The sequence below is a fragment of the Schistocerca gregaria genome, unplaced genomic scaffold, assembly GCF_023897955.1.
Source record: "Schistocerca gregaria isolate iqSchGreg1 unplaced genomic scaffold, iqSchGreg1.2 ptg000169l, whole genome shotgun sequence".
Lineage (NCBI taxonomy): Eukaryota > Metazoa > Arthropoda > Insecta > Orthoptera > Acrididae > Schistocerca > Schistocerca gregaria.
In genome coordinates, this window is record NW_026061724.1 from 1,976,350 (window position 1) to 2,264,707 (window position 288,358).

At 28.1% G+C, this 288,358-nt stretch overlaps 7 long non-coding RNA genes and 1 pseudogene across 7 annotated transcripts; 2 read left to right on the plus strand and 6 right to left on the minus strand.

The window, feature by feature from the left end:
• Positions 1-53,407: 53,407 nt before the first annotated feature.
• LOC126302232 (uncharacterized) lies at positions 53,408-233,384 on the minus strand. The gene is made up of 2 exons (XR_007553138.1): positions 233,063-233,384; positions 53,408-53,966 (listed from the first exon to the last, which is right to left on the minus strand). It is a non-coding gene; the product is annotated as an uncharacterized LOC126302232 (long non-coding RNA).
• On the plus strand, positions 53,485-183,715 carry LOC126302222 (uncharacterized). Its single transcript, XR_007553128.1, has 2 exons — positions 53,485-53,547; positions 183,445-183,715. It is a non-coding gene; the product is annotated as an uncharacterized LOC126302222 (long non-coding RNA).
• Positions 71,899-123,126, minus strand: LOC126302226 (uncharacterized). Its single transcript, XR_007553131.1, has 2 exons — positions 122,407-123,126; positions 71,899-72,457 (listed from the first exon to the last, which is right to left on the minus strand). It is a non-coding gene; the product is annotated as an uncharacterized LOC126302226 (long non-coding RNA).
• LOC126302220 (uncharacterized) lies at positions 144,912-161,511 on the minus strand. Its single transcript, XR_007553126.1, has 2 exons — positions 160,580-161,511; positions 144,912-145,262 (listed from the first exon to the last, which is right to left on the minus strand). It is a non-coding gene; the product is annotated as an uncharacterized LOC126302220 (long non-coding RNA).
• On the minus strand, positions 165,297-173,595 carry LOC126302230 (uncharacterized). Its single transcript, XR_007553136.1, has 2 exons — positions 173,005-173,595; positions 165,297-165,541 (listed from the first exon to the last, which is right to left on the minus strand). It is a non-coding gene; the product is annotated as an uncharacterized LOC126302230 (long non-coding RNA).
• Positions 188,377-204,459, minus strand: LOC126302231 (uncharacterized). The gene is made up of 2 exons (XR_007553137.1): positions 203,869-204,459; positions 188,377-188,621 (listed from the first exon to the last, which is right to left on the minus strand). It is a non-coding gene; the product is annotated as an uncharacterized LOC126302231 (long non-coding RNA).
• An 18,595-nt stretch (positions 233,385-251,979) lies between the features above and the next one.
• LOC126302235 (uncharacterized) lies at positions 251,980-253,717 on the minus strand. Its single transcript, XR_007553139.1, has 2 exons — positions 253,294-253,717; positions 251,980-253,059 (listed from the first exon to the last, which is right to left on the minus strand). It is a non-coding gene; the product is annotated as an uncharacterized LOC126302235 (long non-coding RNA).
• Positions 253,718-278,095: 24,378 nt separating this feature from the next.
• LOC126302211 (NADH-ubiquinone oxidoreductase chain 5-like) lies at positions 278,096-279,805 on the plus strand (annotated as a pseudogene).
• The last annotated feature ends 8,553 nt before the right edge of the window (positions 279,806-288,358 follow it).

Consider the following 288,358-nt stretch of genomic DNA (forward strand, 5'->3'; position numbering starts at 1 on the left):
TGCATCGGGATTGAATACAACAGTCATCATCCGCAATTTCCGCCATGGGAGTAATGTCTGAAACAGTCCTCGCTTTAATCGTTCCCTGGAAGACCAGTAGTAGTTTCTGATGCACATCTGGTGGCATTCTGTAACCTGTGAGCTATCAGAGTGTTGATGAAACACAGATATTGCATCGGGATTGAATACAACAGTCACCATGCGCACTTTCCTCCACGGGAGTAATGTCTCAAACAGTCTACGCTTTGATCGTTCCCTGGAAGACCAGTAGTAGTTTCCGATGCACATCTGGTTTCATTCTGTAATATGTGCACTGTCAGAGTGTTGATGAAACACAGAAATTGCATCGGGATTGAATACAATAGTCACCATGCGCACTTTCCTAAACGGTAGTAGTGTGTCAAACAGTCTACGTTTTGATCATTCCCTGGAAGACCAGTAGTAGTTCCCGATGTACATCTGGTGGGATTCTGTAATCTGTGGACTATCAGATTGTTGATGAAACACAGAAATTGCATCGGGATTGAATACAACAGTCACCATCCGCACTTTCCTCCATGGGAGGAATGTCTCAAACGGTCTACGCGTTGATCGGTCCCAGGAAGACCAGTAGTAGTTTTCGATGCACATCTGGAGGTATTCGGTAATCTGTGGTCTATCCGGGCGTTGATAAAAGACAGAAATTGCATCGGGATTGAATACAACAGGCACCATGCGCACATTCCTCCATGGGAGTAATGTCTCAAACTGTCATCGCTGTGATCGTTCCCTGGAAGACCAGTAGTAGTTTCCGATGCACATATGGTGGCATTCTGTAATCTGTGGACTATCAAGTGTTGATGAAACACAGAAATTGCATCGGGATTGAATACAACAGTAACAATCCGCACTTTTCTCCATGGGAATAATGTCTAAAACAGTCTACGCTTTGATCGTTCCCTGGAAGACCAGTAGTAGTTTCCGATGCACATCTGGAGACAATCTGTATTCTGTGGACTATCAGAGTGTTGATGAAACTCAGAAATTGCATCGGGATTGAATACAACAGTCACCATCCGCAATTTCATCCATGGAGTAACGTCTGAATCAGTCTACGCTTTGATTCTTCCCAGGAAGACCAGTAGTAGTTTCCGATGCACATCTGGTGGCATTCTGTAACCTTTGGGCTATCAGATTGTTGATGAAGCACAGAAATGGCATCGGGTTTGAATACAACAGACACGATGCGCACTTTCCTCCATGGGAGTAATGTCTCAAACAGTCTACGATTTGATCGTTCCCTGGAAGACCAGTAGTAGTTTCCGATGCACATCTTAGGGCATTCTGTTATCAGGGGACTATCAGAGTGTTTATGAAACACAGAAATTGCATCATGATTGAATACAACAGTCACCATCCACACTTCCCGCCATGGGAGTAATATCTGAAACAGTCCTCGCTTTAATCGTTTCCTGGAAGACCAGTAGTAGTTTCCGATGCACATCTGGTGGCATTCTGTAGTCTGTGGGCTATCAGAGTGTTGATGAACCACAGAAATTGCGTCGGGATTGAATACAACAGTTACCATGCGCACTTTCCTCCAAGGGGGTAATGTCTCAAACAGTTTACGCTTTGATCGTTCCCTGGAAGACCAGTAGTAGTTTCCGATGCACATCTGGTTTCATTCTGTAATATGTGGACTGTCAGAGTGTTGATGAAACACAGAAATTGCATCGGGATTGAACCCAATAGTCACCATGCGAACTTTCCTAAACGGGAGTAGTGTGTCAAACAGTCTACGCTTTGATCATTCCCTGGAAGACTAGTAGTAGTTCCCGATTTACATCTGGTGGCATTCTGTAATCTGTGGAATATCAGAGTGTTGATGAAACACAGAAATTCCATCTGGGCTGAATACAACAGTCACCATCCGCACATTCCTCCATGGGAGTAACGTCTGAAACAGTCTACCCTTTGATCGTTCACTGGAAGACCAGTAGTAGTTTCCGATGCACATCTGGAGGCATTCTGTAATCTGTGGACCTTCAAAGTGTTGATGAAACACAGAAATTGCATCGGGATTGAATACAACAGTCACCATGCACACTTTCCTTCATGGGAATAATGTCTCAAACAGTCTAAGCTTTGATCGTTCCCAGGAAGACCAGTAGTAGTTTCCGATGCACATCTGGAGGCATTCTGTAATCTGTGGACCATCAGAGTGTTGTTGAAACACAGAAATTGCATCGGGATTCAATACAACAGTCACCATGTGCCCCTTCCTCCATGGGAGTAATGTCTCAAACAGTCTACGCTTTGATAGTTCACTGGAAGACCAGTAGTAGTTTCCGATGCACATCCGGTGGCATTCTGTAATCTGTGGACTATCAGAATGTTGTTGAAACACTGAAATTGCATCGGGATTGAATACAACAGTCACCATGCGCACTTTCCTACATAGTAGTAATGTGTCAAACAGTCTACGCTTTGATCGTTCCTGGAAGACCAGTAGTAGTTTCCGATGCACATCTGGAGGTATTCGGTAATCTGTGGTCTATCCGGGTGTTGATAAAAGACAGAAATTGCATCGGGATTGAATACAACAGGCACCATGCGTACATTTCTCCATGGGAGAAATGTCACAAACTGTCATCGCTTTGATCGTTCCCTGGAAGACCAGTAGTAGTTTCCGATGCACAGATGGTGGCATTCTGTAATCTGTGGACTATCAAGTGTTGATGAAACACAGAAATTGCATCGAGATTGAATACAACAGTCACCATCCACACTTTCCGCCATGGGAGTAATGTCTGAAACAGTCCTCGCTTTAATCGTTTCAAGGAAGACCAGTAGTAGTTTCCGACGCACATCTGGTGGCATTCTGTAATCTGTGCTCTATCAGAGTGTTGATGAAACATAGAAATTGCATCGGGATTGAATACAACAGTCACCATGCGCACTTTCCTCCAAGGGAGTAATGTCTCAAACAGTCTACGCTTTGATCGTTCCCTGGAAGACCAGTAGTAGTTTCCGATGCACATCTGGTGGCATTCTGTATTCTGTGGACTATCAGAGTGTTGATGAAACACAGAAATTGCATCGGGATTGAATACAACAGTCACTATCCGCAATTTCCGCCATGGGAGTAATGTCTGAAACAGTCCTCGCTTTAATCGTTCCCTGGAAGACCAGTAGTTGTTTCCGATGCACATCTGGTGGCATTCTGTAACCCGTGAGCTATCAGAGTGTTGATGAAACACAGAAACTACATCGGGATTGAATACAACTGTCACCATGCGCACTTTCCTCCACGGGAGTAATGTCTCAAATACTCTACGCTTTGATCGTTCCCTGGAAGACCAGTAGTAGTTCCCCATGTACATCTGGTGGCATTCTGTATTCTGTGGACTATCAGAGTGTTGATGAAACATAGAAATTGCATCGGGATTGAATACAACTTTCACCATGCGCGCTTTAGTACATGGGAGTAATGGCTCGAACAGTCTATGCTTCGATCGTTCCCAGGAAGACCAGTAGTAGTTTCCGATGCAAATCTGGAGAAAATCTGTAATCTGTGGACTATCACAGTGTTGATGAAACACAGAAATTGCATTGGGATTGAATACAACAGTCACCATCCGCACTTTCCAAAACGGGAGTAATGTCTCAAAAAGTCAACGCTTTGATCGTTCTGTGGAAGACCAGTAGTAGTTTCCGAGGCACATCTGGAGCCATCTGTAATCTGCTGACCTTCAAAGTGTTGATGAAATAAAGAAATTGCTTCGGGATTGAATACAAAAGTCACCATCCACACTTTCCTCCACAGGAGTAATGTCTCAAACGGTCTACGATTTGATCGTTCCCTGAAGACCAGTAGTAGTTTCCGATGCACATCTGGTGGCATTCTGTATTCTGTGGACTATCAGAGTGTTGATGAAACACAGAAATTGCATCGGGATTGAATACAACAGACACCATGCTCACTTTCTTCCACAGGATTAATGTCTCAAACAGTCTACGCTTTGATCGTTCCCTGGAAGACCAGTAGTAGATTCCGATGCACATCTGGTGGCATTCTGATATCTGTGGACTATCAGAGTGTTGATGAAACACAGAAATTGCATCGGGATTGAATACAACAGTCACCATCCACACTTTCCGCCATGGGAGTAATGTCTGAAACAGTCCTCGCTTTAATCGTTTCCTGGAAGACCAGTAGTAGTTTCCGACGCACATCTGGTGGCATTCTGTAATCTGTGGGCTATGAGAGTGTTGATGAAACATAGAAATTGCATCGGGATTGAATACAACAGTCACCATGCGCACTTTCCTCCAAGGGAGTAATGTCTCAAACAGTTTACGCTTTGATCGTTCCCTGGGAGACCAGTAGTAGTTTCCGATGCACATCTGGTTTCATTCTGTAATATGTGGTCTGTCAGAGTGTTGATGAAACACAGAAATTGCATCGGGATTGAATACAATAGTCACCATCCGCACATTCCTCCATGGTAGTAACGTCTGAAACAGTCTACCCTTTGATCGTTCCCTGGAAGACCAGTAGTAGTTTCCGATGCACATCTGGAGGTATTCGGTAATCTGTGGTCTATCCGGGTGTTGATAAAAGACAGAAATTGCATCGGGATTGAATACAACAGGCACCATGCGTACATTTCTCCATGGGAGAAATGTCTCAAACTGTCATCGCTTTGATCGTTCCCTGAAAGACCAGTAGTAGTTTCTGATGCACATACGGTGGCATTCTGTAATCTGTGGACTATCAAGTGTTGATGAAACACAGAAATTGCATCGAGATTGAATACAACAGTCACAATCCGCACTTTTCTCCATGGGCATAATGTCTAAAACAGTCTACGCTTTGATCGTTCCCTGGAAGGCCAGTAGTAGTTTCCGATGCACATCTGGTGGCATTCTGTATTCTGTGGACTATCAGAGTGTTGATGAAACACAGAAATTGCATCGGGATTGAATACAACAGTCACCATGCGCACTCTCCTCCACGGGAGTAATGTCTCAAACAGTTTACGCTTTGATCGTTCCCTGGAAGACCAGTAGTAGTTTCCGATGCACATCTGGTGGCATTCTGTAATCTGTGGACTATCAGAGTGTTGATGAAACACAGAAATTGCATCGGGATTGAATACAACAGTCACCATCCACACTTTCCTCCACGGGAGTAATGTCTCAAACGGTCTACGATTTGATCGTTCCCTGAAGACCAGTAGTAGTTTCCGATGCACATCTGGTTGCATTCTGTATTCTGTGGACTATCAGAGTGTTGATGAAACACAGAAATTGCATCGGGATTGAATACAACAGACACCATGCTCACTTCCTTCCACAGGATTAATGTCTCAAACAGTCTACGTATTGATCGGTCCCTTGAAGACCAGTAGTAGATTCCGATGCACATCTGGTGGCATTCTGATATCTGTGGACTATCAGAGTGTTGATGAAACACAGAAATTGCATCGGGATTGAATACAACAGTCACCATGCACACTTTCCTCCATGGGAGTAATGTGTCTAACAGTCTACGATTTGATCGTTCCCTTTAAAGCCAGTAGTAGTGTCCGATGCACATCTGGAGGCATTCTGTAATCTGTGGACCATCAGAGTGTTGATGAAACACAGAAATTGCATCGGTATTCAATTCAACAGTCACCATGTGCACCTTCCTCCATGGGAGTAATGTCTCAAACAGTCTACGCTTTGATAGTTCACTGGAAGACCAGTAGTAGTTTCCGATGCACATCCGGTGGCATTCTGTAATCTGTGGACTATCAGAATGTTGTTGAAACACTGAAATTGCATCGGGATTGAATACAACAGTCACCATGCGCACTTTTCTCCATGGGAGTAATGTCTCAAACAGTCTACATTTTGATCGTCCCCTGAAAGACCAGTAGTAGTTTCCGATGCACATCTGGAGGCATTCTGTAATCTGTGGACTATGAGAGTGTTATTGAAACACAGAATTTGCATCGGGATTGAATACAACAGTCACCATGCGCACTTTCCTACATAGTAGTAATGTCTCAAACAGTCTACGCTTTGATCGTTCCCTGGAAGACCAGTAGTAGTTTCCGATGCACATCTGGAGGTATTCGGTAATCTGTGGTCTATCCGGGTGTTGATTAAAGACAGAAATTGCATCGGGATTGAATACAACAGGCACCATGGGTACATTTCTCCATGGGAGAAATGTCTCAAAATGTCATCGCTTTGATCGTTCCCTGAAAGACCAGTAGTAGTTTCTGATGCACATATGGTGGCATTCTGTAATCTGTGGACTATCAAGTGTTGATGAAACACAGAAATTGCATCGAGATTGAATACAACAGTCACAATCCGCACTTTTCTCCATGGGCATAATGTCTAAAACAGTCTACGCTTTGATCGTTCCCTGGAAGACCAGTAGTAGTTTCCGATGCACATCTGGTGGCATTCTGTATTCTGTGGACTATCAGAGTGTTGATGAAACACAGAAATTGCATCGGGATTGAATACAACATTCACCATGCGCTCTTTGCTCCACAGGAGTAATGTCTCAAAGAGTCTACGCTTTGATCGTTCCCTGGAAGACCAGTAGTAGTTTCCGATGCACATCTGGTATGATTCTGTAATCTGCGGACGATCAGAGTGTTGATGAAACACAGAAATTGCATCGGGATTGAATACAACAGTCACCATCCGCAATTTCCGCCATGGGAGTAATGTCTGAAACAGTCCTCGCTTTAATCGTTCCCTGGAAGACCAGTAGTAGTTTCCGACGCACATCTGGTGGCATTCTGTAATCTGTGGGCTATCAGAGTGTTGATGAAACATAGAAATATCATCGGGATTGAATACAACAGTCACCATGCGCACTTTCCTCCAAGGGAGTAATGTCTCAAACAGTTTACGCTTTGATCGTTCCCTGGGAGACCAGTAGTAGTTTCCGATGCACATCTGGTTTCATTCTGTAATATGTGGTCTGTCAGAGTGTTGATGAAACACAGAAATTGCATCGGGATTGAATACAATAGTCACCATCCGCACATTCCTCCATGGTAGTAACGTCTGAAACAGTCTACCCTTTGATCGTTCCCTGGAAGACCAGTAGTAGTTTCCGATGAACATCTGGAGGCATTCTGTAATCTGTGGACCTTCAAAGTGTTGATGAAACACAGAAATTGCATCGGGATTGAATACAACGTTCACCATGCACACTTTCCTCCATGGGAATAATGTCTCAAACAGTCTAAGCTTCGATCGTTCCCAGGAAGACCAGTAGTAGTTTTCGATGCACTTCTGGAGGCAATCTGTTATCTGTGGACTATCAGAGTGTTGATGAAACACAGTAATTGCATCGGGATTGAATACAACAGTCACCATGCACACTTTCCTCCATGGGAGTAATGTGTCTAACAGTCTACGATTTGATCGTTCCCTTTAAAGCCAGTAGTAGTTTCCGATGCACATCTGGAGGCATTCTGTAATCTGTGGACCATCAGAGTGTTGATGAAACACAGAAATTGCATCGGGATTCAATACAACAGTCACCATGTGCACCTTCCTCCATGGGAGTAATGTCTCAAACAGTCTACGCTTTGATAGTTCACTGGAAGACCAGTAGTAGTTTCCGATGCACATCCGGTGGCATTCTGTAATCTGTGGACTATCAGAATGTTGTTGAAACACTGAAATTGCATCGGGATTGAATACAACAGTCACCATGCGCACTTTTCTCCATGGGAGTAATGTCTCAAACAGTCTACATTTTGATCGTCCCCTGGAAGACCAGTAGTAGTTTCCGATGCACATCTGGAGGCATTCTGTAATCTGTGGACTATGAGAGTGTTATTGAAACACAGAAATTGCATCGGGATTGAATACAACAGTCACAATGCGCACTTTCCTACATAGTAGTAATGTCTCAAACAGTCTACGCTTTGATCGTTCCCTGGAAGACCAGTAGTAGTTTCCGATGCACATCTGGAGGTATTCGGTAATCTGTGGTCTATCCGGGTGTTGATAAAAGACAGAAATTGCATCGGGATTGAATACAACAGGCACCATGCGTACATTTCTCCATGGGAGAAATGTCTCAAACTGTCATCGCTTTGATCGTTCCCTGAAAGACCAGTAGTAGTTTCTGATGCACATACGGTGGCATTCTGTAATCTGTGGACTATCAAGTGTTGATGAAACACAGAAATTGCATCGAGATTGAATACAACAGTCACAATCCGCACTTTTCTCCATGGGCATAATGTCTAAAACAGTCTACGCTTTGATCGTTCCCTGGAAGGCAAGTAGTAGTTTCCGATGCACATCTGGTGGCATTCTGTATTCTGTGGACTACCAGAGTGTTGATGAAACACAGAAATTGCATCGGGATTGAATACAACAGTCACCATGCGCACTGTCCTCCACGGGAGTAATGTCTCAAACAGTTTACGCTTTGATCGTTCCCTGGAAGACCAGTAGTAGTTTCCGATGCACATCTGGTGGCATTCTGTAATCTGTGGACTATCAGAGTGTTGATGAAACACAGAAATTGCATCGGGATTGAATACAACAGTCACCATCCACACTTTCCTCCACGGGAGTAATGTCTCAAACGGTCTACGATTTGATCGTTCCCTGAAGACCAGTAGTAGTTTCCGATGCACATCTGGTGGCATTCTGTATTCTGTGGACTATCAGAGTGTTGACGAAACACAGAAATTGCATCGGGATTGAATACAACAGACACCATGCTCACTTTCTTCCACAGGATTAATGTCTCAAACAGTCTACGTATTGATCGTTCCCTGGAAGACCAGTAGTAGATTCCGATGCACATCTGGTGGCATTCTGATATCTGTGGACTATCAGAGTGTTGATGAAACACAGAAATTGCATCGGGATTGAATACAACAGTCACCATCCACTCTTTCCGCCTTGGGAGTAATGTCTGAAACAGTCCTCGCTTTAATCGTTTCCTGGAAGACCAGTAGTAGTTTCCGACGCACATCTGGTGGCATTCTGTAATCTGTGGGCTATCAGAGTGTTGATGAAACATAGAAATTGCATCGGGATTGAATACAACAGTCACCATGCGCACTTTCCTCCAAGGGAGTAATGTCTCAAACAGTTTACGCTTTGATCGTTCCCTGGGAGACCAGTAGTAGTTTCCGATGCACATCTGGTTTCATTCTGTAATATGTGGTCTGTCAGAGTGTTGATGAAACACAGAAATTGCATCGGGATTGAATACAATAGTCACCATCCGCACATTCCTCCATGGTAGTAACGTCTGAAACAGTCTACCCTTTGATCGTTCCCTGGAAGACCAGTAGTAGTTTCCGATGAACATCCGGTGGCATTCTGTAATCTGTGGGCTATCAGAGTGTTGATGAAACATAGAAGTTGCATCGGGATTGAATACAACGTTCACCATGCACACTTTCCTCCATGGGAATAATGTCTCAAACAGTCTAAGCTTTGATCGTTCCCAGGAAGACCAGTAGTAGTTTTCGATGCACTTCTGGAGGCAATCTGTTATCTGTGGACTATCAGAGTGTTGATGAAACACAGAAATTGCATCGGGATTGAATACAACAGTCACCATCCACACTTTCCTCCACGGGAGTAATGTCTCAAACGGTCTACGATTTGATCGTTCCCTGAAGACCAGTAGTAGTTTCCGATGCACATCTGGTGGCATTCTGTATTCTGTGGACTATCAGAGTGTTGATGAAACACAGAAATTGCATCGGGATTGAATACAACAGACACCATGCTCACTTTCTTCCACAGGATTAATGTCTCAAACAGTCTACGTATTGATCGTTCCCTGGAAGACCAGTAGTAGATTACGATGCACATCTGGTGGCATTCTGATATCTGTGGACTATCAGAGTGTTGATGAAACACAGAAATTGCATCGGGATTGAATACAACAGTCACCATCCACTCGTTCCGCCTTGGGAGTAATGTCTGAAACAGTCCTCGCTTTAATCGTTTCCTGGAAGACCAGTAGTAGTTTCCGACGCACATCTGGTGGCATTCTGTAATCTGTGGGCTATCAGAGTGTTGATGAAACATAGAAGTTGCATCGGGATTGAATACAACAGTCACCATGCGCACTTTCCTCCAAGGGAGTAATGTCTCAAACAGTTTACGCTTTGATCGTTCCCTGGGAGACCAGTAGTAGTTTCCGATGCACATCTGGTTTCATTCTGTAATATGTGGTCTGTCAGAGTGTTGATGAAACACAGAAATTGCATCGGGATTGAATACAATAGTCACCATCCGCACATTCCTCCATGGTAGTAACGTCTGAAACAGTCTACCCTTTGATCGTTCCCTGGAAGACCAGTAGTAGTTTCCGATGAACATCCGGTGGCATTCTGTAATCTGTGGGCTATCAGAGTGTTGATGAAACATAGAAGTTGCATCGGGATTGAATACAACGTTCACCATGCACACTTTCCTCCATGGGAATAATGTCTCAAACAGTCTAAGCTTTGATCGTTCCCAGGAAGACCAGTAGTAGTTTTCGATGCACTTCTGGAGGCAATCTGTTATCTGTGGACTATCAGAGTGTTGATGAAACACAGAAATTGCATCGGGATTGAATACAACAGTCACCATGCACACTTTCCTCCATGGGAGTAATGTGTCTAACAGTCTACGATTTGATCGTTCCCTTTAAAGCCAGTAGTAGTGTCCGATGCACATCTGGAGGCATTCTGTAATCTGTGGACCATCAGAGTGTTGATGAAACACAGAAATTGCATCGGTATTCAATTCAACAGTCACCATGTGCACCTTCCTCCATGGGAGTAATGTCTCAAACAGTCTACGCTTTGATAGTTCACTGGAAGACCAGTAGTAGTTTCCGATGCACATCCGGTGGCATTCTGTAATCTGTGGACTATCAGAATGTTGTTGAAACACTGAAATTGCATCGGGATTGAATACAACAGTCACCATGCGCACTTTTCTCCATGGGAGTAATGTCTCAAACAGTCTACATTTTGATCGTCCCCTGGAAGACCAGTAGTAGTTTCCGATGCACATCTGGAGGCATTCTGTAATCTGTGGACTATGAGAGTGTTATTGAAACACAGAAATTGCATCGGGATTGAATACAACAGTCACCATGCGCACTTTCCTACATAGTAGTAATGTCTCAAACAGTCTACGCTTTGATCGTTCCCTGGAAGACCAGTAGTAGTTTCCGATGGACATCTGGAGGCATTCTGTAATCTGTTGACCTTCAAAGTGTTGATGAAATACAGAAATTGCTTCGGGATTGAATACAACAGTCACCATGCGCACTTTCCACCACGGGAGTAATGTGTCAAACGGTCTACGATTTGATCGTTCCCTGGAAGACCAGTAGTAGTTTCCGATGCACATCTGGTGACATTCCGTATTCTGTGGACTATCAGAGTGTTGATGAAACACAGAAATTGCATCGGGATTGAATACAACAGACACCATGCTCACTTTCCTCCACAGGATTAATGTCTCAAACAGTCTACGCTTTGATCGTTCCCTGGAAGACCAGTAGTAGTTTCCGATGCACATCTGGTGGCATTCTGATATCTGTGAACTATCAGAGTGTTGATGAAACACAGATATTTCATCGCGATTGAATACAACAGTCACCATGCACACTTTCCTCCATAGGAATAATGTTTCAAACAGTTCAAGTTTTGATCGTTCCCTGGAAGACCAGTAGTAGTTTCCGATGCACTTCTGGAGGCAATCTGTAATCTGTGGACCTTCAAAGTGTTGATGAAACACAGAAATTGCCTCGGGATTGAATACAACAGTCACCATGCGCACTTTCCTCCATGGAAATAATGTCTCAAACAGTCTGGAAGAAAAGTAGTAGTTTCCGATGCACATCTGGAGGCATTCTGTAAGCTGTGGACTATCAGAGTGTTGATGAAACACAGAAATTCCATCTGGATTGAATACAACAGTCACCATCCGCACATTCCTCCATGGGAGTAACGTCTGAAACAGTCTACACTTTGATCGTTCCCTGGAAGACCAGTAGTAGTTTCCGATATTCATCTGGAGGAATTCTGTAATCTGTGGACCCTCAAAGTGTTGATCAAACACAGAAATTGCATCGGGATTGAATACAACAGTCACCATGCACACTTTCCTCCATGTGAATAATGTCTCTAACAGTCTAAGATTTGATCGTTCCCAGGAAGACCAGTAGTTGTTTTCGATGCACTTCTGGAGGCAATCTGTTATCTGTGGACTATCAGAGTGTTGATGAAACACAGAAATTGCATCGAGGTTGAATACAACAGTCACCATGCACACTTTCCTCCATGGGAGTAATGTCTCTACCAGTCTACGCTTTGATCGTTCCCTGGAAGACCAGTAGTAGTTTCCGATGCACATTTGGAGGCATCCTGTAAACTGTGGACTATCAGAGTGTTGATGAAACACAGAAATTGCATAGGGATTCAATACAACAGACACCATGTGTGCCTTCCTCCATGGGAGTAATGTCTCAAACAGTCTACGCTTTGATCGTTCGCTGGAAGACCAGCAGTAGTTTCCAATGCACATCTTTAGGCATTCTGTTATCTGTGGACTATCAGAATGTTGTTGAAAAACTGAAATTGCATCGGGATTGAATACAACAGTCACCATGCGCACTTACCTCCATGGGAGTAATGTCTCAAACAGTCTACGCTTTGATCGTTCCCTGGAAGACCAGTAGTAGTTTCCGATGCACATCTGGAGGCATTCTGTAATCAGTGGACCTTCAAAGTGTTGACGAAACACAGAAATTGCATCGGGAGTGAGTACAACTGTCACAATCCGCACTTTCCTCATTGGAAGTAATGTCTGGTACAGTCTACGCTTTGATCGTACCCAAGAATACCAGTAGTAGTTTCCGATGCACATCTGGAGACAATCTGTATTCAGTGGACTATCAGAGTGTTGATGAAACACAGAAATTGCATCGGGATTGAATACAACAGTCACCATCCGCAATTTCCTCCATGGGAGTAACGTCTGAAACACTCTACGCTTTGATCGTTCCCTGGAAGACCAGTAGTAGTTTCCGATGCACATCTGGAGACAATCTGTAATCTGTGGACTATCTGAGTGTTGATGAAACACAGAAATTGCATCGGGATTGAATACAACAATTACCATGGTCACTTTCGTCAATGTGAGTAATGTCTCAAACAGTCTACTCTTTTATCGATCCCTGGAAGACCTGTAGTAGTTTCCGATGCACATCTGGAGGCATTCTGTAATCTGTGGACTATCAGAGTGTTGTTGAAACACAGAAATTGCATCAGGATTGAATACAACAGTCACCATCCGCACATTCCTCCATGGGAGTAACGTCTGAAACAGTCTACCCTTTGATCGTTCCCTGGAAGACCAGTAGTAGTTACTGATGCTCATCTGGAGGCATTCTGTAATCTGTGGACCCTCAAAGTGTTGATGAAACACAGAAATTGCATCGGGATTGAATACAACAGTCACCATGCACACTTTCCTCCAAGTGAATAATGTCTCAAACATTCTAAGATTTGATCGTTCCCAGGAAGACCAGTAGTAGTTTTCGAAGCACTTATGGAGGCAATCTGTTATCTGTTTACTATCAGAGTGTTGATGAAACACAGAAATTGCATCGAGGTTGAATACAACAGTCACCATGCACACTCTCCTCCATGGGAGTAATGTCTCTAACAGTCTACGCTTTGATCGTTCCCTGGAAGACCAGTAGTAGTCCGATGCACATCTGGAGGCATTCTGTAATCTGTGGACTATCAGAGTGTTGATGAAACACAGAAATTGCATAGGGATTCAATACAACAGTCACCATGTGCGCCTTCCTCCATGGGAGTAATGTCTCAAACAGTCTACGCTTTGATCGTTCGCTGGAAGACGAGCAGTAGTTTCCAATGTACATCTTTAGGCATTCTGTTAACTGTGGTCTATCAGAATGTTGTTGAAACACTGAAATTGCATCGGGATTTAATACAACAGTCACCATGCGCACTTTCCTCCATGGGAGTAATGTCTCAAACAGTCTACGCTTTGATCGTTCCCTGGAAGACCAGTAGTAGTTTCCATTCACATCTGGAGGCATTCTGTAATCTGTGGTTCTTCAAAGTGTTGATGAAACACAGAAATTGCATCGGGATTGAATACAATAGTCACCATGGGCACTTTCCTCCATGGGAGTAATGTCTCAAACAGTCTACGCTTTGATCGTTCCCTGGAAGACCAGTAGTAGTTTCCATTGCACATCTGGTGGCATTCTGTAATCTGTGGACTATCAGAGAGTTGATGAAACACAGAAATTGCATCGGGATTAAATACAACAGTCACAATCCGCACTTTTCTCTATGGGAATAATGTCTAAAACAGTCTACGCTTTGATCGTTCCCTGGAAGACCAGTAGTAGTTTCCGATGCACATCTGGAGGCATTCTGTAATCTGTGGACCTTCAAAGTGTTGATGAAACACAGAAATTGCATCGGGAGTGAATACAACTGTCACAATCCGCACTTTCCTCAATGGGAGTAATGTCTGGTACAGTCTACGCTTTGATCGTACCCAAGAAGACCAGTAGTAGTTTCCGATGCACATCTGGAGACAATCTGTATTCTGTGGACTATCAGAGTGTTGATGAAACACAGAAATTGCATCGGGATTGAATACAACAGTCACCATCCGCACTTTCCTCCATGGGAGGAATGTCTCAAACGCTCTACGCGTTGATCGGTCTCAGGAAGACCAGTAGTACATTCCGATGCACATCTGGAGACAATCTGTAATCTGTGGACTATCAGAGTGTTGATGAAACACAGAAATTGCATCGGGATTGAATACAACAGTCACCATCCGCACATTCCTCCATGGGAGTAATGTCTCAAACAGTCAACGCTTTGATCGTTCCCAGGAAGGCCAAGAGTAGTTTTCGATGCACTTCTGGAGGCAATCTGTTATCTGTGGACTATCAGAGTGTTGATCAAACTAAGAAATTGCATCGGGATTGAATACAACAGTCACCATGCACACTTTCTTCCATGGGAGTAATGTCTCTAACAGTCTACGCTTTGATAGTTCGCTTTAACACCAGTAGTAGTCTCCGATGCACATCTGGAGGCATTCTGTAATCTGTGGACTATCAGAGTGTTGATGAAACACAGAAATTGCATCGGGATTCAATACAACTGTCACCATGTGCACCTTCCTTCATGGGAATAATGTCTCAAACAGTCTACGCTTTGATCGTTCCCTGGAAGACCAGTAGTAGTTTCGATTCGCATCTGGAGGCATTCTGTAATCTGCGGTTCTTCAAAGTGTTGATGGAACACAGAAATTGCATCGGGATTAAATACAACAGTCACCATGGGCACTTTCCTCCATGGCAGTTATGTCTCAAACAGTGTACTCTTTTATCTTTCCCTGGAAGACCAGTAGCAGTTTCCGATGCACATCTGGAGGCATTCTGTAATCTGTGGACTATCAGAGAGTTGATGAAACACAGAAATTGCATCGGGATTAAATACAACAGTCACAATCCGCACTTTTCTCCATGGGAATAATGTCTAAAACAGTCTACGCTTTGATCGTTCCCTGGAAGACCAGTAGTAGTTTCCGATGCACATCTGGAGGCATTCCGTAATCTGTGGACCTTCAAAGTGTTGATGAAACACAGAAATTGCATCGGGAGTGAATACAACTGTCACAATCCGCACTTTCCTCAATTGGAGTAATGTCTGGTACAGTCTACGCTTTGATCGTACCCAAGAAGACCAGTAGTAGTTTCCGATGCACATCTGGAGACAATCTGTATTCTGTGGACTATCAGAGTGTTGATGAAACACAGAAATTGCATCGGGATTGAATACAACAGTCACCATCCGCAATTTCCTCCATGGGAGTTACGTCTGAAACAGTCTACGCTTTGATCGTTCCATGGAAGACCAGTAGTAGTTTCCGATGCACATCTGGAGGCATTCTGTAATCTGTGGACTATCAGAGTGTTGATGAAACACAGAAATTGCATCGGGAATGAATACAACAGTCACCATGCGCACTTTGCTCCACGGGAGTAATGTCTCAAACAGTCTATGCTTTGATCGTTCCCTGGAAGACCAGTAGTAGTTTCCGATGCACATCAGGTTTCATTCTGTTATCTGTGGACTATCTGAGTGTTGATGAAACACAGAAATTGCATCGGGATTGAATACAACAGTCACCATCCACAATTTCCGCCATGGGAGTAATGTCTGAAACAGTCCTCGCTTTAATCGTTTCCTGGAAGACCAGTAGTAGTTTCCGATGCACATCTGGTGGCATTCTGTAATCTGTGGGCTATCAGAGTGTTGATGAAACACACAAATTGCATCGGGATTGAATACAACAGTCACCATGAGCACTTTCCTCCAAGGGAGTAATGTCTCAAACAGTCTACGCTTTGATCGTTCCCTGGATGACCAGTAGTAGTTTCCGATCCACATCTGGAGACAATCTGTATTCTGTGGACAATCAGAGTGTTGATGAAACACAGAAATTGCATCGGGATTGAATACAACAGTCACCATCAGCAATTTCCTCCATGGGAGTAACGTCTGAACAGTCTACGCTTTGATCGTTCCCTGCATGACCAGTAGTAGTTTCCGATGCACATCTGGAGGCATTCTGTAATCTGTGGATCATCAGAGTGTTGTTGAAACACAGAAATTGCATCTGGATTGAATACAACAGTCACCATGCGCACTTTCCTACATGGGAGTAATGTCTCAAACAGTCTATGCTTTGACCGTTCATAGGAAGACCAGTAGTAGTTTCCGATGCATATCTGGAGGAAATCTGTAATCTGTGGACTATCAGAGTGTTGATGAAACACAGAAATTGCATTGGGATTGAATACAACAGTCACCATCCGCAGTTTCCACCACGGGAGTAATGTCTCAAACAGTCTACGCTTTGATCGTTCCCTGGAAGACCAGTAGTAGTTTCCGATGCACATCTGGAGGCATTCTGTAATCTGTTGACCTTCAAAGTGTTGATGAAACGCAGAAATTGCATAGGGATTTAATACAACAGTCACCATGCGCACTTTCCTCAACGTGAGTAATGTCTCAAACAGTCTACGCTTTGATCGTTCCCTGGAAGACCAGTAGTAGTTTCCGATGCACATCTGGTGGCATTCCATAATCTTTGGACTATCAGAGTGTTGATGAAACATAGAAATTGCATCGGGATTGAATACAACAGTCACCATGCGTACTTTTCTCAACGGGAGTAATGTCTCAAACAGTCTACGCTTTGATCGTTCCCTAGAAGACCAGTAGTAGTTTCCGATGCACATCTGGTGGCATTCTGCATTCTGTGGACTATCAGAGTGTTGATGAAACACAGAAATTACATCGGGATTGAATACAATAGGCACCATGCGCAATTTCCTCCACAGGAGTAATGTCTCAAAGAGTCTACGCTTTGATCGTTCCCTGGAAGACCAGTAGTAGTTTCCGATGCACATCTGGTGGCATTCTGTAATATGTGGACTATCAGAGAGTTGATTAAACACAGAAATTGCATCGGGATTGAATACAACAGTCACCACGCTCACTTCCCTCCATGGGAGTAATGTCTCAAACAGTCACGCTTTGATCGTTCCCTTGAAGACCAGTAGTAGTTTCCGATGCACATCTGGTATGATTCTGTAATCTGCGGAATATCAGAGTGTTAATGAAACACAGAAATTGCATCGGGATTGAATACAACAGTCACCATCCGCAATTTCCGCCATGGGAGTAATGTCTAAAACAATTAATATAGTAATGAGCTTTATTTCAAAAGAATTAGAAATAAAATCATAATAATAAATATAATTTCAACCACCAAAATTTAACATTCATGCAATAGAAATTAAAATAGCAACATCACCAATACGATTAGAAAGTGCAGTTAATATACCAGCACTATAAGATTTTACATTTTGATAATATATAACTAAACAATAAGAAACTAAACCTAAACCATCTCAACCTAATAAAATTCTAATTAAATTAGGACTAATAATTAAAGGGGATATTTGAGGGATTTGGATATAATTTCCCCATCAGAAGTAGTCGTTAATTTACTATTATTTGGTTTAAGAGACCATTACTTACTTTCAGTCATCTGATGAATTTCAAGGTGTACTAATTTTTTTTAGTTACTTTAGATTGACACTCTAATGTTATTTATTTTAACTAACTCCTTAAATTATCTTAGATAATCACTTAATAAATAAATTTACTGAAGTTCTTTCAATTACAATTGGTATAAATCTGTGGTTTGCTCCACAGATTTCTGAGCATTGTCCAAAGAATAATCCAGGTCGATTTATTGTGAATGTTCCTTGATTTAACCGACCTGGCGTTGCATCAATTTTAACCCCTAATGCAGGAACTGCTCATGAGTGTAGAACATCTGATGCTCTTGTTAATACTCGTACTTCTGTATTTATTGGTAGGATTGTTCGGTTATCTACATCTAGTAGTCGGAATCCATCATTTTCTAGGTCTTGTTCTGGTGTTATATAAGTGTCAAATTCTACGTCTATGAAGTCTGAATATTCATATCTTCAATATCATTGTCGTCCAATGGTTTTAATTGTAATTATTGCATCTACTGAATCATCAAGTAAATATAATAGTCGTAATGATGGAAGGGCAATAAAAATTAATGTAATTGCTGGTAAAGCTGTTCAGATTGTTTCAATTAAATGTCCATGAAGTATATTACGGTTAGTATAGGCAATAAATAATATATAACTTAGGGCATAACCTACAATTACTGTAATTAATAATAATACGACCATAGTATGATCATGAAAGAATGATAATTGCTCCATTAATGGTGAAGCTCCATCTTGAAGAGATAAATTTGATCATGTTGCCATTAATAAATATTTTCTAATAAAAGGTCAAACCTTTATTTGTAGAGCTTAAATCTACTGCACTAATCTGCCATATTAGAATCTAGAGATTAATGGTAATTCTGAGTAACTATGTTCTGCAGGAGGGTTATTTTGTAGTCATTCTGTAGATCTTCTTATGTTAGCTCTAAATATAATTGCTCGGTTTGTAATCATTCTTTCTCATATAATTACAATGAATATAATGATTCCTACAATAGAAATTGTAGACCCAATTCTTGATACTACGTTTCATGATGTATATGCGTCTGGGTAGTCAAAGTATCGTCGAGGTATTCCTGCTAATCCTAGGAAGTGTTGAGGAAAGAATGTTAAATTTACTCCAATGAATATAATTGTAAATTGGATTTTTAATCATGTATTATTTATAGTTAATCCTGTAAATAGTGGATATCATTGAATGACACCTCCTATAATTGCAAATACTGCTCCTATAGATAATACATAATGAAAGTGGGCTACTACATAATATGTATCATGTAATACAATATCAAGTGATGAATTTGCTAATACTAATCCTGTTAATCCACCAATTGTAAATAGGAAAATAAATCCTAGAGCTAATAATAATGGTGGATTGAACTTGAATTTAGTTCCATATAATGTAGCTAATCATCTAAATACCTTAATTCCTGTAGGTACAGCAATAATTATTGTTGCTGATGTAAAATATGCTCGTGTGTCAACATCCATTCCTACTGTAAATATATGATGTGCTCATACAATAAATCCTATTAGTCCAATTGATAGTATAGCATAAATTATACCTAATGTTCCAAATGATTCAATTTTTCCTCTTTCTTGACATACAATATGTGAAATAATTCCGAACCCCGGTAGAATTAAAATATAAACTTCTGGGTGTCCCAAGAATCAAAATAGATGTTGATATAGAATTGGGTCACCCCCTCCTGCAGGGTCAAAGAATGATGTATTTAAATTTCGATCTGTTAATAATATAGTAATAGCTCCTGCTAAAACTGGAAGTGAAAGAAGGAGAAGTAATGCTGTAATAGCTACAGATCATACAAATAAAGGTGTTTAATCTAAAGTTATATTTTCTGATCGTATATTAATTGCTGTTGTAATGAAATTCACTGCACCAAGAATAGATGATACACCTGCTAAGTGCAGTGAAAAAATAGCTAGATCTACAGATGCACCCCCGTGTGCAATAGCTCCTGCTAGAGGAGGGTAAACTGTTCATCCTGTACCAGCACCATTATCTACTATAGAAGATGTAAGAAGAAGGGTTAGTGAAGGTGGTAGTAATCAAAAGCTTATATTATTTATTCGTGGAAATGCTATATCTGGTGCACCAATTATTAGTGGAACAAGTCAATTACCAAATCCACCAATTATAATAGGTATTACTATAAAGAAAATTATTACGAATGCGTGAGCTGTAATAATAACATTATAAATCTGGTCATCCCCAATTAGAGATCCGGGTTGGCCAAGTTCAGCACGAATAAGTATTCTTATTGATGTTCCTACTATTCCTGCTCATGCTCCAAATATGAAGTATAAAGTACCAATGTCCTTATGGTTTGTTGAGAATAATCATTTTTGCGGTAAGATGGCTGAATTTTAGGTGGTACACTGTAAATCTACTTATGAGATGTTTTCTCTCTTATCATATTTAGGTCTTATATTCAATTATGATTCTAGACTGCAATTCTAGAGGTGTAAAATTTTACTAAGGCCTAAAAGATTATTCTTTTAATTATAACTTTGAAGGTTATTAGTTTGATTAACTTAAGTCCTTAGTATAATGAAATTAAGGTTGATGTTGAAATCAATCCTATTGTTGAAATTATTACTGTTATAGGAAGAATGATTCTTGATTTTTGGGACTTTATCTTTATAGATCACGAATTTTCTGTGTATGATATAATTAGAGCTGAGAATCTAATACGTATATAGTAGTAGAGTGTAATTGTAGTTAATACAACTATAATAGTTATAATAGTTGTTATATTGTTTTCTATTAATGATTGTATTACAATTCATTTTGGTAAGAATCCAAGGAATGGTGGTAGTCCACCTAAAGATAATAAAGATAAGAATATTATGAATTTAATTTCGGTTTTTATATTTCTGGCTGAATAAATTTGATTTATGAAAAATAAATTTATTTGCTTAAATAATAAAACTATAATTAATCTTAATAGTGAGTAAATAATGAAGTATAGTTCTCAGATGTTTTCTCTGACTGTTAATGATCTAATTATTCAACCTAGATGTCTGATTGATGAATATGCTAAAAGTTGTCGTAAGGATGTTTGATTTAAACCTCCTATTGCCCCAATAATAATTCTTAAGATAATAATTGTTCAAATAATTGAATACAATAAGATAAGACCATTATTGGGGCGATTTTTTGTCATGTTATTAATGTTAAACAATTATTTCATCTTGATGCTCCTATAACTTATGGAAATCAGAAATGGAAAGGTGCAGCTCCAATCTTTAATAATAGTCTAGATCTAATTATTATTGATGGGATAAATTCTGTTTCCCATCCCATGGGATATTTTATTTGAATCAGCAAAATTGAAAATAATAATATTGTCGATGCTATTGCTTGGACAATAAAATATTTAATTGATGATTCATTTATTATTATATTTTTATTTCTTGTTAGGAGCGGAATAAATGAAAGTAAGTTGATCTCAAGTCCTATTCAAACCCCAAATCAGGAATTTGATGAAATGGACAGGATCGTTCCTATCATTAATGTTGATAGGAAGAGAAGTTTTGTAGAGTTGTTGGTCATTAAAAAGGAGAGGATTGATACCTCTATAAATGGGGTATGAACCCATTAGCTTGTTTAGCTTACCTTTTTACATTAAGGTGTATGATGCACGTTAGTTTTTGATACTAAAGGAGGTAGTTTAATTCTATCTTATGTAATTTTAATTAAGGTAATTTTATTTACTTTATTTACCCTATCAAGGTAACCCTTTAATCAGGCACTTCATCTATTTAAAATATAAATCGAAAGTTTTTTTTTGAAATTCTTTTATGTATTATTTTGTTTAATTAGGATTAATTTATCCTGCTCATTTTATTTTTTATATATATATATATATAATAAATAATTTATATTAATATATTACATTTAATTGTAATTAAAGTATTATAAGTTCATCTTACCATTATCAATTGATTATTTTAATGCAATTATTTACCTAGGATTATAGCTACTTATGTTTTTAGCTTAAAATAGGTTATTATAATATAATATATATAATAATATGTAATTTAATATTTAATATTATTATAATTGGATATAATAAATAAAATTATTAATTTAAATATAAAATATTATAATTAATATAAATAATTATATTAATTATAATAATATAATTATGTAAATTATCTATAATTAGATTATTTAACTAATATATATGAAAGTTAACTTAATATAAAAAAGAGAATTCATATTAATAACATATTATATTAAATTACATAATTGTATAAAATATATTTATTATATTATTTAATCTTTCTTTTTTTGAAATATTTGTTATGGCAGGTAAGTCAATTAAAGAGTTATTAATAATTTTAATTAAAGGATGTCTTAATCGTAAGGGTTTATTCATTAGTAATTATCTTATTTTACGAATAGGTCCCTGATTAATATTGGTGATTTTAACAACTGCTAGTAGTGCTAAAAATAAATAAATTATTATTATTATTGTAGTAATGAATGTTGGTCTATTATATAATTTTTCTAAAGATATTGTTATTTCTTGATAATTGATTGAATTATCAATATTTATAGTTTCGGTGTTTTTGAAAAAGTCTCTAAATATAGTTATATCTAGAATAATTAATATTAATATGATAAATACTCACATTATTAATGTAATAATTATAGTGATTGATTTAGGCTGAAATATTTCGTTTGATGCAATTCTTGTAATGTAAATAAATAATACTAGTATACCACCAAGAAATGTTAAAAATAAAATATATGATAATCAATATCTGTCTATTATTGTTCCTGTTATTAATCCAACTAGGAAGGTTTGAAGGATAATAAAAAGCATTATTGATATTGGGTGTCTTAATTTAATAAAATTAATATTTATTACATTTGATAATGATATAATTATTATTTTGATCATTTCAGGGGTTAGTTTATTTAAAATACCGGTTTTGGGGACCGATGATGGAAGCTTTTCCACCTCTGAAGTTTTAAAAGTGGGGGCTGGACTTATTTCCGGTTTACAAGACCGGCGTTTTTTTTAAACTATTAAAACTAATGTTTATATTCTCTATTTTTACTTCTTTATTGATTTATTTTGCTGGTGTTTATGTTTTTTCTTCTAAACGTAAACATTTATTAATGGTTCTTTTGAGATTAGAATATATTGTTCTTTCTTTATTTATGTTAGTTATTGTTTTTCTTATTGAGTTTGATTATGATTATTTTTTTCCTGTTATTTTTTTAGTTTTTTCTGTTTGTGAGGGTGCTTTAGGTCTTTCTATTTTAGTTTCAATAATTCGTTCTCATGGTAATGATTTTTTTAATTCTTTTGGTTTATCTTTATGTTAAAGTATTTATTTATAACTATTTTTTTGATACCTCTTTGTTTATTAAATAATTGTTGATGGTTGGTTCATTCTTTAATGTTTCTGTCGGGTTTTGTTTTTATAATTTGTGTTTATTCATATGCTGATTTGAATATAATTAGATATTATTTTGGTATTGATTATTTTTCTTTTAGTTTAATTTTACTTAGTTTTTGGATTTGTTCTTTAATAATCACTGCTAGAGGTTCAGTTTATTTAAGTTCATATCATTCTAATTTTTTTGTTTTTATGGTTTTGATTTTAATAATTATGCTTTATTGTTCATTTGCTAGATTAAGTCTTCTTTCTTTTTATATTTTTTTTTGAGGCTAGATTAGTTCCTACTTTACTTTTAATTTTGGGTTGGGGTTATCAACCTGAGCGTTTGCAGGCTGGTGTTTATTTAATTTTTTATACTTTGGTTGCTAGATTACCTTTATTATTAGTTTTATTTAAGGTTTATGATTTTTCTAATACTTTATATTTTCCTTTATTGGTTGATTTTGGTTCTTATTATTTTATGTTTTATGTATTTATAATTTTGGCTTTTTTAGTTAAGATACCTATGTTTTTGGTTCATTTATGACTTCCTAAGGCTCATGTAGAGGCCCCTATTTCAGGTAGAATAATTCTTGCTGGTGTTTTATTAAAGTTAGGTGGTTATGGTATTTTTCGTGTTATAAAGGTTATTTCTTATTTGGGTTTAAAGTTTAATTATTTTTGATTGTCTTTAGGTTTATCTGGGGGTGTTATTGTAAGATTTATTTGTTTTCGTCAGGTTGATTTGAAGTATTTAATTGCATATTCTTCTGTTGCTCATATAAGAATGGTTATTGGTGGATTGATGACTATGAATTGATGAGGTTGTGTAGGTTCTCTTTCTCTAATGGTTGGTCATGGTTTATGTTCTTCTGGTTTATTTTGTTTATCTAATATTATTTATGAACGTTTAGGTAGACGAAGATTATTAATTAACAAGGGTATAATTAATTTGATGCCAAGAATGGCTTTATGATGATTTCTTTTAAGATCATCAAATATGGCTGCTTCTCCTTCTTTAAATTTGGTAGGTGAAATTAGATTATTAAATAGAATTATATCTTGATCTTCTTTTAGATTCTTTGCTTTGATTTTTTTATCTTTTTTTAGAGCTGTTTATACTTTGTATATATATTCTTATTCTCAGCATGGGAATTATTATTCTGGTGTTTATACTTGTTCTCTTGGTTATTTTCGTGAATATCATCTTTTACTTTTACATTGATTGCCTTTAAATATTCTCTGTTTAAAGGGTGAATATTTCTTTGTTTAGTTTGCTTAAGTATTTTAATTAAAAATATTGTTTTGTGGAATCAATTATATGAAGTTTTTCATCTTAGGCCGTGAATTTATTTTCTATTTGTTCTTTGAGTTTTTTTTCTTTGTTTATTTCGAGAACTATAATTTTTATTTTAGGTATTTATTATTTAATAATTGATTATAGAGTTTTTGTTGAGTGAGAGCTTTTCAATTTAAATGGTTCTATAGTTGTTATAACTTTAATTTTGGATTGAATATCTCTTATTTTTATATCTTTTGTTATATATATTTCTTCTTTGGTTATTTATTATAGAGAGGATTATATATCTGGTGAAAAGAATATAAATCGTTTTATTATTATTGTTTTAATATTTATTCTTTCTATAGGTTTTTTAATTATTAGTCCTAATTTAATTAGAATTTTATTAGGTTGAGATGGTTTAGGTTTAGTTTCTTATTGTTTAGTTATTTATTATCAAAATGTAAAATCTTATAGTGCTGGTATATTAACTGCACTTTCTAATCGTATTGGTGATGTTGCTATTTTAATTTCTATTGCATGAATGTTAAATTTTGGTGGTTGAAATTATATTTATTATTATGATTTTATTTCTAATTCTTTTGAAATAAAGCTCATTACTATATTAATTGTTTTAGCAGCTATAACTAAGAGAGCTCAGATTCCTTTCTCTTCATGACTTCCTGCTGCTATAGCAGCTCCTACTCCTGTTTCTGCTTTAGTTCATTCTTCTACTCTTGTTACTGCTGGTGTTTATTTATTAATTCGTTTTAGACCAATATTGGATACTTATAATTGTGGTTGATTTTTACTTTTAATTGGTTGTATAACTATATTTATGGCTGGATTGGGCGCTAATTTTGAGTTTGATTTAAAGAAGATTATTGCTCTTTCTACTTTAAGACAACTTGGTTTAATAATAAGAATTTTGGCTATAGGTTATCCAAAGCTTGCATTTTTTCATTTATTGGCTCATGCTTTATTTAAGGCATTATTATTTATATGTGCAGGTTCAATAATTCATAATTTGAAGGATTCTCAGGATATTCGTTTTATAGGATCAATTGTTAATTTCATACCTTTAACTTCAGTTTGTTTTAATGTTTCTAGTTTATCTTTGTGTGGAATACCTTTTTTAGCGGGATTTTATTCAAAGGATTTAATTCTTGAGATGGTTTGTTTAAGATGAATTAATTGTTTATTTTTTTTCTTTATTTTTTTTCTACTGGTTTAACTGCTTCTTATTCTTTTCGTTTGTTTTATTATTCAATATCTGGTGATAATAATTTTTATTCTAGATTTTCTTTTGATGATAAGGGTTATTATATTTCATTTGGAATAATTGGTCTATTGTTTGTTGCTGTTTTTGGTGGTAGTCTTTTATCTTGATTAATTTTTCCTATTCCTCATGTGATTGTTTTACCTTATTATTTAAAGTTTTTAACTATTACAGTTGTTATTTTAGGTGCTTATTTAGGTTATCTTATTTCTAATTTTGATTTTTCTCATAATTTATTTTCTTTAAGTATACTTTCTTTTGTTAGATTTGCTGGTTCTATATGATTTATACCTTTTCTTTCAACTAAGTTTATTAGATATATTCCTTTAAAAATAGGTTATTTTTCATCTAAGTCATTTGATTATGGTTGAGGTGAATTACTTGGTGGTCAAGGTTTATATAGATTATTTATTTATTTAATTGGTTATATTCAAGGTTGATATGATTCTAATTTCAAGATTTATCTTTTAACTTTTATTTTTTGAATATTTATTTTGGTAATATTGTTTTTCGTTTACTTAAATAGCTTATAATTAGAGCGTGACACTGAAGATGTTAAGGAAGTATTTTTACTTTTAAGTATTTATAAATATAGATATATTATTTTTACAGTGAAAATGTAATGTTTTATTTAAACTATATAAATTTTAGAAATGTTAACGGAGTTTAACCGCTAATATAAAAAGTTAGCAGCTTTCATATTGGCTTTACATTTCCTTAATTGGAACTATTATAGTTCAATTATATTATTAACAGTAATACGCCTCTTTTTGGCTTCAATTAATAAGAATAAGGGTAGTACATACCAATCTTCCAGGTCGAAACTGACTGCAATATTTCGCTTCTTATTCTATTTAAGGTTGATTGATAATATCAATACTTTTTGAATGCAACCCAAATGTTATATTTAACTACAACCCTTTATTCTGCTCATTGTAATGCTCCTTGGTTTCATTCATGGTATAGTCCTCCTAATAGAACTAGAATAAAAAATATTGTTGATACTGTTCAGATTATAATGTCTGAAGTTTTAAAAATAATTACAATTGGTAGAATTAGTGCAATTTTTACATCAAAAATTAAAAAGATTACTGCGATTAGGAAGAATCGTATTGAGAATGGTATTCGTGCTGATCTTTTTGGATCAAACCCACATTCAAATGGTGATCTTTTTTCTCGATCATTAATTAATTTTTTTGATAGTGTTGTTGCCAGGATTATAACAATTAATGGAATAATAAATCTAATGAAAACTCTTGTTGATAGAATTAGAATTGTTTTTCTTGATTTATATCAAGCTTTCTGATTGGAAGTCAAATGTACTATTTATACTAGAAAAACAATTATCTACCTCATCAATAAATAGAGATATATAAGAATAATCATACTACGTCTACGAAGTGTCAGTATCATGCTGCTGCTTCAAATCCAAAGTGATGTCTTGGTGAAAATTGATTTATTGAGTGTCGAAGTAGACATGTTGATAAAAAGATTGTTCCAATAATTACGTGTAAACCATGGAATCCTGTTGCAACAAAGAATGTTGATCCATAAACTGCATCTGCAATGGTAAAAGGTGCTTCTCAATATTCATATGCTTGAAGTATTGTAAAGTATAGTCCTAATAACACTGTGAAGAATAATCCTTGTAGTGCTTGAGTATGATTAGATTCCATTAAACTATGATGTGCTCATGTTACTGTTACTCCTGATGCTAAAAGAATAGCTGTATTAAGTAATGGAATTTGTATAGGGTTAAAGGGTTGAATTCCTATTGGAGGTCATAGTATTCCTAGTTCAATTGTTGGTGCTAATCTTCTTCTAAAGAATGCTCAAAAAAAAAGAAACGAAAAATAATACCTCTGATGCAATAAATAAAATTATTCCTCATCGTAATCCAATTGATACAAATCCTGTATGTAATCCTTGATATGTTCCTTCTCGTACTACATCTCGTCATCATTGAATTATAGTTAGTAGGGTAATTCCAAATCCAATTATGAATAAGTTAATATTAAATAGGTGGAATCATTTTGCTAGTCCTGATACTAGGACTATTGCTCCAATTGCTCCTGTTAATGGTCAAGGTCTATAGTCTACTAAGTGGAATGGGTGGTTTGAGTGAGTTGTTAACATAGGTTTAATATACTTCTCTAGAAAATAGAGTTCTTAGAATTGAGAAAACATAGGCTTGAATTATTGCTACTGCTGATTCTAGAATTAATAGAAGTATTTGTCCAATAATTAGTAATGAGATTAAGTTTATTGCTATAGATGGTCCTGTGTTTCCTAATAAGGTTAATAATAAGTGTCCTGCAATTATATTTGCTGCCAACCGTACTGCTAATGTACCTGGTCGAATAACATTACTAATTGTTTCAATTTGTACTATAAATGATATTAATGCAGGCGGTGTACCTTGTGGTACAAGGTGTGTAAATATATGATTAGTATGGTTAATTCATCCAAATAATATAAATCTTAGTCATATAGGTAGGGCAATTGCAAATGTTAATGCTAAATGTCTTGTTCTAGTAAAAATATAAGGGAATAATCCTATGAAATTGTTAAATAATATTATAATAAAAATTGAGATGAAAATGAATGTTGTTCCATTAAATGATTTTGGTCCAAGAAGTGTTTTAAATTCATTATGTAAGGTTAAATTTAGTTTATTTCAGATAATGTTAATTCGTGATGGTGTAAGTCAAAATAGTGATGGGATTAATAATAGTCCTAGAAATGTTCTAGTTCAATTTAATGATAAATTAAAGATGTTAGTTGATGGGTCAAATGTTGAGAATAGATTTGTTATCATTTTCAATTTAAGTTTTTTATTTCAATTGTTCCTTTTTCTGCTCTTTTAATAAGGTTAGGTTTAAATGAGAAGAAGTTTATTTGATTAAACAAGATTAATGTAGCTGAAAATATAATGAATAGTGAGAATCATATAAGAGGGGATATTTGAGGGATTTGGATATAATTTCCCCATCAGAAGTAGTCGTTAATTTACTATTATTTGGTTTAAGAGACCATTACTTACTTTCAGTCATCTGATGAATTTCAAGGTGTACTAATTTTTTTTAGTTACTTTAGATTGACACTCTAATGTTATTTATTTTAACTAACTCCTTAAATTATCTTAGATAATCACTTAATAAATAAATTTACTGAAGTTCTTTCAATTACAATTGGTATAAATCTGTGGTTTGCTCCACAGATTTCTGAGCATTGTCCAAAGAATAATCCAGGTCGATTTATTGTGAATGTTCCTTGATTTAACCGACCTGGCGTTGCATCAATTTTAACCCCTAATGCAGGAACTGCTCATGAGTGTAGAACATCTGATGCTCTTGTTAATACTCGTACTTCTGTATTTATTGGTAGGATTGTTCGGTTATCTACATCTAGTAGTCGGAATCCATCATTTTCTAGGTCTTGTTCTGGTGTTATATAAGTGTCAAATTCTACGTCTATGAAGTCTGAATATTCATATCTTCAATATCATTGTCGTCCAATGGTTTTAATTGTAATTATTGCATCTACTGAATCATCAAGTAAATATAATAGTCGTAATGATGGAAGGGCAATAAAAATTAATGTAATTGCTGGTAAAGCTGTTCAGATTGTTTCAATTAAATGTCCATGAAGTATATTACGGTTAGTATAGGCAATAAATAATATATAACTTAGGGCATAACCTACAATTACTGTAATTAATAATAATACGACCATAGTATGATCATGAAAGAATGATAATTGCTCCATTAATGGTGAAGCTCCATCTTGAAGAGATAAATTTGATCATGTTGCCATTAATAAATATATTCTAATAAAAGGTCAAACCTTTATTTGTAGAGCTTAAATCTACTGCACTAATCTGCCATATTAGAATCTAGAGATTAATGGTAATTCTGAGTAACTATGTTCTGCAGGAGGGTTATTTTGTAGTCATTCTGTTGATCTTCTTATGTTAGCTCTAAATATAGTTGCTCGGTTTGTAATCATTCTTTCTCATATAATTACAATGAATATAATGATTCCTACAATAGAAATTGTAGACCCAATTCTTGATACTACGTTTCATGATGTATATGCGTCTGGGTAGTCAGAGTATCGTCGAGGTATTCCTGCTAATCCTAGGAAGTGTTGAGGGAAGAATGTTAAATTTACTCCAATGAATATAATTGTAAATTGGATTTTTAATCATGTATTATTTATAGTTAATCCTGTAAATAGTGGATATCATTGAATGACACCTCCTATAATTGCAAATACTGCTCCTATAGATAATACATAATGAAAGTGGGCTACTACATAATATGTATCATGTAATACAATATCAAGTGATGAATTTGCTAATACTAATCCTGTTAATCCACCAATTGTAAATAGGAAAATAAATCCTAGAGCTCATAATAATGGTGGATTGAACTTGAATTTAGTTCCATATAATGTAGCTAATCATCTAAATACCTTAAGTCCTGTAGGTACAGCAATAATTATTGTTGCTGATGTAAAATATGCTCGTGTGTCAACATCCATTCCTACTGTAAATATATGATGTGCTCATACAATAAATCCTATTAGTCCAATTGATAGTATAGCATAAATTATACCTAATGTTCCAAATGATTCAATTTTTCCTCTTTCTTGACATACAATATGTGAAATAATTCCGAACCCCGGTAGAATTAAAATATAAACTTCTGGGTGTCCAAAGAATCAAAATAGATGTTGATATAGAATTGGGTCACCCCCTCCTGCAGGGTCAAAGAATGATGTATTTAAATTTCGATCTGTTAATAATATAGTAATAGCTCCTGCTAAAACTGGAAGTGAAAGAAGGAGAAGTAATGCTGTAATAGCTACAGATCATACAAATAAAGGTGTTTGATCTAAAGTTATACTTTCTGATCGTATATTAATTGCTGTTGTAATGAAATTCACTGCACCAAGAATAGATGATACACCTGCTAAGTGCAGTGAAAAAATAGCTAGATCTACAGATGCACCCCCGTGTGCAATAGCTCCTGCTAGAGGAGGGTAAACTGTTCATCCTGTACCAGCACCATTATCTACTATAGAAGATGTAAGAAGAAGGGTTAGTGAAGGTGGTAGTAATCAAAAACTTATATTATTTATTCGTGGAAATGCTATATCTGGTGCACCAATTATTAGTGGAACAAGTCAATTACCAAATCCACCAATTATAATAGGTATTACTATAAAGAAAATTATTACGAATGCGTGAGCTGTAATAATAACATTATAAATCTGGTCATCCCCAATTAGAGATCCGGGTTGGCCAAGTTCAGCACGAATAAGTATTCTTATTGATGTTCCTACTATTCCTGCTCATGCTCCAAATATGAAGTATAAAGTACCAATGTCCTTATGGTTTGTTGAGAATAATCATTTTTGCGGTAAGATGGCTGAATTTTAGGTGGTACACTGTAAATCTACTTATGAGATGTTTTCTCTCTTATCATATTTAGGTCTTATATTCAATTATGATTCTAGACTGCAATTCTAGAGGTGTAAAATTTTACTAAGGCCTAAAAGATTATTCTTTTAATTATAACTTTGAAGGTTATTAGTTTGATTAACTTAAGTCCTTAGTATAATGAAATTAAGGTTGATGTTGAAATCAATCCTATTGTTGAAATTATTACTGTTATAGGAAGAATGATTCTTGATTTTTGGGACTTTATCTTTATAGATCACGAATTTTCTGTGTATGATATAATTAGAGCTGAGAATCTAATACGTATATAGTAGTAGAGTGTAATTGTAGTTAATACAACTATAATAGTTATAATAGTTGTTATATTGTTTTCTATTAATGATTGTATTACAATTCATTTTGGTAAGAATCCAAGGAATGGTGGTAGTCCACCTAAAGATAATAAAGATAAGAATATTATGAATTTAATTTCGGCTTTTATATTTCTGGCTGAATAAATTTGATTTATGAAAAATAAATTTATTTGCTTAAATAATAAAACTATAATTAATCTTAATAGTGAGTAAATAATGAAGTATAGTTCTCAGATGTTTTCTCTGACTGTTAATGATCTAATTATTCAACCTAGATGTCTGATTGATGAATATGCTAAAAGTTGTCGTAAGGATGTTTGATTTAAACCTCCTATTGCCCCAATAATAATTCTTAAGATAATAATTGTTCAAATAATTGAATACAATAAGATAAGACCATTATTGGGGCGATTTTTTGTCATGTTATTAATGTTAAACAATTATTTCATCTTGATGCTCCTATAACTTATGGAAATCAGAAATGGAAAGGTGCAGCTCCAATCTTTAATAATAGTCTAGATCTAATTATTATTGATGGGATAAATTCTGTTTCCCATCCCATGGGATATTTTATTTGAATCAGCAAAATTGAAAATAATAATATTGTCGATGCTATTGCTTGGACAATAAAATATTTAATTGATGATTCATTTATTATTATATTTTTATTTCTTGTTAGGAGCGGAATAAATGAAAGTAAGTTGATCTCAAGTCCTATTCAAACCCCAAATCAGGAATTTGATGAAATGGACAGGATCGTTCCTATCATTAATGTTGATAGGAAGAGAAGTTTTGTAGAGTTGTTGGTCATTAAAAAGGAGAGGATTGATACCTCTATAAATGGGGTATGAACCCATTAGCTTGTTTAGCTTACCTTTTTACATTAAGGTGTATGATGCACGTTAGTTTTTGATAGTAAAGGAGGTAGTTTAATTCATTCTTATGTAATTTTAATGAAGGTAATTTTATTTACTTTATTTACCCTATCAAGGTAACCCTTTAATCAGGCACTTCATTTATTTAATATATAAATCGAAAGTTTTTTTTGAAATTCTTTTATGTATTATTTTGTTTAATTAGGATTAATTTATCCTATTCATTTTATTTTTATATATATATATATATATATATAATAAATAATTTATATTAATATATTACATTTAATTGAAATTAAAGTAATATAAGTTCATCTTACCATTATCAATTGATTATTTTAATGCAATTATTTACCTAGGATTATAGCTACTTATGTTTTTAGCTTAAAATAGGTTATTATAATATAATATATATAATAATATGTAATTTAATATTTAATATTATTATAATTGGATATAATAAATAAAATTATTAATTTAAATATAAAATATTATAATTAATATAAATAATTATATTAATTATAATAATATAATTATGTAAATTATCTATAATTAGATTATTTAACTAATATATATGAAAGTTAACTTAATATAAAAAAAAGAATTCATATTAATAACATATTATATTAAATTACATAATTGTATAAAATATATTTATTATATTATTTAATCTTTCTTTATTTATTAGTGAAAAGAAAGATTAAATAAGGAAGAATATAATACATTTATTGCTATACATGTTCCATATTAATCTTTAATTATATATAATAGAGAAGTTGTTGTGGTCATACATAGGGGCGTTTCTTTTTTTTTTTGTTAATGTTTGTGGTTTTTTCCTTTTTTTTTCTTTAAATATTTGAATCTTTTATTTTTTCCTGAATTAATAGATTTAAAATTTTCTTATTTTTTATTTTTAAAAGTTTTATTCTTGCTTGTTTATTCACTTTTTCTTTGTATTATATGTAAGTTTTGTTAGACTAAATGTTCTTTTTGCAGTAATTTGATTTAATTATCAAGTGATTTTGGATTTAGCAATTGATTTAGTATCGGCATAATTCGTGCCAGCAGCCGCGGTTATACGATTGATACAAGTGAATATTATTGGTTAAAACAGTTGTTTATATTATTAGGGTTGAAATATAAATTTGTAAGGTGAAATGTTAAAATTTATTTGTGGCCCTTTTTATGAATCTGTGAAATTTAAATAATAAACTAGGATTAGATACCCTATTATTTTAAATGTTAATTATATTTACCAGGGTACTATTAGTTAAGGTCTTTAAACCCAAAGAATTTGGCGGTATCTCATTCCATTCAGAGGAACCTACCCCATGATTGATAATACACGATTTACTCTACTTAATTTATTTGCTTGTATATCTCCGTTATCAGAGAATCTTTTTAGAGTTATAATTCTCAAGATTTATAATTATAAAATATTTCAGGTCAAGCTGCAGCTTATAGTTAAGAGGAGGTGGGTTACAATATATTTTTGTTTATAACGGATTTGATAGTGAAATACTGTTAATGAAGGTGGATTTGATAGTAATTTAATTTATTTAATTTAACTGATATTGGCTCTGAGATGTGTACACATCGCCCGTCGCTCTCATTATTGATTATTCTATTTTATTTTAAAGTAGCTTCAATTTAGATGAGATAAGTCGTAACATAGTAGATGTACTGGAAAGTGTATCTAGGAAGAGTTTCAAGATATAACTTATTAGTAAAGTGTTTCATTTACACTGAAAATTTTTCTGTGCAAATCAGGATATCTTGATTAATTATTTTATTATATTTATTTTTTGTTTATTTCATTATTTAATATAAATAATTTTATTGTATTTTTGTCTTAGTATATTTTATAGAATTGATTTTTTAAATTATAGTTTATTGGTAATGTAAGTGTTTTATGAAATATTATTTTACATTTTTTTAAGTAGATTTTATTTATTGTACCTTTTGTATCAGGGTTTATCAAAATTTTAGTATTTATTTTACTTGTCTCGATTTGGGTTGATTTATAAATAATTTATAGTTAATGTATCATAATTATTATTAAATTATTTATAGAAATGAGATGTTAATCGTTTCCCAAGATATCTAGTTTCTTAAGAAAAAATTTAATTTTTTAAAGTTATTTGTTTTTATTTAATTTTTTAAGTAAAAATATTAACTTATTTATTCTTTAAGGGATAAGCTTTGAAGTTAATAACCTATAATTTATTTTATAGAAATATAATAGTAAGCTTTAAACCAGCTATCTTTAAGATTACGTTTTAGTTCATTATTTTTTATTTTGATTTTATAAATATTTTAGGTTTTTTATTAAGATTATTAATTTAATTTTAAAATTTTTGTAATAATGATAGAATTAGTATATTTATTTGTATGAAATTTTTACCTTGTGAACTTATTATAAGGAACTAGGCAAAATTGATTTCCACCTGTTTATCAAAAACATGTCCTCTTGTTTATATTTTGAGGTCTGGCCTGCTCACTGAGCGTATTTTTAAAGAGCCGCGGTATTTTGACCGTGCAAAGGTAGCATAATCATTAGTCTCTTAATTAGTGGCTGGAATGAATGGCTTGACGAGAAATCAACTGTCTCTTAATAAATTTTTGAATTTAACTTTTGAGTCAAAAGGCTTAAATTCTTCTTTAGGACGAGAAGACCCTATAGAGCTTGACATTTTACTTTTATATAGTTTTTTGTTTGTCTTTCTATATTTAATGATGATGTTTTGTTGGGGTGACATGAAGAATAGATAAACTCTTCATTATTATATCATTTATTTATGTTTGTTATTTTGATCCATAATTTATGATCATAAGATTAAGTTACCTTAGGGATAACAGCGTAATTGTTTTTGAGAGCTCATATCGACAAAGCAGATTGCGACCTCGATGTTGGATTAAGAAAAATTTTGGGTGCAGGAGCCCAATGATTAGGTCTGTTCGACCTTTAAATTCTTACATGATCTGAGTTCAGACCGGCGTGAGCCAGGTCGGTTTCTATCCTAAGATTGTTAATCCATATTAGTACGAAAGGACCATATGGTTAAAATATTTTTTGTTATATTGATTAATATTAATTTATTTACTATTTTGACAGATTAATGTGTTGAATTTAGAATTCATTTATGTAGATTTTTTCTACAAATAGTATTGATACTTTATGATTTATTTATATTTATTTTGAATTTTCTTTTATTGGTTATTTGTGTTTTAATTAGTGTTGCCTTTTTAACTTTATTAGAGCGTAAGGTTGTAGGTTATATTCAGATTCGAAAGGGTCCAAATAAGGTAGGTTTTGTTGGAATTCCTCAGCCATTTAGAGATGCTATTAAGTTAATTTGTAAGGAGCAGCCAATTCCTATTATATCTAATTACCTACTTTATTATTTTCCCCTGTTTTTAATTTAATGATTTCTTTAGCCGTTTGAGTAATTTTTCCTTATTTAACTTATATGTGTTCTTTTTCTTATGGATTTTTATTTTTTTTATGTTGTACTAGATTAGGTGTTTATACTGTTATAATTGCTGGTTGATCTTCTAATTCAAATTATTCATTATTAGGTTCTCTTCGTTCTGTTGCTCAAACAATTTCTTATGAAGTTAGTTTAGCTTTAATTTTATTGTCTTTAATTATTTTAATTGGTAGTTTTAATATGTTTGATTTTATAAACTATCAGCTTTATTGTTGATTAATTATTATTTCTTTTCCTTTAGCTTTAGCTTGTTTTGCTTCTTGCTTAGCTGAAACTAATCGTACTCCTTTTGATTTTGCTGAAGGGGAATCTGAGTTAGTTTCAGGATTTAATATTGAGTATGGTGCGGGTGGTTTTACTTTAATTCGATTTTACACAGAGTACGCGAAGGAACTTGCCCCCCTTCTTGCAGCAGTGTACCGTAGGTCTCTAGAAGAGCAAAGCGTTCCAAAGGATTGGAAAAGGGCACAGGTCATCCCCGTTCTCAAGAAGGGACGTCGAACAGATGTGCAGAACTATAGACCTATATCTCTAACGTCGATCAGTTGTAGAATTTTGGAACACGTATTATGTTCGAGTATAATGTCTTTTCTGGAGACTAGAAATCTACTCTGTAGGAATCAGCATGGGTTTCGAAAAAGACGATCGTGTGAAACCCAGCTCGCGCTATTCGTCCACGAGACTCAGAGGGCCTTAGACACGGGTTCACAGGTAGATGCCGTGTTTCTTGACTTCCGCAAGGCGTTTGACACAGTTCCCCATAGTCGTTTAATGAACAAAGTAAGAGCATACGGACTATCAGATCAATTGTGTGATTGGATTGAGGAGTTCCTAGATAACAGAACGCAGCACGTCATTCTCAATGGAGAGAAGTCTTCCGAAGTAAGAGTGATTTCAGGTGTGCCGCAGGGGAGTGTCATAGGACCATTGCTATTCACAATATACATAAATGACCTGGTGGATGACATCGGAAGTTCACTGAGGCTTTTTGCAGATGATGCTGTGGTGTATCGAGAGGTTGCAACAATGGAAAATTGTACTGAAATGCAGGAGGATCTGCAGCGAATTGACTCATGGTGCACGGAATGGCAGTTGAATCTCAATGTAGCGAAGTGTAATGTGATGCGAATACATAGAAAGATAGGTCCCTTATCATTTAGCTACAAAATAGCAGGTCAGCAACTGGAAGCAGTTAATTCCATAAATTATCTGGGAGTACGCATTAGGAGTGATTTAAAATGGAATGATCATATAAAGTTGATCGTCGGTAAAGCAGATGCCAGACTGAGATTCATTGGAAGAATCCTAAGGAAATGCAATCCGACAACAAAGGAAGTAGGTTACAGTACGCTTGTTCGCCCAATGCTTGAATACTGCTCAGCAGTGTGGGATCCGCACCAGGTAGGGTTGATAGAAGAGATAGAGAAGATCCAACGGAGAGCAGCGCGCTTCGTTACAGGATCATTTAGTAATTGCGAAAGCGTTACGGAGATGATAGATAAACTCCAGTGGAAGACTCTGCAGGAGAGACGCTCAGTAGCTCGGTACGGGCTTTTGTTGAAGTTTCGAGAACATAACTTCACCGAAGAGTCAAGCAGTATATTGCTCCCTCCTACATATATCTCGCGAAGAGACCATGAGGATAAAATCAGAGAGATTAGAGCCCACGCAGAAGCATACCGACAGTCCTTCTTCCACGTACAATACGAGACTGGAATAGAAGGGAGAACCGATAGAGGTACTCAGGGTACCCTCCGCCACACACCGTCAGGTGGCTTGCGGAGTACGGATGTAGATGTAGATGTAGAATTTTTTTAGCTGAATATACTAGAATTGTCTTCATAAGAATGTTATTGGCTTTAATTTTTTTGGGCGGTGATTTTTATTCTTTTATATTTTTTATTAAGCTTGCTATTATATCTTTTGGTTTTATTTGGGTTCGTGGAACATTACCATGGTTCCGTTATGATAAATTAATGTACTTAGCTTGAAAAAGTTTTTTACCTTTATCTTTGAATTTTTTTATTTTCTTTGTTGGTTTAAAGATTTTATTTATCTCATTTGTTTAGTGAAATTTTTTGAGAAAAGTTAATAGAAGAGTTAAACTTCTAATTTTATGTTTTCAAAACATATGCTTTTCCTAAGCTAATTAACTTTATTCCTTAATTAATTTATCTCATGCTTTTGCGACATGGACATTAATTAAGAAATATGTGAAGTAAATAATTGTTAAGATTTGACCTGTTATAATATAAGGTTCTTCAACAGGTCGTTTACCAATTCACGTTAGTAAGCATACAACAACTACTATAATTCAGAATAAAATTTGATTAATAGGGTAAAATTGAATGCCTCGGAATGGTGTTTTATTATAAAATGGTAAAATTATTAAGATTCTAATTGATAAAAATAATGCAATAACACCTCCTAACTTATTAGGGATAGATCGTAGAATTGCATATGCAAATAGGAAATATCATTCTGGTTGAATGTGAACTGGTGTTACTAATGGGTTGGCAGGTACAAAGTTATCTGGATCTCCTAATAGGTAAGGATTAATTAAACACAGTATAATTAATAATGATGTTATTATTACAAATGTAATAGAATCCTTAAAGCTAAAGTATGGATGGAATGGAATTTTTTCAATATCTCCATTTAGTCCAAGAGGATTATTAGATCCTGTTTGGTGAAGAAAAAATAAATGAATTGCTGCTATAGCAGCAATAATAAATGGTAATACAAAATGGAATGTGAAGAATCGATTTAATGTTGCATTATCAACAGCGAATCCTCCTCATACTCATTGGACTAAATCTGTTCCTAAGTATGGGATTGCTGATAATAAACTAGTAATTACTGTTGTACCTCAAAAAGATATTTGGCCTCAGGGTAAGACATATCCTATAAATGCAGTTGCTATAACTAAAAATAAAATCACTGTACCAATTATTCAGGTATGTATATATATATATAAGATCCATAGTAAATTCCCCGTCCTACATGTAAGTAAATACAAATAAAAAATATAGATGCTCCATTGGCGTGTAAGGTTCGGATAATTCAACCATTATTTACGTCTCGGCAGATGTGTACTACACTACTGAATGCTATTTCAATATTTGATGTATAATGTATAGCTAAAAATAGTCCAGTTACGATTTGAATTACCAAACATAACCCTAATAGGGATCCAAAATTTCATCAAAATGAAATATTTGTTGGGGCAGGTAAGTCAATTAAAGAGTTATTAATAATTTTAATTAAAGGATGTCTTAATCGTAAGGGTTTATTCATTAGTAATTATCTTATTTTACGAATAGGTCCCTGATTAATATTGGTGATTTTAACAACTGCTAGTAGTGCTAAAAATAAATAAATTATTATTATTATTGTAATAATGAATGTTGGTCTATTATATAATTTTTCTAAAGATATTGTTATTTCTTGATAATTGATTGAATTATCAATATTTATAGTTTCGGTGTTTTTGAAAAAGTCTATAAATATAGATATATCTAGAATAATTAATATTAATATGATAAATACTCACATTATTAATGTAATAATTATAGTGATTGATTTAGGCTGAAATATTTCGTTTGATGCAATTCTTGTAATGTAAATAAATAATACTAGTATACCACCAAGAAATGTTAAAAATAAAATATATGATAATCAACATCTTTCTATTATTGTTCCTGTTATTAATCCAACTAGGAAGGTTTGAAGGATAATAAAAAGCATTATTGATATTGGGTGTCTTAATTTAATAAAATTAATATTTATTACATTTGATAATGATATAATTATTATTTTGATCATTTCAGGGGTTAGTTTATTTAAAATACCGGTTTTGGGGACCGATGATGGAAGCTTTTCCACCTCTGAAGTTTTAAAAGTGGGGGCTGGACTTATTTCCGGTTTACAAGACCGGCGTTTTTTTTAAACTATTAAAACTAATGTTTATATTCTCTATTTTTACTTCTTTATTGATTTATTTTGCTGGTGTTTATGTTTTTTCTTCTAAACGTAAACATTTATTAATGGTTCTTTTGAGATTAGAATATATTGTTCTTTCTTTATTTATGTTAGTTATTGTTTTTCTTATTGAGTTTGATTATGATTATTTTTTTCCTGTTATTTTTTTAGTTTTTTCTGTTAGTGAGGGTGCTTTAGGTCTTTCTATTTTAGTTTCAATAATTCGTTCTCATGGTAATGATTTTTTAATTCTTTTGGTTTATCTTTATGTTAAAGTATTTATTTATAACTATTTTTTTGATCCCTCTTTGTTTATTAAATAATTGTTGATGGTTGGTTCATTCTTTAATGTTTCTGTCGGGTTTTGTTTTTATAATTTGTGTTTATTCATATGCTGATTTGAATATAATTAGATATTATTTTGGTATTGATTATTTTTCTTTTAGTTTAATTTTACTTAGTTTTTGGATTTGTTCTTTAATAATCACTGCTAGAGGTTCAGTTTATTTAAGTTCATATCATTCTAATTTTTTTGTTTTTATTGTTTTGATTTTAATAATTATGCTTTATTGTTCATTTGCTAGATTAAGTCTTCTTTCTTTTTATATTTTTTTTGAGGCTAGATTAGTTCCTACTTTACTTTTAATTTTGGGTTGGGGTTATCAACCTGAGCGTTTGCAGGCTGGTGTTTATTTAATTTTTTATACTTTGGTTGCTAGATTACCTTTATTATTAGTTTTATTAAAGGTTTATGATTTTTCTAATACTTTATATTTTCCTTTATTGGTTGATTTTGGTTCTTATTATTTTATGTTTTATGTATTTATAATTTTGGCTTTTTTAGTTAAGATACCTATGTTTTTGGTTCATTTATGACTTCCTAAGGCTCATGTAGAGGCCCCTATTTCAGGTAGAATAATTCTTGCTGGTGTTTTATTAAAGTTAGGTGGTTATGGTATTTTTCGTGTTATAAAGGTTATTTCTTATTTGGGTTTAAAGTTTAATTATTTTTGATTGTCTTTAGGTTTATCTGGGGGTGTTATTGTAAGATTTATTTGTTTTCGTCAGGTTGATTTAAAGTCTTTAATTGCATATTCTTCTGTTGCTCATATAAGAATGGTTATTGGTGGATTGATGACTATGAATTGATGGGGTTGTGTAGGTTCTCTTTCTCTAATGGTTGGTCATGGTTTATGTTCTTCTGGTTTATTTTGTTTATCTAATATTATTTATGAACGTTTAGGTAGACAAAGATTATTAATTAACAAGGGTATAATTAATTTGATGCCAAGAATGGCTTTATGATGATTTCTTTTAAGATCATCAAATATGGCTGCTCCTCCTTCTTTAAATTTGGTAGGTGAAATTAGATTATTAAATAGAATTATATCTTGATCTTCTTTTAGATTCTTTGCTTTGATTTTTTTATCTTTTTTTAGAGCTGTTTATACTTTGTATATATATTCTTATTCTCAGCATGGGAATTATTATTCTGGTGTTTATACTTGTTCTCTTGGTTATTTTCGTGAATATCATCTTTTACTTTTACATTGATTGCCTTTAAATATTCTCTGTTTAAAGGGTGAATATTTCTTTGTTTAGTTTGCTTAAGTATTTTAATTAAAAATATTGTTTTGTGGAATCAATGATATGAAGTGTTTCATCTTAGGCTGTGAATTTATTTTCTATTTGTTCTTTGAGTTTTTTTTCTTTGTTTATTTCGAGAACTATAATTTTTATTTTAGGTATTTATTATTTAATAATTGATTATAGAGTTTTTGTTGAGTGAGAGCTTTTCAATTTAAATGGTTCTATAGTTGTTATAACTTTAATTTTGGATTGAATATCTCTTATTTTTATATCTTTTGTTATATATATTTCTTCTTTGGTTATTTATTATAGAGAGGATTATATATCTGGTGAAAAGAATATAAATCGTTTTATTATTATTGTTTTAATATTTATTCTTTCTATAGGTTTTTTAATTATTAGTCCTAATTTAATTAGAATTTTATTAGGTTGAGATGGTTTAGGTTTAGTTTCTTATTGTTTAGTTATTTATTATCAAAATGTAAAATCTTATAGTGCTGGTATATTAACTGCACTTTCTAATCGTATTGGTGATGTTGCTATTTTAATTTCTATTGCATGAATGTTAAATTTTGGTGGTTGAAATTATATTTATTATTATGATTTTATTTCTAATTCTTTTGAAATAAAGCTCATTACTATATTAATTGTTTTAGCAGCTATAACTAAGAGAGCTCAGATTCCTTTCTCTTCATGACTTCCTGCTGCTATAGCAGCTCCTACTCCTGTTTCTGCTTTAGTTCATTCTTCTACTCTTGTTACTGCTGGTGTTTATTTATTAATTCGTTTTAGACCAATATTGGATACTTATAATTGTGGTTGATTTTTACTTTTAATTGGTTGTATAACTATATTTATGGCTGGATTGGGCGCTAATTTTGAGTTTGATTTAAAGAAGATTATTGCTCTTTCTACTTTAAGACAACTTGGTTTAATAATAAGAATTTTGGCTATAGGTTATCCAAAGCTTGCATTTTTTCATTTATTGGCTCATGCTTTATTTAAGGCATTATTATTTATATGTGCAGGTTCAATAATTCATAATTTGAAGGATTCTCAGGATATTCGTTTTATAGGATCAATTGTTAATTTCATACCTTTAACTTCAGTTTGTTTTAATGTTTCTAGTTTATCTTTGTGTGGAATACCTTTTTTAGCGGGATTTTATTCAAAGGATTTAATTCTTGAGATGGTTTGTTTAAGATGAATTAATTGTTTAATTTTTTTTCTTTATTTTTTTTCTACTGGTTTAACTGCTTCTTATTCTTTTCGTTTGTTTTATTATTCAATATCTGGTGATAATAATTTTTATTCTAGATTTTCTTTTGATGATAAGGGTTATTATATTTCATTTGGAATAATTGGTCTATTGTTTGTTGCTGTTTTTGGTGGTAGTCTTTTATCTTGATTAATTTTTCCTATTCCTCATGTGATTGCTTTACCTTATTATTTAAAGTTTTTAACTATTACAGTTGTTATTTTAGGTGCTTATTTAGGTTATCTTATTTCTAATTTTGATTTTTCTCATAATTTATTTTCTTTAAGTATACTTTCTTTTGTTAGATTTGCTGGTTCTATATGATTTATACCTTTTCTTTCAACTAAGTTTATTAGATATATTCCTTTAAAAATAGGTTATTATTCATCTAAGTCATTTGATTATGGTTGAGGTGAATTACTTGGTGGTCAAGGTTTATATAGATTATTTATTTATTTAATTGGTTATATTCAAGGTTGATATGATTCTAATTTCAAGATTTATCTTTTAACTTTTATTTTTTGAATATTTATTTTGGTAATATTGTTTTTCGTTTACTTAAATAGCTTATAATTAGAGCGTGACACTGAAGATGTTAAGGAAGTATTTTTACTTTTAAGTATTTATAAATATAGATATATTATTTTTACAGTGAAAATGTAATGTTTTATTTAAACTATATAAATTTTAGAAATGTTAACGGAGTTTAACCGCTAATATAAAAAGTTAGCAGCTTTCATATTGGCTTTACATTTCCTTAATTGGAACTATTATAGTTCAATTATATTATTAACAGTAATACGCCTCTTTTTGGCTTCAATTAATAAGAATAAGGGTAGTACATACCAATCTTCCAGGTCGAAACTGACTGCAATATTTCGCTTCTTATTCTATTTAAGGTTGATTGATAATATCAATACTTTTTGAATGCAACCCAAATGTTATATTTAACTACAACCCTTTATTCTGCTCATTGTAATGCTCCTTGGTTTCATTCATGGTATAGTCCTCCTAATAGAACTAGAATAAAAAATATTGTTGATACTGTTCAGATTATAATGTCTGAAGTTTTAAAAATAATTACAATTGGTAGAATTAGTGCAATTTCTACATCAAAAATTAAAAAGATTACTGCGATTAGGAAGAATCGTATTGAGAATGGTATTCGTGCTGATCTTTTTGGATCAAACCCACATTCAAATGGTGATCTTTTTTCTCGATCATTAATTAATTTTTTTGATAGTGTTGTTGCCAGGATTATAACATTTATTGGAATAATAAATCTAATGAAAACTCTTGTTGATAGAATTAGAATTGTTTTTCTTGATTTATATCAAGCTTTCTGATTGGAAGTCAAATGTACTATTTATACTAGAAAAACAATTATCTACCTCATCAATAAATAGAGATATATAAGAATAATCATACTACGTCTACGAAGTGTCAGTATCATGCTGCTGCTTCAAATCCAAAGTGATGTCTTGGTGAAAATTGATTTATTGAGTGTCGAAGTAGACATGTTGATAAAAAGATTGTTCCAATAATTACGTGTAAACCATGGAATCCTGTTGCAACAAAGAATGTTGATCCATAAACTGCATCTGCAATGGTAAAAGGTGCTTCTCAATATTCATATGCTTGAAGTATTGTAAAGTATAGTCCTAATAACACTGTGAAGAATAATCCTTGTAGTGCTTGAGTATGATTAGATTCCATTAAACTATGATGTGCTCATGTTACTGTTACTCCTGATGCTAAAAGAATAGCTGTATTAAGTAATGGAATTTGTATAGGGTTAAAGGGTTGAATTCCTATTGGAGGTCATAGTATTCCTAGTTCAATTGTTGGTGCTAATCTTCTTCTAAAGAATGCTCAAAAAAAAGAAACGAAAAATAATACCTCTGATGCAATAAATAAAATTATTCCTCATCGTAATCCAATTGATACAAATCCTGTATGTAATCCTTGATATGTTCCTTCTCGTACTACATCTCGTCATCATTGAATTATAGTTAGTAGGGTAATTCCAAATCCAATTATGAATAAGTTAATATTAAATAGGTGGAATCATTTTGCTAGTCCTGATACTAGGACTATTGCTCCAATTGCTCCTGTTAATGGTCAAGGTCTATAGTCTACTAAGTGGAATGGGTGGTTTGAGTGAGTTGTTAACATAGGTTTAATATACTTCTCTAGAATATAGAGTTCTTAGAATTGAGAAAACATAGGCTAGAATTATTGCTACTGCTGATTCTAGAATTAATAGAAGTATTTGTCCAATAATTAGTAATGAGATTAAGTTTATTGCTATAGATGGTCCTGTGTTTCCTAATAAGGTTAATAATAAGTGTCCTGCAATTATATTTGCTGCCAACCGTACTGCTAATGTACCTGGTCAAATAACATTACTAATTGTTTCAATTTGTACTATAAATGATATTAATGCAGGCGGTGTACCTTGTGGTACAAGGTGTGTAAATATATGATTAGTATGGTTAATTCATCCAAATAATATAAATCTTAGCCATATAGGTAGGGCAATTGCAAATGTTAATGCTAAATGTCTTGTTCTAGTAAAAATATAAGGGAATAATCCTATGAAATTGTTAAATAATATTATAATAAAAATTGAGATGAAAATGAATGTGGTTCCATTAAATGATTTTGGTCCAAGAAGTGTTTTAAATTCATTATGTAAGGTTAAATTTAGTTTATTTCAGATAATGTTAATTCGTGATGGTGTAAGTCAAAATAGTGATGGGATTAATAATAGTCCTAGAAATGTTCTAGTTCAATTTAATGATAAATTAAAGATGTTAGTTGATGGGTCAAATGTTGAGAATAGATTTGTTATCATTTTCAATTTAAGTTTTTTATTTCAATTGTTCCTTTTTCTGCTCTTTTAATAAGGTTAGGTTTAAATGAGAAGAAGTTTATTTGATTAAACAAGATTAATGTAGCTGAAAATATAATGAATAGTGAGAATCATATAAGAGGGGATATTTGAGGGATTTGGATATAATTTCCCCATCAGAAGTAGTCGTTAATTTACTATTATTTGGTTTAAGAGACCATTACTTACTTTCAGTCATCTGATGAATTTCAAGGTGTACTAATTTTTTTAGTTACTTTAGATTGACACTCTAATGTTATTTATTTTAACTAACTCCTTAAATTATCTTAGATAATCACTTAATAAATAAATTTACTGAAGTTCTTTCAATTACAATTGGTATAAATCTGTGGTTTGCTCCACAGATTTCTGAGCATTGTCCAAAGAATAATCCAGGTCGATTTATTGTGAATGTTCCTTGATTTAACCGACCTGGCGTTGCATCAATTTTAACCCCTAATGCAGGAACTGCTCATGAGTGTAGAACATCTGATGCTCTTGTTAATACTCGTACTTCTGTATTTATTGGTAGGATTGTTCGGTTATCTACATCTAGTAGTCGGAATCCATCATTTTCTAGGTCTTGTTCTGGTGTTATATAAGTGTCAAATTCTACGTCTATGAAGTCTGAATATTCATATCTTCAATATCATTGTCGTCCAATGGTTTTAATTGTAATTATTGCATCTACTGAATCATCAAGTAAATATAATAGTCGTAATGATGGAAGGGCAATAAAAATTAATGTAATTGCTGGTAAAGCTGTTCAGATTGTTTCAATTAAATGTCCATGAAGTATATTACGGTTAGTATAGGCAATAAATAATATATAACTTAGGGCATAACCTACAATTACTGTAATTAATAATAATACGACCATAGTATGATCATGAAAGAATGATAATTGCTCCATTAATGGTGAAGCTCCATCTTGAAGAGATAAATTTGATCATGTTGCCATTAATAAATATTTTCTAATAAAAGGTCAAACCTATATTTGTAGAGCTTAAATCTACTGCACTAATCTGCCATATTAGAATCTAGAGATTAATGGTCATTCTGAGTAACTATGTTCTGCCGGAGGGTTATTTTGTAGTCATTCTGTTGATCTTCTTATGTTAGCTCTAAATATAATTGCTCGGTTTGTAATCATTCTTTCTCATATAATTACAATGAATATAATGATTCCTACAATAGAAATTGTAGACCCAATTCTTGATACTACGTTTCATGATGTATATGCGTCTGGGTAGTCAGAGTATCGTCGAGGTATTCCTGCTAATCCTAGGAAGTGTTGAGGGAAGAATGTTAAATTTACTCCAATGAATATAATTGTAAATTGGATTTTTAATCATGTATTATTTATAGTTAATCCTGTAAATAGTGGATATCATTGAATGACACCTCCTATAATTGCAAATACTGCTCCTATAGATAATACATAATGAAAGTGGGCTACTACATAATATGTATCATGTAATACAATATCAAGTGATGAATTTGCTAATACTAATCCTGTTAATCCACCAATTGTAAATAGGAAAATAAATCCTAGAGCTCATAATAATGGTGGATTGAACTTGAATTTAGTTCCATATAATGTAGCTAATCATCTAAATACCTTAAGTCCTGTAGGTACAGCAATAATTATTGTTGCTGATGTAAAATATGCTCGTGTGTCAACATCCATTCCTACTGTAAATATATGATGTGCTCATACAATAAATCCTATTAGTCCAATTGATAGTATAGCATAAATTATACCTAATGTTCCAAATGATTCAATTTTTCCTCTTTCTTGACATACAATATGTGAAATAATTCCGAACCCCGGTAGAATTAAAATATAAACTTCTGGGTGTCCAAAGAATCAAAATAGATGTTGATATAGAATTGGGTCACCCCCTCCTGCAGGGTCAAAGAATGATGTATTTAAATTTCGATCTGTTAATAATATAGTAATAGCTCCTGCTAAAACTGGAAGTGAAAGAAGGAGAAGTAATGCTGTAATAGCTACAGATCATACAAATAAAGGTGTTTGATCTAAAGTTATACTTTCTGATCGTATATTAATTGCTGTTGTAATGAAATTCACTGCACCAAGAATAGATGATACACCTGCTAAGTGCAGTGAAAAAATAGCTAGATCTACAGATGCACCCCCGTGTGCAATAGCTCCTGCTAGAGGAGGGTAAACTGTTCATCCTGTACCAGCACCATTATCTACTATAGAAGATGTAAGAAGAAGGGTTAGTGAAGGTGGTAGTAATCAAAAACTTATATTATTTATTCGTGGAAATGCTATATCTGGTGCACCAATTATTAGTGGAACAAGTCAATTACCAAATCCACCAATTATAATAGGTATTACTATAAAGAAAATTATTACGAATGCGTGAGCTGTAATAATAACATTATAAATCTGGTCATCCCCAATTAGAGATCCGGGTTGGCCAAGTTCAGCACGAATAAGTATTCTTATTGATGTTCCTACTATTCCTGCTCATGCTCCAAATATGAAGTATAAAGTACCAATGTCCTTATGGTTTGTTGAGAATAATCATTTTTGCGGTAAGATGGCTGAATTTTAGGTGGTACACTGTAAATCTACTTATGAGATGTTTTCTCTCTTATCATATTTAGGTCTTATATTCAATTATGATTCTAGACTGCAATTCTAGAGGTGTAAAATTTTACTAAGGCCTAAAAGATTATTCTTTTAATTATAACTTTGAAGGTTATTAGTTTGATTAACTTAAGTCCTTAGTATAATGAAATTAAGGTTGATGTTGAAATCAATCCTATTGTTGAAATTATTACTGTTATAGGAAGAATGATTCTTGATTTTTGGGACTTTATCTTTATAGATCACGAATTTTCTGTGTATGATATAATTAGAGCTGAGAATCTAATACGTATATAGTAGTAGAGTGTAATTGTAGTTAATACAACTATAATAGTTATAATAGTTGTTATATTGTTTTCTATTAATGATTGTATTACAATTCATTTTGGTAAGAATCTAAAAGAAGATCAAGATATAATTCTATTTAATAATCTAATTTCACCTACCAAATTTAAAGAAGGAGGAGCAGCCATATTTGATGATCTTAAAAGAAATCATCATAAAGCCATTCTTGGCATCAAATTAATTATACCCTTGTTAATTAATAATCTTCGTCTACCTAAACATTCATAAATAATATTAGATAAACAAAATAAACCAGAAGAACATAAACCATGACCAACCATTAGAGAAAGAGAACCTACACAACCTCATCAATTCATAGTCATCAATCCACCAATAACCATTCTTATATGAGCAACAGAAGAATATGCAATTAAAGACTTTAAATCAACCTGACGAAAACAAATAAATCTTACAATAACACCCCCAGATAAACCTAAAGACAATCAAAAATATTTAAACTTTAAACCCAAATAAGAAATAACCTTTATAACACGAAAAATACCATAACCACCTAACTTTAATAAAACACCAGCAAGAATTATTCTACCTGAAATAGGGGCCTCTACATGACCCTTAGGAAGTTATAAATGAACCAAAAACATAGGTATCTTAACTAAAAAAGCCAAAATTATAAATACATAAAACATAAAATAAGAAGAACCAAAATCAACCAATAAAGGAAAATATAAAGTATTAGAAAAATCATAAACCTTAAATAAAACTAATAATAAAGGTAATCTAGCAACCAAAGTATAAAAAATTAAATAAACACCAGCCTGCAAACGCTCAGGTTGATAACCCCAACCCAAAATTAAAAGTAAAGTAGGAACTAATCTAGCCTCAAAAAAAATATAAAAAGAAAGAAGACTTAATCTAGCAAATGAACAATAAAGCATAATTATTAAAATCAAAACCATAAAAACAAAAAAATTAGAATGATATGAACTTAAATAAACTGAACCTCTAGCAGTGATTATTAAAGAACAAATCCAAAAACTAAGTAAAATTAAACTAAAAGAAAAATAATCAATACCAAAATAATATCTAATTATATTCAAATCAGCATATGAATAAACACAAATTATAAAAACAAAACCCGACAGAAACATTAAAGAATGAACCAACCATCAACAATTATTTAATAAACAAAGAGGGATCAAAAAAATAGTTATAAATAAATACTTTAACATAAAGATAAACCAAAAGAATTAAAAAAATCATTACCATCAGAACGAATTATTGAAACTAAAATAGAAAGACCTAAAGCACCCTCACAAACAGAAAAAACTAAAAAAATAACAGGAAAAAAATAATCATAATCAAACTCAATAAGAAAAACAATAACTAACATAAATAAAGAAAGAACAATATATTCTAATCTCAAAAGAACCATTAATAAATGTTTACGTTTAGAAGAAAAAACATAAACACCAGCAAAATAAATCAATAAAGAAGTAAAAATAGAGAATACAAACATTAGTTTTAATAGTTTAAAAAAAACGCCGGTCTTGTAAACCGGAAATAAGTCCAGCCCCCACTTTTAAAACTTCAGAGGTGGAAAAGCTTCCATCATCGGTCCCCAAAACCGGTATTTTAAATAAACTAACCCCTGAAATGATCAAAATAATAATTATATAATTATCAAATGTAATAAATATTAATTTTATTAAATTAAGACACCCAATATCAATAATGCTTTTTATTATCCTTCAAACCTTCCTAGTTGGATTAATAACAGGAACAATAATAGAAAGATATTGATTATCATATATTTTATTTTTAACATTTCTTGGTGGTATACTAGTATTATTTATTTACATTACAAGAATTGCATCAAACGAAATATTTCAGCCTAAATCAATCACTATAATTATTACATTAATAATGTGAGTATTTATCATATTAATATTAATTATTCTAGATATATCTATATTTATAGACTTTTTCAAAAACACCGAAACTATAAATATTGATAATTCAATCAATTATCAAGAAATAACAATATCTTTAGAAAAATTATATAATAGACCAACATTCATTATTACAATAATAATAATAATTTATTTATTTTTAGCACTACTAGCAGTTGTTAAAATCACCAATATTAATCAGGGACCTATTCGTAAAATAAGATAATTACTAATGAATAAACCCTTACGATTAAGACATCCTTTAATTAAAATTATTAATAACTCTTTAATTGACTTACCTGCCCCAACAAATATTTCATTTTGATGAAATTTTTGATCCCTATTAGGGTTATGTTTGGTAATTCAAATCGTAACTGGACTATTTTTAGCTACACATTATACATCAAATATTGAAATAGCATTCAGTAGTGTAGTACACATCTGCCGAGACGTAAATAATGGTTGAATTATCCGAACCTTACACGCAAATGGAGCATCTATATTTTTTATTTGTATTTACTTACATGTAGGACGGGGAATTTACTATGGATCTTATATATATATACATACCTGAATAATTGGTACAGTGATTTTATTTTTAGTTATAGCAACTGCATTTATAGGATATGTCTTACCCTGAGGCCAAATATCTTTTTGAGGTGCAACAGTAATTACTAATTTATTATCAGCAATCCCATACTTAGGAACAGATTTAGTCCAATGAGTATGAGGAGGATTCGCTGTTGATAATGCAACATTAAATCGATTCTTCACATTCCATTTTGTATTACCATTTATTATTGCTGCTATAGCAGCAATTCATTTATTTTTTCTTCACCAAACAGGATCTAATAATCCTCTTGGACTAAATGGAGATATTGAAAAAATTCCATTCCATCCATACTTTACCTTTAAGGATTCTATTACATTTGTAATAATAACATCATTATTAATTATACTATGTTTAATTAATCCTTACCTATTAGGAGATCCAGATAACTTTGTACCTGCCAACCCATTAGTAACACCAGTTCACATTCAACCAGAATGATATTTCCTATTTGCATATGCAATTCTACGATCTATCCCTAATAAGTTAGGAGGTGTTATTGCATTATTTTTATCAATTAGAATCTTAATAATTTTACCATTTTATAATAAAACACCATTCCGAGGCATTCAATTTTACCCTATTAATCAAATTTTATTCTGAATTATAGTAGTTGTTGTATGCTTACTAACGTGAATTGGTAAACGACCTGTTGAAGAACCTTATATTATAACAGGTCAAATCTTAACAATTATTTACTTCACATATTTCTTAATTAATGTCCATGTCGCAAACGCATGAGATAAATTAATTAAGGAATAAAGTTAATTAGCTTAGGAAAAGCATATGTTTTGAAAACATAAAATTATAAGTTTAACTCTTCTATTAACTTTTCTCAAAAAATTTCACTAAACAAATGAGATAAATAAAATCTTTAAACCAACAAAGAAAATAAAAAAATTCAAAGATAAAGGTAAAAAACTTTTTCAAGCTAAGTACATTAATTTATCATAACGGAACCGTGGTAATGTTCCACGAACCCAAATAAAACCAAAAGATATAATAGCAAGCTTAATAAAAAATATAAAAGAATAAAAATCCCCGCCCAAAAAAATTAAAGCCAATAACATTCTTATGAAGACAATTCTAGTATATTCAGCTAAAAAAATTAAAGTAAAACCACCCGCACCATACTCAATATTAAATCCTGAAACTAACTCAGATTCCCCTTCAGCAAAATCAAAAGGAGTACGATTAGTTTCAGCTAAGCAAGAAGCAAAACAAGCTAAAGCTAAAGGAAAAGAAATAATAATAAATCAACAATAAAGCTGATAGTTTATAAAATCAAACATATTAAAACTACCAATTAAAATAATTAAAGACAATAAAATTAAAGCTAAACTAACTTCATAAGAAATTGTTTGAGCAACAGAACGAAGAGAACCTAATAATGAATAATTTGAATTAGAAGATCAACCAGCAATTATAACAGTATAAACACCTAATCTAGTACAACATAAAAAAAATAAAAATCCATAAGAAAAAGAATACATATAAGTTAAATAAGGAAAAATTACTCAAACGGCTAAAGAAATCATTAAATTAAAAACAGGGGAAAATAATAAAGTAGGTAATTAGATATAATAGGAATTGGCTGCTCCTTACAAATTAACTTAATAGAATCTCTAAATGGCTGAGGAATTCCAACAAAACCTACCTTATTTGGACCCTTTCGAATCTGAATATAACCTACAACCTTACGCTCTAATAAAGTTAAAAAGGCAACACTAATTAAAACACAAATAACCAATAAAAGAAAATTCAAAATAAATATAAATAAATCATAAAGTATCAATACTATTTGTAGAAAAAATCTACATAAATGAACTCTAAATTCAACACATTAATCTGTCAAAATAGTAAATAAATTAATATTAATCAATATAACAAAAAATATTTTAACCATATGGTCCTTTCGTACTAATATGGATTAACAATCTTAGGATAGAAACCGACCTGGCTCACGCCGGTCTGAACTCAGGTCATGTAAGAATTTAAAGGTCGAACAGACCTAATCATTGGGCTCCTGCACCCAAAATTTTTCTTAATCCAACATCGAGGTCGCAATCTGCTTTGTCGATATGAGCTCTCAAAAACAATTACGCTGTTATCCCTAAGGTAACTTAATCTTATGATCATAAATTATGGATCAAAATAACAAACATAAATAAATGATATAATAATGAAGAGTTTATCTATTCTTCATGTCACCCCAACAAAACATCATCATTAAATATAGAAAGACAAACAAAAAACTATATAAAAGTAAAATGTCAAGCTCTATAGGGTCTTCTCGTCCTAAAGAAGAATTTAAGCCTTTTGACTCAAAAGTTAAATTCAAAAATCTATTAAGAGACAGTTGATTTCTCGTCAAGCCATTCATTCCAGCCACTAATTAAGAGACTAATGATTATGCTACCTTTGCACGGTCAAAATACCGCGGCTCTTTAAAAATATGCTCAGTGAGCAGGCCAGACCTCAAAATATAAACAAGAGGACATGTTTTTGATAAACAGGCGGAAATCAATTTTGCCTAGTTCCTTATAATAAGTTCACAAGGTAAAAATTTCATACAAATAAATATACTAATTCTATCATTATTACAAAAATTTTAAAATTAAATTAATAATCTTAATAAAAAACCTAAAATATTTATAAAACAAAATAAAAAATAATGAACTAAAACGTAATCTTAAAGATAGCAGGTTTAAAGCTTACTATTATATTTCTATAAAATAAATTATAGGTTATTAACTTCAAAGCTTATCCCTTAAAGAATAAATAAGTTAATATTTTTACTTAAAAAATTAAATAAAAACAAATAACTTTAAAAAATTAAATTTTTTCTTAAGAAACTAGATATCTTGGGAAACGATTAACATCTCATTTCTATAAATAATTTAATAATAATTATGATACATTAACTATAAATTATTTATAAATCAACCCAAATCGAGACAAGTAAAATAAATACTAAAATTTTGATAAACCCTGATACAAAAGGTACAATAAATAAAATCTACTTAAAAAAATTTAAAATAATATTTCATAAAACACTTACATTACCAATAAACTATAATTTAAAAAATCAATTCTATAAAATATACTAAGACAAAAATACAATAAAATTATTTATATTAAATAATTAAATAAACAAAAAATAAATATAATAAAATAAATAATCAAGATATCCTGATTTGCACAGAAAAATTTTCAGTGTAAATGAAACACTTTACTAATAAGTTATATCTAGAAACTCTTCCTAGATACACTTTCCAGTACATCTACTATGTTACGACTTATCTCATCTAAATTGAAGCTACTTTAAAATAAAATAGAATAATCAATAATGAGAGCGACGGGCGATGTGTACACATCTCAGAGCCAACATCAGTTAAATTAAATAAATTAAATTACTATCAAATGCACCTTCATTAACAGTATTTCACTATCAAATCCGTTATAAACAAAAATCTATTGTAACCCACCTCCTCTTAACTATAAGCTGCACCTTGACCTGAAATATTTTATAATTATAAATCTTGAGAATTATAACTCTAAAAAGATTCTCTGATAACGGAGATATACAAACAAATAAATTAAGTAGAGTAAATCGTGTATTATCAATCATGGGGTAGGTTCCTCTGAATGGAATGAGATACCGCCAAATTCTTTGGGTTTAAAGACCTTAACTAATAGTACCCTGGTAAATATAATTAACATTTAAAATAATAGGGTATCTAATCCTAGTTTATTATTTAAATTTCACAGATTCATAAAAAGGGCCACAAATAAATTTTAACATTTCACCTTACAAATTTATATTTCAACCCTAATAATATAAACAACTGTTTTAACCAATAATATTCACTTGTATCAATCGTATAACCGCGGCTGCTGGCACGAATTATGCCGATACTAAATCAATTGCTAAATCCAAAATCACTTGATAATTAAATCAAATTACTGCAAAAAGAACATTTAGTCTAACAAAACTTACATATAATACAAAGAAAAAGTGAATAAACAAGCAAGAATAAAACTTTTAAAAATAAAAAATAAGAAAATTTTAAATCTATTAATTCAGGAAAAAATAAAAGATTCAAATATTTAAAGAAAAAAAAAGAAAAAAACCACATACATTAACAAAAAAAAGAAACTCCCCTATGTATGACCACAACAACTTCTCTATTATATATAATTAAAGATTAATATGGAACATGTATAGCAATAAATGTATTATATTCTTTCTTATTTAATCTTTCTTTTCACTAATAAATAAAGAAAGATTAAATAATATAATAAATATATTTTATACAATTATGTAATTTAATATAATATGTTATTAATATGAATTCTTTTTTTATATTAAGTTAACTTTCATATAAATTAGTTAAATAATCTAATTATAGGTAATTTACATAATTATATTATTATAATTATTATAATTATTTATATTAATTTTAATATTTTATATTTAAATTAATAATTTTATTTATTATATCCAATTATAATAATATTAAATATTAAATTACATATTATTATATATATTATATTATAATAACCTATTTTAAGCTAAAAACAAAAGTAGCTATAATCCTAGGTAAATAATTGCATTAAAATAATCAATTGATAATGGTAAGATGAACTTAAAATACTTTAATTTCAATTAAATGTAATATATTAATATAAATTATTTATTATATATATATATATATATATAAAAAATAAAATGAGCAGTATAAATTAATCCTAATTAAACAAAATAATACATAAAAGAATTTCAAAAAAAAACATTCGATTTATATATTAAATAAATGAGGTGCCTGATTAAAGGGTTACCTTGATAGGGTAAATAAAGTAAATAAAATTACCTTAATTAAAATTACATAAGATAGAATTAAACTACCTCCTTTAGTATCAAAAACTAACGTGCATCATACACCTTAATGTAAAAAGGTAAGCTAAACAAGCTAATGGGTTCATACCCCATTTATAGAGGTATCAATCCTCTCCTTTTTAATGACCAACAACTCTACAAAACTTCTCTTCCTATCAACATTAATGATAGGAACGATCCTGTCCATTTCATCAAATTCCTGATTTGGGGTTTGAATAGGACTTGAGATCAACTTACTTTCATTTATTCCGCTCCTAACAAGAAATAAAAATATAATAATAAATGAATCATCAATTAAATATTTTATTGTCCAAGCAATAGCATCGACAATATTATTATTTTCAATTTTGCTGATTCAAATAAAATATCCCATGGGATGGGAAACAGAATTTATCCCATCAATAATAATTAGATCTAGACTATTATTAAAGATTGGAGCTGCACCTTTCCATTTCTGATTTCCAGAAGTTATAGGAGCATCAAGATGAAATAATTGTTTAACATTAATAACATGACAAAAAATCGCCCCAATAATGGTCTTATCTTATTGTATTCAATTAAGAACTTTTATTTGAACAATTATTATCTTAAGAATTATTATTGGGGCAATAGGAGGTTTAAATCAAACATCCTTACGACAACTTTTAGCATATTCATCAATCAGACACCTAGGTTGAATAATTAGATCATTAACAGTCAGAGAAAACATCTGAGAACTATACTTCATTATTTACTCACTATTAAGATTAATTATAGTTTTATTATTTAAGCAAATAAATTTATTTTTCATAAATCAAATTTATTCAGCCAGAAATATAAAAACCGAAATTAAATTCATAATATTCTTATCTTTATTATCTTTAGGTGGACTACCACCATTCCTTGGATTCTTACCAAAATGAATTGTAATACAATCATTAATAGAAAACAATATAACAACTATTATAACTATTATAGTTGTATTAACTACAATTACACTCTACTACTATATACGTATTAGATTCTCAGCTCTAATTATATCATACACAGAAAATTCGTGATCTATAAAGATAAAGTCCCAAAAATCAAGAATCATTCTTCCTATAACAGTAATAATTTCAACAATAGGATTGATTTCAACATCAACCTTAATTTCACTATACTAAGGACTTAAGTTAATCAAACTAATAACCTTCAAAGTTATAATTAAAAGAATAATCTTTTAGGCCTTAGTAAAATTTTACACCTCTAGAATTGCAGTCTAGAATCATAATTGAATATAAGACCTAAATATGATAAGAGAGAAAACATCTCATAAGTAGATTTACAGTGTACCACCTAAAATTCAGCCATCTTACCGCAAAAATGATTATTCTCAACAAACCATAAGGACATTGGTACTTTATACTTCATATTTGGAGCATGAGCAGGAATAGTAGGAACATCAATAAGAATACTTATTCGTGCTGAACTTGGCCAACCCGGATCTCTAATTGGGGATGACCAGATTTATAATGTTATTATTACAGCTCACGCATTCGTAATAATTTTCTTTATAGTAATACCTATTATAATTGGTGGATTTGGTAATTGACTTGTTCCACTAATAATTGGTGCACCAGATATAGCATTTCCACGAATAAATAATATAAGTTTTTGATTACTACCACCTTCACTAACCCTTCTTCTTACATCTTCTATAGTAGATAATGGTGCTGGTACAGGATGAACAGTTTACCCTCCTCTAGCAGGAGCTATTGCACACGGGGGTGCATCTGTAGATCTAGCTATTTTTTCACTGCACTTAGCAGGTGTATCATCTATTCTTGGTGCAGTGAATTTCATTACAACAGCAATTAATATACGATCAGAAAGTATAACTTTAGATCAAACACCTTTATTTGTATGATCTGTAGCTATTACAGCATTACTTCTCCTTCTTTCACTTCCAGTTTTAGCAGGAGCTATTACTATATTATTAACAGATCGAAATTTAAATACATCATTCTTTGACCCTGCAGGAGGGGGTGACCCAATTCTATATCAACATCTATTTTGATTCTTTGGACACCCAGAAGTTTATATTTTAATTCTACCGGGGTTCGGAATTATTTCACATATTGTATGTCAAGAAAGAGGAAAAATTGAATCATTTGGAACATTAGGTATAATTTATGCTATACTATCAATTGGACTAATAGGATTTATTGTATGAGCACATCATATATTTACAGTAGGAATGGATGTTGACACACGAGCATATTTTACATCAGCAACAATAATTATTGCTGTACCTACAGGACTTAAGGTATTTAGATGATTAGCTACATTATATGGAACTAAATTCAAGTTCAATCCACCATTATTATGAGCTCTAGGATTTATTTTCCTATTTACAATTGGTGGATTAACAGGATTAGTATTAGCAAATTCATCACTTGATATTGTATTACATGATACATATTATGTAGTAGCCCACTTTCATTATGTATTATCTATAGGAGCAGTATTTGCAATTATAGGAGGTGTCATTCAATGATATCCACTATTTACAGTATTAACTATAAATAATACATGATTAAAAATCCAATTTACAATTATATTCATTGGAGTAAATTTAACATTCTTTCCTCAACACTTCCTAGGATTAGCAGGAATACCTCGACGATACTCTGACTACCCAGACGCATATACATCATGAAACGTAGTATCAAGAATTGGGTCTACAATTTCTATTGTAGGAATCATTATATTCATTGTAATTATATGAGAAAGAATGATTACAAACCGAGCAATTATATTTAGAGCTAACATAAGAAGATCAACAGAATGACTACAAAATAACCCTCCTGCAGAACATAGTTACTCAGAATTACCATTAATCTCTAGATTCTAATATGGCAGATTAGTGCAGTAGATTTAAGCTCTACAAATAAAGGTTTGACTTTTTATTAGAATATATTTATTAATGGCAACATGATCAAATTTATCTCTTCAAGATGGAGCTTCACCATTAATGGAGCAATTATCATTCTTTCATGATCATACTATGGTCGTATTATTATTAATTACAGTAATTGTAGGTTATGCCCTAAGTTATATATTATTTATTGCCTATACTAACCGTAATATACTTCATGGACATTTAATTGAAACAATCTGAACAGCTTTACCAGCAATTACATTAATTTTTATTGCCCTTCCATCATTACGACTATTATATTTACTTGATGATTCAGTAGATGCAATAATTACAATTAAAACCATTGGACGACAATGATATTGAAGATATGAATATTCAGACTTCATAGACGTAGAATGTGACACTTATATAACACCAAAACAAGACCTAGAAAATGATGGATTCCGACTACTAGATGTAGATAACCGAACAATCCTACCAATAAATACAGAAGTACGAGTATTAACAAGAGCATCAGATGTTCTACACTCATGAGCAGTTCCTGCATTAGGGGTTAAAATTGATGCAACGCCAGGTCGGTTAAATCAAGGAACATTCACAATAAATCGACCTGGATTATTCTTTGGACAATGCTCAGAAATCTGTGGAGCAAACCACAGATTTATCCCAATTGTAATTGAAAGAACTTCAGTAAATTTATTTATTAAGTGATTATCTAAGATAATTTAAGGAGTTAGTTAAAATAAATAACATTAGAGTGTCAATCTAAAGTAACTAAAAAAATTAGTACACCTTGAAATTCATCAGATGACTGAAAGTAAGTAATGGTCTCTTAAACCAAATAATAGTAAATTAACGACTACTTCTGATGGGGAAATTATATCCAAATCCCTCAAATATCCCCTCTTATATGATTCTCACTATTCATTATATTTTCAGCTACATTAATCTTGTTTAATCAAATAAACTTCTTCTCATTTAAACCTAACCTTATTAAAAGAGCAGAAAAAGGAACAATTGAAATAAAAAACTTAAATTGAAAATGATAACAAATCTATTCTCAACATTTGACCCATCAACTAACATCTTTAATTTATCATTAAATTGAACTAGAACATTTCTAGGACTATTATTAATCCCATCACTATTTTGACTTACACCATCACGAATTAACATTATCTGAAATAAACTAAATTTAACCTTACATAATGAATTTAAAACACTTCTTGGACCAAAATCATTTAATGGAACCACATTCATTTTCATCTCAATTTTTATTATAATATTATTTAACAATTTCATAGGATTATTCCCTTATATTTTTACTAGAACAAGACATTTAGCATTAACATTTGCAATTGCCCTACCTATATGGCTAAGATTTATATTATTTGGATGAATTAACCATACTAATCATATATTTACACACCTTGTACCACAAGGTACACCGCCTGCATTAATATCATTTATAGTACTAATTGAAAGAATTAGTAATGTTATTCGACCAGGTACATTAGCAGTACGGTTGGCAGCAAATATAATTGCAGGACACTTATTATTAACCTTATTAGGAAACACAGGACCATCTATAGCAATAAACTTAATCTCATTACTAATTATTGGACAAATACTTCTATTAATTCTAGAATCAGCAGTAGCAATAATTCAAGCCTATGTTTTCTCAATTCTAAGAACTCTATATTCTAGAGAAGTATATTAAACCTATGTTAACAACTCACTCAAACCACCCATTCCACTTAGTAGACTATAGACCTTGACCATTAACAGGAGCAATTGGAGCAATAGTCCTAGTATCAGGACTAGCAAAATGATTCCACCTATTTAATATTAACTTATTCATAATTGGATTTGGAATTACCCTACTAACTATAATTCAATGATGACGAGATGTAGTACGAGAAGGAACATATCAAGGATTACATACAGGATTTGTATCAATTGGATTACGATGAGGAATAATTTTATTTATTGCATCAGAGGTATTATTTTTCGTTTCTTTTTTTTGAGCATTCTTTAGAAGAAGATTAGCACCAACAATTGAACTAGGAATACTATGACCTCCAATAGGAATTCAACCCTTTAACCCTATACAAATTCCATTACTTAATACAGCTATTCTTTTAGCATCAGGAGTAACAGTAACATGAGCACATCATAGTTTAATGGAATCTAATCATACTCAAGCACTACAAGGATTATTCTTCACAGTGTTATTAGGACTATACTTTACAATACTTCAAGCATATGAATATTGAGAAGCACCTTTTACCATTGCAGATGCAGTTTATGGATCAACATTCTTTGTTGCAACAGGATTCCATGGTTTACACGTAATTATTGGAACAATCTTTTTATCAACATGTCTACTTCGACACTCAATAAATCAATTTTCACCAAGACATCACTTTGGATTTGAAGCAGCAGCATGATACTGACACTTCGTAGACGTAGTATGATTATTCTTATATATCTCTATTTATTGATGAGGTAGATAATTGTTTTTCTAGTATAAATAGTACATTTGACTTCCAATCAGAAAGCTTGATATAAATCAAGAAAAACAATTCTAATTCTATCAACAAGAGTTTTCATTAGATTTATTATTCCAATAATTGTTATAATCCTGGCAACAACACTATCAAAAAAATTAATTAATGATCGAGAAAAAAGATCACCATTTGAATGTGGGTTTGATCCAAAAAGATCAGCACGAATACCATTCTCAATACGATTCTTCCTAATCGCAGTAATCTTTTTAATTTTTGATGTAGAAATTGCACTAATTCTACCAATTGTAATTATTTTTAAAACTTCAGACATTATAATCTGAACAGTATCAACAATATTTTTTATTCTAGTTCTATTAGGAGGACTATACCATGAATGAAACCAAGGAGCATTACAATGAGCAGAATAAAGGGTTGTAGTTAAATATAACATTTGGGTTGCATTCAAAAAGTATTGATATTATCAATCAACCTTAAATAGAATAAGAAGCGAAATATTGCAGTCAGTTTCGACCTGGAAGATTGGTATGTACTACCCTTATTCTTATTAATTGAAGCCAAAAAGAGGCGTATTACTGTTAATAATATAACTGAACTATAATAGTTCCAATTAAGGAAATGTAAAGCCAATATGAAAGCTGCTAACTTTTTATATTAGCGGTTAAACTCCGTTAACATTTCTAAAATTTATATAGTTTAAATAAAACATTACATTTTCACTGTAAAAATAATATATCTATATTTATAAATACTTAAAAGTAAAAATACTTCCTTAACATCTTCAGTGTCACGCTCTAATTATAAGCTATTTAAGTAAACGAAAAACAATATTACCAAAATAAATATTCAAAAAATAAAAGTTAAAAGATAAATCTTGAAATTAGAATCATATCAACCTTGAATATAACCAATTAAATAAATAAATAATCTATATAAACCTTGACCACCAAGTAATTCACCTCAACCATAATCAAATGACTTAGATGAATAATAACCTATTTTTAAAGGAATATATCTAATAAACTTAGTTGAAAGAAAAGGTATAAATCATATAGAACCAGCAAATCTAACAAAAGAAAGTATACTTAAAGAAAATAAATTGTGAGAAAAATCAAAATTAGAAATAAGATAACCTAAATAAGCACCTAAAATAACAACTGTAATAGTTAAAAACTTTAAATAATAAGGTAAAGCAATCACATGAGGAATAGGAAAAATTAATCAAGATAAAAGACTACCACCAAAAACAGCAACAAACAATAGACCAATTATTCCAAATGAAATATAATAACCCTTATCATCAAAAGAAAATCTAGAATAAAAATTATTATCACCAGATATTGAATAATAAAACAAACGAAAAGAATAAGAAGCAGTTAAACCAGTAGAAAAAAAATAAAGAAAAAAAATTAAACAATTAATTCATCTTAAACAAACCATCTCAAGAATTAAATCCTTTGAATAAAATCCCGCTAAAAAAGGTATTCCACACAAAGATAAACTAGAAACATTAAAACAAACTGAAGTTAAAGGTATGAAATTAACAATTGATCCTATAAAACGAATATCCTGAGAATCCTTCAAATTATGAATTATTGAACCTGCACATATAAATAATAATGCCTTAAATAAAGCATGAGCCAATAAATGAAAAAATGCAAGCTTTGGATAACCTATAGCCAAAATTCTTATTATTAAACCAAGTTGTCTTAAAGTAGAAAGAGCAATAATCTTCTTTAAATCAAACTCAAAATTAGCGCCCAATCCAGCCATAAATATAGTTATACAACCAATTAAAAGTAAAAATCAACCACAATTATAAGTATCCAATATTGGTCTAAAACGAATTAATAAATAAACACCAGCAGTAACAAGAGTAGAAGAATGAACTAAAGCAGAAACAGGAGTAGGAGCTGCTATAGCAGCAGGAAGTCATGAAGAGAAAGGAATCTGAGCTCTCTTAATTATAGCTGCTAAAACAATTAATATAGTAATGAGCTTTATTTCAAAAGAATTAGAAATAAAATCATAATAATAAATATAATTTCAACCACCAAAATTTAACATTCATGCAATAGAAATTAAAATAGCAACATCACCAATACGATTAGAAAGTGCAGTTAATATACCAGCACTATAAGATTTTACATTTTGATAATAAATAACTAAACAATAAGAAACTAAACCTAAACCATCTCAACCTAATAAAATTCTAATTAAATTAGGACTAATAATTAAAAAACCTATAGAAAGAATAAATATTAAAACAATAATAATAAAACGATTTATATTCTTTTCACCAGATATATAATCCTCTCTATAATAAATAACCAAAGAAGAAATATATATAACAAAAGATATAAAAATAAGAGATATTCAATCCAAAATTAAAGTTATAACAACTATAGAACCATTTAAATTGAAAAGCTCTCACTCAACAAAAACTCTATAATCAATTATTAAATAATAAATACCTAAAATAAAAATTATAGTTCTCGAAATAAACAAAGAAAAAAAACTCAAAGAACAAATAGAAAATAAATTCACGGCCTAAGATGAAACACTTCATATCATTGATTCCACAAAACAATATTTTTAATTAAAATACTTAAGCAAACTAAACAAAGAAATATTCACCCTTTAAACAGAGAATATTTAAAGGCAATCAATGTAAAAGTAAAAGATGATATTCACGAAAATAACCAAGAGAACAAGTATAAACACCAGAATAATAATTCCCATGCTGAGAATAAGAATATATATACAAAGTATAAACAGCTCTAAAAAAAGATAAAAAAATCAAAGCAAAGAATCTAAAAGAAGATCAAGATATAATTCTATTTAATAATCTAATTTCACCTACCAAATTTAAAGAAGGAGGAGCAGCCATATTTGATGATCTTAAAAGAAACCATCATAAAGCCATTCTTGGCATCAAATTAATTATACCCTTGTTAATTAATAATCTTCGTCTACCTAAACGTTCATAAATAATATTAGATAAACAAAATAAACCAGAAGGCCTCGGGAAAGTGCGGGATGGGCTGCAATGTCAAAGGGTGCTTGGCAATTACAGGACGTGCTTGGATCAAGGAACAGTCGGAATTATAGTTGTAAACTGTTGTAGTTGCGCTGGAAAAGTCCCTGAGCTTCAAGCGCTAATAGAAAGCACAGAAGCGGATATCGTTATAGGTACAGAAAGCTGGCTAAAGCCTGAAATAAGTTCTGCAGAAATTTTTACGAAGTCTCAGACGGTGTTCAGGAAAGATAGATTAGGCAGAATTGGTGGTGGAGTGTTGGTGTCTGTCAGTAGTGGTTTATCTTGTAGTGAAGTCGAAGTAGATACTCTGTGCGAATTGGTGTGGGTGGAGGTTATACTTAACAGCCGAATTAAGTTAATAATTGGCTCCTTCTACCGACCCCCAGACTCCGATGATACAGTTGCGGAACAGTTCAGAGAAAGTTTGAGTCTCGTAACAAATAAATACCCCACTCATACGGTTATAGTTGGTGGGGACTTCAACCTACCCTCGGTATGTTGGCAAAAATACTTGTTCAAAACCGGTGGTAGGCACAAAACGTCTTCCGAGATTGTCCTAAATGCATTCTCCGAAAATTATTTAGAGCAGTTAGTCCACGAACCCACGCGAATTGTAAATGGTTGCGAAAACACACTTGACCTCTTGGCCACAAACAATCCAGAGCTGATAGAGAGCATCATGACTGATACAGGGATTAGTGATCACAAGGTCATTGTAGCTAGGCTCAATACCATATCTTCCAAATCCATCAGAAACAAACGCAAAATAATTTTATTTAAAAAAGCGGATAAAGTACCACTAGAAGCCTTCCTAAAAGACAATTTCCATTCCTTCCGAACTGACTATGCGAATGTAGACGAGATGTGGCTCAAATTCAAAGATATAGTAGCAACAGCAATTGAGATATTCATACCTCATAAATTGGTAAGAGATGGAACGGATCCCCCGTGGTACACAAAAAAGGTCCGAACGCTGTTGCAGAGGCAACGGAAAAAGCATGCGAAGTTCAGAAGAACGCGAAATCCTGAAGATGGGCTAAAATTTACAGACGCGCGAAATTTGGCACGTACTTCGATGCGAGATGCCTTTAATAGGTTCCACAACGAAACATTGTCTCGAAATTTGGTAGAAAATCCGAAGAAATTCTGGTCGTATGTAAAGTACACAAGCGGCAAGACGCAGTCAATACCTTCGCTGCGCAGTGCCGATGGTACTGTTATCGACGACTGCGCCGCTAAAGCGGAGTTATTGAACGCAGTTTTCCGAAATTCCTTCACCAGGGAAGACGAATGGAATATTCCAGAATTTGAAACACGAACATCTGCTAGCATGAGTTTCTTAGAAGTAGATACCTTAGGGGTTGCGAAGCAACTCAAATCGCTTGATACGGGCAAGTCTTCAGGTCCAGATTGTATACCGATTAGGTTCCTTTCAGATTACGCTGATACTATAGCTCCCTACTTAGCACTCATATACAACCGCTCGCTCACCGATAGATCTGTACCTACAGATTGGAAAATTGCGCAGGTCGCACCAGTGTTCAAGAAGGGTAGTAGGAGTAATCCATTTAACTACAGACCTATATCATTGACGTCGGTTTGCAGTAGGGTTTTGGAGCATATACTGTATTCAAACATTATGAATCACCTCGAAGGGAACGATCTATTGACACGTAATCAGCATGGCTTCAGAAAACATCGCTCTTGTGCAACGCAGCTAGCTCTTTATTCGCACGAAGTAATGGCCGCTATCGACAGGGGATCTCAAGTTGATTCCGTATTTCTAGATTTCCGGAAAGCTTTTGACACCGTTCCTCACAAGCGACTTCTAATCAAGCTGCGGAGCTATGGGGTATCGTCTCAGTTGTGCGACTGGATTCGTGATTTCCTGTCAGGAAGGTCACAGTTCGTAGTAATAGACGGCAAATCATCGAGTAAAACTGAAGTGATATCAGGTGTTCCCCAGGGAAGCGTCCTGGGACCTCTACTGTTCCTGATCTATATAAATGACCTGGGTGACAATCTGAGCAGTTCTCTTAGGTTGTTCGCAGATGATGCTGTAATTTACCGTCTAGTAAGGTCATCCGAAGACCAGTATCAGCTGCAAAGCGATTTAGAAAAGATAGCTGTATGGTGTGTCAGGTGGCAGTTGACGCTAAATAACGAAAAGTGTGAGATGATTCACATGAGTTCAAAAAGAGATCCGTTGGAATTCGATTACTCGATAAATAGTACAATTCTCAAGGCTGTCAATTCAACTAAGTACCTGGGTGTTAAAATTACAAACAACTTCAGTTGGAAGGACCACATAGATAATATTGTCGGGAAGGCGAGCCAAAGGTTGCGTTTCATGGGCAGGACACTTAGAAGATGCAACAAGTCCACTAAAGAGACAGCTTACACTACACTCGTTCGTCCTCTGTTAGAATATTGCTGCGCGGTGTGGGATCCTTACCAGGTGGGATTGACGGAGGACATCGAGAGGGTGCAAAGAAGGGCAGCTCGTTTTGTATTATCGCGTTATAGGGGAGAGAGTGTGGCAGATATGATACACGAGTTGGGATGGAAGTCATTACAGCATAGACGTTTTTCGTCGCGGCGAGACCTTTTTACGAAATTTCAGTCACCAACTTTCTCTTCCGAATGCGAAAATATTTTGTTGAGCCCAACCTACATAGGTAGGAATGATCATCAAAATAAAATAAGAGAAATCAGAGCTCGAACAGAATGGTTTAGGTGTTCGTTTTTCCCGCTCGCTGTTCGGGAGTGGAATAGTAGAGAGATAGTATGATTGTGGTTCGATGAACCCTCTGCCAAGCACTTAAATGTGAATTGCAGAGTAGTCATGTAGATGTAGAAGAACATAAACCATGACCAACCATTAGAGAAAGAGAACCTACACAACCTCATCAATTCATAGTCATCAATTCACCAATAACCATTCTTATATGAGCAACAGAAGAATATGCAATTAAAGACTTTAAATCAACCTGACGAAAACAAATAAATCTTACAATAACACCCCCAGATAAACCTAAAGACAATCAAAAATAATTAAACTTTAAACCCAAATAAGAAATAACCTTTATAACACGAAAAATACCATAACCACCTAACTTTAATAAAACACCAGCAAGAATTATTCTACCTGAAATAGGGGCCTCTACATGAGCCTTAGGAAGTCATAAATGAACCAAAAACATAGGTATCTCAACTAAAAAAGCCAAAATTATAAACACCTAAAACATAAAATAATAAGAACCAAAATCAACCAATAAAGGAAAATATAAAGTATTAGAAAAATCATAAACCTTAAATAAAACTAATAATAAAGGTAATCTAGCAACCAAAGTATAAAAAATTAAATAAACACCAGCCTGCAAACGCTCAGGTTGATAACCCCAACCCAAAATTAAAAGTAAAGTAGGAACTAATCTAGCCTCAAAAAAAATATAAAAAGAAAGAAGACTTAATCTAGCAAATGAACAATAAAGCATAATTATTAAAATCAAAACCATAAAAACAAAAAAATTAGAATGATATGAACTTAAATAAACTGAACCTCTAGCAGTGATTATTAAAGAACAAATCCAAAAACTAAGTAAAATTAAACTAAAAGAAAAATAATCAATACCAAAATAATATCTAATTATATTCAAATCAGCATATGAATAAACACAAATTATAAAAACAAAACCCGACAGAAACATTAAAGAATGAACCAACCATCAACAATTATTTAATAAACAAAGAGGGATCAAAAAAATAGTTATAAATAAATACTTTAACATAAAGATAACCAAAAGAATTAAAAAAATCATTACCATGAGAACGAATTATTGAAACTAAAATAGAAAGACCTAAAGCACCCTCACAAACAGAAAAAACTAAAAAAATAACAGGAAAAAAATAATCATAATCAAACTCAATAAGAAAAACAATAACTAACATAAATAAAGAAAGAACAATATATTCTAATCTCAAAAGAACCATTAATAAATGTTTACGTTTAGAAGAAAAAACATAAACACCAGCAAAATAAATCAATAAAGAAGTAAAAATAGAGAATATAAACATTAGTTTTAATAGTTTAAAAAAAACGCCGGTCTTGCAAACCGGAAATAAGTCCAGCCCCCACTTTTAAAACTTCAGAGGTGGAAAAGCTTCCATCATCGGTCCCCAAAACCGGTATTTTAAATAAACTAACCCCTGAAATGATCAAAATAATAATTATATCATTATCAAATGTAATAAATATTAATTTTATTAAATTAAGACACCCAATATCAATAATGCTTTTTATTATCCTTCAAACCTTCCTAGTTGGATTAATAACAGGAACAATAATAGACAGATATTGATTATCATATATTTTATTTTTAACATTTCTTGGTGGTATACTAGTATTATTTATTTACATTACAAGAATTGCATCAAACGAAATATTTCAGCCTAAATCAATCACTATAATTATTACATTAATAATGTGAGTATTTATCATATTAATATTAATTATTCTAGATATAACTATATTTATAGACTTTTTCAAAAACACCGAAACTATAAATATTGATAATTCAATCAATTATCAAGAAATAACAATATCTTTAGAAAAATTATATAATAGACCAACATTCATTACTACAATAATAATAATAATTTATTTATTTTTAGCACTACTAGCAGTTGTTAAAATCACCAATATTAATCAGGGACCTATTCGTAAAATAAGATAATTACTAATGAATAAACCCTTACGATTAAGACATCCTTTAATTAAAATTATTAATAACTCTTTAATTGACTTACCTGCCCCAACAAATATTTCATTTTGATGAAATTTTTTATCCCTATTAGGGTTATGTTTGGTAATTCAAATCGTAACTGGACTATTTTTAGCTATACATTATACATCGAATATTGAAATAGCATTCAGTAGTGTAGTACACATCTGCCGAGACGTAAATAATGGTTGAATTATCCGAACCTTACACGCAAATGGAGCATCTATATTTTTTATTTGTATTTACTTACATGTAGGACGGGGAATTTACTATGGATCTTATATATATATACATACCTGAATAATTGGTACAGTGATTTTATTTTTAGTTATAGCAACTGCATTTATAGGATATGTCTTACCCTGAGGCCAAATATCTTTTTGAGGTGCAACAGTAATTACTAATTTATTATCAGCAATCCCATACTTAGGAACAGATTTAGTCCAATGAGTATGAGGAGGATTCGCTGTTGATAATGCAACATTAAATCGATTCTTCACATTCCATTTTGTATTACCATTTATTATTGCTGCTATAGCAGCAATTCATTTATTTTTTCTTCACCAAACAGGATCTAATAATCCTCTTGGACTAAATGGAGATATTGAAAAAATTCCATTCCATCCATACTTTAGCTTTAAGGATTCTATTACATTTGTAATAATAACATCATTATTAATTATACTATGTTTAATTAATCCTTACCTATTAGGAGATCCAGATAACTTTGTACCTGCCAACCCATTAGTAACACCAGTTCACATTCAACCAGAATGATATTTCCTATTTGCATATGCAATTCTACGATCTATCCCTAATAAGTTAGGAGGTGTTATTGCATTATTTTTATCAATTAGAATCTTAATAATTTTAGCATTTTATAATAAAACACCATTCCGAGGCATTCAATTTTACCCTATTAATCAAATTTTATTCTGAATTATAGTAGTTGTTGTATGCTTACTAACGTGAATTGGTAAACGACCTTTTGAAGAACCTTATATTATAACAGGTCAAATCTTAACAATTATTTACTTCACATATTTCTTAATTAATGTCCATGTCGCAAACGCATGAGATAAATTAATTAAGGAATAAAGTTAATTAGCTTAGGAAAAGCATATGTTTTGAAAACATAAAATTAGAAGTTTAACTCTTCTATTAACTTTTCTCAAAAAATTTCACTAAACAAATGAGATAAATAAAATCTTTAAACCAACAAAGAAAATAAAAAAATTCAAAGATAAAGGTAAAAAACTTTTTCAAGCTAAGTACATTAATTTATCATAACGGAACCGTGGTAATGTTCCACGAACCCAAATAAAACCAAAAGATATAATAGCAAGCTTAATAAAAAATATAAAAGAATAAAAATCACCGCCCAAAAAAATTAAAGCCAATAACATTCTTATGAAGACAATTCTAGTATATTCAGCTAAAAAAATTAAAGTAAAACCACCCGCACCATACTCAATATTAAATCCTGAAACTAACTCAGATTCCCCTTCAGCAAAATCAAAAGGAGTACGATTAGTTTCAGCTAAGCAAGAAGCAAAACAAGCTAAAGCTAAAGGAAAAGAAATAATAATAAATCAACAATAAAGCTGATAGTTTATAAAATCAAACACATTAAAACTACCAATTAAAATAATTAAAGACAATAAAATTAAAGCTAAACTAACTTCATAAGAAATTGTTTGAGCAACAGAACGAAGAGAACCTAATAATGAATAATTTGAATTAGAAGATCAACCAGCAATTATAACAGTATAAACACCTAATCTAGTACAACATAAAAAAAATAAAAATCCATAAGAAAAAGAACACATATAAGTTAAATAAGGAAAAATTACTCAAACGGCTAAAGAAATCATTAAATTAAAAACAGGGGAAAAATAATAAAGTAGGTAATTAGATATAATAGGAATTGGCTGCTCCTTACAAATTAACTTAATAGCATCTCTAAATGGCTGAGGAATTCCAACAAAACCTACCTTATTTGGACCCTTTCGAATCTGAATATAACCTACAACCTTACGCTCTAATAAAGTTAAAAAGGCAACACTAATTAAAACACAAATAACCAATAAAAGAAAATTCAAAATAAATATAAATAAATCATAAAGTATCAATACTATTTGTAGAAAAAATCTACATAAATGAATTCTAAATTCAACACATTAATCTGTCAAAATAGTAAATAAATTAATATTAATCAATATAACAAAAAATATTTTAACCATATGGTCCTTTCGTACTAATATGGATTAACAATCTTAGGATAGAAACCGACCTGGCTCACGCCGGTCTGAACTCAGATCATGTAAGAATTTAAAGGTCGAACAGACCTAATCATTGGGCTCCTGCACCCAAAATTTTTCTTAATCCAACATCGAGGTCGCAATCTGCTTTGTCGATATGAGCTCTCAAAAACAATTACGCTGTTATCCCTAAGGTAACTTAATCTTATGATCATAAATTATGGATCAAAATAACAAACATAAATAAATGATATAATAATGAAGAGTTTATCTATTCTTCATGTCACCCCAACAAAACATCATCATTAAATATAGAAAGACAAACAAAAAACTATATAAAAGTAAAATGTCAAGCTCTATAGGGTCTTCTCGTCCTAAAGAAGAATTTAAGCCTTTTGACTCAAAAGTTAAATTCAAAAATTTATTAAGAGACAGTTGATTTCTCGTCAAGCCATTCATTCCAGCCACTAATTAAGAGACTAATGATTATGCTACCTTTGCACAGTCAAAATACCGCGGCTCTTTAAAAATACGCTCAGTGAGCAGGCCAGACCTCAAAATATAAACAAGAGGACATGTTTTTGATAAACAGGCGGAAATCAATTTTGCCTAGTTCCTTATAATAAGTTCACAAGGTAAAAATTTCATACAAATAAATATACTAATTCTATCATTATTACAAAAATTTTAAAATTAAATTAATAATCTTAATAAAAAACCTAAAATATTTATAAAATCAAAATAAAAAATAATGAACTAAAACGTAATCTTAAAGATAGCTGGTTTAAAGCTTACTATTATATTTCTATAAAATAAATTATAGGTTATTAACTTCAAAGCTTATCCCTTAAAGAATAAATAAGTTAATATTTTTACTTAAAAAATTAAATAAAAACAAATAACTTTAAAAAACTAAATTTTTTCTTAAGAAACTAGATATCTTGGGAAACGATTAACATCTCATTTCTATAAATAATTTAATAATAATTATGATACATTAACTATAAATTATTTATAAATCAACCCAAATCGAGACAAGTAAAATAAATACTAAAATTTTGATAAACCCTGATACAAAAGGTACAATAAATAAAATCTACTTAAAAAAATGTAAAATAATATTTCATAAAACACTTACATTACCAATGAACTATAATTTAAAAAATCAATTCTATAAAATATACTAAGACAAAAATACAATAAAATTATTTATATTAAATAATTAAATAAACAAAAAATAAATATAATAAAATAAATAATCAAGATATCCTGATTTGCACAGAAAAATTTTCAGTGTAAATGAAACACTTTACTAATAAGTTATATCTTGAAACTCTTCCTAGATACACTTTCCAGTACATCTACTATGTTACGACTTATCTCATCTAAATTGAAGCTACTTTAAAATAAAATAGAATAATCAATAATGAGAGCGACGGGCGATGTGTACAAATCTCAGAGCCAATATCAGTTAAATTAAATAAATTAAATTACTATCAAATCCACCTTCATTAACAGTATTTCACAATCAAATCCGTTATAAACAAAAATCTATTGTAACCCACCTCCTCTTAACTATAAGCTGCACCTTGACCTGAAATATTTTATAATTATAAATCTTGAGAATTATAACTCTAAAAAGATTCTCTGATAACGGAGATATACAAACAAATAAATTAAGTAGAGTAAATCGTGTATTATCAATCATGGGGTAGGTTCCTCTGAATGGAATGAGATACCGCCAAATTCTTTGGGTTTAAGGACCTTAACTAATAGTACCCTGGTAAATATAATTAACATTTAAAATAATAGGGTATCTAATCCTAGTTTATTATTTAAATTTCACAGATTCATAAAAAGGGCCACAAATAAATTTTAACATTTCACCTTACAAATTTATATTTCAACCCTAATAATATAAACAACTGTTTTAACCAATAATATTCACTTGTATCAATCGTATAACCGCGGCTGCTGGCACGAATTATGCCGATACTAAATCAATTGCTAAATCCAAAATCACTTGATAATTAAATCAAATTACTGCAAAAAGAACATTTAGTCTAACAAAACTTACATATAATACAAAGAAAAAGTGAATAAACAAGCAAGAATAAAACTTTTAAAAATAAAAAATAAGAAAATTTTAAATCTATTAATTCAGGAAAAAATAAAAGATTCAAATATTTAAAGAAAAAAAAAAGAAAAAAACCACAAACATTAACCAAAAAAAAAAAGAAACGCCCCTATGTATGACCACAACAACTTCTCTATTATATATAATTAAAGATTAATATGGAACATGTATAGCAATAAATGTATTATATTCTTTCTTATTTAATCTTTCTTTTCACTAATAAATAAAAAAAGATTAAATAATATAATAAATATATTTTATACAATTATGTAATTTAATATAATATGTTATTAATATGAATTCTTTTTTTTATATTAAGTTAACTTTCATATATATTAGTTAAATAATCTAATTATAGATAATTTACATAATTATATTATTATAATTATTATAATTATTTATATTAATTATAATATTTTATATTTAAATTAATAATTTTATTTATTATATCTAATTATAATAATATTAAATATTAAATTACATATTATTATATATATTATATTATAATAACCTATTTTAAGCTAAAAACATAAGTAGCTATAATCCTAGGTAAATAATTGCATTAAAATAATCAATTGATAATGGTAAGATGAACTTATAATACTTTAATTTCAATTAAATGTAATATATTAATATAAATTATTTATTATATATATATATATATATAAAAATAAAATGAGCAGGATAAATTAATCCTAATTAAACAAAATAATACATAAAAGAATTTCAAAAAAAACTTTCGATTTATATATTAAATAAATGAAGTGCCTGATGAAAGGGTTACCTTGATAGGGTAAATAAAGTAAATAAAATTACCTTCATTAAAATTACATAAGATAGAATTAAACTACCTCCTTTAGTATCAAAAGCTAACGTGCATCATACACCTTAATGTAAAAAGGTAAGCTAAACAAGCTAATGGGTTCATACCCCATTTATAGAGGTATCAATCCTCTCCTTTTTAATGACCAACAACTCTACAAAACTTCTCTTCCTATCAACATTAATGATAGGAACGATCCTGTCCATTTCATCAAATTCCTGATTTGGGGTTTGAATAGGACTTGAGATCAACTTACTTTCATTTATTCCGCTCCTAACAAGAAATAAAAATATAATAATAAATGAATCATCAATTAAATATTTTATTGTCCAAGCAATAGCATCGACAATATTATTATTTTCAATTTTGCTGATTCAAATAAAATATCCCATGGGATGGGAAACAGAATTTATCCCATCAATAATAATTAGATCTAGACTATTATTAAAGATTGGAGCTGCACCTTTCCATTTCTGATTTCCTGAAGTTATAGGAGCATCAAGATGAAATAATTGTTTAACATTAATAACATGACAAAAAATCGCCCCAATAATGGTCTTATCTTATTGTATTCAATTAAGAACTTTTATTTGAACAATTATTATCTTAAGAATTATTATTGGGGCAATAGGAGGTTTAAATCAAACATCCTTACGACAACTTTTAGCATATTCATCAATCAGACACCTAGGTTGAATAATTAGATCATTAACAGTCAGAGAAAACATCTGAGAACTATACTTCATTATTTACTCACTATTAAGATTAATTATAGTTTTATTATTTAAGCAAATAAATTTATTTTTCATAAATCAAATTTATTCAGCCAGAAATATAAAAACCGAAATTAAATTCATTATATTCTTATCTTTATTATCTTTAGGTGGACTACCACCATTCCTTGGATTCTTACCAAAATGAATTGTAATACAATCATTAATAGAAAACAATATAACAACTATTATAACTATTATAGTTGTATTAACTACAATTACACTCTACTACTATATACGTATTAGATTCTCAGCTCTAATTATATCATACACAGAAAATTCGTGATCTATAAAGATAAAGTCCCAAAAATCAAGAATCATTCTTCCTATAACAGTAATAATTTCAACAATAGGATTGATTTCAACATCAACCTTAATTTCATTATACTAAGGACTTAAGTTAATCAAACTAATAACCTTCAAAGTTATAATTAAAAGAATAATCTTTTAGGCCTTAGTAAAATTTTACACCTCTAGAATTGCAGTCTAGAATCATAATTGAATATAAGACCTAAATATGATAAGAGAGAAAACATCTCATAAGTAGATTTACAGTGTACCACCTAAAATTCAGCCATCTTACCGCAAAAATGATTATTCTCAACAAACCATAAGGACATTGGTACTTTATACTTCATATTTGGAGCATGAGCAGGAATAGTAGGAACATCAATAAGAATACTTATTCGTGCTGAACTTGGCCAACCCGGATCTCTAATTGGGGATGACCAGATTTATAATGTTATTATTACAGCTCACGCATTCGTAATAATTTTCTTTATAGTAATACCTATTATAATTGGTGGATTTGGTAATTGACTTGTTCCACTAATAATTGGTGCACCAGATATAGCATTTCCACGAATAAATAATATAAGTTTATGATTACTACCACCTTCACTAACCCTTCTTCTTACATCTTCTATAGTAGATAATAGTGCTGGTACAGGATGAACAGTTTACCCTCCTCTAGCAGGAGCTATTGCACACGGGGGTGCATCTGTAGATCTAGCTATTTTTTCACTGCACTTAGCAGGTGTATCATCTATTCTTGGTGCAGTGAATTTCATTACAACAGCAATTAATATACGATCAGAAAGTATAACTTTAGATCAAACACCTTTATTTGTATGATCTGTAGCTATTACAGCATTACTTCTCCTTCTTTCACTTCCAGTTTTAGCAGGAGCTATTACTATATTATTAACAGATCGAAATTTAAATACATCATTCTTTGACCCTGCAGGAGGGGGTGACCCAATTCTATATCAACATCTATTTTGATTCTTTGGACACCCAGAAGTTTATATTTTAATTCTACCGGGGTTCGGAATTATTTCACATATTGTATGTCAAGAAAGAGGAGAAATTGAATCATTTGGAACATTAGGTATAATTTATGCTATACTATCAATTGGACTAATAGGATTTATTGTATGAGCACATCATATATTTACAGTAGGAATGGATGTTGACACATGAGCATATTTTACATCAGCAACAATAATTATTGCTGTACCTACAGGAATTAAGGTATTTAGATGATTAGCTACATTATATGGAACTAAATTCAAGTTCAATCCACCATTATTATGAGCTCTAGGATTTATTTTCCTATTTACAATTGGTGGATTAACAGGATTAGTATTAGCAAATTCATCACTTGATACTGTATTACATGATACATATTATGTAGTAGCCCACTTTCATTATGTATTATCTATAGGAGCAGTATTTGCAATTATAGGAGGTGTCATTCAATGATATCCACTATTTACAGGATTAACTATAAATAATACATGATTAAAAATCCAATTTACAATTATATTCATTGGAGTAAATTTAACATTCTTTCCTCAACACTTCCTAGGATTAGCAGGAATACCTCGACGATACTCTGACTACCCAGACGCATATACATCATGAAACGTAGTATCAAGAATTGGGTCTACAATTTCTATTGTAGGAATCATTATATTCATTGTAATTATATGAGAAAGAATGATTACAAACCGAGCAATTATATTTAGAGCTAACATAAGAAGATCAACAGAATGACTACAAAATAACCCTCCTGCAGAACATAGTTACTCAGAATTACCATTAATCTCTAGATTCTAATATGGCAGATTAGTGCAGTAGATTTAAGCTCTACAATTAAAGGTTTGACCTTTTATTAGAAAATATTTATTAATGGCAACATGATCAAATTTATCTCTTCAAGATGGAGCTTCACCATTAATGGAGCAATTATCATTCTTTCATGATCATACTATGGTCGTATTATTATTAATTACAGTAATTGTAGGTTATGCCCTAAGTTATATATTATTTATTGCCTATACTAACCGTAATATACTTCATGGACATTTAATTGAAACAATCTGAACAGCTTTACCAGCAATTACATTAATTTTTATTGCCCTTCCATCTTTACGACTATTATATTTACTTGATGATTCAGTAGATGCAATAATTACAATTAAAACCATTGGACGACAATGATATTGAAGATATGAATATTCAGACTTCATAGACGTAGAATTTGACACTTATATAACACCAGAACAAGACCTAGAAAATGATGGATTCCGACTACTAGATGTAGATAACCGAACAATCCTACCAATAAATACAGAAGTACGAGTATTAACAAGAGCATCAGATGTTCTACACTCATGAGCAGTTCCTGCATTAGGGGTTAAAATTGATGCAACGCCAGGTCGGTTAAATCAAGGAACATTCACAATAAATCGACCTGGATTATTCTTTGGACAATGCTCAGAAATCTGTGGAGCAAACCACAGATTTATACCAATTGTAATTGAAAGAACTTCAGTAAATTTATTTATTAAGTGATTATCTAAGATAATTTAAGGAGTTAGTTAAAATAAATAACATTAGAGTGTCAATCTAAAGTAACTAAAAAAAATTAGTACACCTTGAAATTCATCAGATGACTGAAAGTAAGTAATGGTCTCTTAAACCAAATAATAGTAAATTAACGACTACTTCTGATGGGGAAATTATATCCAAATCCCTCAAATATCCCCTCTTATATGATTCTCACTATTCATTATATTTTCAGCTACATTAATCTTGTTTAATCAAATAAACTTCTTCTCATTTAAACCTAACCTTATTAAAAGAGCAGAAAAAGGAACAATTGAAATAAAAAACTTAAATTGAAAATGATAACAAATCTATTCTCAACATTTGACCCATCAACTAACATCTTTAATTTATCATTAAATTGAACTAGAACATTTCTAGGACTATTATTAATCCCATCACTATTTTGACTTACACCATCACGAATTAACATTATCTGAAATAAACTAAATTTAACCTTACATAATGAATTTAAAACACTTCTTGGACCAAAATCATTTAATGGAACCACATTCATTTTCATCTCAATTTTTATTATAATATTATTTAACAATTTCATAGGATTATTCCCTTATATTTTTACTAGAACAAGACATTTAGCATTAACATTTGCAATTGCCCTACCTATATGGCTAAGATTTATATTATTTGGATGAATTAACCATACTAATCATATATTTACACACCTTGTACCACAAGGTACACCGCCTGCATTAATATCATATATAGTACTAATTGAAAGAATTAGTAATGTTATTCGACCAGGTACATTAGCAGTACGGTTGGCAGCAAATATAATTGCAGGACACTTATTATTAACCTTATTAGGAAACACAGGACCATCTATAGCAATAAACTTAATCTCATTACTAATTATTGGACAAATACTTCTATTAATTCTAGAATCAGCAGTAGCAATAATTCAAGCCTATGTTTTCTCAATTCTAAGAACTCTATATTCTAGAGAAGTATATTAAACCTATGTTAACAACTCACTCAAACCACCCATTCCACTTAGTAGACTATAGACCTTGACCATTAACAGGAGCAATTGGAGCAATAGTCCTAGTATCAGGACTAGCAAAATGATTCCACCTATTTAATATTAACTTATTCATAATTGGATTTGGAATTACCCTACTAACTATAATTCAATGATGACGAGATGTAGTACGAGAAGGAACATATCAAGGATTACATACAGGATTTGTATCAATTGGATTACGATGAGGAATAATTTTATTTATTGCATCAGAGGTATTATTTTTCGTTTCTTTTTTTTGAGCATTCTTTAGAAGAAGATTAGCACCAACAATTGAACTAGGAATACTATGACCTCCAATAGGAATTCAACCCTTTAACCCTATACAAATTCCATTACTTAATACAGCTATTCTTTTAGCATCAGGAGTAACAGTAACATGAGCACATCATAGTTTAATGGAATCTAATCATACTCAAGCACTACAAGGATTATTCTTCACAGTGTTATTAGGACTATACTTTACAATACTTCAAGCATATGAATATTGAGAAGCACCTTTTACCATTGCAGATGCAGTTTATGGATCAACATTCTTTGTTGCAACAGGATTCCATGGTTTACACGTAATTATTGGAACAATCTTTTTATCAACATGTCTACTTCGACACTCAATAAATCAATTTTCACCAAGACATCACTTTGGATTTGAAGCAGCAGCATGATACTGACACTTCGTAGACGTAGTATGATTATTCTTATATATCTCTATTTATTGATGAGGTAGATAATTGTTTTTCTAGTATAAATAGTACATTTGACTTCCAATCAGAAAGCTTGATATAAATCAAGAAAAACAATTCTAATTCTATCAACAAGAGTTTTCATTAGATTTATTATTCCAATAATTGTTATAATCCTGGCAACAACACAATCAAAAAAATTAATTAATGATCGAGAAAAAAGATCACCATTTGAATGTGGGTTTGATCCAAAAAGATCAGAACGAATACCATTCTCAATACGATTCTTCCTAATCGCAGTAATCTTTTTAATTTTTGATGTAGAAATTGCACTAATTCTACCAATTGTAATTATTTTTAAAACTTCAGACATTATAATCTGAACAGTATCAACAATATTTTTTATTCTAGTTCTATTAGGAGGACTATACCATGAATGAAACCAAGGAGCATTACAATGAGCAGAATAAAGGGTTGTAGTTAAATATAACATTTGGGTTGCATTCAAAAAGTTTTGATATTATCAATCAACCTTAAATAGAATAAGAAGCGAAATATTGCAGTCAGTTTCGACCTGGAAGATTGGTATGTACTACCCTTATTCTTATTAATTGAAGCCAAAAAGAGGCGTATTACTGTTAATAATATAATTGAACTATAATAGTTCCAATTAAGGAAATGTAAAGCCAATATGAAAGCTGCTAACTTTTTATATTAGCGGTTAAACTCCGTTAACATTTCTAAAATTTATATAGTTTAAATAAAACATTACATTTTCACTGTAAAAATAATATATCTATATTTATAAATACTTAAAAGTAAAAATACTTCCTTAACATCTTCAGTGTCACGCTCTAATTATAAGCTATTTAAGTAAACGAAAAACAATATTACCAAAATAAATATTCAAAAAATAAAAGTTAAAAGATAAATCTGGAAATTAGAATCATATCAACCTTGAATATAACCAATTAAATAAATAAATAATCTATATAAACCTTGACCACCAAGTAATTCACCTCAACCATAATCAAATGACTTAGATGAATAATAACCTATTTTTAAAGGAATATATCTAATAAACTTAGTTGAAAGAAAAGGTATAAATCATATAGAACCAGCAAATCTAACAAAAGAAAGTATACTTAAAGAAAATAAATTATGAGAAAAATCAAAATTAGAAATAAGATAACCTAAATAAGCACCTAAAATAACAACTGTAATAGTTAAAAACTTTAAATAATAAGGTAAAGCAATCACATGAGGAATAGGAAAAATTAATCAAGATAAAAGACTACCACCAAAAACAGCAACAAACAATAGACCAATTATTCCAAATGAAATATAATAACCCTTATCATCAAAAGAAAATCTAGAATAAAAATTATTATCACCAGATATTGAATAATAAAACAAACGAAAAGAATAAGAAGCAGTTAAACCAGTAGAAAAAAAATAAAGAAAAAAAATTAAACAATTAATTCATCTTAAACAAACCATCTCAAGAATTAAATCCTTTGAATAAAATCCCGCTAAAAAAGGTATTCCACACAAAGATAAACTAGAAACATTAAAACAAACTGAAGTTAAAGGTATGACATTAACAATTGATCCTATAAAACGAATATCCTGAGAATCCTTCAAATTATGAATTATTGAACCTGCACATATAAATAATAATGCCTTAAATAAAGCATGAGCCAATAAATGAAAAAATGCAAGCTTTGGATAACCTATAGCCAAAATTCTTATTATTAAACCAAGTTGTCTTAAAGTAGAAAGAGCAATAATCTTCTTTAAATCAAACTCAAAATTAGCGCCCAATCCAGCCTTAAATATAGTTATACAACCAATTAAAAGTAAAAATCAACCACAATTATAAGTATCCAATATTGGTCTAAAACGAATTAATAAATAAACACCAGCAGTAACAAGAGTAGAAGAATGAACTAAAGCAGAAACAGGAGTAGGAGCTGCTATAGCAGCAGGAAGTCATGAAGAGAAAGGAATCTGAGCTCTCTTAGTTATAGCTGCTAAAACAATTAATATAGTAATGAGCTTTATTTCAAAAGAATTAGAAATAAAATCATAATAATAAATATAATTTCAACCACCAAAATTTAACATTCATGCAATAGAAATTAAAATAGCAACATCACCAATACGATTAGAAAGTGCAGATAATATACCAGCACTATAAGATTTTACATTTTGATAATAAATAACTAAACAATAAGAAACTAAACGTAAACCATCTCAACCTAATAAAATTCTAATTAAATTAGGACTAATAATTAAAAAACCTATAGAAAGAATAAATATTAAAACAATAATAATAAAACGATTTATATTCTTTTCACCAGATATATAATCCTCTCTATAATAAATAACCAAAGAAGAAATATATATAACAAAAGATATAAAAATAAGAGATATTCAATCCAAAATTAAAGTTATAACAACTATAGAACCATTTAAATTGAAAAGCTCTCACTCAACAAAAACTCTATAGTCAATTATTAAATAATAAATACCTAAAATAAAAATTATAGTTCTCGAAATAAACAAAGAAAAAAAACTCAAAGAACAAATAGAAAATAAATTCACGGATTAAGATGAAAAACTTCATATCATTGATTCCACAAAACAATATTTTTAATTAAAATACTTAAGCAAACTAAACAAAGAAATATTCACCCTTTAAACAGAGAATATTTAAAGGCAATCAATGTAAAAGTAAAAGATGATATTCACGAAAATAACCAAGAGAACAAGTATAAACACCAGAATAATAATTCCCATGCTGAGAATAAGAATATATATACAAAGTATAAACAGCTGTAAAAAAAGATAAAAAAATCAAAGCAAAGAATCTAAAAGAAGATCAAGATATAATTCTATTTAATAATCTAATTTCACCTACCAAATTTAAAGAAGGAGGAGCAGCCATATTTGATGATCTTAAAAGAAATCATCATAAAGCCATTCTTGGCATCAAATTAATTATACCCTTGTTAATTAATAATCTTCGTCTACCTAAACGTTCATAAATAATATTAGATAAACAAAATAAACCAGAAGAACATAAACCATTAGAGAAAGAGAACCTACACAACCTCATCAATTCATAGTCATCAATCCACCAATAACCATTCTTATATGAGCAACAGAAGAATATGCAATTAAAGACTTTAAATCAACCTGACGAAAACAAATAAATCTTACAATAACACCCCCAGATAAACCTAAAGACAATCAAAAATAATTAAACTTTAAACCCAAATAAGAAAAAACCTTTATAACACGAAAAATACCATAACCACCTAACTTTAATAAAACACCAGCAAGAATTATTCTACCTGAAATAGGGGCCTCTACATGAGCCTTAGGAAGTCATAAATGAACCAAAAACATAGGTATCTTAACTAAAAAAGCCAAAATTATAAACACATAAAACATAAAATAATAAGAACCAAAATCAACCAATAAAGGAAAATATAAAGTATTAGAAAAATCATAAACCTTAAATAAAACTAATAATAAAGGTAATCTAGCAATCAAAGTATTAAAAATTAAATAAACACCAGCCTGCAAACGCTCAGGTTGATAACCCCAACCCAAAATTAAAAGTAAAGTAGGAACTAATCTAGCCTCAAAAAAAATATAAAAAGAAAGAAGACTTAATCTAGCAAATGAACAATAAAGCATAATTATTAAAATCAAAACCATAAAAACAAAAAAATTAGAATGATATGAACTTAAATAAACTGAACCTCTAGCAGTGATTATTAAAGAACAAATCCAAAAACTAAGTAAAATTAAACTAAAAGAAAAATAATCAATACCAAAATAATATCTAATTATATTCAAATCAGCATATGAATAAACACAAATTATAAAAACAAAACCCGACAGAAACATTAAAGAATGAACCAACCATCAACAATTATTTAATAAACAAAGAGGGATCAAAAAATAGTTATAAATAAATACTTTAACATAAAGATAAACCAATAGAATTAAAAAAATCATTACCATGAGAACGAATTATTGAAACTAAAATAGAAAGACCTAAAGCACCCTCACAAACAGAAAAAACTAAAAAAATAACAGGAAAAAAATAATCATAAACAAACTCAATAAGAAAAACAATAACTAACATAAATAAAGAAAGAACAATATATTCTAATCTCAAAAGAACTATTAATAAATGTTTACATTTAGAAGAAAAAACATAAACACCAGCAAAATAAATCAATAAAGAAGTAAAAATAGAGAATATAAACATTAGTTTTAATAGTTTAAAAAAAACGCCGGTCTTGTAAACCGGAAATAAGTCCAGCCCCCACTTTTAAAACTTCAGAGGTGGAAAAGCTTCCATCATCGGTCCCCAAAACCGGTATTTTAAATAAACTAACCCCTGAAATGATCAAAATAATAATTATATCATTATCAAATGTAATAAATATTAATTTTATTAAATTAAGACACCCAATATCAATAATGCTTTTTATTATCCTTCAAACCTTCCTAGTTGGATTAATAACAGGAACAATAATAGAAAGATATTGATTATCATATATTTTATTTTTAACATTTCTTGGTGGTATATTAGTATTATTTATTTACATTACAAGAATTGCATCAAACGAAATATTTCAGCCTAAATCAATCACTATAATTATTACATTAATAATGTGAGTATTTATCATATTAATATTAATTATTCTAGATATATCTATATTTATAGACTTTTTCAAAAACACCGAAACTATAAATATTGATAATTCAATCAATTATCAAGAAATAACAATATCTTTAGAAAAATTATATAATTGACCAACATTCATTATTACAATAATAATAATAATTTATTTATTTTTAGCACTACTAGCAGTTGTTAAAATCACCAATATTAATCAGGGACCTATTCGTAAAATAAGATAATTACTAATGAATAAACCCTTACGATTAAGACATCCTTTAATTAAAATTATTAATAACTCTTTAATTGACTTACTTGCCCCAACAAATATTTCATTTTGATGAAATTTTGGATCCCTATTAGGGTTATGTTTGGTAATTCAAATCGTAACTGGACTATTTTTAGCTATACATTATACATCAAATATTGAAATAGCATTCAGTAGTGTAGTACACATCTGCCGAGACGTAAATAATGGTTGAATTATCCGAACCTTACACGCAAATGGAGCATCTATATTTTTTATTTGTATTTACTTACATGTAGGACGGGGAATTTACTATGGATCTTATATATATATACATACCTGAATAATTGGTACAGTGATTTTATTTTTAGTTATAGCAACTGCATTTATAGGATATGTCTTACCCTGAGGCCAAATATCTTTTTGAGGTGCAACAGTAATTACTAATTTATTATCAGCAATCCCATACTTAGGAACAGATTTAGTCCAATGAGTATGAGGAGGATTCGCTGTTGATAATGCAACATTAAATCGATTCTTCACATTCCATTTTGTATTACCATTTATTATTGCTGCTATAGCAGCAATTCATTTATTTTTTCTTCACCAAACAGGATCTAATAATCCTCTTGGACTAAATGGAGATATTGAAAAAATTCCATTCCATCCATACTTTACCTTTAAGGATTCTATTACATTTGTAATAATAACATCATTATTAATTATACTATGTTTAATTAATCCTTACCTATTAGGAGATCCAGATAACTTTGTACCTGCCAACCCATTAGTAACACCAGTTCACATTCAACCAGAATGATATTTCCTATTTGCATATGCAATTCTACGATCTATCCCTAATAAGTTAGGAGGTGTTATTGCATTATTTTTATCAATTAGAATCTTAATAATTTTACCATTTTATAATAAAACACCATTCCGAGGCATTCAATTTTACCCTATTAATCAAATTTTATTCTGAATTATAGTAGTTGTTGTATGCTTACTAACGTGAATTGGTAAACGACCTGTTGAAGAACCTTATATTATAACAGGTCAAATCTTAACAATTATTTACTTCACATATTTCTTAATTAATGTCCATGTCGCAAACGCATGAGATAAATTAATTAAGGAATAAAGTTAATTAGCTTAGGAAAAGCATATGTTTTGAAAACATAAAATTATAAGTTTAACTCTTCTATTAACTTTTCTCAAAAAATTTCACTAAACAAATGAGATAAATAAAATCTTTAAACCAACAAAGAAAATAAAAAAATTCAAAGATAAAGGTAAAAAACTTTTTCAAGCTAAGTACATTAATTTATCATAACGGAACCGTGGTAATGTTCCACGAACCCAAATAAAACCAAAAGATATAATAGCAAGCTTAATAAAAAATATAAAAGAATAAAAATCACCGCCCAAAAAAATTAAAGCCAATAACATTCTTAAGAAGACAATTCTAGTATATTCAGCTAAAAAAATTAAAGTTAAACCACCCGCACCATACTCAATATTAAATCCTGAAACTAACTCAGATTCCCCTTCAGCAAAATCAAAAGGAGTACGATTAGTTTCAGCTAAGCAAGAAGCAAAACAAGCTAAAGCTAAAGGAAAAGAAATAATAATAAATCAACAATAAAGCTGATAGTTTATAAAATCAAACGTATTAAAACTACCAATTAAAATAATTAAAGACAATAAAATTAAAGCTAAACTAACTTCATAAGAAATTGTTTGAGCAACAGAACGAAGAGAACCTAATAATGAATAATTTGAATTAGAAGATCAACCAGCAATTATAACAGTATAAACACCTAATCTAGTACAACATAAAAAAAATAAAAATCCATAAGAAAAAGAACACATATAAGTTAAATAAGGAAAAATTACTCAAACGGCTAAAGAAATCATTAAATTAAAAACAGGGGAAAAATAATAAAGTAGGTAATTAGATATAATAGGAATTGGCTGCTCCTTACAAATTAACTTAATAGCATCTCTAAATGGCTGAGGAATTCCAACAAAACCTACCTTATTTGGACCCTTTCGAATCTGAAAATAACCTAAAACCTTACGCTCTAATAAAGTTAAAAAGGCAACACTAATTAAAACACAAATAACCAATAAAAGAAAATTCAAAATAAATATAAATAAATCATAAAGTATCAATACTATTTGTAGAAAAAATCTACATAAATGAATTCTAAATTCATAATATTCTTATCTTTATTATCTTTAGGTGGACTACCACCATTCCTTGGATTCTTACCAAAATGAAATGTAATACAATCATTAATAGAAAACAATATAACAACTATTATAACTGTATTAATCTTTAATTATATATAATAGAGAAGTTGTTGTGGTCATACATAGGGGCGTTTCTTTTTTTTTTTGTTAATGTTTGTGGTTTTTTTCTTTTTTTTTCTTTAAATATTTGAATCTTTTATTTTTTCCTGAATTAATAGATTTAAAATTTTCTTATTTTTTATTTTTAAAAGTTTTATTCTTGCTTGTTTATTCACTTTTTCTTTGTATTATATGTAAGTTTTGTTAGACTAAATGTTCTTTTTGCAGTAATTTGATTTAATTATCAAGTGATTTTGGATTTAGCAATTGATTTAGTATCGGCATAATTCGTGCCAGCAGCCGCGGTTATACGATTGATACAAGTGAATATTATTGGTTAAAACAGTTGTTTATATTATTAGGGTTGAAATATAAATTTGTAAGGTGAAATGTTAAAATTTATTTGTGGCCCTTTTTATGAATCTGTGAAATTTAAATAATAAACTAGGATTAGATACCCTATTATTTTAAATGTTAATTATATTTACCAGGGTAATATTAGTTAAGGTCTTTAAACCCAAAGAATTTGGCGGTATCTCATTCCATTCAGAGGAACCTACCCCATGATTGATAATACACGATTTACTCTACTTAATTTATTTGTTTGTATATCTCCGTTATCAGAGAATCTTTTTAGAGTTATAATTCTCAAGATTTATAATTATAAAATATTTCAGGTCAAGGTGCAGCTTATAGTTAAGAGGAGGTGGGTTACAATAGATTTTTGTTTATAACGGATTTGATAGTGAAATACTGTTAATGAAGGTGGATTTGATAGTAATTTAATTTATTTAATTTAACTGATATTGGCTCTGAGATGTGTACACATCGCCCGTCGCTCTCATTATTGATTATTCTATTTTATTTTAAAGTAGCTTCAATTTAGATGAGATAAGTCGTAACATAGTAGATGTACTGGAAAGTGTATCTAGGAAGAGTTTCAAGATATAACTTATTAGTAAAGTGTTTCATTTACACTGAAAATTTTTCTGTGCAAATCAGGATATCTTGATTATTTATTTTATTATATTTATTTTTTGTTTATTTAATTATTTAATATAAATAATTTTATTGTATTTTTGTCTTAGTATATTTTATAGGATTGATTTTTTAAATTATAGTTTATTGGTAATGTAAGTGTTTTATGAAATATTATTTTAAATTTTTTTAAGTAGATTTTATTTATTGTACCTTTTGTATCAGGGTTTATCAAAATTTTAGTATTTATTTTACTTGTCTCGATTTGGGTTGATTTATAAATAATTTATAGTTAATGTATCATAATAATTATTAAATTATTTATAGAAATAAGATGTTAATCGTTTCCCAAGATATCTAGTTTCTTAAGAAAAAATTTAATTTTTTAAAGTTATTTGTTTTTATTTAATTTTTTAAGTAAAAATATTAACTTATTTATTCTTTAAGGGATAAGCTTTGAAGTTAATAACCTATAATTTATTTTATAGAAATATAATAGAAAGCTTTAAACCAGCTGTCTTTAAGATTACGTTTTAGTTCATTATTTTTTATTTTGATTTTATAAATATTTTAGGTTTTTTATTAAGATTATTAATTTAATTTTAAAATTTTTGTAATAATGATAGAATTAGTATATTTATTTGTATGAAATTTTTACCTTGTGAACTTATTATAAGGAACTAGGCAAAATTGATTTCCGCCTGTTTATCAAAAACATGTCCTCTTGTTTATATTTTGAGGTCTGGCCTGCTCACTGAGCGTATTTTTAAAGAGCCGCGGTATTTTGACCGTGCAAAGGTAGCATAATCATTAGTCTCTTAATTAGTGGCTGGAATGAATGGCTTGACGAGAAATCAACTGTCTCTTAATAAATTTTTGAATTTAACTTTTGAGTCAAAAGGCTTAAATTCTTCTTTAGGACGAGAAGACCCTATAGAGCTTGACATTTTACTTTTATATAGTTTTTTGTTTGTCTTTCTATATTTAATGATGATGTTTTGTTGGGGTGACATGAAGAATAGATAAACTCTTCATTATTATATCATTTATTTATGTTTGTTATTTTGATCCATAATTTATGATCATAAGATTAAGTTACCTTAGGGATAACAGCGTAATTGTTTTTGAGAGCTCATATCGACAAAGCAGATTGCGACCTCGATGTTGGATTAAGAAAAATTTTGGGTGCAGGAGCCCAATGATTAGGTCTGTTCGACCTTTAAATTCTTACATGATCTGAGAAACACTTTACTAATAAGTTATATCTTGAAACTCTTCCTAGATACACTTTCCAGTACATCTACTATGTTACGACTTATCTCATCTAAATTGAAGCTACTTTAAAATAAAATAGAATAATCAATAATGAGAGCGACGGGCGATGTGTACACATCTCAGAGCCAATATTAGTTAAATTAAATAAATTAAATTACTATCAAATCCACCTTCATTAACAGTATTTCACTATCAAATCCGTTATAAACAAAAATCTATTGTAACCCACCTCCTCTTAACTATAAGCTGCACCTTGACCTGAAATATTTTATAATTATAAATCTTGAGAATTATAACTCTAAAAAGATTCTCTGATAACGGAGATATACAAACAAATAAATTAAGTAGAGTAAATCGTGTATTATCAATCATGGGGTAGGTTCCTCTGAATGGAATGAGATACCGCCAAATTCTTTGGGTTTAAAGACCTTAACTAATATTACCCTGGTAAATATAATTAACATTTAAAATAATAGGGTATCTAATCCTAGTTTATTATTTAAATTTCACAGATTCATAAAAAGGGCCACAAATAAATTTTAACATTTCACCTTACAAATTTATATTTCAACCCTAATAATATAAACAACTGTTTTAACCAATAATATTCACTTGTATCAATCGTATAACCGCGGCTGCTGGCACGAATTATGCCGATACTAAATCAATTGCTAAATCCAAAATCACTTGATAATTAAATCAAATTACTGCAAAAAGAACATTTAGTCTAACAAAACTTACATATAATACAAAGAAAAAGTGAATAAACAAGCAAGAATAAAACTTTTAAAAATAAAAAATAAGAAAATTTTAAATCTATTAATTCAGGAAAAAATAAAAGATTCAAATATTTAAAGAAAAAAAAAGAAAAAAACCACAAACATTAACAAAAAAAAAAAAGAAACGCCCCTATGTATGACCACAACAACTTCTCTATTATATATAATTAAAGATTAATACAGTTATAATAGTTGTTATATTGTTTTCTATTAATGATTGTATTACATTTCATTTTGGTAAGAATCCAAGGAATGGTGGTAGTCCACCTAAAGATAATAAAGATTAGAATATTATGAATTTAGAATTCATTTATGTAGATTTTTTCTACAAATAGTATTGATACTTTATGATTTATTTATATTTATTTTGAATTTTCTTTTATTGGTTATTTGTGTTTTAATTAGTGTTGCCTTTTTAACTTTATTAGAGCATAAGGTTTTAGGTTATATTCAGATTCGAAAGGGTCCAAATAAGGTAGGTTTTGTTGGAATTCCTCAGCCATTTAGAGATGCTATTAAGTTAATTTGTAAGGAGCAGCCAATTCCTATTATATCTAATTACCTACTTTATTATTTTTCCCCTGTTTTTAATTTAATGATTTCTTTAGCCGTTTGAGTAATTTTTCCTTATTTAACTTATATGTGTTCTTTTTCTTATGGATTTTTATTTTTTTTATGTTGTACTAGATTAGGTGTTTATACTGTTATAATTGCTGGTTGATCTTCTAATTCAAATTATTCATTATTAGGTTCTCTTCGTTCTGTTGCTCAAACAATTTCTTATGAAGTTAGTTTAGCTTTAATTTTATTGTCTTTAATTATTTTAATTGGTAGTTTTAATATGTTTGATTTTATAAACTATCAGCTTTATTGTTGATTTATTATTATTTCTTTTCCTTTAGCTTTAGCTTGTTTTGCTTCTTGCTTAGCTGAAACTAATCGTACTCCTTTTGATTTTGCTGAAGGGGAATCTGAGTTAGTTTCAGGATTTAATATTGAGTATGGTGCGGGTGGTTTTACTTTAATTTCTGTAGCTGAATATACTAGAATTGTCTTCATAAGAATGTTATTGGCTTTAATTTTTTTGGGCGGTGATTTTTATTCTTTTATATTTTTTATTAAGCTTGCTATTATATCTTTTGGTTTTATTTGGGTTCGTGGAACATTACCACGGTTCCGTTATGATAAATTAATGTACTTAGCTTGAAAAAGTTTTTTACCTTTATCTTTGATTTTTTTTATTTTCTTTGTTGGTTTAAAGATTTTATTTATCTCATTTGTTTAGTGAAATTTTTTGAGAAAAGTTAATAGAAGAGTTAAACTTCTAATTTTATGTTTTCAAAACATATGCTTTTCCTAAGCTAATTAACTTTATTCCTTAATTAATTTATCTCATGCGTTTGCGACATGGACATTAATTAAGAAATATGTGAAGTAAATAATTGTTAAGATTTGACCTGTTATAATATAAGGTTCTTCAACAGGTCGTTTACCAATTCACGTTAGTAAGCATACAACAACTACTATAATTCAGAATAAAATTTGATTAATAGGGTAAAATTGAATGCCTCGCAATGGTGTTTTATTATAAAATGGTAAAATTATTAAGATTCCAATTGATAAAAATAATGCAATAACACCTCCTAACTTATTAGGGATAGATCGTAGAATTGCATATGCAAATAGGAAATATCATTCTGGTTGAATGTGAACTGGTGTTACTAATGGGTTGGCAGGTACAAAGTTATCTGGATCTCCTAATAGGTAAGGATTAATTAAACATAGTATAATTAATAATGATGTTATTATTACAAATGTAATAGAATCCTTAAAGCTAAAGTATGGATGGAATGGAATTTTTTCAATATCTCCATTTAGTCCAAGAGGATTATTAGATCCTGTTTGGTGAAGAAAAAATAAATGAATTGCTGCTATAGCAGCAATAATAAATGGTAATACAAAATGGAATGTGAAGAATCGATTTAATGTTGCATTATCAACAGCGAATCCTCCTCATACTCATTGGACTAAATCTGTTCCTAAGTATGGGATTGCTGATAATAAATTAGTAATTACTGTTGCACCTCAAAAAGATATTTGGCCTCAGGGTAAGACATATCCTATAAATGCAGTTGCTATAACTAAAAATAAAATCACTGTACCAATTATTCAGGTATGTATATATATATAAGATCCATAGTAAATTCCCCGTCCTACATGTAAGTAAATACAAATAAAAAATATAGATGCTCCATTTGCGTGTAAGGTTCGGATAATTCAACCATTATTTACGTCTCGGCAGATGTGTACTACACTACTGAATGCTATTTCAATATTTGATGTATAATGTATAGCTAAAAATAGTCCAGTTACGATTTGAATTACCAAACATAACCCTAATAGGGATCCAAAATTTCATCAAAATGAAATATTTGTTGGGGCAGGTAAGTCAATTAAAGAGTTATTAATAATTTTAATTAAAGGATGTCTTAATCGTAAGGGTTTATTCATTAGTAATTATCTTATTTTACGAATAGGTCCCTGATTAATATTGGTGATTTTAACAACTGCTAGTAGTGCTAAAAATAAATAAATTATTATTATTATTGTAATAATGAATGTTGGTCAATTATATAATTTTTCTAAAGATATTGTTATTTCTTGATAATTGATTGAATTATCAATATTTATAGTTTCGGTGTTTTTGAAAAAGTCTATAAATATAGATATATCTAGAATAATTAATATTAATATGATAAATACTCACATTATTAATGTAATAATTATAGTGATTGATTTAGGCTGAAATATTTCGTTTGATGCAATTCTTGTAATGTAAATAAATAATACTAGTATACCACCAAGAAATGTTAAAAATAAAATATATGATAATCAATATCTTTCTATTATTGTTCCTGTTATTAATCCAACTAGGAAGGTTTGAAGGATAATAAAAAGCATTATTGATATTGGGTGTCTTAATTTAATAAAATTAATATTTATTACATTTGATAATGATATAATTATTATTTTGATCATTTCAGGGGTTAGTTTATTTAAAATACCGGTTTTGGGGACCGATGATGGAAGCTTTTCCACCTCTGAAGTTTTAAAAGTGGGGGCTGGACTTATTTCCGGTTTACAAGACCGGCGTTTTTTTTAAACTATTAAAACTAATGTTTATATTCTCTATTTTTACTTCTTTATTGATTTATTTTGCTGGTGTTTATGTTTTTTCTTCTAAACGTAAACATTTATTAATGGTTCTTTTGAGATTAGAATATATTGTTCTTTCTTTATTTATGTTAGTTATTGTTTTTCTTATTGAGTTTGATTATGATTATTTTTTTCCTGTTATTTTTTTATTTTTTTCTGTTTGTGAGGGTGCTTTAGGTCTTTCTATTTTAGTTTCAATAATTCGTTCTCATGGTAATGATTTTTTTAATTCTTTTGGTTTATCTTTATGTTAAAGTATTTATTTATAACTATTTTTTTGATCCCTCTTTGTTTATTAAATAATTGTTGATGGTTGGTTCATTCTTTAATGTTTCTGTCGGGTTTTGTTTTTATATTTTGTGTTTATTCATATGCTGATTTGAATATAATTAGATATTATTTTGGTATTGATTATTTTTCTTTTAGTTTAATTTTACTTATTTTTTGGATTTGTTCTTTAATAATCACTGCTAGAGGTTCAGTTTATTTAAGTTCATATCATTCTAATTTTTTTGTTTTTATGGTTTTGATTTTAATAATTATGCTTTATTGTTCATTTGCTAGATTAAGTCTTCTTTCTTTTTATAATTTTTTTGAGGCTAGATTAGTTCCTACTTTACTTGTAATTTTGGGTTGGGGTTATCAACCTGAGCGTTTGCAGGCTGGTGTTTATTTAATTTTTTATACTTTGGTTGCTAGATTACCTTTATTATTAGTTTTATTTAAGGTTTATGATTTTTCTAATACTTTATATTTTCCTTTATTGGTTGATTTTGGTTCTTATTATTTTATGTTTTATGTATTTACAATTTTGGCTTTTTTAGTTAAGATACCTATGTTTTTGGTTCATTTATGACTTCCTAAGGCTCATGTAGAGGCCCCTATTTCAGGTAGAATAATTCTTGCTGGTGTTTTATTAAAGTTAGGTGGTTATGGTATTTTTCGTGTTATAAAGGTTTTTTCTTATTTGGGTTTAAAGTTTAATAATTTTTGATTGTCTTTAGGTTTATCTGGGGGTGTTATTGTAAGATTTATTTGTTTTCGTCAGGTTGATTTAAAGTCTTTAATTGCATATTCTTCTGTTGCTCATATAAGAATGGTTATTGGTGGATTGATGACTATGAATTGATGAGGTTGTGTAGGTTCTCTTTCTCTAATGGTTTATGTTCTTCTGGTTTATTTTGTTTATCTAATATTATTTATGAACGTTTAGGTAGATGAAGATTATTAATTAACAAGGGTATAATTAATTTGATGCCAAGAATGGCTTTATGATGATTTCTTTTAAGATCATCAAATATGGCTGCTCCTCCTTCTTTAAATTTGGTAGGTGAAATTAGATTATTAAATAGAATTATATCTTGATCTTCTTTTAGATTCTTTGCTTTGATTTTTTTATCTTTTTTTACAGCTGTTTATACTTTGTATATATATTCTTATTCTCAGCATGGGAATTATTATTCTGGTGTTTATACTTGTTCTCTTGGTTATTTTCGTGAATATCATCTTTTACTTTTACATTGATTGCCTTTAAATATTCTCTGTTTAAAGAATGAATATTTCTTTGTTTAGTTTGCTTAAGTATTTTAATTAAAAATATTGTTTTGTGGAATCAATGATATGAAGTTTTTCATCTTAGGCCGTGAATTTATTTTCTATTTGTTCTTTGAGTTTTTTTTCTTTGTTTATTTCTAGAACTATAATTTTTATTTTAGGTATTTATTATTTAATAATTGATTATAGAGTTTTTGTTGAGTGAGAGCTTTTCAATTTAAATGGTTCTATAGTTGTTATAACTTTAATTTTGGATTGAATATCTCTTATTTTTATATCTTTTGTTATATATATTTCTTCTTTGGTTATTTATTATAGAGAGGATTATATATCTGGTGAAAAGAATATAAATCGTTTTATTATTATTGTTTTAATATTTATTCTTTCTATAGGTTTTTTAATTATTAGTCCTAATTTAATTAGAATTTTATTAGGTTGAGATGGTTTAGGTTTAGTTTCTTATTGTTTAGTTATTTATTATCAAAATGTAAAATCTTATAGTGCTGGTATATTAACTGCACTTTCTAATCGTATTGGTGATGTTGCTATTTTAATTTCTATTGCATGAATGTTAAATTTTGGTGGTTGAAATTATATTTATTATTATGATTTTATTTCTAATTCTTTTGAAATAAAGCTCATTACTATATTAATTGTTTTAGCAGCTATAACTAAGAGAGCTCAGATTCCTTTCTCTTCATTACTTCCTGCTGCTATAGCAGCTCCTACTCCTGTTTCTGCTTTAGTTCATTCTTCTACTCTTGTTACTGCTGGTGTTTATTTATTAATTCGTTTTAGACCAATATTGGATACTTATAATTGTGGTTGATTTTTAATTTTAATTGGTTGTATAACTATATTTATGGCTGGATTGGGCGCTAATTTTGAGTTTGATTTAAAGAAGATTATTGCTCTTTCTACTTTAAGACAACTTGGTTTAATGATAAGAATTTTGGCTATAGGTTATCCAAAGCTTGCATTTTTTCATTTATTGGCTCATGCTTTATTTAAGGCATTATTATTTATATGTGCAGGTTCAATAATTCATAATTTGAAGGATTCTCAGGATATTCGTTTTATAGGATCAATTGTTAATTTCATACCTTTAACTTCAGTTTGTTTTAATGTTTCTAGTTTATCTTTGTGTGGAATACCTTTCTTAGCGGGATTTTATTCAAAGGATTTAATTCTTGAGATGGTTTGTTTAAGATGAATTAATTGTTTAATTTTTTTCTTTATTTTTTTTCTACTGGTTTAACTGCTTCTTATTCTTTTCGTTTGTTTTATTATTCAATATCTGGTGATAATAATTTTTATTCTAGATTTTCTTTTGATGATAAGGGTTATTATATTTCATTTGGAATAATTGGTCTATTGTTTGTTGCTGTTTTTGGTGGTAGTCTTTTATCTTGATTAATTTTTCCTATTCCTCATGTGATTGCTTTACCTTATTATTTAAAGTTTTTAACTATTACAGTTGTTATTTTAGGTGCTTATTTAGGTTATCTTATTTCTAATTTTGATTTTTCTCATAATTTATTTTCTTTAAGTATACTTTCTTTTTTTAGATTTGCTGGTTCTATATGATTTATACCTTTTCTTTCAACTAAGTTTATTAGATATATTCCTTTAAAAATAGGTTATTATTCATCTAAGTCATTTGATTATGGTTGAGGTGAATTACTTGGTGGTCAAGGTTTATATAGATTATTTATTTATTTAATTGGTTATATTCAAGGTTGATATGATTCTAATTTCAAGATTTATCTTTTAACTTTTATTTTTTGAATATTTATTTTGGTAATATTGTTTTTCGTTTACTTAAATAGCTTATAATTAGAGCGTGACACTGAAGATGTTAAGGAAGTATTTTTACTTTTAAGTATTTATAAATATAGATATATTATTTTTACAGTGAAAATGTAATGTTTTATTTAAACTATATAAATTTTAGAAATGTTAACGGAGTTTAACCGCTAATATAAAAAGTTAGCAGCTTTCATATTGGCTTTACATTTCCTTAATTGGAACTATTATAGTTCAATTATATTATTAACAGTAATACGCCTCTTTTTGGCTTCAATTAATAAGAATAAGGGTAGTACATACCAATCTTCCAGGTCGAAACTGACTGCAATATTTCGCTTCTTATTCTATTTAAGGTTGATTGATAATATCAATACTTTTTGAATGCAACCCAAATGTTATATTTAACTACAACCCTTTATTCTGCTCATTGTAATGCTCCTTGGTTTCATTCATGGTATAGTCCTCCTAATAGAACTAGAATAAAAAATATTGTTGATACTGTTCAGATTATAATGTCTGAAGTTTTAAAAATAATTACAATTGGTAGAATTAGTGCAATTTCTACATCAAAAATTAAAAAGATTACTGCGATTAGGAAGAATCGTATTGAGAATGGTATTCGTGCTGATCTTTTTGGATCAAACCCACATTCAAATGGTGATCTTTTTTCTCGATCATTAATTAATTTTTTTGATAGTGTTGTTGCCAGGATTATAACAATTATTGGAATAATAAATCTAATGAAAACTCTTGTTGATAGAATTAGAATTGTTTTTCTTGATTTATATCAAGCTTTCTGATTGGAAGTCAAATGTACTATTTATACTAGAAAAACAATTATCTACCTCATCAATAAATAGAGATATATAAGAATAATCATACTACGTCTACGAAGTGTCAGTATCATGCTGCTGCTTCAAATCCAAAGTGATGTCTTGGTGAAAATTGATTTATTGAGTGTCGAAGTAGACATGTTGATAAAAAGATTGTTCCAATAATTACGTGTAAACCATGGAATCCTGTTGCAACAAAGAATGTTGATCCATAAACTGCATCTGCAATGGTAAAAGGTGCTTCTCAATATTCATATGCTTGAAGTATTGTAAAGTATAGTCCTAATAACACTGTGAAGAATAATCCTTGTAGTGCTTGAGTATGATTAGATTCCATTAAACTATGATGTGCTCATGTTACTGTTACTCCTGATGCTAAAAGAATAGCTGTATTAAGTAATGGAATTTGTATAGGGTTAAAGGGTTGAATTCCTATTGGAGGTCATAGTATTCCTAGTTCAATTGTTGGTGCTAATCTTCTTCTAAAGAATGCTCAAAAAAAATAAACGAAAAATAATACCTCTGATGCAATAAATAAAATTATTCCTCATCGTAATCCAATTGATACAAATCCTGTATGTAATCCTTGATATGTTCCTTCTCGTACTACATCTCGTCATCATTGAATTATAGTTAGTAGGGTAATTCCAAATCCAATTATGAATAAGTTAATATTAAATAGGTGGAATCATTTTGCTAGTCCTGATACTAGGACTATTGCTCCAATTGCTCCTGTTAATGGTCAAGGTCTATAGTCTACTAAGTGGAATGGGTGGTTTGAGTGAGTTGTTAACATAGGTTTAATATACTTCTCTAGAATATAGAGTTCTTAGAATTGAGAAAACATAGGCTTGAATTATTGCTACTGCTGATTCTAGAATTAATAGAAGTATTTGTCCAATAATTAGTAATGAGATTAAGTTTATTGCTATAGATGGTCCTGTGTTTCCTAATAAGGTTAATAATAAGTGTCCTGCAATTATATTTGCTGCCAACCGTACTGCTAATGTACCTGGCCGAATAACATTACTAATTGTTTCAATTAGTACTATAAATGATATTAATGCAGGCGGTGTACCTTGTGGTACAAGGTGTGTAAATATATGATTAGTATGGTTAATTCATCCAAATAATATAAATCTTAGCCATATAGGTAGGGCAATTGCAAATGTTAATGCTAAATGTCTTGTTCTAGTAAAAATATAAGGGAATAATCCTATGAAATTGTTAAATAATATTATAATAAAAATTGAGATGAAAATGAATGTTGTTCCATTAAATGATTTTGGTCCAAGAAGTGTTTTAAATTCATTATGTATGGTTAAATTTAGTTTATTTCAGATAATGTTAATTCGTGATGGTGTAAGTCAAAATAGTGATGGGATTAATAATAGTCCTAGAAATGTTCTAGTTCAATTTAATGATAAATTAAAGATGTTAGTTGATGGGTCAAATGTTGAGAATAGATTTGTTATCATTTTCAATTTAAGTTTTTTATTTCCATTGTTCCTTTTTCTGCTCTTTTAATAAGGTTAGGTTTAAATGAGAAGAAGTTTATATGATTAAACAAGATTAATGTAGCTGAAAATATAATGAATAGTGAGAATCATATAAGAGGGGATATTTGAGGGATTTGGATATAATTTCCCCATCAGAAGTAGTCGTTAATTTACTATTATTTGGTTTAAGAGACCATTACTTACTTTCAGTCATCTGATGAATTTCAAGGTGTACTAATTTTTTTTAGTTACTTTAGATTGACACTCTAATGTTATTTATTTTAACTAACTCCTTAAATTATGTTAGATAATCACTTAATAAATAAATTTACTGAAGTTCTTTCAATTACAATTGGTATAAATCTGTGGTTTGCTCCACAGATTTCTGAGCATTGTCCAAAGAATAATCCAGGTCGATTTATTGTGAATGTTCCTTGATTTAACCGACCTGGCGTTGCATCAATTTTAACCCCTAATGCAGGAACTGCTCATGAGTGTAGAACATCTGATGCTCTTGTTAATACTCGTACTTCTGTATTTATTGGTAGGATTGTTCGGTTATCTACATCTAGTAGTCGGAATCCATCATTTTCTAGGTCTTGTTCTGGTGTTATATAAGTGTCAAATTCTACGTCTATGAAGTCTGAATATTCATATCTTCAATATCATTGTCGTCCAATGGTTTTAATTGTAATTATTGCATCTACTGAATCATCAAGTAAATATAATAGTCGTAATGATGGAAGGGCAATAAAAATTAATGTAATTGCTGGTAAAGCTGTTCAGATTGTTTCAATTAAATGTCCATGAAGTATATTACGGTTAGTATAGGCAATAAATAATATACAACTTAGGGCATAACCTACAATTACTGTAATTAATAATAATACGACTATAGTATGATCATGAAAGAATGATAATTGCTCCATTAATGGTGAAGCTCCATCTTGAAGAGATAAATTTGATCATGATGCCATTAATAAATATTTTCTAATAAAAGGTCAAACCTTTATTTGTAGAGCTTAAATCTACTGCACTAATCTGCCATATTAGAATCTAGAGATTAATGGTAATTCTGAGTAACTATGTTCTGCAGGAGGGTTATTTTGTAGTCATTCTGTTGATCTTCTTATGTTAGCTCTAAATATAATTGCTCGGTTTGTAATCATTCTTTCTCATATAATTACAATGAATATAATGATTCCTACAATAGAAATTGTAGACCCAATTCTTGATACTACGTTTCATGATGTATATGCGTCTGGGTAGTCAGAGTATCGTCGAGGTATTCCTGCTAATCCTAGGAAGTGTTGAGGAAAGAATGATAAATTTACTCCAATGAATATAATTGTAAATTGGATTTTTAATCATGTATTATTTATAGTTAATCCTGTAAATAGTGGATATCATTGAATGACACCTCCTATAATTGCAAATACTGCTCCTATAGATAATACATAATGAAAGTGGGCTACTACATAATATGTATCATGTAATACAATATCAAGTGATGAATTTGCTAATACTAATCCTGTTAATCCACCAATTGTAAATAGGAAAATAAATCCTAGAGCTCATAATAATGGTGGATTGAACTTGAATTTAGTTCCATATAATGTAGCTAATCATCTAAATACCTTAATAAGTTGTAGGTACAGCAATAATTATTGTTGCTGATGTAAAATATGCTCGTGTGTCAACATCCATTCCTACTGTAAATATATGATGTGCTCATACAATAAATCCTATTAGTCCAATTGATAGTATAGCATAAATTATACCTAATGTTCCAAATGATTCAATTTTTCCTCTTTCTTGACATACAATATGTGAAATAATTCCGAACCCCGGTAGAATTAAAATATAAACTTCTGGGTGTCCAAAGAATCAAAATAGATGTTGATATAGAATTGGGTCACCCCCTCCTGCAGGGTCAAAGAATGATGTATTTAAATTTCGATCTGTTAATAATATAGTAATAGCTCCTGCTAAAACTGGAAGTGAAAGAAGGAGAAGTAATGCTGTAATAGCTACAGATCATACAAATAAAGGTGTTTGATCTAAAGTTATACTTTCTGATCGTATATTAATTGCTGTTGTAATGAAATTCACTGCACCAAGAATAGATGATACACCTGCTAAGTGCAGTGAAAAAATAGCTAGATCTACAGATGCACCCCCGTGTGCAATAGCTCCTGCTAGAGGAGGGTAAACTGTTCATCCTGTACCAGCACCATTATCTACTATAGAAGATGTAAGAAGAAGGGTTAGTGAAGGTGGTAGTAATCAAAAACTTATATTATTTATTCGTGGAAATGCTATATCTGGTGCACCAATTATTAGTGGAACAAGTCAATTACCAAATCCACCAATTATAATAGGTATTACTATAAAGAAAATTATTACGAATGCGTGAGCTGTAATAATAACATTATAAATCTGGTCATCCCCAATTAGAGATCCGGGTTGGCCAAGTTCAGCACGAATAAGTATTCTTATTGATGTTCCTACTATTCCTGCTCATGCTCCAAATATGAAGTATAAAGTACCAATGTCCTTATGGTTTGTTGAGAATAATCATTTTTGCGGTAAGATGGCTGAATATTAGGTGGTAGACTGTAAATCTACTTATGAGATGTTTTCTCTCTTATCATATTTAGGTCTTATATTCAATTATGATTCTAGACTGCAATTGTAGAGGTGGAAAATTTTACTAAGGCCTAAAAGATTATTCTTTTAATTATAACTTTGACGGATATTAGTTTGATTAACTTAAGTCCTTAGTATAATGAAATTAAGGTTGATGTTGAAATCAATCCTATTGTTGAAATTATTACTGTTATAGGAAGAATGATTCTTGATTTTTGGGACTTTATCTTTATAGATCACGAATTTTCTGTGTATGATATAATTAGAGCTGAGAATCTAATATGTATATAGTAGTAGAGTGTAATTGTAGTTAATACAACTATAATAGTTATAATAGTTGTTATATTGTTTTCTATTAATGATTGTATTACAATTCATTTTGGTAAGAATCCAAGGAATGGTGGTAGTCCACCTAAAGATAATAAAGATAAGAATATTATGAATTTAATTTCGGTTTTTATATTTCTGGCTGAATAAATTTGATTTATGAAAAATAAATTTATTTGCTTAAATAATAAAACTATAATTAATCTTAATAGTGAGTAAATAATGAAGTATAGTTCTCAGATGTTTTCTCTGACTGTTAATGATCTAATTATTCAACCTAGATGTCTGATTGATGAATATGCTAAAAGTTGTCGTAAGGATGTTTGATTTAAACCTCCTATTGCCCCAATAATAATTCTTAAGATAATAATTGTTCAAATAAAAGTTCTTAATTGAATACAATAAGATAAGACCATTATTGGGGCGATTTTTTGTCATGTTATTAATGTTAAACAATTATTTCATCTTGATGCTCCTATAACTTCTGGAAATCAGAAATGGAAAGGTGCAGCTCCAATCTTTAATAATAGTCTAGATCTAATTATTATTGATGGGATAAATTCTGTTTCCCATCCCATGGGATATTTTATTTGAATCAGCAAAATTGAAAATAATAATATTGTCGATGCTATTGCTTGGACAATAAAATATTTAATTGATGATTCATTTATTATTATATTTTTATTTCTTGTTAGGAGCGGAATAAATGAAAGTAAGTTGATCTCAAGTCCTATTCAAACCCCAAATCAGGAATTTGATGAAATGGACAGGATCGTTCCTATCATTAATGTTGATAGGAAGAGAGGTTTTGTAGAGTTGTTGGTCATTAAAAAGGAGAGGATTGATACCTCTATATATGGGGTATGAACCCATTAGCTTGTTTAGCTTACCTTTTTACATTAAGGTGTATGATGCACGTTAGTTTTTGATACTAAAGGAGGTAGTTTAATTCTATCTTATGTAATTTTAATGAAGGTAATTTTATTTACTTTATTTACCCTATCAAGGTAACCCTTTAATCAGGCACTTCATTTATTTAATATATAAATAGAAAGTTTTTTTTGAAATTCTTTTATGTATTATTTTGTTTAATTAGGATTAATTTATCCTGCTCATTTTTATATATATATATATATAATAAATAATTTATATTAATATATTACATTTAATTGAAATTAAAGTATTATAAGTTCATCTTACCATTATCAATTGATTATTTTAATGCAATTATTTACCTAGGATTATAGCTACTTATGTTTTTAGCTTAAAATAGGTTATTATAATATAATATATATAATAATATGTAATTTAATATTTAATATTATTATAATTGGATATAATAAATAAAATTATTAATTTAAATATAAAATATTATAATTAATATAAATAATTATATTAATTATAATAATATAATTATGTAAATTATCTATAATTAGATTATTTAACTAATATATATGAAAGTTAACTTAATATAAAAAAAAGAATTCATATTAATAACATATTATATTAAATTACATTATTGTATAAAATATATTTATTATATTATTTAATCTTTCTTTATTTATTAGTGAAAAGAAAGATTAAATAAGAAAGAATATAATACAATTATTGCTATACATGTTCCATATTAATCTTTAATTATATATAATAGAGAAGTTGTTGTGGTCATACATAGGGGCGTTTCTTTTTTTTTTTAATGTTTGTGGTTTTTTTCTTTTTTTTCTTTAAATATTTGAATCTTTTATTTTTTCCTGAATTAATAGATTTAAAATTTTCTTATTTTTTATTTTTAAAAGTTTTATTCTTGCTTGTTTATTCACTTTTTCTTTGTATTATATGTAAGTTTTGTTAGACTAAATGTTCTTTTTGCAGTAATTTGATTTAATAATCAAGTGATTTTGGATTTAGCAATTGATTTAGTATCGGCATAATTCGTGCCAGCAGCTGCGGTAATACGATTGATACAAGTGAATATTATTGGTTAAAACAGTTATTTATATTATTAGGGTTGAAATATAAATTTGTAAGGTGAAATGTTAAAATTTATTTGTGGCCCTTTTTATGAATCTGTGAAATTTAAATAATAAACTAGGATTAGATACCCTATTATTTTAAATGTTAATTATATTTACCAGGGTACTATTAGTTAAGGTCTTTAAACCCAAAGAATTTGGCGGTATCTCATTCCATTCAGAGGAACCTACCCCATGATTGATAATACACGATTTACTCTACTTAATTTATTTGTTTGTATATCTCCGTTATCAGAGAATCTTTTTAGAGTTATAATTCTCAAGATTTATAATTATAAAATATTTCAGGTCAAGGTGCAGCTTATAGTTAAGAGGAGGTGGGTTACAATAGATTTTTGTTTATAACGGATTTGATAGTGAAATACTGTTAATGAAGGTGGATTTGATAGTAATTTAATTTATTTAATTTAACTGATATTGGCTCTGAGATGTGTACACATCGCCCGTCGCTCTCATTATTGATTATTCTATTTTATTTTAAAGTAGCTTCAATTTAGATGAGATAAGTCGTAACATAGTAGATGTACTGGAAAGTGTATCTAGGAAGAGTTTCAAGATATAACTTATTAGTAAAGTGTTTCATTTACACTGAAAATTTTTCTCTGCAAATCAGGATATCTTGATTATTTATTTTATTATATTTATTTTTTGTTTATTTAATTATTTAATATAAATAATTTTATTGTATTTTTGTCTTAGTATATTTTATAGAATTGATTTTTTAAATTATAGTTTATTGGTAATGTAAGTGTTTTATGAAATATTATTTTAAATTTTTTTAAGTAGATTTTATTTATTGTACCTTTTGTATCAGGGTTTATCAAAATTTTAGTATTTATTTTACTTGTCTCGATTTGGGTTGATTTATAAATAATTTATAGTTAATGTATCAAAATTATTATTAAAATATTTATAGAAATGAGATGTTTATCGTTTCCCAATATATCTATTTTCTTAACAAAAAATTTAATTTTTTAAAGTTATTTGTTTTTATTTAATTTTTTAAGTAAAAATATTAACTTATTTATTCTTTAAGGGATAAGCTTTGAAGTTAATAACCTATAATTTATTTTATAGAAATATAATAGTAAGCTTTAAACCAGCTATCTTTAAGATTACGTTTTAGTTCATTATTTTTTATTTTGATTTTATAAATATTTTAGGTTTTTTATTAAGATTATTAATTTAATTTTAAAATTTTTGTAATAATGATAGAATTAGTATATTTATTTGTATGAAATTTTTACCTTGTGAACTTATTATAAGGAACTAGGCAAAATTGATTTCCGCCTGTTTATCAAAAACATGTCCTCTTGTTTATATTTTGAGGTCTGGCCTGCTCACTGAGCGTATTTTTAAAGAGCCGCGGTATTTTGACCGTGCAAAGGTAGCATAATCATTAGTCTCTTAATTAGTGGCTGGAATGAATGGCTTGACGAGAAATCAACTGTCTCTTAATAAATTTTTGAATTTAACTTTTGAGTCAAAAGGCTTAAATTCTTCTTTAGGACGAGAAGACCCTATAGAGCTTGACATTTTACTTTTATATAGTTTTTTGTTTGTCTTTCTATATTTAATGATGATGTTTTGTTGGGGTGACATGAAGAATACATAAACTCTTCATTATTATATCATTTATTTATGTTTGTTATTTTGATCCATAATTTATGATCATAAGATTAAGTTACCTTAGGGATAACAGCGTAATTGTTTTTGAGAGCTCATATCGACAAAGCAGATTGCGACCTCGATGTTGGATTAAGAAAAATTTTGGGTGCAGGAGCCCAATGATTAGGTCTGTTCGACCTTTAAATTCTTACATGATCTGAGTTCAGACCGGCGTGAGCCAGGTCGGTTTCTATCCTAAGATTGTTAATCCATATTAGTACGAAAGGACCATATGGTTAAAATATTTTTTGTTATATTGATTAATATTAATTTATTTACTATTTTGACAGATTAATGTGTTGAATTTAGAATTCATTTATGTAGATTTTTTCTACAAATAGTATTGATACTTTATGATTTATTTATATTTATTTTGAATTTTCTTTTATTGGTTATTTGTGTTTTAATTAGTGTTGCCTTTTTAACTTTATTAGAGCGTAAGGTTTTAGGTTATATTCAGATTCGAAAGGGTCCAAATAAGGTAGGTTTTGTTGGAATTCCTCAGCCATTTAGAGATGCTATTAAGTTAATTTGTAAGGAGCAGCCAATTCCTATTATATCTAATTACCTACTTTATTATTTTTCCCCTGTTTTTAATTTAATGATTTCTTTAGCCGTTTGAGTAATTTTTCCTTATTTAACTTATATGTGTTCTTTTTCTTATGGATTTTTATTTTTTTATGTTGTACTAGATTAGGTTTTTATACTGTTATAATTGCTGGTTGATCTTCTAATTCAAATTATTCATTATTAGGTTCTCTTCGTTCTGTTGCTCAAACAATTTCTTATGAAGTTAGTTTAGCTTTAATTTTATTGTCTTTAATTATTTTAATTGGTAGTTTTAATATGTTTGATTTTATAAACTATCAGCTTTATTGTTGATTTATTATTATTTCTTTTCCTTTAGCTTTAGCTTGTTTTGCTTCTTGCTTAGCTGAAACTAATCGTACTCCTTTTGATTTTGCTGAAGGGGAATCTGATTTAGTTTCAGGATTTAATATTGAGTATGGTGCGGGTGGTTTTACTTTAATTTTTTTAGCTGAAAATACTAGAATTGTCTTCATAAGAATGTTATTGGCTTTAATTTTTTTGGGCGGTGATTTTTATTCTTTTATATTTTTTATTAAGCTTGCTATTATATCTTTTGGTTTTATTTGGGTTCGTGGAACATTACCACGGTTCCGTTATGATAAATTAATGTACTTAGCTTGAAAAAGTTTTTTACCTTTATCTTTGAATTTTTTTATTTTCTTTGTTGGTTTAAAGATTTTATTTATCTCATTTGTTTAGTGAAATTTTTTGAGAAAAGTTAATAGAAGAGTTAAACTTCTAATTTTATGTTTTCAAAACATATGCTTTTCCTAAGCTAATTAACTTTATTCCTTAATTAATTTATCTCATGCGTTTGCGACATGGACATTAATTAAGAAATATGTGAAGTAAATAATTGTTAAGATTTGACCTGTTACAATATAAGGTTCTTCAACAGGTCGTTTACCAATTCACGTTAGTAAGCATACAACAACTACTATAATTCAGAATAAAATTTGATTAATAGGGTAAAATTGAATGCCTCGGAATGGTGTTTTATTATAAAATGGTAAAATTATTAAGATTCTAATTGATAAAAATAATGCAATAACACCTCCTAACTTATTAGGGATAGATCGTAGAATTGCATATGCAAATAGGAAATATCATTCTGCTTGAATGTGAATTGGTGTTACTAATGGGTTGGCAGGTACAAAGTTATCTGGATTTCCTAATAGGTAAGGATTAATTAAACATAGTATAATTAATAATGATGTTATTATTACAAATGTAATAGAATCCTTAAAGGTAAAGTATGGATGGAATGGAATTTTTTCAATATCTCCATTTAGTCCAAGAGGATTATTAGATCCTGTTTGGTGAAGAAAAAATAAATGAATTGCTGCTATAGCAGCAATAATAAATGGTAATACAAAATGGAATGTGAAGAATCGATTTAATGTTGCATTATCAACAGCGAATCCTCCTCATACTCATTGGACTAAATCTGTTCCTAAGTATGGGATTGCTGATAATAAATTAGTAATTACTGTTGCACCTCAAAAAGATATTTGGCCTCAGGGTAAGACATATCCTATAAATGCAGTTGCTATAACTAAAAATAAAATCACTGTACCAATTATTCAGGTATGTATATATATATAAGATCCATAGTAAATTCCCCGTCCTACATGTAAGTAAATACAAATAAAAAATATAGATGCTCCATTTGCGTGTAAGGTTCGGATAATTCAACCATTATTTACGTCTCGGCAGATGTGTACTACACTATTGAATGCTATTTCAATATTTGATGTATAATGTATAGCTAAAAATAGTCCAGTTACGATTTGAATTACCAAACATAACCCTAATAGGGATCCAAAATTTCATCAAAATGAAATATTTGTTGGGGCAGGTAAGTCAATTAAAGAGTTATTAATAATTTTAATTAAAGGATGTCTTAATCGTAAGGGTTTATTCATTAGTAATTATCTTATTTTACGAATAGGTCCCTGATTAATATTGGTGATTTTAACAACTGCTAGTAGTGCTAAAAATAAATAAATTATTATTATTATTGTAATAATGAATGTTGGTCTATTATATAATTTTTCTAAAGATATTGTTATTTCTTGATAATTGATTGAATTATCAATATTTATAGTTTCGGTGTTTTTGAAAAAGTCTATAAATATAGATATATCTAGAATAATTAATATTAATATGATAAATACTCACATTATTAATGTAATAATTATAGTGATTGATTTAGGCTGAAATATTTCGTTTGATGCAATTCTTGTAATGTAAATAAATAATACTAATATACCACCAAGAAATGTTAAAAATAAAATATATGATAATCAATATCTTTCTATTATTGTTCCTGTTATTAATCCAACTAGGAAGGTTTGAAGGATAATAAAAAGCATTATTGATATTGGGTGTCTTAATTTAATAAAATTAATATTTATTACATTTGATAATGATATAATTATTATTTTGATCATTTCAGGGGCTAGTTTATTTAAAATACCGGTTTTGGGGACCGATGGTGGAAGCTTTTCCACCTCTGAAGTTTTAAAAGTGGGGGCTGGACTTATTTCCGGTTTACAAGACCGGCGTTTTTTTTAAACTATTAAAACTAATGTTTATATTCTCTATTTTTACTTCTTTATTGATTTATTTTGCTGGTGTTTATGTTATTTCTTCTAAACGTAAACATTTATTAATGGTTCTTTTGAGATTAGAATATATTGTTCTTTCTTTATTTCTGTTAGTTATTGTTTTTCTTATTGAGTTTGATTATGATTATTTTTTTCCTGTTATTTTTTTAGTTTTTTCTGTTTGTGAGGGTGCTTTAGGTCTTTCTATTTTAGTTTCAATAATTCGTTCTCATGGTAATGATTTTTTTAATTCTTTTGGTTTATCTTTATGTTAAAGTATTTATTTATAACTATTTTTTGATCCCTCTTTGTTTATTAAATAATTGTTGATGGTTGGTTCATTCTTTAATGTTTCTGTCGGGTTTTGTTTTTATAATTTGTGTTTATTCATATGCTGATTTGAATATAATTAGATATTATTTTGGTATTGATTATTTTTCTTTTAGTTTAATTTTACTTAGTTTTTGGATTTGTTCTTTAATAATCACTGCTAGAGGTTCAGTTTATTTAAGTTCATATCATTCTAATTTTTTGTTTTTATGGTTTTGATTTTAATAATTACGCTTTATTGTTCATTTGCTAGATTAAGTCTTCTTTCTTTTTATATTTTTTTTGAGGCTAGATTAGTTCCTACTTTACTTTTAATTTTGGGTTGGGGTTATCAACCTGAGCGTTTGCAGGCTGGTGTTTATTTAATTTTTTATACTTTGGTTGCTAGATTACCTTTATTATTAGTTTTATTTAAGGTTTATGATTTTTCTAATACTTTATATTTTCCTTTATTGGTTGATTTTGGTTCTTATTATTTTATGTTTTATGTATTTATAATTTTGGCTTTTTTAGTTAAGATACCTATGTTTTTGGTTCATTTATGACTTCCTAAGGCTCATGTAGAGGCCCCTATTTCAGGTAGAATAATTCTTGCTGGTGTTTTATTAAAGTTAGGTGGTTATGGTATTTTTCGTGTTATAAAGGTTATTTCTTATTTGGGTTTAAAGTTTAATTATTTTTGATTGTCTTTAGGTTTATCTGGGGGTGTTATTGTAAAATTTATTTGTTTTCGTCAGGTTGATTTAAAGTCTTTAATTGCATATTCTTCTGTTGCTCATATAAGAATGGTTATTGGTGGATTGATGACTATGAATTGATGAGGTTGTGTAGGTTCTCTTTCTCTAATGGTTGGTCATGGTTTATGTTCTTCTGGTTTATTTTGTTTATCTAATATTATTTATGAACGTCTAGGTAGACGAAGATTATTAATTAACAAGGGTATAATTAATTTGATGCCAAGAATGGCTTTATGATGATTTCTTTTAAGATCATCAAATATGGCTGCTCCTCCTTCTTTAAATTTGGTAGGTGAAATTAGATTATTAAATAGAATTATATCTTGATCTTCTTTTAGATTCTTTACTTTGATTTTTTTATCTTTTTTTAGAGCTGTTTATACTTTGTATATATATTCTTATTCTCAGCATGGGAATTATTATTCTGGTGTTTATACTTGTTCTCTTGGTTATTTTCGTGAATATCATCTTTTACTTTTACATTGATTGCCTTTAAATATTCTCTGTTTAAAGGATGAATATTTCTTTGTTAAGTTTGCTTAAGTATTTTAATTAAAAATATTGTTTTGTGGAATCAATGATATGTAGTTTTTCATCTTAGGCCGTGAATTTATTTTCTATTTGTTCTTTGAGTTTTTTTTCTTTGTTTATTTCGAGAACTATAATTTTTATTTTAGGCATTTATTATTTAATAATTGATTATAGAGTTTTTGTTGAGTGAGAGCTTTTCAATTTAAATGGTTCTATAGTTGTTATAACTTTAATTTTGGATTGAATATCTCTTATTTTTATATCTTTTGTTATATATATTTCTTCTTTGGTTATTTATTATAGAGAGGATTATATATCTGGTGAAAAGAATATAAATCGTTTTATTATTATTGTTTTAATATTTATTCTTTCTATAGGTTTTTTAATTATTAGTCCTAATTTAATTAGAATTTTATTAGGTTGAGATGGTTTAGGTTTAGTTTCTTATTGTTTAGTTATTTATTATCAAAATGTAAAATCTTATAGTGCTGGTATATTAACTGCACTTTCTAATCGTATTGGTGATGTTGCTATTTTAATTTCTATTGCATGAATGTTAAATTTTGGTGGTTGAAATTATATTTATTATTATGATTTTATTTCTAATTCTTTTGAAATAAAGCTCATTACTATATTAATTGTTTTAGCAGCTATAACTAAGAGAGCTCAGATTCCTTTCTCTTCATTACTTCCTGCTGCTATAGCAGCTCCTACTCCTGTTTCTGCTTTAGTTCATTCTTCTACTCTTGTTACTGCTGGTGTTTATTTATTAATTCGTTTTAGACCAATATTGGATACTTATAATTGTGGTTGATTTTTACTTTTAATTGGTTGTATAACTATATTTATGGCTGGATTGGGCGCTAATTTTGAGTTTGATTTAAAGAAGATTATTGCTCTTTCTACTTTAAGACAACTTGGTTTAATAATAAGAATTTTGGCTATAGGTTATCCAAAGCTTGCATTTTTTCATTTATTGGCTCATGCTTTATTTAAGGCATTATTATGTATATGTGCAGGTTCAATAATTCATAATTTGAAGGATTCTCAGGATATTCGTTTTATAGGATCAATTGTTGATTTCATACCTTTAACTTCAGTTTGTTTTAATGTTTCTAGTTTATCTTTGTGTGGAATACCTTTTTTAGCGGGATTTTATTCAAAGGATTTAATTCTTGAGATGGTTTGTTTAAGATGAATTAATTGTTTAATTTATTTTCTTTATTTTTTTTCTACTGGTTTAACTGCTTCTTATTCTTTTCGTTTGTTTTATTATTCAATATCTGGTGATAATAATTTTTATTCTAGATTTTCTTTTGATGATAAGGGTTATTATATTTCATTTGGAATAATTGGTCTATTGTTTGTTGCTGTTTTTGGTGGTAGTCTTTTATCTTGATTAATTTTACCTATTCCTCATGTGATTGCTTTACCTTATTATTCAAAGTTTTTAACTATTACAGTTGTTATTTTAGGTGCTTATTTAGGTTATCTTATTTCTAATTTTGATTTTTCTCATAATTTATTTTCTTTAAGTATACTTTCTTTTGTTAGATTTGCTGGTTCTATATGATTTATACCTTTTCTTTCAACTAAGTTTATTAGATATATTCCTTTAAAAATAGGTTATTATTCATCTAAGTCATTTGATTATGGTTGAGGTGAATTACTTGGTGGTCAAAGTTTATATAGATTATTTATTTATTTAATTGGTTATATTCAAGGTTGATATGATTCTAATTTCCAGATTTATCTTTTAACTTTTATTTTTTGAATATTTATTTTGGTAATATTGTTTTTCGTTTACTTAAATAGCTTATAATTAGAGCGTGACACTGAAGATGTTAAGGAAGTATTTTTACTTTTAAGTATTTATAAATATAGATATATTATTTTTACAGTGAAAATGTAATGTTTTATTTAAACTATATAAATTTTAGAAATGTTAATGGAGTTTAACCGCTAATATAAAAAGTTAGCAGCTTTCATATTGGCTTTACATTTCCTTAATTGGAACTATAATAGTTCAATTATATTATTAACAGTAATACGCCTCTTTTTGGCTTCAATTAATAAGAATAAGGGTAGTACATACCAATCTTCCAGGTCGAAACTGACTGCAATATTTCGCTTCTTATTCTATTTAAGGTTGATTGATAATATCAATACTTTTTGAATGCAACCCAAATGTTATATTTAACTACAACCCTTTATTGTGCTCATTGTAATGCTCCTTGGTTTCATTCATGGTATAGTCCTCCTAATAGAACTAGAATAAAAAATATTGTTGATACTGTTCAGATTATAATGTCTGAAGTTTTAAAAATAATTACAATTGGTAGAATTAGTGCCATTTTTCTACATCAAAAATTAAAAAGATTACTGCGATTAGGAAGAATCGTATTGAGAATGGTATTCGTGCTGATCTTTTTGGATCAAACCCACATTCAAATGGTGATCTTTTTTCTCGATCATTAATTAATTTTTTTGATAGTGTTGTTGCCAGGATTATAACAATTATTGGAATAATAAATCTAATGAAAACTCTTGTTGATAGAATTAGAATTGTTTTTCTTGATTTATATCAAGCTTTCTGATTGGAAGTCAAATGTACTATTTATACTAGAAAAACAATTATCTACCTCATCAATAAATAGAGATATATAAGAATAATCATACTACGTCTACGAAGTGTCAGTATCATGCTGCTGCTTCAAATCCAAAGTGATGTCTTGGTGAAAATTGATTTATTGAGTGTCGAAGTAGACATGTTGATAAAAAGATTGTTCCAATAATTACGTGTAAACCATGGAATCCTGTTGCAACAAAGAATGTTGATCCATAAACTGCATCTGCAATGGTAAAAGGTGCTTCTCAATATTCATATGCTTGAAGTATTGTAAAGTATAGTCCTAATAACACTGTGAAGAATAATCCTTGTAGTGCTTGAGTATGATTAGATTCCATTAAACTATGATGTGCTCATGTTACTGTTACTCCTGATGCTAAAAGAATAGCTGTATTAAGTAATGGAATTTGTATAGGGTTAAAGGGTTGAATTCCTATTGGAGGTCATAGTATTCCTAGTTCAATTGTTGGTGCTAATCTTCTTCTAAAGAATGCTCAAAAAAAAGAAACGAAAAATAATACCTCTGATGCCATAAATAAAATTATTCCTCATCGTAATCCAATTGATACAAATCCTGTATGTAATCCTTGATATGTTCCTTCTTGTACTACATCTCGTCATCATTGAATTATAGTTAGTAGGGTAATTCCAAATCCAATTATGAATAAGTTAATATTAAATAGGTGGAATCATTTTGCTAGTCCTGATACTAGGACTATTGCTCCAATTGCTCCTGTTAATGGTCAAGGTCTATAGTCTACTAAGTGGAATGGGTGGTTTGAGTGAGTTGTTAACATAGGTTTAATATACTTCTCTAGAATATAGAGTTCTTAGAATTGAGAAAACATAGGCTTGAATTATTGCTACTGCTGATTCTAGAATTAATAGAAGTATTTGTCCAATAATTAGTAATGAGATTAAGTTTATTGCTATAGATGGTCCTGTGTTTCCTAATAAGGTTAATAATAAGTGTCCTGCAATTATATTTGCTGCCAACCGTACTGCTAATGTACCTGGTCGAATAACATTACTAACTGTTTCAATTAGTACTATAAATGATATTAATGCAGGCGGTGTACCTTGTGGTACAAGGTGTGTAAATATATGATTAGTATGGTTAATTCATCCAAATAATATAAATCTTAGCCATATAGGTAGGGCAATTGCAAATGTTAATGCTAAATGTCTTGTTCTAGTAAAAATATAAGGGAATAATCCTATGAAATTGTTAAATAATATTATAATAAAAATTGAGATGAAAATGAATGTTGTTCCATTAAATGATTTTGGTCCAAGAAGTGTTTTAAATTCATTATGTAAGGTTAAATTTAGTTTATTTCAGATAATGTTAATTCGTGATGGTGTAAGTCAAAATAGTGATGGGATTAATAATAGTCCTAGAAATGTTCTAGTTCAATTTAATGATAAATTAAAGATGTTAGTTGGTGGGTCAAATGTTGAGAATAGATTTGTTATCATTTTCAATTTAAGTTTTTTATTTCAATTGTTCCTTTTTCTGCTCTTTTAATAAGGTTAGGTTTAAATGAGAAGAAGTTTATTTGATTAAACAAGATTAATGTAGCTGAAAATATAATGAATAGTGAGAATCATATAATAGGGGATATTTGAGGGATTTGGATATAATTTCCCCATCAGAAGTAGTCGTTAATTTACTATTATTTGGTTTAAGAGACCATTACTTACTTTCAGTCATCTGATGAATTTCAAGGTGTACTAATTTTTTTTAGTTACTTTAGATTGACACTCTAATGTTATTTATTTAAACTAACTCCTTAAATTATCTTAGATAATCACTTAATAAATAAATTTACTGAAGTTCTTTCAATTACAATTGGTATAAATCCGTGGCTTGCTCCACAGATTTCTGAGCATTGTCCAAAGAATAATCCAGGTCGATTTATTGTGAATGTTCCTTGATTTAACCGACCTGGCGTTGCATCAATTTTAACCCCTAATGCAGGAACTGCTCATGAGTGTAGAACATCTGATGCTCTTGTTAATACTCGTACTTCTGTATTTATTGGTAGGATTGTTCGGTTATCTACATCTAGTAGTCGGAATCCATCATTTTCTAGGTCTTGTTCTGGTGTTATATAAGTGTCAAATTCTACGTCTATGAAGTCTGAATATTCATATCTTCAATATCATTGTCGTCCAATGGTTTTAATTGTAATTATTGCATCTACTGAATCATCAAGTAAATATAATAGTCGTAATGATGGAAGGGCAATAAAAATTAATGTAATTGCTGGTAAAGCTGTTCAGATTGTTTCAATTAAATGTCCATGAAGTATATTACGGTTAGTATAGGCAATAAATAATATATAACTTAGGGCATAACCTACAATTACTGTAATTAATAATAATATGACCATAGTATGATCATGAAAGAATGATAATTGCTCCATTAATGGTGAAGCTCCATCTTGAAGAGATAAATTTGATCATGTTGCCATTAATAAATATATTCTAATAAAAGGTCAAACCTTTATTTGTAGAGCTTAAATCTACTGCACTAATCTGCCATATTAGAATCTAGAGATTAATGGTAATTCTGAGTAACTATGTTCTGCAGGAGGGTTATTTTGTAGTCATTCTGTTGATCTTCTTATGTTAGCTCTAAATATAATTGCTCGGTTTGTAATCATTCTTTCTCATATAATTACAATGAATATAATGATTCCTACAATAGAAATTGTAGACCCAATTCTTGATACTACGTTTCATGATGTATATGCGTCTGGGTAGTCAGAGTATCGTCGAGGTATTCCTGCTAATCCTAGGAAGTGTTGAGGAAAGAATGTTAAATTTACTCCAATGAATATAATTGTAAATTGGATTTTTAATCATGTATTATTTATAGTTAATCCTGTAAATAGTGGATATCATTGAATGACACCTCCTATAATTGCAAATACTGCTCCTATAGATAATACATAATGAAAGTGGGCTACTACATAATATGTATCATGTAATACAATATCAAGTTATGAATTTGCTAATACTAATCCTGTTAATCCACCAATTGTAAATAGGAAAATAAGTCCTAGAGCTCATAATAATGGTGGATTGAACTTGAATTTAGTTCCATATAATGTAGCTAATCATCTAAATACCTTAATTCCTGTAGGTACAGCAATAATTATTGTTGCTGATGTAAAATATGCTCGTGTGTCAACATCCATTCCTACTGTAAATATATGATGTGCTCATACAATAAATCCTATTAGTCCAATTGATAGTATAGCATAAATTATACCTAATGTTCCAAATGATTCAATTTTTCCTCTTTCTTGACATACAATATGTGAAATAATTCCGAACCCCGGTAGAATTAAAATATAAACTTCTGGGTGTCCAAAGAATCAAAATAGATGTTGATATAGAATTGGGTCACCCCCTCCTGCAGGGTCAAAGAATGATGTATTTAAATTTCGATCTGTTAATAATATAGTAATAGCTCCTGCTAAAACTGGAAGTGAAAGAAGGAGAAGTAATGCTGTAATAGCTACAGATCATACAAATAAAGGTGTTTAATCTAAAGTTATACTTTCTGATCGTATATTAATTGCTGTTGTAATGAAATTCACTGCACCAAGAATAGATGATACACCTGCTAAGTGCAGTGAAAAAATAGCTAGATCTACAGATGAACCCCCGTGTGCAATAGCTCCTGCTAGAGGAGGGTAAACTGTTCATCCTGTACCAGCACCATTATCTACTATAGAAGATGTAAGAAGAAGGGTTAGTGAAGGTGGTAGTAATCAAAAACTTATATTATTTATTCGTGGAAATGCTATATCTGGTGCACCAATTATTAGTGGAACAAATCAATTACCAAATCCACCAATTATAATAGGTATTACTATAAAGAAAATTATTACGAATGCATGAGCTGTAATAATAACATTATAAATCTGGTCATCCCCAATTAGAGATCCGGGTTGGCCAAGTTCAGCACGAATAAGTATTCTTATTGATGTTCCTACTATTCCTGCTCATGCTCCAAATATGAAGTATAAAGTACCAATGTCCTTATGGTTTGTTGAGAATAATCATTTTTGCGGTAAGATGGCTGAATTTTAGGTGGTAGACTGTAAATCTACTTATGAGATGTTTTCTCTCTTATCATATTTAGGTCTTATATTCAATTATGATTCTAGACTGCAATTCTAGAGGTGTAAAATTTTACTAAGGCCTAAAAGATTATTCTTTTAATTATAACTTTGAAGGTTATTAGTTTGATTAACTTAAGTCCTTAGTATAATGAAATTAAGGTTGATGTTGAAATCAATCCTATTGTTGAAATTATTACTGTTATAGGAAGAATGATTCTTGATTTTTGGGACTTTATCTTTATAGATCACGAATTTTCTGTGTATGATATAATTAGAGCTGAGAATCTAATACGTATATAGTAGTAGAGTGTAATTGTAGTTAATACAACTATAATAGTTATAATAGTTGTTATATTGTTTTCTATTAATGATTGTATTACAATTCATTTTGGTAAGAATCCAAGGAATGGTGGTAGTCCACCTAAAGATAATAAAGATAAGAATATTATGAATTTAATTTCGGTTTTTATATTTCTGGCTGAATAAATTTGATTTATGAAAAATAAATTTATTTGCTTAAATAATAAAACTATAATTAATCTTAATAGTGAGTAAATAATGAAGTATAGTTCTCAGATGTTTTCTCTGACTGTTAATGATCTAATTATTCAACCTAGATGTCTGATTGATGAATATGCTAAAAGTTGTCGTAAGGATGTTTGATTTAAACCTCCTATTGCCCCAATAATAATTCTTAAGATAATAATTGTTCAAATAAAAGTTCTTAATTGAATACAATAAGATAAGACCATTATTGGGGCGATTTTTTGTCATGTTATTAATGTTAAACAACTATTTCATCTTGATGCTCCTATAACTTCTGGAAATCAGAAATGGAAAGGTGCAGCTCCAATCTTTAATAATAGTCTAGATCTAATTATTATTGATGGGATAAATTCTGTTTCCCATCCCATGGGATATTTTATTTGAATCAGCAAAATTGAAAATAATAATATTGTCGATGCTATTGCTTGGACAATAAAATATTTAATTGATGATTCATTTATTATTATATTTTTATTTCTTGTTAGGAGCGGAATAAATGAAAGTAAGTTGATCTCAAGTCCTATTCAAACCCCAAATCAGGAATTTGATGAAATGGACAGGATCGATCCTATCATTAATGTTGATAGGAAGAGAAGTTTTGTAGAGTTGTTGGTCATTAAAAAGGAGAGGATTGATACCTCTATAAATGGGGTATGAACCCATTAGCTTGTTTAGCTTACCTTTTTACATTAAGGTGTATGATGCACGTTAGTTTTTGATACTAAAGGAGGTAGTTTAATTCTATCTTATGTAATTTTAATGAAGGTAATTTTATTTACTTTATTTACCCAATCAAGGTAACCCTTTAATCAGGCACTTCATTTATTTAATATATAAATCGAAAGTTTTTTTTTGAAATTCTTTTATGTATTATTTTGTTTAATTAGGATTAATTTATCCTGCTCATTTTATTTTTATATATATATATATATATATATAATAGATAATTTATATTAATATATTACATTTAATTGAAATTAAAGTATTATAAGTTCATCTTACCATTATCAATTGATTATTTTAATGCAATTATTTACCTAGGATTATAGCTACTTATGTTTTTAGCTTAAAATAGGTTATTATAATATAATATATATAATAATATGTAATTTAATATTTAATATTATTATAATTGGATATAATAACTAAAATTATTAATTTAAATATAAAATATTATAATTAATATAAATAATTATATTAATTATAATAATATAATTATGTAAATTATCTATAATTAGATTATTTAACTAATATATATGAAAGTTAACTTAATATAAAAAAAAATTCATATTAATAACATATTATATTAAATTACATAATTGTATAAAATATATTTATTATATTATTTAATCTTTCTTTATTTATTAGTGAAAAGAAAGATTAAATAAGAAAGAATATAATACATTTATTGCTATACATGTTCCATATTAATCTTTAATTATATATAATAGAGAAGTTGTTGTTTATCTGCCGAGACGTAAATAATGGTTGAATTATCCGAACCTTACACGCAAATGGAGCATCTATATTTTTTATTTGTATTTACTTACATGTAGGACGGGGAATTTACTATGGATCTTATATATATATACATACCTGAATAATTGGTACAGTGATTTTATTTTTAGTTATAGCAACTGCATTTATAGGATATGTCTTACCCTGAGGCCAAATATCTTTTTGAGGTGCAACAGTAATTACTAATTTATTATCAGCAATCCCATACTTAGGAACAGATTTAGTCCAATGAGTATGAGGAGGATTCGCTGTTGATAATGCAACATTAAATCGATTCTTCACATTCCATTTTGTATTACCATTTATTATTGCTGCTATAGCAGCAATTCATTTATTTTTTCTTCACCAAACAGGATCTAATAATCCTCTTGGACTAAATGGAGATATTGAAAAAATTCCATTCCATCCATACTTTACCTTTAAGGATTCTATTACATTTGTAATAATAACATCATTATTAATTATACTATGTTTAATTAATCCTTACCTATTAGGAGATCCAGATAACTTTGTACCTGCCAACCCATTAGTAACACCAGTTCACATTCAACCAGAATGATATTTCCTATTTGCATATGCAATTCTACGATCTATCCCTAATAAGTTAGGAGGTGTTATTGCATTATTTTTATCAATTAGAATCTTAATAATTTTACCATTTTATAATAAAACACCATCCGAGGCATTCAATTTTACCCTATTAATCAAATTTTATTCTGAATTATAGTAGTTGTTGTATGCTTACTAACGTGAATTGGTAAACGAATTGTTGAAGAACCTTATATTATAACAGGTCAAATCTTAACAATTATTTACTTCACATATTTCTTAATTAATGTCCATGTCGCAAACGCATGAGATAAATTAATTAAGGAATACAGTTAATTAGCTTAGGAAAAGCATATGTTTTGAAAACATAAAATTAGAAGTTTAACTCTTCTATTAACTTTTCTCAAAAAATTTCACTAAACAAATGAGATAAATAAAATCTTTAAACCAACAAAGAAAATAAAAAAATTCAAAGATAAAGGTAAAAAACTTTTTCAAGCTAAGTACATTAATTTATCATAACGGAACCGTGGTAATGTTCCACGAACCCAAATAAAACCAAAAGATATAATAGCAAGCTTAATAAAAAATATAAAAGAATAAAAATCACCGCCCAAAAAAATTAAAGTCAATAACATTCTTATGAAGACAATTCTAGTATATTCAGCTAAAAAAATTAAAGTAAAACCACCCGCACCATACTCAATATTAAATCCTGAAACTAACTCAGATTCCCCTTCAGCAAAATCAAAAGGAGTACGATTAGTTTCAGCTAAGCAAGAAGCAAAACAAGCTAAAGCTAAAGGAAAAGAAATAATAATAAATCAACAATAAAGCTGATAGTTTATAAAATCAAACATATTAAAACTACCAATTAAAATAATTAAAGACAATAAAATTAAAGCTAAACTAACTTCATAAGAAATTGTTTGAGCAACAGAACGAAGAGAACCTAATAATGAAAAATTTGAATTAGAAGATCAACCAGCAATTATAACAGTATAAACACCTAATCTAGTACAACATAAAAAAAATAAAAATCCATAAGAAAAAGAACACATATAAGTTAAATAAGGAAAAATTACTCAAACGGCTAAAGAAATCATTAAATTAAAAACAGGGGAAAAATAATAAAGTAGGTAATTAGATATAATAGGAATTGGCTGCTCCTTACAAATTAACTTAATAGCATCTCTAAATGGCTGAGGAATTCCAACAAAACCTACCTTATTTGGACCCTTTCGAATCTGAATATAACCTAAAACCTTACACTCTAATAAAGTTAAAAAGGCAACACTAATTAAAACACAAATAACCAATAAAAGAAAATTCAAAATAAATATAAATAAATCATAAAGTATCAATACTATTTGTAGAAAAAATCTACATAAATGAATTCTAAATTCAACACATTAATCTGTCAAAATAGTAAATAAATTAATATTAATCAATATAACAAAAAATATTTTAACCATATGGTCCTTTCGTACTAATATGGATTAACAATCTTAGGATAGAAACCGACCTGGCTCACGCCGGTCTGAACTCAGATCATGTAAGAATTTAAAGGTCGAACAGACCTAATCATTGGGCTCCTGCACCCAAAATTTTTCTTAATCCAACATCGAGGTCGCAATCTGCTTTGTCGATATGAGCTCTCAAAAACAATTACGCTGTTATCCCTAAGGTAACTTAATCTTATGATCATAAATTATGGATCAAAATAACAAACATAAATAAATGATATAATAATGAAGAGTTTATCTATTCTTCATGTCACCCCAACAAAACATCATCATTAAATATAGAAAGACAAACAAAAAACTATATAAAAGTAAAATGTCAAGCTCTATAGGGTCTTCTCGTCCTAAAGAAGAATTTAAGCCTTTTGACTCAAAAGTTAAATTCAAAAATTTATTAAGAGACAGTTGATTTCTCGTCAAGCCATTCACTCCAGCCACTAATTAAGAGACTAATGATTATGCTACCTTTGCACGGTCAAAATACCGCGGCTCTTTAAAAATACGCTCAGTGAGCAGGCCAGACCTCAAAATATAAACAAGAGGACATGTTTTTGATAAACAGGCGGAAATCAATTTTGCCTAGTTCCTTATAATAAGTTCACAAGGTAAAAATTTCATACAAATAAATATACTAATTCTATCATTATTACAAAAATTTTAAAATTAAATTAATAATCTTAATAAAAAACCTAAAATATTTATAAAATCAAAATAAAAAATAATGAACTAAAACGTAATCTTAAAGATAGCTGGTTTAAAGCTTACTATTATATTTCTATAAAATAAATTATAGGTCATTAACTTCAAAGCTTATCCCTTAAAGAATAAATAAGTTAATATTTTTACTTAAAAAATTAATTAAAAACAAATAACTTTAAAAAATTAAATTGTTTCTTAAGAAACTAGATATCTTGGGAAACGATTAACATCTCATTTCTATAAATAATTTAATAATAATTATGATACATTAACTATAAATTATTTATAAATCAACCCAAATCGAGACAAGTAAAATAAATACTAAAATTTTGATAAACCCTGATACAAAAGGTACAATAAATAAAATCTACTTAAAAAAATTTAAAATAATATTTCATAAAACACTTTCATTACCAATAAACTATAATTTAAAAAATCAATTCTATAAAATATGCTAAGACAAAAATACAATAAAATTATTTATATTAAATAACCAAAAAATAAATATAATAAAATAAATAATCAAGATATCCTGATTTGCACAGAAAAATTTTCAGTGTAAATGAAACACTTTACTAATAAGTTATATCTTGAAACTCTTCCTAGATACACTTTCCAGTACATCTACTATGTTACGACTTATCTCATCTAAATTGAAGCTACTTTAAAATAAAATAGAATAATCAATAATGAGAGCGACGGGCGATGTGTACACATCTCAGAGCCAATATCAGTTAAATTAAATAAATTAAATTACTATCAAATCCACCTTCATTAACAGTATTTCACTATCAAATCCGTTATAAACAAAAATCTATTGTAACCCACCTCCTCTTAACTATAAGCTGCACCTTGACCTGAAATATTTTATAATTATAAATCTTGAGAATTATAACTCTAAAAAGATTCTCTGATAACGGAGATATACAAACAAATAAATTAAGTAGAGTAAATCGTGTATTATCAATCATGGGGTAGGTTCCTCTGAATGGAATGAGATACCGCCAAATTCTTTGGGTTTAAAGACCTTAACTAATAGTACCCTGGTAAATATAATTAACATTTAAAATAATAGGGTATCTAATCCTAGTTTATTATTTAAATTTCACAGATTCATAAAAAGGGCCACAAATAAATTTTAACATTTCACCTTACAAATTTATATTTCAACCCTAATAATATAAACAACTGTTTTAACCAATAATATTCACTTGTATCAATCGTATAACCGCGGCTGCTGGCACGAATTATGCCGATACTAAATCAATTTCTAAATCAAAAATCACTTGATAATTAAATCAAATTACTGCAAAAAGAACATTTAGTCTAACAAAACTTACATATAATACAAAGAAAAAGTGAATAAACAAGCAAGAATAAAACTTTTAAAAATAAAAAATAAGAAAATTTTAAATCTATTAATTCAGGAAAAAATAAAAGATTCAAATATTTAAAGAAAAAAAAAGAAAAAAACCACAAACATTAACAAAAAAAAAAGAAACGCCCCTATGTATGACCACAACAACATCTCTATTATATATAATTAAAGATTAATATGGAACATGTATAGCAATAAATGTATTATATTCTTTCTTATTTAATCTTTCTTTTCACTAATAAATAAAGAAAGATTAAATAATATAATAAATATATGATTAGTATGGTTAATTCATCCAAATAATATAAATCTTAGCCATATAGGTAGGGCAATTGCAAATGTTAATGCTAAATGTCTTGTTCTAGTAAAAATATAAGGGAATAATCCTATGAAATTGTTAAATAATATTATAATAAAAATTGAGATGAAAATGAATGTGGTTCCATTAAATGATTTTGGTCCAAGAAGTGTTTTAAATTCATTATGTAAGGTTAAATTTAGTTTATTTCAGATAATGTTAATTCGTGATGGTGTAAGTCAAAATAGTGATGGGATTAATAATAGTCCTAGAAATGTTCTAGTTCAATTTAATGATAAATTAAAGATGTTAGTTGATGGGTCAAATGTTGAGAATAGATTTGTTATCATTTTCAATTTAAGTTTTTTATTTCCATTGTTCCTTTTTCTGCTCTTTTAATAAGGTTAGGTTTAAATGAGAAGAAGTTTATTTGATTAAACAAGATTAATGTAGCTGAAAATATAATGAATAGTGAGAATCATATAAGAGGGGATATTTGAGGGATTTGGATATAATTTCCCCATCAGAAGTAGTCGTTAATTTACTATTATTTGGTTTAAGAGACCATTACATACTTTCAGTCATCTGATGAATTTCAAGGTGTTCTAATTTTTTTTAGTTACTTTAGATTGACACTCTAATGTTATTTATTTTAACTAACTCCTTAAATTATCTTAGATAATCACTTAATAAATAAATTTACTGAAGTTCTTTCAATTACAATTGGTATAAATCTGTGGTTTGCTCCACAGATTTCTTAGCATTGTCCAAAGAATAATCCAGGTCGATTTATTGTGAATGTTCCTTGATTTAACCGACCTGGCGTTGCATCAATTTTAACCCCTAATGCAGGAACTGCTCATGAGTGTAGAACATCTGATGCTCTTGTTAATACTCGTACTTCTGTATTTATTGGTAGGATTGTTCGGTTATCTACATCTAGTAGTCGGAATCCATCATTTTCTAGGTCTTCTTCTGGTGTTATATAAGTGTCAAATTCTACGTCTATGAAGTCTGAATATTCATATCTTCAATATCATTGTCGTCCAATGGTTTTAATTGTAATTATTGCATCTACTGAATCATCAAGTAAATATAATAGTCGTAATGATGGAAGGGCAATAAAAATTAATGTAATTGCTGGTAAAGCTGTTCAGATTGTTTCAATTAAATGTCCATGAAGTATATTACGGTTAGTATAGGCAATAAATAATATATAACTTAGGGCATAACCTACAATTACTGTAATTAATAATAATACGACCATAGTATGATCATGAAAGAATGATAATTGCTCCATTAATGGTGAAGCTCCAACTTGAAGAGATAAATTTGATCATGTTGCCATTAATAAATATTTTCTAATAAAAGGTCAAACCTTTATTTGTAGAGCTTAAATCTACTGCACTAATCTGCCATATTAGAATCTAGAGATTAATGGTAATTCTGAGTAACTATGTTCTGCAGGAGGGTTATTTTGTAGTCATTCTGTTGATCTTCTTATGTTAGCTCTAAATATAATTGCTCGGTTCGTAATCATTCTTTCTCATATAATTACAATGAATATAATGATTCCTACAATAGAAATTGTAGACCCAATTCTTGATACTACGTTTCATGATGTATATGCGTCTGGGTAGTCAGAGTATCGTCGAGGTATTCCTGCTAATCCTAGGAAGTGTTGAGGAAAGAATGTTAAATTTACTCCATTGAATATAATTGTAAATTGGATTTTTAATCATGTATTATTTATAGTTAATCCTGTAAATAGTGGATATCATTGAATGACACCTCCTATAATTGCAAATACTGCTCCTATAGATAATACATAATGAAAGTGGGCTACTACATAATATGTATCATGTAATACAATATCAAGTGATGAATTTGCTAATACTAATCCTGTTAATCCACCAATTGTAAATAGGAAAATAAATCCTAGAGCTCATAATAATGGTGGATTGAACTTGAATTTAGTTCCATATAATGTAGCTAATCATCTAAATACCTTAATTCCTGTAGGTACAGCAATAATTATTGTTGCTGATGTAAAATATGCTCGTGTGTCAACATCCATTCCTACTGTAAATATATGATGTGCTCATACAATAAATCCTATTAGTCCAATTGATAGTATAGCATAAATTATACCTAATGTTCCAAATGATTCAATTTTTCCTCTTTCTTGACATACAATATGTGAAATAATTCCGAACCCCGGTAGAATTAAAATATAAACTTCTGGGTGTCCAAAGAATCAAAATAGATGTTGATATAGAATTGGATCACCCCCTCCTGCAGGGTCAAAGAATGATGTATTTAAATTTCGATCTGTTAATAATATAGTAATAGCTCCTGCTAAAACTGGAAGTGAAAGAAGGAGAAGTAATGCTGTAATAGCTACAGATCATACAAATAAAGGTGTTTAATCTAAAGTTATACTTTCTGATCGTATATTAATTGCTGTTGTAATGAAATTCACTGCACCAAGAATAGATGATACACCTGCTAAGTGCAGTGAAAAAATAGCTAGATCTACAGATGCAAACCCGTGTGCAATAGCTCCTGCTAGAGGAGGGTAAACTGTTCATCCTGTACCAGCACCATTATCTACTATAGAAGATGTAAGAAGAAGGGTTAGTGAAGGTGGTAGTAATCAAAAACTTATATTATTTATTCGTGGAAATGCTATATCTGGTGCACCAATTATTAGTGGAACAAGTCAATTACCAAATCCACCAATTATAATAGGTATTACTATAAAGAAAATTATTACGAATGCGTGAGCTGTAATAAAAGCATTATAAATCTGGTCATCCCCAATTAGAGATCCAGGTTGGCCAAGTTCAGCACGAATAAGTATTCTTATTGATGTTCCTACTATTCCTGCTCATGCTCCAAATATGAAGTATAAAGTACCAATGTCCTTATGGTTTGTTGAGAATAATCATTTTTGCGGTAAGATGGCTGAATTTTAGGTGGTAGACTGTAAATCTACTTATGAGATGTTTTCTCTCTTATCATATTTAGGTCTTATATTCAATTATGATTCTAGACTGCAATTCTAGAGGTGTAAAATTTTACTAAGGCCTAAAAGATTATTCTTTTAATTATAACTTTGAAGGTTATTAGTTTGATTAACTTAAGTCCTTAGTATAATGAAATTAAGGTTGATGTTGAAATCAATCCTATTGTTGAAATTATTACTGTTATAGGAAGAATGATTCTTGATTTTTGGGACTTTATCTTTATAGATCACGAATTTTCTGTGTATGATATAATTAGAGCTGAGAATCTAATACGTATATAGTAGTAGAGTGTAATTGTAGTTAATACAACTATAATAGTTATAATAGTTGTTATATTGTTTTCTATTAATGATTGTATTACAATTCATTTATTGGGGCGATTTTTTGTCATGTTATTAATGTTAAACAATTATTTCATCTTGATGCTCCTATAACTTCTGGAAATCAGAAATGGAAAGGTGCAGCTCCAATCTTTAATAATAGTCTAGATCTAATTATTATTGATGGGATAAATTCTGTTTCCCATCCCATGGGATATTTTATTTGAATCAGCAAAATTGAAAATAATAATATTGTCGATGCTATTGCTTGGACAATAAAATATTTAATTGATGATTCATTTATTATTATATTTTTATTTCTTGTTAGGAGCGGAATAAATGAAAGTAAGTTGATCTCAAGTCCTATTCAAACCCCAAATCAGGAATTTGATGAAATGGACAGGATCGTTCCTATCATTAATGTTGATAGGAAGAGAAGTTTTGTAGAGTTGTTGGTCATTAAAAAGGAGAGGATTGATACCTCTATAAATGGGGTATGAACCCATTAGCTTGTTTAGCTTACCTTTTTACATTAAGGTGTATGATGCACGTTAGTTTTTGATACTAAAGGAGGTAGTTTAATTCTATCTTATGTAATTTTAATGAAGGTAATTTTATTTACTTTATTTACCCTATCAAGGTAACCCTTTAATCAGGCACTTCATTTATTTAATATATAAAACGAAAGTTTTTTTTTGAAATTCTTTTATGTATTATTTTGTTTAATTAGGATTAATTTATCCTGCTCATTTTTTTATATATATATAATAAATAATTTATATTAATATATTACATTCAATTGAAATTAAAGTATTATAAGTTCATCTTACCATTATCAATTGATTATTTTAATGCAATTATTTACCTAGGATTATAGCTACTTATGTTTTTAGCTTAAAATAGGTTATTATAATATAATATATATAATAATATGTAATTTAATATTTGCTATACATGTTCCATATTAATCTTTAATTATATATAATAGAGATGTTGTTGTGGTCATACATAGGGGCGTTTCTTTTTTTTTGTTAATGTTTGTGGATTTTTCTTTTTTTTTCTTTAAATATTTGAATCTTTTATTTTTTCCTGAATTAATAGATTTAAAATTTTCTTATTTTTTATTTTTAAAAGTTTTATTCTTGCTTGTTTATTCACTTTTTCTTTGTATTATATGTAAGTTTTGTTAGACTAAATGTTCTTTTTGCAGTAATTTGATTTAATTATCAAGTGATTTTGGATTTAGCAATTGATTTAGTATCGACATAATTCGTGCCAGCAGCCGCGGTTATACGATTGATACAAGTGAATATTATTGGTTAAAACAGTTGTTTATATTATTAGGGTTGAAATATAAATTTGTAAGGTGAAATGTTAAAATTTATTTGTGGCCCTTTTTATGAATCTGTGAAATTTAAATAATAAACTAGGATTAGATACCCTATTATTTTAAATGTTAATTATATTTACCAGGGTACTATTAGTTACGGTCTTTAAACCCAAAGAATTTGGCGGTATCTCATTCCATTCAGAGGAACCTACCCCATGATTGATAATACACGATTTACTCTACTTAATTTATTTGTTTGTATATCTCCGTTATCAGAGAATCTTTTTAGAGTTATAATTCTCAAGATTTATAATTATAAAATATTGCAGGTCAAGGTGCAGCTTATAGTTAAGAGGAGGTGGGTTACAATAGATTTTTGTTTATAACGGATTTGATAGTGAAATACTGTTAATGAAGGTGGATTTGATAGAACATTAATTTATTTAATTTAACTGATATTGGCTCTGAGATGTGTACACATCGCCCGTCGCTCTCATTATTGATTATTCTATTTTATTTTAAAGTAGCTTCAATTTAGATGAGATAAGTCGTAACATAGTAGATGTACTGGAAAGTGTATCTAGGAAGAGTTTCAAGATATAACTTATTAGTAAAGTGTTTCATTTACACTGAAAATTTTTCTGTGCAAATCAGGATATCTTGATTATTTATTTTATTATATTTATTTTTTGTTTATTTAATTATTTAATATAAATAATTTTATTGTATTTTTGTCTTAGTATATTTTATAGAAATGATTTTTTAAATTATAGTTTATTGGTAATGTAAGTGTTTTATGAAATATTATTTTAAATTTTTTTAAGTAGATTTTATTTATTGTACCTTTTGTATCAGGGTTTATCAAAATTTTAGTATTTATTTTACTTGTCTCGATTTGGGTTGATTTATAAATAATTTATAGTTAATGTATCATAATTATTATTAAATTATTTATAGAAATGAGATGTTAATCGTTTCCCAAGATATCTAGTTTCTTAAGAAAAAATTTAATTTTTTAAAGTTATTTGTTTTTATTTAATTTTTTAAGTAAAAATATTAACTTATTTATTCTTTAAGGGATAAGCTTTGAAGTTAATAACCTATAACTTATTTTATAGAAATATAATAGTAAGCTTTAAACCAGCTATCTTTAAGATTACGTTTTAGTTCATTATTTTTTATTTTGATTTTATAAATATTTTAGGTTTTTTATTAAGATTATTAATTTAATTTTAAAATTTTTGTAATAATGATAGAATTAGTATATTTATTTGTATGAAATTTTTACCTTGTGAACTTATTATAAGGAACTAGGCAAAATTGATTTCCGCCTGTTTATCAAAAACATGTCCTCTTGTTTATATTTTGAGGTCTGGCCTGCTCACTGAGCGTATTTTTAAAGAGCCGCGGTATTTTGACCGTGCAAAGGTAGCATAATCATTAGTCTCTTAATTAGTGGCTGGAATGAATGGCTTGACGAGAAATCAACTGTCTCTTAATAAATTTTTGAATTTAACTTTTGAGTCAAAAGGCTTAAATTCTTCTTTAGGACGAGAAGACCCTATAGAGCTTGACATTTTACTTTTATATAGTTTTTTGTTTGTCTTTCTATATTTAATGATGATGTTTTGTTGGGGTGACATGAAGAATAGATAAACTCTTCATTATTATATCATTTATTTATGTTTGTTGTTTTGATCCATAATTTATGATCATAAGATTAAGTTACCTTAGGGATAACAGCGTAATTGTTTTTGAGAGCTCATATCGACAAAGCAGATTGCGACCTCGATGTTGGATTAAGAAAAATTTTGGGTGCAGGAGCCCAATGATTAGGTCTGTTCGACCTTTAAATTCTTACATGATCTGAGTTCAGACCGGCGTGAGCCAGGTCGGTTTCTATCCTAAGATTGTTAATCCATATTAGTACGAAAGGACCATATGGTTAAAATATTTTTTGTTATATTGATTAATATTAATTTATTTACTATTTTGACAGATTAATGTGTTGAATTTAGAATTCATTTATGTAGATTTTTTCTACAAATAGTATTGATACTTTATGATTTATTTATATTTATTTTGAATTTTCTTTTATTGGTTATTTGTGTTTTAATTAGTGTTGCCTTTTTAACTTTATTAGAGCGTAAGGTTTTAGGTTATATTCAGATTCGAAAGGGTCCAAATAAGGTAGTTTTTGTTGGAATTCCTCAGCCATTTAGAGATGCTATTAAGTTAATTTGTAAGGAGCAGCCAATTCCTATTATATCTAATTACCTACTTTATTATTTTTCCCCTGTTTTTAATTTAATGATTTCTTTAGCCGTTTCAGTAATTTTTCCTTATTTAACTTATATGTGTTCTTTTTCTTATGGATTTTTATTTTTTTTATGTTGTACTAGATTAGGTGTTTATACTGTTATAATTGCTGGTTGATCTTCTAATTCAAATTATTCATTATTAGGTTCTCTTCGTTCTGTTGCTCAAACAATTTCTTATGAAGTTAGTTTAGCTTTAATTTTATTGTCTTTAATTATTTTAATTGGTAGTTTTAATATGTTTGATTTTATAAACTATCAGCTTTATTGTTGATTTATTATTATTTCTTTTCCTTTAGCTTTAGCTTGTTTTGCTTCTTGCTTAGCCGAAACTAATCGTACTCCTTTTGATTTTGCTGAAGGGGAATCCGAGTTAGTTTCAGGATTTAATATTGAGTATGGTGCGGGTGGTTTTACTTTAATTTTTTTAGCTGAATATACTAGAATTGTCTTCATAAGAATGTTATTGGCTTTAATTTTTTTGGGCATGGTTTTTATTCTTTTATATTTTTTATTAAGCTTGCTATTATATCTTTTGGTTTTATTTGGGTTCGTGGAACATTACCATGGTTCCGTTATGATAAATTAATGTACTTAGCTTGAAAAAGTTTTTTACCTTTATCTTTGAATTTTTTTATTTTCTTTGTTGGTTTAAAGATTTTATTTATCTCATTTGTTTAGTGAAATTTTTTGAGAAAAGTTAATAGAAGAGTTAAACTTCTAATTTTATGTTTTCAAAACATATGCTTTTCCTAAGCTAATTAACTTTATTTCTTAATTAATTTATCTCATGCGTTTGTGACATGGACATTAATTAAGAAATATGTGAAGTAAATAATTGTTAAGATTTTACCTGTTATAATATAAGGTTCTTCAACAGGTCGTTTACCAATTCACGTTAGTAAGCATACAACAACTACTATAATTCAGAATTAAATTTGATTAATAGGGTAAAATTGAATGCCTCGTAATGGTGTTTTATTATAAAATGGTAAAATTATTAAGAGACTAATTGATAAAAATAATGCAATAACACCTCCTAACTTATTAGGGATAGATCGTAGAATTGCATATGCAAATAGGAAATATCATTCTGGTTGAATGTGAACTGGTGTTACTAATGGGTTGGCAGGTACAAAGTTATCTGGATCTCCTAATAGGTAAGGATTAATTAAACATAGTATAATTAATAATGATGTTATTATTACAAATGTAATAGAATCCTTAAAGGTAAAGTATGGATGGAATGGAATTTTTTCAATATCTCCATTTAGTCCAAGAGGATTATTAGATCCTGTTTGGTGAAGAAAAAATAAATGAATTGCTGCTATAGCAGCAATAATAAATGGTAATACAAAATGGAATGTGAAGAATCGATTTAATGTTGCATTATCAACAGCGAATCCTCCTCATACTCATTGGACTAAATCTGTTCCTAAGTATGGGATTGCTGATAATAAATTAGTAATTACTGTTGTACCTCAAAAAGATATTTGGCCTCAGGGTAAGACATATCCTATAAATGCAGTTGCTATAACTAAAAATAAAATCACTGTACCAATTATTCAGGTATGTATATATATATAAGATCCATAGTAAATTCCCCGTCCTTCATGTAAGTAAATACAAATAAAAAATATAGATGCTCCATTTGCGTGTAAGGTTCGGATAATTCAACCATTATTTACGTCTCGGCAGATGTGTACTACACTACTGAATGCTATTTCAATATTTGATGTATAATGTATAGCTAAAAATAGTCCAGTTACGATTTGAATTACCAAACATAACCCTAATAGGGATCCAAAATTTCATGAAAATGAAATATTTGTTGGGGCAGGTAAGTCAATTAAAGAGTTATTAATAATTTTAATTAAAGGATGTCTTAATCGTAAGGGTTTATTCATTAGTAATTATCTTATTTTACGAATAGGTCCCTGATTAATATTGGTGATTTTAACAACTGCTAGTAGTGCTAAAATTAAATAAATTATTATTATTATTGTAATAATGAATGTTGGTCTATTATATAATTTTTCTAAAGATATTGTTATTTCTTGATAATTGATTGAAGTATCAATATTTATAGTTTCGGTGTTTTTGAAAAAGTCTATAAATATAGATATATCTAGAATAATTAATATTAATATGATAAATACTCACATTATTAATGTAATAATTATAGTGATTGATTTAGGCTGAAATATTTCGTTTGATGCAATTCTTGTAATGTAAATAAATAATACTAGAAAAAAATGTTAAAAATAAAATATATGATAATCAATATCTTTCTATTATTGTTCCTGTTATTAATCCAACTAGGAAGGTTTGAAGGATAATAAAAAGCATTATTGATATTGGGTGTCTTAATTTAATAAAATTAATATTTATTACATTTGATAATGATATAATTATTATTTTGATCATTTCAGGGGTTAGTTTATTTAAAATACCGGTTTTGGGGACCGATGATGGAAGCTTTTCCACCTCTGAAGTTTTAAAAGTGGGGGCTGGACTTATTTCCGGTTTACAAGACCGGCGTTTTTTTTAAACTATTAAAACTAATGTTTATATTCTCTATTTTTACTTCTTTATTGATTTATTTTGCTGGTGTTTATGTTTTTTCTTCTAAACGTAAACATTTATTAATGGTTCTTCTGAGATTAGAATATATTGTTCTTTCTTTATTTATGTTAGTTATTGTTTTTCTTATTGAGTTTGATTATGATTATTTTTTTCCTGTTATTTTTTTAGTTTTTTCTGTTTGTGAGGGTGCTTTAGGTCTTTCTATTTTAGTTTCAATAATTCGTTCTCATGGTAATGATTTTTTTAATTCTTTTGGTTTATCTTTATGTTAAAGTATTTATTTATAACTATTTTTTTGATCCCTCTTTGTTTATTAAATAATTGTTGATGGTTGGTTCATTCTTTAATGTTTCTGTCGGGTTTTGTTTTTATAATTTGTGTTTATTCATATGCTGATTTGAATATAATTAGATATTATTTTGGTATTGAATATTTTTCTTTTAGTTTAATTTTACTTAGTTTTTGGATTTGTTCTTTAATAATCACTGCTAGAGGTTCAGTTTATTTAAGTTCATATCATTCTAATTTTTTTGTTTTTATGGTTTTGATTTTAATAATTATGCTTTATTGTTCATTTGCTAGATTAAGTCTTCTTTCTTTTTATATTTTTTTTGAGGCTAGATTAGTTCCTACTTTACTTTTAATTTTGGGTTGGGGTTATCAACCTGAGCGTTTGCAGGCTGGTGTTTATTTAATTTTTTATACTTTGGTTGCTAGATTACCTTTATTATTAGTTTTATTTAAGGTTTATGATTTTTCTAATACTTTATATTTTCCTTTATTGGTTGATTTTGGTTCTTATTATTTTATGTTTTATGTATTTATAATTTTGGCTTTTTTAGTTAAGATACCTATGTTTTTGGTTCATTTATGACTTCCTAAAGCTCATGTAGAGGCCCCTATTTCAGGTAGAATAATTCTTGCTGGTGTTTTATTAAAGTTAGGTGGTTATGGTATTTTTCGTGTTATAAAGGTTATTTCTTATTTGGGTTTAAAGTTTAATTATTTTTGATTGTCTTTAGGTTTATCTGGGGGTGTTATTGTAAGATTTATTTGTTTTCGTCAGGTTGATTAAAGTCTTTAATTGCATATTCTTCTGTTGCTCATATAAGAATGGTTATTGGTGGATTGATGACTATGAATTGATGAGGTTGTGTAGGTTCTCTTTCTCTAATGGTTGGTCATGGTTTATGTTCTTCTGGTTTATTTTGTTTATCTAATATTATGTATTATCTATAGGAGCCGTATTTGCAATTATAGGAGGTGTCATTCAATGATATCCACTATTTACAGGATTAACTATAAATAATACATGATTAAAAATCCAATTTACAATTATATTCATTGGAGTAAATTTAACATTCTTTCCTCAACGCTTCCTAGGATTAGCAGGAATACCTCGACGATACTCTGACTACCCAGACGCATATACATCATGAAACGTAGTATCAAGAATTGGGTCTACAATTTCTATTGTAGGAATCATTATATTCATTGTAATTATATGAGGAAGAATGATTACAAACCGAGCAATTATATTTAGAGCTAACATAAGAAGATCAACAGAATGACTACAAAATAACCCTCCTGCAGAACATAGTTACTCAGAATTACCATTAATCTCTAGATTCTAATATGGCAGATTAGTGCAGTAGATTTAAGCTCTACAAATAAAGGTTTGACCTTTTATTAGAAAATATTTATTAATGGCAACATGATCAAATTTATCTCTTCAAGATGGAGCTTCACCATTAATGGAGCAATTATCATTCTTTCATGATCATACTATGGTCGTATTATTATTAATTACAGTAATTGTAGGTTATGCCCTAAGTTATATATTATTTATTGCCTATACTAACCGTAATATACTTCATGGACATTTAATTGAAACAATCTGAACAGCTTTACCAGCAATTACATTAATTTTTATTGCCCTTCCATCATTACGACTATTATATTTACTTGATGATTCAGTAGAAGCAATAATTACAATTAAAACCATTGGACGACAATGATATTGAAGATATGAATATTCAGACTTCATAGACGTAGAATTTGACACTTATATAACACCAGAACAAGACCTAGAAAATGATGGATTCCGACTACTAGATGTAGATAACCGAACAATCCTACCAATAAATACAGAAGTACGAGTATTAACAAGAGCATCAGATGTTCTACACTCATGAGCAGTTCCTGCATTAGGGGTTAAAATTGATGCAACGCCAGGTCGGTTAAATCAAGGAACATTCACAATAAATCGACCTGGATTATTCTTTGGACAATGCTCAGAAATCTGTGGAGCAAACCACAGATTTATACCAATTGTAATTGAAAGAACTTCAGTAAATTTATTTATTAAGTGATTATCTAACATAATTTAAGGAGTTAGTTAAAATAAATAACATTAGAGTGTCAATCTAAAGTAACTAAAAAAAATTAGTACACCTTGAAATTCATCAGATGACTGAAAGTAAGTAATGGTCTCTTAAACCAAATAATAGTAAATTAACGACTACTTCTGATGGGGAAATTATATCCAAATCCCTCAAATATCCCCTCTTATATGATTCTCACTATTCATTATATTTTCAGCTACATTAATCTTGTTTAATCAAATAAACTTCTTCTCATTTAAACCTAACCTTATTAAAAGAGCAGAAAAAGGAACAATTGAAATAAAAAACTTAAATTGAAAATGATAACAAATCTATTCTCAACATTTGACCCATCAACTAACATCTTTAATTTATCATTAAATTGAACTAGAACATTTCTAGGACTATTATTAATCCCATCACTATTTTGACTTACACCATCACGAATTAACATTCTCTGAAATAAACTAAATTTAACCTTACATAATGAATTTAAAACACTTCTTGGACCAAAATCATTTAATGGAACAACTTTCATTTTCATCTCAATTTTTATTATAATATTATTTAACAATTTCATAGGATTATTCCCTTATATTTTTACTAGAACAAGACATTTAGCATTAACATTTGCAATTGCCCTACCTATATGGCTAAGATTTATATTATTTGGATGAATTAACCATACTAATCATATATTTACACACCTTGTACCACAAGGTACACCGCCTGCATTAATATCATTTATAGTACTAATTGAAACAATTAGTAATGTTATTCGACCAGGTACATTAGCAGTACGGTTGGCAGCAAATATAATTGCAGGACACTTATTATTAACCTTATTAGGAAACACAGGACCATCTATAGCAATAAACTTAATCTCATTACTAATTATTGGACAAATACTTGTATTAATTCTAGAATCAGCAGTAGCAATAATTCAAGCCTATGTTTTCTCAATTCTAAGAACTCTATATTCTAGAGAAGTATATTAAACCTATGTTAACAACTCACTCAAACCACCCATTCCACTTAGTAGACTATAGACCTTGACCATTAACAGGAGCAATTGGAGCAATAGTCCTAGTATCAGGACTAGCAAAATGATTCCACCTATTTAATATTAACTTATTCATAATTGGATTTGGAATTACCCTACTAACTATAATTCAATGATGACGAGATGTAGTATGAGAAGGAACATATCAAGGATTACATACAGGATTTGTATCAATTGGATTACGATGAGGAATAATTTTATTTATTGCATCAGAGGTATTATTTTTCGTTTCTTTTTTTTGAGCATTCTTTAGAAGAAGATTAGCACCAACAATTGAACTAGGAATACTATGACCTCCAATAGGAATTCAACCCTTTAACCCTATACAAATTCCATTACTTAATACAGCTATTCTTTTAGCATCAGGAGTAACAGTAACATGAGCACATCATAGTTTAATGGAATCTAATCATACTCAAGCACTACAAGGATTATTCTTCACAGTGTTATTAGGACTATACTTTACAATACTTCAAGCATATGAATATTGAGAAGCACCTTTTACCATTGCAGATGCAGTTTATGGATCAACATTCTTTGTTGCAACAGGATTCCATGGTTTACACGTAATTATTGGAACAATCTTTTTATCAACATGTCTACTTCGACACTCAATAAATCAATTTTCACCAAGACATCACTTTGGATTTGAAGCAGCAGCATGATACTGACACTTCGTAGACGTAGTATGATTATTCTTATATATCTCTATTTATTGATGAGGTTTTTTCTAGTATAAATAGTACATTTGACTTCCAATCAGAAAGCTTGATATAAATCAAGAAAAACAATTCTAATTCTATCAACAAGAGTTTTCATTAGATTTATTATTCCAATAATTGTTATAATCCTGGCAACAACACTATCAAAAAAATTAATTAATGATCGAGAAAAAAGATCACCATTTGAATGTGGGTTTGATCCAAAAAGATCAGCACGAATACCATTCTCAATACGATTCTTCCTAATCGCAGTAATCTTTTTAATTTTTGATGTAGAAATTGCACTAATTCTACCAATTGTAATTATTTTTAAAACTTCAGACATTATAATCTGAACAGTATCAACAATATTTTTTATTCTAGTTCTATTAGGAGGACTATACCATTTCTAAAATTTATATAGTTTAAATAAAACATTACATTTTCACTGTAAAAATAATATATCTATATTTATAAATACTTAAAAGTAAAAATACTTCCTTAACATCTTCAGTGTCACGCTCTAATTATAAGCTATTTAAGTAAACGAAAAACAATATTACCAAAATAAATATTCAAAAAATAAAAGTTAAAAGATAAATCTTGAAATTAGAATCATACCAACCTTGAATATAACCAATTAAATAAATAAATAATCTATATAAACCTTGACCACCAAGTAATTCACCTCAACCATAATCAAATGACTTAGATGAATAATAACCTATTTTTAAAGGAATATATCTAATAAACTTAGTTGAAAGAAAAGGTATAAATCATATAGAACCAGCAAATCTAACAAAAGAAAGTATACTTAAAGAAAATAAATTATGAGAAAAATCAAAATTAGAAATAAGATAACCTAAATAAGCACCTAAAATAACAACTGTAATAGTTAAAAACTTTAAATAATAAGGTAAAGCAATCACATGAGGAATAGGAAAAATTAATCAAGATAAAAGACTACCACCAAAAACAGCAACAAACAATAGACCAATTATTCCAAATGAAATATAATAACCCTTATCATCAAAAGAAAATCTAGAATAAAAATTATTATCACCAGATATTGAATAATAAAACAAACGAAAAGAATAAGAAGCAGTTAAACCAGTAGAAAAAAAATAAAGAAAAAAAATTAAACAATTAATTCATCTTAAACAAACCATCTCAAGAATTAAATCCTTTGAATAAAATCCCGCTAAGAAAGGTATTCCACACAAAGATAAACTAGAAACATTAAAACAAACTGAAGTTAAAGGTATGAAATTAACAATTGATCCTATAAAACGAACATCCTGAGAATCCTTCAAATTATGAATTATTGAACCTGCACATATAAATAATAATGCCTTAAATAAAGCATGAGCCAATAAATGAAAAAATGCAAGCTTTGGATAACCTATAGCCAAAATTCTTATTATTAAACCAAGTTGTCTTAAAGTAGAAAGAGCAATAATCTTCTTTAAATCAAACTCAAAATTAGCGCCCAATCCAGCCATAAATATAGTTATACAACCAATTAAAAGTAAAAATCAACCACAATTATAAGTATCCAATATTGGTCTAAAACGAATTAATAAATAAACACCAGCAGTAACAAGAGTAGAAGAATGAACTAAAGCAGAAACAGGAGTAGGAGCTGCTATAGCAGCAGGAAGTCATGAAGAGAAAGGAATCTGAGCTCTCTTAGTTATAGCTGCTAAAACAATTAATATAGTAATGAGCTTTATTTCAAAAGAATTAGAAATAAAATCATAATAATAAATATAATTTCAACCACCAAAATTTAACATTCATGCAATAGAAATTAAAATAGCAACATCACCAATACGATTAGAAAGTGCAGTTAATATACCAGCACTATAAGATTTTACATTTTGATAATAAATAACTAAACAATAAGAAACTAAACCTAAACCATGTCAACCTAATAAAATTCTAATTAAATTAGGACTAATAATTAAAAAACCTATAGAAAGAATAAATATTAAAACAATAATAATAAAACGATTTATATTCTTTTCACCAGATATATAATCCTCTCTATAATAAATAACCAAAGAAGAAATATATATAACAAAAGATATAAAAATAAGAGATATTCAATCCAAAATTAAAGTTATAACAACTATAGAACCATTTAAATTGAAAAGCTCTCACTCAACAAAAACTCTATAATCAATTATTAAATAATAAATACCTAAAATAAGAATTATAGTTCTCGAAATAAACAAAGAAAAAAAACTCAAAGAACAAATAGAAAATAAATTCACGGCCTAAGATGAAACACTTCATATCATTGATTCCACAAAACAATATTTTTAATTAAAATACTTAAGCAAACTAAACAAAGAAATATTCACCCTTTAAACAGAGAATATTTAAAGGCAATCAATGTAAAAGTAAAAGATGATATTCACGAAAATAACCAAGAGAACAAGTATAAACACCAGAATAATAATTCCCATGCTGAGAATAAGAATATATATACAAAGTATAAACAGCTCTAAAAAAAGATAAAAAAATCAAAGCAAAGAATCTAAAAGAAGATCAAGATATAATTCTATTTAATAATCTAATTTCACCTACCAAATTTAAAGAAGGAGGAGCAGCCATATTTGATGATCTTAAAAGAAATCATCATAAAGCCATTCTTGGCATCAAATTAATTATACCCTTGTTAATTAATAATCTTCGTCTACCTAAACGTTCATAAATAATATTAGATAAACAAAATAAACCAGAAGAACATAAACCATGACCAACCATTAGAGAAAGAGAACCTACACAACCTCATCAATTCATAGTCATCAATCCACCAATAACCATTCTTATATGACCAACAGAAGAATATGCAATTAAAGACTTTACATCAACCTGACGAAAACAAATAAATCTTACAATAACACCCCCAGATAAACCTAAAGACAATCAAAAATAATTAAACTTTAAACCCAAATAAGAAATAACCTTTATAACACGAAAAATACCATAACCACCTAACTTTAATAAAACACCAGCAAGAATTATTCTACCTGAAATAGGGGCCTCTACATGAGCCTTAGGAAGTCATAAATGAACCAAAAACATAGGTATCTTAACTAAAAAAGCCAAAATTATAAATACATAAAACATAAAATAATAAGAACCAAAATCAACCAATAAAGGAAAATATAAAGTATTAGAAAAATCATAAACCTTAAATAAAACTAATAATAAAGGTAATCTAGCAACCAAAGTATAAAAAATTAAATAAACACCAGCCTGCAAACGCTCAGGTTGATAACCCCAACCCAAAATTAAAAGTAAAGTAGGAACTAATCTAGCCTCAAAAAAAATATAAAAAGAAAGAAGACTTAATCTAGCAAATGAACAATAAAGCATAATTATTAAAATCAAAACCATAAAAACAAAAAAATTAGAATGATATGAACTTAAATAAACTGAACCTCTAGCAGTGATTATTAAAGAACAAATCCAAAAACTAAGTAAAATTAAACTAAAAGAAAAATAATCAATACCAAAATAATATCTAATTATATTCAAATCAGCATATGAATAAACACAAATTATAAAAACAAAACCCGACAGAAACATTAAAGAATGAACCAACCATCAACAATTATTTAATAAACAAAGAGGGATCAAAAAATAGTTATAAATAAATACTTTAACATAAAGATAAACCAAAAGAATTAAAAAAATCATTACCATGAGAACGAATTATTGAAACTAAAATAGAAAGACCTAAAGCACCCTCACAAACAGAAAAAACTAAAAAAATAACAGGAAAAAAATAATCATAATCGAACTCAATAAGAAAAACAATAACTAACATAAATAAAGAAAGAACAATATATTCTAATCTCAAAAGAACCATTAATAAATGTTTACGTTTAGAAGAAAAAACATAAACACCAGCAAAATAAATCAATAAAGAAGTAAAAATAGAGAATATAAACATTAGTTTTAATAGTTTAAAAAAAACGCCGGTCTTGTAAACCGGAAATAAGTCCAGCCCCCACTTTTAAAACTTCAGAGGTGGAAAAGCTTCCATCATCGGTCCCCAAAACCGGTATTTTAAATAAACTAACCCCTGAAATGATCAAAATAATAATTATATCATTATCAAATGTAATAAATATTAATTTTATTAAATTAAGACACCCAATATCAATAATGCTTTTTATTATCCTTCAAACCTTCCTAGTTGGATTAATAACAGGAACAATAATAGAAAGATATTGATTATCATATATTTTATTTTTAACATTTTTTTCTAGTATTATTTATTTACATTACAAGAATTGCATCAAACGAAATATTTCAGCCTAAATCAATCACTATAATTATTACATTAATAATGTGAGTATTTATCATATTAATATTAATTATTCTAGATATATCTATATTTATAGACTTTTTCAAAAACACCGAAACTATAAATATTGATACTTCAATCAATTATCAAGAAATAACAATATCTTTAGAAAAATTATATAATAGACCAACATTCATTATTACAATAATAATAATAATTTATTTAATTTTAGCACTACTAGCAGTTGTTAAAATCACCAATATTAATCAGGGACCTATTCGTAAAATAAGATAATTACTAATGAATAAACCCTTACGATTAAGACATCCTTTAATTAAAATTATTAATAACTCTTTAATTGACTTACCTGCCCCAACAAATATTTCATTTTCATGAAATTTTGGATCCCTATTAGGGTTATGTTTGGTAATTCAAATCGTAACTGGACTATTTTTAGCTATACATTATACATCAAATATTGAAATAGCATTCAGTAGTGTAGTACACATCTGCCGAGACGTAAATAATGGTTGAATTATCCGAACCTTACACGCAAATGGAGCATCTATATTTTTTATTTGTATTTACTTACATGAAGGACGGGGAATTTACTATGGATCTTATATATATATACATACCTGAATAATTGGTACAGTGATTTTATTTTTAGTTATAGCAACTGCATTTATAGGATATGTCTTACCCTGAGGCCAAATATCTTTTTGAGGTACAACAGTAATTACTAATTTATTATCAGCAATCCCATACTTAGGAACAGATTTAGTCCAATGAGTATGAGGAGGATTCGCTGTTGATAATGCAACATTAAATCGATTCTTCACATTCCATTTTGTATTACCATTTATTATTGCTGCTATAGCAGCAATTCATTTATTTTTTCTTCACCAAACAGGATCTAATAATCCTCTTGGACTAAATGGAGATATTGAAAAAATTCCATTCCATCCATACTTTACCTTTAAGGATTCTATTACATTTGTAATAATAACATCATTATTAATTATACTATGTTTAATTAATCCTTACCTATTAGGAGATCCAGATAACTTTGTACCTGCCAACCCATTAGTAACACCAGTTCACATTCAACCAGAATGATATTTCCTATTTGCATATGCAATTCTACGATCTATCCCTAATAAGTTAGGAGGTGTTATTGCATTATTTTTATCAATTAGAATCTTAATAATTTTACCATTTTATAATAAAACACCATTCCGAGGCATTCAATTTTACCCTATTAATCAAATTTTATTCTGAATTATAGTAGTTGTTGTATGCTTACTAACGTGAATTGGTAAACGACCTGTTGAAGAACCTTATATTATAACAGGTCAAATCTTAACAATTATTTACTTCACATATTTCTTAATTAATGTCCATGTCACAAACGCATGAGATAAATTAATTAAGGAATAAAGTTAATTAGCTTAGGAAAAGCATATGTTTTGAAAACATAAAATTAGAAGTTTAACTCTTCTATTAACTTTTCTCAAAAAATTTCACTAAACAAAAGAGATAAATAAAATCTTTAAACCAACAAAGAAAATAAAAAAAAATCAAAGATAAAGGTAAAAAACTTTTTCAAGCTAAGTACATTAATTTATCATAACGGAACCGTGGTAATGTTCCACGAACCCAAATAAAACCAAAAGATATAATAGCAAGCTTAATAAAAAATATAAAAGAATAAAAATCACCGCCCAAAAAAATTAAAGCCAATAACATTCTTATGAAGACAATTCTAGTATATTCAGCTAAAAAAATTAAAGTAAAACCACCCGCACCATACTCAATATTAAGTCCTGAAACTAACTCAGATTCCCCTTCAGCAAAATCAAAAGGAGTACGATTAGTTTCAGCTAAGCAAGAAGCAAAACAAGCTAAAGCTAAGGGAAAAGAAATAATAATAAATCAACAATAAAGCTGATAGTTTATAAAATCAAACATATTAAAACTACCAATTAAAATAATTAAAGACAATAAAATTAAAGCTAAACTAACTTCATAAGAAATTGTTTGAGCAACAGAACGAAGAGAACCTAATAATGAATAATTTGAATTAGAAGATCAACCAGCAATTATAACAGTATAAACACCTAATCTAGTACAACATAAAAAAAATAAAAATCCATAAGAAAAAGAACACATATAAGTTAAATAAGGAAAAATTACTCAAACGGCTAAAGAAATCATTAAATTAAAAACAGGAGAAAAATAATAAAGTAGGTAATTAGATATAATAGGAATTGGCTGCTCCTTACAAATTAACTTAATAGCATCTCTAAATGGCTGAGGAATTCCAACAAAACCTACCTTATTTGGACCCTTTCGAATCTGAATATAACCTAAAACCTTACGCTCTAATAAAGTTAAAAAGGCAACACTAATTAAAACACAAATAACCAATAAAAGAAAATTCAAAATAAATATAAATAAATCATAAAGTATCAATACTATTTGTAGAAAAAATCTACATAAATGAATTCTAAATTCAACACATTAATCTGTCAAAATAGTAAATAAATTAATATTAATCAATATAACAAAAAATATTTTAACCATATGGTCCTTTCGTACTAATATGGATTAACAATCTTAGGATAGAAACCGACCTGGCTCACGCCGGTCTGAACTCAGATCATGTAAGAATTTAAAGGTCGAACAGACCTAATCATTGGGCTCCTGCACCCAAAATTTTTCTTAATCCAACATCGAGGTCGCAATCTGCTTTGTCGATATGAGCTCTCAAAAACAATTACGCTGTTATCCCTAAGGTAACTTAATCTTATGATCATAAATTATGGATCAAAACAACAAACATAAATAAATGATATAATAATGAAGAGTTTATCTATTCTTCATGTCACCTCAACAAAACATCATCATTAAATATAGAAAGACAAACAAAAAACTATATAAAAGTAAAATGTCAAGCTCTATAGGGTCTTCTCGTCCTAAAGAAGAATTTAAGCCTTTTGACTCAAAAGTTAAATTCAAAAATTTATTAAGAGACAGTTGATTTCTCGTCAAGCCATTCATTCCAGCCTCTAATTAAGAGACTAATGATTATGCTACCTTTGCACGGTCAAAATACCGCGGCTCTTTAAAAATACGCTCAGTGAGCAGGCCAGACCTCAAAATATAAACAAGAGGACATGTTTTTGATAAACAGGCGGAAATCAATTTTGCCTAGTTCCTTATAATAAGTTCACAAGGTAAAAATTTCATACAAATAAATATACTAATTCTATCATTATTACAAAAATTTTAAAATTAAATTAATAATCTTAATAAAAAACCTAAAATATTTATAAAATCAAAATAAAAAATAATGAACTAAAACGTAATCTTTAAGCTAGCTGGTTTAAAGCTTACTATTATATATTTCTATAAAATAAATTATAGGTTATTAACTTCAAAGCTGATCCCTTAAAGAATAAATAAGTTAATATTTTTACTTAAAAAATTAAATAAAAACAAATAACTTTAAAAAATTAAATTTTTTCTTAAGAAACTAGATATCTTGGGAAACGATTAACATCTCATTTCTATAAATAATTTAATAATAATTATGATACATTAACTATAAATTATTTATAAATCAACCCAAATCGAGACAAGTAAAATAAATACTAAAATTTTGATAAACCCTGATACAAAAGGTACAATAAATAAAATCTACTTAAAAAAATTTAAAATAATATTTCATAAAACACTTACATTACCAATAAACTATAATTTAAAAAATCAATTCTATAAAATATACTAAGACAAAAATACAATAAAATTATTTATATTAAATAATTAAATAAACAAAAAATAAATATAATAAAATAAATAATCAAGATATCCTGATTTGCACAGAAAAATTTTCAGTGTAAATGAAACACTTTACTAATAAGTTATATCTTGAAACTCTTCCTAGATACACTTTCCAGTACATCTACTATGTTACGACTTATCTCATCTAAATTGAAGCTACTTTAAAATAAAATAGAATAATCAATAATGAGAGCGACGGGCGATGTGTACACATCTCAGAGCCAACTTCAGTTAAATTAAATAAATTAAATTACTATCAAATGCACCTTCATTAACAGTATTTCACTATCAAATCCGTTATAAACAAAAATCTATTGTAACCCACCTCCTCTTAACTATAAGCTGCACCTTGACCTGAAATATTTTATAATTATAAATCTTGAGAATTATAACTCTAAAAAGATTCTCTGATAACGGAGATATACAAACAAATAAATTAAGTAGAGTAAATCGTGTATTATCAATCATGGGGTAGGTTCCTCTGAATGGAATGAGATACCGCCAAATTCTTTGGGTTTAAAGACCTTAACTAATTAACATTTAAAATAATAAGGTATCTAATCCTAGTTTATTATTTAAATTTCACAGATTCATAAAAAGGGCCACAAATAAATTTTAACATTTCACCTTACAAATTTATATTTCAACCCTAATAATATAAACAACTGTTTTAACCAATAATATTCACTTGTATCAATCGTATAACCGCGGCTGCTGGCACGAATTATGCCGATACTAAATCAATTGCTAAATCCAAAATCACTTGATAATTAAATCAAATTACTGCAAAAAGAACATTTAGTCTAACAAAACTTACATATAATACAAAGAAAAAGTGAATAAACAAGCAAGAATAAAACTTTTAAAAATAAAAAATAAGAAAATTTTAAATCTATTAATTCAGGAAAAAATAAAAGATTCAAATATTTAAAGAAAAAAAAAGAAAAAAACCACATACATTAACAAAAAAAAGAAACTCCCCTATGTATGACCACAACAACTTCTCTATTATATATAATTAAAGATTAATATGGAACATGTATAGCAATAAATGTATTATATTCTTTCTTATTTAATCTTTCTTTTCACTAATAAATAAAGAAAGATTAAATAATATAAGAAATATATTTTGTACAATTATGTAATTTAATATAATATGTTATTAATATGAATTCTTTTTTTTATATTAAGTTAACTTTCATATATATTAGTTAAATAATCTAATTATAGATAATTTTCATAATTATATTATTATAATTAATATAATTATTTATATTAATTATAATATTTTATATTAAATTAATAATTTTATTTATTATATCCAATTATAATAATATTAAATATTAAATTACATATTATTATATATATTATATTATAATAACCTATTTTAAGCTAAAAACATAAGTAGCTATAATCCTAGGTAAATAATTGCATTAAAATAATCAATTGATAATGGTAAGATGAACTTATATTACTTTAATTTCAATTAAATGTAATATATTAATATAAATTATTTATTATATATATATATATATATATAAATAAAATGAATAGGATAAATTAATCCTAATTAAACAAAATAATACATAAAAGAATTTCAAAAAAAAACTTTCGATTTATATATTAAATAAATGAAGTGCCTGATTAAAGGGTTACCTTGATAGGGTAAATAAAGTAAATAAAATTACCTTAATTAAAATTACATAAGATAGAATTAAACTACCTCCTTTAGTATCAAAAACAAACGTGCATCATACACCTTAATGTAAAAAGGTAAGCTAAACAAGCTAATGGGTTCATACCCCATTTATAGAGGTATCAATCCTCTCCTTTTTAATGACCAACAACTCTACAAAACTTCTCTTCCTATCAACATAATGATAGGAATGATCCTGTCCATTTCATCAAATTCCTGATTTGGGGTTTGAATAGGACTTGAGATCAACTTACTTTCATTTATTCCGCTCCTAACAAGAAATAAAAATATAATAATAAATGAATCATCAATTAAATATTTTATTGTCCAAGCAATAGCATCGACAATATTAATATTTTCAATTTTGCTGATTCAAATAAAATATCCCATGGGATGGGAAACAGAATTTATCCCATCAATAATAATTAGATCTAGACTATTATTAAAGATTGGAGCTGCACCTTTCCATTTCTGATTTCCAGAAGTTATAGGAGCATCAAGATGAAATAATTGTTTAACATTAATAACATGACAAAAAATCGCCCCAATAATGGTCTTATCTTATTGTATTCAATTAAGAACTTTTATTTGAACAATTATTATCTTAAGAATTATTATTGGGGCAATAGGAGGTTTAAATCAAACATCCTTACGACAACTTTTAGCATATTCATCAATCAGACATTTAGGTTGAATAATTAGATCATTAACAGTCAGAGAAAACATCTGAGAACTATACTTCATTATTTACTCACTATTAAGATTAATTATAGTTTTATTATTTAAGCAAATAAATTTATTTTTCATAAATCAAATTTACTCAGCCAGAAATATAAAAACCGAAATTAAATTCATAATATTCTTATCTTTATTATCTTTAGGTGGACTACCACCATTCCTTGGATTCTTACCAAAATGAATTGTAATACAATCATTAATAGAAAACAATATAACAACTATTATAACTATTATAGTTGTATTAACTACAATTACACTCTACTACTATATACGTATTAGATTCTCAGCTCTAATTATATCATACACAGAAAATTCGTGATCTATAAAGATAAAGTCCCAAAAATCAAGAATCATTCTTCCTATAACAGTAATAATTTCAACAATAGGATTGATTTCAACATCAACCTTAATTTCATTATACTAAGGACTTAAGTTAATCAAACTAATAACCTTCAAAGTTATAATTAAAAGAATAATCTTTTAGGCCTTAGTAAAATTTTACACCTCTAGAATTGCAGTCTAGAATCATAATTGAATATAAGACCTAAATATGATAAGAGAGAAAACATCTCATAAGTATATTTACAGTCTACCACCTAAAATTCAGCCATCTTACCGCAAAAATGATTATTCTCAACAAACCATAAGGACATTGGTACTTTATACTTCATATTTGGAGCATGAGCAGGAATAGTAGGAACATCAATAAGAATACTTATTCGTGCTGAACTTGGCCAACCCGGATCTCTAATTGGGGATGACCAGATTTATAATGTTATTATTACAGCTCACGCATTCGTAATAATTTTCTTTATAGTAATACCTATTATAATTGGTGGATTTGGTAATTGACTTGTTCCACTAATAATTGGTGCACCAGATATAGCATTTCCACGAATAAATAATATAAGTTTTTGATTACTACCACCTTCACTAACCCTTCTTCTTACATCTTCTATAGTAGATAATGGTGCTGGTACAGGATGAACAGTTTACCCTCCTCTAGCAGGAGCTATTGCACATGGGGGTGCATCTGTAGATCTAGCTATTTTTTCACTGCACTTAGCAGGTGTATCATCTATTCTTGGTGCAGTGAATTTCATTACAACAGCAATTAATATACGATCAGAAAGTATAACTTTAGATCAAACACCTTTATTTGTATGATCTGTAGCTATTACAGCATTACTTCTCCTTCTTTCACTTCCAGTTTTAGCAGGAGCTATTACTATATTATTAACAGATCGAAATTTAAATACATCATTCTTTGACCCTGCAGGAGGGGGTGACCCAATTCTATATCAACATCTATTTTGATTCTTTGGACACCCAGAAGTTTATATTTTAATTCTACCGGGGTTTGGAATTATTTCACATATTGTATGTCAAGAAAGAGGAAAAATTGAATCATTTGGAACATTAGGTATAATTTATGCTATACTATCAATTGGACTAATAGGATTTATTGTATGAGCACATCATATATTTACAGTAGGAATGGATGTTGACACACGAGCATATTTTACATCAGCAACAATAATTATTGCTGTACCTACAGGAATTAAGGTATTTAGATGATTAGCTACATTATATGGAACTAAATTCAAGTTCAATCCACCATTATTATGAGCTCTAGGATTTATTTTCCTATTTACAATTGGTGGATTAACAGGATTAGTATTAGCAAATTCATCACTTGATATTGTATTACATGATACATATTATGTAGTAGCCCACTTTCATTATGTATTATCTATAGGAGCAGTATTTGCAATTATAGGAGGTGTCATTCAATGATATCCACTATTTACAGGATTAACTATAAATAATACATGATTAAAAATCCAATTTACAATTATATTCATTGGAGTAAATTTAACATTCTTTCCTCAACACTTCCTAGGATTAGCAGGAATACCTCGACGATACTCTGACTACCCAGACGCATATACATCATGAAACGTAGTATCAAGAATTGGGTCTACAATTTCTATTGTAGGAATCATTATATTCATTGTAATTATATGAGAAAGAATGATTACAAACCGAGCAATTATATTTAGAGCTAACATAAGAAGATCAACAGAATGACTACAAAATAACCCTCCTGCAGAACATAGTTACTCAGAATTACCATTAATCTCTAGATTCTAATATGGCAGATTAGTGCAGTAGATTTAAGCTCTACAAATAAAGGTTTGACCTTTTATTAGAAAATATTTATTAATGGCAACATGATCAAATTTATCTCTTCAAGATGGAGCTTCACCATTAATGGAGCAATTATCATTCCTTCATGATCATACTATGGTCGTATTATTATTAATTACAGTAATTGTAGGTTATGCCCTAAGTTATATATTATTTATTGCCTATACTAACCGTAATATACTTCATGGACATTTAATTGAAACAATCTGAACAGCTTTACCAGCAATTACATTCATTTTCATTGCCCTTCCATCATTACGACTATTATATTTACTTGATGATTCAGTAGATGCAATAATTACAATTAAAACCATTGGACGACAACGATATTGAAGATATGAATATTCAGACTTCATAGACGTAGAATTTGACACTTATATAACACCAGAACAAGACCTAGAAAATGATGGATTCCGACTACTAGATGTAGATAACCGAACAATCCTACCAATAAATACAGAAGTACGAGTATTAACAAGAGCATCAGATGTTCTACACTCATGAGCAGTTCCTGCATTAGGGGTTAAAATTGATGCAACGCCAGGTCGGTTAAATCAAGGAACATTCACAATAAATCGACCTGGATTATTCTTTGGACAATGCTCAGAAATCTGTGGAGCAAACCACAGATTTATACCAATTGTAATTGAAAGAACTTCAGTAAATTTATTTATTAAGTGATTTTCTAAGATAATTTAAGGAGTTAGTTAAAATAAATAACATTAGAGTGTCAATCTAAAGTAACTAAAAAAAATTAGTACACCTTGAAATTCATCAGATGACTGAAAGTAAGTAATGGTCTCTTAAACCAAATAATAGTAAATTAACGACTACTTCTGATGGGGAAATTATATCCAAATCCCTCAAATATCCCCTCTTATATGATTCTCACTATTCATTATATTTTCAGCTACATTAATCTTGTTTAATCAAATAAACTTCTTCTCATTTAAACCTAACCTTATTAAAAGAGCAGAAAAAGGAACAATTGAAATAAAAAACTTAAATTGAAAATGATAACAAATCTATTCTCAACATTTGACCCATCAACTAACATCTTTAATTTATCATTAAATTGAACTAGAACATTTCTAGGACTATTATTAATCCCATCACTATTTTGACTTACACCATCACGAATTAACATTATCTGAAATAAACTAAATTTAACCTTACATAATGAATTTAAAACACTTCTTGGACCAAAATCATTTAATGGAACAACATTCATTTTCATCTCAATTTTTATTATAATATTATTTAACAATTTCATAGGATTATTCCCTTATATTTTTACTAGAACAAGACATTTAGCATTAACATTTGCAATTGCCCTACCTATATGGCTAAGATTTATATTATTTGGATGAATTAACCATACTAATCATATATTTACACACCTTGTACCACAAGGTACACCGCCTGCATTAATATCATTTATAGTACTAATTGAAACAATTAGTAATGTTATTCGACCAGGTACATTAGCAGTACGGTTGGCAGCAAATATAATTGCAGGACACTTATTATTAACCTTATTAGGAAACACAGGACCATCTATAGCAATAAACTTAATCTCATTACTAATTATTGGACAAATACTTCTATTAATTCTAGAATCAGCAGTAGCAATAATTCAAGCCTATGTTTTCTCAATTCTAAGAACTCTATATTCTAGAGAAGTATATTAAACCTATGTTAACAACTCACTCAAACCACCCATTCCACTTAGTAGACTATAGACCTTGACCATTAACAGGAGCAATTGGAGCAATAGTCCTAGTATCAGGACTAGCAAAATGATTCCACCTATTTAATATTAACTTATTCATAATTGGATTTGGAATTACCCTACTAACTATAATTCAATGATGACGAGATGTAGTACGAGAAGGAACATATCAAGGATTACATACAGGATTTGTATCAATTGGATTACGATGAGGAATAATTTTATTTATTGCATCAGAGGTATTATTTTTCGTTTCTTTTTTTTGAGCATTCTTTAGAAGAAGATTAGCACCAACAATTGAACTAGGAATACTATGACCTCCAATAGGAATTCAACCCTTTAACCCTATACAAATTCCATTACTTAATACAGCTATGCTTTTAGCATCAGGAGTAACAGTAACATGAGCACATCATAGTTTAATGGAATCTAATCATACTCAAGCACTACAAGGATTATTCTTCACAGTGTTATTAGGACTATACTTTACAATACTTCAAGCATATGAATATTGAGAAGCACCTTTTACCATTGCAGATGCAGTTTATGGATCAACATTCTTTGTTGCAACAGGATTCCATGGTTTACACGTAATTATTGGAACAATCTTTTTATCAACATGTCTACTTCGACACTCAATAAATCAATTTTCACCAAGACATCACTTTGGATTTGAAGCAGCAGCATGATACTGACACTTCGTAGACGTAGTATGATTATTCTTATATATCTCTATTTATTGATGAGGTAGATAATTGTTTTTCTAGTATAAATAGTACATTTGACTTCCAATCAGAAAGCTTGATATAAATCAAGAAAAACAATTCTAATTCTATCAACAAGAGTTTTCATTAGATTTATTATTCCAATAATTGTTATAATCCTGGCAACAACACTATCAAAAAAATTAATTAATGATCGAGAAAAAAGATCACCATTTGAATGTGGGCTTGATCCAAAAAGATCAGCACGAATACCATTCTCAATACGATTCTTCCTAATCGCAGTAATCTTTTTAATTTTTGATGTAGAAATTGCACTAATTCTACCAATTGTAATTATTTTTAAAACTTCAGACATTATAATCTGAACAGTATCAACAATATTTTTTATTCTAGTTCTATTAGGAGGACTATACCATGAATGAAACCAAGGAGCATTACAATGAGCAGAATAAAGGGTTGTAGTTAAATATAACATTTGGGTTGCATTCAAAAAGTATTGATATTATCAATCAACCTTAAATAGAATAAGAAGCGAAATATTGCAGTCAGTTTCGACCTGGAAGATTGGTATGTACTACCCTTATTCTTATTAATTGAAGCCAAAAAGAGGCGTATTACTGTTAATAATATAATTGAACTATAATAGTTCCAATTAAGGAAATGTAAAGCCAATATGAAAGCTGCTAACTTTTTATATTAGCGGTTAAACTCCGTTAACATTTCTAAAATTTATATAGTTTAAATAAAACATTACGTTTTCACTGTAAAAATAATATATCTATATTTATAAATACTTAAAAGTAAAAATACTTCCTCAACATCTTCAGTGTCACGCTCTAATTATAAGCTATTTAAGTAAACGAAAAACAATATTACCAAAATAAATATTCAAAAAATAAAAGTTAAAAGATAAATCTTGAAATTAGAATCATATCAATCTTGAATATAACCAATTAAATAAATAAATAATCTATATAAACCTTGACCACCAAGTAATTCACCTCAACTATAATCAAATGACTTAGATGAATAATAACCTATTTTTAAAGGAATATATCTAATAAACTTAGTTGAAAGAAAAGGTATAAATCATATAGAACCAGCAAATCTAACAAAAGAAAGTATACTTAAAGAAAATAAATTATGAGAAAAATCAAAATTAGAAATAAGATAACCTAAATAAGCACCTAAAATAACAACTGTAATAGTTAAAAACTTTAAATAATAAGGTAAAGCAATCACATGAGGAATAGGAAAAATTAATCAAGATAAAAGACTACCACCAAAAACAGCAACAAACAATAGACCAATTATTCCAAATGAAATATAATAACCCTTATCATCAAAAGAAAATCTAGAATAAAAATTATTATCACCAGATATTGAATAATAAAACAAACGAAAAGAATAAGAAGCAGTTAAACCAGTAGAAAAAAAATAAAGAAAAAAAATTAAACAATTAATTCATCTTAAACAAACCATCTCAAGAATTAAATCCTTTGAATAAAATCCCGCTAAAAAAGGTATTCCACACAAAGATAAACTAGAAACATTAAAACAAACTGAAGTTAAAGGTATGAAATTAACAATTGATCCTATAAAACGAATATCCTGAGAATCCTTCAAATTATGAATTATTGAACCTGCACATATAAATAATAATGCCTTAAATAAAGCATGAGCCAATAAATGAAAAAATGCAAGCTTTGGATAACCTATAGCCAAAATTCTTATTATTAAACCAAGTTGTCTTAAAGTAGAAAGAGCAATAATCTTCTTTAAATCAAACTCAAAATTAGCGCCCAATCCCGCCATAAATATAGTTATACAACCAATTAAAAGTAAAAATCAACCACAATTATAAGTATCCAATATTGGTCTAAAACGAATTAATAAATAAACACCAGCAGTAACAAGAGTAGAAGAATGAACTAAAGCAGAAACAGGAGTAGGAGCTGCTATAGCAGCAGGAAGTCATGAAGAGAAAGGAATCTGAGCTCTCTTAGTTATAGCTGCTAAAACAATTAATATAGTAATGAGCTTTATTTCAAAAGAATTAGAAATAAAATCATAATAATAAATATAATTTCAACCACCAAAATTTAACATTCATGCAACAGAAATTAAAATAGCAACATCACCAATACGATTAGAAAGTGCAGTTAATATACCAGCACTATAAGATTTTACATTTTGATAATAAATAACTAAACAATAAGAAACTAAACCTAAACCATCTCAACCTAATAAAATTCTAATTAAATTAGGACTAATAATTAAAAAACCTATAGAAAGAATAAATATTAAAACAATAATAATAAAACGATTTATATTCTTTTCACCAGATATATAATCCTCTCTATAATAAATAACCAAAGAAGAAATATATATAACAAAAGATATAAAAATAAGAGATATTCAATCCAAAATTAAAGTTATAACAACTATAGAACCATTTAAATTGAAAAGCTCACACTCAACAAAAACTCTATAATCAATTATTAAATAATAAATACCTAAAATAAAAATTATAGTTCTCTAAATAAACAAAGAAAAAAAACTCAAAGAACAAATAGAAAATAAATTCACGGCCTAAGATGAAAAACTTCATATCATTGATTCCACAAAACAATATTTTTAATTAAAATACTTAAGCAAACTAAACAAAGAAATATTCACCCTTTAAACAGAGAATATTTAAAGGCAATCAATGTAAAAGTAAAAGATGATATTCACGAAAATAACCAAGAGAACAAGTATAAACACCAGAATAATAATTCCCATGCTGAGAATAAGAATATATATACAAAGTATAAACAGCTCTAAAAAAAGATAAAAAAATCAAAGCAAAGAATCTAAAAGAAGATCAAGATATAATTCTATTTAATAATCTAATTTCACCTACCAAATTTAAAGAAGGAGGAGCAGCCATATTTGATGATCTTAAAAGAAATCATCATAAAGCCATTCTTGGCACCAAATTAATTATACCCTTGTTAATTAATAATCTTCGTCTACCTAAACGTTCATAAATAATATTAGATAAACAAAATAAACCAGAAGAACATAAACCATGACCAACCATTAGAGAAAGAGAACCTACACAACCTCATCAATTCATAGTCATCAATCCACCAATAACCATTCTTATATGAGCAACAGTAGAATATGCAATTAAAGACTTTAAACCAAAATCAACCAATAAAGGAAAATATAAAGTATTAGAAAAATCATAAACCTTAAATAAAACTAATAATAAAGGTAATCTAGCAACCAAAGTATAAAAAATTAAATAAACACCAGCCTGCAAACGCTCAGGTTGATAACCCCAACCCAAAATTAAAAGTAAAGTAGGAACTAATCTAGCCTCAAAAAAAATATAAAAAGAAAGAAGACTTAATGTAGCAAATGAACAATAAAGCATAATTATTAAAATCAAAACCATAAAAACAAAAAAATTAGAATGATATGAACTTAAATAAACTGAACCTCTAGCAGTGATTATTAAAGAACAAATCCAAAAACTAAGTAAAATTAAACTAAAAGAAAAATAATCAATACCAAAATAATATCTAATTATATTCAAATCAGCATATGAATAAACACAAATTATAAAAACAAAACCCGACAGAAACATTAAAGAATGAACCAACCATCAACAATTATTTAATAAACAAAGAGGGATCAAAAAAATAGTTATAAATAAATACTTTAACATAAAGATAAACCAAAAGAATTAAAAAAATCATTACCATGAGAACGAATTATTGAAACTAAAATAGAAAGACCTAAAGCACCCTCACAAACAGAAAAAACTAAAAAAATAACAGGAAAAAAATAATCATAATCAAAGTCAATAAGAAAAACAATAACTAACATAAATAAAGAAGAACAATATATTCTAATCTCAAAAGAACCAGTAATAAATGTTTACGTTTAGAAGAAAAAACATAAACACCAACAAAATAAATCAATAAAGAAGTAAAAATAGAGAATATAAACATTAGTTTTAATAGTTTAAAAAAAACGCCGGTCTTGTAAACCGGAAGTAAGTCCAGCCCCCACTTTTAAAACTTCAGAGGTGGAAAAGCTTCCATCATCGGTCCCCAAAACCGGTATTTTAAATAAACTAACCCCTGAAATGATCAAAATAATAATTATATCATTATCAAATGTAATAAATATTAATTTTATTAAATTAAGACACCCAATATCAATAATGCTTTTTATTATCCTTCAAACCTTCCTAGTTGGATTAATAACAGGAACAATAATAGAAAGATATTGATTATCATATATTTTATTTTTAACATTTCTTGGTGGTATACTAGTATTATTTATTTACATTACAAGAATTGCATCAAACGAAATATTTCAGCCTAAATCAATCACTATAATTATTACATTAATAATGTGAGTATTTATCATATTAATATTAATTATTCTAGATATATCTATATTTATAGACTTTTCCAAAAACACCGAAACTATAAATATTGATAATTCAATCAATTATCAAGAAATAACAATATCTTTAGAAAAATTATATAATAGACCAACATTCATTATTACAATAATAATAATAATTTATTTATTTTTAGCACTACTAGCAGTTGTTAAAATCACCAATATTAATCAGGGACCTATTCGTAAAATAAGATAATGACTAAGGAATAAACCCTTACGATTAAGACATCCTTTAATTAAAATTATTAATAACTCTTTAATTGACTTACCTGCCCCAACAACTATTTCATTTTGATGAAATTTTGGATCCCTATTAGGGTTATGTTTGGTAATTCAAATCGTAACTGGACTATTTTTAGCTATACATTATACATCAAATATTGAAATAGCATTCAGTAGTGTAGTACACATCTGCCGAGACGTAAATAATGGTTGAATTATCCGAACCTTACACGCAAATGGAGCATCTATATTTTTTATTTGTATTTACTTACATGTAGGACGGGGAATTTACTATGGATCTTATATATATATATATACATACCTGAATAATTGGTACAGTGATTTTATTTTTAGTTATAGCAACTGCATTTATAGGATATGTCTTACCCTGAGGCCAAATATCTTTTTGAGGTGCAACAGTAATTACTAATTTATTATCAGCAATCCCATACTTAGGAACAGATTTAGTCCAATGAGTATGAGGAGGATTCGCTGTTGATAATGCAACATTAAATCGATTCTTCACATTCCATTTTGTATTACCATTTATTATTGCTGCTATAGCAGCAATTCATTTATTTTTTCTTCACCAAACAGGATCTAATAATCCTCTTGGACTAAATGGAGATATTGAAAAAATTTCATTCCATCCATACTTTACCTTTAAGGATTCTATTACATTTGTAATAATAACATCATTATTAATTATACTATGTTTAATTAATCCTTACCTATTAGGAGATCCAGATAACTTTGTACCTGCCAACCCATTAGTAACACCAGTTCACATTCAACCAGAATGATATTTCCTATTTGCATATGCAATTCTACGATCTATCCCTAATAAGTTAGGAGGTGTTATTGCATTATTTTTATCAATTAGAATCTTAATAATTTTACCATTTTATAATAAAACACCATCCGAGGCATTCAATTTTACCCTATTAATCAAATTTTATTCTGAATTATAGTAGTTGTTGTATGCTTACTAACGTGAATTGGTAAACGAATTGTTGAAGAACCTTATATTATAACAGGTCAAATCTTAACAATTATTTACTTCACATATTTCTTAATTAATGTCCATGTCGCAAACGCATGAGATAAATTAATTAAGGAATACAGTTAATTAGCTTAGGAAAAGCATATGTTTTGAAAACATAAAATTAGAAGTTTAACTCTTCTATTAACTTTTCTCAAAAAATTTCACTAAACAAATGAGATAAATAAAATCTTTAAACCAACAAAGAAAATGAAAAAATTCAAAGATAAAGGTAAAAAACTTTTTCAAGCTAAGTACATTAATTTATCATAACGGAACCGTGGTAATGTTCCACGAACCCAAATAAAACCAAAAGATATAATAGCAAGCTTAATAAAAAATATAAAAGAATAAAAATCACCGCCCAAAAAAATTAAAGCCAGTAACATTCTTATGAAGACAATTCTAGTATATTCAGCTAAAAAATTAAAGTAAAACCACCCGCACCATACTCAATATTAAATTCTGAAACTAACTCAGATTCCCCTTCAGCAAAATCAAAAGGAGTACGATTAGTTTCAGCTAAGCAAGAAGCAAAACAAGCTAAAGCTAAAGGAAAAGAAATAATAATAAATCAACAATAAAGCTGATAGTTTATAAAATCAAACATATTAAAACTACCAATTAAAATAATTAAAGACAATAAAATTAAAGCTAAACTAACTTCATAAGAAATTGTTTGAGCAACAGAACGAAGAGAACCTAATAATGAATAATTTGAATTAGAAGATCAACCAGCAATTATAACAGTATAAACACCTAATCTAGTACAACATAAAAAAATAAAAATCCATAAGAAAAAGAACACATATAAGTTAAATAAGGAAAAATTACTCAAACGGCTAAAGAAATCATTAAATTAAAAACAGGGGAAAAATAATAAAGTAGGTAATTAGATATAATAGGAATTGGCTGCTCCTTACAAATTAACTTAATAGCATCTCTAAATGGCTGAGGAATTCCAACAAAACCTACCTTATTTGGACCCTTTCGAATCTGAATATAACCTAAAACCTTACGCTCTAATAAAGTTAAAAAGGCAACACTAATTAAAACACAAATAACCAATAAAAGAAAATTCAAAATAAATATAAATAAATCATAAAGTATCAATACTATTTATAGAAAAAATCTACATAAATGAATTCTAAATTCAACACATTAATCTGTCAAAATAGTAAATAAATTAATATTAATCAATATAACAAAAAATATTTTAACCATATGGTCCTTTCGTACTAATATGGATTAACAATCTTAGGATAGAAACCGACCTGGCTCACGCTGGTCTGAACTCAGATCATGTAAGAATTTAAAGGTCGAACAGACCTAATCATTGGGCTCCTGCACCCAAAATTTTTCTTAATCCAACATCGAGGTCGCAATCTGCTTTGTCGATATGAGCTCTCAAAAACAATTACGCTGTTATCCCTAAGGTAACTTAATCTTATGATCATAAATTATGGATCAAAATAACAAACATAAATAAATGATATAATAATGAAGAGTTTATCTATTCTTCATGTCACCCCAACAAAACATCATCATTAAATATAGAAAGACAAACAAAAAACTATATAAAAGTAAAATGTCAAGCTCTATAGGGTCTTCTCGTCCTAAAGAAGAATTTAAGCCTTTTGACTCAAAAGTTAAATTCAAAAATTTATTAAGAGACAGTTGATTTCTCGTCAAGCCATTCATTCCAGCCACTAATTAAGAGACTAATGATTATGCTACCTTTGCACGGTCAAATTACCGCGGCTCTTTAAAAATACGCTCAGTGAGCAGGCCAGACCTCAAAATATAAACAAGAGGACATGTTTTTGATAAACAGGCGGAAATCAATTTTGCCTAGGTCCTTATAATAAGTTCACAAGGTAAAAATTTCATACAAATAAATATACTAATTCTATCATTATTACAAAAATTTTAAAATTAAATTAATAATCTTAATAAAAAACCTAAAATATTTATAAAATCAAAATAAAAAATAATGAACTAAAACGTAATCTTAAAGATAGCTGGTTTAAAGCTTACTATTATATTTCTATAAAATAAATTATAGGTTATTAACTTCAAAGCTTATCCCTTAAAGAATAAATAAGTTAATATTTTTACTTAAAAAATTAAATAAAAACAAATAACTTTAAAAAATTAAATTTTTTCTTAAGAAACTAGATATCCTGGGAAACGATTAACATCTCATTTCTATAAATAATTTAATAATAATTATGATACATTAACTATAAATTATTTATAAATCAACCCAAATCGAGACAAGTAAAATAAATACTAAAATTTTGATAAACCCTGATACAAAAGGTACAATAAATAAAATCTATTTAAAAAAATTTAAAATAATATTTCATAAAACACTTACATTACCAATAAACTATAATTTAAAAAATCAATTCTATAAAATATACTGAGACAAAAATACAATAAAATTATTTATATTAAATAATTAAATATACAAAAAATAAATATAATAAAATAAATAATCAAGACATCCTGATTTGCACAGAAAAATTTTCAGTGTAAATGAAACACTTTACTAATAAGTTATATCTTGAAACTCTTCCTAGATACACTTTCCAGTACATCTACTATGTTACGACTTATCTCATCTAAATTGAAGCTACTTTAAAATAAAATAGAATAATCAATAATGAGAGCGACGGGCGATGTGTACACATCTCAGAGCCAATATCAGTTAAATTAAATAAATTAAATTACTATCAAATCCACCTTCATTAACAGTATTTCACTATCAAATCCGTTATAAACAAAAATCTATTGTAACCCACCTCCTCTTAACTATAAGCTGCACCTTGACCTGAAATATTTTATAATTATAAATCTTGAGAATTATAACTCTAAAAAGATTCTCTGATAACGGAGATATACAAACAAATAAATTAAGTAGAGTAAATCGTGTATTATCAATCATGGGGTAGGTTCCTCTGAATGGAATGAGATACCGCCAAATTCTTTGGGTTTAAAGACCTTAACTAATAGTACCCTGGTAAATATAATTAACATTTAAAATAATAGGGTATCTAATCCTAGTTTATTATTTAAATTTGACAGATTCATAAAAAGGGCCACAAATAAATTTTAACATTTCACCTTACAAATTTATATTTCAACCCTAATAATATAAACAACTGTTTTAACCAATAATATTCACTTGTATCAATCGTATAACCGCGGCTGCTGGCACGAATTATGCCGATACTAAATCAATTGCTAAATCCAAAATCACTTGATTATTAAATCAAATTACTGCAAAAAGAACATTTAGTCTAACAAAACTTACATATAATACAAAGAAAAAGTGAATAAACAAGCAAGAATAAAACTTTTAAAAATAAAAAATAAGAAAATTTTAAATCTATTAATTCAGGAAAAAATAAAAGATTCAAATATTTAAAGAAAAAAAAAGAAAAAAACCACAAACATTAACAAAAAAAAAAAGAAACGCCCCAATGTATGACCACAACAACTTCTCTATTATATATAATTAAAGATTAATATGGAACATGTATAGCAATAAATGTATTATATTCTTTCTTATTTAATCTTTCTTTTCACTAATAAATAAAGAAAGATTAAATAATATAATAAATATATTTTATACAATTATGTAATTTAATATAATATGTTATTAATATGAATTCTTTTTTTTATATTAAGTTAACTTTCATATATATTAGTTAAATAATCTAATTATAGATAATTTACATAATTATATTATTATAATTAATATAATTATTTATATTAATTATAATATTTTATATTTAAATTAATAATTTTATTTATTATATCCAATTATAATAATATTAAATATTAAATTACATATTATTATATATATTATATTATAATAACCTATTTTAAGCTAAAAACATAAGTAGCTATAATCCTAGGTATATAATTGCATTAAAATAATCAATTGAAAATGGTAAGATGAACTTATAATACTTTAATTTCAATTAAATGTAATATATTAATATAAATTATTTATTATATATATATATATAAAAAAATAAAATGAGCAGGATAAATTAATCCTAATTAAACAAAATAATACATAAAAGAATTTCAAAAAAAAACTTTCGATTTATATATTAAATAAATGAAGTGCCTGATTAAAGGGTTACCTTGATAGGGTAAATAAAGTAAATAAAATTACCTTCATTAAAATTACATAAGATAGAATTAAACTACCTCCTTTAGTATCAAAAACTAACGTGCATCATACACCTTAATGTAAAAAGGTAAGCTAAACAAGCTAATGGGTTCATACCCCATTTATAGAGGTATCAATCCTCTCCTTTTTAATGACCAACAACTCTACAAAACTTCTCTTCCTATCAACATAATGATAGGAATGATCCTGTCCATTTCATCAAATTCCTGATTTGGGGTTTGAATAGGACTTGAGATCAACTTACTTTCATTTATTCCGCTCCTAACAAGAAATAAAAATATAATAATAAATGAATCATCAATTAAATATTTTATTGTCCAAGCAATAGCATCGACAATATTAATATTTTCAATTTTGCTGATTCAAATAAAATATCCCATGGGATGGGAAACAGAATTTATCGCATCAATAATAATTAGATCTAGACTATTATTAAAGATTGGAGCTGCACCTTTCCATTTCTGATTTCCAGAAGTTATAGGAGCATCAAGATGAAATAATTGTTTAACATTAATAACATGACAAAAAATCGCCCCAATAATGGTCTTATCTTATTGTATTCAATTAAGAACTTTTATTTGAACAATTATTATCTTAAGAATTATTATTGGGGCAATAGGAGGTTTAAATCAAACATCCTTACGACAACTTTTAGCATATTCATCAATCAGACATCTAGGTTGAATAATTAGATCATTAACAGTCAGAGAAAACATCTGAGAACTATACTTCATTATTTACTCACTATTAAGATTAATTATAGTTTTATTATTTAAGCAAATAAATTTATTTTTCATAAATCAAATTTATTCAGCCAGAAATATAAAAACCGAAATTAAATTCATAATATTCTTATCTTTATTATCTTTAGGTGGACTACCACCATTCCTTGGATTCTTACCAAAATGAATTGTAATACAATCATTAATAGAAAACAATATAACAACTATTATAACTATTATAGTTGTATTAACTACAATTACACTCTACTACTATATACGTATTAGAATCTCAGCTCTAATTATATCATACACAGAAAATTCGTGATCTATAAAGATAAAGTCCCAAAAATCAAGAATCATTCTTCCTATAACAGTAATAATTTCAACAATAGGATTGATTTCAACATCAACCTTAATTTCATTATACTAAGGACTTAAGTTAATCAAACTAATAACCTTCAAAGTTATAATTAAAAGAATAATCTTTTAGGCCTTAGTAAAATTTTACACCTCTAGAATTGCAGTCTAGAATCATAATTGAATATAAGACCTAAATATGATAAGAGAGAAAACATCTCATAAGTAGATTAACAGTCTACCACCTAAAATTCAGCCATCTTACCGCAAAAATGATTATTCTCAACAAACCATAAGGACATTGGTACTTTATACTTCATATTTGGAGCATGAGCAGGAATAGTAGGAACATCAATAAGAATACTTATTCGTGCTGAACTTGGCCAACCCGGATCTCTAATTGGGGATGACCAGATTTATAATGTTATTATTACAGCTCACGGATTCGTAATAATTTTCTTTATAGTAATACCTATTATAATTGGTGGATTTGGTAATTGACTTGTTCCACTAATAATTGGTGCACCAGATATAGCATTTCCACGAATAAATAATATAAGTTTTTGATTACTACCACCTTCACTAACCCTTCTTCTTACATCTTCTATAGTAGATAATGGTGCTGGTACAGGATGAACAGTTTACCCTCCTCTAGCAGGAGCTATTTGCACACGGGGGTGCATCTGTAGATCTAGCTATTTTTTCACTGCACTTAGCAGGTGTATCATCTATTCTTGGTGCAGTGAATTTCATTACAACAGCAATTAATATACGATCAGAAAGTATAACTTTAGATCAAACACCTTTATTTGTATGATCTGTAGCTATTACAGCATTACTTCTCCTTCTTTCACTTCCAGTTTTAGCAGGAGCTATTACTATATTATTAACAGATCGAAATTTAAATACATCATTCTTTGACCCTGCAGGAGGGGGTGACCCAATTCTATATCAACATCTATTTTGATTCTTTGGACACCCAGAAGTTTATATTTTAATTCTACCGGGGTTCGGAATTATTTCACATATTGTATGTCAAGAAAGAGGAAAAATTGAATCATTTGGAACATTAGGTATAATTTATGCTATACTATCAATTGGACTAATAGGATTTATTGTATGAGCACATCATATATTTACAGTAGGAATGGATGTTGACACACGAGCATATTTTACATCAGCAACAATAATTATTGCTGTACCTACAGGAATTAAGGTATTTAGATGATTAGCTACATTATATGGAACTAAATTCAAGTTCAATCCACCATTATTATGAGCTCTAGGATTTATTTTCCTATTTACAATTGGTGGATTAACAGGATTAGTATTAGCAAATTCATCACTTGTTATTGTATTACATGATACATATTATGTAGTAGCCCACTTTCATTATGTATTATCTATAGGAGCAGTATTTGCAATTATAGGAGGTGTCATTCAATGATATCCACTATTTACAGGATTAACTATAAATAATACATGATTAAAAATCCAATTTACAATTATATTCATTGGAGTAAATTTAACATTCTTTCCTCAACACTTCCTAGGATTAGCAGGAATACCTCGACGATACTCTGACTACCCAGACGCATATACATCATGAAACGTAGTATCAAGAATTGGGTCTACAATTTCTATTGTAGGAATCATTATATTCATTGTAATTATATGATAAAGAATGATTACAAACCGAGCAATTATATTTAGAGCTAACATAAGAAGATCAACAGAATGACTACAAAATAACCCTCCTGCAGAACATAGTTACTCAGAATTACCATTAATCTCTAGATTCTAATATGGCAGATTAGTGCAGTAGATTTAAGCTCTGCAAATAAAGGTTTGACCTTTTATTAGAAAATATTTATTATTGGCAACATGATCAAATTTATCTCTTCAAGATGGAGCTTCACCATTAATGGAGCAATTATCATTCTTTCATGATCATACTATGGTCGTATTATTATTAATTACAGTAATTGTAGGTTATGCCCTAAGTTATATATTATTTATTGCCTATACTAACCGTAATATACTTCATGGACATTTAATTGAAACAATCTGAACAGCTTTACCAGCAATTACATTAATTTTTATTGCCCTTCCATCATTACGACTATTATATTTACTTGATGATTCAGTAGATGCAATAATTACAATTAAAACCATTGGACGACAATGATATTGAAGATATGAATATTCAGACTTCATAGACGTAGAATTTGACACTTATATAACACCAGAACAAGACCTAGAAAATGATGGATTCCATTCCATCCATACTTTACCTTTAAGGATTCTATTACATTTGTAATAATAACATCATTATTAATTATACTATGTTTAATTAATCCTTACCTATTTAAACCAACAAAGAAAATAAAAAAATTCAAAGATAAAGGTAAAAAACTTTTTCAAGCTAAGTACATTAATTTATCATAACGGAACCGTGGTAATGTTCCACGAACCCAAATAAAACCAAAAGATATAATAGCAAGCTTAATAAAAAATATAAAAGAATAAAAATCACCGCCCAAAAAAATTAAAGCCAGTAACATTCTTATGAAGACAATTCTAGTATATTCAGCTAAAAAATTAAAGTAAAACCACCCGCACCATACTCAATATTAAATTCTGAAACTAACTCAGATTCCCCTTCAGCAAAATCAAAAGGAGTACGATTAGTTTCAGCTAAGCAAGAAGCAAAACAAGCTAAAGCTAAAGGAAAAGAAATAATAATAAATCAACAATAAATCTGATAGTTTATAAAATCAAACATATTAAAACTACCAATTAAAATAATTAAAGACAATAAAATTAAAGCTAAACTAACTTCATAAGAAATTGTTTGAGCAACAGAACGAAGAGAACCTAATAATGAATAATTTGAATTAGAAGATCAACCAGCAATTATAACAGTATAAACACCTAATCTAGTACAACATAAAAAAAATAAAAATCCATAAGAAAAAAAACACATATAAGTTAAATAAGGAAAAATTACTCAAACGGCTAAAGAAATCATTAAATTAAAAACAGGGGAAAAATAATAAAGTAGGTAATTAGATATAATAGGAATTGGCTGCTCCTTACAAATTAACTTAATAGCATCTCTAAATGGCTGAGGAATTCCAACAAAACCTACCTTATTTGGACCCTTTCGAATCTGAATATAACCTAAAACCTTACGCTCTAATAAAGTTAAAAAGGCAACACTAATTAAAACACAAATAACCAATAAAAGAAAATTCAAAATAAATATAAATAAATCATAAAGTATCAATACTATTTGTAGAAAAAATCTACATAAATGAATTCTAAATTCAACACATTAATCTGTCAAAATAGTAAATAAATTAATATTAATCAATATAACAAAAAATATTTTAACCATATGGTCCTTTCGTACTAATATGGATTAACAATCTTAGGATAGAAACCGACCTGGCTCACGCTGGTCTGAACTCAGATCATGTAAGAATTTAAAGGTCGAACAGACCTAATCATTGGGCTCCTGCACCCAAAATTTTTCTTAATCCAACATCGAGGTCGCAATCTGCTTTGTCGATATGAGCTCTCAAAAACAATTACGCTGTTATCCCTAAGGTAACTTAATCTTATGATCATAAATTATGGATCAAAATAACAAACATAAATAAATGATATAATAATGAAGAGTTTATGTATTCTTCATGTCACCCCAACAAAACATCATCATTAAATATAGAAAGACAAACAAAAAACTATATAAAAGTAAAATGTCAAGCTCTATAGGGTCTTCTCGTCCTAAAGAAGAATTTAAGCCTTTTGACTCAAAAGTTAAATTCAAAAATTTATTAAGAGACAGTTGATTTCTCGTCAAGCCATTCATTCCAGCCACTAATTAAGAGACTAATGATTATGCTACCTTTGCACGGTCAAAATACCGCGGCTCTTTAAAAATACGCTCAGTGAGCAGGCCAGACCTCAAAATATAAACAAGAGGACATGTTTTTGATAAACAGGCGGAAATCAATTTTGCCTAGTTCCTTATAATAAGTTCACAAGGTAAAAATTTCATACAAATAAATATACTAATTCTATCATTATTACAAAAATTTTAAAATTAAATTAATAATCTTAATAAAAAACCTAAAATATTTATAAAATCAAAATAAAAAATAATGAACTAAATCGTAATCTTAAAGATAGCTGGTTTAAAGCTTACTATTATATTTCTATAAAATAAATTATAGGTTATTAACTTCAAAGCTTATCCCTTAAAGAATAAATAAGTTAATATTTTTACTTAAAAAATTAAATAAAAACAAATAACTTTAAAAAACTAAATTTTTTCTTAAGAAACTAGATATCTTGGGAAACGATTAACATCTCATTTCTATAAATAATTTAATAATAATTATGATACATTAACTATAAATTATTTATAAATCAACCCAAATCGAGACAAGTAAAATAAATACTAAAATTTTGATAAACCCTGATACAAAAGGTACAATAAATAAAATCTATTTAAAAAAATTTAAAATAATATTTCATAAAACACTTACATTACCAATAAACTATAATTTAAAAAATCAATTCTATAAAATATACTGAGACAAAAATACAATAAAATTATTTATATTAAATAATTAAATATACAAAAAATAAATATAATAAAATAAATAATCAAGATATCCTGATTTGCACAGAAAAATTTTCAGTGTAAATGAAACACTTTACTAATAAGTTATATCTTGAAACTCTTCCTAGATACACTTTCCAGTACATCTACTATGTTACGACTTATCTCATCTAAATTGAAGCTACTTTAAAATAAAATAGAATAATCAATAATGAGAGCGACGGGCGATGTGTACACATCTCAGAGCCAATATCAGTTAAATTAAATAAATTAAATTACTATCAAATCCACCTTCATTAACAGTATTTCACTATCAAATCCGTTATAAACAAAAATCTATTGTAACCCACCTCCTCTTAACTATAAGCTGCACCTTGACCTGAAATATTTTATAATTATAAATCTTGAGAATTATAACTCTAAAAAGATTCTCTGATAACGGAGATATACAAACAAATAAATTAAGTAGAGTAAATCGTGTATTATCAATCATGGGGTAGGTTCCTCTGAATGGAATGAGATACCGCCAAATTCTTTGGGTTTAAAGACCTTAACTAATAGTACCCTGGTAAATATAATTAACATTTAAAATAATAGGGTATCTAATCCTAGTTTATTATTTAAATTTGACAGATTCATAAAAAGGGCCACAAATAAATTTTAACATTTCACCTTACAAATTTATATTTCAACCCTAATAATATAAACAACTGTTTTAACCAATAATATTCACTTGTATCAATCGTATAACCGCGGCTGCTGGCACGAATTATGCCGATACTAAATCAATTGCTAAATCCAAAATCACTTGATTATTAAATCAAATTACTGCAAAAAGAACATTTAGTCTAACAAAACTTACATATAATACAAAGAAAAAGTGAATAAACAAGCAAGAATAAAACTTTTAAAAATAAAAAATAAGAAAATTTTAAATCTATTAATTCAGGAAAAAATAAAAGATTCAAATATTTAAAGAAAAAAAAAGAAAAAAACCACAAACATTAACAAAAAAAAAAAGAAACGCCCCAATGTATGACCACAACAACTTCTCTATTATATATAATTAAAGATTAATATGGAACATGTATAGCAATAAATGTATTATATTCTTTCTTATTTAATCTTTCTTTTCACTAATAAATAAAGAAAGATTAAATAATATAATAAATATATTTTATACAATTATGTAATTTAATATAATATGTTATTAATATGAATTCTTTTTTTTATATTAAGTTAACTTTCATATATATTAGTTAAATAATCTAATTATAGATAATTTACATAATTATATTATTATAATTAATATAATTATTTATATTAATTATAATATTTTATATTTAAATTAATAATTTTATTTATTATATCCAATTATAATAATATTAAATATTAAATTACATATTATTATATATATTATATTATAATAACCTATTTTAAGCTAAAAACATAAGTAGCTATAATCCTAGGTAAATAATTGCATTAAAATAATCAATTGAAAATGGTAAGATGAACTTATAATACTTTAATTTCAATTAAATGTAATATATTAATATAAATTATTTATTATATATATATATATAAAAAAATAAAATGAGCAGGATAAATTAATCCTAATTAAACAAAATAATACATAAAAGAATTTCAAAAAAAAACTTTCGATTTTTATATTAAATAAATGAAGTGCCTGATTAAAGGGTTACCTTGATAGGGTAAATAAAGTAAATAAAATTACCTTCATTAAAATTACATAAGATAGAATTAAACTACCTCCTTTAGTATCAAAAACTAATGTGCATCATACACCTTAATGTAAAAAGGTAAGCTAAACAAGCTAATGGGTTCATACCCCATTTATAGAGGTATCAATCCTCTCCTTTTTAATGACCAACAACTCTACAAAACTTCTCTTCCTATCAACATAATGATAGGAATGATCCTGTCCATTTCATCAAATTCCTGATTTGGGGTTTGAATAGGACTTGAGATCAACTTACTTTCATTTATTCCGCTCCTAACAAGAAATAAAAATATAATAATAAATGAATCATCAATTAAATATTTTATTGTCCAAGCAATAGCATCGACAATATTATTATTTTCAATTTTGCTGATTCAAATAAAATATCCCATGGGATGGGAAACAGAATTTATCCCATCAATAATAATTAGATCTAGACTATTATTAAAGATTGGAGCTGCACCTTTCCATTTCTGATTTCCAGAAGTTATAGGAGCATCAAGATGAAATAATTGTTTAACATTAATAACATGACAAAAAATCGCCCCAATAATGGTCTTATCTTATTGTATTCAATTAAGAACTTTTATTTGAACAATTATTATCTTAAGAATTATTATTGGGGCAATAGGAGGTTTAAATCAAACATCCTTACGACAACTTTTAGCATATTCATCAATCAGACATCTAGGTTGAATAATTAGATCATTAACAGTCAGAGAAAACATCTGAGAACTATACTTCATTATTTACTCACTATTAAGATTAATTATAGTTTTATTATTTAAGCAAATAAATTTATTTTTCATAAATCAAATTTATTCAGCCAGAAATATAAAAACCGAAATTAAATTCATAATATTCTTATCTTTATTATCTTTAGGTGGACTACCACCATTCCTTGGATTCTTACCAAAATGAATTGTAATACAATCATTAATAGAAAACAATATAACAACTATTATAACTATTATAGTTGTATTAACTACAATTACACTCTACTACTATATACGTATTAGATTCTCAGCTCTAATTATATCATACACAGAAAATTCGTGATCTATAAAGATAAAGTCCCAAAAATCAAGAATCATTCTTCCTATAACAGTAATAATTTCAACAATAGGATTGATTTCAACATCAACCTTAATTTCATTATACTAAGGACTTAAGTTAATCAAACTAATAACCTTCAAAGTTATAATTAAAAGAATAATCTTTTAGGCCTTAGTAAAATTTTACACCTCTAGAATTGCAGTCTAGAATCATAATTGAATATAAGACCTAAATATGATAAGAGAGAAAACATCTCATAAGTAGATTTACAGTGTACCACCTAAAATTCAGCCATCTTACCGCAAAAATGATTATTCTCAACAAACCATAAGGACATTGGTACTTTATACTTCATATTTGGAGCATGAGCAGGAATAGTAGGAACATCAATAAGAATACTTATTCGTGCTGAACTTGGCCAACCCGGATCTCTAATTGGGGATGACCAGATTTATAATGTTATTATTACAGCTCACGCATTCGTAATAATTTTCTTTATAGTAATACCTATTATAATTGGTGGATTTGGTAATTGACTTGTTCCACTAATAATTGGTGCACCAGATATAGCATTTCCACGAATAAATAATATAAGTTTTTGATTACTACCACCTTCACTAACCCTTCTTCTTACATCTTCTATAGTAGATAATGGTGCTGGTACAGGATGAACAGTTTACCCTCCTCTAGCAGGAGCTATTGCACACGGGGGTGCATCTGTAGATCTAGCTATTTTTTCACTGCACTTAGCAGGTGTATCATCTATTCTTGGTGCAGTGAATTTCATTACAACAGCAATTAATATACGATCAGAAAGTATAACTTTAGATCAAACACCTTTATTTGTATGATCTGTAGCTATTACAGCATTACTTCTCCTTCTTTCACCTCCAGTTTTAGCAGGAGCTATTACTATATTATTAACAGATCGAAATTTAAATACATCATTCTTGACCCTGCAGGAGGGGGTGACCCAATTCTATATCAACATCTATTTTGATTCTTTGGACACCCAGAAGTTTATATTTTAATTCTACCGGGGTTCGGAATTATTTCACATATTGTATGTCAAGAAAGAGGAAAAATTGAATCATTTGGAACATTAGGTATAATTTATGCTATACTATCAATTGGACTAATAGGATTTATTGTATGAGCACATCATATATTTACAGTAGGAATGGATGTTGACACACGAGCGTATTTTACATCAGCAACAATAATTATTGCTGTACCTACAGTAATTAAGGTATTTAGATGATTAGCTACATTATATGGAACTAAATTCAAGTTCAATCCACCATTATTATGAGCTCTAGGATTTATTTTCCTATTTACAATTGGTGGATTAACAGGATTAGTATTAGCAAATTCATCACTTGTTATTGTATTACATGATACATATTATGTAGTAGCCCACTTTCATTATGTATTATCTATAGGAGCAGTATTTGCAATTATAGGAGGTGTCATTCAATGATATCCACCATTTACAGGATTAACTATAAATAATACATGATTAAAAATCCAATTTACAATTATATTCATTGGAGTAAATTTAACATTCTTTCCTCAACACTTCCTAGGATTAGCAGGAATACCTCGACGATACTCTGACTACCCAGATGCATATACATCATGAAACGTAGTATCAAGAATTGGGTCTACAATTTCTATTGTAGGAATCATTATATTCATTGTAATTATATGAGAAAGAATGATTACAAACCGAGCAATTATATTTAGAGCTAACATAAGAAGATCAACAGAATGACTACAAAATAACCCTCCTGCAGAACATAGTTACTCAGAATTACCATTAATCTCTAGATTCTAATATGGCAGATTAGTGCAGTAGATTTAAGCTCTACAATCAAAGGTTTGACCTTTTATTAGAAAATATTTATTAATGGCAACATGATCAAATTTATCTCTTCAAGATGGAGCTTCACCATTAATGGAGCAATTATCATTCTTTCATGATCATACTATGGTCGTATTATTATTAATTACAGTAATTGTAGGTTATGCCCTAAGTTATATATTATTTATTGCCTATACTAACCGTAATATACTTCATGGACATTTAATTGAAACAATCTGAACAGCTTTACCAGCAATTACATTAATTTTTATTGCCCTTCCATCATTACGACTATTATATTTACTTGATGATTCAGTAGATGCAATAATTACAATTAAAACCATTGGACGACAATGATATTGAAGATATGAATATTCAGACTTCATAGACGTAGAATTTGACACTTATATAACACCAGAACAAGACCTAGAAAATGATGGATTCCGACTACTAGATGTAGATAACCGAACAATCCTACCAATAAATACAGAAGTACGAGTATTAACAAGAGCATCAGATGTTCTACACTCATGAGCAGTTCCTGCATTAGGGGTTAAAATTGATGCAACGCCAGGTCGGTTAAATCAAGGAACATTCACAATAAATCGACCTGGATTATTCTTTGGACAATGCTCAGAAATCTGTGGAGCAAACCACAGATTTATACCAATTGTAATTGAAAGAACTTCAGTAAATTTATTTATTAAGTGATTATCTAACATAATTTAAGGTGTTAGTTAAAATAAATAACATTAGAGTGTCAATCTAAAGTAACTAAAAAAAATTAGTACACCTTGAAATTCATCAGATGACTGAAAGTAAGTAATGGTCTCTTAAACCAAATAATAGTAAATTAACGACTACTTCTGATGGGGAAATTATATCCAAATCCCTCAAATATCCCCTCTTATATGATTCTCACTATTCATTATATTTTCAGCTACATTAATCTTGTTTAATCAAATAAACTTCTTCTCATTTAAACCTAACCTTATTAAAAGAGCAGAAAAAGGAACAATTGAAATAAAAAACTTAAATTGAAAATGATAACAAATCTATTCTCAACATTTGACCCATCAACTAACATCTTTAATTTATCATTAAATTGAACTAGAACATTTCTAGGATTATTATTAATCCCATCACTATTTTGACTTACACCATCACGAATTAACATTATCTGAAATAAACTAAATTTAACCTTACATAATGAATTTAAAACACTTCTTGGACCAAAATCATTTAATGGAACAACATTCATTTTCATCTCAATTTTTATTATAATATTATTTAACAATTTCATAGGATTATTCGCTTATATTTTTACTAGAACAAGACATTTAGCATTAACATTTGCAATTGCCCTACCTATATGGCTAAGATTTATATTATTTGGATGAATTAACCATACTAATCATATATTTACACACCTTGTACCACAAGGTACACCGCCTGCATTAATATCATTTATAGTACTAATTGAAACAATTAGTAATGTTATTCGACCAGGTACATTAGCAGTACGGTTGGCAGCAAATATAATTGCAGGACACTTATTATTAACCTTATTAGGAAACACAGGACCATCTATAGCAATAAACTTAATCTCATTACTAATTATTGGACAAATACTTCTATTAATTCTAGAATCAGCAGTAGCAATAATTCAAGCCTATGTTTTCTCAATTCTAAGAACTCTATATTCTAGAGAAGTATATTAAACCTATGTTAACAACTCACTCAAACCACCCATTCCACTTAGTAGACTATAGACCTTGACCATTAACAGGAGCAATTGGAGCAATAGTCCTAGTATCAGGACTAGCAAAATGATTCCACCTATTTAATATTAACTTATTCATAATTGGATTTGGAATTACCCTACTAACTATAATTCAATGATGACGAGATGTAGTACGAGAAGGAACATATCAAGGATTACATACAGGATTTGTATCAATTGGATTACGATGAGGAATAATTTTATTTATTGCATCAGAGGTATTATTTTTCGTTTCTTTTTTTTGAGCATTCTTTAGAAGAAGATTAGCACCAACAATTGAACTAGGAATACTATGACCTCCAATAGGAATTCAACCCTTTAACCCTATACAAATTCCATTACTTAATACAGCTATTCTTTTAGCATCAGGAGTAACAGTAACATGAGCACATCATAGTTTAATGGAATCTAATCATACTCAAGCACTACAAGGATTATTCTTCACAGTGTTATTAGGACTATACTTTACAATACTTCAAGCATATGAATATTGAGAAGCACCTTTTACCATTGCAGATGCAGTTTATGGATCAACATTCTTTGTTGCAACAGGATTCCATGGTTTACACGTAATTATTGGAACAATCTTTTTATCAACTTGTCTACTTCGACACTCAATAAATCAATTTTCACCAAGACATCACTTTGGATTTGAAGCAGCAGCATGATACTGACACTTCGTAGATGTAGTATGATTATTCTTATATATCTCTATTTATTGAAGAGGTAGATAATTGTTTTTCAATTATAAATAGTGCATTTGACTTCCAATCAGAAAGCTTGATATAAATCAAGAAAAACAATTCTAATTCTATCAACAAGAGTTTTCATTAGATTTATTATTCCAATAATTGTTATAATCCTGGCAACAACACTATCAAAAAAATTAATTAATGATCGAGAAAAAAGATCACCATTTGAATGTGGGTTTGATCCAAAAAGATCAGCACGAATACCATTCTCAATACGATTCTTCCTAATCGCAGTAATCTTTTTAATTTTTGATGTAGAAATTGCACTAATTCTACCAATTGTAATTATTTTTAAAACTTCAGACATTATAATCTGAACGGTATCAACAATATTTTTTATTCTAGTTCTATTAGGAGGACTATACCATGAATGAAACCAAGGAGCATTACAATGAGCAGAATAAAGGGTTGTAGTTAAATATAACATTTGGGTTGCATTCAAAAAGTATTGATATTATCAATCAACCTTAAATAGAATAAGAAGCGAAATATTGCAGTCAGTTTCGACCTGGAAGATTGGTATGTACTACCCTTATTCTTATTAATTGAAGCCAAAAAGAGGCGTATTACTGTTAATAATATAATTGAACTATAATAGTTCCAATTAAGGAAATGTAAAGCCAATATGAAAGCTGCTAACTTTTTATATTAGCGGTTAAACTCCGTTAACATTTCTAAAATTTATATAGTTTAAATAAAACATTACATTTTCACTGTAAAAATAATAGATCTATATTTATAAATACTTAAAAGTAAAAATACTTCCTTAACATCTTCAGTGTCACGCTCTAATTATAAGCTATTTAAGTAAACGAAAAACAATATTACCAAAATAAATATTCAAAAAATAAAAGTTAAAAGATAAATCTTGAAATTAGAATCATATCAACCTTGAATATAACCAATTAAATAAATAAATAATCTATATAAACCTTGACCACCAAGTAATTCACCTCAACCATAATCAAATGACTTAGATGAATAATAACCTATTTTTAAAGGAATATATCTAATAAACTTAGTTGAAAGAAAAGGTATAAATCATATAGAACCAGCAAATCTAACAAAAGAAAGTATACTTAAAGAAAATAAATTATGAGAAAAATCAAAATTAGAAATAAGATAACCTAAATAAGCACCTAAAATAACAACTGTAATAGTAAAAACTTTAAATAATAAGGTAAAGCAATCACATGAGAAATAGGAAAAATTAATCAAGATAAAAGACTACCGCCAAAAACAGCAACAAACAATAGACCAATTATTCCAAATGAAATATAATAACCCTTATCATCAAAAGAAAATCTAGAATAAAAATTATTATCACCAGATATTGAATAATAAAACAAACGAAAAGAATAAGAAGCAGTTAAACCAGTAGAAAAAAATAAAGAAAAAAATTAAACAATTAATTCATCTTAAACAAACCATCTCAAGAATTAAATCCTTTGAATAAAATCCTGCTAAAAAAGGTATTCCACACAAAGATAAACTAGAAACATTAAAACAAACTGAAGTTAAAGGTATGAAATTAACAATTGATCCTATAAAACGAATATCCTGAGAATCCTTCAAATTATGAATTATTGAACCTGCACATATAAATAATAATGCCTTAAATAAAGCATGAGCCAATAAATGAAAAAATGCAAGCTTTGGATAACCTATAGCCAAAATTCTTATTATTAAACCAAGTTGTCTTAAAGTAGAAAGAGCAATAATCTTCTTTAAATCAAACTCAAAATTAGCGCCCAATCCAGCCATAAATATAGTTATACAACCAATTAAAAGTAAAAATCAACCACAATTATAAGTATCCAATATTGGTCTAAAACGAATTAATAAATAAACACCAGCAGTAACAAGAGTAGAAGAATGAACTAAAGCAGAAACAGGAGTAGGAGCTGCTATAGCAGCAGGAAGTCATGAAGAGAAAGGAATCTGAGCTCTCTTAGTTATAGCTGCTAAAACAATTAATATAGTAATGAGCTTTATTTCAAAAGAATTAGAAATAAAATCATAATAATAAATATAATTTCAACCACCAAAATTTAACATTCATGCAATAGAAATTAAAATAGCAACATCACCAATACGATTAGAAAGTGCAGTTAATATACCAGCACTATAAGATTTTACATTTTGATAATAAATAACTAAACAATAAGAAACTAAACCTAAACCATCTCAACCTAATAAAATTCTAATTAAATTAGGACTAATAATTAAAAAACCTATAGAAAGAATAAATATTAAAACAATAATAATAAAACGATTTATATTCTTTTCACCAGATATATAATCCTCTCTATAATAAATAACCAAAGAAGAAATATATATAACAAAAGATATAAAAATAAGAGATATTCAATCCAAAATTAAAGTTATAACAACTATAGAACCATTTAAATTGAAAAGCTCTCACTCAACAAAAACTCTATAATCAATTATTAAATAATAAATACCTAAAATAAAAATTATAGTTCTCGAAATAAACAAAGAAAAAAAACTCAAAGAACAAATAGAAAATAAATTCACGGCCTAAGATGAAAAACTTCATATCATTGATTCCACAAAACAATATTTTTAATTAAAATACTTAAGCAAACTAAACAAAGAAATATTCACCCTTTAAACAGAGAATATTTAAAGGCAATCAATGTAAAAGTAAAAGATGATATTCACGAAAATAACCAAGAGAACAAGTATAAACACCAGAATAATAATTCCCATGCTGAGAATAAGAATATATATACAAAGTATAAACAGCTCTAAAAAAAGATAAAAAAATCAAAGCAAAGAATCTAAAAGAAGATCAAGATATAATTCTATTTAATAATCTAATTTCACCTACCAAATTTAAAGAAGGAGGAGCAGCCATATTTGATGATCTTAAAAGAAATCATCATGAAGCCATTCTTGGCATCAAATTAATTATACCCTTGTTAATTAATAATCTTCGTCTACCTAAACGTTCATAAATAATATTAGATAAACAAAATAAACCAGAAGAACATAAACCATGACCAACCATTAGAGAAAGAGAACCTACACAACCTCATCAATTCATAGTCATCAATCCACCAATAACCATTCTTATATGAGCAACAGAAGAATATGCAATTAAAGACTTTAAATCAACCTGACGAAAACAAATAAATCTTACAATAACACCCCCAGATAAACCTAAAGACAATCAAAAATAATTAAACTTTAAACCCAAATAAGAAATAACCTTTATAACACGAAAAATACCATAACCACCTAACTTTAATAAAACACCAGCAAGAAATATTCTACCTGAAATAGGGGCCTCTACATGAGCCTTAGGAAGTCATAAATGAACCAAAAACATAGGTATCTTAACTAAAAAAGCCAAAATTATAAATACATAAAACATAAAATAATAAGAACCAAAATCAACCAGTAAAGGAAAATATAAAGTATTAGAAAAATCATAAACCTTAAATAAAACTAATAATAAAGGTAATCTAGCAACCAAAGTATAAAAAATTAAATAAACACCAGCCTGCAAACGCTCAGGTTGATAACCCCAACCCAAAATTAAAAGTAAAGTAGGAACTAATCTAGCCTCAAAAAAAATATAAAAAGAAAGAAGACTTAATCTAGCAAATGAACAATAAAGCATAATTATTAAAATCAAAACCATAAAAACAAAAAAATTAGAATGATATGAACTTAAATAAACTGAACCTCTAGCAGTGATTATTAAAGAACAAATCCAAAAACTAAGTAAAATTAAACTAAAAGAAAAATAATCAATACCAAAATAATATCTAATTATATTCAAATCAGCATATGAATAAACACAAATTATAAAAACAAAACCTGACAGAAACATTAAAGAATGAACCAACCATCAACAATTATTTAATAAACAAAGAGGGATCAAAAAAATAGTTATAAATAAATACTTTAACATAAAGATAAACCAAAAGAATTAAAAAAATCATTACCATGAGAACGAATTATTGAAACTAAAATAGAAAGACCTAAAGCACCCTCACAAACAGAAAAAACTAAAAAAATAACAGGAAAAAAATAATCATAATCAAACTCAATAAGAAAAACAATAACTAACATAAATAAAGAAAGAACAATATATTCTAATCTCAAAAGAACCATTAATAAATGTTTACGTTTAGAAGAAAAAACATAAACACCAGCAAAATAAATCAATAAAGAAGTAAAAATAGAGAATATAAACATTAGTTTTAATAGTTTAAAAAAAAACGCCGGTCTTGTAAACCGGAAATAAGTCCAGCCCCCACTTTTAAAACTTCAGAGGTGGAAAAGCTTCCATCATCGGTCCCCAAAACCGGTATTTTAAATAAACTAACCCCTGAAATGATCAAAATAATAATTATATCATTATCAAATGTAATAAATATTAATTTTATTAAATTAAGACACCCAATATCAATAATGCTTTTTATTATCCTTCAAACCTTCCTACTTGGATTAATAACAGGAACAATAATAGAAAGATATTGATTATCATATATTTTATTTTTAACATTTCTTGGTGGTATACTAGTATTATTTATTTACATTACAAGAATTGCATCAAACGAAATATTTCAGCCTAAATCAATCACTATAATTATTACATTAATAATGTGAGTATTTATCATATTAATATTAACTATTCTAGATATATCTATATTTATAGACTTTTTCAAAAACACCGAAACTATAAATATTGATAATTCAATCAATTATCAAGAAATAACAATATCTTTAGAAAAATTATATCATAGAACAACATTCATTATTACAATAATAATAATAATTTATTTATTTTTAGCACTACTAGCAGTTGTTAAAATCACCAATATTAATCAGGGACCTATTCGTAAAATAAGATAATTACTAATGAATAAACCCTTACGATTAAGACATCCTTTAATTAAAATTATTAATAACTCTTTAATTGACTTACCTGCCCCAACAAATATTTCATTTTGATGAAATTTTGGATCCCTATTAGGGTTATGTTTGGTAATTCAAATCGTAACTGGACTATTTTTAGCTATACATTATACATCAAATATTGAAATAGCTTTCAGTAGTGTAGTACACATCTGCCGAGACGTAAATAATGGTTGAATTATCCGAACCTTACACGCAAATGGAGCATCTATATTTTTTATTTGTATTTACTTACATGTAGGACGGGGAATTTACTATGGATCTTATATATATATACATACCTGAATAATTGGTACAGTGATTTTATTTTTAGTTATAGCAACTGCATTTATAGGATATGTCTTACCCTGAGGCCAAATATCTTTTTGAGGTGCAACAGTAATTACTAATTTATTATCAGCAATCCCATACTTAGGAACAGATTTAGTCCAATGAGTATGAGGAGGATTCGCTGTTGATAATGCAACATTAAATCGATTCTTCACATTCCATTTTGTATTACCATTTATTATTGCTGCTATAGCAGCAATTCATTTATTTTTTCTTCACCAAACAGGATCTAATAATCCTCTTGGACTAAATGGAGATATTGAAAAAATTCCATTCCATCCATACTTTACCTTTAAGGATTCTATTACATTTGTAATAATAACATCATTATTAATTATACTATGTTTAATTAATCCTTACCTATTAGGAGATCCAGATAACTTTGTACCTGCCAACCCATTAGTAACACCAGTTCACATTCAACCAGAATGATATTTCCTATTTGCATATGCAATTCTACGATCTATCCCTAATAAGTTAGGAGATGTTGTTGCATTATTTTTATCAATTAGAATCTTAATAATTTTACCATTTTATAATAAAACACCATTCCGAGGCATTCAATTTTACCCTATTAATCAAATTTTATTCTGAATTATAGTAGTTGTTGTATGCTTACTAACGTGAATTGGTAAACGACCTGTTGAAGAACCTTATATTATAACAGGTCAAATCTTAACAATTATTTACTTCACATATTTCTTAATTAATGTCCATGTCGCAAACGCATGAGATAAATTAATTAAGGAATAAAGTTAATTAGCTTAGGAAAAGCATATGTTTTGAAAACATAAAATTAGAAGTTTAACTCTTCTATTAACTTTTCTCAAAAAATTTCACTAAACAAATGAGATAAATAAAATCTTTAAACCAACAAAGAAAATAAAAAAATTCAAAGATAAAGGTAAAAAACTTTTTCAAGCTAAGTACATTAATTTATCATAACGGAACCGTGGTAATGTTCCACGAACCCAAATAAAACCAAAAGATATAATAGCAAGCTTAATAAAAAATATAAAAGAATAAAAATCACCGCCCAAAAAAATTAAAGCCAATAACATTCTTATGAAGACAATTCTAGTATATTCAGCTAAAAAAATTAAAGTAAAACCACCCGCACCATACTCAATATTAAGTCCTGAAACTAACTCATATTCCCCTTCAGCAAAATCAAAAGGAGTACGATTAGTTTCAGCTAAGCAAGAAGCAAAAGAAAGCTAAAGCTAAGGGAAAAGAAATAATAATAAATCAACAATAAAGCTGATAGTTTATAAAATCAAACATATTAAAAATACCAATTAAAATAATTAAAGACAATAAAATTAAAGCTAAACTAACTTCATAAGAAATTGTTTGAGCAACAGAACGAAGAGAACCTAATAATGAATAATTTGAATTAGAAGATCAACCAGCAATTATAACAGTATAAACACCTAATCTAGTACAACATAAAAAAAATAAAAATCCATAAGAAAAAGAACACATATAAGTTAAATAAGGAAAAATTACTCAAACGGCTAAAGAAATCATTAAATTAAAAACAGGGGAAAAATAATAAAGTAGGTAATTAGATATAATAGGAATTGGCTGCTCCTTACAAATTAACTTAATAGCATCTCTAAATGGCTGAGGAATTCCAACAAAACCTACCTTATTTGGACCCTTTCGAATCTGAATATAACCTAAAACCTTACGCTCTAATAAAGTTAAAAAGGCAACACTAATTAAAACACAAATAACCAATAAAAGAAAATTCAAAATAAATATAAATAAATCATAAAGTATCAATACTATTTGTAGAAAAAATCTACATAAATGAATTCTAAATTCAACACATTAATCTGTCAAAATAGTAAATAAATTAATATTAATCAATATAACAAAAAATATAATAACCATATGGTCCTTTCGTACTAATATGGATTAACAATCTTAGGATAGAAACCGACCTGGCTCACGCCGGTCTGAACTCAGATCATGTAAGAATTTAAAGGTCGAACAGACCTAATCATTGGGCTCCTCCACCCAAAATTTTTCTTAATCCAACATCGAGGTCGCAATCTGCTTTGTCGATATGAGCTCTCAAAAACAATTACGCTGTTATCCCTAAGGTAACTTAATCTTATGATCATAAATTATGGATCAAAATAACAAACATAAATAAATGATATAATAATGAAGAGTTTATCTATTCTTCATGTCACCCCAACAAAACATCATCATTAAATATAGAAAGACAAACAAAAAACTATATAAAAGTAAAATGTCAAGCTCTATAGGGTCTTCTCGTCCTAAAGAAGAATTTAAGCCTTTTGACTCAAAAGTTAAATTCAAAAATTTATTAAGAGACAGTTGATTTCTCGTCAAGCCATTCATTCCAGCCACTAATTAAGAGACTAATGATTATGCTACCTTTGCACGGTCAAAATACCGCGGCTCTTTAAAAATACGCTCAGTGAGCAGGCCAGACCTCAAAATATAAACAAGAGGACATGTTTTTGATAAACAGGCGGAAATCAATTTTGCCTAGTTCCTTATAATAAGTTCACAAGGTAAAAATTTCATACAAATAAATATACTAATTCTATCATTATTACAAAAATTTTAAAATTAAATTAATAATCTTAATAAAAAACCTAAAATATTTATAAAATCAAAATAAAAAATAATGAACTAAAACGTAATCATAAAGATAGCTGGTTTAAAGCTTACTATTATATTTCTATAAAATAAATTGTAGGTTATTAACTTCAAAGCTTATCCCTTAAAGAATAAATAAGTTAATATTTTTACTTAAAAAATTAAATAAAAACAAATAACTTTAAAAAATTAAATTTTTTCTTAAGAAACTAGATATCTTGGGAAACGATTAACATCTCATTTCTATAAATAATTTAATAATAATTATGATACATTAACTATAAATTATTTATAAATCAACCCAAATCGAGACAAGTAAAATAAATACTAAAATTTTGATAAACCCTGATACAAAAGGTACAATAAATAAAATCTACTTAAAAAAATTTAAAATAATATTTCATAAAACACTTACATTACCAATAAACTATAATTTAAAAAATCAATTCTATAAAATATACTGAGACAAAAATACAATAAAATTATTTATATTAAATAATTAAATAAACAAAAAAAAATATAATAAAATAAATAATCAAGATATCCTGATTTACACAGAAAAATTTTCAGTGTAAATGAAACACTTTACTAATAAGTTATATCTTGAAACTCTTCCTAGATACACTTTCCAGTACATCTACTATGTTACGACTTATCTCATCTAAATTGAAGCTACTTTAAAATAAAATAGAATAATCAATAATGAGAGCGACGGGCGATGTGTACACATCTCAGAGCCAATATCAGTTAAATTAAATAATTTAAATTACTATCAAATCCACCTTCATTAACAGTATTTCACTATCAAATCCGTTATAAACAAAAATCTATTGTAACCCACCTCCTCTTAACTATAAGCTGCACCTTGACCTGAAATATTTTATAATTATAAATCTTGAGAATTATAACTCTAAAAAGATTCTCTGATAACGGAGATATACAAACAAATAAATTAAGTAGAGTAAATCGTGTATTATCAATCATGGGGTAGGTTCCTCTGAATGGAATGAGATACCGCCAAATTCTTTGGGTTTAAAGACCTTAACTAATAGTACCCTGGTAAATATAATTAACATTTAAAATAATAGGGTATCTAATCCTAGTTTATTATTTAAATTTCACAGATTCATAAAAAGGGCCACAAATAAATTTTAACATTTCACCTTACAAATTTATATTTCAACCCTAATAATATAAACAACTGTTTTAACCAATAATATTCACTTGTATCAATCGTATAACCGCGGCTGCTGGCACGAATTATGCCGATACTAAATCAATTGCTAAATCCAAAATCACTTGATAATTAAATCAAATTACTGCAAAAAGAACATTTAGTCTAACAAAACTTACATATAATACAAAGAAAAAGTGAATAAACAAGCAAGAATAAAACTTTTAAAAATAAAAAATAAGAAAATTTTAAATCTATTAATTCAGGAAAAAATAAAAGATTCAAATATTTAAAGAAAAAAAAAGAAAAAAACCACAAACATTAACAAAAAAAAAAGAAACGCCCCTATGTATGACCACAACAACTTCTCTATTATATATAAATAAAGATTAATATGGAACATGTATAGCAATAAATGTATTATATTCTTTCTTATTTAATCTTTCTTTTCACTAATAAATAAAGAAAGATTAAATAATATAATAAATATATTTTATACAATTATGTAATTTAATATAATATGTTATTAATATGAATTCTTTTTTATATTATGTTAACTTTCATATATATTAGTTAAATAAACTAATTATAGATAATTTACATAATTATATTATTATAATTAATATAATTATTTATATTAATTAAAATATTTTATATTTAAATTAATAATTTTATTTATTATATCCAATTATAATAATATTAAATATTAAATTACATATTATTATATATATTATATTATAATAACCTATTTTAAGCTAAAAACATAAGTAGCTATAATCCTAGGTAAATAATTGCATTAAAATAATCAATTGATAATGGTAAGATGAACTTATATTACTTTAATTTCAATTAAATGTAATATATTAATATAAATTATTTATTATATATATATATATATATATATATAAAAATAAAATGAGCAGGATAAATTAATCCTAATTAAACAAAATAATACATAAAAGAATTTCAAAAAAAAACTTTCTATTTTTATATTAAATAAATGAAGTGCCTGATTAAAGGGTTACCTTGATAGGGTAAATAAAGTAAATAAAATTACCTTCATTAAAATTACATAAGATAGAATTAAACTACCTCCTTTAGTATCAAAAACTAACGTGCATCATACACCTTAATGTAAAAAGGTAAGCTAAACAAGCTAATGGGTTCATACCCCATTTATAGAGGTATCAATCCTCTCCTTTTTAATGACCAACAACTCTACAAAACTTCTCTTCCTATCAACATTAATGATAGGAACGATCCTGTCCATTTCATCAAATTCCTGATTTGGGGTTTGAATAGGACTTGAGATCAACTTACTTTCATTTATTCCGCTCCTAACAAGAAATAAAAATATAATAATAAATGAATCATCAATTAAATATTTTATTGTCCAAGCAATAGCATCGACAATATTATTATTTTCAATTTTGCTGATTCAAATAAAATATCCCATGGGATGGGAAACAGAATTTATCCCATCAATAATAATTAGATCTAGACTATTATTAAAGATTGGAGGTGCACCTTTCCATTTCTGATTTCCAGAAGTTATAGGAGCATCAAGAAGAAATAATTGTTTAACATTAATAACATGACAAAAAATCGCCCCAATAATGGTCTTATCTTATTGTATTCAATTAAGAACTTTTATTTGAACAATTATTATCTTAAGAATTATTATTGGGGCAATAGGAGGTTTAAATCAAACATCCTTACGACAACTTTTAGCATATTCATCAATCAGACATCTAGGTTGAATAATTAGATCATTAACAGTCAGAGAAAACATCTGAGAACTATACTTCATTATTTACTCACTATTAAGATTAATTATAGTTTTATTATTTAAGCAAATAAATTTATTTTTCATAAATCAAATTTATTCAGCCAGAAATATAAAAACCGAAATTAAATTCATAATATTCTTATCTTTATTATCTTTAGGTGGACTACCACCATTCCTTGGATTCTTACCAAAATGAATTGTAATACAATCATTAATAGAAAACAATATAACAACTATTATAACTATTATAGTTGTATTTACTACAATTACACTCTACTACTATATACGTATTAGATTCTCAGCTCTAATTATATCATACACAGAAAATTCGTGATCTATAAAGATAAAGTCCCAAAAATCAAGAATCATTCTTCCTATAACAGTAATAATTTCAACAATAGGATTGATTTCAACATCAACCTTAATTTCATTATACTAAGGACTTAAGTTAATCAAACTAATAACCTTCAAAGTTATAATTAAAAGAATAATCTTTTAGGCCTTAGTAAAATTTTACACCTCTAGAATTGCAGTCTAGAATCATAATTGAATATAAGACCTAAATATGATAAGAGAGAAAACATCTCATAAGTAGATTTACAGTGTACCACCTAAAATTCAGCCATCTTACCGCAAAAATGATTATTCTCAACAAACCATAAGGACATTGGTACTTTATACTTCATATTTGGAGCATGAGCAGGAATAGTAGGAACATCAATAAGAATACTTATTCGTGCTGAACTTGGCCAACCCGGATCTCTAATTGGGGATGACCAGATTTATAATGTTATTATTACAGCTCACGCATTCGTAATAATTTTCTTTATAGTAATACCTATTATAATTGGTGGATTTGGTAATTGACTTGTTCCACTAATAATTGGTGCACCAGATATAGCATTTCCACGAATAAATAATATAAGTTTTTGATTACTACCACCTTCACTAACCCTTCTTCTTACATCTTCTATAGTAGATAATGGTGCTGGTACAGGATGAACAGTTTACCCTCCTCTAGCAGGAGCTATTGCACACGGGGGTGCATCTGTAGATCTAGCTATTTTTTCACTGCACTTAGCAGGTGTATCATCTATTCTTGGTGTAGTGAATTTCATTACAACAGCAATTAATATACGATCAGAAAGTATAACTTTAGATCAAACACCTTTATTTGTATGATCTGTAGCTATTACAGCATTACTTCTCCTTCTTTCACTTCCAGTTTTAGCAGGAGCTATTACTATATTATTAACAGATCGAAATTTAAATACATCATTCTTTGACCCTGCAGGAGGGGGTGACCCAATTCTATATCAACATCTATTTTGATTCTTTGGACACCCAGAAGTTTATATTTTAATTCTACCGGGGTTCGGAATTATTTCACATATTGTATGTCAAGAAAGAGGAAAAATTGAATCATTTGGAACATTAGGTATAATTTATGCTATACTATCAATTGGACTAATAGGATTTATTGTATGAGCACATCATATATTTACAGTAGGAATGGATGTTGACACACGAGCGTATTTTACATCAGCAACAATAATTATTGCTGTACCTACAGTAATTAAGGTATTTAGATGATTAGCTACATTATATGGAACTAAATTCAAGTTCAATCCACCATTATTATGAGCTCTAGGATTTATTTTCCTATTTACAATTGGTGGATTAACAGGATTAGTATTAGCAAATTCATCACTTGTTATTGTATTACATGATACATATTATGTAGTAGCCCACTTTCATTATGTATTATCTATAGGAGCAGTATTTGCAATTATAGGAGGTGTCATTCAATGATATCCACTATTTACAGGATTAACTATAAATAATACATGATTAAAAATCCAATTTACAATTATATTCATTGGAGTAAATTTAACATTCTTTCCTCAACACTTCCTAGGATTAGCAGGAATACCTCGACGATACTCTGACTACCCAGACGCATATACATCATGAAACGTAGTATCAAGAATTGGGTCTACAATTTCTATTGTAGGAATCATTATATTCATTGTAATTATATGAGAAAGAATGATTACAAACCGAGCAATTATATTTAGAGCTAACATAAGAAGATCAACAGAATGACTACAAAATAACCCTCCTGCAGAACATAGTTACTCAGAATTACCATTAATCTCTAGATTCTAATATGGCAGATTAGTGCAGTAGATTTAAGCTCTACAATCAAAGGTTTGACATTTTATTAGAAAATATTTATTAATGGCAACATGATCAAATTTATCTCTTCAAGATGGAGCTTCACCATTAATGGAGCAATTATCATTCTTTCATGATCATACTATGGTCGTATTATTATTAATTACAGTAATTGTAGGTTATGCCCTAAGTTATATATTATTTATTGCCTATACTAACCGTAATATACTTCATGGACATTTAATTGAAACAATCTGAACAGCTTTACCAGCAATTACATTAATTTTTATTGCCCTTCCATCATTACGACTATTATATTTACTTGATGATTCAGTAGATGCAATAATTACAATTAAAACCATTGGACGACAATGATATTGAAGATATGAATATTCAGACTTCATAGACGTAGAATTTGACACTTATATAACACCAGAACAAGACCTAGAAAATGATGGATTCCGACTACTAGATGTAGATAACCGAACAATCCTACCAATAAATACAGAAGTACGAGTATTAACAAGAGCATCAGATGTTCTACACTCATGAGCAGTTCCTGCATTAGGGGTTAAAATTGATGCAACGCCAGGTCGGTTAAATCAAGGAACATTCACAATAAATCGACCTGGATTATTCTTTGGACAATGCTCAGAAATCTGTGGAGCAAACCACAGATTTATACCAATTGTAATTGAAAGAACTTCAGTAAATTTATTTATTAAGTGATTATCTAAGATAATTTAAGGAGTTAGTTAAAATAAATAACATTAGAGTGTCAATCTAAAGTAACTAAAAAAATTAGTACACCTTGAAATTCATCAGATGACTGAAAGTAAGTAATGGTCTCTTAAACCAAATAATAGTAAATTAACGACTACTTCTGATGGGGAAATTATATCCAAATCCCTCAAATATCCCCTCTTATATGATTCTCACTATTCATTATATTTTCAGCTACATTAATCTTGTTTAATCAAATAAACTTCTTCTCATTTAAACCTAACCTTATTAAAAGAGCAGAAAAAGGAACAATTGAAATAAAAAACTTAAATTGAAAATGATAACAAATCTATTCTCAACATTTGACCCATCAACTAACATCTTTAATTTATCATTAAATTGAACTAGAACATTTCTAGGACTATTATTAATCCCATCACTATTTTGACTTACACCATCACGAATTAACATTATCTGAAATAAACTAAATTTAACCTTACATAATGAATTTAAAACACTTCTTGGACCAAAATCATTTAATTGAACCACATTCATTTTCATCTCAATTTTTATTATAATATTATTTAACAATTTCATAGGATTATTCCCTTATATTTTTACTAGAACAAGACATTTAGCATTAACATTTGCAATTGCCCTACCTATATGGCTAAGATTTATATTATTTGGATGAATTAACCATACTAATCATATATTTACACACCTTGTACCACAAGGTACACCACCTGCATTAATATCATTTATAGTACTAATTGAAACAATTAGTAATGTTATTCGACCAGGTACATTAGCAGTACGGTTGGCAGCAAATATAATTGCAGGACACTTATTATTAACCTTATTAGGAAACACAGGACCATCTATAGCAATAAACTTAATCTCATTACTAATTGTTGGACAAATACTTCTATTAATTCTAAAATCAGCAGTAGCAATAATTCAAGCCTATGTTTTCTCAATTCTAAGAACTCTATATTCTAGAGAAGTATATTAAACCTATGTTAACAACTCACTCAAACCACCCATTCCACTTAGTAGACTATAGACCTTGACCATTAACAGGAGCAATTGGAGCAATAGTCCTAGTATCAGGACTAGCAAAATGATTCCACCTATTTAATATTAACTTATTCATAATTGGATTTGGAATTACCCTACTAACTATAATTCAATGATGACGAGATGTAGTACGAGAAGGAACATATCAAGGATTACATACAGGATTTGTATCAATTGGATTACGATGAGGAATAATTTTGTTTATTGCATCAGAGGTATTATTTTTCGTTTCTTTTTTTTGAGCATTCTTTAGAAGAAGATTAGCACCAACAATTGAACTAGGAATACTATGACCTCCAATAGGAATTCAACCCTTTAACCCTATACAAATTCCATTACTTAATACAGCTATTCTTTTAGCATCAGGAGTAACAGTAACATGAGCACATCATAGTTTAATGGAATCTAATCATACTCAAGCACTACAAGGATTATTCTTCACAGTGTTATTAGGACTATACTTTACAATACTTCAAGCATATGAATATTGAGAAGCACCTTTTACCATTGCAGATGCAGTTTATGGATCAACATTCTTTGTTGCAACAGGATTCCATGGTTTACACGTAATTATTGGAACAATCTTTTTATCAACATGTCTACTTCGACACTCAATAAATCAATTTTCACCAAGACATCACTTTGGATTTGAAGCAGCAGCATGATACTGACACTTCGTAGACGTAGTATGATTATTCTTATATATCTCTATTTATTGATGAGGTAGATAATTGTTTTTCTAGTATAAATAGTACATTTGACTTCCAATCAGAAAGCTTGATATAAATCAAGAAAAACAATTCTAATTCTATCAACAAGAGTTTTCATTAGATTTATTATTCCAATAATTGTTATAATCCTGGCAACAACACTATCAAAAAAATTAATTAATGATCGAGAAAAAAGATCACCATTTGAATGTGGGCTTGATCCAAAAAGATCAGCACGAATACCATTCTCAATATGATTCTTCCTAATCGCAGTAATCTTTTTAATTTTTGATGTAGAAATTGCACTAATTCTACCAATTGTAATTATTTTTAAAACTTCAGACATTATAATCTGAACAGTATCAACAATATTTTTTATTCTAGTTCTATTAGGAGGACTATACCATGAATGAAACCAAGGAGCATTACAATGAGCAGAATAAAGGGTTGTAGTTAAATATAACATTTGGGTTGCATTCAAAAAGTATTGATATTATCAATCAACCTTAAATAGAATAAGAAGCGAAATATTGCAGTCAGTTTCGACCTGGAAGATTGGTATGTACTACCCTTATTCTTATTAATTGAAGCCAAAAAGAGGCGTATTACTGTTAATAATATAATTGAACTATAATAGTTCCAATTAAGGAAATGTAAAGCCAATATGAAAGCTGCTAACTTTTTATATTAGCGGTTAAACTCCGTTAACATTTCTAAAATTTATATAGTTTAAATAAAACATTACATTTTCACTGTAAAAATAATAGATCTATATTTATAAATACTTAAAAGTAAAAATACTTCCTTAACATCTTCAGTGTCACGCTCTAATTATAAGCTATTTAAGTAAACGAAAAACAATATTACCAAAATAAATATTCAAAAAATAAAAGTTAAAAGATAAATCTTGAAATTAGAATCATATCAACCTTGAATATAACCAATTAAATAAATAAATAATCTATATAAACCTTGACCACCAAGTAATTCACCTCAACCATAATCAAATGACTTAGATGAATAATAACCTATTTTTAAAGGAATATATCTAATAAACTTAGTTGAAAGAAAAGGTATAAATCATATAGAACCAGCAAATCTAACAAAAGAAAGTATACTTAAAGAAAATAAATTATGAGAAAAATCAAAATTAGAAATAAGATAACCTAAATAAGCACCTAAAATAACAACTGTAATAGTTAAAAACTTTAAATAATAAGGTAAAGCAATCACATGAGGAATAGGAAAAATTAATCAAGATAAAAGACTACCACCAAAAACAGCAACAAACAATAGACCAATTATTCCAAATGAAATATAATAACCCTTATCATCAAAAGAAAATCTAGAATAAAAATTATTATCACCAGATATTGAATAATAAAACAAACGAAAGGAATAAGAAGCAGTTAAACCAGTAGAAAAAAAATAAAGAAAAAAAATTAAACAATTAATTCATCTTAAACAAACCATCTCAAGAATTAAATCCTTTGAATAAAATCCCACTAAAAAAGGTATTCCACACAAAGATAAACTAGAAACATTAAAACAAACTGAAGTTAAAGGTATGAAATTAACAATTGATCCTATAAAACGAATATCCTGAGAATCCTTCAAATTATGAATTATTGAACCTGCACATATAAATAATAATGCCTTAAATAAAGCATGAGCCAATAAATGAAAAAATGCAAGCTTTGGATAACCTATAGCCAAAATTCTTATTATTAAACCAAGTTGTCTTAAAGTAGAAAGAGCAATAATCTTCTTTAAATCAAACTCAAAATTAGCGCCCAATCCAGCCATAAATATAGTTATACAACCAATTAAAAGTAAAAATCAACCACAATTATAAGTATCCAATATTGGTCTAAAACGAATTAATAAATAAACACCAGCAGTAACAAGAGTAGAAGAATGAACTAAAGCAGAAACAGGAGTAGGAGCTGCTATAGCAGCAGGAAGTCATGAAGAGAAAGGAATCTGAGCTCTCTTAGTTATAGCTGCTAAAACAATTAATATAGTAATGAGCTTTATTTCAAAAGAATTAGAAATAAAATCATAATAATAAATATAATTTCAACCACCAAAATTTAACATTCATGCAATAGAAATTAAAATAGCAACATCACCAATACGATTAGAAAGTGCAGTTAATATACCAGCACTATAAGATTTTACATTTTGATAATAAATAACTAAACAATAAGAAACTAAACCTAAACCATCTCAACCTAATAAAATTCTAATTAAATTAGGACTAATAATTAAAAAACCAATAGAAAGAATAAATATTAAAACAATTATAATAAAACGATTTATATTCTTTTCACCAGATATATAATCCTCTCTATAATAAATAACCAAAGAAGAAATATATATAACAAAAGATATAAAAATAAGAGATATTCAATCCAAAATTAAAGTTATAACAACTATAGAACCATTTAAATTGAAAAGCTCTCACTCAACAAAAACTCTATAATCAATTATTAAATAATAAATACCTAAAATAAAAATTATAGTTCTCGAAATAAACAAAGAAAAAAAACTCAAAGAACAAATAGAAAATAAATTCACGGCCTAAGATGAAAAACTTCATATCGTTGATTCCACAAAACAATATTTTTAATTAAAATACTTAAGCAAACTAAACAAAGAAATATTCACCCTTTAAACAGAGAATATTTAAAGGCAATCAATGTAAAAGTAAAAGATGATATTCACGAAAATAACCAAGAGAACAAGTATAAACACCAGAATAATAATTCCCATGCTGAGAATAAGAATATATATACAAAGTATAAACAGCTCTAAAAAAAGATAAAAAAATCAAAGCAAAGAATCTAAAAGAAGATCAAGATATAATTCTATTTAATAATCTAATTTCACCTACCAAATTTAAAGAAGGAGGAGCAGCCATATTTGATGATCTTAAAAGAAATCATCATAAAGCCATTCTTGGCATCAAATTAATTATACCCTTGTTAATTAATAATCTTCGTCTACCTAAACGTTCATAAATAATATTAGATAAACAAAATAAACCAGAAGAACATAAACCATGACCAACCATTAGAGAAAGAGAACCTACACAACCTCATCAATTCATAGTCATCAATCCACCAATAACCATTCTTATATGAGCAACAGAAGAATATGCAATTAAAGACTTTAAATCAACCTGACGAAAACAAATAAATCTTACAATAACACCCCCAGATAAACCTAAAGACAATCAAAAATAATTAAACTTTAAACCCAAATAAGAAATAACCTTTATAACACGAAAAATACCATAACCACCTAACTTTAATAAAACACCAGCAAGAATTATTCTACCTGAAATAGGGGCCTCTACATGAGCCTTAGGAAGTCATAAATGAACCAAAAACATAGGTATCTTAACTAAAAAAGCCAAAATTATAAATACATAAAACATAAAATAATAAGAACCAAAATCAACCAGTAAAGGAAAATATAAAGTATTAGAAAAATCATAAACCTTAAATAAAACTAATAATAAAGGTAATCTAGCAACCAAAGTATAAAACGCTCAGGTTGATAACCCCAACCCAAAATTAAAAGTAAAGTTGGAACTAATCTAGCCTCAAAAAAAATATAAAAAGAAAGAAGACTTAATCTAGCAAATGAACAATAAAGCATAATTATTAAAATCAAAATCATAAAAACAAAAAAATTAGAATGATATGAACTTAAATAAACTGAACCTCTAGCAGTGATTATTAAAGAACAAATCCAAAAACTAAGTAAAATTAAACTAAAAGAAAAATAATCAATACCAAAATAATATCTAATTATATTCAAATCAGCATATGAATAATCACAAATTATAAAAACAAAACCCGACAGACACATTAAAGAATGAACCAACCATCAACAATTATTTAATAAACAAAGAGGGATCAAAAAAATAGTTATAAATAAATACTTTAACATAAAGATAAACCAAAAGAATTAAAAAAATCATTACCATGAGAACGAATTATTGAAACTAAAATAGAAAGACCTAAAGCACCCTCACAAACAGAAAAAACTAAAAAAATAACAGGAAAAAAATAATCATAATCAAACTCAATAAGAAAAACAATAACTAACATAAATAAAGAAAGACCAATATATTCTAATCTCAAAAGAACCATTAATAAATGTTTACGTTTAGAAGAAAAAACATAAACACCAGCAAAATAAATCAATAAAGAAGTAAAAATAGAGAATATAAACATTAGTTTTAATAGTTTAAAAAAAACGCCGGTCTTGTAAACCGGAAATAAGTGCAGCCCCCACTTTTAAAACTTCAGAGGTGGAAAAGCTTCCATCATCGGTCCCCAAAACCGGTATTTTAAATAAACTAACCCCTGAAATGATCAAAATAATAATTATATCATTATCAAATGTAATAAATATTAATTTTATTAAATTAAGACACCCAATATCAATAATGCTTTTTATTATCCTTCAAACCTTCCTAGTTGGATTAATAACAAGAACAATAATAGAAAGATATTGATTATCATATATTTTATTTTTAACATTTCTTGGTGGTATACTAGTATTATTTATTTACATTACAAGAATTGCATCAAACGAAATATTTCAGCCTAAATCAATCACTATAATTATTACATTAATAATGTGAGTATTTATCATATTAATATTAATTATTCTAGATATATCTATATTTATAGACTTTTTTCAAAAACACCAAAACTATAAATATTGATAATTCAATCAATTATCAAGAAATAACAATATCTTTAGAAAAATTATATAATAGACCAACATTCATTATTACAATAATAATAATAATTTATTTATTTTTAGCACTACTAGCAGTTGTTAAAATCACCAATATTAATCAGGGACCTATTCGTAAAATAAGATAATTACTAATGAATAAACCCTTACGATTAAGACATCCTTTAATTAAAATTATTAATAACTCTTTAATTGACTTACCTGCCCCAACAAATATTTCATTTTGATGAAATTTTGGATCCCTATTAGGGTTATGTTTGGTAATTCAAATCGTAACTGGACTATTTTTAGCTATACATTATACATCAAATATTGAAATAGCATTCAGTAGTGTAGTACACATCTGCCGAGACGTAAATAATGATTGAATTATCCGAACCTTACACGCAAATGGAGCATCTATATTTTTTATTTGTATTTACTTACATGTAGGACGGGGAATTTACTATGGATCTTATATATATATATATACATACCTGAATAATTGGTACAGTGATTTTATTTTTAGTTATAGCAACTGCATTTATAGGATATGTCTTACCCTGAGGCCAAATATCTTTTTGAGGTGCAACAGTAATTACTAATTTATTATCAGCAATCCCATACTTAGGAACAGATTTAGTCCAATGAGTATGAGGAGGATTCGCTGTTGATAATGCAACATTAAATCGATTCTTCACATTCCATTTTGTATTACCATTTATTATTGCTGCTATAGCAGCAATTCATTTATTTTTTCTTCACCAAACAGGATCTAATAATCCTCTTGGACTAAATGGAGATATTGAAAAAATTCCATTCCATCCATACTTTACCTTTAAGGATTCTATTACATTTGTAATAATAACATCATTATTAATTATACTATGTTTAATTAATCCTTACCTATTAGGAGATCCAGATAACTTTGTACCTGCCAACCCATTAGTAACACCAGTTCACATTCAACCAGAATGATATTTCCTATTTGCATATGCAATTCTACGATCTATCCCTAATAAGTTAGGAGGTGTTATTGCATTATTTTTATCAATTAGAATCTTAATAATTTTACCATTTTATAATAAAACACCATTCCGAGGCATTCAATTTTACCCTATTAATCAAATTTTATTCTGAATTATAGTAGTTGTTGTATGCTTACTAACGTGAATTGGTAAACGACCTGTTGAAGAACCTTATATTATAACAGGTCAAATCTTAACAATTATTTACTTCACATATTTCTTAATTAATGTCCATGTCGCAAACGCATGAGATAAATTAATTAAGGAATAAAGTTAATTAGCTTAGGAAAAGCATATGTTTTGAAAACATAAAATTAGAAGTTTAACTCTTCTATTAACTTTTCTCAAAAAATTTCACTAAACAAATGAGATAAATAAAATCTTTAAACCAACAAAGAAAATAAAAAAATTCAAAGATAAAGGTAAAAAACTTTTTCAAGCTAAGTACATTAATTTATCATAACGGAACCGTGGTAATGTTCCACGAACCCAAATAAAACCAAAAGATATAATAGCAAGCTTAATAAAAAATATAAAAGAATAAAAATCACCGCCCAAAAAAATTAAAGCCAATAACATTCTTATGAAGACAATTCTAGTATATTCAGCTAAAAAAATTAAAGTAAAACCACCCGCACCATACTCAATATTAAATCCTGAAACTAACTCAGAATCCCCTTCAGCAAAATCAAAAGGAGTACGATTAGTTTCAGCTAAGCAAGAAGCAAAACAAGCTAAAGCTAAAGGAAAAGAAATAATAATAAATCAACAATAAAGCTGATAGTTTATAAAATCAAACATATTAAAACTACCAATTAAAATAATTAAAGACAATAAAATTAAAGCTAAACTAACTTCATAAGAAATTGTTTGAGCAACAGAACGAAGAGAGCCTAATAATGAATAATTTGAATTAGAAGATCAACCAGCAATTATAACAGTATAAACACCTAATCTAGTACAACATAAAAAAAATAAAAATCCATAAGAAAAAGAACACATATAAGTTAAATAAGGAAAAATTACTCAAACGGCTAAAGAAATCATTAAATTAAAAACAGGGGAAAAATAATAAAGTAGGTAATTAGATATAATAGGAATTGGCTGCTCCTTACAAATTAACTAAATAGCATCTCTAAATGGCTGAGGAATTCCAACAAAACCTACCTTATTTGGACCCTTTCGAATCTGAATATAACCTAAAACCCTACGCTCTAATAAAGTTAAAAAGGCAACACTAATTAAAACACAAATAACCAATAAAAGAAAATTCAAAGTAAATATAAATAAATCATAAAGTATCAATACTATTTGTAGAAAAAATCTACATAAATGAATTCTAAATTCAACACATTAATCTGTCAAAATAGTAATAAATTAATATTAATCAATATAACAAAAAATATTTTAAACATATGGTCCTTTCGTACTAATATGGATTAACAATCTTAGGATAGAAACCGACCTGGCTCACGCTGGTCTGAACTCAGATCATGTAAGAATTTAAAGGTCGAACAGACCTAATCATTGGGCTCCTGCACCCAAAATTTTTCTTAATCCAACATCGAGGTCGCAATCTGCTTTGTCGATATGAGCTCTCAAAAACAATTACGCTGTTATCCCTAAGGTAACTTAATCTTATGATCATAAATTATGGATCAAAATAACAAACATAAATAAATGATATAATAATGAAGAGTTTATCTATTCTTCATGTCACCCCAACAAAACATCACCATTAAATATAGAAAGACAAACAAAAAACTATATAAAAGTAAAATGTCAAGCTCTATAGGGTCTTCTCGTCCTAAAGAAGAATTTAAGCCTTTTGACTCAAAAGTTAAATTCAAAAATTTATTAAGAGACAGTTGATTTCTCGTCAAGCCATTCATTCCAGCCACTAATTAAGAGACTAATGATTATGCTACCTTTGCACGGTCAAAATACCGCGGCTCTTTAAAAATACGCTCAGTGAGCAGGCCAGACCTCAAAATATAAACAAGAGGACATGTTTTTGATAAACAGGTGGAAATCAATTTTGCCTAGTTCCTTATAATAAGTTCACAAGGTAAAAATTTCATACAAATAAATATACTAATTCTATCATTATTACAAAAATTTTAAAATTAAATTAATAATCTTAATAAAAAACCTAAAATATTTATAAAATCAAAATAAAAAATAATGAACTAAAATGTAATCTTAAAGATAGCTGATTTAAAGCTTACTATTATATTTCTATAAAATAAATTATAGGTTATTAACTTCAAAGCTTATCCCTTAAAGAATAAATAAGTTAATATTTTTACTTAAAAAATTAAATAAAAACAAATAACTTTAAAAAATTAAATTTTTTCTTAAGAAACTAGATATCTTGGGAAACGATTAACATCTCATTTCTATAAATAATTTAATAATAATTATGATACATTAACTATAAATTATTTATAAATCAACCCAAATCGAGACAAGTAAAATAAATACTAAAATTTTGATAAACCCTGATACAAAAGGTACAATAAATAAAATCTACTTAAAAAAATTTAAAATAATATTTCATAAAACACTTACATTACCAATAAACTATAATTTAAAAAATCAATTCTATAAAATATACTAAGACAAAAATACAATAAAATTATTTATATTAAATAATTAAATAAACAAAAAATAAATATAATAAAATAAATAATCAAGATATCCTGATTTGCAGAGAAAAATTTTCAGTGTAAATGAAACACTTTACTAATAAGTTACATCTTGAAACTCTTCCTAGATACACTTTCCAGTACATCTACTATGTTACGACTTATCTCATCTAAATTGAAGCTACTTTAAAATAAAATAGAATAATCAATAATGAGAGCGACGGGCGATGTGTACACATCTCAGAGCCAATATCAGTTAAATTAAATAAATTAAATTACTATCAAATCCACCTTCATTAACAGTATTTCACTATCAAATCCGTTATAAACAAAAATCTATTGTAACCCACCTCCTCTTAACTATAAGCTGCACCTTGACCTGAAATATTTTATAATTATAAATCTTGAGAATTATAACTCTAAAAAGATTCTCTGATAACGGAGATATACAAACAAATAAATTAAGTAGAGTAAATCGTGTATTATCAATCATGGGGTAGGTTCCTCTGAATGGAATGAGATACCGCCAAATTCTTTGGGTTTAAAGACCTTAACTAATAGTACCCTGGTAAATATAATTAACATTTAAAATAATAGGGTATCTAATCCTAGTTTATTATTTAAATTTCACAGATTCATAAAAAGGGCCACAAATAAATTTTAACATTTCACCTTACAAATTTATATTTCAACCCTAATAATATAAACAACTGTTTTAACCAATAATATTCACTTGTATCAATCGTATAACCGCGGCTGCTGGCACGAATTATGCCGATACTAAATCAATTGCTAAATCCAAAATCACTTGATAATTAAATCAAATTACTGCAAAAAGAACATTTAGTCTAACCTATTTTTAGCTAAAAACATAAGTAGCTATAATCCTAGGTAAATAATTGCATTAAAATAATCAATTGATAATGGTAAGATGAACTTATAATACTTTAATTTCAATTAAATGTAATATATTAATATAAATTATTTATTATATATATATATATATAAAATAAAATGAGCAGGATAAATTAATCCTAATTAAACAAAATAATACATAAAAGAATTTCAAAAAAAAAACTTTCGATTTATATATTAAATAAATGAAGTGCCTGATTAAAGGGTTACCTTGATAGGGTAAATAAAGTAAATAAAATTACCTTCATTAAAATTACATAAGATAGAATTAAACTACCTCTTTTAGTATCAAAAACTAACGTGCATCATACACCTTAATGTAAAAAGGTAAGCTAAACAAGCTAATGGGTTCATACCCCATTTATAGAGGTATCAATCCATTCCTTTTTAATGACCAACAACTCTACAAAACTTCTCTTCCTATCAACATTAATGATAGGAACGATCCTGTCCATTTCATCAAATTCCTGATTTGGGGTTTGAATAGGACTTGAGATCAACTTACTTTCATTTATTCCACTCCTAACAAGAAATAAAAATATAATAATAAATGAATCATCAATTAAATATTTTATTGTCCAAGCAATAGCATCGACAATATTATTATTTTCAATTTTGCTGATTCAAATAAAATATCCCATGGGATGGAAACAGAATTTATCCCATCAATAATAATTAGATCTAGACTATTATTAAAGATTGGAGCTGCACCTTTCCATTTCTGATTTCCAGAAGTTATAGGAGCATCAAGATGAATTAATTGTTTAACATTAATAACATGACAAAAAATCGCCCCAATAATGGTCTTATCTTATTGTATTCAATTAAGAACTTTTATTTGAACAATTATTATCTTAAGAATTATTATTGGGGCAATAGGAGGTTTAAATCAAACATCCTTACGACAACTTTTAGCATATTCATCAATCAGACATCTAGGTTGAATAATTAGATCATTAACAGTCAGAGAAAACATCTGAGAACTATACTTCATTATTTACTCACTATTAAGATTAATTATAGTTTTATTATTTAAGCAAATAAATTTATTTTTCATAAATCAAATTTATTCAGCCAGAAATATAAAAACCGAAATTAAATTCATAATATTCTTATCTTTATTATCTTTAGGTGGACTACCACCATTCCTTGGATTCTTACCAAAATGAATTGTAATACAATCATTAATAGAAAACAATATAACAACTATTATAACTATTATAGTTGTATTAACTACAATTACACTCTACTACTATATACGTATTAGATTCTCAGCTCTAATTATATCATACACAGAAAATTCGTGATCTATAAAGATAAAGTCCCAAAAATCAAGAATCATTCTTCCTATAACAGTAATAATTTCAACAATAGGATTGATTTCAACATCAACCTTAATTTCATTATACTAAGGACTTAAGTTAATCAAACTAATAACCTTCTAAGTTATAATTAAAAGAATAATCTTTTAGGCCTTAGTAAAATTTTACACCTCTAGAATTGCAGTCTAGAATCATAATTGAATATAAGACCTAAATATGATAAGAGAGAAAACATCTCATAAGTAGATTTACAGTCTACCACCTAAAATTCAGCCATCTTACCGCAAAAATGATTATTCTCAACAAACCATAAGGACATTGGTACTTTATACTTCATATTTGGAGCATGAGCAGGAATAGTAGGAACATCAATAAGAATACTTATTCGTGCTGAACTTGGCCAACCCGGATCTCTAATTGGGGATGACCAGATTTATAATGTTATTATTACAGCTCACGCATTCGTAATAATTTTCTTTATAGTAATACCTATTATAATTGGTGGATTTGGTAATTGACTTGTTCCACTAATAATTGGTGCACCAGATATAGCATTTCCACGAATAAATAATATAAGTTTTTGATTACTACCACCTTCACTAACCCTTCTTCTTACATCTTCTATAGTAGATAATGGTGCTGGTACAGGATGAACAGTTTACCCTCCTCTAGCAGGAGCTATTGCACACGGGGGTGCATCTGTAGATCTAGCTATTTTTTCACTGCACTTAGCAGGTGTATCATCTATTCTTGGTGCAGTGAATTTCATTACAACAGCAATTAATATACGATCAGAAAGTATAACTTTAGATCAAACACCTTTATTTGTATGATCTGTAGCTATTACAGCATTACTTCTCCTTCTTTCACTTCCAGTTTTAGCAGGAGCTATTACTATATTATTAACAGATCGAAATTTAAATACATCATTCTTTGACCCTCTAGCTATTTTTTCACTGCACTTAGCAGGTGTATCATCTATTCTTGGTGCAGTGAATTTCATTACAACAGCAATTAATATACGATCAGAAAGTATAACTTTAGATCAAACACCTTTATTTGTATGATCTGTAGCTATTACAGCATTACTTCTCCTTCTTTCACTTCCAGTTTTAGCAGGAGCTATTACTATATTATTAACAGATCGAAATTTAAATACATCATTCTTTGACCCTGCAGGAGGGGGTGACCCAATTCTATATCAACATCTATTTTGATTCTTTGGACACCCAGAAGTTTATATTTTAATTCTACCGGGGTTCGGAATTATTTCACATATTGTATGTCAAGAAAGAGGAAAAATTGAATCATTTGGAACATTAGGTATAATTTATGCTATACTATCAATTGGACTAATAGGATTTATTGTATGAGCACATCATATATTTACAGTAGGAATGGATGTTGACACACGAGCATATTTTACATCAGCAACAATAATTATTGCTGTACCTACAGGAATTAAGGTATTTAGATGATTAGCTACATTATATGGAACTAAATTCAAGTTCAATCCACCATTATTATGAGCTCTAGGATTTATTTTCCTATTTACAATTGGTGGATTAACAGGATTAGTATTAGCAAATTCATCACTTGATATTGTATTACATGATACATATTATGTAGTAGCCCACTTTCATTATGTATTATCTATAGGAGCAGTATTTGCAATTATAGGAGGTGTCATTCAATGATATCCACTATTTACAGGATTAACTATAAATAATACATGATTAAAAATCCAATTTACAATTATATTCATTGGAGTAAATTTAACATTCTTTCCTCAACACTTCCTAGGATTAGCAGGAATACCTCGACGATACTCTGACTACCCAGACGCATATACATCATGAAACGTAGTATCAAGAATTGGGTCTACAATTTCTATTGTAGGAATCATTATATTCATTGTAATTATATGAGAAAGAATGATTACAAACCGAGCAATTATATTTAGAGCTAACATAAGAAGATCAACAGAATGACTACAAAATAACCCTCCTGCAGAACATAGTTACTCAGAATTACCATTAATCTCTAGATTCTAATATGGCAGATTAGTGCAGTAGATTTAAGCTCTACAAATAAAGGTTTGACCTTTTATTAGAAAATATTTATTAATGGCAACATGATCAAATTTATCTCTTCAAGATGGAGCTTCACCATTAATGGAGCAATTATCATTCTTTCATGATCATACTATGGTCGTATTATTATTAATTACAGTAATTGTAGGTTATGCCCTAAGTTATATATTATTTATTGCCTATACTAACCGTAATATACTTCATGGACATTTAATTGAAACAATCTGAACAGCTTTACCAGCAATTACATTAATTTTTATTGCCCTTCCATCATTACGACTATTATATTTACTTGATGATTCAGTAGATGCAATAATTACAATTAAAACCATTGGACGACAATGATATTGAAGATATGAATATTCAGACTTCATAGACGTAGAATTTGACACTTATATAACACCAGAACAAGACCTAGAAAATGATGGATTCCGACTACTAGATGTAGATAACCGAACAATCCTACCAATAAATACAGAAGTACGAGTATTAACAAGAGCATCAGATGTTCTACACTCATGAGCAGTTCCTGCATTAGGGGTTAAAATTGATGCAACGCCAGGTCGGTTAAATCAAGGAACATTCACAATAAATCGACCTGGATTATTCTTTGGACAATGCTCAGAAATCTGTGGAGCAAACCACAGATTTATACCAATTGTAATTGAAAGAACTTCAGTAAATTTATTTATTAAGTGATTATCTAACATAATTTAAGGAGTTAGTTAAAATAAATAACATTAGAGTGTCAATCTAAAGTAACTAAAAAAAATTAGTACACCTTGAAATTCATCAGATGACTGAAAGTAAGTAATGGTCTCTTAAACCAAATAATAGTAAATTAACGACTACTTCTGATGGGGAAATTATATCCAAATCCCTCAAATATCCCCTCTTATATGATTCTCACTATTCATTATATTTTCAGCTACATTAATCTTGTTTAATCAAATACACTTCTTCTCATTTAAACCTAACCTTATTAAAAGAGCAGAAAAAGGAACAATTGAAATAAAAAACTTAAATTGAAAATGATAACAAATCTATTCTCAACATTTGACCCATCAACTAACATCTTTAATTTATCATTAAATTGAACTAGAACATTTCTAGGACTATTATTAATCCCATCACTATTTTGACTTACACCATCACGAATTAACATTATCTGAAATAAACTAAATTTAACCTTACATAATGAATTTAAAACACTTCTTGGACCAAAATCATTTAATGGAACAACATTCATTTTCATCTCAATTTTTATTATAATATTATTTAACAATTTCATAGGATTATTCCCTTATATTTTTACTAGAACAAGACATTTAGCATTAACATTTGCAATTGCCCTACCTATATGGCTAAGATTTATATTATTTGGATGAATTAACCATACTAATCATATATTTACACACCTTGTACCACAAGGTACACCGCCTGCATTAATATCATTTATAGTACTAATTGAAACAATTAGTAATGTTATTCGACCAGGTACATTAGCAGTACGGTTGGCAGCAAATATAATTGCAGGACACTTATTATTAACCTTATTAGGAAACACAGGACCATCTATAGCAATAAACTTAATCTCATTACTAATTATTGGACAAATACTTCTATTAATTCTAGAATCAGCAGTAGCAATAATTCAAGCCTATGTTTTCTCAATTCTAAGAACTCTATATTCTAGAGAAGTATATTAAACCTATGTTAACAACTCACTCAAACCACCCATTCCACTTAGTAGACTATAGACCTTGACCATTAACAGGAGCAATTGGAGCAATAGTCCTAGTATCAGGACTAGCAAAATGATTCCACCTATTTAATATTAACTTATTCATAATTGGATTTGGAATTACCCTACTAACTATAATTCAATGATGACGAGATGTAGTACGAGAAGGAACATATCAAGGATTACATACAGGATTTGTATCAATTGGATTACGATGAGGAATAATTTTATTTATTGCATCAGAGGTATTATTTTTCGTTTATTTTTTTTGAGCATTCTTTAGAAGAAGATTAGCACCAACAATTGAACTAGGAATACTATGACCTCCAATAGGAATTCAACCCTTTAACCCTATACAAATTCCATTACTTAATACAGCTATTCTTTTAGCATCAGGAGTAACAGTAACATGAGCACATCATAGTTTAATGGAATCTAATCATACTCAAGCACTACAAGGATTATTCTTCACAGTGTTATTAGGACTATACTTTACAATACTTCAAGCATATGAATATTGAGAAGCACCTTTTACCATTGCAGATGCAGTTTATGGATCAACATTCTTTGTTGCAACAGGATTCCATGGTTTACACGTAATTATTGGAACAATCTTTTTATCAACATGTCTACTTCGACACTCAATAAATCAATTTTCACCAAGACATCACTTTGGATTTGAAGCAGCAGCATGATACTGACACTTCGTAGACGTAGTATGATTATTCTTATATATCTCTATTTATTGATGAGGTAGATAATTGTTTTTCTAGTATAAATAGTACATTTGACTTCCAATCAGAAAGCTTGATATAAATCAAGAAAAACAATTCTAATTCTATCAACAAGAGTTTTCATTAGATTTATTATTCCAATAATTGTTATAATCCTGGCAACAACACTATCAAAAAAATTAATTAATGATCGAGAAAAAAGATCACCATTTGAATGTGGGTTTGATCCAAAAAGATCAGCACGAATACCATTCTCAATACGATTCTTCCTAATCGCAGTAATCTTTTTAATTTTTGATGTAGAAATTGCACTAATTCTACCAATTGTAATTATTTTTAAAACTTCAGACATTATAATCTGAACAGTATCAACAATATTTTTTATTCTAGTTCTATTAGGAGGACTATACCATGAATGAAACCAAGGAGCATTACAATGAGCAGAATAAAGGGTTGTAGTTAAATATAACATTTGGGTTGCATTCAAAAAGTATTGATATTATCAATCAACCTTAAATAGAATAAGAAGCGAAATATTGCAGTCAGTTTCGACCTGGAAGATTGGTATGTACTACCCTTATTCTTATTAATTGAAGCCAAAAAGAGGCGTATTACTGTTAATAATATAATTGAACTATAATAGTTCCAATTAAGGAAATGTAAAGCCAATATGAAAGCTGCTAACTTTTTATATTAGCGGTTAAACTCCGTTAACATTTCTAAAATTTATATAGTTTAAATAAAACATTACATTTTCACTGTAAAAATAATATATCTATATTTATAAATACTTAAAAGTAAAAATACTTCCTTAACATCTTCAGTGTCACGCTCTAATTATAAGCTATTTAAGTAAACGAAAAACAATATTACCAAAATAAATATTCAAAAAATAAAAGTTAAAAGATAAATCTTGAAATTAGAATCATATCAACCTTGAATATAACCAATTAAATAAATAAATAATCTATATAAACCTTGACCACCAAGTAATTCACCTCAACCATAATCAAATGACTTAGATGAATAATAACCTATTTTTAAAGGAATATATCTAATAAACTTAGTTGAAAGAAAAGGTATAAATCATATAGAACCAGCAAATCTAACAAAAGAAAGTATACTTAAAGAAAATAAGTTATGAGAAAAATCAAAATTAGAAATAAGATAACCTAAATAAGCACCTAAAATAACAACTGTAATAGTTAAAAACTTTAAATAATAAGGTAAAGCAATCACATGAGGAATAGGAAAAATTAATCAAGATAAAAGACTACCACCAAAAACAGCAACAAACAATAGACCAATTATTCCAAATGAAATATAATAACCCTTATCATCAAAAGAAAATCTAGAATAAAAATTATTATCACCAGATATTGAATAATAAAACAAACGAAAAGAATAAGAAGCAGTTAAACCAGTAGAAAAAAAATAAAGAATAAAAATTAAACAATTAATTCATCTTAAACAAACCATCTCAAGAATTAAATCCTTTGAATAAAATCCCACTAAAAAAGGTATTCCACACAAAGATAAACTAGAAACATTAAAACAAACTGAAGTTAAAGGTATGAAATTAACAATTGATCCTATAAAACGAGAATATCCTGAGAATCCTTCAAATTATGAATTATTGAACCTGCACATATAAATAATAATGCCTTAAATAAAGCATGAGCCAATAAATGAAAAAATGCAAGCTTTGGATAACCTATAGCCAAAATTCTTATTATTAAACCAAGTTGTCTTAAAGTAGAAAGAGCAATAATCTTCTTTAAATCAAACTCAAAATTAGCGCTCAATCCAGCCATAAATATAGTTATACAACCAATTAAAAGTAAAAATCAACCACAATTATAAGTATCCAATATTGGTCTAAAACGAATTAATAAATAAACACCAGCAGTAACAAGAGTAGAAGAATGAACTAAAGCAGAAACAGGAGTAGGAGCTGCTATAGCAGCAGGAAGTCATGAAGAGAAAGGAATCTGAGCTCTCTTAGTTATAGCTGCTAAAACAATTAATATAGTAATGAGCTTTATTTCAAAAGAATTAGAAATAAATTCATAATAATAAATATAATTTCAACCACCAAAATTTAACATTCATGCAATAGAAATTAAAATAGCAACATCACCAATACGATTAGAAAGTGCAGTTAATATACCAGCACTATAAGATTTTACATTTTGATAATAAATAACTAAACAATAAGAAACTAAACCTAAACCATCTCAAACTAATAAAATTCTAATTAAATTAGGACTAATAATTAAAAAACCTATAGAAAGAATAAATATTAAAACAATAATAATAAAACGATTTATATTCTTTTCACCAGATATATAATCCTCTCTATAATAAATAACCAAAGAAGAAATATATATAACAAAAGATATAAAAATAAGAGATATTCAATCCAAAATTAAAGTTATAACAACTATAGAACCATTTAAATTGAAAAGCTCTCACTCAACAAAAACTCTATAATCAATTATTAAATAATAAATACCTAAAATAAAAATTATAGTTCTCGAAATAAACAAAGAAAAAAAACTCAAAGAACAAATAGAAAATAAATTCACGGCCTAAGATGAAAAACTTCATATCATTGATTCCACAAAACAATATTTTTAATTAAAATACTTAAGCAAACTAAACAAAGAAATATTCACCCTTTAAACAGAGAATATTTAAAGGCAATCAATGTAAAAGTAAAAGATGATATTCACGAAAATAACCAAGAGAACAAGTATAAACACCAGAATAATAATTCCCATGCTGAGAATAAGAATATATATACAAAGTATAAACAGCCCTAAAAAAAGATAAAAAAATCAAAGCAAAGAATCTAAAAGAAGATCAAGATATAATTCTATTTAATAATCTAATTTCACCTACCAAATTTAAAGAAGGAGGAGCAGCCATATTTGATGATCTTAAAAGAAATCATCATAAAGCCATTCTTGGCATCAAATTAATTATACCCTTGTTAATTAATAATCTTCGTCTACCTAAACGTTCATAAATAATATTAGATAAACAAAATAAACCAGAAGAACATAAACCATGACCAACCATTAGAGAAAGAGAACCTACACAACCTCATCAATTCATAGTCATCAATCCACCAATAACCATTCTTATATGAGCAACAGAAGAATATGCAATTAAAGACTTTAAATCAACCTGACGAAAACAAATAAATCTTACAATAACACCCCCAGATAAACCTAAAGACAATCAAAAATAATTAAACTTTAAACCCAAATAAGAAATAACCTTTATAACACGAAAAATACCATAACCACCTAACTTTAATAAAACACCAGCAAGAATTATTCTACCTGAAATATTGGCCTATACATGAGCCTTAGGAATTCATAAATGAACCAAAATCTTAACTAAAAAAGCCAAAATTATAAATACATAAAACATAAAATAATAAGAACCAAAATCAACCAATAAAGGAAAATATAAAGTATTAGAAAAATCATAAACCTTAAATAAAACTAATAATAAAGGTAATCTAGCAACCAAAGTATAAAAAATTAAATAAACACCAGCCTGCAAACGCTCAGGTTGATAACCCCAACCCAAAATTAAAAGTAAAGTTGGAACTAATCTAGCCTCAAAAAAAATATAAAAAGAAAGAAGACTTAATCTAGCAAATGAACAATAAAGCATAATTATTAAAATCAAAACCATAAAAACAAAAAAATTAGAATGATATGAACTTAAATAAACTGAACCTCTAGCAGTGATTATTAAAGAACAAATCCAAAAACTAAGTAAAATTAAACTAAAAGAAAAATAATCAATACCAAAATAATATCTAATTATATTCAAATCAGCATATGAATAAACACAAATTATAAAAACAAAACCCGACAGAAACATTAAACAATGAACCAACCATCAACAATTATTTAATAAACAAAGAGGGATCAAAAAAATAGTTATAAATAAATACTTTAACATAAAGATAAACCAAAAGAATTAAAAAAATCATTACCATGAGAACGAATTATTGAAACTAAAATAGAAAGACCTAAAGCACCCTCACAAACAGAAAAAACTAAAAAAATAACAGGAAAAAAATAATCATAATCAAACTCAATAAGAAAAACAATAACTAACATAAATAAAGAAAGAACAATATATTCTAATCTCAAAAGAACCATTAATAAATGTTTATGTTTAGAAGAAAAAACATAAACACCAGCAAAATAAATCAATAAAGAAGTAAAAATAGAGAATATAAACATTAGTTTTAATAGTTTAAAAAAAACGCCGGTCTTGTAAACCGGAAATAAGTCCAGCCCCCACTTTTAAAACTTCAGAGGTGGAAAAGCTTCCATCATCGGTCCCCAAAACCGGTATTTTAAATAAACTAACCCCTGAAATGATCAAAATAATAATTATATCATTATCAAATGTAATAAATATTAATTTTATTAAATTAAGACACCCAATATCAATAATGCTTTTTATTATCCTTCAAACCTTCCTAGTTGGATTAATAACAGGAACAATAATAGAAAGATATTGATTATCATATATTTTATTTTTAACATTTCTTGGTGGTATACTAGTATTATTTATTTGCATTACAAGAATTGCATCAAACGAAATATTTCAGCCTAAATCAATCACTATAATTATTACATTAATAATGTGAGTATTTATCATATTAATATTAATTATTCTAGATATATCTATATTTATAGACTTTTTCAAAAACACCGAAACTATAAATATTGATAATTCAATCAATTATCAAGAAATAACAATATCTTTAGAAAAATTATATAATAGACCAACATTCATTATTACAATAATAATAATAATTCATTTATTTTTAGCACTACTAGCAGTTGTTAAAATCACCAATATTAATCAGGGACCTATTCGTAAAATAAGATAATTACTAATGAATAAACCCTTACGATTAAGACATCCTTTAATTAAAATTATTAATAACTCTTTAATTGACTTACCTGCCCCAACAAATATTTCATTTTGATGAAATTTTGGATCCCTATTAGGGTTATGTTTGGTAATTCAAATCGTAACTGGACTATTTTTAGCTATACATTATACATCAAATATTGAAATAGCATTCAGTAGTGTAGTACACATCTGCCGAGACGTAAATAATGGTTGAATTATCCGAACCTTACACGCAAATGGAGCACCTATATTTTTTATTTGTATTTACTTACATGTAGGACGGGGAATTTACTATGGATCTTATATATATATACATACCTGAATAATTGGTACAGTGATTTTATTTTTAGTTATAGCAACTGCATTTATAGGATATGTCTTACCCTGAGGCCAAATATCTTTTTGAGGTGCAACAGTAATTACTAATTTATTATCAGCAATCCCATACTTAGGAACAGATTTAGTCCAATGAGTATGAGGAGGATTCGCTGTTGATAATGCAACATTAAATCGATTCTTCACATTCCATTTTGTATTACCATTTATTATTGCTGCTATAGCAGCAATTCATTTATTTTTTCTTCACCAAACAGGATCTAATAATCCTCTTGGACTAAATGGAGATATTGAAAAAATTCCATTCCATCCATACTTTACCTTTAAGGATTCTATTACATTTGTAATAATAACATCATTATTAATTATACTATGTTTAATTAATCCTTACCTATTAGGAGATCCAGATAACTTTGTACCGGCCAACCCATTAGTAACACCAGTTCACATTCAACCAGAATGATATTTCCTATTTGCATATGCAATTCTACGATCTATCCCTAATAAGTTAGGAGGTGTTATTGCATTATTTTTATCAATTAGAATCTTAATAATTTTACCATTTTATAATAAAACACCATTCCGAGGCATTCAATTTTACCCTATTAATCAAATTTTATTCTGAATTATAGTAGTTGTTGTATGCTTACTAACGTGAATTGGTAAACGACCTGTTGATGAACCTTATATTATAACAGGTCAAATCTTAACAATTATTTACTTCACATATTTCTTAATTAATGTCCATGTCGCAAACGCATGAGATAAATTAATTAAGGAATAAAGTTAATTAGCTTAGGAAAAGCATATGTTTTGAAAACATAAAATTAGAAGTTTAACTCTTCTATTAACTTTTCTCAAATAATTTCACTAAACAAATGAGATAAATAAAATCTTTAAACCAACAAAGAAATTAAAAAAATTCAAAGATAAAGGTAAAAAACTTTTTCAAGCTAAGTACATTAATTTATCATAACGGAACCGTGGTAATGTTCCACGAACCCAAATAAAACCAAAAGATATAATAGCAAGCTTAATAAAAAATATAAAAGAATAAAAATCACCGCCCAAAAAAATTAAAGCCAATAACATTCTTATGAAGACAATTCTAGTATATTCAGCTAAAAAAATTAAAGTAAAACCACCCGCACCATACTCAATATTAAATCCTGAAACTAACTCAGATTCCCCTTCAGCAAAATCAAAAGGAGTACGATTAGTTTCAGCTAAGCAAGAAGCAAAACAAGCTAAAGCTAAAGGAAAAGAAATAATAATAAATCAACAATAAAGCTGATAGTTTATAAAATCAAACATATTAAAACTACCAATTAAAATAATTAAAGACAATAAAATTAAAGCTAAACTAACTTCATAAGAAATTGTTTGAGCAACAGAACGAAGAGAACCTAATAATGAATAATTTGAATTAGAAGATCAACCAGCAATTATAACAGTATAAACACCTAATCTAGTACAACATAAAAAAAATAAAAATCCATAAGAAAAAGAACACATATAAGTTAAATAAGGAAAAATTACTCAAACGGCTAAAGAAATCATTAAATTAAAAACAGGGGAAAAATAATAAAGTAGGTAATTAGATATAATAGGAATTGGCTGCTCCTTACAAATTAACTTAATAGCATCTCTAAATGGCTGAGGAATTCCAACAAAACCTACCTTATTTGGACCCTTTCGAATCTGAATATAACCTAAAACCTTACGCTCTAATAAAGTTAAAAAGGCAACACTAATTAAAACACAAATAACCAATAAAAGAAAATTCAAAATAAATATAAATAAATCATAAAGTATCAATACTATTTGTAGAAAAAATCTACATAAATGAATTCTAAATTCAACACATTAATCTGTCAAAATAGTAAATAAATTAATATTAATCAATATAACAAAAAATATTTTAACCATATGGTCCTTTCGTACTAATATGGATTAACAATCTTAGGATAGAAACCGACCTGGCTCACGCCGGTCTGAACTCAGATCATGTAAGAATTTAAAGGTCGAACAGACCTAATCATTGGGCTCCTGCACCCAAAATTTTTCTTAATCCAACATCGAGGTCGCAATCTGCTTTGTCGATATGAGCTCTCAAAAACAATTACGCTGTTATCCCTAAGGTAACTTAATCTTATGATCATAAATTATGGATCAAAATAACAAACATAAATAAATGATATAATAATGAAGAGTTTATCTATTCTTCATGTCACCCCAACAAAACATCATCATTAAATATAGAAAGACAAACAAAAAACTATATAAAAGTAAAATGTCAACCTCTATAGGGTCTTCTCGTCCTAAAGAAGAATTTAAGCCTTTTGACTCAAAAGTTAAATTCAAAAATTTATTAAGAGACAGTTGATTTCTCGTCAAGCCATTCATTCCAGCCACTAATTAAGAGACTAATGATTATGCTACCTTTGCACGGTCAAAATACCGCGGCTCTTTAAAAATACGCTCAGTGAGCAGGCCAGACCTCAAAATATAAACAAGAGGACATGTTTTTGATAAACAGGCGGAAATCAATTTTGCCTAGTTCCTTATAATAAGTTCACAAGGTAAAAATTTCATACAAATAAATATACTAATTCTATCATTATTACAAAAATTTTAAAATTAAATTAATAATCTTAATAAAAAACCTAAAATATTTATAAAATCAAAATAAAAAATAATGAACTAAAACGTAATCTTAAAGATAGCTGGTTTAAAGCTTACTATTATATTTCTATAAAATTAATTATAGGTTATTAACTTCAAAGCTTATCCCTTAAAGAATAAATAAGTTAATATTTTTACTTAAAAAATTAAATAAAAACAAATAACTTTAAAAAATTAAATTTTTTCTTAAGAAACTAGATATCTTGGGAAACGATTAACATCTCATTTCTATAAATAATTTAATAATAATTATGATACATTAACTATAAATTATTTATAAATCAACCCAAATCGAGACAAGTAAAATAAATACTAAAATTTTGATAAACCTTGATACAAAAGGTACAATAAATAAAATCTACTTAAAAAAATTTAAAATAATATTTCATAAAACACTTACATTACCAATAAACTATAATTTAAAAAATCAATTCTATAAAATATACTAAGACAAAAATACAATAAAATTATTTATATTAAATAATTAAATAAACAAAAAATAAATATAATAAAATAAATAATCAAGATATCCTGATTTGCACAGAAAAATTTTCAGTGTAAATGAAACACTTTACTAATAAGTTATATCTTGAAACTCTTCCTAGATACACTTTCCAGTACATCTACTATGTTACGACTTATCTCATCTAAATTGAAGCTACTTTAAAATAAAATAGAATAATCAATAATGAGAGCGACGGGCGATGTGTACACATCTCAGAGCCAATATCAGTTAAATTAAATAAATTAAATTACTATCAAATCCACCTTCATTAACAGTATTTCACTATCAAATCCGTTATAAACAAAAATCTATTGTAACCCACCTCCTCTTAACTATAAGCTGCACCTTGACCTGAAATATTTTATAATTATAAATCTTGAGAATTATAACTCTAAAAAGATTCACTGATAACGGAGATATACAAACAAATAAATTAAGTAGAGTAAATCGTGTATTATCAATCATGGGGTAGGTTCCTCTGAATGAAATGAGATACCGCCAAATTCTTTGGGTTTAAAGACCTTAACTAATAGTACCCTGGTAAATATAATTAACATTTAAAATAATAGGGTATCTAATCCTAGTTTATTATTTAAATTTCACAGATTCATAAAAAGGGCCACAAATAAATTTTAACATTTCACCTTACAAATTTATATTTCAACCCTAATAATATAAACAACTGTTTTAACCAATAATATTCACTTGTATCAATCGTATAACCGCGGCTGCTGGCACGAATTCTGCCGATACTAAATCAATTGCTAAATCCAAAATCACTTGATAATTAAATCAAATTACTGCAAAAAGAACATTTAGTCTAACAAAACTTACATATAATACAAAGAAAAAGTGAATAAACAAGCAAGAATAAAACTTTTAAAAATAAAAAGTAAGAAAATTTTAAATCTATTAATTCAGGAAAAAATTAAAGATTCAAATATTTAAAGAAAAAAAAAGAAAAAAACCACAAACATTAACAAAAAAAAAGAAACGCCCCTATGTATGACCACAACAACTTCTCTATTATATATAATTAAAGATTAATATGGAACATGTATAGCAATAAATGTATTATATTCTTTCTTATTTAATCTTTCTTTTCACTAATAAATAAAGAAAGATTAAATAATATAATAAATATATTTTATACAATTATGTAATTTAATATAATATGTTATTAATATGAATTCTTTTTTTTATATTAAGTTAACTTTCATATATATTAGTTAAATAATCGAATTATAGATAATAAACATAATTATATTATTATAATTAATATAATTATTTATAATAATTATAATATTTTATATTTAAATTAATAATTTTATTTATTATATCCAATTATAATAATATTAAATATTAAATTACATATTATTATATATATTATATTATAATAACCTATTTTAGCTAAAAACATAAGTAGCTATAATCCTAGGTAAATAATTGCATTAAAATAATCAATTGATAATGGTAAGATGAACTTATAATACTTTAATTTCAATTAAATGTAATATATTAATATAAATTATTTATTATATATATATATAAAAAAAATAAAATGAGCAGGATAAATTAATCCTAATTAAACAAAATAATACATAAAAGAATTTCAAAAAAAAACTTTCGATTTATATATTAAATAAATGAAGTGCCTGATTAAAGGGTTACCTTGATAGGGTAAATAAAGTAAATAAAATTACCTTCATTAAAATTACATAAGATAGAATTAAACTACCTCCTTTAGTATCAAAAACTAACGTGCATCATACACCTTAATGTAAAAAGGTAAGCTAAACAAGCTAATGGGTTCATACCCCATTTATAGAGGTATCAATCCATTCCTTTTTAATGACCAACAACTCTACAAAACTTCTCTTCCTATCAACATTAATGATAGGAACGATCCTGTCCATTTCATCAAATTCCTGATTTGGGGTTTGAATAGGACTTGAGATCAACTTACTTTCATTTATTCCGCTCCTAACAAGAAATAAAAATATAATAATAAATGAATCATCAATTAAATATTTTATTGTCCAAGCAATAGCATCGACAATATTATTATTTTCAATTTTGTTATAGGAGCATCAAGATGAAATAATTGTTTAACATTAATAACATGACAAAAAATCGCCCCAATAATGGTCTTATCTTATTGTATTCAATTAAGAGCTTTTATTTGAACAATTATTATCTTAAGAATTATTATTGGGGCAATAGGAGGTTTAAATCAAACATCCTTACGACAACTTTTAGCATATTCATCAATCAGACATCTAGGTTGAATAATTAGATCATTAACAGTCAGAGAAAACATCTGAGAACTATACTTCATTATTTACTCACTATTAAGATTAATTATAGTTTTATTATTTAAGCAAATAAATTTATTTTTCATAAATCAAATTTATTCAGCCAGAAATATAAAAACCGAAATTAAATTCATAATATTCTTATCTTTATTATCTTTAGGTGGACTACCACCATTCCTTGGATTCTTACCAAAATGAATTGTAATACAATCATTAATAGAAAACAATATAACAACTATTATAACTATTATAGTTGTATTAACTACAATTACACTCTACTACTATATACGTATTAGATTCTCAGCTCTAATTATATCATACACAGAAAATTCGTGATCTATAAAGATAAAGTCCCAAAAATCAAGAATCATTCTTCCTATAACAGTAATAATTTCAACAATAGGATTGATTTCAACATCAACCTTAATTTCATTATACTAAGGACTTAAGTTAATCAAACTAATAACCTTCTAAGTTATAATTAAAAGAATAATCTTTTAGGCCTTAGTAAAATTTTACACCTCTAGAATTGCAGTCTAGAATCATAATTGAATATAAGACCTAAATATGATAAGAGAGAAAACATCTCATAAGTAGATTTACAGTGTACCACCTAAAATTCAGCCATCTTACCGCAAAAATGATTATTCTCAACAAACCATAAGGACATTGGTACTTTATACTTCATATTTGGAGCATGAGCAGGAATAGTAGGAACATCAATAAGAATACTTATTCGTGCTGAACTTGGCCAACCCGGATCTCTAATTGGGGATGACCAGATTTATAATGTTATTATTACAGCTCACGCATTTGTATTAATTTTCTTTATAGTAATACCTATTATAATTGGTGGATTTGGTAATTGACTTGTTCCACTAATAATTGGTGCACCAGATATAGCATTTCCACGAATAAATAATATAAGTTTTTGATTACTACCACCTTCACTAACCCTTCTTCTTACATCTTCTATAGTAGATAATGGTGCTGGTACAGGATGAACAGTTTACCCTCCTCTAGCAGGAGCTATTGCACACGGGGGTGCATCTGTAGATCTAGCTATTTTTTCACTGCACTTAGCAGGTGTATCATCTATTCTTGGTGCAGTGAATTTCATTACAACAGCAATTAATATACGATCAGAAAGTATAACTTTAGATCAAACACCTTTATTTGTATGATCTGTAGCTATTACAGCATTACTTCTCCTTCTTTCACTTCCAGTTTTAGCAGGAGCTATTACTATATTATTAACAGATCGAAATTTAAATACATCATTCTTTGACCCTGCAGGAGGGGGTGACCCAAGTATATATCAACATCTATTTTGATTCTTTGGACACCCAGAAGTTTATATTTTAATTCTACCTGGGTTCGGAATTATTTCACATATTGTATGTCAAGAAAGAGGAAAAATTGAATCATTTGGAACATTAGGTATAATTTATGCTATACTATCAATTGGACTAATAGGATTTATTGAATGAGCACATCATATATTTACAGTAGGAATGGATGTTGACACACGAGCATATTTTACATCAGCAACAATAATTATTGCTGTACCTACAGGAATTAAGGTATTTAGATGATTAGCTACATTATATGGAACTAAATTCAAGTTCAATCCACCATTATTATGAGCTCTAGGATTTATTTTCCTATTTACAATTGGTGGATTAACAGGATTAGTATTAGCAAATTCATCACTTGATATTGTATTACTTGATACATATTATGTAGTAGCCCACTTTCATTATGTATTATCTATAGGAGCAGTATTTGCAATTATAGGAGGTGTCATTTAATGATATCCACTATTTACAGGATTAACTATAAATAATACATGATTAAAAATCCAATTTACAATTATATTCATTGGAGTAAATTTAACATTCTTTCCTCAACACTTCCTAGGATTAGCAGGAATACCTCGACGATACTCTGACTACCCAGACGCATATACATCATGAAACGTAGTATCAAGAATTGGGTCTACAATTTCTATTGTAGGAATCATTATATTCATTGTAATTATATGAGAAAGAATGATTACAAACCGAGCAATTATATTTAGAGCTAACATAAGAAGATCAACAGAATGACTACAAAATAACCCTCCTGCAGAACATAGTTACTCAGAATTACCATTAATCTCTAGATTCTAATATGGCAGATTAGTGCAGTAGATTTAAGCTCTACAAATAAAGGTTTGACCTTTTATTAGAAAATATTTATTAATGGCAACATGATCAAATTTATCTCTTCAAGATGGAGCTTCACCATTAATGGAGCAATTATCATTCTTTCATGATCATACTATGGTCGTATTATTATTAATTACAGTAATTGTAGGTTATGCCCTAAGTTATATATTATTTATTGCCTATACTAACCGTAATATACTTCATGGACATTTAATTGAAACAATCTGAACAGCTTTACCAGCAATTACATTAATTTTTATTGCCCTTCCATCATTACGACTATTATATTTACTTGATGATTCAGTAGATGCAATAATTACAATTAAAACCATTGGACGACAATGATATTGAAGATATGAATATTCAGACTTCATAGACGTAGAATTTGACACTTATATAACACCAGAACAAGACCTAGAAAATGATGGATTCCGACTACTAGATGTAGATAACCGAACAATCCTACCAATAAATACAGAAGTACGAGTATTAACAAGAGCATCAGATGTTCTACACTCATGAGCAGTTCCTGCATTAGGGGTTAAAATTGATGCAACGCCAGGTCGGTTAAATCAAGGAACATTCACAATAAATCGACCTGGATTATTCTTTGGACAATGCTCAGAAATCTGTGGAGCAAACCACAGATTTATACCAATTGTAATTGAAAGAACTTCAGTAAATTTATTTATTAAGTGATTATCTAAGATAATTTAAGGAGTTAGTTAAAATAAATAACATTAGAGTGTCAATCTAAAGTACTAAAAAAAATTAGTACACCTTGAAATTCATCAGATGACTGAAAGTAAGTAATGGTCTCTTAAACCAAATAATAGTAAATTAACGACTACTTCTGATGGGGAAATTATATCCAAATCCCTCAAATATCCCCTCTTATATGATTCTCACTATTCATTATATTTTCAGCTACATTAATCTTGTTTAATCAAATACACTTCTTCTCATTTAAACCTAACCTTATTAAAAGAGCAGAAAAAGGAACAATTGAAATAAAAAACTTAAATTGAAAATGATAACAAATCTATTCTCAACATTTGACCCATCAACTAACATCTTTAATTTATCATTAAATTGAACTAGAACATTTCTAGGACTATTATTAATCCCATCACTATTTTGACTTACACCATCACGAATTAACATTATCTGAAATAAACTAAATTTAACCTTACATAATGAATTTAAAACACTTCTTGGACCAAAATCATTTAATGGAACAACATTCATTTTCATCTCAATTTTTATTATAATATTATTTAACAATTTCATAGGATTATTCCCTTATATTTTTACTAGAACAAGACATTTAGCATTAACATTTGCAATTGCCCTACCTATATGGCTAAGATTTATATTATTTGGATGAATTAACCATACTAATCATATATTTACACACCTTGTACCACAAGGTACACCGCCTGCATTAATATCATTTATAGTACTAATTGAAACAATTAGTAATGTTATTCGACCAGGTACATTAGCAGTACGGTTGGCAGCAAATATAATTGCAGGACACTTATTATTAACCTTATTAGGAAACACAGGACCATCCATAGCAATAAACTTAATCTCATTACTAATTATTGGACAAATACTTCTATTAATTCTAGAATCAGCAGTAGCAATAATTCAAGCCTATGTTTTCTCAATTCTAAGAACTCTATATTCTAGAGAAGTATATTAAACCTATGTTAACAACTCACTCAAACCACCCATTCCACTTAGTAGACTATAGACCTTGACCATTAACAGGAGCAATTGGAGCAATAGTCCTAGTATCAGGACTAGCAAAATGATTCCACCTATTTAATATTAACTTATTCATAACTGGATTTGGAATTACCCTACTAACTATAATTCAATGATGACGAGATGTAGTACGAGAAGGAACATATCAAGGATTACATACAGGATTTGTATCAATTGGATTACGATGAGGAATAATTTTATTTATTGCATCAGAGGTATTATTTTTCGTTTATTTTTTTTGAGCATTCTTTAGAAGAAGATTAGCACCAACAATTGAACTAGGAATACTATGACCTCCAATAGGAATTCAACCCTTTAACCCTATACAAATTCCATTACTTAATACAGCTATTCTTTTAGCATCAGGAGTAACAGTAACATGAGCACATCATAGTTTAATGGAATCTAATCATACTCAAGCACTACAAGGATTATTCTTCACAGTGTTATTAGGACTATACTTTACAATACTTCAAGCATATGAATATTGAGAAGCACCTTTTACCATTGCAGATGCAGTTTATGGATCAACATTCTTTGTTGCAACAGGATTCCATGGTTTACACGTAATTATTGGAACAATCTTTTTATCAACATGTCTACTTCGACACTCAATAAATCAATTTTCACCAAGACATCACTTTGGATTTGAAGCAGCAGCATGATACTGACACTTCGTAGACGTAGTATGATTATTCTTATATATCTCTATTTATTGATGAGGTAGATAATTGTTTTTCTAGTATAAATAGTACATTTGACTTCCAATCAGAAAGCTTGATATAAATCAAGAAAAACAATTCTAATTCTATCAACAAGAGTTTTCATTAGATTTATTATTCCAATAATTGTTATAATCCTGGCAACAACACTATCAAAAAAATTAATTAATGATCGAGAAAAAAGATCACCATTTGAATGTGGGTTTGATCCAAAAAGATCAGCACGAATACCATTCTCAATACGATTCTTCCTAATCGCAGTAATCTTTTTAATTTTTGATGTAGAAATTGCACTAATTCTACCAATTGTAATTATTTTTGAAACTTCAGACATTATAATCTGAACAGTATCAACAATATTTTTTATTCTAGTTCTATTAGGAGGACTATACCATGAATGAAACCAAGGAGCATTACAATGAGCAGAATAAAGGGTTGTAGTTAAATATAACATTTGGGTTGCATTCAAAAAGTATTGATATTATCAATCAACCTTAAATAGAATAAGAAGCGAAATATTGCAGTCAGTTTCGACCTGGAAGATTGGTATGTACTACCCTTATTCTTATTAATTGAAGCCAAAAAGAGGCGTATTACTGTTAATAATATAATTGAACTATAATAGTTCCAATTAAGGAAATGTAAAGCCAATATGAAAGCTGCTAACTTTTTATATTAGCGGTTAAACTCCGTTAACATTTCTAAAATTTATATAGTTTAAATAAAACATTACATTTTCACTGTAAAAATAATAGATCTATATTTATAAATACTTAAAAGTAAAAATACTTCCTTAACATCTTCAGTGTCACGCTCTAATTATAAGCTATTTAAGTAAACGAAAAACAATATTACCAAAATAAATATTCAAAAAATAAAAGTTAAAAGATAAATCTTGAAATTAGAATCATATCAACCTTGAATATAACCAATTAAATAAATAAATAATCTATATAAACCTTGACCACCAAGTAATTCACCTCAACCATAATCAAATGACTTAGATGAATAATAACCTATTTTTAAAGGAATATATCTAATAAACTTAGTTGAAAGAAAAGGTATAAATCATATAGAACCAGCAAATCTAACAAAAGAAAGTATACTTAAAGAAAATAAATTATGAGAAAAATCAAAATTAGAAATAAGATAACCTAAATAAGCACCTAAAATAACAACTGTAATAGTAAAAACTTTAAATAATAAGGTAAAGCAATCACATGAGGAATAGGAAAAATTAATCAAGATAAAAGACTACCACCAAAAACAGCAACAAACAATAGACCAATTATTCCAAATGAAATATAATAACCCTTATCATCAAAAGAAAATCTAGAATAAAAATTATTATCACCAGATATTGAATAATAAAACAAACGAAAAGAATAAGAAGCAGTTAAACCAGTAGAAAAAAAATAAAGAAAAAAAATTAAACAATTAATTCATCTTAAACAAACCATCTCAAGAATTAAATCCTTTGATTAAAATCCCGCTAAAAAAGGTATTCCACACAAAGATAAACTAGAAACATTAAAACAAACTGAAGTTAAAGGTATGAAATTAACAATTGATCCTATAAAACGAATATCCTGAGAATCCTTCAAATTATGAATTATTGAACCTGCACATATAAATAATAATGCCTTAAATAAAGCATGAGCCAATAAATGAAAAAATGCAAGCTTTGGATAACCTATAGCCAAAATTCTTATTATTAAACCAAGTTGTCTTAAAGTAGAAAGAGCAATAATCTTCTTTAAATCAAACTCAAAATTAGCGCCCAATCCAGCCATAAATATAGTTATACAACCAATTAAAAGTAAAAATCAACCACAATTATAAGTATCCAATATTGGTCTAAAACGAATTAATAAATAAACACCAGCAGTAACAAGAGTAGAAGAATGAACTAAAGCAGAAACAGGAGTAGGAGCTGCTATAGCAGCAGGAAGTCATGAAGAGAAAGGAATCTGAGCTCTCTTAGTTATAGCTGCTAAAACAATTAATATAGTAATGAGCTTTATTTCAAAAGAATTAGAAATAAAATCATAATAATAAATATAATTTCAACCACCAAAATTTAACATTCATGCAATAGAAATTAAAATAGCAACATCACCAATACGATTAGAAAGTGCAGTTAATATACCAGCACTATAAGATTTTACAGTTTGATAATAAATAACTAAACAATAAGAAACTAAACCTAAACCATCTCAACCTAATAAAATTCTAATTAAATTAGGACTAATAATTAAAAAACCTATAGAAAGAATAAATATTAAAACAATAATAATAAAACGATTTATATTCTTTTCACCAGATATATAATCCTCTCTATAATAAATAACCAAAGAAGAAATATATATAACAAAAGATATAAAATTAAGAGATATTCAATCCAAAATTAAAGTTATAACAACTATAGAACCATTTAAATTGAAAAGCTCTCACTCAACAAAAACTCTATAATCAATTATTAAATAATAAATACCTAAAATAAAAATTATAGTTCTCGAAATAAACAAAGAAAAAAAACTCAAAGAACAAATAGAAAATAAATTCACGGCCTAAGATGAAAAACTTCATATCATTGATTCCACAAAACAATATTTTTAATTAAAATACTTAAGCAAACTAAACAAAGAAATATTCACCCTTTAAACAGAGAATATTTAAAGGCAATCAATGTAAAAGTAAAAGATGATATTCACGAAAATAACCAAGAGAACAAGTATAAACACCAGAATAATAATTCCCATGCTGAGAATAAGAATATATATACAAAGTATAAACAGCTCTAAAAAAAGATAAAAAAATCAAAGCAAAGAATCTAAAAGAAGATCAAGATATAATTCTATTTAATAATCTAATTTCACCTACCAAATTTAAAGAAGGAGGAGCAGCCATATTTGATGATCTTAAAAGAAATCATCATAAAGCCATTCCTGGCATCAAATTAATTATACCCTTGTTAATTAATAATCTTCGTCTACCTAAACGTTCATAAATAATATTAGATAAACAAAATAAACCAGAAGAACATAAACCATGACCAACCATTAGAGAAAGAGAGCCTACACAACCTCATCAATTCATAGTCATCAATCCACCAATAACCATTCTTATATGAGCAACAGAAGAATATGCAATTAAAGACTTTAAATCAACCTGACGAAAACAAATAAATCTTACAATAACACCCCCAGATAAACCTAAAGACAATCAAAAATAATTAAACTTTAAACCCAAATAAGAAATAACCTTTATAGCACGAAAAATACCATAACCACCTAACTTTAATAAAACACAAGCAAGAATTATTCTACCTGAAATAGGGGCCTCTACATGAGCCTTAGGAAGTCATAAATGAACCAAAAACATAGGTATCTTAACTAAAAAAGCCAAAATTATAAATACATAAAACATAAAATAATAAGAACCAAAATCAACCAATAAAGGAAAATATAAAGTATTAGAAAAATCATAAACCTTAAATAAAACTAATAATAAAGGTAATCTAGCAACCAAAGTATAAAAAATTAAATAAACACCAGCCTGCAAACGCTCAGGTTGATAACCCCAACCCAAAATTAAAAGTAAAGTAGGAACTAATCTAGCCTCAAAAAAAAATATAAAAAGAAAGAAGACTAAATCTAGCAAATGAACAATAAAGCATAATTATTAAAATCAAAACCATAAAAACTAAAAAATTAGAATGATATGAACTTAAATAAACTGAACCTCTAGCAGTGATTATTAAAGAACAAATCCAAAAACTAAGTAAAATTAAACTAAAAGAAAAATAATCAATACCAAAATAATATCTAATTATATTCAAATCAGCATATGAATAAACACAAATTATAAAAACAAAACCCGACAGAAACATTAAAGAATGAACCAACCATCAACAATTATTTAATAAACAAAGAGGGATCAAAAAAATAGTTATAAATAAATACTTTAACATAAAGATAAACCAAAAGAATTAAAAAAATCATTACCATGAGAACGAATTATTGAAACTAAAATAGAAAGACCTAAAGCACCCTCACAAACAGAAAAAACTAAAAAAATAACAGGAAAAAAATAATCATAATCAAACTCAATAAGAAAAACAATAACTAACATAAATAAAGAAAGAACAATATATTCTAATCTCAAAAGAACCATTAATAAATGTTTACGTTTAGAAGAAAAAACATAAACACCAGCAAAATAAATCAATAAAGAAGTAAAAATAGAGAATATAAACATTAGTTTTAATAGTTTAAAAAAAACGCCGGTCTTGTAAACCGGAAATAAGTCCAGCCCCCACTTTTAAAACTTCAGAGGTGGAAAAGCTTCCATCATCGGTCCCCAAAACCGGTATTTTAAATAAACTAACCCCTGAAATGATCAAAATAATAATTATATCATTATCAAATGTAATAAATATTAATTTTATTAAATTAAGACACCCAATATCAATAATGCTTTTTATTATCCTTCAAACCTTCCTAGTTGGATTAATAACAGGAACAATAATAGAAAGATATTGATTATCATATATTTTATTTTTAACATTTCTTGGTGGTATACTAGTATTATTTATTTACATTACAAGAATTGCATCAAACGAAATATTTCAGCCTAAATCAATCACTATAATTATTACATTAATAATGTGAGTATTTATCATATTAATATTAATTATTCTAGATATATCTATATTTATAGACTTTTTCAAAAACACCGAAACTATAAATACTGATAATTCAATCAATTATCAAGAAATAACAATATCTTTAGAAAAATTATATAATAGACCAACATTCATTATTACAATAATAATAATAATTTATTTATTTTTAGCACTACTAGCAGTTGTTAAAATCACCAATATTAATCAGGGACCTATTCGTAAAATAAGATAATTACTAATGAATAAACCCTTACGATTAAGACATCCTTTAATTAAAATTATTAATAACTCTTTAATTGACTTACCTGCCCCAACAAATATTTCATTTTGATGAAATTTTGGATCCCTATTAGGGTTATGTTTGGTAATTCAAATCGTAACTGGACTATTTTTAGCTATACATTATACATCAAATATTGAAATAGCATTCAGTAGTGTAGTACACATCTGCCGAGACGTAAATAATGGTTGAATTATCCGAACCTTACACGCAAATGGAGCATCTATATTTTTTATTTGTATTTACTTACATGTAGGACGGGGAATTTACTATGGATCTTATATATATATATATATACATACCTGAATAATTGGTACAGTGATTTTATTTTTAGTTATAGCAACTGCATTTATAGGATATGTCTTACCCTGAGGCCAAATATCTTTTTGAGGTGCAACAGTAATTACTAATTTATTATCAGCAATCCCATACTTAGGAACAGATTTAGTCCAATGAGTATGAGGAGGATTCGCTGTTGATAATGCAACATTAAATCGGTTCTTCACATTCCATTTTGTATTACCATTTATTATTGCTGCTATAGCAGCAATTCATTTATTTTTTCTTCACCAAACAGGATCTAATAATCCTCTTGGACTAAATGGAGTTATTGAAAAAATTCCATTCCATCCATACTTTACCTTTAAGGATTCTATTACATTTGTAATAATAACATCATTATTAATTATACTATGTTTAATTAATCCTTACCTATTAGGAGATCCAGATAACTTTGTACCTGCCAACCCATTAGTAACACCAGTTCACATTCAACCAGAATGATATTTCCTATTTGCATATGCAATTCTACGATCTATCCCTAATAAGTTAGGAGGTGTTATTGCATTATTTTTATCAATTAGAATCTTAATAATTTTACCATTTTATAATAAAACACCATTGCGAGGCATTCAATTTTACCCTATTAATCAAATTTAATTCTGAATTATAGTAGTTGTTGTATGCTTACTAACGTGAATTGGTAAACGACCTGTTGAAGAACCTTATATTATAACAGGTCAAATCTTAACAATTATTTACTTCACATATTTCTTAATTAATGTCCATGTCGCAAACGCATGAGATAAATTAATTAAGGAATAAAGTTAATTAGCTTAGGAAAAGCATATGTTTTGAAAACATAAAATTAGAAGTTTAACTCTTCTATTAACTTTTCTCAAAAAATTTCACTAAACAAATGAGATAAATAAAATCTTTAAACCAACAAAGAAAATAAAAAAATTCAAAGATAAAGGTAAAAAACTTTTTCAAGCTAAGTACATTAATTTATCATAACGGAACCGTGGTAATGTTCCACGAACCCAAATAAAACCAAAAGATATAATAGCAAGCTTAATAAAAAATATAAAAGAATAAAAATCACCGCCCAAAAAAATTAAAGCCAATAACATTCTTATGAAGACAATTCTAGTATATTCAGCTACAGAAATTAAAGTAAAACCACCCGCACCATACTCAATATTAAATCCTGAAACTAACTCAGATTCTCCTTCAGCAAAATCAAAAGGAGTACGATTAGTTTCAGCTAAGCAAGAAGCAAAACAAGCTAAAGCTAAAGGAAAAGAAATAATAATAAATCAACAATAAAGCTGATAGTTTATAAAATAAAACATATTAAAACTACCAATTAAAATAATTAAAGACAATAAAATTAAAGCTAAACTAACTTCATAAGAAATTGTTTGAGCAACAGAACGAAGAGAACCTAATAATGAATAATTTGAATTAGAAGATCAACCAGCAATTATAACAGTATAAACACCTAATCTAGTACAACATAAAAAAAATAAAAATCCATAAGAAAAAGAACACATATAAGTTAAATATGGAAAAATTACTCAAACGGCTAAAGAAATCATTAAATTAAAAACAGGGGAAAAATAATAAAGTAGGTAATTAGATATAATAGGAATTGGCTGCTCCTTACAAATTAACTTAATAGCATCTCTAAATGGCTGAGGAATTCCAACAAAACCTACCTTATTTGGACCCTTTCGAATCTGAATATAACCTAAAACCTTACGCTCTAATAAAGTTAAAAAGGCAACACTAATTAAAACACAAATAACCAATAAAAGAAAATACAAAATAAAAATAACTAAATCATAAAGTATCAATACTATTTGTAGAAAAAATCTACATAAATGAATTCTAAATTCAACACATTAATCTGTCAAAATAGTAAATAAATTAATATTAATCAATATAACAAAAAATATTTTAACCATATGGTCCTTTCGTACTAATATGGATTAACAATCAAGGGATAGAAACCGACCTGGCATATATATTAGTTAAATAATATAATTATAGATTAAATTAAGACACCCAATATCAATAATGCTTTTTATTATCCTTCAAACCTTCCTAGTTGGATTAATAACAGGAACAATAATAGAAAGATATTGATTATCATATATTTTATTTTTAACATTTCTTGGTGGTATACTAGTATTATTTATTTACATTACAAGAATTGCATCAAACGAAATATTTCAGCCTAAATCAATCACTATAATTATTACATTAATAATGTGAGTATTTATCATATTAATATTAATTATTCTAGATATATCTATATTTATAGACTTTTTCAAAAACACCGAAACTATAAATATTGATAATTCAATCAATTATCAAGAAATAACAATATCTTTAGAAAAATTATATAATAGACCAACATTCATTATTACAATAATAATAATAATTTATTTATTTTTAGCACTACTAGCAGTTGTTAAAATCACCAATATTAATCAGGGACCTATTCGTAAAATAAGATAATTACTAATGAATAAACCCTTACGATTAAGACATCCTTTAATTAAAATTATTAATAACTCTTTAATTGACTTACCTGCCCCAACAAATATTTCATTTTGATGAAATTTTGGATCCCTATTAGGGTTATGTTTGGTAATTCAAATCGTAACTGGACTATTTTTAGCTATACATTATACATCAAATATTGAAATAGCATTCAGTAGTGTAGTACACATCTGCCGAGACGTAAATAATGGTTGAATTATCCGAACCTTACACGCAAATGGAGCATCTACTTTTTTTTTGTATTTACTTACATGTAGGACGGGGAATTTACTATGGATCTTATATATATATACATACCTGAATAATTGGTACAGTGATTTTATTTTTAGTTATAGCAACTGCATTTATAGGATATGTCTTACCCTGAGGCCAAATATCTTTTTGAGGTGCAACAGTAATTACCAATTTATTATCAGCAATCCCATACTTAGGAACAGATTTAGTCCAATGAGTATGAGGAGGATTCGCTGTTGATAATGCAACATTAAATCGATTCTTCACATTCCATTTTGTATTACCATTTATTATTGCTGCTATAGCAGCAATTCATTTATTTTTTCTTCACCAAACAGGATCTAATAATCCTCTTGGAGTAAATGGAGATATTGAAAAAATTCCATTCCATCCATACTTTACCTTTAAGGATTCTATTACATTTGTAATAATAACATCATTATTAATTATACTATGTTTAATTAATCCTTACCTATTAGGAGATCCAGATAACTTTGTACCTGCCAACCCATTAGTAACACCAGTTCACATTTAACCAGAATGATATTTCCTATTTGCATATGCAATTCTACGATCTATCCGTAATAAGTTAGGAGGTGTTATTGCATTATTTTTATCAATTAGAATCTTAATAATTTTACCATTTTATAATAAAACACGATTCCGAGGCATTCAATTTTACCCTATTAATCAAATTTTATTCTGAATTATAGTAGTTGTTGTATGCTTACTAACGTGAATTGGTAAACGACCTGTTGAAGAACCTTATATTATAACAGGTCAAATCTTAACAATTATTTACTTCACATATTTCTTAATTAATGTCCATGTCACAAATGCATGAGATAAATTAATTAAGGAATAAAGTTAATTAGCTTAGGAAAAGCATATGTTTTGAAAACATAAAATTAGAAGTTTAACTCTTCTATTAACTTTTCTCAAAAAATTTCACTAAACAAATGAGATAAATAAAAGCTTTAAACCAACAAAGAAAATAAAAAAATTCAAAGATAAAGGTAAAAAACTTTTTCAAGCTAAGTACAGTAATTTATCATAACGGAACCGTGGTAATGTTCCACGAACCGAAATAAAACCAAAAGATATAATAGCAAGCTTAATAAAAAATATAAAAGAATAAAAATCACCGCCCAAAAAAATTAAAGCCAATAACATTCTTATGAAGACAATTCTAGTATATTCAGCTACAAAAATTAAAGTAAAACCACCCGCACCATACTCAATATTAAATCCTGAAACTAACTCAGATTCTCCTTCAGCAAAATCAAAAGGAGTACGATTAGTTTCAGCTAAGCAAGAAGCAAAACAAGCTAAAGCTAAAGGAAAAGAAATAATAATAAATCAACAATAAAGCTGATAGTTTATAAAATCAAACATATTAAAACTACCAATTAAAATAATTAAAGACAATAAAATTAAAGCTAAACTAACTTCATAAGAAATTGTTTGAGCAACAGAACGAAGAGAACCTAATAATGAATAATTTGAATTAGAAGATCAACCAGCAATTATAACAGTATAAACACCTAATCTAGTACAACATAAAAAAAATAAAAATCCATAAGAAAAAGAACACATATAAGTTAAATAAGGAAAAATTACTCAAACGGCTAAAGAAATCATTAAATTAAAAACAGGGGAAAAATAATAAAGTAGGTAATTAGATATAACAGGAATTGGCTGCTCCTTACAAATTAACTTAATAGCATCTCTAAATGGCTGAGGAATTCCAACAAAACCTACCTTATTTGGACCCTTTCGAATCTGAATATAACCTAAAACCTTACGCTCTAATAAAGTTAAAAAGGCAACACTAATTAAAACACAAATAACCAATAAAAGAAAATTCAAAATAAAAATAACTAAATCATAAAGTATCAATACTATTTGTAGAAAAAATCTACATAAATGAATTCTAAATTCAACACATTAATCTGTCAAAATAGTAAATAAATTAATATTAAACAATATAAAAAAAATATTTTAACCATATGGTCCTTTCGTACTAATATGGATTAACAATCTTAGGATAGAAACCGACCTGGCTCACGCCGGTCTGAACTCAGATCATGTAAGAATTTAAAGGTCGAACAGACCTAATCATTGGGCTCCTGCACCCAAAACTTTTCTTAATCCAACATCGAGGTCGCAATCTGCTTTGTCGATATGAGCTCTCAAAAACAATTACGCTGTTATCCCTAAGGTAACTTAATCTTATGATCATAAATTATGGATCAAAATAACAAACATAAGTAAATCATATAATAATGAAGAGTTTATCTATTCTTCATGTCACCCCAACAAAACATCATCATTAAATATAGAAAGACAAACAAAAAACTATATAAAAGTAAAATGTCAAGCTCTATAGGGTCTTCTCGTCCTAAAGAAGAATTTAAGCCTTTTGACTCAAAAGTTAAATTCAAAAATTTATTAAGAGACAGTTGATTTCTCGTCAAGCCATTCATTCCAGCCACAAATTAAGAGACTAATGATTATGCTACCTTTGCACGGTCAAAATACCGCGGCTCTTTAAAAATACGCTCAGTGAGCAGGCCAGACCTCAAAATATAAACAAGAGGACATGTTTTTGATAAACAGGCGGAAATCAATTTTGCCTAGTTCCTTATAATAAGTTCACAAGGTAAAAATTTCATACAAATAAATATACTAATTCTATCATTATTACAAAAATTTTAAAATTAAATTAATAATCTTAATAAAAAACCTAAAATATTTATAAAATGAAAATAAAAAATAATGAACTAAAACGTAATCTTAAAGATAGCTGGTTTAAAGCTTACTATTATATTTCAATAAAATAAATTATAGGTTATTAACTTCAAAGCTTATCCCTTAAAGAATAAATAAGTTAATATTTTTACTTAAAAAATTAAATAAAAACAAATATCTTTAAAAAATTAAATTTTTTCTTAAGAAACTAGATATCTTGGGAAACGATTAACATCTCATTTCTATAAATAATTTAATAATAATTATGATACATTAACTATAAATTATTTATAAATCAACCCAAATCGAGACAAGTAAAATAAATACTAAAATTTTGATAAACCCTGATACAAAAGGTACAATAAATAAAATCTACTTAAAAAAATTTAAAATAATATTTCATAAAACACTTACATTACCAATAAACTATAATTTAAAAAATCAATTCTATAAAATATACTAAGACAAAAATACAATAAAATTATTTATACTAAATAATTAAATAAACAAAAAATAAATATAATAAAATAAATAATCAAGATATCCTGATTTGCACAGAAAAATTTTCAGTGTAAATGAAACACTTTACTAATAAGTTATATCTTGAAACTCTTCCTAGATACACTTTCCAGTACATCTACTATGTTACGACTTATCTCATCTAAATTGAAGCTACTTTAAAATAAAATAGAATAATCAATAATGAGAGTGACGGGCGATGTGTACACATCTCAGAGCCAATATCAGTTAAATTAAATAAATTAAATTACTATCAAATCCACCTTCATTAACAGTATTTCACTATCAAATCCGTTATAAACAAAAATCTATTGTAACCCACCTCCTCTTAACTATAAGCTGCACCTTGACCTGAAATAATTTATAATTATAAATCTTGAGAATTATAACTCTAAAAAGATTCTCTGATAACGGAGATATACAAACAAATAAATTAAGTAGAGTAAATCGTGTATTATCAATCATGGGGTAGGTTCCTCAGAATGGAATGAGATACCGCCAAATTCTTTGGGTTTAAAGACCTTAACTAATAGTACCCTGGTAAATATAATTAACATTTAAAATAATAGGGTATCTAGTTTATTATTTAAATTTCACAGATTCATAAAAAGGCCACAAATAAATTTTAACATTTCACCTTACAAATTTATATTTCAACCCTAATAATATAAACAACTGTTTTAACCAATAATATTCACTTGTATCAATCGTATAACCGCGGCTGCTGGCACGAATTATGCCGATACTAAATCAATTGCTAAATCCAAAATCACTTGATAATTAAATCAAATTACTGCAAAAACAACATTTAGTCTAACAAAACTTACATATAATACAAAGAAAAAGTGAATAAACAAGCAAGAATAAAACTTTTAAAAATAAAAAATAAGAAAATTTTAAATCTATTAATTCAGGAAAAAATAAAAGATTCAAATATTTAAAGAAAAAAAAAGAAAAAACCACAAACATTAACAAAAAAAAAGAAACGCCCCTATGTATGACCACAACAACTTCTCTATTATATATAATTAAAGATTAATATTTAACATGTATAGCAATAAATGTATTATATTCTTTCTTATTTAATCTTTCTTTTCACTAATAAATAAAGAAAGATTAAATAATATAATAAATATATTTTATACAATTATGTAATTTAATATAATATGTTATTAATATGAATTCTTTTTTTATATTAAGTTAACTTTCATATATATTAGTTAAATAATCTAATTATAGATAATTTACATAATTATATTATTATAATTAATATAATTATTTATATTAATTATAATATTTTATATTTAAATTAATAATTTTATTTATTATATCCAATTATAATAATATTAAATATTAAATTACATATTATTATATATATTATATTATAATAACCTATTTTAAGCTAAAAACATAAGTAGCAATAATCCTAGGTAAATAATTGCATTAAAATAATCAATTGATAATGGTAAGATGAACTTATAATACTTTAATTTCAATTAAATGTAATATATTAATATAAATTATTTATTATATATATATAAAAATAAAATGAGCAGGATAAATTAATCCTAATTAAACAAAATAATACATAAAAGAATTTCAAAAAAAACTTTCGATTTATATATTAAATAAATGAAGTGCCTGATTAAAGGGTTACCTTGATAGGGTAAGTAAAGTAAATAAAATTACCTTCTTTAAAATTACATAAGATAGAATTAAACTACCTCCTTTAGTATCAAAAACTAACGTGCATCATACACCTTAATGTAAAAAGGTAAGCTAAACAAGCTAATGGGTTCATACCCCATTTATAGAGGTATCAATCCTCTCCTTTTTAATGACCAACAACTCTACAAAACTTCTCTTCCTATCAACATTAATGATAGGAACGATCCTGTCCATTTCATCAAATTCCTGATTTGGGGTTTGAATAGGACTTGAGATCAACTTACTTTCATTTATTCCGCTCCTAACAAGAAATAAAAATATAATAATAAATGAATCATCAATTAAATATTTTATTGTCCAAGCAATAGCATCGACAATATTATTATTTTCAATTTTGCTGATTCAAATAAAATATCCCATGGGATGGGAAACAGAATTTATCCCATCAATAATAATTAGATCTAGACTATTATTAAAGATTGGAGCTGCACCTTTCCATTTCTGATTTCCAGAAGTTATAGGAGCATCAAGATGAAATAATTGTTTAACATTAATAACATGACAAAAAATCGCCCCAATAATGGTCTTATCTTATTGTATTCAATTAAGAACTTTTATTTGAACAATTATTATCTTAAGAATTATTATTGGGGCAATAGGAGGTTTAAATCAAACATCCTTACGACAACTTTTAGCATATTCATCAATCAGACATCTAGGTTGAATAATTAGATCATTAACAGTCAGAGAAAACATCTGAGAACTATACTTCATTATTTACTCACTATTAAGATTAATTATAGTTTTATTATTTAAGCAAATAAATTTATTTTTCATAAATCAAATTTATTCAGCCAGAAATATAAAAACCGAAAATAAATTCATAATATTCTTATCTTTATTATCTTTAGGTGGACTACCACCATTCCTTGGATTCTTACCAAAATGAATTGTAATACAATCATTAATAGAAAACAATATAACAACTATTATAACTATTATAGTTGTATTAACTACAATTACACTCTACTACTATATACGTATTAGATTCTCAGCTCTAATTATATCATACACAGAAAATTCGTGATCTATAAAGATAAAGTCCCAAGAATCAAGAATCATTCTTCCTATAACAGTAATATTTTCAACAATAGGATTGATTTCAACATCAACCTTAATTTCATTATACTAAGGACTTAAGTTAATCAAACTAATAACCTTCAAAGTTATAATTAAAAGAATAATCTTTTAGGCCTTAGTAAAATTTTACACCTCTAGAATTGCAGTCTAGAATCATAATTGAATATAAGACCTAAATATGATAAGAGAGAAAACATCTCATAAGTAGATTTACAATCTACCACCTAAAATTCAGCCATCTTACCGCAAAAATGATTATTCTCAACAAACCATAAGGACATTGGTACTTTATACTTCATATTTGGAGCATGAGCAGGAATAGTAGGAACATCAATAAGAATACTTATTCGTGCTGAACTTGGCCAACCCGGATCTCTAATTGGGGATGACCAGATTTATAATGTTATTATTACAGCTCACGCATTCGTAATAATTTTCTTTATAGTAATACCTATTATAATTGGTGGATTTGGTAATTGACTTGTTCCACTAATAATTGGTGCACCAGATATAGCATTTCCACGAATAAATAATATAAGTTTTTGATTACTACCACCTTCACTAACCCTTCTTCTTACATCTTCTATAGTAGATAATGGTGCTGGTACAGGATGAACAGTTTACCCTCCTCTAGCAGGAGCTATTGCACACGGGGGTGCATCTGTAGATCTAGCTATTTTTTCACTGCACTTAGCAGGTGTATCATCTATTCTTGGTGCAGTGAATTTCATTACAACAGCAATTAATATATGATCAGAAAGTATAACTTTAGATCAAACACCTTTATTTGTATGATCTGTAGCTATTGCAGCATTACTTCTCCTTCTTTCACTTCCAGTTTTAGCAGGAGCTATTACTATATTATTAACAGATCGAAATTTAAATACATCATTCTTTGACCCTGCAGGAGGGGGTGACCCAATTCTATATCAACATCTATTTTGATTCTTTGGACACCCAGAAGTTTATATTTTAATTCTACCGGGGTTCGGAATTATTTCACATATTGTATGTCAAGAAAGAGGAAAAATTGAATCATTTGGAACATTAGGTATAATTTATGCTATACTATCAATCGGACTAATAGGATTTATTGTATGAGCACATCATATATTTACAGTAGGAATGGATGTTGACACACGAGCATATTTTACATCAGCAACAATAATTATTGCTGTACCTACAGGAATTAAGGTATTTAGATGATTAGCTACATTATATGGAACTAAATTCAAGTTCAATCCACCATTATTATGAGCTCTAGGATTTATTTTCCTATTTACAATTGGTGGATTAACAGGATTAGTATTAGCAAATTCATCACTTGATATTGTATTACATGATACATATTATGTAGTAGCCCACTTTCATTATGTATTATCTATAGGAGCAGTATTTGCAATTATAGGAGGTGTCATTCAATGATATCCACTATTTACAGGATTAACTATAAATAATACATGATTAAAAATCCAATTTACAATTATATTCATTGGAGTAAATTTAACATTCTTTCCTCAACACTTCCTAGGATTAGCAGGAATACCTCGACGATACTCTGACTACCCAGACGCATATACATCACGAAACGTAGTATCAAGAATTGGGTCTACAATTTCTATTGTAGGAATCATTATATTCATTGTAATTATATGAGAAAGAATGATTACAAACCGAGCAATTATATTTAGAGCTAACATAAGATGATCAACAGAATGACTACAAAATAACCCTCCTGCAGAACATAGTTACTCAGAATTACCATTAATCTCTAGATTCTAATATGGCAGATTAGTGCAGTAGATTTAAGCTCTGCAAATAAAGGTTTGACCTTTTATTAGAAAATATTTATTAATGGCAACATGATCAAATTTATCTCTTCAAGATGGAGCTTCACCATTAATGGAGCAATTATCATTCTTTCATGATCATACTATGGTCGTATTATTATTAATTACAGTAATTGTAGGTTATGCCCTAAGTTATATACTATTTATTGCCTATACTAACCGTAATATACTTCATGGACATTTAATTGCAACAATCTGAACAGCTTTACCAGCAATTACATTAATTTTTTTTGCCCTTCCTTCATTACGACTATTATATTTACTTGATGATTCAGTAGATGCAATAATTACAATTAAAACCATTGGACGACAATGATATTGAAGATATGAATATTCAGACTTCATAGACGTAGAATTTGACACTTATATAACACCAGAACAAGACCTAGAAAATGATGGATTCCGACTACTAGATGTAGATAACCGAACAATCCTACCAATAAATACAGAAGTACGAGTATTAACAAGAGCATCAGATGTTCTACACTCATGAGCAGTTCCTGCATTAGGGGTTAAAATTAATGCAACGCCAGGTCGGTTAAATCAAGGAACATTCACAATAAATCGACCTGGATTATTCTTTGGACAATGCTCAGAAATCTGTGGAGCAAACCACAGATTTATACCAATTGTAATTGAAAGAACTTCAGTAAATTTATTTATTAAGTGATTATCTAAGATAATTTAAGGAGTTAGTTAAAATAAATAACATTAGAGTGTCAATCTAAAGTAACTAAAAAAAATTAGTACACCTTGAAATTCATCAGATGACTGAAAGTAAGTAATGGTCTCTTAAACCAAATAATAGTAAATTAACGACTACTTCTGATGGGGAAATTATATCCAAATCCCTCAAATATCCCCTCTTATATGATTCTCACTATTCATTATATTTTCAGCTACATTAATCTTGTTTAATCAAATTAACTTCTTCTCATTTAAACCTAACCTTATTAAAAGAGCAGAAAAAGGAACAATTGAAATAAAAAACTTAAATTGAAAATGATAACAAATCTATTCTCAACATTTGACCCATCAACTAACATCTTTAATTTATCATTAAATTGAACTAGAACATTTCTAGGACTATTATTAATCCCATCACTATTTTGACTTACACCATCACGAATTAACATTATCTGAAATAAACTAAATTTAACCTTACATAATGAATTTAAAACACTTCTTGGACCAAAATCATTTAATGGAACAACATTCATTTTCATCTCAATTTTTATTATAATATTATTTAACAATTTCATAGGATTATTCCCTTATATTTTTACTAGAACAAGACATTTAGCATTAACATTTGCAATTGCCCTACCTATATGGCTAAGATTTATATTATTTGGATGAATTAACCATGCTAATCATATATTTATTATATTATTTAATCTTTCTTTATTTATTAGTGAAAAGAAAGATTAAATAAGAAAGAATATAATACATTTATTGCTATACATGTTCCATATTAATCTTTAATTATATATAATAGAGAAGTTGTTGTGGTCATACATAGGGGCGTTTCTTTTTTTTTTTGTTAATGTTTGTGGTTTTTTTCTTTTTTTTTCTTTAAATATTTGAATCTTTTATTTTTTCCTGAATTAATAGATTTAAAATTTTCTTATTTTTTATTTTTAAAAGTTTTATTCTTGCTTGTTTATTCACTTTTTCTTTGTATTATATGTAAGTTTTGTTAGACTAAATGTTCTTTTTGCAGTAATTTGATTTAATTATCAAGTGATTTTGGATTTAGCAATTGATTTAGTATCGGCATAATTCGTGCCAGCAGCCGCGGTTATACGATTGATACAAGTGAATATTATTGGTTAAAACAGTTGTTTATATTATTAGGGTTGAAATATAAATTTGTAAGGTGAAATGTTAAAATTTATTTGTGGCCCTTTTTATGAATCTGTGAAATTTAAATAATAAACTAGGATTAGATACCCTATTATTTTAAATGTTAATTATATTTACCAGGGTACTATTAGTTAAGGTCTTTAAACCCAAAGAATTTGGCGGTATCTCATTCCATTCAGAGGAACCTACCCCATGATTGATAATACACGATTTACTCTACTTAATTTATTTGTTTGTGTATCTCCGTTATCAGAGAATCTTTTTAGAGTTATAATTCTCAAGATTTATAATTATAAAATATTTCAGGTCAAGGTGCAGCTTATAGTTAAGAGGAGGTGGGTTACAATAGATTTTTGTTTATAACGGATTTGATAGTGAAATACTGTTAATGAAGGTGGATTTGATAGTAATTTAATTTATTTAATTTAACTGATATTGGCTCTGAGATGTGTACACATCGCCCGTCGCTCTCATTATTGATTATTCTATTTTATTTTAAAGTAGCTTCAATTTAGATGAGATAAGTCGTAACATAGTAGATGTACTGGAAAGTGTATCTAGGAAGAGTTTCAAGATATAACTTATTAGTAAAGTGTTTCATTTACACAGAAAATTTTTCTGTGCAAATCAGGATATCTTGATTATTTATTTTATTATATTTATTTTTTGTTTATTTAATTATTTAATATAAATAATTTTATTGTATTTTTGTCTTAGTATATTTTATAGAATTGATTTTTTAAATTATAGTTTATTGGTAATGTAAGTGTTTTATGAAATATTATTTTAAATTTTTTTAAGTAGATTTTATTTATTGTACCTTTTGTATCAGGGTTTATCAAAATTTTAGTATTTATTTTACTTGTCTCGATTTGTGTTGATTTATAAATAATTTATAGTTAATGTATCATAATTATTATTAAATTATTTATAGAAATGAGATGTTAATCGTTTCCCAAGATATCTAGTTTCTTAAGAAAAAATTTAATTTTTTAAAGATATTTGTTCTTATTTAATTTTTTAAGTAAAAATATTAACTTATTTATTCTTTAAGGGATAAGCTTTGAAGTTAATAACCTATAATTTATTTTATAGAAATATAATAGTAAGCTTTAAACCAGCTATCTTTAAGATTACGTTTTAGTTCATTATTTTTTATTTTGATTTTATAAATATTTTAGGTTTTTTATTAAGATTATTAATTTAATTTTAAAATTTTTGTAATAATGATAGAATTAGTATATTTATTTGTATGAAATTTTTACCTTGTGAACTTATTATAAGGAACTAGGCAAAATTGATTTCCGCCTGTTTATCAAAAACATGTCCTCTTGTTTATATTTTGAGGTCTGGCCTGCTCACTGAGCGTATTTTTAAAGAGCCGCGGTATTTTGACCGTGCAAAGGTAGCATAATCATTAGTCTCTTAATTAGTGGCTGGAATGAATGGCTTGACGAGAAATCAACTGTCTCTTAATAAATTTTTGAATTTAACTTTTGAGTCAAAAGGCTTAAATTCTTCTTTAGGACGAGAAGACCCTATAGAGCTTGACATTTTACTTTTATATAGTTTTTTGTTTGTCTTTCTATATTTAATGGTGATGTTTTGTTGGGGTGACATGAAGAATAGATAAACTCTTCATTATTATATCATTTATTTATGTTTGTTATTTTGATCCATAATTTATGATCATAAGATTAAGTTACCTTAGGGATAACAGCGTAATTGTTTTTGAGAGCTCATATCGACAAAGCAGATTGCGACCTCGATGTTGGATTAAGAAAAATTTTGGGTGCAGGAGCCCAATGATTAGGTCTGTTCGACCTTTAAATTCTTACATGATCTGAGTTCAGACCGGCGTGAGCCAGGTCGGTTTCTATCCTAAGATTGTTAATCCATATTAGTACGAAAGGACCATATGGTTAAAATATTTTTTGTTATATTGATTAATATTAATTTATTTACTATTTTGACAGATTAATGTGTTGAATTTAGAATTCATTTATGTAGATTTTTTCTACAAATAGTATTGATACTTTATGATTTATTTATATTTATTTTGAATTTTCTTTTATTGGTTATTTGTGTTTTAATTAGTGTTGCCTTTTTAACTTTATTAGAGCGTAAGGTTTTAGGTTATATTCAGATTCGAAAGGGTCCAAATAAGGTAGGTTTTGTTGGAATTCCTCAGCCATTTAGAGATGCTATTAAGTTAATTTGTAAGGAGCAGCCAATTCCTATTATATCTAATTACCTACTTTATTATTTTCCCCTGTTTTTAATTTAATGATTTCTTTAGCCGTTTGAGTAATTTTTCCTTATTTAACTTATATGTGTTCTTTTTCTTATGGATTTTTATTTTTATTATGTTGTACTAGATTAGGTGTTTATACTGTTATAATTGCTGGTTGATCTTCTAATTCAAATTATTCATTATTAGGTTCTCTTCGTTCTGTTGCTCAAACAATTTCTTATGAAGTTAGTTTAGCTTTAATTTTATTGTCTTTAATTATTTTAATTGGTAGTTTTAATATGTTTGATTTTATAAACTATCAGCTTTATTGTTGATTTATTATTATTTCTTTTCCTTTAGCTTTAGCTTGTTTTGCTTCTTGCTTAGCTGAAACTAATCGTACTCCTTTTGATTTTGAAGAAGGGGAATCTGAGTTAGTTTCAGGATTTAATATTGAGTATGGTGCGGGTGGTTTTACTTTAATTTTTTTAGCTGAATATACTAGAATTGTCTTCATAAGAATGTTATTGGCTTTAATTTTTTTGGGCGGTGATTTTTATTCTTTTATATTTTTTATTAAGCTTGCTATTATATCTTTTGGTTTTATTTGGTTTCGTGGAACATTACCACGGTTCTGTTATGATAAATTAATGTACTTAGCTTGAAAAAGTTTTTTACCTTTATCTTTGAATTTTTTTATTTTCTTTGTTGGTTTAAAGATTTTATTTATCTCATTTGTTTAGTGAAATTTTTTGAGAAAAGTTAATAGAAGAGTTAAACTTCTAATTTTATGTTTTCAAAACATATGCTTTTCCTAAGCTAATTAACTTTATTCCTTAATTAATTTATCTCATGCGTTTGCGACATGGACATTAATTAAGAAATATGTGAAGTAAATAATTGTTAAGATTTGACCTGTTATAATATAAGGTTCTTCAACAGGTCGTTTACCAATTCACGTTAGTAAGCATACAACAACTACTATAATTCAGAATAAAATTTGATTAATAGGGTAAAATTGAATGCCTCGGAATGGTGTTTTATTATAAAATGGTAAAATTATTAAGATTCTAATTGATAAAAATAATGCAATAACACCTCCTAACTTATTAGGGATAGATCGTAGAATTGCATATGCAAATAGGAAATATCATTCTGGTTGAATGTGAACTGGTGTTACTAATGGGTTGGCAGGTACAAAGTTATCTGGATCTCCTAATAGGTAAGGATTAATTAAACATAGTATAATTAATAATGATGTTATTATTACAAATGTAATAGAATCCTTAAAGGTAAAGTATGGATGGAATGGAATTTTTTCAATATCTCCATTTACTCCAAGAGGATTATTAGATCCTGTTTGGTGAAGAAAAAATAAATGAATTGCTGCTATAGCAGCAATAATAAATGGTAATACAAAATGGAATGTGAAGAATCGATTTAATGTTGCATTATCAACAGCGAATCCTCCTCATACTCATTGGACTAAATCTGTTCCTAAGTATGGGATTGCTGATAATAAATTAGTAATTACTGTTGCACCTCAAAAAGATATTTGGCCTCAGGGTAAGACATATCCTATAAATGCAGTTGCTATAACTAAAAATAAAATCACTGTACCAATTATTCAGGTATGTATATATATATAAGATCCATATTAAATTCCCCGTCCTACATGTAAGTAATTACAAATAAAAAATATAGATGCTCCATTTGCGTGTAAGGTTCGGATAATTCAACCATTATTTACGTCTCGGCAGATGTGTACTACACTACTGAATGCTATTTCAATATTTGATGTATAATGTATAGCTAAAAATAGTCCAGTTACGATTTGAATTACCAAACATAACCCTAATAGGGATCCAAAATTTCATCAAAATGAAATATTTGTTGGGGCAGGTAAGTCAATTAAAGAGTTATTAATAATTTTAATTAAAGGATGTCTTAATCGTAAGGGTTTATTCATTAGTAATTATCTTATTTTACGAATAGGTCCCTGATTAATATTGGTGATTTTAACAACTGCTAGTAGTGCTAAAAATAAATAAATAATTATTATTATTGTAATAATGAATGTTGGTCTATTATATAATTTTTCTAAAGATATTGTTATTTCTTGATAATTGATTGAATTATCAATATTTATAGTTTCGGTGTTTTTGAAAAAGTCTATAAATATAGATATATCTAGAATAATTAATATTAATATGATAAATACTCACATTATTAATGTAATAATTATAGTGATTGATTTAGGCTGAAATATTTCGTTTGATGCAATTCTTGTAATGTAAATAAATAATACTAGTATACCACCAAGAAATGTTAAAAATAAAATATATGATAATCAATATCTTTCTATTATTGTTCCTGTTATTAATCCAACTAGGAAGGTTTGAAGGATAATAAAAAGCATTATTGATATTGGGTGTCTTAATTTAATAAAATTAATATTTATTACATTTGATAATGATATAATTATTATTTTGATCATTTCAGGGGTTAGTTTATTTAAAATACCGGTTTTGGGGACCGATGATGGAAGCTTTTCCACCTCTGAAGTTTTAAAAGTGGGGGCTGGACTTATTTCCGGTTTACAAGACCGGCGTTTTTTTTAAACTATTAAAACTAATGTTTATATTCTCTATTTTTACTTCTTTATTGATTTATTTTGCTGGTGTTTATGTTTTTTCTTCTAAACGTAAACATTTATTAATGGTTCTTTTGAGATTAGAATATATTGTTCTTTCTTTATTTATGTTAGTTATTGTTTTTCTTATTGAGTTTGATTATGATTATTTTTTTCCTGTTATTTTTTTAGTTTTTTCTGTTTGTGAGGGTGCTTTAGGTCTTTCTATTTTAGTTTCAATAATTCGTTCTCATGGTAATGATTTTTTTAATTCTTTTGGTTTATCTTTATGTTAAAGTACTTATTCATAACTATTTTTTTGATCCCTCTTTGTTTATTAAATAATTGTTGATGGTTGGTTCATTCTTTAATGTTTCTGTCGGGTTTTGTTTTTATAATTTGTGTTTATTCATATGCTGATTTGAATATAATTAGATATTATTTTGGTATTGATTATTTTTCTTTTAGTTTAATTTTACTTAGTTTTTGGATTTGTTCTTTAATAATCACTGCTAGAGGTTCAGTTTATTTAAGTTCATATCATTCTAATTTTTTGTTTTTATGGTTATGATTTTAATAATTATGCTTTATTGTTCATTTGCTAGATTAAGTCTTCTTTCTTTTTATATTTTTTTTGAGGCTAGATTAGTTCCTACTTTACTTTTAATTTGGGGTTGGGGTTATCAACCTGAGCGTTTGCAGGCTGGTGTTTATTTAATTTTTTATACTTTGGTTGCTAGATTACCTTTATTATTAGTTTTATTTAAGGTTTATGATTTTTCTAATACTTTATATTTTCCTTTATTGGTTGATTTTGGTTCTTATTATTTTATGTTTTATGTATTTATAATTTTGGCTTTTTTAGTTCTGATACCTATGTTTTTGGTTCATTTATGACTTCCTAAGGCTCATGTAGAGGCCCCTATTTCAGGTAGAATAATTCTTGCTGGTGTTTTATTAAAGTTAGGTGGTTATGGTATTTTTCGTGTTATAAAGGTTATTTCTTATTTGGGTTTAAAGTTTAATTATTTTTGATTGTCTTTAGGTTTATCTGGGGGTGTTATTGTAAGATTTATTTGTTTTCGTCAGGTTGATATAAAGTCTTTAATTGCATATTCTTCTGTTGCTCATATAAGAATGGTTATTGGTGGATTGATGACTATGAATTGATGAGGTTGTGTAGGTTCTCTTTCTCTAATGGTTGGTCATGGTTTATGTTCTTCTGGTTTATTTTGTTTATCTAATATTATTTATGAACGTTTAGGTAGACGAAGATTATTAATTAACAAGGGTATAATTAATTTGATGCCAAGAATGGCTTTATGATGATTTCTTTTAAGATCATCAAATATGGCTGCTCCTCCTTTAAATTTGGTAGGTAAAATTAGATTATTAAATAGAATTATATCTTGATCTTCTTTTAGATTCTTTGCTTTGATTTTTTTATCTTTTTTTAGAGCTGTTTATACTTTGTATATATATTCTTATTCTCAGCATGGGAATTATTATTCTGGTGTTTATACTTGTTCTCTTGGTTATTTTCGTGAATATCATCTTTTACTTTTACATTGATTGCCTTTAAATATTCTCTGTTTAAAGGGTGAATATTTCTTTGTTTAGTTTGCTTAAGTATTTTAATTAAAAATATTGTTTTGTGGAATCAATGATATGAAGTTTTTCATCTTAGGCCGTGAATTTATTTTCTATTTGTTCTTTGAGTTTTTTTTCTTTGTTTATTTCGAGAACTATAATTTTTATTTTAGGTATTTATTATTTAATAATTGATTATAGAGTTTTTGTTGAGTGAGAGCTTTTCAATTTAAATGGTTCTATAGTTGTTATAACTTTAATTTTGGATTGAATATCTCTTATTTTTATATCTTTTGTTATATATATTTCTTCTTTGGTTATTTATTATAGAGAGGATTATATATCTGGTGAAAAGAATATAAATCGTTTTATTATTATTGTTTTAATATTTATTCTTTCTATAGGTTTTTTAATTATTAGTCCTAATTTAATTAGAATTTTATTAGGTTGAGATGGTTTAGGTTTAGTTTCTTATTGTTTAGTTATTTATTATCAAAATGTAAAATCTTATAGTGCTGGTATATTAACTGCACTTTCTAATCGTATTGGTGATGTTGCTATTTTAATTTCTATTGCATGAATGTTAAATTTTGGTGGTTGAAATTATATTTATTATTATGATTTTATTTCTAATTCTTTTGAAATAAAGCTCATTACTATATTAATTGTTTTAGCAGCTATAACTAAGAGAGCTCAGATTCCTTTCTCTTCATGACTTCCTGCTGCTATAGCAGCTCCTACTCCTGTTTCTGCTTTAGTTCATTCTTCTACTCTTGTTACTGCTGGTGTTTATTTATTAATTCGTTTTAGACCAATATTGGATACTTATAATTGTGGTTGATTTTTACTTTTAATTGGTTGTATAACTATATTTATGGCTGGATTGGGCGCTCATTTTGAGTTTGATTTAAAGAAGATTATTGCTCTTTCTACTTTAAGACAACTTGGTTTAATAATAAGAATTTTGGCTATAGGTTATCCAAAGCTTGCATTTTTTCATTTATTGGCTCATGCTTTATTTAAGGCATTATTATTTATATGTGCAGGTTCAATAATTCATAATTTGAAGGATTCTCAGGATATTCGTTTTATAGGATCAATTGTTAATTTCATACCTTTAACTTCAGTTTGTTTTAATGTTTCTAGTTTATCTTTGTGTGGATTACCTTTTTTAGCGGGATTTTATTCAAAGGATTTAATTCTTGAGATGGTTTGTTTAAGATGAATTAATTGTTTAATTTTTTTCTTTATTTTTTTTCTACTGGTTTAACTGCTTCTTATTCTTTTCGTTTGTTTTATTATTCAATATCTGGTGATAATAATTTTTATTCTAGATTTTCTTTTGATGATAAGGGTTATTACATTTCATTTGGAATAATTGGTCTATTGTTTGTTGCTGTTTTTGGTGGTAGTCTTTTATCTTGATTAATTTTTCCTATTCCTCATGTGATTGCTTTACCTTATTATTTAAAGTTTTTAACTATTACAGTTGTTATTTTAGGTGCTTATTTAGGTTATCTTATTTCTAATTTTGATTTTTCTCATAATTTATTTTCTTTAAGTATACTTTCTTTTGTTAGATTTGCTGGTTCTATATGATTTATACCTTTTCTTTCAACTAAGTTTATTAGATATATTCCTTTAAAAATAGGTTATTATTCATCTAAGTCATTTGATTATGGTTGAGGTGAATTACTTGGTGGTCAAGGTTTATATAGATTATTTATTTATTTAATTGGTTATATTCAAGGTTGATATGATTCTAATTTCAAGATTTATCTTTTAACTTTTATTTTTTGAATATTTATTTTGGTAATATTGTTTTTCGTTTACTTAAATAGCTTATAATTAGAGCGTGACACTGAAGATGTTAAGGAAGTATTTTTACTTTTAAGTATTTATAAATATAGATATATTATTTTTACAGTGAAAATGTAATGTTTTATTTAAACTATTTAAATTTTAGAAATGTTAACGGAGTTTAACCGCTAATATAAAAAGTTAGCAGCTTTCATATTGGCTTTACATTTCCTTAATTGGAACTATTATAGTTCAATTATATTATTAACAGTAATACGCCTCTTTTTGGCTTCAATTAATAAGAATAAGGGTAGTATATACCAATCTTCCAGGTCGAAACTGACTGCAATATTTCGCTTCTTATTCTATTTAAGGTTGATTGATAATATCAATACTTTTTGAATGCAACCCAAATGTTATATTTAACTACAACCCTTTTTTTCTGCTCATTGTAATGCTCCTTGGTTTCATTCATGGTATAGTCCTCCTAATAGAACTAGAATAAAAAATATTGTTGATACTGTTCAGATTATAATGTCTGAAGTTTTAAAAATAATTACAATTGGTAGAATTAGTGCAATTTCTACATCAAAAATTAAAAAGATTACTGCGATTAGGAAGAATCGTATTGAGAATGGTATTCGTGCTGATCTTTTTGGATCAAACCCACATTCAAATGGTGATCTTTTTTCTCGATCATTAATTAATTTTTTTGATAGTGTTGTTGCCAGGATTATAACAATTATTGGAATAATAAATCTAATGAAAACTCTTGTTGATAGAATTAGAATTGTTTTTCTTGATTTATATCAAGCTTTCTGATTGGAAGTCAAATGTACTATTTATACTAGAAAAACAATTATCTACCTCATCAATAAATAGAGATATATAAGAATAATCATACTACGTCTACAAAGTGTCAGTATCATGCTGCTGCTTCAAATCCAAAGTGATGTCTTGGTGAAAATTGATTTATTGAGTGTCAAAGTAGACATGTTGATAAAAAGATTGTTCCAATAATTACGTGTAAACCATGGAATCCTGTTGCAACAAAGAATGTTGATCCATAAACTGCATCTGCAATGGTAAAAGGTGCTTCTCAATATTCATATGCTTGAAGTATTGTAAAGTATAGTCCTAATAACACTGTGAAGAATAATCCTTGTAGTGCTTGAGTATGATTAGATTCCATTAAACTATGATGTGCTCATGTTACTGTTACTCCTGATGCTAAAAGAATAGCTGTATTAAGTAATGGAATTTGTATAGGGTTAAAGGGTTGAATTCCTATTGGAGGTCATAGTATTTCTAGTTCAATTGTTGGTGCTAATCTTCTTCTAAAGAATGCTCAAAAAAAAGAAACGAAAAATAATACCTCTGATGCAATAAATAAAATTATTCCTCATCATAATCCAATTGATACAAATCCTGTATGTAATCCTTGATATGTTCCTTCTCGTACTACATCTCGTCATCATTGAATTATAGTTAGTAGGGTAATTCCAAATCCAATTATGAATAAGTTAATATTAAATAGGTGGAATCATTTTGCTAGTCCTGATACTAGGACTATTGCTCCAATTGCTCCTGTTAATGGTCAAGGTCTATAGTCTACTAAGTGGAATGGGTGGTTTGAGTGAGTTGTTAACATAGGTTTAATATACTTCTCTAGAATATAGAGTTCTTAGAATTGAGAAAACATAGGCTTGAATTATTGCTACTGCTGATTCTAGAATTAATAGAAGTATTTGTCCAATAATTAGTAATGAGATTAAGTTTATTGCTATAGATGGTCCTGTGTTTCCTAATAAGGTTAATAATAAGTGTCCTGCAATTATATTTGCTGCCAACCGTACTGCTAATGTACCTGGTCGAATAACATTACTAATTGTTTCAATTAGTACTATAAATGATATTAATGCAGGCGGTGTACCTTGTGGTACAAGGTGTGTAAATATATGATTAGTATGGTTAATTCATCCAAATAATATAAATCTTAGCCATATAGGTAGGGCAATTGCAAATGTTAATGCTAAATGTCTTGTTCTAGTAAAAATATAAGGGAATAATCCTATGAAATTGTTAAATAATATTATAATAAAAATTGAGATGAAAATGAATGTTGTTCGATTAAATGATTTTGGTCCAAGAAGTGTTTTAAATTCATTATGTAAGGTTAAATTTAGTTTATTTCAGATAATGTTAATTCGTGATGGTGTAAGTCAAAATTGTGATGGGATTAATAATAGTCCTAGAAATGTTCTAGTTCAATTTAATGATAAATTAAAGATGTTAGTTGATGGGTCAAATGTTGAGAAAAGTTTTGTTATCATTTTCAATTTAAGTTTTTTATTTCAATTGTTCCTTTTTCTGCTCTTTTAATAAGGTTAGGTTTAAATGAGAAGAAGTTTATTTGATTAAACAAGATTAATGTAGCTGAAAATATAATGAATAGTGAGAATCATATAAGAGGGGCTATTTGAGGGATTTGGATATAATTTCCCCATCAGAAGTAGTCATTAATTTACTATTATTTGGTTTAAGAGACCATTACTTACTTTCAGTCATCTGATGAATTTCAAGGTGTACTAATTTTTTTTAGTTACTTTAGATTGACACTCTAATGTTATTTATTTTAACTAACTCCTTAAATTATCTTAGATAATCACTTAATAAATAAATTTACTGAAGTTCTTTCAATTACAATTGGTATAAATCTGTGGTTTGCTCCACAGATTTCTGAGCATTGTCCAAAGAATAATCCAGGTCGATTTATTGTGAATGTTCCTTGATTTAACCGACCTGGCGTTGCATCAATTTTAACCCCTAATGCAGGAACTGCTCATGAGTGTAGAACATCTGATGCTCTTGTTAATACTCGTACTTCTGTATTTATTGGTAGGATTGTTCGGTTATCTACATCTAGTAGATTGTTCTTGTCTGGTGTTATATAAGTGTCAAATTCTACGTCTATGAAGTCTGAATATTCATATCTTCAATATCATTGTCGTCCAATGGTTTTAATTGTAATTATTGCATCTACTGAATGATCAAGTAAATATAATAGTCGTAATGATGGAAGGGCAATAAAAATTAATGTAATTGCTGGTAAAGCTGTAGAGATTGTTTCAATTAAATGTCCATGAAGTATATTACGGTTAGTATAGGCAATAAATAATATATAACTTAGGGCATAACCTACAATTACTGTAATTAATAATAATACGACCATAGTATGATCATGAAAGAATGATAATTGCTCCATTAATGGTGAAGCTCCATCTTGAAGAGATAAATTTGATCATGTTGCCATTAATAAATATTTTCTAATAAAAGGTCAAACCTTTATTTGTAGAGCTTAAATCTACTGCACTAATCTGCCATATTAGAATCTAGAGATTAATGGTAATTCTGAGTAACTATGTTCTGCAGGAGGGTTATTTTGTAGTCATTCTGTTGATCTTCTTATGTTAGCTCTAAATATAATTGCTCGGTTTGTAATCATTCTATCTCATATAATTACAATGAATATAATGATTCCTACAATAGAAATTGTAGACCCAATTCTTGATACTACGTTTCATGATGTATATGCGTCTGGGTAGTCAGAGTATCGTCGAGGTATTCCTGCTAATCCTAGGAAGTGTTGAGGAAAGAATGTTAAATTTACTCCAATGAATATAATTGTAAATTGGATTTTTAATCATGTATTATTTATAGTTAATCCTGTAAATAGTGGATATCATTGAATGACACCTCCTATAATTGCAAATACTGCTCCTATAGATAATACATAATGAAAGTGGGCTACTACATAATATGTATCATGTAATACGATATCAAGTGATGAATTTGCTAATACTAATCCTGTTAATCCACCAATTGTAAATAGGAAAATAAATCCTAGAGCTCATAATAATGGTGGATTGAACTTGAATTTAGTTCCATATAATGTAGCTAATCATCTAAATACCTTAATTCCTGTAGGTACAGCAATAATTATTGTTGCTGATGTAAAATATGCTCGTGTGTCAACATCCATTCCTACTGTAAATATATGATGTGCTCATACAATAAATCCTATTAGTCCAATTGATAGTATAGCATAAATTATACCTAATGTTCCAAATGATTCAATTTTTCCTCTTTCTTGACATACAATATGTGAAATAATTCCGAACCCCGGTAGAATTAAAATATAAACTTCTGGGTGTCCAAAGAATCAAAATAGATGTTGATATAGAATTGGGTCACCCCCTCCTGCAGGGTCAAAGAATGATGTATTTAAATTTCGATCTGTTAATAATATAGTAATAGCTCCTGCTAAAACTGGAAGTGAAAGAAGGAGAAGTAATGCTGTAATAGCTACAGATCATACAAATAAAGGTGTTTGATCTAAAGTTATACTTTCTGATCGTATATTAATTGCTGTTGTAATGAAATTCACTGCACCAAGAATAGATGATACACCTGCTAAGTGCAGTGAAAAAATAGCTAGAGGGTCAAAGAATGATGTATTTAAATTTCGATCTGTTAATAATATAGTAATAGCTCCTGCTAAAACTGGAAGTGAAAGAAGGAGAAGTAATGCTGTAATAGCTACAGATCATACAAATAAAGGTGTTTGATCTAAAGTTATACTTTCTGATCGTATATTAATTGCTGTTGTAATGGAATTCACTGCACCAAGAATAGATGATACACCTGCTAAGTGCAGTGAAAAAATAGCTAGATCTACAGATGCACCCCCGTGTGCAATAGCTCCTGCTAGAGGAGGGTAAACTGTTCATCCTGTACCAGCACCATTATCTACTATAGAAGATGTAAGAAGAAGGGTTAGTGAAGGTGGTAGTAATCAAAAACTTATATTATTTATTCGTGGAAATGCTATATCTGGTGCACCAATTATTAGTGGAACAAGTCAATTACCAAATCCACCAATTATAATAGGTATTACTATAAAGAAAATTATTACGAATGCGTGAGCTGTAATAATAACATTATAAATCTGGTCATCCATAATTAGAGATCTGGGTTGGCCAAGTTCAGCACGAATAAGTATTCTTATTGATGTTCCTACTATTCCTGCTCATGCTCCAAATATGAAGTATAAAGTACCAATGTCCTTATGGTTTGTTGAGAATAATCATTTTTGCGGTAAGATGGCTGAATTTTAGGTGGTAGACTGTAAATCTACTTATGAGATGTTTTCTCTCTTATCATATTTAGGTCTTATATTCAATTATGATTCTAGACTGCAATTCTAGAGGTGTAAAATTTTACTAAGGCCTAAAAGATTATTCTTTTAATTATAACTTTGAAGGTTATTAGTTTGATTAACTTAAGTCCTTAGTATAATGAAATTAAGGTTGATGTTGAAATCAATCCTATTGTTGAAATTATTACTGTTATAGGAAGAATGATTCTTGATTCTTGGGACTTTATCTTTATAGATCACGAATTTTCTGTGTATGATATAATTAGAGCTGAGAATCTAATACGTATATAGTAGTAGAGTGTAATTGTAGTTAATACAACTATAATAGTTATAATAGTTGTTATATTGTTTTCTATTAATGATTGTATTACAATTCATTTTGGTAAGAATCCAAGGAATGGTGGTAGTCCACCTAAAGATAATAAAGATAAGAATATTATGAATTTAATTTCGGTTTTTATATTTCTGGCTGAATAAATTTGATTTATGAAAAATAAATTTATTTGCTTAAATAATAAAACTATAATTAATCTTAATAGTGAGTAAATAATGAAGTATAGTTCTCAGATGTTTTCTCTGACTGTTAATGATCTAATTATTCAACCTAGTTGTCTGATTGATGAATATGCTAAAAGTTGTCGTAAGGATGTTTGATTTAAACCTCCTATTGCCCCAATAATAATTCTTAAGATAATAATTGTTCAAATAAAAGTTCTTAATTGAATACAATAAGATAAGACCATTATTGGGGCGATTTTTTGTCATGTTATTAATGTTAAACAATTATTTCATCTTGATGCTCCTATAACTTCTGGAAATTAGAAATGGAAAGGTGCAGCTCCAATCTTTAATAATAGTCTAGATCTAATTATTATTGATGGGATAAATTCTGTTTCCCATCCCATGGGATATTTTATTTGACTCAGCAAAATTGAAAATAATAATATTGTCGATGCTATTGCTTGGACAATAAAATATTTAATTGATGATTCATTTATTATTATATTTATATTTCTTGTTAGGAGCGGAATAAATGAAAGTAAGTTGATCTCAAGTCCTATTCAAACCCCAAATCAGGAATTTGATGAAATGGACAGGATCGTTCCTATCATTAATGTTGATAGGAAGAGAAGTTTTGTAGAGTTGTTGGTCATTAAAAAGGAGAGGATTGATACCTCTATAAATGGGGTATGAACCCATTAGCTTGTTTAGCTTACCTTTTTACATTAAGGTGTATGATCCACGTTAGTTTTTGATACTAAAGGAGGTAGTTTAATTCTATCTTATGTAATTTTAATGAAGGTAATTTTATTTACTTTATTTACCCTATCAAGGTAACCCTTTAATCAGGCACTTCATTTATTTAATATATAAATCGAAAGTTTTTTTTTGAAATTCTTTTATGTATTATTTTGTTTAATTAGGATTAATTTATCCTGCTCATTTTATTTTTATATATATATATATATATAATAAATAATTTATATTAATATATTACATTTAATTGAAATTAAAGTATTATAAGTTCATCTTACCATTATCAATTGATTATTTTAATGCAATTATTTACCTAGGATTATAGCTACTTATGTTTTTAGCTTAAAATAGGTTATTATAATATAATATATATAATAATATGTAATTTAATATTTAATATTATTATAATTGGATATAATAAATAAAATTATTAATTTAAATATAAAATATTATAATTAATATAAATAATTATATTAATTATAATAATATAATTATGTAAATTATCTATAATTAGATTATTTAACTAATATATATGAAAGTTAACTTAATATAAAAAAAAGAATTCATATTAATAACATATTATATTAAATTACATAATTGTATAAAATATATTTATTATATTATTTAATCTTTCTTTATTTATTAGTGAAAAGAAAGATTAAATAAGAAAGAATATAATACATTTATTGCTATACATGTTCCATATTAATCTTTAATTATATATAATAGAGAAGTTGTTGTGGTCATACATAGGGGCGTTTCTTTTTTTTTTGTTAATGTTTTGGTTTTTTTCTTTTTTTTTCTTTAAATATTTGAATCTTTTATTTTTTCCTGAATTAATAGATTTAAAATTTTCTTATTTTTTATTTTTAAAAGTTTTATTCTTGCTTGTTTATTCACTTTTTCTTTGTATTATATGTAAGTTTTGTTAGACTAAATGTTCTTTTTGCAGTAATTTGATTTAATTATCAAGTGATTTTGGATTACCAATTGATTAAGTATCGGCATAATTCGTGCCAGCAGCCGCGGTTATACGATTGATACAAGTGAATGTTATTGGTTAAAACAGTTGTTTATATTATTAGGGTTGAAATATAAATTTGTAAGGTGAAATGTTAAAATTTATTTGTGGCCCTTTTTATGAATCTGTGAAATTTAAATAATAAACTAGGATTAGATACCCTATTATTTTAAATGTTAATTATATTTACCAGTGTACTATTAGTTAAGGTCTTTAAACCCAAAGAATTTGGCGGTATCTCATTCCATTCAGAGGAACCTACCCCATGAATGATAATACACGATTTACTCTACTTAATTTATTTGTTTGTATATCTCCGTTATCAGAGAATCTTTTTGGAGTTATAATTCTCAAGATTTATAATTATAAAATATTTCAGGTCAAGGTGCAGCTTATAGTTAAGAGGAGGTGGGATAAAATATATTTTTGTTTATAACGGATTTGATAGTGAAATATTGTTAATGAAGGTGGATTTGATAGTAATTTAATTTATTTAATTTAACTGATATTGGCTCTGAGATGTGTACACATCGCCCGTCGCTCTCATTATTGATTATTCTATTTTATTTTAAAGTAGCTTCAATTTAGATGAGATAAGTCGTAACATAGTAGATGTACTGGAAAGTGTATCTAGGAAGAGTTTCAAGATATAACTTATTAGTAAAGTGTTTCATTTACACTGAAAATTTTTCTGTGCAAATCAGGATATCTTGATTATTTATTTTATTATATTTATTTTTTGTTTATTTAATTATTTAATATAAATAATTTTATTGTATTTTTGTCTTAGTATATTTTATAGAATTGATTTTTTAAATTATAGTTTATTGGTAATGTAAGTGTTTTATGAAATATTATTTTAAATTTTTTTAAGTAGATTTTATTTATTGTACCTTTTGGATCAGGGTTTATCAAAATTTTAGTATTTATTTTACTTGTCTCGATTTGGGTTGATTTATAAATAATTTATAGTTAATGTATCATAATTATTATTAAATTATTTATAGAAATGAGATGTTAATCGTTTCCCAAGATATCTAGTTTCTTAAGAAAAAATTTAATTTTTTAAAGTTATTTGTTTTTATTTAATTTTTTAAGTAAAAATATTAACTTATTTATTCTTTAAGGGATAAGCTTTGAAGTTAATAACCTATAATTTATTTTATAGAAATATAATAGTAAGCTTTAAACCAGCTATCTTTAAGATTACGTTTTAGTTCATTATTTTTTATTTTGATTTTATAAATATTTTAGGTTTTTTATTAAGATTATTAATTAAATTTTAAAATTTTTGTAATAACGATAGAATTAGTATATTTATTTGTATGAAATTTTTACCTTGTGAACTTATAATAAGGAACTAGGCAAAATTGATTTCTGCCTGTTTATCAAAAACATGTCCTCTTGTTTATATTTTGAGGTCTGGCCTGCTCACTGAGCGTATTTTTAAAGAGCCGCGGTATTTTGACCGTGCAAAGGTAGCATAATCATTAGTCTCTTAATTAGTGGCTGGAATGAATGGCTTGACGAGAAATCAACTGTCTCTTAATAAATTTTTGAATTTAACTTTTGAGTCAAAAGGCTTAAATTCTTCTCTAGGACGAGAAGACCCTATAGAGCTTGACATTTTACTTTTATATAGTTTTTTGTTTGTCTTTCTATATTTAATGATGATGTTTTGTTGGGGTGACATGAAGAATAGATAAACTCTTCATTATTATATCATTTAATTATGTTTGTTATTTTGATCCATAATTTATGATCATAAGATTAATTTACCTTAGGGATAACAGCGTAATTGTTTTTGAGAGCTCATATCGACAAAGCAGATTGCGACCTCGATGTTGGATTAAGAAAAATTTTGGGTGCAGGAGCCCAATGATTAGGTCTGTTCGACCTTTAAATTCTTACATGATCTGAGTTCAGACCGGCGTGAGCCAGGTCGGTTTCTATCCTAAGATTGTTAATCCATATTAGTACGAAAGGACCATATGGTTAAAATATTTTTTGTTATATTGATTTATATAAATTTATTTACTATTTTGACAGATTAATGTGTTGAATTTAGAATTCATTTATGTAGATTTTTTCTACAAATAGTATTGATACTTTATGATTTATTTATATTTATTTTGAATTTTCTTTTATTGGTTATTTGTGTTTTAATTAGTGTTGCCTTTTTAACTTTATTAGAGCGTAAGGTTTTAGGTTATATTCAGATTCGAAAGGGTCCAAATAAGGTAGGTTTTGTTGGAATTCCTCAGCCATTTAGAGATGCTATTAAGTTAATTTGTAAGGAGCAGCCAATTCCTATTATATCTAATTACCTACTTTATTATTTTTCCCCTGTTTTTAATTTAATGACTTCTTTAGCCGTTTGAGTAATTTTTCCTTATTTAACTTATATGTGTTCTTTTTCTTATGGATTTTTATTTTTTTATGTTGTACTAGATTAGGTGTTTATACTGTTATAATTGCTGGTTGATCTTCTAATTCAAATTATTCATTATTAGGTTCTCTTCGTTCTGTTGCTCAAACAATTTCTTATGAAGTTAGTTTAGCTTTAATTTTATTGTCTTTAATTATTTTAATTGGTAGTTTTAATATGTTTGATTTTATAAACTATCAGCTTTATTGTTGATTTATTATTATTTCTTTTCCTTTAGCTTTAGCTTGTTTTGCTTCTTGCTTAGCTGAAACTAATCGTACTCCTTTTGATTTTGCTGAAAGGGAATCTGAGTTAGTTTCAGGATTTAATATTGAGTATGGTGCGGGTGGTTTTACTTTAATTTTTTTAGCTGAATATACTAGAATTGTCTTCATAAGAATGTTATTGGCTTTAATTTTTTTGGGCGGTGATTTTTATTCTTTTATATTTTTTATTAAGCTTGCTATTATATCTTTTGGTTTTATTTGGGTTCGTGGAACATTACCACGGTTCCGTTATGATAAATTAATGTACTTAGCTTGAAAAAGTTTTTTACCTTTATCTTTGAATTTTTTTATTTTCTTTGTTGGTTTAAAGATTTTATTTATCTCATTTGTTTAGTGAAATTTTTTGAGAAAAGTTAATAGAAGAGTTAAACTTCTAATTTTATGTTTTCAAAACATATGCTTTTCCTAAGCTAATTAACTTTATTCCTTAATTAATTTTTCTCATGCGTTTGCGACATGGACATTAATTAAGAAATATGTGAAGTAAATAATTGTTAAGATTTGACCTGTTATAATATAAGGTTCTTCAACAGGTCGTTTACCAATTCACGTTAGTAAGCATACAACAACTACTATAATTCAGAATAAAATTTGATTAATAGGGTAAAATTGAATGCCTCGGAATAGTGTTTTATTATAAAATGGTAAAATTATTAAGATTCTAATTGATAAAAATAATGCAATAACACCTCCTAACTTATTAGGGATAGATCGTAGAATTGCATATGCAAATAGGAAATATCATTCTGGTTGAATGTGAACTGGTGTTACTAATGGGTTGGCAGGTACAAAGTTATCTGGATCTCCTAATAGGTAAGGATTAATTAAACATAGTATAATTAATAATGATGTTATTATTACAAATGTAATAGAATCCTTAAAGGTAAAGTATGGATGGAATGGAATTTTTTCAATATCTCCATTTAGTCCAAGAGGATTATTAGATCCTGTTTGGTGAAGAAAAAATAAATGAATTGCTGCTATAGCAGCAATAATAAATGGTAATACAAAATGGAATGTGAAGAATCGATTTAATGTTGCATTATCAACAGCGAATCCTCCTCATACTCATTGGACTAAATCTGTTCCTAAGTATGGGATTGCTGATAATAAATTAGTAATTACTGTTGCACCTCAAAAAGATATTTGGCCTCAGGGTAAGACATATCCTATAAATGCAGTTGCTATAACTAAAAATAAAATCACTGTACCAATTATTCAGGTATGTATATATATATATAAGATCCATAGTAAATTCCCCGTCCTACATGTAAGTAAATACAAATAAAAAATATAGATGCTCCATTTGCGTGTAAGGTTCGGATAATTCAACCATTATTTACGTCTCGGCAGATGTGTACTACACTACTGAATGCTATTTCAATATTTGATGTATAATGTATAGCTAAAAATAGTCCAGTTACGATTTGAATTACCAAACATAACCCTAATAGGGATCAAAAATTTCATCAAAATGAAATATTTGTTGGGGCAGGTAAGTCAATTAAAGAGTTATTAATAATTTTAATTAAAGGATGTCTTAATCGTAAGGGTTTATTCATTAGTTAATATCTTATTTTACGAATAGGTCCCTGATTAATATTGGTGATTTTAACAACTGCTAGTAGTGCTAAAAATAAATAAATTATTATTATTATTGTAATAATGAATGTTGGTCTATTATATAATTTTTCAAAAGATATTGTTATTTCTTGATAATTGATTGAATTATCAATATTTATAGTTTCGGTGTTTTTGAAAAAGTCTATAAATATAGATATATCTAGAATAATTAATATTAATATGATAAATACTCACATTATTAATGTAATAATTATAGTGATTGATTTAGGCTGAAATATTTCGTTTGATGCAATTCTTGTAATGTAAATAAATAATACTAGTATACCACCAAGAAATGTTAAAAATAAAATATATGATAATCAATATCTTTCTATTATTGTTCCTGTTATTAATCCAACTAGGAAGGTTTGAAGGATAATAAAAAGCATTATTGATATTGGGTGTCTTAATTTAATAAAATTAATATTTATTACATTTGATAATGATATAATTATTATTTTGATCATTTCAGGGGTTAGTTTATTTAAAATACCGGTTTTGGGGACCGATGATGGAAGCTTTTCCACCTCTGAAGTTTTAAAAGTGGGGGCTGGACTTATTTCCGGTTTACAAGACCGGCGTTTTTTTTAAACTATTAAAACTAATGTTTATATTCTCTATTTTTACTTCTTTATTGATTTATTTTGTTGGTGTTTATGTTTTTTCTTCTAAACGTAAACATTTATTAATGGTTCTTTTGAGATTAGAATATATTGTTCTTTCTTTATTTATGTTAGTTATTGTTTTTCTTATTGAGTTTGATTATGATTATTTTTTCCTGTTATTTTTTTAGTTTTTTCTGTTTGTGAGGGTGCTTTAGGTCTTTCTATTTTAGTTTCAATAATTCGTTCTCATGGTAATGATTTTTTTAATTCTTTTGGTTTATCTTTATGTTAAAGTATTTATTTATAACTATTTTTTTGATCCCTCTTTGTTTATTAAATAATTGTTGATGGTTGGTTCATTCTTTAATGTTTCTGTCGGGTTTTGTTTTTATAATTTGTGTTTATTCATATGCTGATTTGAATATAATTAGATATTATTTTGGTATTGATTATTTTTCTTTTAGTTTAATTTTACTTAGTTTTTGGATTTGTTCTTTAATAATCACTGCTAGAGGTTCAGTTTATTTAAGTTCATATCATTCTAATTTTTTTGTTTTTATGGTTTTGATTTTAATAATTATGCTTAATTGTTCATTTGCTAGATTAAGTCTTCTTTCTTTTTATATTTTTTTTGAGGCTAGATTAGTTCCTACTTTACTTTTAATTTTGGGTTGGGGTTATCAACCTGAGCGTTTGCAGGCTGGTGTTTATTTAATTTTTTATACTTTGGTTGCTAGATTACCTTTATTATTAGTTTTATTTAAGGTTTATGATTTTTCTAATACTTTATATTTTCCTTTATTGGTTGATTTTGGTTCTTATTATTTTATGTTTTATGTATTTATAATTTTGGCTTTTTTAGTTAAGATACCTATGTTTTTGGTTCATTTATGACTTCCTAAGGCTCATGTAGAGGCCCCTATTTCAGGTAGAATAATTCTTGCTGGTGTTTTATTAAAGTTAGGTGGTTATGGTATTTTTCGTGTTATAAAGGTTATTTCTTATTTGGGTTTAAAGTTTAATTATTTTTGATTGTCTTTAGGTTTATCTGGGGGTGTTATTGTAAGATTTATTTGTTTTCGTCAGGTTGATTTAAAGTCTTTAATTGTATATTCTTCTGTTGCTCATATAAGAATGGTTATTGGTGGATTGATGACTATGAATTGATGAGGTTGTGTAGGTTCTCTTTCTCTAATGGTTGGTCATGGTTTATGTTCTTCTGGTTTATTTTGTTTATCTAATATTATTTATGAACGTTTAGGTAGACGAAGATTATTAATTAACAAGGGTATAATTAATTTGATGCCAAGAATGGCTTTATGATGATTTCTTTTAAGATCATCAAATATGGCTGCTCCTCCTTCTTTAAATTTGGTAGGTAAAATTAGATTATTAAATAGAATTATATCTTGATCTTCTTTTAGATTCTTTGCTTTGATTTTTTTATCTTTTTTTAGAGCTGTTTATACTTTGTATATATATTCTTATTCTCAGCATGGGAATTATTATTCTGGTGTTTATACTTGTTCTCTTGGTTATTTTCGTGAATATCATCTTTTACTTTTACATTGATTGCCTTTAAATATTCTCTGTTTAAAGGGTGAATATTTCTTTGTTTAGTTTGCTTAAGTGTTTTCATTAAAAATATTGTTTTGTGGAATCAATGATATGAAGTTTTTCATCTTAGGCCGTGAATTTATTTTCTATTTGTTCTTTGAGTTTTTTTTCCTTTGTTTATTTCGAGAACTATAATTTTTATTTTAGGTATTTATTATTTAATAATTGATTATAGAGTTTTTGTTGAGTGAGAGCTTTTCAATTTAAATGGTTCTATAGTTGTTATAACTTTAATTTTGGATTGAATATCTCTTATTTTTATATCTTTTGTTATATATATTTCTTCTTTGGTTATTTATTATAGAGAGGATTATATATCTGGTGAAAAGAATATAAATCGTTTTATTATTATTGTTTTAATATTTATTCTTTCTATAGGTTTTTTAATTATTAGTCCTAATTTAATTAGAATTTTATTAGGTTGAGATGGTTTAGGTTTAGTTTCTTATTGTTTAGTTATTTATTATCAAAATGTAAAATCTTATAGTGCTGGTATATTAACTGCACTTTCTAATCGTATTGGTGATGTTGCTATTTTAATTTCTATTGCATGAATGTTAAATTTTGGTGGTTGAAATTATATTTATTATTATGATTTTATTTCTAATTCTTTTGAAATAAAGCTCATTACTATATTAATTGTTTTAGCAGCTATAACTAAGAGAGCTCAGATTCCTTTCTCTTCATGACTTCCTGCTGCTATAGCAGCTCCTACTCCTGTTTCTGCTTTAGTTCATTCTTCTACTCTTGTTACTGCTGGTGTTTATTTATTAATTCGTTTTAGACCAATATTGGATACTTATAATTGTGGTTGATTTTTACTTTTAATTGGTTGTATAACTATATTTATGGCTGGATTGGACGCTAATTTTGAGTTTATCTTTGTGTGGAATACCTTTTTTAGCGGGATTTTATTCAAAGGATTTAATTCTTGAGATGGTTTGTTTAAGATGAATTAATTGTTTAATTTTTTTCTTTATTTTTTTTCTACTGGTTTAACTGCTTCTTATTCTTTTCGTTTGTTTTATTATTCAATATCTGGTGATAATAATTTTTATTCTAGATTTTCTTTTGATGATAAGGGTTATTATATTTCATTTGGAATAATTGGTCTATTGTTTGTTGCTGTTTTTGGTGGTAGTCTTTTATCTTGATTAATTTTTCCTATTCCTCATGTGATTGCTTTACCTTATTATTTAAAGTTTTTAATTATTACAGTTGTTATTTTAGGTGCTTATTTAGGTTATCTTATTTCTAATTTTGATTTTTCTCATAATTTATTTTCTTTAAGTATACATTCTTTTGTTAGATTTGCTGGTTCTATATGATTTATACCTTTTCTTTCAACTAAGTTTATTAGATATATTCCTTTAAAAATAGGTTATTATTCATCTAAGTCATTTGATTATGGTTGAGGTGAATTACTTGGTGGTCAAGGTTTATATAGATTATTTATTTATTTAATTGGTTATATTCAAGGTTGATATGATTCTAATTTCAAGATTTATCTTTTAACTTTTATTTTTTGAATATTTATTTTGGTAATATTGTTTTTCGTTTACTTAAATAGCTTATAATTAGAGCGTGACACTGAAGATGTTAAGGAAGTATTTTTACTTTTAAGTATTTATAAATATAGATATATTATTTTTACAGTGAAAATGTAATGTTTTATTTAAACTATATAAATTTTAGAAATGTTAACGGAGTTTAACCGCTAATATAAAAAGTTAGCAGCTTTCATATTGGCTTTACATTTCCTTAATTGGAACTATTATAGTTCAATTATATTATTAACAGTAATACGCCTCTTTTTGGCTTCAATTAATAAGAATAAGGGTAGTACATACCAATCTTCCAGGTCGAAACTGACTGCAATATTTCGCTTCTTATTCTATTTAAGGTTGATTGATAATATCAATACTTTTTGAATGCAACCCAAATGTTATATTTAACTACAACCCTTTATTCTGCTCATTGTAATGCTCCTTGGTTTCATTCATGGTATAGTCCTCCTAATAGAACTAGAATAAAAAATATTGTTGATACCGTTCAGATTATAATGTCTGAAGTTTTAAAAATAATTACAATTGGTAGAATTAGTGCAATTTCTACATCAAAAATTAAAAAGATTACTGCGATTAGGAAGAATCGTATTGAGAATGGTATTCGTGCTGATATTTTTGGATCAAACCCACATTCAAATGGTGATCTTTTCTCTCGATCATTAATTAATTTTTTTGATAGTGTTGTTGCCAGGATTATAACAATTATTGGAATAATAAATCTAATGAAAACTCTTGTTGATAGAATTAGAATTGTTTTTCTTGATTTATATCAAGCTTTCTGATTGGAAGTCAAATGTACTATTTATACTAGAAAAACAATTATCTACCTCATCAATAAATAGAGATATATAAGAATAATCATACTACGTCTACGAAGTGTCAGTATCATGCTGCTGCTTCAAATCCAAAGTGATGTCTTGGTGAAAATTGATTTATTGAGTGTCGAGGTAGACATGTTGATAAAAAGATTGTTCCAATAATTACGTGTAAACCATGGAATCCTGTTGCAACAAAGAATGTTGATCCATAAACTGCATCTGCAATGGTAAAAGGTGCTTCTCAATATTCATATGCTTGAAGTATTGTAAAGTATAGTCCTAATAACACTGTGAAGAATAATCCTTGTAGTGCTTGAGTATGATTAGATTCCATTAAACTATGATGTGCTCATGTTACTGTTACTCCTGATGCTAAAAGAATAGCTGTATTAAGTAATGGAATTTGTATAGGGTTAAAGGGTTGAATTCCTATTGGAGGTCATAGTATTCCTAGTTCAATTGTTGGTGCTAATCTTCTTCTAAAGAATGCTCAAAAAAAAGAAACGAAAAATAATACCTCTGATGCAATAAATAAAATTATTCCTCATCGTAATCCAATTGATACAAATCCTGTATGTAATCCTTGATATGTTCCTTCTCGTACTACATCTCGTCATCATTGAATTATAGTTAGTAGGGTAATTCCAAATCCAATTATGAATAAGTTAATATTAAATAGGTGGAATCATTTTGCTAGTCCTGATACTAGGACTATTGCTCCAATTGCTCCTGTTAATGGTCAAGGTCTATAGTCTACTAAGTGGAATGGGTGGTTTGAGTGAGTTGTTAACATAGGTTTAATATACTTCTCTAGAATATAGAGTTCTTAGAATTGAGAAAACATAGGCTTGAATTATTGCTACTGCTGATTCTAGAATTAATAGAAGTATTTGTCCAATAATTAGTAATGAGATTAAGTTTATTGCTATAGATGGTCCTGTGTTTCCTAATAAGGTTAATAATAAGTGTCCTGCAATTATATTTGCTGCCAACCGTACTGCTAATGTACCTGGTCGAATAACATTACTAATTGTTTCAATTAGTACTATAAATGATATTAATGCAGGCGGTGTACCTTGTGGTACAAGGTGTGTAAATATATGATTAGTATGGTTAATTCATCCAAATAATATAAATCTTAGCCATATAGGTAGGGCAATTGCAAATGTTAATGCTAAATGTCTTGTTCTAGTAAAAATATAAGGGAATAATCCTATGGAATTGTTAAATAATATTATAATAAAAATTGAGATGAAAATGAATGTTGTTCCATTAAATGATTTTGGTCCAAGAAATGTGTTAAATTCATTATGTAAGGTTAAATTTAGTTTATTTCAGATAATGTTAATTCGTGATGGTGTAAGTCAAAATAGTGATTGGATTAATAATAGTCCTAGAAATGTTCTAGTTCAATTTAATGATAAATTAAAGATGTTAGTTGATGGGTCAAATGTTGAGAATAGATTTGTTATCATTTTCAATTTAAGTTTTTTATTTCAATTGTTCCTTTTTCTGCTCTTTTAATAAGGTTAGGTTTAAATGAGAAGAAGTTTATTTGATTAAACAAGATTAATGTAGCTGAAAATATAATGAATAGTGAGAATCATATAAGAGGGGATATTTGAGGGATTTGGATATAATTTCCCCATCAGAAGTAGTCGTTAATTTACTATTATTTGGTTTAAGAGACCATTACTTACTTTCAGTCATCTGATGAATTTCAAGGTGTACTAATTTTTTTTAGTTACTTTAGATTGACACTCTAATGTTATTTATTTTAACTAACTCCTTAAATTATCTTAGATAATCACTTAATAAATAAATTTACTGAAGTTCTTTCAATTACAATTGGTATAAATCTGTGGTTTGCTCCACAGATTTCTGAGCATTGTCCAAAGAATAATCCAGGTCGATTAATTGTGAATGTTCCTTGATTTAACCGACCTGGCGTTGCATCAATTTTAACCCCTAATGCAGGAACTGCTCATGAGTGTAGAACATCTGATGCTCTTGTTAATACTCGTACTTCTGTATTTATTGGTAGGATTGTTCGGTTATCTACATCTAGTAGTCGGAATCCATCATTTTCTAGGTCTTGTTCTGGTGTTATATAAGTGTCAAATTCTACGTCTATGAAGTCTGAATATTCATATCTTCAATATCATTGTCGTCCAATGGTTTTAATTGTAATTATTGCATCTACTGAATCATCAAGTAAATATAATAGTCGTAATGATGGAAGGGCAATAAAAATTAATGTAATTGCTGGTAAAGCTGTTCAGATTGTTTCAATTAAATGTCCATGAAGTATATTACGGTTAGTATAGGCAATAAATAATATATAACTTAGGGCATAACCTACAATTACTGTAATTAATAATAATACGACCATAGTATGATCATGAAAGAATGATAATTGCTCCATTAATGGTGAAGCTCCATCTTGAAGAGATAAATTTGATCATGTTGCCATTAATAAATATTTTCTAATAAAAGGTCAAACCTTTATTTGTAGAGCTTAAATCTACTGCACTAATCTGCCATATTAGAATCTAGAGATTAATGGTAATTCTGAGTAACTATGTTCTGCAGGAGGGTTATTTTGTAGTCATTCTGTTGATCTTCTTATGTTAGCTCTAAATATAATTGCTCGGTTTGTAATCATTCTTTCTCATATAATTACAATGAATATAATGATTCCTACAATAGAAATTGTAGACCCAATTCTTGATACTACGTTTCATGATGTATATGCGTCTGGGTAGTCAGAGTATCGTCGAGGTATTCCTGCTAATCCTAGGAAGTGTTGAGGAAAGAATGTTATATTTACTCCAATGAATATAATTGTAAATTGGACTTTTAATCATGTATTATTTATAGTTAATCCTGTAAATAGTGGATATCATTGAATGACACCTCCTATAATTGCAAATACTGCTCCTATAGATAATACATAATGAAAGTGGGCTACTACATAATATGTATCATGTAATACAATATCAAGTGATGAATTTGCTAATACTAATCCTGTTAATCCACCAATTGTAAATAGGAAAATAAATCCTAGAGCTCATAATAATGGTGGATTGAACTTGAATTTAGTTCCATATAATGTAGCTAATCATCTAAATACCTTAATTCCTGTAGGTACAGCAATAATTATTGTTGCTGATGTAAAATATGCTCGTGTGTCAACATCCATTCCTACTGTAAATATATGATGTGCTCATACAATAAATCCTATTAGTCCAATTGATAGTATAGCATAAATTATACCTAATGTTCCAAATGATTCAATTTTTCCTCTTTCTTGACATACAATATGTGAAATAATTCCGAACCCCGGTAGAATTAAAATATAAACTTCTGGGTGTCCAAAGAATCAAAATAGATGTTGATATAGAATTGGGTCACCCCCTCCTGTAGGGTCAAAGAATGATGTATTTAAATTTCGATCTGTTAATAATATAGTAATAGCTCCTGCTAAAACTGGAAGTGAAAGAAGGAGAAGTAATGCTGTAATAGCTACAGATCATACAAATAAAGGTGTTTGATCTAAAGTTATACTTTCTGATCGTATATTAATTGCTGTTGTAATGAAATTCACTGCACCAAGAATAGATGATACACCTGCTAAGTGCAGTGAAAAAATAGCTAGATCTACAGATGCACCCCCGTGTGCAATAGCTCCTGCTAGAGGAGGGTAAACTGTTCATCCTGTACCAGCACCATTATCTACTATAGAAGATGTAAGAAGAAGGGTTAGTGAAGGTGGTAGTAATCAAAAACTTATATTATTTATTCGTGGAAATGCTATATCTGGTGCACCAATTATTAGTGGAACAAGTCAATTACCAAATCCACCAATTATAATAGGTATTACTATAAAGAAAATTATTACGAATGCGTGAGCTGTAATAATAACATTATAAATCTGGTCATCCCCAATTAGAGATCCGGGTTGGCCAAGTTCAGCACGAATAAGTATTCTTATTGATGTTCCTACTATTCCTGCTCATGCTCCAAATATGAAGTATAAAGTACCAATGTCCTTATGGTTTGTTGAGAATAATCATTTTTGCAGTAAGATGGCTGAATTTTAGGTGGTAGACTGTAAATCTACTAATGAGATGTTTTCTCTCTTATCATATTTAGGTCTTATATTCAATTATGATTCTAGACTGCAATTCTAGAGGTGTAAAATTTTACTAAGGCCTAAAAGATTATTCTTTTAATTATAACTTTGAAGGTTATTAGTTTGATTAACTTAAGTCCTTAGTATAATGAAATTAAGGTTGATGTTGAAATCAATCCTATTGTTGAAATTATTACTGTTATAGGAAGAATGATTCTTGATTTTTGGGACTTTATCTTTATAGATCACGAATTTTCTGTGTATGATATAATTAGAGCTGAGAATCTAATACGTATATAGTAGTAGAGTGTAATTGTAGTAAATACTACTATAATAGTTATAATAGTTGTTATATTGTTTTCTATTAATGATTGTATTACAATTCATTTTGGTAAGAATCCAAGGAATGGTGGTAGTCCACCTAAAGATAATAAAGATAAGAATATTATGAATTTAATTTCGGTTTTTATATTTCTGGCTGAATAAATTTGATTTATGAAAAATAAATTTATTTGCTTAAATAATAAAACTATAATTAATCTTAATAGTGAGTAAATAATGAAGTATAGTTCTCAGATGTTTTCTCTGACTGTTAATGATCTAATTATTCAACCTAGATGTCTGATTGATGAATATGCTAAAAGTTGTCGTAAGGATGTTTGATTTAAACCTCCTATTGCCCCAATAATAATTCTTAAGATAATAATTGTTAAAATAAATGTTCTTAATTGAATACAATAAGATAAGACCATTATTGGGGCGATTTTTTGTCATGTTATTAATGTTAAACAATTATTTCATCTTGATGCTCCTATAACTTCTGGAAATCAGAAATGGAAAGGTGCAGCTCCAATCTTTAATAATAGTCTAGATCTAATTATTATTGATGGGATAAATTCTGTTTCCCATCCCATGGGATATTTTATTTGAATCAGCAAAATTGAAAATAATAATATTGTCGATGCTATTGCTTGGACAATAAAATATTTAATTGATGATTCATTTATTATTACATTTTTATTTCTTGTTAGGAGCGGAATAAATGAAAGTAAGTTGATCTCAAGTCCTATTCAAACCCCAAATCAGGAATTTGATGAAATGGACAGGATCATTCCTATCATTAATGTTGATAGGAAGAGAAGTTTTGTAGAGTTGTTGGTCATTAAAAAGGAGAGGATTGATACCTCTATAAATGGGGTATGAACCCATTAGCTTGTTTAGCTTACCTTTTTACATTAAGGTGTATGATGCACGTTAGTTTTTGATACTAAAGGAGGTAGTTTAATTCTATCTTATGTAATTTTAATGAAGGTAATTTTATTTACTTTATTTACCCTATCAAGGTAACCCTTTAATCAGGCACTTCATTTATTTAATATATAAATCGAAAGTTTTTTTTGAAATTCTTTTATGTATTATTTTGTTTAATTAGGATTAATTTATCCTGCTCATTTTTTTTTTATATATATATATATATAATAAATAATTTATATTAATATATTACATTTAATTGAAATTAAAGTATTATAAGTTCATCTTACCATTATCAATTGATTATTTTAATGCAATTATTTACCTAGGATTATAGCTACTTATGTTTTTAGCTTAAAATAGGTTATTTTAATATAATATATATAATAATATCTAATTTAATATTTAATATTATTATAATTGGATATAATAAATAAAATTATTAATTTAAATATAAAATATTATAATTAATATAAATAATTATATTAATTATAATAATATAATTATGTAAATTATCTATAATTAGATTATTTAACTAATATATATGAAAGTTAACTTAATATAAAAAAAAGAATTCATATTAATAACATATTATATTAAATTACATAATTGTATAAAATATATTTATTATATTATTTAATCTTTCTTTATTTATTAGTGAAAAGAAAGATTAAATAAGAAAGAATATAATACATTTATTCCTATACATGTTCCATATTAATCTTTAATTATATATAATAGAGAAGTTGTTGTGGTCATACATAGGGGCGTTTCTTTTTTTTTTTGTTAATGTTTTGGTTTTTTTCTTTTTTTTTTCTTTAAATATTTGAATCTTTTATTTTTTCCTGAATTAATAGATTTAAAATTTTCTTATTTTTAATTTTTAAAAGTTTTATTCTTGCTTGTTTATTCACTTTTTCTTTGTATTATATGTAAGTTTTGTTAGACTAAATGTTCTTTTTGCAGTAATTTGATTTAATTATCAAGTGATTTTGGATTTAGCAATTGATTTAGTATCGGCATAATTCGTGCCAGCAGCCGCGGTTATACGATTGATACAAGTGAATATTATTGGTTAAAACAGTTGTTTATATTATTAGGGTTGAAATATAAATTTGTAAGGTGAAATGTTAAAATTTATTTGTGGCCCTTTTTATGAATCTGTGAAATTTAAATAATAAACTAGGATTAGATACCCTATTATTTTAAATGTTAATTATATTTACCAGGGTACTATTAGTTAAGGTCTTTAAACCCAAAGAATTTGGCGGTATCTCATTCCATTCAGAGGAACCTACCCCATGATTGATAATACACGATTTACTCTACTTAATTTATTTGTTTATATATCTCCGTTATCAGAGAATCTTTTTAGAGTTATAATTCTCAAGATTTATAATTATAAAATATTTCAGGTCAAGGTGCAGCTTATAGTTAAGAGGAGGTGGGTTACAATAGATTTTTGTTTATAACGGATTTGATAGTGAAATACTGTTAATGAAGGTGGATTTGATAGTAATTTAATTTATTTAATTTAACTGATATTGGATCTGAGATGTGTACACATCGCCCGTCGCTCTCATTATTGATTATTCTATTTTATTTTAAAGTAGCTTCAATTTAGATGAGATAAGTCGTAACATAGTAGATGTACTGGAAAGTGTATCTAGGAAGAGTTTCAAGATGTAACTTATTAGTAAAGTGTTTCATTTACACTGAAAATTTTTCTCTGCAAATCAGGATATCTTGATTATTTATTTTATTATATTTATTTTTTGTTTATTTAATTATTTAATATAAATAATTTTATTGTATTTCTGTCTTAGTATATTTTATAGAATTGATTTTTTAAATTATAGTTTATTGGTAATGTAAGTGTTTTATGAAATATTATTTTAAATTTTTTAGTAGATTTTATTTATTGTACCTTTTGTATCAGGGTTTATCAAAATTTTAGTATTTATTTTACTTGTCTCGATTTGGGTTGATTTATAAATAATTTATAGTTAATGTATCATAATTATTATTAAATTATTTATAGAAATGAGATGTTAATCGTTTCCCAAGATATCTAGTTTCTTAAGAAAAAATTTAATTTTTTAAAGTTATTTGTTTTTATTTAATTTTTTAAGTAAAAATATTAACTTATTTATTCTTTAAGGGATAAGCTTTGAAGTTAATAACCTATAATTTATTTTATAGAAATATAATAGTAAGCTTTAAACCAGCTATCTTTAAGATTACGTTTTAGTTCATTATTTTTTATTTTGATTTTATAAATATTTTAGGTTTTTTATTAAGATTATTAATTTAATTTTAAAATTTTTGTAATAATGATAGAATTAGTATATTTATTTGTATGAAATTTTTACCTTGTGAACTTATTATAAGGAACTAGGCAAAATTGATTTCCGCCTGTTTATCAAAAACATGTCCTCTTGTTTATATTTTGAGGTCTGGCCTGCTCACTGAGCGTATTTTTAAAGAGCCGCGGTATTTTGACCGTGCAAAGGTAGCATAATCATTAGTCTCTTAATTAGTGGCTGGAATGAATGGCTTGACGAGAAATCAACTGTCTCTTAATAAATTTTTGAATTTAACTTTTGAGTCAAAAGGCTTAAATTCTTCTTTAGGACGAGAAGACCCTATAGAGCTTGACATTTTACTTTTATATAGTTTTTTGTTTGTCTTTCTATATTTAATGATGATGTTTTGTTGGGGTGACATGAAGAATAGATAAACTCCTCATTATTATATCATTTATTTATGTTTGTTATTTTGATCCATAATTTATGATCATAAGATTAAGTTACCTTAGGGATAACAGCGTAATTGTTTTTGAGAGCTCATATCGACAAAGCAGATTGCGACCTCGATGTTGGATTAAGAAAAATTTTGGGTGCAGGAGCCCAATGATTAGGTCTGTTCGACCTTTAAATTCTTACATGATCTGAGTTCAGACCGGCGTGAGCCAGGTCGGTTTCTATCCTAAGATTGTTAATCCATATTAGTACGAAAGGACCATATGGTTAAAATATTTTTTGTTATATTGATTAATATTAATTTATTTACTATTTTGACAGATTAATGTGTTGAATTTAGAATTCATTTATGTAGATTTTTTCTACAAATAGTATTGATACTTTATGATTTATTTATATTTATTTTGAATTTTCTTTTATTGGTTATTTGTGTTTTAATTAGTGTTGCCTTTTTAACTTTATTAGAGCGTAAGGTTTTAGGTTATATTCAGATTCGAAAGGGTCCAAATAAGGTAGGTTTTGTTGGAATTCCTCAGCCATTTAGAGATGCTATTAAGTTAATTTGTAAGGAGCAGCCAATTCCTATTATATCTAATTACCTACTTTATTATTTTTCCCCTGTTTTTAATTTAATGATTTCTTTAGCCGTTTGAGTAATTTTTCCTTATTTAACTTATATGTGTTCTTTTTCTTATGGATTTTTATTTTTTTTAATATGTACTAGATTAGGTGTTTATACTGTTATAATTGCTGGTTGATCTTCTAATTCAAATTATTCATTATTAGGTTCTCTTCGTTCTGTTGCTCAAACAATTTCTTATGAAGTTAGTTTAGCTTTAATTTTATTGTCTTTAATTATTTTAATTGGTAGTTTTAATATGTTTGATTTTATAAACTATCAGCTTTATTGTTGATTTATTATTATTTCTTTTCCTTTAGCTTTAGCTTGTTTTGCTTCTTGCTTAGCTGAAACTAATCGTACTCCTTTTGATTTTTCTGAAGGGGAATCTGAGTTAGTTTCAGGATTTAATATTGAGTATGGTGCGGGTGGTTTTACTTTAATTTTTTTAGCTGAATATACTAGAATTGTCTTCATAAGAATGTTATTGGCTTTAATTTTTTTGGGCGGTGATTTTTATTCTTTTATATTTTTTATTAAGCTTGCTATTATATCTTTTGGTTTTATTTGGGTTCATGGAACATTACCACGGTTCCGTTATGATAAATTAATGTACTTAGCTTGAAAAAGTCTTTTACCTTTATCTTTGAATTTTTTTATTTTCTTTGTTGGTTTAAAGATTTTATTTATCTCATTTGTTTAGTGAAATTTTTTGAGAAAATTTAATGGAAGAGTTAAACTTCTAATTTTATGTTTTCAAAACATATGCTTTTCCTAAGCTAATTAACTTTATTCCTTAATTAATTTATCTCATGCGTTTGCGACATGGACATTAATTAAGAAATATTTGAAGTAAATAATTGTTAAGATTTGACCTGTTATAATATAAGGTTCTTCAACAGGTCGTTTACCAATTCACATTAGTAAGCATACAACAACTACTATAATTCAGAATAAAATTTGATTAATAGGGTAAAATTGAATGCCTCGGAATGGTGTTTTATTATAAAATGGTAAAATTATTAAGATTCTAATTGATAAAAATAATGCAATAACACCTCCTAACTTATTAGGGATAGATCGTAGAATTGCATATGCAAATAGGAAATATCATTCTGGTTGAATGTGAACTGGTGTTACTAATGGGTTGGCAGGTACAAAGTTATCTGGATCTCCTAATAGGTAAGGATTAATTAAACATAGTATAATTAATAATGATGTTATTATTACAAATGTAATAGAATCCTTAAAGGTAAAGTATGGATGGAATGGAATTTTTTCAATATCTCCATTTAGTCCAAGAGGATTATTAGATCCTGTTTGGTGAAGAAAAAATAAATGAATTGCTGCTATAGCAGCAATAATAAATGGTAATACAAAATGGAATGTGAAGAATCGATTTAATGTTGCATTATCAACAGCGAATCCTCCTCATACTCATTGGACTAAATCTGTTCCTAAGTATGGGATTGCTGATAATAAATTAGTAATTACTGTTGCACCTCAAAAAGATATTTGGCCTCAGGGTAAGACATATCCTATAAATGCAGTTGCTATAACTAAAAATAAAATCACTGTACCAATTATTCAGGTATGTATATATATATATAAGATCCATAGTAAATTCCCCGGCCTACATGTAAGTAAATACAAATAAAAAATATAGATGCTCCATTTGCGTGTAAGGTTCGGATAATTCAACCATTATTTACGTCTCGGCAGATGTGTACTACACTACTGAATGCTATTTCAATATTTGATGTATAATGTATAGCTAAAAATAGTCCAGTTACGATTTGAATTACCAAACATAACCCTAATAGGGATCAAAAATTTCATCAAAATGAAATATTTGTTGGGGCAGGTAAGTCAATTAAAGAGTTATTAATAATTTTAATTAAAGGATGTCTTAATCGTAAGGGTTTATTCATTAGTTAATATCTTATTTTACGAATAGGTCCCTGATTAATATTGGTGATTTTAACAACTGCTAGTAGTGCTAAAAATAAATAAATTATTATTATTATTGTAATAATGAATGTTGGTCTATTATATAATTTTTCTAAAGATATTGTTATTTCTTGATAATTGATTGAATTATCAATATTTATAGTTTCGGTGTTTTTGAAAAAGTCTATAAATATAGATATATCTAGAATAATTAATATTAATATGATAAATACTCACATTATTAATGTAATAATTATAGTGATTGATTTAGGCTGAAATATTTCGTTTGATGCAATTCTTGTAATGTAAATAAATAATACTAGTATACCACCAAGAAATGTTAAAAATAAAATATATGATAATCAATATCTTTCTATTATTGTTCCTGTTATTAATCCAACTAGGAAGGTTTGAAGGATAATAAAAAGCATTATTGATATTGGGTGTCTTAATTTAATAAAATTAATATTTATTACATTTGATAATGATATAATTATTATTTTGATCATTTCAGGGGTTAGTTTATTTAAAATACCGGTTTTGGGGACCGATGATGGAAGCTTTTCCACCTCTGAAGTTTTAAAAGTGGGGGCTGGACTTATTTCCGGTTTACAAGACCGGCGTTTTTTTTAAACTATTAAAACTAATGTTTGTATTCTCTATTTTTACTTCTTTATTGATTTATTTTGCTGGTGTTTATGTTTTTTCTTCTAAACGTAAACATTTATTAATGGTTCTTTTGAGATTAGAATATATTGTTCTTTCTTTATTTATGTTAGTTATTGTTTTTCTTATTGAGTTTGATTGTGATTATTTTTTTCCTGTTATTTTTTTAGTTTTTTCTGTTTGTGAGGGTGCTTTAGGTCTTTCTATTTTAGTTTCAATAATTCGTTCTCATGGTAATGATTTTTTTAATTCTTTTGGTTTATCTTTATGTTAAAGTATTTATTTATAACTATTTTTTTGATCCCTCTTAGTTTATTAAATAATTGTTGATGGTTGGTTCATTCTTTAATGTTTCTGTCGGGTTTTGTTTTTATAATTTGTGTTTATTCATATGCTGATTTGAATATAATTAGATATTATTTTGGTATTGATTATTTTTCTTTTAGTTTAATTTTACTTAGTTTTTGGATTTGTTCTTTAATAATCACTGCTAGAGGTTCAGTTTATTTAAATTCATATCATTCTAATTTTTTTGTTTTTATTGTTTTGATTTTAATAATTATGCTTTATTGTTCATTTGCTAGATTAAGTCTTCTTTCTTTTTATATTTTTTTTGAGGCTAGATTAGTTCCTACTTTACTTTTAATTTTGGGTTGGGGTTATCAACCTGAGCGTTTGCAGGCTGGTGTTTATTTAATTTTTTATACTTTGGTTGCTAGATTACCTTTATTATTAGTTTTATTTAAGGTTTATGATTTTTCTAATACTTTATATTTTCCTTTATTGGTTGATTTTGGTTCTTATTATTTTATGTTTTATGTATTTATAATTTTGGCTTTTTTAGTTAAGATACCTATGTTTTTGGTTCATTTATGACTTCCTAAGGCTCATGTAGAGGCCCCTATTTCAGGTAGAATAATTCTTGCTGGTGTTTTATTAAAGTTAGGTGGTTATGGTATTTTTCGTGTTATAAAGGTTATTTCTTATTTGGGTTTAAAGTTTAATTATTTTTGATTGTCTTTAGGTTTATCTGGGGGTGTTATTGTAAGATTTATTTGTTTTCGTCAGGTTGATTTAAAGTCTTTAATTGCATATTCTTCTGTTGCTCATATAAGAATGGTTATTGGTGGATTGATGACTATGAATTGATGAGGTTGTGTAGGTTGTCTTTCTCTAATGGTTGGTCATGGTTTATGTTCTTCTGGTTTATTTTGTTTATCTAATATTATTTATGAACGTTTAGGTAGACGAAGATTATTAATTAACAAGGGTATAATTAATTTGATGCCAAGAATGGCTTTATGATGATTTCTTTTAAGATCATCAAATATGGCTGCTCCTCCTTTAAATTTGGTAGGTAAAATTAGATTATTAAATAGAATTATATCTTGATCTTCTTTTAGATTCTTTGCTTTGATTTTTTTATCTTTTTTTAGAGCTGTTTATACTTTGTATATATATTCTTATTCTCAGCATGGGAATTATTATTCTGGTGTTTATACTTGTTCTCTTGGTTATTTTCGTGAATATCATCTTTTACTTTTACATTGATTGCCTTTAAATATTCTCTGTTTAAAGGGTGAATTTTTCTTTGTTTAGTTTGCTTAAGTATTTTAATTAAAAATATTGTTTTGTGGAATCAATGATATGAAGTTTTTCATCTTAGGCCGTGAATTTATTTTCTATTTGTTCTTTGAGTTTTTTTTCTTTGTTTATTTCGAGAACTATAATTTTTATTTTAGGTATTTATTATTTAATAATTGATTATAGAGTTTTTGTTGAGTGAGAGCTTTTCAATTTAAATGGTTCTATGGTTGTTATAACTTTAATTTTGGATTGAATATCTCTTATTTTTATATCTTTTGTTATATATATTTCTTCTTTGGTTATTTATTATAGAGAGGATTATATATCTGGTGAAAAGAATATAAATCGTTTTATTATTATTGTTTTAATATTTATTCTTTCTATAGGTTTTTTAATTATTAGTCCTAATTTAATTAGAATTTTATTAGGTTGAGATGGTTTAGGTTTAGTTTCTTATTGTTTAGTTATTTATTATCAAAATGTAAAATCTTATAGTGCTGGTATATTAACTGCACTTTCTAATCGTATTGGTGATGTTGCTATTTTAATTTCTATTGCATGAATGTTAAATTTTGGTGGTTGAAATTATATTTATTATTATGATTTTATTTCTAATTCTTTTGAAATAAAGCTCATTATTATATTAATTGTTTTAGCAGCTATAACTAAGAGAGCTCAGATTCCTTTCTCTTCATGACTTCCTGCTGCTATAGCAGCTCCTACTCCTTTTTCTGCTTTAGTTCATTCTTCTACTCTTGTTACTGCTGGTGTTTATTTATTAATTCGTTTTAGACCAATATTGGATACTTATAATTGTGGTTGATTTTTACTTTTAATTGGTTGTATAACTATATTTATGGCTGGATTGGGCGCTAATTTTGAGTTTGATTTAAAGAAGATTATTGCTCTTTCTACTTTAAGACAACTTGGTTTAATAATAAGAATTTTGGCTATAGGTTATCCAAATCTTGCATTTTTTCATTTATTGGCTCATGCTTTATTTAAGGCATTATTATTTATATGTGCAGGTTCAATAATTCATAATTTGAAGGATTCTCAGGATATTCGTTTTATAGGATCAATTGTTAATTTCATACCTTTAACTTCAGTTTGTTTTAATGTTTCTAGTTTATCTTTGTGTGGAATACCTTTTTTAGCGGGATTTTATTCAAAGGATTTAATTCTTGAGATGGTTTGTTTAAGATGAATTAATTTTTTAATTTTTTTTCTTTATTTTTTTTCTACTGGTTTAACTGCTTCTTATTCTTTTCGTTTGTTTTATTATTCAATATCTGGTGGTAATAATTTTTATTCTAGATTTTCTTTTGATGATAAGGGTTATTATATTTCATTTGGAATAATTGGTCTATTGTTTGTTGCTGTTTTTGGTGGTAGTCTTTTATCTTGATTAATTTTTCCAGTTCCTCATGTGATTGCTTTACCTTATTATTTAAAGTTTTTAACTATTACAGTTGTTATTTTAGGTGCTTATTTAGGTTATCTTATTTCTAATTTTGATTTTTCTCATAATTTATTTTCTTTAAGTATACTTTCTTTTGTTAGATTTGCTGGTTCTATATGATTTATACCTTTTCTTTCAACTAAGTTTATTAGATATATTCCTTTAAAAATAGGTTATTATTCATCTAAGTCATTTGATTATGGTTGAGGTGAATTACTTGGTGGTCAAGGTTTATATAGATTATTTATTTATTTAATTGGTTATATTCAAGGTTGATATGATTCTAATTTCAAGATTTATCTTTTAACTTTTATTTTTTGAATATTTATTTTGGTAATATTGTTTTTCGTTTACTTAAATAGCTTATAATTAGAGCGTGACACTGAAGATGTTAAGGAAGTATTTTTACTTTTAAGTATTTATAAATATAGATATATTATTTTTACAGTGAAAATGTAATGTTTTATTTAAACTATATAAATTTTAGAAATGTTAACGGAGTTTAACCGCTAATATAAAAAGTTAGCAGCTTTCATATTGGCTTTACATTTCCTTAATTGGAACTATTATAGTTCAATTATATTATTAACAGTAATACGCCTCTTTTTGGCTTCAATTAATAAGAATAAGGGTAGTACATACCAATCTTCCAGGTCGAAACTGACTGCAATATTTCGCTTCTTATTCTATTTAAGGTTGATTGATAATATCAATACTTTTTGAATGCAACCCAAATGTTATATTTAACTACAACCCTTTATTCTGCTCATTGTAATGCTCCTTGGTTTCATTCATGGTATAGTCCTCCTAATAGAACTAGAATAAAAAATATTGTTGATACTGTTCAGATTATAATGTCTGAAGTTTTAAAAATAATTACAATTGGTAGAATTAGTGCAATTTCTACATCAAAAATTAAAAAGATTACTGCGATTAGGAAGAATCGTATTGAGAATGGTATTCGTGCTGATCTTTTTGGATCAAACCCACATTCAAATGGTGATCTTTTCTCTCGATCATTAATTAATTTTTTTGATAGTGTTGTTGCCAGGATTATAACAATTATTGGAATAATAAATCTAATGAAAACTCTTGTTGATAGAATTAGAATTGTTTTTCTTGATTTATATCAAGCTTTCTGATTGGAAGTCAAATGTACTATTTATACTAGAAAAACAATTATCTACCTCATCAATAAATAGAGATATATAAGAATAATCATACTACGTCTACGAAGTGTCAGTATCATGCTGCTGCTTCAAATCCAAAGTGATGTCTTGGTGAAAATTGATTTATTGAGTGTCGAAGTAGACATGTTGATAAAAAGATTGTTCCAATAATTACGTGTAAACCATGGAATCCTGTTGCAACAAAGAATGTTGATCCATAAACTGCATCTGCAATGGTAAAAGGTGCTTCTCAATATTCATATGCTTGAAGTATTGTAAAGTATAGTCCTAATAACACTGTGAAGAATAATCCTTGTAGTGCTTGAGTATGATTAGATTCCATTAAACTATGATGTGCTCATGTTACTGTTACTCCTGATGCTAAAAGAATAGCTGTATTAAGTAATGGAATTTGTATAGGGTTAAAGGGTTGAATTCCTATTGGAGGTCATAGTATTCCTAGTTCAATTGTTGGTGCTAATCTTCTTCTAAAGAATGCTCAAAAAAAAGAAACGAAAAATAATACCTCTGATGCAATAAATAAAATTATTCCTCATCGTAATCCAATTGATACAAATCCTGTATGTAATCCTTGATATGTTCCTTCTCGTACTACATCTCGTCATCATTGAATTATAGTTAGTAGGGTAATTCCAAATCCAATTATGAATAAGTTAATATTAAATAGGTGGAATCATTTTGCTAGTCCTGATACTAGGACTATTGCTCCAATTGCTCCTGTTAATGGTCAAGGTCTATAGTCTACTAAGTGGAATGGGTGGTTTGAGTGAGTTGTTAACATAGGTTTAATATACTTCTCTAGAATATAGAGTTCTTAGAATTGAGAAAACATAGGCTTGAATTATTGCTACTGCTGATTCTAGAATTAATAGAAGTATTTGTCCAATAATTAGTAATGAGATTAAGTTTATTGCTATAGATGGTCCTGTGTTTCCTAATAAGGTTAATAATAAGTGTCCTGCAATTATATTTGCTGCCAACCGTACTGCTAATGTACCTGGTCGAATAACATTACTAATTGTTTCAATTAGTACTATAAATGATATTAATGCAGGCGGTGTACCTTGTGGTACAAGGTGTGTAAATATATGATTAGTATGGTTAATTCATCCAAATAATATAAATCTTAGCCATATAGGTAGGGCAATTGCAAATGTTAATGCTAAATGTCTTGTTCTAGTAAAAATATATGGGAATAATCCTATGAAATTGTTAAATAATATTATAATAAAAATTGAGATGAAAATGAATGTTGTTCCATTAAATGATTTTGGTCCAAGAAGTGTTTTAAATTCATTATGTAAGGTTAAATTTAGTTTATTTCAGATAATGTTAATTCGTGATGGTGTAAGTCAAAATAGTGATGGGATTAATAATAGTCCTAGAAATGTTCTAGTTCAATTTAATGATAAATTAAAGATGTAAGTTGATGGGTCAAATGTTGAGAATAGATTTGTTATCATTTTCAATTTAAGTTTTTTATTTCAATTGTTCCTTTTTCTGCTCTTTTAATAAGGTTAGGTTTAAATGAGAAGAAGTTTATTTGATTAAACAAGATTAATGTAGCTGAAAATATAATGAATAGTGAGAATCATATAAGAGGGGATATTTGAGGGATTTGGATATAATTTCCCCATCAGAAGTAGTCGTTAATTTACTATTATTTGGTTTAAGAGACCATTACTTACTTTCAGTCATCTGATGAATTTCAAGGTGTACTAATTTTTTTTAGTTACTTTATATTGACACTCTAATGTTATTTATTTTAACTAACTCCTTAAATTATCTTAGATAATCACTTAATAAATAAATTTACTGAAGTTCTTTCAATTACAATTGGTATAAATCTGTGGTTTGCTCCACAGATTTCTGAGCATTGTCCAAAGAATAATCCAGGTCGATTTATTGTGAATGTTCCTTGATTTAACCGACCTGGCGTTGCATCAATTTTAACCCCTAATGCAGGAACTGCTCATGAGTGTAGAACATCTGATGCTCTTGTTAATACTCGTACTTCTGTATTTATTGGTAGGATTGTTCGGTTATCTACATCTAGTAGTCGGAATCCATCATTTTCTAGGTCTTGTTCTGGTGTTATATAAGTGTCAAATTCTACGTCTAAAGTCCTTAGTATAATGAAATTAAGGTTGATGTTGAAATCAATCCTATTGTTGAAATTATTACTGTTATAGGAAGAATGATTCTTGATTTTTGGGACTTTATCTTTATAGATCACGAATTTTCTGTGTATGATATAATTAGAGCTGAGAATCTAATACGTATATAGTAGTAGAGTGTAATTGTAGTTAATACAACTATAATAGTTATAATAGTTGTTACATTATTTTCTATTAATGATTGTATTACAATTCATTTTGGTAAGAATCCAAGGAATGGTGGTAGTCCACCTAAAGATAATAAAGATAAGAATATTATGAATTTAATTTCGGTTTTTATATTTCTGGCTGAATAAATTTGATTTATGAAAAATAAATTTATTTGCTTAAATAATAAAACTATAATTAATCTTAATAGTGAGTAAATAATGAAGTATAGTTCTCAGATGTTTTTTTCTGACTGTTAATGATCTAATTATTCAACCTAGATGTCTGATTGATGAATATGCTAAAAGTTGTCGTAAGGATGTTTGATTTAAACCTCCTATTGCCCCAATAATAATTCTTAAGATAATAATTGTTCAAATAAAAGTTCTTAATTGAATACAATAAGATAAGACCATTATTGGGGCGATTTTTTGTCATGTTATTAATGTTAAACAATTATTTCATCTTGATGCTCCTATAACTTCTGGAAATTAGAAATGGAAAGGTGCAGCTCCAATCTTTAATAATAGTCTAGATCTAATTATTATTGATGGGATAAATTCTGTTTCCCATCCCATGGGATATTTTATTTGACTCAGCAAAATTGAAAATAATAATATTGTCGATGCTATTGCTTGGACAATAAAATATTTAATTGATGATTCATTTATTATTATATTTATATTTCTTGTTAGGAGCGGAATAAATGAAAGTAAGTTGATCTCAAGTCCTATTCAAACCCCAAATCAGGAATTTGATGAAATGGACAGGATCGTTCCTATCATTAATGTTGATAGGAAGAGAAGTTTTGTAGAGTTGTTGGTCATTAAAAAGGAGAGGATTGATACCTCTATAAATGGGGTATGAACCCATTAGCTTGTTTAGCTTACCTTTTTACATTAAGGTGTATGATGCACGTTAGTTTTTGATACTAAAGGAGGTAGTTTAATTCTATCTTATGTAATTTTAATGAAGGTAATTTTATTTACTTTATTTACCCTATCAAGGTAACCCTTTAATCAGGCACTTCATTTATTTAATATATAAATCGAAAGTTTTTTTTTGAAATTCTTTTATGTATTATTTTGTTTAATTAGGATTAATTTATCCTGCTCATTTTATTTTTTTTTATATATATATTTAATAAATAATTTATATTAATATATTACATTTAATTGAAATTAAAGTATTTTAAGTTCATCTTACCATTATCAATTGATTCTTTTAATGCAATTAAATGTTTTTAGCTTAAAATAGGTTATTATAATATAATATATATAATAATATGTAATTTAATATTTAATATTATTATAATTGGATATAATAAATAAAATTATTAATTTAAATATAAAATATTATAATTAATATATATAATTATATTAATTATAATAATATAATTATGTAAATTATCTATAATTAGATTATTTAACTAATATATATGAAAGTTAACTTTATATAAAAAAAGAATTCATATTAATAACATTATATTAAATTACATAATTGTATAAAATATATTTATTATATTATTTAATCTTTATTTATTTTTTAGTGAAAAGAAAGATTAAATAAGAAAGAATATAATACATTTATTGCTATACATGTTCCATATTAATCTTTAATTATATATAATAGAGAAGTTGTTGTGGTCATACATAGGGGCGTTTCTTTTTTTTTTGTTAATGTTTGTGGTTTTTTTCTTTTTTTTTCTTTAAATATTTGAATCTTTTATTTTTTCCTGAATTAATAGATTTAAAATTTTCTTATTTTTAATTTTTAAAAGTTTTATTCTTGCTTGTTTATTCACTTTTTCTTTGTATTATATGTAAGTTTTGTTAGACTAAATGTTCTTTTTGCAGTAATTTGATTTAATTATCAAGTGATTTTGGATTTAGCAATTGATTTAGTATCGGCATAATTCGTGCCAGCAGCCGCGGTTATACGATTGATACAAGTGAATATTATTGGTTAAAACAGTTGTTTATATTATTAGGGTTGAAATATAAATTTGTAAGGTGAAATGTTAAAATTTATTTGTGGCCCTTTTTATGAATCTGTGAAATTTAAATAATAAACTAGGATTAGATACCCTATTATTTTAAATGTTAATTATATTTACCAGGGTACTATTAGTTAAGGTCTTTAAACCCAAAGAATTTGGCGGTATCTCATTCCATTCAGAGGAACCTACCCCATGATTGATAATACACGATTTACTCTACTTAATTTATTTGTTTGTATATCTCCGTTATCAGAGAATCTTTTTAGAGTTATAATTCTCAAGATTTATAATTATAAAATATTTCAGGTCAAGGTGCAGCTTATAGTTAAGAGGAGGTGGGTTACAATAGATTTTTGTTTATAACGGATTTGATAGTGAAATACTGTTAATGTAGGTGGATTTGATAGTAATTTAATTTATTTAATTTAACTGATATTGGCTCTGAGATGTGTACACATCGCCCGTCGCTCTCATTATTGATTATTCTATTTTATTTTAAAGTAGCTTCAATTTAGATGAGATAAGTCGTAACATAGTAGATGTACTGGAAAGTGTATCTAGGAAGAGTTTCAAGATATAACTTATTAGTAAAGTGTTTCATTTACACTGAAAATTTTTCTGTGCAAATCAGGATATCTTGATTATTTATTTTATTATATTTATTTTTTGTTTATTTAATTATTTAATATAAATAATTTTATTGTATTTTTGTCTTAGTATATTTTATAGAATTGATTTTTTAAATTATAGTTTATTGGTAATGTGAGTGTTTTATGAAATATTATTTTAAATTTTTTTAAGTAGATTTTATTTATTGTACCTTTTGTATCAGGGTTTATCAAAATTTTAGTATTTTACTTGTCTCGATTTGGGTTGATTTATAAATAATTTATAGTTAATGTATCATAATTATTATTAAATTATTTTTAGAAATGAGATTCTAATCGTTTCCCAAGATATCTAGTTTCTTAAGAAAAAATTTAATTTTTTAAAGTTATTAGTTTTTATTTAATTTTTTAAGTAAAAATATTAACTTATTTATTCTTTAAGGGATAAGCTTTGAAGTTAATAACCTATAATTTATTTTATAGAAATATAATAGTAAGCTTTAAACCAGCTATCTTTAAGATTACGTTTTAGTTCATTATTTTTTATTTTGATTTTATAAATATTTTAGGTTTTTTATTAAGATTATTAATTTAATTTTAAAATTTTTGTAATAATGATAGAATTAGTATATTTATTTGTATGAAATTTTTACCTTGTGAACTTATTATAAGGAACTAGGCAAAATTGATTTCCACCTGTTTATCAAAAACATGTCCTCTTGTTTATATTTCGAGGTCTGGCCTGCTCACTGAGCGTATTTTTAAAGAGCCGCGGTATTTTGACCGTGCAAAGGTAGCATAATCATTAGTCTCTTAATTAGTGGCTGGAATGAATGGCTTGACGAGAAATCAACTGTCTCTTAATAAATTTTTGAATTTAACTTTTGAGTCAAAAGGCTTAAATTCTTCTTTAGGACGAGAAGACCCTATAGAGCTTGACATTTTACTTTTATATAGTTTTTTGTTTGTCTTTCTATATTTAATGATGATGTTTTGTTGGGGTGACATGAAGAATAGATAAACTCTTCATTATTATATCATTTATTTATGTTTGTTATTTTGATCCATAATTTATGATCATAAGATTAAGTTACCTTAGGGATAAAAGCGTAATTGTTTTTGAGAGCTCATATCGACAAAGCAGATTGCGACCTCGATGTTGGATTAAGAAAAATTTTGGGTGCAGGAGCCCAATGATTAGGTCTGTTCGACCTTTAAATTCTTACATGATCTGAGTTCAGACCGGCGTGAGCCAGGTCGGTTTCTATCCTAAGATTGTTAATCCATATTAGTACGAAAGGACCATATGGTTAAAATATTTTTTGTTATATTGATTAATATTAATTTATTTACTATTTTGACAGATTAATGTGTTGAATTTAGAATTCATTTATGTAGATTTTTTCTACAAATAGTATTGATACTTTATGATTTATTTATATTTATTTTGAATTTTCTTTTATTGGTTATTTGTGTTTTAATTAGTGTTGCCTTTTTAACTTTATTAGAGCGTAAGGTTTTAGGTTATATTCAGATTCGAAAGGGTCCAAATAAGGTAGGTTTTGTTGGAATTCCTCAGCCATTTAGAGATGCTATTAAGTTAATTTGTAAGGAGCAGCCAATTCCTATTATATCTAATTACCTACTTTATTATTTTTCCCCTGTTTTTAATTTAATGATTTCTTTAGCCGTTTGAGTAATTTTTCCTTATTTAACTTATATGTGTTCTTTTTCTTATGGATTTTTATTTTTTTTATGTTGTACTACATTAGGTGTTTATACTGTTATAATTGCTGGTTGATCTTCTAATTCAAATTATTCATTATTAGGTTCTCTTCGTTCTGTTGCTCAAACAATTTCTTATGAAGTTAGTTTAGCTTTAATTTTATTGTCTTTAATTATTTTGATTGGTAGTTTTAATATGTTTGATTTTATAAACTATCAGCTTTATTGTTGATTTGTTATTATTTCTTTTCCTTTAGCTTTAGCTTGTTTTGCTTCTTGCTTAGCTGAAACTAATCGTACTCCTTTTGATTTTGCTGAAGGGGAATCTGAGTTAGTTTCAGGATTTAATATTGAGTGTGGTGCGGGTGGTTTTACTTTAATTTTTTTAGCTGAATATACTAGAATTGTCTTCATAAGAATGTTATTGGCTTTAATTTTTTTGGGCGGTGATTTTTATTCTTTTATATTTTTTATTAAGCTTGCTATTATATCTTTTGGTTTTATTTGGGTTCGTGGAACATTACCACGGTTCCGTTATGATAAATTAATGTACTTAGCTTGAAAAAGTTTTTACCTTTATCTTTGAATTTTTTTATTTTCTTTGTTGGTTTAAAGATTTTATTTATCTCATTTGTTTAGTGAAATTTTTTGAGAAAAGTTAATAGAAGAGTTAAACTTCTAATTTTATGTTTTCAAAACATATGCTTTTCCTAAGCTAATTAACTTTATTCCTTAATTAATTTATCTCATGTGTTTGCGACATGGACATTAATTAAGAAATATGTGAAGTAAATAATTGTTAAGATTTGACCTGTTATAATATAAGGTTCTTCAACAGGTCGTTTACCAATTCATGTTAGTAAGCATACAACAACTACTATAATTCAGAATAAAATTTAATTAATAGGGTAAAATTGAATGCCTCGGAATGGTGTTTTATTATAAAATGGTAAAATTATTAAGATTCTAATTGATAAAAATAATGCAATAAAACCTCCTAACTTATTAGGGATAGATCGTAGAATTGCATATGCAAATAGGAAATATCA